The following is a 288,358-nucleotide window of genomic DNA, read 5'->3' on the forward strand; positions in this document are numbered from 1 at the left end:
AAATTTCAATAAATAATTTAAAATAGTGCGAGATGAAAATCGACAGTTTTGAACGTTTTAGGAGTAATGGTTAAAGAGCTGAAATTTGAAAAAAATGAAATTTGAAAAATGTGATTTGTCACTGTGTTGATGGTCGTAAGGAAAACGACAGGCGAATATCCAACCTGAATCTGTCTTTACCACGGTTTTTGTTGTTCTGTGTGTGGAGACATTCAGGCTTACTATTAGCATATCACTATCCATTCCAGGGCTGATAAATGTACTCTCGTCACTGATACCATACAATTCTCTCCAACTACTGTCAATCATGAGAGCGTTCAAGAAAAGCACCATGGTTTATTTTTTTGTACCTCTGTTTCTCCCCAATTTCGTGGTACCCAATTGGTAGTTAGTCTTGTCCCATCGCTACAACTCTCGTACGGACTCCGGAAAGGCCATCACGCACTGTCAAGAACAGTGCGTGATCAGAGGTCTCGGCTGTTAAATTGCGCTGTCGCTATATGCAATTGCATATTCCCTCTCCGATAGAATTAATTGAAAAAAGCAGCAAAGACGCTTAATTCTGAACCCAAAGAATTAGCTTCGGTGTGTTCGTTCCTGGTCGAAATAAATTGTTTGTGTTATTCCCAAAGAAAAACGTCATAGGTAGGATATATATATATTTTACTTGTAGAAATAGGTAAATGCATAATTTGTGTAATTGTTTTAATGCCTCGAATGTGCTTTGTATTTAGCACATATGATGACAATGGCTAAACATTTGGAATTCAGGTTGAAATAAATATTTTAGACTATCTCGGGAAAGCGCATCTAGATTTGTAGATGTCAGTGATTTGGTTTCAAAATGCTGGATGGTTAAATCGAACTGACATGTCATATTTTATCCTGGTTAAAACTGACTCAATCTAGTGTGAACAATGGTTGTAATTTAACGTTTGCCATAGCAGTTTACATCGACAATGACCATGCAGTCTGTCCAATTTGCAAGGTATTGTATGGAGGTGAGTACTACGCAGTCGAGGGTTTCAACCAAAGGTGCACAGTATATACTCGCACTTTAGCCTACATTTGAATGCATGCATTTTAAATGAAGCATTCCATATATATGTTGTAGATTTTTGACATTCAAGAGAAAATGACAGTTGCTAGATTTGGACACCGAGGGTAGGTTGGGTGTGTTCTATCTCGGTGATGAAGCCTCGTACAGACAGACTCCCACCAATTGTTTGCGATACCGCAGATGAAGCCTCGTACAGACAGACTCCCACCAATTGTTTGCGATACCGCGGAAGTCCATGAATTACAATGTGACGCAATAAGCGCAGTTGCTGGGACCAGGGTGGTTTGCGTTGCATGCGTTGAACGAATTCATGTTGTAGATTTTTGACATTCAAGAGAAAATAACAGTTGCTAGATTTGGACACCGATGGTAGGTTGGGTGAATCCTATCTCGGATGCGTGTGGACACCGAGGGTAGGTTGGGTGTGTTCTATCTCGGTGATGAAGCCTCGTACAGACAGACTCCCACCAATTGTTTGCGATCCGGCGGAAGTCCATTAATTTCAATGTGACGCAATAAGCGCAGTTGCAACAAGTTGCTGGGACCAGGCTGGTTTGCGTTGCATGCGTAGAACGAATCCAACTCGTGAGCTAGTTTTCTGTGCAGTCACATAAACGGAAGTTGATGAACCAATCAAAGAAGATGAATATGTGTAGCTTTCGACATATGTTCATGGGATGGCTACAATATACCTTTTTGACTATTGGCTAAATCAAAATATATTTTAGATTCTTCAAAGTAGCCACCCTTTGCCTTGATGACAGCTTTGCACACTCTTGGCATTCTCTCAACCAGCTTCACGAGGTAGTCACCTGGAAAGCATTTCAATTAAACGGTGCAGCTTGTTAAACGTCAATTTGTGGAATTGATTTCCTCCTTAATGTGTTTGAGCCAATCAGTTGTGTTGTGACAAGCCAGGGGTGGTATACGAAGATGGTCTTTTGCCAAATAGGGCTAAATCCATGTTATAGCAAGAACAGGTTCAATAAGCAAAGAGAAATGACAGTCCATTACTTTAAGACATGAAGGTCAGTCAATGTGAAATTTTCAAGAACTTTGAAAGTTTCTTCAAGTGCAATCGCAAAAACTATCAAGCGCTGTGATGAAACTGGCCCTCACGAGGACCGCCACAGGAATGGAAAGCCCAGATTTACCTCTGCTGCAGAGGATAAATTAATTTGAGTTAACTGCATCTCAGATTGCAGCCCAAATAAATGCTTCACAGAGTTCATGTAACAGACACATCTTATCATCAATTGTTCAGAGGAGGCTGTGTGAATCAGTCCTTCATGGTTGAATTGCTGCAAAGAAACCACTACTAAAGGACACCAATAATAAGAGACTTGCTTGGGCCAAGGACCACGAGCAATGGACGTTAGACCGGTGAAAATCTGTCCTTTGGTCCGATGAGTCCAAATTTGAGATTTTTGGTACAAACTGTGGTGTCTGTGAGATGCAGAGTAGGTGAATGGATGATATCCGTATGTGTGGTTCCCACCGTGAAGCATGGAGGATGAAGTGTGATGGTGTAGGTGTTCTTTGCTGGTGTCACTGTCAGTGATATATTTAGAATTCAAGGAACACTTAACCAGCATGCCTACCACAGCATTATGCAGTGATACACCATCTCTTCTGGTTTGCGCTTAGTGGGAATATAATTTGTTTTTTAACAGAACAATGCCTCAACACACCTCCAGGCTGTGTAAGGGCTATTTGACCTAGAGTTATGGAGTGCTGCATCAGATCACCTGGCCTCTACAACCACCTGACCTCAACCCAATTGAGATGGTTTGGGATGAGTTGGACCACAGTATGAAGGAAAAGCAGCCAACAGGTGCTCAGCTTATGTGGGAACTCCTTCAAGACTGTTGGAAAGCATTCCAGGTGAAGCTGGTTGAGAGAATGCTAAGTGTGTGCAAAGTTGTCAAGGCAAAGGGTGGCTACTTTGAATATCTAAAATATATTTACATTTCGTTAACACCTTATTGGTTACTACATGATTCCATGTGTTAGTTGTCTTCACTATTATTCACCAATGTAGAAAATAGTAAAAAATAAAAAAAAACTCAAGAGTAGGTGTGTCCAAACTTTTGACTGGTTCTGTATATATTTTTTATTTATTTAACCAGGCAAGTTAGTTAAGAACAAATTCTTATTTACAATGACGGCCTAGGAACAGTGGATTAACTTAACTGCCTGTTCAGGGGCAGAACGACAGATTTGTACCTTGTCAGCTCAGGGATTTGAATTTACAACCTTCTGGTTACTAGCCCAACGCTCTAACCACTAGGCTACCCTGCCGCCCCAAATATATATATATATATCCATTGAATATAACTTAGAAATGCCTGATGAGCATACTTCAACTGTCACACTCAATGAGAACCCAAAATATAACCTTGTTTTTGTCAAATGTTTGTACATTTTGTAAATGTAAACAAACGCTGTATAGCGTCATAACATGGTTAAAACCAAAATGTTGATATCATGGATGGTCAATCCTTGTGTAGCAGTGTGATGTTGTTCCCCTAGATTATGCACCAAATTGCAAACAAGGACCAATTCAAATAGGCCAGGTCAAGAGGGGATGTTAATCATTTAATAATAATTCAGTGTATTTTTTAAATTACAGCTGCATAGCTAATGTTTTTCTTTGGTGTACAAACACTTTTTCATATCAATATTGAACATGTGATTGTAAAAGTTTTGTATATTTTGGTTTGGCCCATCGCGGGTTATCTGTATTTCCATACCCCCTTATTGTTCTTTTTTTGCCTGTCCTTCGGCTAGCAAGGTGCCTGAGAGTTAGGACTGCGCCAAGGGTTAAAATAATGTGTATTGCCTCTTCGTGTGCAGGGTAAATAAAAATAAACTAGCAGACCTTCCGTTGTGGCAGCGTCCTAATTAACAGTACACAACGCAGAATGAACCACGCTACACTTGCATCCATAGCGTTATCTATTAATCTGATAGTGTTTACATTTCTCCATTCCCATCCCTCAGCTTTTTACCAAAACAGAAGCGGGGCGTCGTTTTGTTATTGTTTCGTCTGAATGTCAAAAATCTACAACATGAATTCGTTCAACGCATGCAACGCAAACCACCCTGGTCCCAGATGCATAGTATCAAGATATCAAAGTGTCATCAACAAAAAGGTAAACAATAGGTTTAACGAGTGCACAGAGAATCAGGAAGCAAGTTCAGGGAGTGAGTGTTTTAATAAGATAAAACGGAACATAATACAAAACAAAAAACACTAACAGCACACAGACATGAAACAAACAATAACCACTGGGGAAGGAACCAAAGGGAGGGACATATATATAAGGAAGGTAATCTGGGAGTTGATATAGTCCAGGTGAGTCTGATGACCGCAGTTGTGACCGCAGTTGTGTGTAACGATGGTGACAGGGGTGCGCCATAACGAGCAGCCTGGTGACCTTGAGGCCAGTGAGGGAGCACGTGACAGTCTCCCCTCCCCGACGCACGGCTTCAACCGCAGGACGCTGACCAAAATGACGATCCCGGAGATCAGGAGTGGACCGGTCACCTCTGCTGAGGCGCAGAAACCCTGTCAAGCCGGCTGAGACGCAGGAGCATGGCGACCTAGAGCGCCGCAGAGAGAGCATACATAATGGTACCCCCTACCCGGCACGTTCGGCTCCAGCCGCAGGACACCAACCAAAAGGAGGATGCCGAGGATCAGGAGCGGACACTCCTGCTGATGCGCAGGAACCGGTCGCTGGCTGGTTCGCAGGAACCTGACAGACTGATTGAGGCACGGGAGCCTGGCGATCCGGCGAAGGCATGAGAGCCTGTAGCGGCTCCCGGACCGGACCTCATTCCCACCGAAAAAATAAACACTCCCTGATGCTTCTCCTAGGTGAGGCGTTATTCTGTAACGAGTGAGCTGAGAGTCGGTCAGCAAGTTCAGGGAGTGAGTGTTTTAATAAAATAAGCTGAACATAATACAAAGCAAGAAACACTAACAGCACGCAATAAGGTCTGTATAAGGAACCAAAGGGAATGACATAAGGGAGGTGATGGAATCCAAATGAGTCTGATGCGTCACGATGGTGACAGGTGTGCGCCATAACGAGCAGCCTGGTGACCTAGAGGCTGGAGAGGGTGCACACGTGACAATAGGCCTATAGAAAATGAAGCATGTGGCATTCACTGTTCACATGTAAATAGTACTTTTCAGTCGTGCTCAAAGCATGCCATTCCATGAGCACAACATTTATTTTTCAAATCGAACCAATGAGCCCAACCAGTCCTCCATATGACAACCAAATCATAAACAACAGAGTAGGGCTGGCTAATAAGTGGGGTCATACTCAGGGAAAACAATTTGGCTAATCTATACTTCCATATTTCCAAGTCCTAGTCTTGAAGATCAACGGGTATAGCATTTATTGGAATGTCTGAGGTTCTGATAGACTTTGTTTTTTATAATCACATGATTATATGTAGTAGAATAATCACATGATTATATGTAGTAGAAAGCGATGGGTTAGAAGAAGCCTACATAACCAACCCATGAAGTAAAATGTAACATCCATATATGACCAGCTATGTAAACTTTAACATTGATTTATCCTACAATAGATGTTGTTCAATTGGTAACATACATTTTAGTATTCTTCCAATGCATCTTAAGGGGAAAGTAATCTAAAAGTAACTATTACAATTTTGGACCGTTAACTAGTAACTAACGATTTACATTTAGAAAGTAACCTACCCAACTCTGCTGGTGGATGACAAGTTATCTTTCATTCTACAATGAGACTGAGAAAGCCTCTTGCCATCACCTTAACGAATGGCTTATTAAAATAAATGATATGGCTAAACTGCTATGGCCTATGGTTTGCAGCTGCTGCCTCACTCATACTGCTCTCCTTCTCTGCCCCTTGATGTGGTTGTCTCTCAGTTTGCGCCACTTCCTCTACAATCATCCTCTGCAAACTGTGAAATAAATATTCAAATGATTAACTAGTATTAAACACACACAGAGAAAAAAGCAAACAAAAACATTAGAAACCATTACACCAACCTTTCTCCAGGCAGCAGAAGTGTCAAGAATTACTGTATACTCTGACACACAAAGCATCAAACCCATAGGTTTTGATTGATCTGTGGCACATTGGTTGCACACTTTGTAAATAATACCATAAGGGAAAGTAGCATGTCTGTTTTGAGGACCTGACGCTGATGTCTTCCAGATGCATAGGAGTTTTGTTTTTCCGGAAGGGATGTCTAGCCTGCATTTTCCGCACCTAACACACATTTGCTTCGCTTTTCAACTAGCTCAAATCTAGCTAGTTGGAGTCTGTGTGTGTACTACTGTTTGTATCACCACAAGGTAAAGCAACGCACAAGTTGAAAATGTGCGGTACACAGAACGCAGCATCCCCAACGTACCATTGCAGACTGCTCCAATGACAATGAATGACTGAGTTTGATGCATCTGGTGGACATGAGGCTTGAGGAATGGGGATGCAAATGCTGAAATTTGTACTATTTCTTTAAACTGGGGGTGCCAATGTAACCGATGCGAAATGGCTAGCTAGTTAGCGGTGGTGCGCGCTAATAGCGTTTCAATCAGCGACGTCACTCGCTCTGAGACCTTGAAGTAGTTGTTCCCCTTAATCTGCAAGTGTCGTGTCTTTTGTGGAGCGATTGGTAACAATGCTTCGTGGGTGGCTGTTGTTGATGTGTGCAGAGGGTCCCTGGTTCGAGCACAGGTAGGGGCGAGGAGAGGGGCGGAAGCAATACTGTGACACCTAAATAGCCTACCACTGCGTTACATTTCATGCAGTATAAAAAAGCATTTCAACCTTTTCCTATTAAACTGTGTAAGGTATTTGATTTGCTATATTTCGTCCACTAACATTACATTGTTTCATTCTTGCTCACAGGTGAAAGAAATCATGCCTTTCGGTAACACCCACAAAAAGTTGAAGATGAACTACTCCGCGGAGCAGGAGTACCCCGACCTGAGCCAGCATAACAACCTGCGGGACAAGGAAACTCCAAGTGGATTTACAGTGGATGATGTCATTCAAACTGGGGTTGATAACCCAGGTAAATAGCCTTATACTTCATTCACATTATGCCTTATTCACATGACATCTGAGCAGTCTGTTACGTTTCACCGGATGTCATTTCAACGGGGACCCTCCGCAACGGAGTGGTATCGCAGCGCTCCTTGTGATTGAAGGCTTTCTATTCTGGTTAGAGCCAGTTTGCGCTGTTCTGTGAAGGGAGTAGTACACAGAATTTTATGAGATCTTCAGTTTCTTGGCAATTTCTCTAATGGAATAGCCTTCATTTCTCAGAACAAGAATAGACTAACGAGTTTCAGAAGAAAGTTATTTGTTTCTGGCCATTTTGAGCCTGTAATCGAACCCACAAATGCTGATGCACCAGATTCTCAGCTTTATTGCTTCTTTAATCAGAGCAACAGTTTTCAGCTGTGCTAACATAATTGCAAAAGGGTTTTCTAATGATCAATTAGCCTTTTAAAATGATAAACTTGAATTAACTAACACAACTTGCCATTGGAACACAGGAGTGATGGTTGCTGATATTGGACCTCTGTACTCCTATGTAGATATTCCATAAGTAATCAGCCGTTTCCAGCTACAGTAGTCATTTACAATACTAACAATGTCTACACTGTATTTATGATCAACTTGATGTTATTTTAATGGACAAAAATGTGCTTTTCTTTAAAAAACAAGGACATTTCTAAGTGACCCTAAACTTTTGAACGGTAGTGTATATTCATGAAATATACACACACAGTGATATATTAGACACAGTGATGATTTAAAGATTAAATTAAATAGACTGCATGGGTGATTTATTTTTATATGAATGTTGCCTCCCATTTTAGTTTATTGTGATGGTAATGCTCTGTAAGCTAGTTTGACTTGCTAGAAATTTAGAGAAACAAGTTGAGGAAAAAGTTACTAAACAAATCATGTTTTATTGTAACCTGAACAAAATGTTTCTCCTATATTGAATGTAATTTTTTTTTGTAATCTCCCAAAATACATCACGATGTGTATTTACGGGGCATTAGAATAGTAAAATACACAAGGTGCAATTTCAAAATTTGGTTGTGCATCAACAGTTTCTCTCCTGTTATGTCAATCACTGACAGTCACTCAAAGACCTGGCAGTGTGGTGCCAGGACAACAACCTCTACCTCAATGTGAGCAAGACAAAGGAGCTGATCGTGGACTACAGGAAAATGACATACCCAAATCTAACTGCCTGTAGCTCAGGACCTGAAGCAAGGATATGCATATTGTTGACACCATTTGAAAGGAAACACTTTTGAGGTTTGTGGAAATGTGAAAGGAATGTAGGAGAATATAACACATTAGATCTGATAAAAGATAATACAAAGAAAAAAACAACTTAAAAAAAAAAAATGTGAACAATTATCTTAGAAATGCAAGAGAAAGGCCAAAATTATTTATTCTAGCCCATGCGTAATTTAGATTTGCGTAATTTAGACTTTGGCCACTATATGTGCAAAGTTTTGGTGATCCAATGAACCATTGCATATCTATTCAAAATGTTGTATCAAGACTGCCCAAATGTGCCTAATTGGTTTATTCATACATTTCAGGTTCATAATTGTGTACTCTCCTCAAACAATAGCATGTTATCCTTTCACTGTAATAGCTACTGTAAATTAGACAGTGCAGTTAGATGACAAGAATTTAAGATTTCTGCCCATGTCAGACATGTCTATGTTCTGGGATTTTCTTTTGTTTCTTACAACCTCAGTCGAATCACATTAGCCTACGTTAGCTCAACCATCCCACGGACGGGACACCGATCCTGAAGAAGTCCCATTCACATCGACAGGGCTGTAGTGGAGCGGGTAAAACGTTTCAAGTTCCTTGGTGTACACATCACCAAGACAGTCGCAAAGAGGGCACAACAACACCTTTCCCCCCTCAGGAGACTGAAAAGATTTGGCATGGGTCCCCAGATCCTCAAAAAGTTCTGCAGCTGCACCATCAAGAGCATCCTGACCAGTTGCATCAATGCCTGGTATGGGAACTGCTCGGCATCTAACCATAAGGTGCTACAGAGGGTGGTGCGTATGGCCCAGTACATCATTGGGGCCAAGCTTCCTGACATCCAGGGCCTACAGTTGAAGTCGGAGGTTTACATACACTTAGGTTGGAGTCATTAAAACTAATTTTTCAACCACTCCACAAATTTCTTGTTAACAAGAAGTTTTTCCAAGTCCGTTAGGACATCTACTTTGTGCATGACACAAGTAATTTTTCCAACAATTGTTTACAAACAGATTATTTCCCTTATAATTCACTGTATCACAATTCCAGTGGGTCAGAAGTTTACATACACTAAGTTGACTGTGCCTTTTAAATGTCAGAAAATGATGTCTTGGATTTAGAAGCTTCTGATAGGCTAATTGACACCATTTGAGTCAATTGGAGGTGTACCTGTGGATGTATTTCAAGGCCTACCTTCAAACTTAGTGCCTCTTTGCTTGGCATCATGGGAAAATCAAAAGAAATCAGCCAAGACCTCCGAAAAAAAATGTAGACCTCCACAAGTACGCAAGTATAAACACCATGGGACCATGCAGCCGTCATATTGCTCAGGAAGGAAACACGTTCTGTCTCCTAGAGATGAATGTACATTCGTGCGAAAAGTGCTAATCAATCCCAGAACAACAGCAAAGGACCTTGTGAAGATGGTGGAGGAAACGGGTACAAAAGTATCTAAATCCACAGTAAAACGAGTCCTATATCAACATAACCTGAAAGGCCACTCAGCAAGGAAGAAGCCACTGCTCCAAAACCGACATAAAAAGCCAAACTACGGTTTGCAACTGCACATGGGGACAAAGAGCGTACTTTTTGGAGAAATGTCCTCTGGTCTGATGAAACAAAAAATAGAACTGTTTGGCCATAATGACCATCGTTATGTTTGGAGGAAAAAGGGGAGGCTTGCAAGCCGTAGAACACCATCCCAACCGTGAAGCACGGGGGTGGCAGCATCATGTTGTGGGGGTGCTTTGCTGCAGAAGGGACTGGTGCACTTCACAAAATAGATGGCACCTTGAGGGAGGAAAATTATGTGGATATATTGAAGCAACATCTCAAGACATCAGTCAGGAATTTAAAGCTTGGTTGAAAATGGATCTTCCAAACGGACAATGACCCCAAGCATACTTCCAAAGTTGTGGCAAAATGGCTTAAGTACAACAAAGTCAAGGTATTGGAGTGGCCATCACAAAGCCCTGACCTCAATCCCATAGACAATTTGTGGGCAGAACTGAAAAAGCGTGTAAGAGCAAGGAGGCCTGACTCAGTTACACTCAGTTACACCAGCTCTGTCAGGAGGAATGGGCCAAAATCCCCCAACTTATTATGGGACGCTTGTGGAAGGCTACCCGAAATGTTTGACCCAAGTTAAACAATTTAAAGGCAATGCTAATACTAATTGAGTGTATGTAAACTTCTGATGCACTGGGAATGTGATGAAAGAAATAGAAGCTGAAATAAATCATTCTCTCTACTATTATTCTCACATTTCATGTTCTTAAAATAAAGTGGTGATCCTAACTGACCTAAGACAGTGAATTTTTACTAGGATTAAATGTCAGGAATTGTGAATAACTAAGTTTAAATGTATTTGGCTAAGGTGTATGTAAACTTCTGACTTCATCTGTATATGCTAGGCGGTGTCAGAGCAAGGCCCCAAAAGATGTCAAAGACTCCAGTCACCCAAGTCATAGACTGTTCTCTCTGCTACCGCATGGCAAGCGGCACTGGAGTGCCAAATCTAGGACCAAAAGGCTCCTTAACAGATTCTACCCCCAAGCCATAAGACTACTGAACAATGTACAACATGTACAAATTAACTAGACTAACCTGTACCCCCGCACATTGACTCGGTACCGGTACCCCCTGTATATAGCCTCCACATTGACTCGGTACCGGTACCTCCTGTATATAGCCTCCACATTGACTCTGTACCGGTACCTCCTGTAAATAGCCTCCACATTGACTCTGTACCGGTACCTCCTGTATATAGCCTCCACATTGACTCGGTACCGGTACCCCTGTATATAGCCTCCACATTGACTCGGTACCGGTACCCCTGTATATAGCCTCCACATTGACTCTGTACTGGTACCCCCTGTATATAGCCTCCACATTGACTCGGTACCGGTACCCCTGTATATAGCCTCGTTATTGTTATTTTATTTGACTATTTGAACTTTAGTTTATTTAGTACATATTTTGTTCACTATTTCTTGAACTGTATTGTTGGTTAAGGGCTTGTAAGTAAGCATTTCACGGTAAGGTTTACACCTGTTGTATTCGGAGCATGTGACAAATACTATTTTATTTGATTTGATTAGCATGTCGCCTAACAATTTTTTAATTGGTAAATTAATCTAGCCAGCAATCTAAACTTGTAGTAATCATGGCCGAATAGCGATCGGGCACACAGGGTAGGTTTCCAGTTAATCTACCACCGGGGGGCCCCCATTGATTTTGTTAGTCACTCCCACTCAGATATCAGCCTTATGACATAACACTGGCTCTCTTGCGCACCTGCGGTCATATCATTCCCACGCTGTGTGTTAATAGTGTTGCCTTTTGTTATTATGTTTAACCCACTATTGTAGCCTATAACTTCATATCCAGTTTGTATACCGACCTTTACCCGTGCAACAATGAATGGTAAGATGGTATGGTAATGGTAAGATGGTATGGTAATGGTAAGATGGTATGGTAATGGTAAGATGGTATGGTAATGGTAAGATGGTATGGTAATGGTAAGATGGTATGGTAATGGTAAGATGGTATGGTAATGGTAAGATGGTATGGTAATGGTAAGATGGTATGGTAATGGTAAGAGGTTGCAGATTGATAATAGGCGATAGAAAAAAATTGTGCAATGCCATGATAGGTTTTTATAAAGATAGAATATTGACGACTGTACAAAATATGTTGTTGTTTTTTTACAGAGGAAGTGGGTGCGCTTGGACCCGACCTGGTGGCAGCAATGGTTAATCTATCGCCTGCAATGCAGGGCAGTCCCAAAACAGTACATGGGAAGTTTAGGCATAAACTGAAAATGCCAAAAATACCAGGCTTTGTGCGACGTCCACGGAGCCCCAAACCCAGAGTGGAGAGCAATCCTCCTCAAACAGGTACATTTAACTACAGTATTAATTGGTCAGAATTTGTCTTCAGCATTCTATCTGATGTGTGTATAATTTACTGAGTTTTCAGGAAACTATTCATACTCCTTGACTTATTCCACATTTTGTTGTGTTACTGCCTGAATTCAAAATTGCCTAAATATGTATTTATTTCTCACACATTACCCCATAATTACAAAATGGAATCTTGTTTTTGAAGAAGAAAAAAATCACATTTATTGAAAACGAAATACAGAAATATCTCATTTTACATAAGTATTCAAACCCCTGAGTCAATAGTGTCACGCCCTGGTCAAAGTATTTTGTGTTTATCTTTATGTATTTGGTCAGGCCAGGGTGTGGCATGGGGTTTTTGTAATTGTGGTGTGTTTGTCTTGGGGTTTTGGTGGTGGTATTGGGATTGTAGCTTAGTGGGTTGTCTAGCAAGGTCTATGGCTGTCTGGAGTGGTTCTCAATCAGAGGCAGGTGCTTATCGTTGTCTCTGATTGGGAACCATATTTAGGCAGCCATATTCTTTGAGTTTGTCGTGGGTGATTGTCCTTAGTGTCCTATGTGTACTCTTTGTTAGTTTGCACCAGATAGGCTGTTTCGGTTTCGTTTATTGTTTTTGTAAGTTCGTGTTTCTTTGTTATATTAAACATGGATCGCAATCGACACGCTGCAGTTTGGTCCGACTCTCCTTCATCACCACTATATGAAAACCGTTACAAATAGTTTGTAGAAGCGCCATTGTGTCAGCGATTAGGTGAATGGATAAGCGGAGTCAGGCGCAGGACACAGGTATGAGTAATCATCTGAATTTACTCAAAATGTAAGCAATGTTCCAACAAGGAAAAATACAAATATCCAGAGCACAAAGAACGAACCCACATGACAATGACAATCACTCACAAAACAGAAAGGGAAGCCAGAGGGTTAAATAAGGAACATTGATTATGGAATGGAAACCAGGTGTGTATAATGAAGACAAAACAAATGGAAAATGAAACATGGATTAAGGAATGGAAACCAGGTGTGTATAATGAAGACAAAACAAATGGAAAATGAAACATGGATCGGTGGTGACTAGAAAGCCGGTGACGTCGACCGCCGAATGCCGCCCCGAACAAGGAGAGGGGCCAACTTCGGCAGAAGTCGTGACACATTGGCAGCAATTCAATCTTTGAGTCTTTCTGGGTAAAACTCTAAGCGCTTTCCACTCCTGGACTGTGCAACATTTCCCCATTTATCTTTTTCAAAATTCTTCAAGCTCTGTCAAATTGGTTGTTGATAATTACTAGACAACCATTTTCAGGTCTTGCCATAGATTTTCAAGTAGATTTAAGTCAAAACTGTAACTCGGCCACTCAGGAACATTCACTGTCTACTTGGGAAGCAACACCAATGTAGATTTGGCCTTGTGTTTTAGGTTATTGTCCTGATGGAATTCATCTCCTAGTCTGGTGGAAAGCAGACTGAACCAGGTTTTCCTCTAGGATTTTGCCTGTGCTTAGTTCCATTCTGAAAAGCTCCCCAGTCCTTAACAATTACAAGCATACCCATAACATAAATAGTTAATGTCTGAAAACATAATTCCACTTTGACATTATGCGGTATTGTGTGTAGGCCAGTGACTACCATCTCCATTTAATCCATTTAAAATTCAGGCACAACACAATGTGGAAAAAGACAAGAGTGTGAAGTATATAGACTAAGCTGTCTACTTTAAGGTTAACTCCAATGTACTATACTATGAAGTAGCCTGTATGAAGTACTAGCCTACTTGCTCAGTATATTGATTTGTCATATTTATCATCCCTAAAGAGGAACTCTAAATGAAAAAATTAAGTGTCATATTATATTTTCGTTCACCATGAGAAATTATTGGCACTATATATATATACATGCATGCATACACACATACATACATACATACATACACACACACACACACACACACACACACACACACACACACACACACACACACACACACACACACACACACACACACACACACACACACACACACATATCACCATTCATTGTCACGTACAGACTGCACTAAAATAACTATTCAATCATTGTACTTGGTGGTCTGTGAAAAAAAACTTTTTTCAGAGGTGATTATGGACTTTTGGAGAACCTGAAGGAAAATCGCTTGGTGGAGGCTTGCCAGCAGTTGCTCTTGCGAGAGGACAAGCTATTTGGCCAAGAAACCATGACGATAGAGGGGTTGGTTCAGGTTTGCAATGAGGACGATAAAGACACGCTCCAAAAAGATTATGAAACCCTGCTGCTCCACTTATGGATGGCAGTTCACACCACCTTTAGTCCCACACCCTCAGGAGAACACCTAGAGATACTTCGGAGTGCGGTGGAAACCATAACGCTGCTGGAAGAGAAGGACCAGCAATGGGAAGGGCGGCCCGAGGGCAGCAGCGAGGCCCCCGTGTGGCGGCCACACCAGTGCCGGCACACCCACGACAACCTGCTTGAAAAAATGGTAGATTCTCAAATGAGGAATGCGACAGTGGAGGAGGACAATATTAGCGTTAGCAGTGTGGACAACCTGTCAACGTCCATGAAAAGGGAGGTATGTAGGATGGGCAAGCGTCTGAAGGAGGACGTTCTCAGGGTGGCCAGGGACATAAGGGACTGCTACCCCCCAGACTTTGACGTGTGCAACTTGTATGTGAGACTTTACCATCAGAAGTTCTCAGCAAAGTTAACAGAACTGGCCCGCTCTGGGCTCGATGTGGATGACTGTAACTACCTCCTCTGCTGGGTGAACAATTACTATCCAAAGTAAGTGGGAAATGGGAGGGCAGTTGCCCTGGATTCTTGAAGGGCTTGATAACAATCAGTGGGAGTGATTGGGGCAATTGTGCAATCTTCTTAAAAAACAAACAAATCACATTTAAGTGATGTCAAACCGCATATGTAATTGATTTGAGTTAATTGGGCCATTACATTTAGAAAATTGCACAATTTCCCCTATCACTGCCATTGATTGTTAACTAGCAGTGGCTAAAGTTAGCTGAAGTTTGTAGTGGCTGTTTAAAGAACTGAACCATGGATTATAGTTTCTCCAGACCCATAGACTATTTACATTATGATGAATCATTTAACAAAGTTGTAAAATCCTGACCTTCCCCTTTTAAAAAAGGCTAGTTCCCCTTTTTAGAAAGTCTGCTAACATAAATGCTGCATATTTTGCGTAAAAGTTTTTCTACATTATCCTCCTGCCTTGTACAGTCTGAGTGTTTCTGAGATGTCTCGTATGGTTTCTATCAATGACTTGATGTCATTTACAACATGTTTATATCTGTTTCAGTGACATCTTAAAACACAAAGACCTTGAGGGGCACATCAACATGGAGTCTTTGGGAACTCTTTTATCTGAGAAGGATCTCACAACATTGGAGGAGCAGTATCTACTTCAAAAAGAGGTAAACAGGATGCCAGAAACAGCTAAATCTAATGAACAGGCTAAATTCATGTGTATACGTCTAGACCATCCTTTCAGAGTAGCGTCTGTTTGTGCTGTCTTGCCACTCCTATGGTGTGTTAACGACCATACACTCTTAGAAAAACAACAACATTATTTCCAATTCTAAAGCACTCTGAAAGTAGCCTGGTCCAAGATATGTTTGCGCTATCTTTCCAATCCCTACACTCTTAGAAAAGAAAAAAAAAATTCAAAAGGGTTTTTCAGCTCTCCCCATAGGATAACCCTTGAATAAACCTTTATGGCTGTAACGACAGATTTCCTCCTCTTCGTCTGAAGAGGTGTAGCAAGGATCGGACCAAAACGCAGCGTGGTAAGTGTCCATGTTTTAAATAGAAAAACTGAACACGACAGAATACAAAATAACAAAGTGAAATTAAACGAAACAGTCCCGTGTGGCACAAAGACTGACACAGGAAACAAACACCCACAAAACAACAATGAAAACCAGGCTACCTAAATATGGTTCTCAATCAGGGACAACGATAAACAGCTGCCTCTGATTGAGAACCATATCAGACCAAACACAGAAATAGAAAAACATAGAAACACAAAACATAGACTTCACGCCCTGATCATACTAAAGACAAAACAAATGAAATAAAGGTCAGAACGTGACAATGGCTCCAGGTAGAACCCTTTCCACAGAGGGTTCTACATGGAACTCAAAAGAGTTCTACCTGGAACCAAAAAGGGTTCTCCTATGAGAACAGCCAAAGAACCCTTTCGGAACCCTTTTTTCTAAGAGTGTGTACTTTCAGACTAGCCTGGTCCCAAATCTGTTTGTGCTGTCTTGCCAACTGCTATGGTGTGTTAATGACCATAGGGCTTGGCACGATAGCACAAACATATCTGGGACCAGGCTACTTTCAGAGTGCTTTAGAATTGTAAATAATGTATTATTTTAATATGTTGCATGGAATGTCTTTCAGAACCGTAGTGTCAAACTTCCAGAATTGTGATGACCTGTGCTATGACGTTTTCAGAGTAGAGTCAGGACCTGGTTCTCCAAGGCTCTCAGTCAGGAGGAGGAGGGTTGGCTCAGTGGAAAGAGTCCAGAACTCATTGATGGGTACTGCTTCTGTCCTCTGGCCATTGACATCATACAGGTTGAAACCTATTAGATTACTACTACTTCTTCTAGTACTTGTCTGTGTTCAGCCCTACTCTTTCTTTGACCTGAACATGTTCTTCTTCGTTTTCATACTACATATATGTAGCTTTTTCTCCTGCATGGGTTTATATAAGCTTCATATTAACATGTCAACATTGACATAATTATATTTAAACTGACATTACCCTCCAAAACCAAAGTTTGTCTGATATTTTCAGACCTCAAAACAATGAGCGCCATAAATCAGAAATATTTAATAAATGCACTGAATTTCATACATTTCTACTGTTGGGTTCTGAGAATATGAAAATATACTTATTCATGTCACTGATGGAGTGCTGAGGTTTAGAGGGGTTTTACATCAGAAGTTAATGGTTATCTGTAGGAGCCAGATGGCTTTGGAATGTGCTGGTTGCATGGGAGGAAGTCACAGGATTGCTATAGGGGAGACGGGTGGACATCTGTGGATTAGGCAAATGAGAGGTTGAGGTCAGGTCAGATGCCCTTAAGGAAGAAATGATGGTTTATTACCCTATTATTTTGTCTTCCTGTCAAACCATAATAGATGTAAGGATTGGAGAGAAGGAGTTGTGCCTAAATTGGATTATATATACTTGTGGTGACAGCAGCTTACCAGCAGCATACCACCCTGCATACCACTGCTGGCTTGCTTCTGAAGCTAAGCAGGGTTGGTCCTGGTCAGTCCCTGGATGTGAGGCCAGATGCTGCTGGAAGTGGTGTTGGAGGGCCGGTAGGAAGCACTCTTTCATCTGGTCTGAAAAATATCCCAATGCCCCAGGACAGTGATTGGGGATTGGGGGCCCTGTGTAGGGTGCCGTCTTTCGTATGGGACGTTAAACGAGTGTCCTGACTCTCTGAGGTCATAAAAGATCCCATGGCACTTATCGTAAGAGTAGTGGTGTTAACCACGGTGTCCTGGCTAAATTCCCAATCTGGCCCTCAAACCATCACGGTTGCTGTAAATGAGAACGTGTTCTCAGTCAATTTACCTGGTAAAATAACAGAGAAATAAAATAAAGATTTGGTGGAAACATGTTTTGTCTGAATGCAGCTGTATTGATCATCTGGCCAGAATAAACGTGGTTAAGCTTTTCATAGTGTCCGTAGAGTTTTTTTTACTCTGAGAATTAGAACCTAACACTACACTAAATTGAGTTGACATGGAATTAATCCCATCCCTGCTCTAAGCTATGTTGACTGTACAGGGTCAGGTTTTATGTGCTAATACTGTATGTTGTTCTGTTTACTAGGCTGTTGATGGGGCCATAAGAGAGGCCAGGACTATTCTGGGCAGTGAGGCTAAAGCCCAAAGAATCCTTTGTCAGCTGGATAGCTTCTTGATAAGGTAGTGTACCCATTCCTTATAGCCCTGGCCACTGGGTCGTGCTCCTTAGGCACCAAATGGACTGAAACAGAGAGAGACTATCTGGACTTGTCCAATAAATAACACTGATTTTCCTTTTCCATTGCAAAACATTTTGGTTGTGTGCCTTAATGAACACGTCCTCTTCTTAACTCATTCACCAAGTTTCTATTGAAAACCAAATTAGTTTTTGCATTAAGTTTGAATGGTTTGGCTTAGGCCTGTCCACACTGAGCGAAATAATATTTTACTGATGAACATGCACGTTGATTTCCAGCATCATGCTCAAAGCCATTCAATTAGCTTACTGTGTTCTGGTTTCAAAGCCACACAGACAAATTGCGTAATTCTACATGGCCTTTTTTCCTGGGAGTTGGTAAGTCAACCGTGGTGTTCTATCTACACTGTCTTGTTGCAGACTGTCTTTGACCTGGTTTAGTTTATAATGGATATGTATGCTACAAATGAGCAATATGCAATGCATTACGATTCAACATTTTACTGACATGATAAAGAAGAACCTGGAGATGCCTGTTGACATTTTGTACAATGTATATTTGCAGCTATAAGAGCTCTCTTGAAGAATTTGTGAAGAGAACAGGGGAGAACACTCAGGCAGTCGTGAAAGCTAACCTGGTTAGCATCGAACAATTCAGGTAGGCTAACGACCGTTGTCCATTTCGCCAAGTCATTTGTTTCATGAATTTGCTTGGTATTTGAAGGGTAGCTAGCTACACACGAGCTTCATGACACATGTATAATCCTTACATAAAGCATTCATAAGCACTAAGTAAGCATTTCGTGAATGCTTTTTGTTTCTACTAATCCCCAATCTCATGAAACAGTCTTGATCTATATGCATGCAGTCTCACAATCTGAAGTTGTATCATTTGTTCTACTTATCTAGCTACTTTTAGACACTCCACAAAAGGGAAAGGTCAGTTGTAACTGAATGCAATTCAATTGAAAATGTGTCTTCTGCATTTAACCAGTGGTGGGAAAAGTACCCAATTGTCATACTTGAGTAAAGGTAAAGATACCTTAATATAAAATGACTCAAGTAAAAGTAACCCAGTAAAATATTACTTTAGTAAAAGTCTAGAAGTATTTGGTTTTAAATATACTTAAGTATCAACAGTAAATTTAATTGCTAAAATATACTTAAGTATCAAAAGGAAAAGTATAAATAATTTTAAATTCCTTATATTAAGCAAACCTGATATATATATTTTTACAGATAGCCAGGGACACTCTCCAACACTCATACATTATTTACATCCGAAGCATTTGTGTTTAGTGAGTCCACCAGATCAGAGGCAGTAGAGATTACCAGGGATGTTCAAGTGATAAATGCGTGAATTGGACCATTGTCCTGTCCTGCTAAGCATTAAAAATATAACGAGTACTTTTGGATGCCAGGAGTAAATGTATGGAGTAAAAAGTACAGTATTCTCTTTGGGAATGTAGTGAAGTAAAAGTTGTTAAAAATATATATAGTAAAGTACTGTGAGCGGACATAGATTGCTCTAAAGTGGAAAGGTGGAATAAATGAGTCGGGAGCAGGTTTTCTCACATTGAACATTCTCACATTGAACAAAGTTCTCTATTGAGGTATTTTCTCTTCTCAAACACTCCCACACAATCAAGGAGGATCTCACAAGGATATCACAAATCTTCTTCTTTACAGGAATAACGAACACAAGGTGAGTAACATTTAACTATAACATAAATCACGGGTGTGTCTCTGCCTTAACTATCCGTTTGTGGAGAGCTCCTTTCGGTTGGTGTTGCAGGTCCCTGGTTGCCATTCCCAAGAGGTAGTTTGTCCTCTTCTTCTCCCTTTTCATCAGGTAAATCCTCCCCTTTGGAGAATCAACCACCCTGTTTTTCCTCCAGTCTCCCCCACTGCCGGTTCTTGTAGGTGGAAGAAAATAGGTGATTAGTACCGTCAGCTGTGCTTAACTGCCTCTGATCACCTTTACTCACATGCTGGGCTGGGCTACTATCCGTGGGGCCAGCTTGTCCCCTGGTGCTCCTTTTGGGTACAGATATCCCCAAAAAACTACTTAAGTAGTACTTTAAAGTATTTTTACTTAAGTACTTTACACCACTGCATTTAACCCAACCCCTGCGGGGGGCTGCCTTAATCGACATCCACGTCATCGGCACCCGGGGGAACAGTGGGTTAACTGCCAAGGGCAGAACAACTGATTTTGACCTTGTCAGCTCGGTGATTGAAAGTACCTTTTGAACTGCCATTGTCATTCTATCCCTCCAATCCTCCCAACCTCTTATTTGACTTCATAAATCCAACATTGATGTCATAACATTGGTTCCTCCTTTACAGAGACTTCATAGTGAGAAGAGAGGAGTCAATCCCAGAAGAGATCAGGACAAGCTGTATGTCCACATTGGCAGACCTGAGAGACTGTGGCTATGGATACTTCACCCGCCCCATACATGAGGAGCTCAGGGTAGGCTACATGTGACAGCAGAGACACCAAGCATAATAGTCTAGCAATACTCCAATGTACAACGTTACATCTGCACTGTTAATTTGGTGAACTTTGGCCATCTAGTTCAAAATCCCAGACAGCCTTTCTCAAATTAGATGATTTTGCCTTACCAACGAGTTAAACGGCCTCTGGATAGCACCATAGTTAAAATCTAAACAAATCTTAAAACAGTGTACTGTCCTTATGCATGCATTCATATGCCATTATAACAGCTATATAACACATAACATTTGTCATAAGCTGTCAAAGTAATGTTCAAGACTTATGAGTCAAGGCATGAGATGTTATGAAACCGATTATGATGGGTGTTATAAATGACTGTTCATCCTGTTGCCATGCTCTAATGTCAACTGTTAATAACAACTACTATTATACAGTCTTCTTGACAACTTAAGTCATATGTTATTACATGCTACATTAGATTTTACATACCAGATGTAATAACAGGATGTTGTGTAATTTACCACCCTCTGTGTATATAGAATGTCATATGCCCTGTTAGATTCTGAGTTAAACTTGGAACACTGTAATACTCAGAAGTATAGTATCTGAGGAGTGATAGAGACTGTTTTTTTACATCAGAAGTTAATGGTTATCCGTAGGAGCCAGATGACTTTGGAATGTGTTGGGTGGACGGGAGGAAGTCACAGGATTGCTAGAGGGGATACAGGTGGCGGTCTTTGGATTAGGCATCAAGGGGGTTGAGGTCAGATCCCCTTAAGGGAGAAACAATGGTTTATTACCCAATCACTTTGTCTTCCTGTCGAACCATAAAAGATGTAAGGATTGGAGAGAAGGAGTTGTGCCTAAATTGGAGTATATATACTAGTGGTGGTGGAAACATGTTTTGTCTGAATGCAGCTGTATTGGTCCTCTGGGCAGAATAAACTTGGTTAAGCTTTTCATGGTGTCTTGGTTCAGCTTTTCATGGTGTCTTGGTTAAGCTTTTCATGGTGTCTTGGTTCAGCTTTTCATAGTGTCTTGGTTCAGCTTTTCATAGTGTCTTGGTTCAGCTTTTCATAGTGTCTTGGTTCAGCTTTTCATAGTGTCTTGGTTAAGCTTTTCATAGTGTCGTGGTTCAGCTTTTCATAGTGTCCGTAGAGTTAGGTTCTAATTCTCAGAGAAAATAACAGCCCCTATAGAGTGTGCATAGATGCCTTAAGTAAAGTGACCTTAATTTGAAGTGTTATTGAACAGTTATGAATGTGCTTATACCACAGGATGAGTTGAGAGTATCACAAAACTTTACCATTCAAAAGGATCTCCAAGAAACATGGTCAAATGGGAGCACAGATGTACTTTTTTAATTATTTAAAAACAACAACATTGAAACGAAAAGGAAACAAATAGAATTTGACAACAAAATCAACACTGCTGGGGAACAACAGGATTTGTGAAGGCTGTGAAAAAAGGCAAGATGTACAGGCTACAGTAACAATGACAGCTATAGTATTTAAAAATGGCTAGTTAATCAGGTACTAAGAAGCTAGATAGTTGATGCTAGCAATCTGTTAGCATTAACTAGCTAGCTAGCTAACTTCACTAACTACAGGTGGAATAAAAAAAAGTACTGTCAGCAGACGACTCGTAGATGGTCTGCGCTTTTCTGCCACAATGGGCTCCACTGCAGTGCCTGAGATGTCAGGATGTCTACAGTAGGCACACAGGAGATTCAGTGAGGGCTGATTCTTCTCTGCACCCAAAACAAGTCTGGTGGTGCTTTCATCGAGGCCCCGTGTAACAGCAGAGGGGTGTCGACTCTGCCCCGGTGTTAAGGGGGGGGGACCTCGGAGCGGGCAGCTGGGTGGTGGTCGAGTCACTCCCTGAGAGCAGTGGACATCGCCATTCAAACCGGTCCAATATCCTGTCAATGGTCTCCCCTAAATTTCTATCAAACTGGGTCAAAGATCCTCTGGGTCATTTCCAGGCAGAAACCAAGTGGTGCTCATTTCTACGATTTTATAAAATAACAGAAAGAAAAAAAATGCTAATGAGTCTGTGCCTCTGCAGCATTTTCTGAGCACTGGTATCAACTGCTTCAAGGTCAGATATTGACCTCTCCATGACTTCCTGTATCCTCAGGTGCAGTACCATAGGCTGTGGACACAGGCCTGGTTTACTGGGGGTCAGATGGTACTGGATGAAGTTCTGGGGACACTGGACAGACACATGCAGCAATTCACAGACCTCAAATCCATTTGTATGGAGGTACGTTAACACTCACACACACATTGACCTTACACACATAGTAACATTACACACATGGACATTTGTGTGTGTAGGAGCTGCTGGGCCGGCTGCACATGGAGATGATGGTGGAGTATGTGAAGAGGATGATGAAGAGGAAGATGAGGCTGAAGGACAAGGAGCAGCAGGAGGCAGCAGCCAAATTACTGGCTGAAGACAGCAGCAAACTGAGCACCTACTTTACTGAAGCGGTAAGCACCGAAGACGCGCACACACACACACACCTCATATTGCAGTTAATATAGCTTGAGCGTGTGTGTACACTAACACATGAAAGTAATAGCATTGTTCTTGCTCTGACCCACAAACTACTCAAACACTTCAAAGCTTTGACTTTCTATGTACTGTATTGTTCTTCATCATCACTTTCACTTTCTTTAGTCTCTGGCCATTCTGCATTCCTTTCTAGGTCTTCCTCTTGTTCTGCAGTGTGTCTGCTCTATTTCTTCTCCTCCTTTCTAATTTGCATGTCCTCTGCCTGTTTCTCCTTCTCTTTATTTCTCTTCTCATTCTCTGTCCTCTTCCATTCTCTTCTCATGTCTTTCCATCTCTTTTTCTCTCACCACCCCTTACCACCCCTTACCTCCCCTTACCACCCCTTACCACCTTTCATAAAAACTTTGGAGTACTTTAAATGAAATGATGGGCAGAAAGATAAATTCAACTCCATCTTTCATTGAATCAGATGGCTTATTCATCACAAAACCATTCGATGTTGCAACTGTAATTATTTTAATGCCGATGATTCAATCATAAACGCATATCAGCAACCACAGCTAATGAAGTCACTGAAACCCTTAACAAAGAGTTGCAGTCTTTTTTTGGAAATGGGTGGCCAGTAATAAACTGGTCCTGAACGTCTCCACAACTAAGAGCATTGTATTTGGTACAAATCATTCCCTAAGTTATAGACCTCAGCTGAATCTGGTAATGAATGATGTGGCTGTTGAACAAGTTGAGGATACTAATTTACTTGGCGTTACCTTAGATTGTAAACTGTCATGGTCAAAACATATAGATTCAATGGTTGTAAAGATGGGGAGAGGTCTCAACTTTTCAGAGAAATAAACTTTTATTGTATGTTTGGAACATTTCAGGGCTCTTTCATTTCAGCTCATGAAACATGGGACCAACACTTTACATGTTGCGTTTATATTTTTGTTCAGTGTAGTATCAAATCAAATGCAACTTTATTTAAAGTGAATGTAAACATCTCAATGCAGTAAATTAGACATTTTAATGCCATAATACAGTAAATGAAAGACATTAAATATGAAAGTATGCATGATTTGACCTATCCACTGTCCACAGGGGTCCAAAATAAGCTGGCTGAGTGAGGTCCTCCCTAAAATGGCGGAGGTGGTCAGACTGCAGGACCCAGGAAGCATCCAGCTGGAGATCGTCACCCTGGCTAGGGACTTCCCAGACCTTAGGTGAGACAGACAGACAGATCCTCCACAGGCTGAAGACATAGATGGAGAGTTTACATTCACAGAACCCCAGTCACATGACCTGGTACCAGTGTTGTAGTCAAGTCACTAAATCTCAAGGTCAAGTCCCCTGTGCTCGAGTACCTATGGCTAAATCCGAGTCGAGTCCATGTCCCCTGTGCTCGTACCTATGTACCTCCATGGCTAAATGGCTAAATCCGAGAGTCCATGTCCCCTGTGCTCGAGTCCATGTCCCCTCCATGTCCCCTGTGCTCGAGTACCTATGGCTAAATCCAGTCGAGTCCATGTCCCCTGTGCCATGTCCCCTGTGCTCGTACCTATGGCTAAATCCGAGTCGAGTCCATGTCCCCTGTGCTTGAGTATCTATGGCTAAATCCGAGTCGAGTCCATGTCCCCTGTGCTCAAGTACCTATGGCTAAATCCGAGTCAGTCCATGTCCCCTGTGCTCTATGGCTAAATCCGAGTCGAGTCCATGTCCCCTGTGCTCATGTCTGAGTCCATGTCTGGGTCGGCTAAATCCGTTCCATGTCCCCTGTGCTTGAGTATCTATGGCTAAATCGACATGGTTCTGGCTGAAATGTCCCAGTGCTCATGTCTGAGTCACTGGGTCGGATATTTCTGATACATATTTGACATGGTTCTGGTCTTCTCCTCTATATTTCTGATACATATTTGACATTGCACTATGCACTTTGCATCATCTGCTGAAATAAACGTTTGAAAGCAAAACAAATGATTCAGGGTTTGTTTAGACATATTTGGTATTTGGTAGCTGAAGTATTTTGCTTGATCGTACTGCTGGCTTGCTGGCTCTGTGCTTGTCTATTGCTAGATTGGCGCCACTATTGATTTGGCTCGGGATATGGTAGATTAAATCTGCCCAGCTACAACTAGTGGTGGGTTTACAGAAAGATTTTCATGTGAGCGTTGAAGTAACACAAAGATTTTCCTCCTGTTGCCCAATGGTCATAATTTCTTGCAATATACAGTAGCCTATGAAACAAGGTAATTCATACACAGGCTCACACATATTTTATATAATGTTCCAATAGTTATGTCAAATCAATCATGATGTTTTCAGGGGATTTAACCTTTATTTAACTAGGCAAGTCAGGATGAATGGTCTCTCGACGAAATTGTCTCCTATCAGATTGACCAGGGCCCGGTTTCCTGAGAGCAATGGAATGTAGGCCGAACATGGATCTTGCAACAGGACAATGATCTAAAACACACAAGCAAAGATATAACAGAATGGCTCAAAAAGAAGAAGTGGAGGGTTATGGAATGGCCGAGTCAAAGCCAAGATCTCAATCCTGTTGAAATGCTGTTGGGGGACTTGAAGCGGGCCGTGAATGCAAGAAATCCCTTGAACATGACATAGTTGAAGCAGTACTGTAAAGAAGAGTGGGGAAAAATTCCTCCCAGTCAGTATAAGAGACTGATAGACTGTTACAAGAAACGACTGCATTAAGTTATTTCAGCCAAAGGGGGCAACTTTTTGATCAATAAATTATAACAAAGTATAATCTTAAAATTGAATTTGTTAAATTAGGTTACCTTCATCTGTCAACAGTGTTGAAGTGAAGATTACATATTCATCTGTCCAAACATTTACAAAAGACCACTTTCCAGGGGTTGTGCTTGCTTTTTCACATGGCTGCATGTTGATGAACTATAAATGGACTAAAATTGAGTGTTTTGAACTTTGTTGATGACTTTGTTTTTTTTTTTGCTCTTCCACCTTTCTCAGTTGGAGACATATTTCGGCTCTGCTTTCCCTCAAAGCCAACCTATCCACTGCTGATGTCCGCAGCATCAAAGAGAGCCTGGTAGAGAACCGGCCCACGGTCACCACCTGCAATACCATCCCACCATTCTTCTCCAAGGTCCCAGCGGGCAAAACTTGGAACATGTGCAGACCAGCGTGCATCTGTTATGGGGGAAGGGGGTATTCAAGCCAGGATTAGACATTGGGCTATCTACCCATTTTGTCGCTCCTCTCGAATGGCTACAATGATACTGTATGCACATTCACTTTGCAAGTCTACTCTTGTGTAGGTGAGTGTACAAGTGGAAGGGGATAGATGTCTATGTGTGGGTGGGGACATGTGCATCCCACAATTGTGATTAAATAATATCTGCTTGCCTAAATGTTGATTTTCTATTAGCGGTTCCTTTGTCAAAGGTCGCTATCTTTTTGGAGGAAGTTCTATTAAATCTAATGTGAAAGGAATTAAGGCATTAGATAAAATATATATACAGTGCCTTCGGAAAGTATTCAGACCCCTTGACTTTTTCTACATTTTGTTAAGTTACATTACATTTTTTCCTCATCACACACAATACCCTATAATGACAAAATGAAAACAGGTTCAGACATTTTTGGAAATGTATTAAAAATAAAAAACAGAAATAGCTTATTTATGTAAGTATTCAGACCCTTTGCTATGAGACTCAAAATTGAGCTCAGGTGCATCCTGTTTCCATTGATCATCCTTGAGATGTTTCTACAACTTGGAGTCCACCTGTGGTCAATCCAATTGATTGGACATGATTTGGAAAGGCACACACTTGTCTATATAAGGTGCCACAGTTGACAGTGAATGTCAGAGCAAAAACCAAGCCATGAGGTCCAAGCAATTGTTGGTAGAGCTCCGAGACAGGATTGTGTCGAGGCACAGATCTGGGGAAGGGTACCAAAAACATTCTGCAGCATTGAAGGTCCCCAACAACACAGTGGCCATGATTCTTAAATGGAAGAAGTTTGGAACCACCAAGACTCTTGCTAGAGCTGTCCGCCTGGCCAAACTGAGCAATCGGGGGAGAAGGGCCTTGGTCAGGGAGGTGACCAAGAACCCAATGGTCACTCTGTCAGAGCACTAGAGTTCCTCTGTGGAGATGGGAGAACCTTTCAGAAGGACAACCATCTCTGCAGCACTCCACCAATCAGGCCTTTATGGTAGAGTGGCCAGACAGAATTCAACCCTCAGTAAAAGATACATGACAGCCCGCTTGGAGTTTGCCAAAAGGCACTTAAAGGACTCTCAGACCAAGAGAAACAAGATTGAACTCAAGAACCAAAAAAGGCCCCCTAGGCTGTAATCACTGCCAAAGGTGCTTCAAAAAAGTACTTAGTTAAGTGTCTTAATACTTATGTAAATGTGATATTTCCGTTTAGTTTTTTTCATACATTTGCTAAAATGTATTCAAACCTGTTTTTCCTTTGTCATTATGTGGTATTGTGTGTAGATTGATGAGAGGGGAAAAAACTATTGAATCCATTTTAGAATAAGGCTGGAAGGTAACGACATGCAGAAAGACTTCCTGAATGTAGTACAACTGTTGTTGAAAGGGTTAGAACTGCGTTCTGCTGCAAGTGACACTTTATGCTCTTCAAGGGACAGGTCCCAACTTCGTTTGTGCCCTAGGGTCCATGTGTACGGGGGTGGTCTTCTAGTGACAGGGAAAATTTCCCTACCTGGGATGGGGACGTTTTTTTCCCGGGAGGGAAAATGGAAGACAATTGGAGATCTACTTAGAGGGAGATGGAGCAGTATGTGTAGCAGGGTATCTATCGTGGTACATCTACGTGGATAATGGACAGGCATTGATTATGGTGGAACTGGTAAGCATGGATAAGTATCTCAAAATGGTGGTAAGGTCAGTGTTATCTCAAAATATAACCTACAGTTGAAGTTTATGTACACCTTAACCAAATACATTTAAACTCAGTTTTTCACAATTCCTGACATTTAATCCTAGTAAAAAAATTCCCTGTCTTAGATCTGTTAGGATCACCACTTTATTTTCAGAATGTGAAATGTCAGAATAATAGTAGAGTGATTTATTTCAGCTTCTATTTCTTTCATCACATTCCCAGTGGGTCAGAAGTTTACATACACTGAATTAGTATTTAGTAGCATTGCCTTTAAATTGTTTAACTTCAGTCAAAGGTTTCAGGTAGCCTTCCACAAGCTTCCCACAATAAGTTGTGTGAATTTTGGCCCATTCTTCCTGACAGAGCTGGTGTAACTGTCAGGTTTGTAGGCCTCCTTGCTTGCACACACTTTCAGTTCTTCCCACATATTTTCTATAGGATTGAGGTCAGGGCTTTGTGATGGCCACTCCAATACTTTGACTTTGTTGTCCTTAAGCCATTTTGCCACAACTTTGGAAGTATGCTTGGGGTCATTGTCCATTTGGAAGACCCATTTGCAACCAAGCTTTAACTTCCTGACTGATGTCTTGAGATGTTGCTTCAATATATCCACATAAATTTCCTCCCTCATGATGCTATCTATTTTGTGAAGTGCACCAGTCCCTCCTGCAGCAAAGCACCGCCATAACATGATGCTGCCACCCCGTGCTTCACGGTTTGGATGGTGTTCTACGGCTTGCAAGCCTCCCCCTTTTTCCTCCAAACATAACGATGGTCATGATGGCCAAACAGTTGTTATATTTTTGTTTCATCAGACCAGAAGACATTTCTCCAAAAAGGATGATCTTCGTCCCCATGTGCAGTTGCAAACCGTAGTCTGGCTTTTTTATGGCGGTTTTGGAGCAGTGGCTTTTTCAATGCTGAGCGGCCTTTCAGGTTATATCGATATAGGACTCGTTTTACAGTGGATATAGATACTTTTGTACCGGTTTCCTCCAGCATCTTCACAAGGTCCTTTGCTGTTGTTCTGGGATTGATATGCACTTTTCGCACCAAAGTACATTAACCTCTAGGAGACAACGCAACTCCTTCATGAGCAGTATGATGGCTGCGTGGTCCCATGGTGTTTATACTTGAGTACTATTGTTTCTACAGATGAACGTGGTATCTTCAGGCGTTTGGAAATTGCTCCCAAGGATGAACCAGACTTGTGGAGGTCTACAATTCTTTTTCTGAGGTCTTTGTGGATTTCTTTCGATTTTCCCATGATGTCAGGCAAAGAGGCACTGAGTTTGAAGGTAAGCCTTGAAATACATCCACAGGTACACCTCAAATGATGTCAATTAGCCTATCAGAAGCTTCTAAAGCCATCACATATTTTTCTGGAATTTTCCAAGCTGTTTAAAGGCACAGTCAACTTAGTGTATGTAAACTTCTGACTCACTGGGATTGTGATACAGTGAAATAATCTCTGTAAGCAATTGTTGGAAAAATTACTTGTGTCATCCACAAAGTAGATGTCCTAACCGATTTATGATCCTACTGAAAAACGATCTAGATATTTAGGTGCAATCTGTTAATAGATCCTCAAGGAAGCTGGATTACCTTGAATATACTACTTGATGATGAATCGATGTGGCGCATCTAGGCCCTCATTGTAAACAAGAACCTGTTCTTAACGGACTTTTCTAGTTAAATAAAGATTCAATGAAAATTAATAAAATAAAGTATGTAAGGACGGTATCATGTTTATGAATGACATTGTAAACAAGGACACTAAAATGTTGTCACCCAAGCAATTGACAAAAGGTGTTTGGAGATGTATGCTCAATACAAAAATATAACCAACTCAATCACAACTCTGCCACAAAAATGGAAGAGGCAATTACCCAAAAGAGAAAGGAATGAATTAGTTTGTCTGCAGCCAATCCAAAACCATGCATAGCTTAAAATAACTTGTATAAAAAGGTTGAGAGCTTTGAGAACTATACCGCATAAAATCCAAGATAATTTCGAACAGATTTTTGATGTCCCAATATCATGGCATCGGGATTATGAACTGATATGCAAATCAACAAGACACATCATTCTGTTATTTTCAGTTTGAACTATTATATAAAATTCTTGCCAATAAAAAAGAATCCTAAATATATGGGGTGTTGAACAGTCAGCCCTGCATGTGCGGACTGCAACAAAGAAACAGAATCAATAGATCATCTTCTTTGGTACTCTCCTTCAGTGGCTTGGTTTTGGAATCATGTCCAGGAGTGGTTGGTGACTCAATGTCAGTGTTCAGATTAATTAAACTGTACTCTACGCTGCTGAATTAAACTTGACTGTTCTGTACTCTACTGTATTAACCTCTACTATACTGTAGCATGCCATACTGTAGTCTACTGTATTCTACTGAATAAAACTCTGCTGTCCTGTGTACCATATGTTACTTTACTGTGCCATACTGTACCGTGTAGGGGTGTAACGGTACACATATTCGTACAGAACGGTTCAGAGACCTCGTTGGACCCTATATATATATATTTTTTTAAATTAAACACTACGAAGGCCTATAGTGTCACGAATGAGTTATGTCATACCCACAGATGGCCACAGGATGGCGCAAGGGAGCTATAAACCCATACTGTTTTTTTGCCTTAAAACCCTAAACCGACATATAACCTATTTTAGCCCTAACCCCTAACAATAGGTATAACCTATTTTAGCCTCAACCCTAACCCTAATTCTTGGGTAGGGTAGCCTAGAACACCTTTATAAACTATTTTAGTAATAATATTATGTTAGTAAATACCATTATACTACTAAATAGCATTTAGAAAATCAAAAAATCAAAAGCTATGTAAGGATTTTGCTGTTTTTTTGTTATCATTTGTTATTTTATCATATTTATTATTGCAAGGCAGAACACTTGCTAAACAAGCCACATGTGGTTTGAATTGGGTGTGACCTAGGGTGCGTTCGTAAATTCACTCTGGAGTGCCAGAGAGCGCTCAGAGTTTGCTCTGGGCGTTCGTAAACTCAGAGCTTTGTCAGATTGTCCATTCTTAAATTCAGAGCGTTTTGCTCTTGGAGCGTTCAATCAATCAAATGTATTTATAAATCCCTTCTTACATCAGCTGATGGCACAAAGTTCTGTACAGAAACCCAGGCAAAAAACCCAAGCAGCAAGCAATGCCGGTGTAGAAGCACAGTGGCTAGGAAAAACTCCCTAGAAAGGCCAGAACCTAGGAAGAAACCTAGAGAGGAACCAGGCTATAAGGGGTGGCCAGTCCTCTTCTGGCTGTGCCGGGTGGAGATTATAACAGAACATGGCCAAGATGTTCAAATGTTCATAGATGACCAGCAGGGTCAAATAATAATAATCACAGTGGTTGTAGAGGGTGCAACAGGTCAGCACTTCAGGAGTAAATGTCAGTTGGCTTTTTATAGCCTCTCCTGCTGTCTCTAGAGAGTTGAAAACAGCAGGTTTGGGACAGGTAGCACATCCGGTGAACAAGTCAGGTTCAGAGCGCACACTGGATGCTCTGGCAGAGGTGTAGGGTTGACCAGAGCGTTCTGACCTCACAACGGCAGTCAAGCACCCAAGCTAACTGGCTAACATTGGCTAGTTTGCTAGCTACTTGTCACGTTCTGACCTTAGTTCCTTTTGTTTTTGTCTTTGTTTTAGTATGGTCAGGGCGTGAGTTGGGGTGGGCAGTCTGTTTTTCTATGTTGGTTTTTAAGTTCGGCCTATTATGGTTCTCAATCAGAGGCAGCTGTCAATTGTTGTCCCTGATTGAGAATCATACTTGGTTAGCCTGGGTTTCACTTTTGGTTTGTGGGTGTTTGTTGCCTTGTGAGTGTTTGGGCCACACGGTACTGTTTCGCTTTTCATTCGTTCACTTTATTGTTTAGTATTTCAGTGTTCAGTTTGTTTCATTAAATATTACATCATGAACACTTACCACGCTGCACCTTGGTCCTCCTCTCTATCTCCAGACGACATCCCTTACACTACTTGCAGACACAAATGAGAGAACACCTCACTCTGACCATTTTACTCCCCCTAGCAGAGCTGGTTAGCCTGTTTGTATGTTATCAAATCAAATTTTATTTGTCACATACACATGGTTATGTGTTATCCAGAGCATTGGTGACTAACTGTGCTGCTGGCAACAATTTAATTTCACTTTTTTTTGCTGACACCAGCCATATTCAACGGGTGTTGAGAGTAAAACATTATTGCGTTATTCTGCGCTCTGGCACACTCAGACTAGAGGGCTCTGAAATCGGAGTAGATAGCAAGAGGGAATTTACAAACGCATCCCTAATAACCTCTGTGAAAGTCCAGAAATTGGCTGTGATAGGTGTGATTGAGACTGATCTCAAGAATTAGTAAGAAAAATACACTTTATATCTCAGCTGCCTCACCAATGTTTTAATGTGAATTAATGAATGAATATTTCCAATATTAATGAATATTTCCAATAGATGGCAGCATAAGACCATGAAGTATCAGTTATAGGCTATAGCAGCGATATGATTGACATAAAATAGCATGCAACCACAGAGTATATGTCCGACGATTTTCTAAAATGGTCACTCATTACTTTACAGTTCTCTTTTTAGGCCTGTGTTGCTTTTGGGAGAGCAAAAAAATAGCGAGTAGGTATTGAACCCCCGGCAAAAGCATCACTAATCAGACGCACTAAACCTCAACCCTAGTAGACATGCATCCCCCTTTCTTTTTCTCCTCCGCCACACCGGAAAAACCTGCGAAGTCCTCTGCACACCACCCATCGTCCACCTTTATTGGCCCAATCCCTTCAGGTGAACAGGAACTGTTCCAATCATTCAATAGTACATAATAATTTAACCAACATAGGCCCAACAGCAAAGCCCGTAGTAGTAGAGTTTATGAAAATAAAACGAATCTGATTAAATGTTGACAAAATATACATCCACATATTATTATTTAACCATAGTTCTAAATACATGTTTTAACAGGGTATTACAGGAGGATTCTCCATCGTTTAAATCTCCAGGTTGGGAACATTTTGGCTTGCCAGTAGATTACAACAGCGATGGGCAGAGTTGTGTATAAAACGTTAACAGTTTTATATGTCGCCACGCTCAACGGAATAGGCTATGCAGCTTCCAACTCTTCAGTTATGTCGAGACATTCATGCCGACATCACCCCAATATACTAGAAAATCCAAACGCAGACACACAACATCATCTCCCCTCTGCATTCAAGCAGTACTTGGCAACTGATTCTGACCGGGCCAAAGCAATTACAAGAGTGATAGGTAGGCTATTTTGTTTATTTTTTGGCAGTCTTTGTTTTTTTGCCGCAGATATCCACCCACACTTCCCTCTAGCACTGTCACGCAGTGCTTTTAAAAAAGCTTAGAGCTTTTTATGTCTCTATTTTGGTTTGGTCAGGATGTGATTTGGGTGGGCATTCTATGTACCTTTTTCTATATTTTGTATTTCTTTGTTTTTGGCTGGGTATGGTTCTCAATCAGGGACAGCTGTCTATCGTTGTCTCTGATTGGAAACCATACTTAGGTAGCTTTTCTCCACATGTTTTTTTGTGGGTAGTTAATTTCTGTTTAGTGTTTTCACCTTACAGGACTGTTTCGGTTATTCTCTTGTTATAGTGTTCAGTTTTAATAAAACAAGCATGAACAATTACCACGTTGCGCTTTGGTCCGATGATTCCTCTTCTTCAGACGATGAATACCGTTACATGCACCCATTTCAGCAAACCGGTAGACATAGGGTACCAAAGCTATTGAAATTAGAATTAAATGCACACACAAATAGATAAATAAATGCACATATAAATAAATGCAAACATAAATGGATGAATGATTGCACACATTAACAGATAAATAATTAATCCTACTGTTTCCTTTTCTTCATTTATTTTTATGTATTTCTTCCACCAATATGATAATGAGGGGGTGTCAAACAAACGTATGTGGGTGGTATCTAACACACCATTGGTTGATCAATGCCAAGGCGTAGTTTTAAGGCCATGTTCCACATTAAATCAAATCAAATTTTATTTGTCACCTACACATGGTTAGCAGATGTTAATGCGAGTGTAGCAAAATGCTTGTGCTTCTAGTTCCGACAATGCAGTAATAACCAACAAGTAATCTAACTAACAATTCCAAAACTACTGTCTTATACACAGTGTAAGGGGATAAAGAATATGTACATAAGGATATATGAATGAGTGATGGTACAGAGCAGCATAGGCAAGATACAGTAGCTGATATCGAGTACAGTATATACATATGAGATGAGTATGAAAACAAAGTGGCATAGTTAAAGTGGCTGGTGATACATGTATTACATAAGGATGCAGTCGATGATATAGTGTACAGTATATACGTATGCATATGAGATGAATAATGTAGGGTATGTAAACATTATATAAGGTAGCATTGTTTAAAGTGGCTAGTGATATATTTACATCATTTCCCATCAATTCCCATTATTAAAGTGGCTGGAGTTGAGTCAGTGTCAGTGTCAGTGTGTTGGCAGCAGCCACTCAATGTTAGTGGTGGCTGTTTAACAGTCTGATGGCCTTGAATAGCTGCACTGTTTACAAACAGCTGCACTGTTTGTATTCAGTCATGTCACCAGACACCTTGCCCTGATTAAAAGCAGTGGTTCGCGCTTTCAGTTTCACACGAATGCTGCCATCAATCCACGGTTTCTGGTTAGGGAATGTTTTAATCGTTGCTATGGGAACGACATCTTCAACGCACGTTCTAATGAACTCGCACACCGTATCAGCGTATTCGTCAATGTTGTTGTCTGACGCAATACGAAACATCTCCCAGTCCACGTGATGGAAGCAGTCTTGGAGTGTGGAATCAGCTTGGTCGGACCAGCGTTGGACAGACCTCAGCGTGGGAGCTTCTTGTTTTAGTTTCTGTCTGTAGGCAGGGATCAACAAAATGGAGTCGTGGTCAGCTTTTCCGAAAGGAGGGCGGGGCAGGGCCTTATATGCGTCGCGGAAGTTAGAGTAACAATGATCCAAGGTCTTTCCACCCCTGGTTGCGCAATCGATATGCTGATAAAATTTAGGGAGTCTTGTTTTCAGATTAGCCTTGTTAAAAGCCCCAGCTACAATGAATGCAGCCTCCGGATAAATCGTTTCCAGTTTGCAGAGAGTTAAATAAAGTTCGTTCAGAGCCATCGATGTGTCTGCTTGGGGGATATATACGGCTGTGATTATGATCGAAGAGAATTCTCTTGGTAGATAATGCGGTCTACATTTGATTGTGAGGAATTCTAAATCAGGTGAACAGAAGGATTTGAGTTCCTGTATGTTTCTTTCATCACACCATGTCACGTTGGCCATAAGGCATACGCCCCCGCCCCTCTTCTTACCAGAAAGATGTTTGTTTCTGTCCGCGCGATGCGTGGAGAAACCCGCTGGCTGCACCGCTTCGGATTGCGTCTCTCCAGTTAGCCATGTTTCCGTGAAACAAAGAACGTTACAGTCTCTGATGTCCCTCTGGAATGCTACCCTTGCGCGGATTTCATCAACCTTGTTGTCAAGAGACTGGACATTGGCAAGAAGAATGCTAGGGAGTGGTGCACGATGTGCCCGTCTCCGGAGTCTGACCAGAAGACCGCCTCGTTTCCCTCTTTTTCGGAGTCGTCTTTTGGGTTGCTGCATGGAATCCACTCAGTTGTCCTGTTTTGTAAGGCAGAACACAGGATCCGCGTCGCGAAAAACATATTCTTGGTCGTACTGATGGTGAGTTGACGCTGATCTTATATTCAGTAGTTCTTCTCGACTGTATGTAATGAAACCTAAGATGACCTGGGGTACTAATGTAAGAAATAACATGTAAAAAAACAAAACACTGCATAGTTTCCTAGGAACGCGAAGCGAGGCGGCCATCTCTGTCGGCGCCGGAAGTTTACTGCCCCCCAAACAACACCGTGTAGAGCCCATATACTGTAGCTATGTATCATGATATGTCACTTATTGTGGGGAAATTGGAGATAAAATCTATTATATGCTGCTGTGCTACACAGTATACATTCCAAGATGGCGTAGCAGTCAGACGTCTTTGTCTCGTCCAATGTGTATATATCTTTTTGTTCGCGTTATTTTTTATATTTTTCATGAACCTCAACTTCAAAATATTCTCCTGCAACTCGCCTCACCCAATGTGGTGTGGATCAATTATTATTTTTATTTTTTTCCTAAAGTATTTCTATTTACCTCTGAACTGGAATACCAGCTATCAGTCAGCTAACCACTGCTAGCGGTCATCAGCTAACATTTAGCTCGGAAAGCTCTCGTAAGTTTGTACAATGTGTTTCAAACCAGAGCATAATGGACCTATTTTTTTCTCCATATCCCCGAATTCCTACCACAAACTCTGAACCTTCTCATCTGGATCATCACAAGTAGCTAACTGTAACCCGGGTTGACTACTCCTGGCTAACGTTTCCGTCCCGGAGCTTGCACCAACTAGCCTGGGGCTAACCCATGCTAGACCCATCTCCCAGCTCACTTCTGGGCTACAATATCCGGACCCCTTCTACTGCCAGTACGGGGCACGGAACCCCGCCAATCCTCTACGACTGGAATACAGACATAACCTGCCCGAGGATTCCGGCGCGACGCCCGCTGAAGGCCCATTCTACTAACCTGCTAGACCGGCTACCTAGAGCTACTTGGAACCCTACTAACTCCACGACTGGTCTATCGACGTCACCGCAAGAAGAGGCAAAAACAAACTTACCCCCATCGCGATGTCCACCAAAGGCTAACTTGCTAGCCCCGGTCTACTATCTGCAAGCTTGCCTGCCCCGGTCTGCTAACTGCTAGCCCCTGGTAACTGCTTGCTTGCTAACCCGGTCTGCTAACTGTTAGCGTGTTAGCATCGGCCTCTAACTGTCTGAATCGCCGTGGACCCACATGTTCACGCATGCCTCTCTCTAATATCAATATGCCTCGTCCATTACTGTCGTGGTTAGTGATTACTGTCTTATTTCACTGTAGAGCTTCTAGCCCTGCTCAATATGCCTTAACCAACCAGGTTATCCCACCTCCTACATATGCGATGACATCACCTGGTTTAAACGTCTCTAGAGACCATATCTCTCTCATCATTACTCAATGCCTAGGTTACCCAATGTACCCAATGTACTCACATCCTACCTTACCTTTGTCTGTACACTATGCCTTGAATCTATGCTATCGTGCCCAGAAACCTGCTCCTTTTACGCTCTGTTCCGAACATGCTAGACGGCCAGTTCGTATAGCCTTTAACCGTACCCTTATCGTACTTCTCCTCTGGTGATGTAGAGGTTAATCCAGTGCCTAGCTCCACTACCACTCCCCAGGTACTCTAATTTGTTGACTTCTGTAACCGTAAAAGCCTTGGTTTCATGCATGTTAACATTAAAAGCCTACTCCGTAAATTTGTTTTACTCACTGCTTTAGCACACTCTGCTAACCCGATGTCTTAGCCATGTCTGAATCCTGGCTTAGGAAAACCACCAAAAACCTTAATCTCCATTGCTAACTATAACATTTTCCGCCAAGATAGAACTACCAAAGGGGGCGGTGTTGCAATCTACTGCAAAGATAGCCTGCAGAGTTCTGTATTACTATACAAGTCTGTACCCAAACAATTCGAGCTTCTACTTCTAAAAATTCACCTTTCCAGAAACAAGCCTCTCACTGTTGCCCTCCCTCTGCCCTCAGCTGTGCCCTCGATACCATATGTGAATTGATTGCCCCCCCCCATCTATCTTCTGAGCTTGTGCTACCAGGTGACCTAAACTGGGACATGCTTAACAACCCGGCCATCCTACAATCCAAGCTTGATTGTCCTCAATCTCACACAAATTATCAATGAACCTACCGGGTACAACTCCAAATCCGTAAACACGGGCACCCTCATAGATGTCATCCTAACTAACTCGCCCTCCAAATACACCTCTGCTGTGTTCAATCAAGATCTCAGCGATCACTGCCTCATTGCCTGCATCCGTAATGGGTCGGCGACCAAACGACCACCCCTCATCACTGTCAAACGCTCCTTAAAACACTTCTGCGAGCAGGCCTTTCTAATTGACCTTGCCGGGGGATCCTGGAATTACATTTACATCATCCTGTCAGTAGATGATGCCTGGCTATTCTTTAAAAGTGCCTTCCTCACCATCTTAAATAAGCATGCCCCATTCAAAAAATTTAGATCTAGGAATAGATATAGTCCTTGGTACACTCCAGACCTGTCTGCCCTTGACCAGCACAAAAACATCCTGTGGCGTTCGGCATTAGCATCGAATAGCCCCCGAGATATGCAACTTTTCAGGGAAGTTAGGAACAAATATACACAGGCAGTTAGGAAAGCTAAGGCTAGCTTTTTCAAACAGAAATTTGCATTCTGAAGTACTAACTCAAATGTTCTGGGACACTGTAAAGTCCATGGAGAATAAGAGCACCTCCTCCCATCTGCCCACTGCTCTGAGGCTAGGAAACACTGTCACCACCGATAAATCCACTATAATTCAGAATTTCAAGAAGCAGTTCTCTACGGCCGGCCATGCTTTCCACCTGGCTACCCCTACTCCGGTCAACTGCCCGGCACCCTCCACAGCAACCCGCCAAAGCCCCCACCATTTCTCCTTTTCTCTATGGGGGTGCTACAGGGTTCAATCCTCGGGCCGACTCTCTTCTCTGTATACATTAATAATGTTGCTCTTGCTGCTGGTGATTCTCTGGTACACCTCTACGCAGACGACACCATTCTGTATACTTCTGGCCCCTCTTTGAACACTGTTAACTAACCTCCAGACGAGCTTCAATGCCATACAACTCTCCTTCCGTGGCCTCCAACTGCTCTTAAACGCAGCGAAAACTAAATGCATGCTATTCAACCGATCCCTGCCCGTACCGGCTAACCCGTCCAGCATCACTACTCTGGACTGCTCTGACTTAGAATACGTGGACAACTACATACCTAGGTGTCTGGTTAGACTGTAAACTCTCCTTCCAGACTCACATTAAGCATCTCCAATCCCCCCAAAGCCAATTCCTCATTTGGTCGTCTTTCCTTCCAGTTCTCTGCTGCCAATGACTGGAACAAACTGCAAAAATCTCTGAAGCTGGAGACTCATATCTCCCTCACTAGCTTTAAGCACCAGCTTTCAGAGCAGCTCACAGATCACAGCACCTGTACATAGCCCATCTGTAAACAGCCCATCTATCTACCTACCTCATCCCCATACAGTAGTTATTTATTTATCTTGCTCCTTTGCACACCAGTATCTCTACTTGCACATTCATCTTCTGCACATCTACCATTCCAGTTAAATTGCTATATTGTAATTACTTCGTCACCATGGCTTATTTATTGCCTTAACTCCCTTATCTTACGACTGGGTTGCTTTTGATAATAATGCACCAGACTACAGCCACAAAGTTTTGAACCTCATCGAAGAAGAACGTAGTTTTTAACCTGGAAAAGTCCAAGAGATGGGAGTTGGCAAGAAGGCATTGACTGGGATGGGCAAGAGGAATGTCCAGTTGGCCAGAAAATCATGGTAAGCTAATGTTTCTGAGTGTCAAACATGCTAGCTTGGCTACACCGGATAAAGTTGAGTTGGCCAGCTAGCTGCATTTTTACGGTCAGACTCTCAGTTTTACACTTACCTAGGTAGTTAGATAATGAACTAAACTGCAATTATCACAAACCATTATTATCTAGCTAGCTACGGTAGGTAAATATCTGTCAGATGTAAAGCAAGCAGGATCGTGGCATGTCAGAAGCAATGCATTTTGGCTAGCTCATGTTAAATAGATCACTTATCAAGCAATAGGCAAATAAGTAAAATAAGGAGGAGCATGTTGGCATGATGGAATAAGTCACCTATGTCAAGCTAGCCACAATACGGATTAGCCACAATAGTGGAATTTGCGGTTTGCCTTAGCAATTGTTAGTGAGATGAGACATGGTGCCCTAAAATATAAATCATATCTTAGCTAGCTATACATTTATTCATTTTTGTGTGTATTATTTCTTACATTATTATGCCAGAATGTTTTTTTGTGTTATTACATACAGCTGGAAATAACTTTTGAATATCAGAGTGATGGTAATTCTCCAGCATTATGACCAGGAATACCACTTTCTCGAATTGGATCCTTTGTTCGTACCCCCCAGGGCATTTTAACTTATCCAAGAAGCTGCTCCAAGATGCTGCCGGCGAAGAAAAGGTATTCGGAGTGGACTTCTGGACTGACTCAGGAGGCGGGCATACCATCCACTGCTTCCGAGTCTATTACTCCCGAATGTTCATTCTCTAGGCAGTAAAGTAGATGAGCTCAGAGCGAGGATCTCTTTTCAACGAGGCATCAGGGACTGTAAAATACTCTGTTTCACGGATTCATGACTCTCTCGGGATATACTGTCCCCGTCCATACAGCCAGCTGGGTTCTCAGTTCATCACGCAGACTGGAATAAAGAAGTATCTGGGAAGAAGAAAGGTGGGGGTGTATGCTTCATGATTAACCACTCATGGTAGGATTGCGATAACATACAGAAACTCAAGTCCTTTTGTTCACCCGACCTAGAATTCCTCACAATCAAATGCCGAACGTATTACCTCCCCAAGAAAATGATCTTTGGTTAGTCTCTGACATCTTTGGTTAGTCACTGATAGTCACTGACATTTACAGTGGGGCAAAAAAGTATTTAGTCAGCCACCAATTGTGCAAGTTCTCCCACTTAAAAAGATGAGGCCTGTAATTTATCATAGGTACACTTCAGCTATGCCAGACAAAATGAGAAAAAAAATCCAGAAAATGTCAGTCTCTCGATGTGCAAAACTGATAGAGACATACCCCAAGCGACTTACAGCTGTAATCGCAGCAAAAGGTGGCGCTACAAAGTATTAACTTAAGGGGGCTGAATAATCTTGCACGCCCAATTTTTCAGTTTTTGATTTGTTAAACAAGTTTGAAATATCCAATAAATGTCATTCCACTTCATGATTGTGTCCCACTTGTTGTTGATTCTTCACAAAAAATACAGTTTTATATCTTTATGTTTGAAGCCTGAAATGTGGCAAAAGGTCGCAAAGTTCAAGGGGGCCGAATACTTTCGCAAGGCACTGTATATAAAAGTATTGAGAAACTTGTTATTGACCTACTTATTTTCCACCATAATTTGCAAATTAATACATTAAAATTCCTACAATTCTTTTCTCATTTTGTCTGTCATAGTTGAAGTGTTCCTATGATGAAAATTACAGGCCTCTCATCTTTTTAAGTGGGAGAACTTGCACAATTGGTGGCTGACAAAATACTTTTATGCCCCACTGTATATACTGTATTCTATTCTACTATATCTTAGTCTATGCCACTCTGACATTGCTCGTCCATATATTTATATATTCTTGATTCCATTCCTTTATTTAGATTTGTGTGTATTGGGTATATGTTGTGAAATTGGGAGATATTACTGCACTGTGGGCGCTAGAAACACAATTTCGTTACACCTGCAATAATTTCTGCTAAACACGTGTATGTGACCAATAAACTAAGGACCCTGGGACTAAACACCTCCCTCTGCAACTGGACCCTGGACTTCCTGACGGGCCGCCCCCAGGTGGTAAGGGTAGGTAACAAACACATCTGCCACGCTGATCCTCAACACGGGGCCCCTCAGTGGTTTTTGCCGTAGCACTAAACAGCTGATTCAAATAACTCATCATCAAGCTTTGATTATTTGAATCAGCTGTGTCGTGCTAGGGCAAAAAAAAAACTGTGCACCCAGGTGGAGCCCCAGGACTGAGTTTGGGAAACCTTGATAATGATCAAGCCAAAATTACATTAGTGACTTTGTATCACAACAATACAATACATACCATTAGAATAATGGGAAACTCAGTACAGACCAATAGAAGAAATCTCCTTCCTCTGTGAAGTTGTTGGTCAATTCTGGGGATAAAAAGTATGTCTACTTATTTGATTTAATCAAAACTAGGAAATAGAAATGACAATAGCCCTATAAAGAGAACTAGTATTTCGCTAAATGTTCATAAAAGGCTTTCTCTTGATAGATGGATTTAGCAACAGCAGATGATGGATTGTGACAGATATGTATAGAAAATGACAATATGAAAAAGAAATGTCAAATTATAATTTCATTTACATTGCTTTGTTTAAAAGGTTCTCAGTGAACAGATCATTCCCGAGACACATTCATAGATTTCATATTTTAAACTCCGCTCCCCCCTAGTGGTTATAATTTGAAAAGGAGTAGGCTTATATTTTGAGTGTAATCATTTTGATTTCTTGTCAAATTATTCTACAAATAACCTTCAATTCTATTGTGAACATGCCATGTTGACCAATAACTAAATCCATTTGCATAATGTTATTTGGGCTGTTATAGTACGGTATTTTTTGTTGTTCTTTTGGAATTTATTGAAACTATGATAAAATGTCTATCGATTATAATGTTATAACATCCGAATGTCATCAAATTGTTTTCGGGGCTTTTATGTATACAAATACATACTCTTTTCTATTTTTACCCATGACCTGCCACAGGCATTAAACAAAGCCTGTGTGTCCATGTATGCTGATGATTCAACCATATATGTGTCAGCAACCACAGCTAATGAAGTCGCTGAAACCCTTAAGAATTGCTGTCTGTTTTGGAATGGGTGGCCAGTAATAAACTGGTCCTGAACATCTCTAAAACTAAGAGCATTGTATTTGGTACAAATCATTCCCTATGTTCTAGACCTCAGCTGAATCCCCAAGTCAGCTGAAAAGTTGTCAAGTTCTGACCTTGGTTCCTTTGTTTTTGTCTTTTGTTTTAGTATGAAGTATTTTAGCAGTCTGTTTTGTTTTTCTATGTTGGTTTTTGAGTTCGGCCTAGTATGGTTCTCAGAGGCAGCTGTCAATTGTTGTCCCTGATTGAGAATCATACTTAGGTAGCCTGGGTTTCACTGTTGAGTTGTGGGTGTTTGTCTTCCGTGTCAGTGTTTGTCGCCACACGGGACTGTTTCGTTCATTTCACGTTTATTGTTTTGTATTTCGTAGTGTTCAGTTTGTTTTAAAATAAACATTATTGACACTTACCACGCTGCGTTTTGGTCCTCCGATCCTTCTCGCTTCTCCTCCTCAGAAGAGGAGGACGAGATCCCTTACAAAAGTAGCTTACATACCTGGGACATTAGTTGACTTAGGTCTGAGGCCTTGACTCAGCACCCTAACTAAGATGTACCGTATTTGCTTAAAATAATAAAACATTTATTCTGTTACCAGAGATAAGAAGAAGACATTTTGAATGTATTATAAGGGGTGTGGAATTTTGTCTCCCCAATCAGAGCTAATCTCTTCTTGGCCTCTATCCAACACCACACCCTCTAGAGGTTCAGAGTGCACATGCTCATACACAGAACCAGGAAGTGAGTGTGGCAAAATGGCAGAAGCTATGGACTCGATCAGTTGTTCGATTTGTCTGGATACACAGAAGGATCCAGTGACTATTCCCTGTGGGCACAGCTACTGCATGGGCTGTATGGAGGGTTACTGGGATCAGGATAATCAGAAGGGTGTCTACAGCTGCCCACTGTGCAAGGAAAGATTTTTTCCTCGACCAGTTCTGAGGAAAAACACTCTGCTGGCTGAATTAGTGGAAAAACTGAAGGAAAGACTTGAAGTTGCTTCTCCAGTTCACTATTATGCTGGATCTGGAGATGTGGAGTGTGACTTCTGCACTGGGAGAAAACTCAAAGCCGCCATGTCCTGTCTGGGGTGTCTGGCCTCTTACTGTGAGACTCACCTCCAGCCTCACCATGAATCTCCTGCTTTCAAGAAGCACAAGCTGATCAAAGCCTCCACACAACTACAAGAGAAGATCTGCTCTCGTCATGACAAACTGTTAGAGGTTTACTGCCGCACCGATCAGCAGTTTATCTGTTATCAGTGTTTATTAGATGAACATAAAGGCCACAATACAGTCTCAGTTGCAGCAGAAAGGACTGAGAAACAAAGGCAGTTGGAGAACAAAAGGCAGAAATCCCAGCAGAGAATCCAGAAGAGAGAGAAGGAGATGCAGGAGGTGAGACAGTCTATGAAGTCACTCAAGTTCTCTGTTCAGGCAGCGATAGAGGACACTGAGAGGATATTTACTGAGCTGATGCGCTCCATTGAACGAAGTTGCTCTAAGGTGAAGGAGTTGATCAGAGCACAGGAGAAGATGCAAGTGATTCTGGCTGAAGAACTCCTGGAGCAATTGAAGCAGGAGGTCGCTGAGTTGAGGAGGAGAGACGCTGAGTTGGAGCAGCTCTCAAACACAGAGGATCATATCCATTTCCTCCAGAGTTTCAAGTCTCTCTCTGACCCTCCTGGATCTGAGATCATCACTGTCAACCAAAGCATCTCCTTTGAGGGTGTAAAGACATTACTCTCTGGGCTGAAAAAGCAACTAGAAGATGTATTTAAGAAGGAAATGACCAAGGTACCTGGACTGGATCACCTTACATTGGATCCCAACACAGTACATAACCGTCTGTGTCTATCTGAGGGGAACAGAAAGGTGACATGGAGTTCTAGGTTCCAGTCCTATCCTGACCATCCAGACAGATTTACCTCAAACCCACAGGTCCTATGTAGCAAGGGTCTGTCTGGAGCCTTCTACTGGGAGGTTGAGTGGAGAGGGTTTGGGGTTTATATAGCTGTCTCATATAAAGGCATCAGCAAGAAATGCAGAGAGGAGTGTTTGTTTGGACAAAATGATCAATCCTGGTGTTTAATCTGCTCTCACTCGGGCTGTTCTTTCTACCACAATGATAAAAAGACTGCCATACGTGTCCCCTACTCCTCCAGAGTAGGAGTGTACCTAGACCACAAGGCAGGGACTCTGTCCTTTTACAACGTCTCTGATACAATGATCCTCCTCCACAGAGTCCAGACCAAATTCACTCAGCCCCTCTATCCTGGGCTTGGATTTCAGCATGGGATCCATTTTGGTTTTGGACCATCTGTTAAGATACTTTCATTGACACAGAAAGGAACTTTGATATATGACTATATGTAGACATGATTACAGTAATTGCATACAGATGTAGGATCTTAATTTGAGCCCAGTTTGCTACTACATCAGGAAGAAAAAAAACTCCAGCAACAGGAAATTATAATTTTTATGTGGATTAAATAATGGAGATTTTTGTTCGGGTTGATCAATTTTTCGTAAGGGAAAATCAAGTCTGAAATTTCAAAGTGGAAATTTCAAACTTCAGAAGCCTTTTTAAACCGCAGTTTAATAATAGCCTATTATGGATAGGTCTGATTTCTTTAGTAGACTATATAAGTAAAATCTATGTAAGCTATGTTAGTAAAAGTATTTTTCATTTTAGTGAAAGAAGATGTTGTTGTTGTAGATGGTAGACAATAGCATACAGCATCTATAGTCCAAGGAGTAGAAAAATATGATATGATTTTTAGCTCGAATGTGGCCATTACGAACCAATTAATGTGCATAGGGGTGTGGCCTGACAAATGTATTCTTGTAAATCAGACAGATTTGACATGTACCTATATAGCTATCAGTTGGAAAGACTGACTTTCTTCATTGTTTTCAATCCATTAGCCAAATAAAACGTGTTTATTACTATTCACAGTTTGATTTTGTCAAGTTAATTGAAATCTCATTTGATTGTCCTATCTGTTCATCTTTTGAGTGTCGCTTTGCCTTCACACTCTTGAGTTTCCATTTTGGGTTGCAAGTCTATTTCTGACATGAGGTGAGGTGAAAGGTTAAACTAACTGAGGTCACACCAATTCCAACCCTGAAGGGAGGATCTGATTGGCATAGAGTAGATGAACCATACGTCTGGCAGGTTTTAAAAGTAGTCAAGTCAGCTTTTTTTTCCATAGAGCCAGCAGCAGCATGCAATCAAATGAATGACCCCAGTTTGCTTTTTACTGAAGTTGCTGAACCCAACCACTGTGGATTGTGGAACAGTTTCAAATTTCAATTAAGCTCACATGATGGCACGGTGTGAATGCTTGACTTGGTGGAGTGTTCGCCAGACGATTCCGCCAACATGTTGTTGAACAGGCAATATTTTTTTGTTAAAGTGCACAATGGCATAACTGAGCCCCACACTCAGTAAATTAATATTTTCAAAGTGAACCAGGTCCTGTCAACAAAGCTGTGGTGTGGACTGTGCCTGTGGGTATACTGTAACCTGAAAAGGAAGTAAGACGAATTGTAACTATGAAGCATAGAATATTATTCTTATATAAACTACACATGAGTGAGGCTATAATCTTAATTTTGGTGGTCAGTAAGGGTTAAATGCTTCGCTCACTGTTGAACTAGGTTGCCCCAGATTTCAGTGGTCAACAACAACCTCCACTCTCCACCCCCAACAATAATTCCACAGGTAATCCAGAAAGGTTGCCAGTGGCCCACTCTATTCAGACCAGCATTCCACATGCTTTAGCAATCTGTCCCCTGGCCTCACACCCTGCTAGAGCTGTATTTGTTTTTTTACTACAGTGGCTGAAAACACGTCCAGAGACTTCGGCCTGTATGCAGCCCTCTCTGCCCAGGCCGACTGACCATTATTACGTGCCACCACAAAGAGATGTATTGCAGTTTACATACAGTTTAAAAGAAGTAACTGAGCCACCGCGTAAGCACTCTCATATGTTATACTTTAACATGTGCATGCTCTCTCCTAGCTTCAAAGCAACCAAGAAAAAAACTTTATTTATGAAAGATAGTTTAAATAGGACTAAAAACAATTAAGATTTTTTTTTTTTTACTTTGATTATTTGATTGTATATTTCTTGTGGAAGTTGATAACACCTGGGGACATGGCAAAAACGCCTACATCCAGTGACAAAAAAGTGTTTAAAATGCATAAAATTCCTTTTCAGTGTGCATATTTTGATGTTTTTTAAGGTAAAGGACACCTGACATTATATGTAAAGCCTGTTGGAATCCATATTTTACACTTAATAAGAACTGATATTTTCTGGAGACAGAAAAGCCGCCGTATAATATAAATGAACCTGTCCTCAAAATGTAGGGATCTCATCCAATTGAACAAGTGTCCTCATTTTTCATTCATATTTTTTCCCCCATCAATTTTACTGTCGCGAGCTCGTGAGATTGCGTCTCAGCCAACAATGATTGACACCAAAATAAACGAGTAAAAAGTTGCCATTTTAAGTGACGTAGTACAAAATGGGCGTAAGTAGTGACGGAGCTGGTGTAGATTGACAGCTACGTTGACAGCTACATTACAGTGGCGTTGCAAGAACCGACTGAGAACGTTCTGGAGGTGAGTCGAAGCAAGTTTAAAGAGCAATGGTGACTAAGCTAGATTACCTTTAAAATATATATATAATAATATATATTGTGTTAATTAGTCAGCAAATTTTCAAGGGTAACAGAGCAGATCAACTTGTATTAAAAAAAAAATTGGCCAACTATAACTAGGTTAGTTAACGTTTCTGTGGCTTCCATATGTTATAGTCATTGGCTAATGTTAACTAGTTATAAGCTGACACCTGTCATTTTGTACTGATTTGAGTGTCCCTTTTTTGGTTTATTCCAGATACCCCATTTTTGGGCGTCTCGAGTTTTCTCTGCGGGCTCTAGTACCCTCCACCGTAAGGTCGGACTGCTCTTTCGGCACTGTTGCAGTGCCGCTTGGTCTCCACAACCCTAACGTTACTGCTCATCCACACAACACTTTATTGCGTCTCTGGGCGACCAGCGGTGTGTTTATGTCTTTGTTTTGCGAAAACGGTGAGTACCCGGACGACAGGAGCGACGGATGGGAAAGGTATTTTAAACTCAATTATACTTTAATTACTGTGTGGCATTTCGTGCTGCATTTATTTACCGCATGTTCTTACGGTGAATGCGCCTCCTAGGTGGACCAAGATGGCGTCTTCCTCCCCTCGCGTACTGTTCCTCTGAATGACGCACTCTGCAGCACATTGCTCAACCGAGGCCTGGTTTGCTTCTCAAACCCCATTATTGCCTATTACATGTGCCATGATTTAATAGTGATAATGTTAGCTATATTGGCAATTTTTATCTTTTCGTACAAATAGTGGATTTGACGTGTTAGGTTTATATTGAAACCCACTGTAGTGCACGTACGTTATATGATTCATATGCCATATGTTTGAGTAATAGATGTGTGCATTTTCCTATGGTTAGTGTTGGCAAGCTACAATGGCATAGCTAACCATATGATACTACTGTTTGTAGGCCAGTTATTCCTTTCCAAATGAACTTGTACATTGTGTTGTTTTTTTGGAAGAAGATTCGAAAAATAAGCTATATTCGTACTTTTCACGTAAAAGAAAAAAGTAATGGCTACTTAAGTACTATCCAAAATAATGGGATATAACATACGGCGGGCGATATGGCCTAAATATCTACTCTTTTTTTTCTTTTTTTTTTTCACTCTTCAGGGCGATTCACAATGTATTTATTTCTCTAAATAATCGTTCTACTATTAAACTTCATTACAAACAGTCAGCAATAATCTAATTAATTCAAGGGCTTGTGAAATTATACCACGGATAAATATAAGCCTTCCACAGGACTCATTAATGTAGTAATTTTATCCAAAGTGTAAACAGTGATGGCAAAAAAACAGATCTGGCATTCAAGTCTGTCTATTAAAATGCCTATTTTGTTCATTTAACCAGAACTAATGAATAACTTCTTGTATTGTGCATTTATATAAAATGAGCAACGGGTCTCAAAACACTCTCACCACAAGCCTACATGCTAGCGAGTAGCCAGCTAACCTTTTTATATTTCAAATTTAACCAAGTTGGATCTATTTGCTAGCTAACAAGGAAGAACTGTGGAATTGTTGTAAACGCACCCTCCTGTCTCCAACTGTTTGAACAGCCTCTTCATTTTGTTCAGATGTTGAAATCAAGTGGCCTAACTTTCTCCGAAATAATGTGCTGCCAGTTCCTTGTTTTAAAAAAAAATCTTCTATAAATCACTGGCTAGACAGCTAGCACAATGGTCTTGGGTTAAAATGCTGCTAGTAGTATGTGCTACCGCAATGCCAGGTGTGACAAACTGAGCATTTTCCAGAATCAATGTTCATTTTTGTAGCGTCTGCTCTGTGCGCTAATTGAAGATTTGAGACACAATAAGATTATTGTTAGAAGGAAGGTTAACTTCTCTTTTACAGTAAAAGGTGTCCATTTTGACAAATCTTTATATTTTTGTCTGTTTGACCAAACCTCATGCAAATAGTGAGGTAGAAGTGATATCTTTTTATTGTGAGTTTGTGTGTGGAAGAAGATGAGACGCAAGAGGTTTCACTCACTGAAGTTTGTCCTAAATAATCCCCTATGCGTTTCTATTGTCGCTTGTCTTTGGGACAATAACTCTAATTGTTAGGGCGGAGACATGAGCATCTCGTCATTATATACAGATCTCTGGTGTAAATGGGAAGGCGCAGAGGAGACGAGACCAAAAAGACATGGAAACAAGCGGACCTAAATGCTCATATATAAAAAAAATATTCTTGCAATAGTCATTTGGAATATCGCGCAAAAACATACAGTTGAGGGTACGCCTTTTGGCAGGTGTTCACCACAGATAAGTGACCATGGGGCAAGGGTGGGAAGCCAATAGGGAAACATGTCTTGTACCGGTCTCACAAGATAGCAGGGTACATTCATACTTTATATTAACATTCATTCTTTGGTGTGATGTCTTCCACTGATCAAGTCTTCCCCCCCTCTTCTCAGAGCTGTTGCGCAGCTGTTGGAACCTGTGTGGGGTGAACTTAACCTACAAGCGCAGAGCTTGCAGCCTCATTGGCAAGACCTTTTTCATGTCCGAGCCCGAACCCTCTTCCAGTCGTTTATGTCATCCCATCTTCGCCAGACAGAGGATACCAAAAATTTGCAGTCCAAGATCTTTCTATCATACTGATAAAGCCTGCAGCCAGCCATCATGTCCGTCAACGTCAACCGCAGCGTGTTGGATCAGTTCTACCGATACAAGATGCCCCGTATAATTGCCAAGGTGAGTACGGAGTCATAGTTGACTGGAGTCACTGTCTTCCCTAATGGTTTGGAGGTCAGGATCTGATTCTAGACCTGTGGTTAGGGGAAATGTCTACCTTGAACAGTTTAGTTGTTCCCATGAGGGTTTGGTCAGTGACCAGAGCACAACTAGTCCAGTGACCTAGGGATGTCCCAATAGTCAAAGCTTCATTCCCATGTTTCCTGCAATAAAATAAAGGAAATCAATATGAAAGAAACCTAACCAATCCATTTCAGTGCTCGAGGCAAGAGAATAAGGCCACACATAGCTTAACTGCAGGTTAACTTGTTTTTAAGACACAGAAGGAGATTTCCTCTGAAAGACAGCATTTCAGGCTGCATCACATTCGGCCATGATTGGAGTCCCATAGGGCGACGCTTAATTGGCCCAGCGTCGTCTGGGTTTGGCCAGTGTAGGCCGTCATTGTTAATAAGAATTTGTTCTTAACTGACTTGCTTAGTTAAATAAAAAGGTTACATTTACAAAATGTTATGTAAATGTCCCCTCACACGTGAGGAGCATCTTGATTGGTGGTGCACGTTCAAAGGGATTTTTCACTGTCAGAATGTGATCCAGTTGGAAGGGGTCGGCAGGTAGCCTAGTGGTTAGAGCATTGGATCTAGTAACCGAAAAGTTGCGAGATCAAATCCCTGAGTTGACAAGGTAAAAATCTGCCGTTCTGCCCCTGAACAAGGCAGTTAACCCACTGTTCCTACGCCATCATTGTAAATAAGAATTTGTTCTTAACTGACTTGCCTGGTTAAATAAAAGGTCAAATAAACACTGTCTTCAACAAATGTTGTTTCTCATGTCTCATCCTCCAGGTGGAAGGCAAGGGGAATGGTATAAAGACTGTTATAGTCAACATGACTGACGTTGCCAAGTCTCTGAATAGGCCTCCCACCTGTAAGTATACCCCCCCACCACCTCCGTTCCAAGGGACACCTTCAGTAGCCAAATGTTGTCCAACTTTGCAGGTAGAAATGCCATGTTTATTTATAACAGGCCATTTTCTATCTGAATGTTCCACAGCATTGTCCTGCTGAACACACCCCAGCCTTTTGGGCAATGGTCTGAACGACTAGATTGACATCTATTTCACAAGGTTGTGAATAGTTTTTAGTACTTGTAAATGCCTCTCTCTGTTCCCTACATTGTGCCCAGTCATCTAACGATAGGTTAAAAGGGGACATCGCACTCCACATTTAAAGTTTATTGGATGTTTTTTGGATATAGTCTTGACATCAAGATGAGTCCAGGTCCCACAATATGGTGTGTGGTAGATTGGGCTATAGGCCTATGCATCAACACAAAATGAATGGAAAAGATGAGCACAGCAAATCTGGAAGTTAAAAGCTGCTTATCTTTTCCATTCATTTTGGATTGTGGAATGTGGCCGATCTACACAACTGATGTTGTGGAATGTGGCCGATCTACACAACTGATGTTGTGGAATGTGGCCGATCTACACAACTGATGTTGTGGAATGTGGCCGATCTACACAACTGATGTTGTGGAATGTGGCCGATCTACACAACTGATGTTGTGGAATGTGGCCGATCTACACAACTGATGTTGTGGAATGTGGCCGATCTACACAACTGATGTTGTGGAATGTGGCCGATCTACACAACTGATGTTGTGGAATGTGGACTCATTTTGACATGGCAATATGTTGGAACCCCTTTCATCTGTAGGGAAGAGTGAGGCTATGAACGTCAGCACAAAATACAATAAGGCAAGCTCTCCAACCTATGAGGAAGGTAAAAGCTTTAATCTGATCATATTTGGATGAAGTAAACTGATATTTTATTTCTTGTTCTCCTTATCCAGATCCCACCAAGTTCTTTGGTTGTGAGTTGGGTGCCCAGACCCAGTTTGACGCCAAGAACGACCGCTTCATCGTCAATGGGTCGCACGAAGCGAACAAGCTGCAGGACATGCTGGACGGATTCATCCGCAAGTTTGTGCTGTGTCCCGAATGTGACAATCCCGAAACTGACCTGGTAAATAGTCTGGAAAGCTTTTCCTCGCATTTGTCAGATCCTGGAAAAGACCTCATTGACACTGACCCGCCTTCGAATGAAGGAAGGGGGGTGGCACGCACTTCACTATCACTCCATTTGAGCTTTTGGCTGTACTCTTTTCCTAGATCCAACCAGGACTGACCGGGCTCCCTTCCTTTTAGATACCAAATCCACTGTTTTGCAGGTGCAGTGTGACATGCTGGAGTTTCCTTTTTGGTATTTCCTTTTTTCTTCGTCATCCAAACAGCCCTTTCTGCTGGACTTGGTATCCTCTGTGTTGTGTTGTCCCAACAGGGAGGGAGGGGTGAACTCGATGGTCCCACCACACCCCTCTGTTGCGTTTTCGCTGACAGGACAGGTTTCTATTGTAATTAGGTCAGCACTGTCACTGGTCTGCGCAGCCATGGGGGATCTGTTCTGCAGCGGGGCATGTCTAGGCAGGGCCTGCATCACGAGTCGATGCACGGATGCTTTCACGAGAGAACTCCAGTGCTGTTACAGATGACCGGAAGGAATGTGCACAGTGACTCATTCCACAGCTTTCAGCGGTTAACTGTGGCTGGCTGACACTGTTTAGTTGGCAGGGGTTCTTATGTCAGAGCTGACTAGAAATCCAATGTATTGATACCGAATTGTCAGGTTCTAAACCTGCTGTTTGATAGATGCATATCTCCTATATGTTTAAGTTGTCCTCATAGAGGATTAGCACAGAATTAGATAGACAAGCTATACTGGTCAATGGATGACCCTAATTTGCTAGAAAATAAGTGTTTCCCCAAAGTGGCGGTGTGTTTTTCCATCCCCTACGCCCCTGCACTGCAGCGATCCAGGCACTTCCTGGAGGTGTCGCATGATCTCTCCGTGGGGCTCAGGATGCTGCAGTCAGTCTGGGGCCTGCTGACACCTTACGTATCTGTGGAGGCGGCAAGGTGCTTGTTCATCAGGGCCTGAAACATTCCCAATGTATAGAATAGGTCAGATGAACTTTGATTCATCTCGAAAACCGAGAACTAAAATCTTGCATCAGATGCTCGATTAGGTTCAGATGTTGAGAATAATGTTACTAGTGAAGTCTCATCCCCCTAAACCAATCATGAACTGACACAGGATCCGTGCACATCTTTCCTGGCCACACTGGGCTTATTCATACGCCTGTCACAGACTGGTCGCGTCCCTTTGGAATGGAGTGAATGCAGTCTATTCTAAGAACAGGAACGAACCGCTTGCATTATTCATTGGTTTTCTACAGTAGGCCTTACCCTCAAGCACTATAGTAGAGGACAATGTTTGCCGACCGAGGCATCATACTGTATTACACTGTCTAGAACAATGTTAGCTGTCTGCTCAATTATCTAGTCCCCCAAAAAAATCTTGGTATATTTTGGGGTGGTTTGCATAGACCTTTTTTTTTTTTTTTTTTTTTTTTTTTGTCCCAGGCCATGCTTGATCTAGGTCTGTGCAGCTGGCCCATAGAGCAATGGTACTTGAGCACCATTCTTTTTCAGGGATGATATTAAACAGAATATTTGGTCATAAAGGTGTTAACAGCAAGAACAAAATTAGCTTCTCAAACTGGCCATCCTGCGTACTTTATGCACACATCTGCATATTTTTTGCTACCCAACTTAACAAGATTGGCTTTTTTTCTTTTTCTCGTAGCTAATTGTTGCTTTGGCTACCGCTTAGGATATGAGACTTGAGTACTAATAAGACCATACTGAAGATTGAATTCTTTCTCTGTCCTTCAGCACATCAACGCCAAGAAACAAACCATCGGGAACTCCTGCAAGGCCTGTGGCTACAGGGGTATGCTGGACACGCGACACAAGCTCTGCACGTTCATCCTCAGGAACCCACCAGGTGAGCCAGACGTGTTCCAATGCTGTCTGACGGAAGCTATGACTCTTTGGAGAAATATTCATTCTTATTTAGCGCTTTCAGGAACACTGCTTTGTCAGACATGCATACTCTCCCAGCATTGCCATTCTGGAAATTCCATTCATTTCATTTGTTCTTTGAAAATCTGGAAATTTCAGAATTTACTGTACAGGGTTGTTCAAGCTGAGGCTTGTTCAATGTGAGCTTGGTTTAAAAACAATGCCAGATATGCTATGTCCATTTTTAAACCACATGTGAACACAGCTATTGTTTTGCTACTAGGCACAGGATTAGTTTGTCTGATGGGTCACAAGAAACTTAAGGCATTAGATGAGTCATGTTGGGTGGTATTTTGCTGCTGAAATCTTACGCAATGCACCTTTTTTTAAACATGAGTCATTGTCATGAGTCAAAGATGAGCAGCAGTAAGCATTGCAGTATCAGAGGGCAGTGTCTGCTGTGGCACCTGTTCTCACAGCACTTCTTGGCACTGTCTCAAGTCATCCAAGGCTGTATGTTTGTTGAATTTATTACACTGAAGAACCATTCTCCAGTCGGGTAAATGTCAGAAACACAAGGCATCGAGAAATTATAAGTTGTCTGTCTTGACTTACTACCGTTCTCTCTCTCTCTCTCTCTCTCTCTCTCTCTCTCTCTCTCTGCAAATAGAGGACACTGGGTCTGTCAAGAAGAAGGAGAAGAAGAGCAAGAAGAAGGACAAGGAGAACGGCTCCAGTGATGGAGAAGCCTCCAACCACAACGACATAGACGCCCCTGATGCTGTGGTGAGTACCAGCACTTCATCGCCTCAGTGGCCAGCCAGACCTCAAGCATCGGCAGAAACCTGAGGGGTGCTTGATCTACCTTGACCTGGAGAAGTTTCAGTATCATCCTTCACACTTCTGATAGAACTGGATAGGTGAAAGCAGAATCTAGGTAGAGCTGTTTTCTAGGGTCTAGGTAGAGCTTTTTCTTTCTTGTCTAGTTGTCTTCGATCCATGAAGGGTATTGAATGGACAGCTTTCTGGAATTAAATGCAACCCGTCTCCATTCTCTCCTTGTTCTTGTTTCTCTGTAGCGTACAGCCTCATGGGAACAGTTTCCACTGTGTAGCGCTGACCGTCTTATTTTCAAAAGCACTGTATAAATGAAATGTGATGGATTTGCTGTAGGACGGTGACGATGATGACCAGGACTGGGGGGAAGAGACGACAGAGGAGGCCCAGCAGCGCCGGATGGAGGAGATCAGCGCGCATGCTAAGAACCTGACCCTCAGCGAGGACCTGGAGAAACCCCTGGAGAAGAGGGTCAACCTCTTCTACAACTTTGTCAAGGTCAGACTCAGGAGGACCCTGTCCAGAAACAACCCCATTTCTGTTTTACCTGGGCCCTGTCAACTCAACACGCTCTGCCTTGCTTATTGCTCGCTTGCATGGGCCTTGCATGGAAGCAACCCCCCACTGCTGTAGTTCAGATTTACCTCTGCTCGTGTCGTACCAATTCTATTTACTGCGGTCACAGTAGTGAACTTAGGAGTGTTACGGAGGTGACGGGGTGCCTCGCTCATCCAAGTCTTGCGTTCCGCCTATAAACTCGAGACTATTCTCATCCCAGAGACTGTTTGCTACATCCAGGTATTATGGCTGTTTTGTCTGGGAAATAAACATGCAATAAGCAGAGTGCAAATGCACCATTGTTACTGCCTTTGGACAGGTCTCTGTTGATTTAAAAATAAATTTGACTCTTATCAGTTGTATAAGAATGATAAAAGAAATGAAGAGGTCCTTGTAACTGTTTGTGTGGCGTCTCTGGGTGGCTCTCACCTCTTGTCACTCCCTCCACAGCAAAAGAAGGAGGACGGTGCCGTCGACTCCTCGGATAAAGAGATCCTGGCGGAGGCGGAGCGTCTGGACGTGAAGGACACGGCCCCGCTGATCCTGACAGAGCTGCTGATGGACGAGAACATCCGTGACCAGATCAAGAAGTACAAACGACACTTCCTCAGAGTGAGTCCCACTTCGCTTTACTGTGTCCGTTCTGGCTCCTTCGTCTCTTTATCTCTGTGCCGTAACTCAAACTGGTCAGTTCTGTCACACTAATTGTTTGGCATAACCTCAACAAAAAATTGTGGCAATAGATTTTTGCTCAATCTCTTCTCTGGTGTCCAGTTTACCCACAACAACAAGAAGGCCCAGAAGTACCTCCTGGGGGGCTTTGAGTGTCTGGTGAAACTGCACCAGGCCCAGCTTCTGCCCCGCGTGCCCATCGTCCTCAAAGACCTGTACGACGCCGACCTGCTTGAGGAGGATGTCATCCTGGCCTGGGCTGAGAAGGTAACTAAGGATGACCATCAGGGTTAACTGAGATAATAGGATGAAACATTTTGTTATTCATCTAGGTCGGTGTCATTTGAGAGAATGTATTTTGTTAGACGCGCCTCATCCAAGATCTTTTACATATTAAACTGATATTTTTAAAGCCGGTAATCTACACTAGAACCTGAGACTTACAAGTCATCTCACATGCTACCTCTTAACACAACCCTGTGTGTCTCAGGTGTCCAAGAAGTACGTGTCCAAAGAGCTGGCCAAAGAGATCCACGCCAAGGCTGTGCCCTTCGTCAAGTGGCTTAAGGAGGCGGAAGAGGAGAGCGAGGGCAGCGGCGCGGATGAGGGGGAAGATGATAACGTGGAGGTAATGACTTATTGCTACAGCCGATTTACCTGAAGACGGTCATTCACAAAGACGTAGGTTTGGTGTTACTGCACTGAAATGCAAATGATCCCCGTCACAAATGATTCATGGATCTATTGGGTGTAGAGCTGACATGATGCCCAACTCTGCATGGCAGAGCACTTGTCTTTTCTACTCAATACATTTCTATCTAAACGTTCTGTTTATTGTGCATCCTGGTGAGAAATGAGTGGTGCCGGAGTGTCTCGATTTCACCCAATTAACATTTCCCTCAACCCCTCCCCCCCACTTCGCTTTCCCAGGTGGTCTACTCGTCCTCTGCCCGCGAGCTGAAAGTGGAGAGTGTGACACCAGAGAAGCCCGCTGAGGAAGAGGACGACCTTGACATCGACGCCATCTAGAAACAAAACAAGCCTCCACCAACCAGTTTTGGAACATCAATTTTGCATGCCCCTCCCCCACTACCTTCCAGCTTTACCAGATGAATCTATTTACTTTGCGCCTGTTTTATCAAGATCGCTAGATGGAGTGATGTTTCTATATGGGTGGAGAGTATTTTGTGGTTTATACTACAGCACTAAATGCACTGCATTTGTTTTCTGTGTATTTTGCCTCCAATCAATTAAAGAATGTTTGCTGCATATAGATTGTCGTTTCTGAAGTTAACCAGTTTTAAGTTTCCCCCCCCATGGTTCCAAGGGGAGAACCGGTATTGACGTACTGAATTTAGGACCAAAGCTGACCATGAATTTGACCGATGCCATTTCCTATTCAAAGCGTGTAGTTTATCACACCAATATGATTAGTATGGGCATAGTGGCATAAAATGGCTGCTACTGTAGTTTACAGTTCAGGTTATGATCTTGAGCTGTTAAGTCCTTAACCCGTCTTGGATATTCTTAGGCAATGTGAGACTGAAAATGGAACATAAATGACCAAATAAAGTTGTAAAATGTCCTACTGTTAACTGCCTGTGGAAATACTTGGCGTCCATTTGGTACTAGGCTCCAAGGGGAGGTTTCATGGAAACAGATTAATCCTAGACTAAATTGCACTTTTATTTTTTACTGAAATGGAATTTCCCAGACATGGTTTAAAATGTTCTTGGATTTGCCCTAGTCTGCATTTAAAGTGATTTCCAGGAGGATGATAATCTAGAAGTGACGTTTTAAATCAAACCTGGCCAAAGACTGGTTTAACTAGATTAATGGATGTTGACCTTGACAATTGACAAATTGATAACCTGGACTATTTCAATGATGACCGAAGAGATCCACCAAGACCAGACAGGAGCAACCCACAGATTTTTTTATTTTTATTAAATCAATTTCTGTGACTCTACAAAGAAAATGGAGCTGACAATTGTTTTTCTCGAGCCAAGGCTTTCATCTGATTCTTAGCGGATGGCCCTTCCCTACATGTACTGATCACCTTGAGGTTTTTGGCATCTGGAAACTTAGTGACACAGGAAATTTGTGTTTGTGAGCCGACTGCATAATAGTCTGCAATGCTGTATGTGTACTGAGAGTTATACTGAACAAAAAAAGTGCAACAATTTCAAGGATCTTAGAGTTACAGTCCATATAAGGACATCAGTCAATTGACTGGTAATACAGATATGGGTCTGTTGGTCACAGATACCTTAAGGTAGGGGTGAGACTGGTTTTCTGATCTTCTGGTGCGTCTACGGTTTGGCTCATGCAGCGCAACACCACCTTCACGTAGAGTAGATCAGGCTCTGTAATGTTGTCCCACACGACGAGGTTGCTGGGTATTGGCAGGAACTGGAACATGCTGTCGTACAAGTCAATCCTGAGCGTCCCAAACATCCTCAACTGGTGATATGTGGTGAGTATGCAGGCCATGGAAAAAAACGGACGTTTTCAGCTTCCAGGAATTGTGAACAGATCATTGTGACATGGGGCAGTGCATTTTCATACAGAAACGCGATGTCTGCAGACACAGCGACCGGAAAATATTCAGACCCCTTGACATTTTCCACATGTTATGTTAAATCCTTATTCTAAAATTGATGAAATTTAACAATTTCCTCTGCAATCTATACACAATAACCCATAATGACAAAATGAAAACCGGTTTTTGGAAATGTTTGTAAATTTAAAAACAAACACCTTATTTACATAAATATTCAGACCCTTTGCTATGATACTTGAAATTGAGCTCAGGTGCATCCTGTTTCCATTGATCATCCTTGAGATGTTCCTACAACTTGATTGGAGTCCACCTGTGGTAAATTCAATTGATTGGACATGATTTGGAAAGGCACACACCTGTCTATATAAGGTCCCACAGTTGACAGTGTATGTCAGAGAAGAAAAAACAAACAAGCCATGAGGTCGAAGGAATTGGCCGTAGAGCTTTGAGACAGAGTTGTGTCGAGGCACAGATCTGGGGAAGGAAAGCAAAACATTTCTGCAACATTGAAGGTCGCCAAGAACAGTGGCCTCATCATTCTTAAATGATAGAAGTTTAGAACCACCAAGACTTTCCACAGTTGTGGCCAAAAGTTTTGAGAATGACACAAATATTAATTTTCACAAAGTCTGCTGCCTCAGTGTCTTTAGATATTTTTTGTCAGGTGTTACTATGGAATACTGAAGTATAATTACAAGCATTTAATAAGTGTCAAAGGCTTTTATTGACAATTACATGAAGTTGATGCAAAGAGTCAATATTTGCAGTGTTGGCATGCTGTCAATTAACTTCTGGGCACATCCTGACTGATGGCAGCCCATTCTTGCATGATCAATGCTTGGAGTTTGTCAGAATTTGTGGGTTTTTGTTTGCCACCCGCCTCTTGAGGATTGACCACAAGTTCTCAATGGGATTAAGGTCTGGGGAGTTTCCTGGCCATGGACCCAAAATATCGATGTTTTGTTCCCTGAGCCACTTAGCTTTCACTTTTGCCTTATGGCAAGGTGCTCCATCATGCTGGAAAAGGAATTGTTCATCACCAAACTGTTCCTGGATGGTTGGGAGAAGTTGCTCTCGTAGGATGTGTTGGTACCATTCTTTATTCATGGCTGTGTTCTTAGGAAAAATTTTGAGTGAGCCCACTCCCTTGGCTGAGAAGCAACCCCACACATGAATGGTCTCAGGATGCTTCACTGTTGGCATGACACAGGACTGATGTTAGCGCTCACCTTGTCTTCTCCGGAAAAGCTTTTTTCCGGATGCCCCAAACAATCGGAAAGGGGATTCATCAGAGAAAAGGACTTTACCTCAAGCCTTCTTCACAACAATTGAACCGCTCTCCTTGAAGTTCTTGATGATCCGATAAATGGTTGATTTAGGTACAATCTGCAACATCCTTGCCTGTGAAGCCCTTTTTGTGCAAAGCAATGATGACGGCATGTGTTTCCTTGCAGGTAACAAAGGTTGACAGAGGAAGAACAATGATTCCAAGAACCACCCTCCTTTTGAAGCTTCCAGTCTGTTATTTGAACTCAATCAGCATGACAGAGTGATCTCCAGCCTTCTCTTCCTCAACACTCACACCTGTGTTAACGAGAGAATCACTGACATGATGTCAGCTGGTCCTTTTGTGGCAGGGCTGAAATGCAGTGGAAATGTTTTTCAGTTCATTTGCATGGCAAAGAGGGACTTTGCAATTAATTGCAATTCATCTGATCACTCTTCGTAACATTCTGGAAAAATGCAAATAGCCATCATACAAACTGAGGCAGCAGACTTTGTGAAAATTAATATTTGTGTCATTCTCAAAACTTTTGGCCACGACTGTAGAGCTGGGCGCCCAGGCAAAACTGAGCAATCGGGGGAGAAGGGCCTTGGTCAGGGCGGTGACCAAGAACCCCATGGTCACTCTGACAGAGCTCTACAGTTCCTCTGTGGAGATGGGAGAACCTTCCAGAAGGACAACCATCTCTGCAGAACTCCACCAATAAGGCCTGTATGGTATAGTGGCCAGACGGTAGCCACTATGAGTTTGCCAAAAGGCACCTAAAGACTCTGACCATGAGAAACAAGACCATGGTCTAATGAAATCAAGATTGAACTCTTTGGCCTGAATGCAAAGCGTCACGTCTGGAGGAAACCTGGCACGATCCCTACGTTGAAGCATGGTGGTGGCAGCATCATGCTGTGGGCATGTTTTTTTTTAGTGGCAGGGACTCTGAGACTTGTCTGGATCGAGGCAAAGATGTACGGAGCAGAGTACAGCGAGATCCAGAGCGCTCTGGACCTCAGACTGGGGAGAAGTTTCACCTTCCAACAGGACAACAACCCTGACGCTTCTATCACACCGACAGCGTCATTGCATTTTGAAACACCAGAATTACATTCATTTCCAATGGAACCCTGTGTTTTCCTTGCAGCATTGCGTTGCTGAGGCAGTTGCAGTGTGTTTGGTGTGGTGCATACGTTGGATTTATAGAACGTTGGATTTATAGAACGTTGGATTTATAGAACATTGATTTATAGAATGTTGGATTTATAGAACGTTGGATTTATAGAACGTTGAATTTATAGAACGTTGGATTTATAGAATGCTGGATTTATAGAACGCTTGATTTTATAGAACCTATACATCAAACTGTATGAGTAGACGACTTGACAGAAATGGGAGCAGAAGGTGAACATTGAACTTTTGTTGCATACATATCCAGATGATGCTGCGTATTATTTAGCGCAATGACGCTGTCAGTGTGATCAAAGCATACGCACACAGCCAAGACAATGCAGGAGTGGCTTCGGGACAGGTCTCTGAATGTCCTTTAGTGGCCCTGCCAGAGTCCGGACTTGAACCCGATCGAACATCTCTGGCGAGACCTGAAAATAGCTGTGCAGCAACGTTCCACATCCAACCTGACAGAACTTGAGAGGATCTGCAGAGAAGAAGGGGAGAAACTCCCCAAATACAAGTGTGCCAAGCTTGTAGCGTCATACCCAAGAAGAATCGAGGCTGCAATCGCTGCCAAAGTTGCTTCAACAAAGTACTGAGTAAAGGGTCTGAATAGTTATGTAAATGTATTATTTCAGTTTGTGTTTAATAAAAATGTTTTAAAATGTATAAAAACCTGTTTTTGCTTAGTCATTATGGAGTATTGTGTGTAGATTGATGAGGGGGAAAACATGATTTAATTTTAGAATATGGCTGTAATGTAACAAAATGTAGAAAAAGTCAAGGGGTCTGTATACTTTCCGACTGCACTGTACCTGGTCTGCTGTTGTGAGGCCAGTTGAAAGTACGGCCAAATTCTCTAAAACAATGTTGGAGGTGGCTTAAGGTAGAGAAATTAACTTTCAATTCTCTGGCAACAGCTCTGGTGAACATTTCTGCAGTCGGCATGCCAATTGTACGCTCCCTCAAATTGAGACATCTGCGGCATTGTGTTGTGTGATAAATCTGCACATTTTAGTGGCTTTTATTGTCCGCAGCACCAAGTGGACCTGTATAATGATCATGCTGTTTAATTCACCCACAACTGTGGGTGGATTATCTTGGCAAAGGAGAAATTCTCACTTACGGGGATTTAAACAAATTTGTGCCCCAAAAAATTGAGAGAAATAAGCTTTTTGTGCATATATTTTGGGGATCTTTTAATGCTTTACATGTTGCGTTTTATGTTTGTGTTCAGTGTACTTCAAGTTCCTTGATGCTGCTGCCCAAGCCAACTACAAGGTTGAGTTCTATAAATATGGGAGCTTCCCTGGAGTCATTGGCTGTATAGATGGATGTCATATTCCCATTGAGCCTCCCTGTACAGCAGATGCTAAGGAGTATAGGAATCTTAAAAAAGGGCTTTCAATAAATGTACAAAGTGAGTGCACTCCCAATTTTCAGTTCTCCAAGACTCTAACATTGTTGCAGGTTGGAAAGATGCATCTCAAGACTCAAGGATTTTTTTGCCTGCTCAGCTTCAAGGAGGACAACATAGTGGAATTATACCTGGTGTGACCGTGGGTATGCACAGACCAACTTCTTGTTCACCCCCCCCAGGACGTGCGCAACAATGGTACAACCAAGCTCATATCCGCACCAGAGGTGTAGTGGAGTGCGTGTTTGGTTTATGGAAGAGTCGTTTCCAGGGTCTCAGAAACACATTGCGCTTTCAACCAAGAAGATGCTGCATTGCAATAATTGTAACAGTAGTGCTTCACAATGACCTCAAACAGCATGGCTGCCCAGATCAATGACCTCAAACGGCATGGCTGCCCAGATCAATGACCTCAAACGGCATGGCTGCCCAGATCAATGACCTCAAACGGCATGGCTGCCCAGATCAATGACCTCAAACGGCATGGCTGCCCAGATCAATGACCTCAAACAACATGGCTGCCCAGATCAATGACCTCAAACAGCATGGCTGCCCAGATCAATGACCTCAAACAGCATGGCTGCCCAGATCAATGACCTCAAACAACATGGCTGCCCAGATCAATGACCTCAAACAGCATGGCTGCCCAGATCAATAACCTCAAACAGCATGGCTGCCCAGATCCTCACATTGAAGATTTGAAGATGAGTACCCAGATGTTCCCATGGTTGAGGCAGACAATGACAGAAATGGACTTGCCTGAAGAGATTATTTTGCTATGCAACACTTCTTACAAAGATACTGCAGCTCAAGTGATTGAAGCGAACAATAGTCATGGATTGATAACAACAAAGGGTAAAACTTTGCAATAAGGTTACTTTTGTAAAGTGTTTATAAAGGGGTTATAATTACATTAATAATGATTATTTAATCATTTGTAAATGCATTGTAAACCATTTATAAATGGTTATATCGCATTGGTCAAAATAGTGCAATAACTTGCCAGTGTTTGCCAAATAGTGAGCCAATATTTACCTCCAGTGATTAACCATTTATAAATGCACTTACAAATGCTTATAATATTAACCTTTATGGATAATCATGCAACCTTATTTTCAATAGTTGCACAGTTGAGCAATAGTTATTTTCTCACTTTTGGGTGTGATGCGTTAGTGCCCTGTCGCAGGAACAGTAGAGGTTGGTTTTCATGATGTGTCTTGACCCACCTTTCTAACCCTGATGCCCTGGCCAAATTTCCATGCAGGACATTATTCAATCATCATTCCTAACATTTTACCCCTTGCCAGATGATATTAACACATTTACCACTTCTCTGTGATAGTCCAAGTATGGTAAAATGCTCTGGTGTGAAATGGTAACTGTAAAGTATTTGGTTGTTGAAGCAGTGGAGGAGGTATCCTCTCACAATGTTGAATGTTTAGGTCTTCATACACACCATTCATTGACTGAACATGTTTAACAGTGTTGAACCTTCTCTCGTGTATGTAGTGATGAGTACCTAGTACTGCCTATAAGCAGGGGTGTAAAACAATTAAGTAAAAATACTTGAAAGTACTAAAGTCATTTTTGGGGGTATCTGTACTTTACTGTTTATTATTTTTGACTACTTTTACTTCACTACATTCCTAAAGACAATGATGTACTTTTTACTCCATACATTTTCCTTGACACCCAAAAGTACTCATTACATTTGGAATGCATGACAGGAAAATGGTCTAGTTCACACACTTTTCAAGAGAACATCCCTGGTCATCTCTACTTCCTCTGATCTAATGGACTCACTTAACACTTGCTTTGCTTGTAAATGATGTCCGAGTATTGGAGCGTGCCCTTGCTATCAGTAAATTAAAAAACAAGAAAATGGTGCCGTCTGTTTTGCTTAATATAAGGAATTTGATATTATGTATACTTTTGATACTTAAATATATTTGAGCAATTACATTTACTTTGATACTTAAGTATATTTAAAACCAAATACTTTTAGACTTTTACTCAAGTAGGATTTTACTGCATTACTTTCACTTTTACTTAAGCCAATTTCTATTCAGGTAGAATTCTTTACTTTTACTCAAGTATGACAATTGGGTACTTTTTCCACCACTGCCTATAAGTATGTCAAAGCTTTGAGTGAACTCCCAAATCATCTATAAAATGATTTACCTACATTTAGAACTGCTAAAGTTATATGTTATTTTAAAGTGGCAATCCACTAACCATTAACCTATTTAATCCCATCGGTCTCAATAGGGACCGTAAAAAAACGTTTTCAGTTATAAGGCTCTAAAAATGTTACTGAATGTTACTCAATGCATTTCCAGCAAATATTTAAATAATAAAGGGTCTCAATGAATGATGTGCAGTGTCACATGTTTAGTGTAAATTGTCACATGGCCAGAGCTGTTTACTTCCTGGTTGCACCATGAGAAGAGGATGGCTGCATCAAAGCTCCCAAACAAAAGGTTAGTAAAGTATGTTAACATAAAGTTAGGACAAAGATTTTTGGTACACATCATCTTTAAGGTGTCTAGTTTTGATACATTTGTAATTACTCAACTTTGTTCAGTGTGGTCATAGAATGTGTAAACATGTTGATGACAACAATAGTGACCAGCGGGATTAACACAGTACATCTTGGTATACACATAGTTATACACATGCATAGTTCTTGTTTTACCTAACTTTCTACTCTGTTCTTTCTTTTAGTTTCACTTTGAGTCAAGTTCTGGATATGTTGGATCTAGGTGACTGCCCAGACAAGGTGTGCAACATTGCAGTTATCCCTCAAAACTGAGAAAGATGCTGTCCTGAGTGATTGTGATAGCGATGGGTCAGATATGGACTACGGGCAGGCCATTTGCCAGCCAGGCTGTTGAATGCATATGCTGAACCTATGCAAACAGATCATGACAGGAACAACTTTATCAGTGATGATGACCTACCCCCCCCCATCCACAACCTCCCCCACTCCCCTCCATTGTTGATAATGAAGAGCCAAGGGCCTCTACCCGTCAGAGGGTCCAGTCAGAAGAGCCAAGGGCCTCTACAAGCCACGGGGTCAGCCAGAAGAGCCAAGGGCCTCTACAAGCCACGGGGGTCAGCCAGAAGAGCCAAGGGCCTCTACAAGCCACGGGGTCAGCCAGAAGAGCCAAGGGAAAAGCTGCAGGTGGTCAAAATAAAGATTGAGCGTTCAAACGATCGAAGAGGCCTGCCACCGATGTGATTCCAAAACACATAGTATACAGCCCAAATATGCAAATGTTTGGCACGAAACCACTGAGCCATGGAAGGAGATCTTTACTGGTTGCTACTGTTGAAGATCAGGCAATTTATGACAAAGCTTCTCACTGGCCAATCAACACGATGCACCGGTTCCACAGAAGTCGTCATTGTGACAAACGTGCTACCTATGCATGTGAGAAATGCAAAGCGCCACTGCTTTATTGAATGCTTCAAGATATACCATGGACAGTAGAAAAGGAGATGAGACCGAATGAAAAAGTGCTGAAAAAGACAATAAAAGAAACATAGAAAAGTCGATAAAAGGGTGAAGAGAAGCAGTACAACGGACTCTAGGAAGAAAAGACAAGTCAAAGGGTGAGGAGAAGCAGTACAACGGACTCTAGGAAGAAAAGACAAGTCAAAGGGTGAGGAGAAGCAGTACAACGGACTAGGAAGAAAAGACAAGTAGACAAAAAAGACAATCAAAATGACTGAAATGTTGTTGGAAAAGAAGGTCAATTGATTCAAGACATCCTGTATGACAGTAGGTCTGACTGATCGTAGTTCAAAACAGTGATGCACAAACTAATCTTGCACTTGGTTCTGAAGCCTAACTCTATGATACATATATATATATATATATAAAAGCACTCATTGTCCAGTGGTGCTTTTTAAATAAATATATATATATATATATAATTGCATTTTGTTCAGTGTAGGCCTCTACTTGTATGCATATTCTACAGGCTACCTCTATCCTACATGTTATCTTTATGTTCAGTGGGAATGACTCACACGACTGCTATACAGTTGTTAGTGAATGTTGCACTAAAATGTCACAATGACAATTGTTACAATGAATATTGCACTAAAGTACAAGTTCAAATGTTACAATAAAGTTACAATATTAATGTTTCAGTACATGTTGCACTAAAGTAACAATGTTGAAATACATTGATGGCTGTTGTCTTTTTGTCTTTGCTCTCAGTATTCATATCGTGTTGTATAAGGGCTTTTGATGTGTAAAATAGTCACACTAGAATGTGACGAGTCATTCTAGTGGCAATGCTGGGGACTGCTAGTGACAGAGTTTTAAATGTGTTAATAACTGGGCTGGGGACTGCTAGTGACAATTTTAAATGTGTTAATAACTGGGCTGGGGACTGCTAGTGACAGAGTTTAAAATGTGTTAATAACTGGGCTGGGGACTGCTAGTGACAGAGTTTTAAATGTGTTAATAACTGGGCTGGGGACTGCTAGTGACAGAGTTTTAAATGTGTTAATAACTGGGCTGGGGACTGCTAGTGACAGAGTTTTAAATTTTAAATGTGTTAATAACTGGGCTGGGGACTGCTAGTGACAGAGTTTTAAATGGACTGCTAGTGACAGAGTTTTAAATGTGTTAATAACTGGGCTGGGGACTGCTAGTGACAGAGTTTTAAATGTGTTAATAACTGGGCTGGGGACTGCTAGTGACAGAGTTTTAAATGTGTTAATAACTGGGCTGGGGACTGCTAGTGACAGAGTTTTAAATGTGTTAATAACTGGGCTGGGGACTGCTACTGTGACAGAGTTTTAAATGTGTTAATAACTGGGCTGGGGACTGCTAGTGACAGAGTTTTAAATGTGTTAATAACTGGGCTGGGGACTGCTAGTGACAGAGTTTTAAATGTGTTAATAACTGGGGACTGCTGGGGACTGCTAGTGACAGAGTTTTAAATGTGTTAATAACTGGGCTGGGGACTGCTAGTGACAGAGTTTTAAATGTGTTAATAACTGGGCTGGGGACTGCTAGTGACAGAGTTTTAAATGTGTTAATAACTTGGTTGGGGACTGCTAGTGACAGAGTTTTAAATGTGTTAATAACTGGGCTGGGGACTGCTAGTGACAGAGTTTAAAATGTGTTAATAACTGGGTTGGGATATATAAGAATGTTGATAACTGCACAGGAGAAACATGTTAATTCAGTATATGTAACATTATCCCACAGGTCACAATTGTGACTGACCTTAAAACACACTTTTTCACCTACCTTTCCATTAAATTTTCAAAAAATAATGATGGATTACCTCAAAGGGTTACTAATGACACTTGATTTGGACATTTTCAAGTCTGGGAAAAATTCAGGATTAAATGGGTTCAAAAATGAGTTACCAACATTTAGAACTGCTGAAAAGATACCTTTCAAGAAAGTGGAAACCTACTGACCATTTACTAATGAGCTAGGCCTACCAATATAACTTAGCAAAATATACTGTATTTTTTTTTAAAGTGGAAAACTTCTTGCCATTTATAAATGAGATGCAAACATTTATAAAAGCATATAATCTCCTCAAATATGCAATACATAGTAAGGGACATGCAATTTAATAGAAAGATACATTGGTAAAGCAATTTTAATTGCAGTGACTCAAATCTGTAGCCTATCATTGGTATAGTGGGTAGGCTGGTTTATTCACATAAAAAGTGCAGGGGGGGGGGGTATTTTTCTCCCGTTTTTAACATTACAAGTCAGAATAGAAATTGACAACAGATTAACTACTTAAAATACAACATAGGGTCTCATGGTCTCCTTCTGTGTCTTCATCTGTTGCTTTCTTGTTAAGAATTTTCCCACCCTGGAGTCAGAGACCTCCTATAAGGTCTCAGAGATCTCCAAAATGATCTCTGACTCCAGGATAGGAAAATGCCTTTGTCTTTGTCCTCCAGGCCGGGTTAGTGACACAGTCTTCGCTCCTGGCTGCTGCAGATCTAGCGGACTGACCTTCATCCTGTTTTATCCCCTCCAAGCTATGGTGATAATCTGCCCCTAGAAAATGTTTACATTGTTTGGTTTCAGTAATTGCTCCAATTACACACAATGCTTCTGTATTGGTGTCCCATCCCTGGTTTCTGAAGCATCCTCAGGTCAGCACCAAGTGCACATCATTAATCTAATTAGGCTACACAAAGATTAACTGGTTAGTCCTTACTTACTTTAGCATGGAACTCCCTAGTCTAGAACTAATTAATCTGAAGTTAAGCAACGTCTCAGAAATAAATGTTTTAAATCTGGATTAATTTAAGTATAATTAACCTAGTCCTGATTTAAATTAAAATATGTCTGGGAAACTGCCCCTAAATCTACAAAACAGCAGTGATTTCACAGAACTGCTCATCTGTGATCACATGATTCCATCAGGAAGTTTCAATGATATTTCCTGAAGATAAAATCAAAGCATTTTCTCCAGCTTTTATCAGATCAAAAACATGTTTAGCTTTTGGTACAGTACTTGGTTCCTACATCATGTGGGTTTGAGTACGTGTTTTGGTTTATGAGGAACAAAGGGATTGTGAGTAAATGACCACGCTAATTCCGCAGGCGGAGAATTGCAATTTTAGGACAAGGTTTGATGCCATGGACTATGGAATAAACAGGTTCCTACTATATCCACAAGAAGGAGCCATTGACTGCTATTGAAAGGAAGATTTCATGACCTGCTAAAAGCAAAGATTTGTATAACCAACCCAAGATAGACCAGAGCCTGTCGTTTCCATTGGGTGAAAATTAATCATAGTGGGCAATAATTTGCATATTTCACTTAGGGGACGCCTACTCTGTGAAGTGCGCTGTGCAATAACTCAATTCGCCCTTGCACTCTTAGACACATTTTTTTTAAAGAAACTATGGCAAAGGGTAAAGTCTACAAAAACGCAGTCCACTCTGTTTGTTACAGATTATAGCTTTGGAAATCGAAAACTGTATGGAGATCAAATGTTTAATCGATGAGAAAATTTACAGAATGTCTGCCAAAATCCATCTCGCTCCAATTTCTCCCACTGCCGGCCACTGAGCTTCCGCTCATCGCCATATTTGGTATTGAGTGGCAACTCCAACCGAATGCATGACATTTATCCGGGGAAATATTTGTCTCATTGTTCGAGCTGTACTAAAAGTGCACAGCCTACGAACCATGATCTATAAATATTGATCTCACCAGATGTATAAATATTTCACCGGATGTATAAATGTGAAGCATCCGGTCGGCGTTTCCACTCACTACCAAATATGGGAGTGGGAGAAGATGGAGGGAGATCGATTTTGGGCGACATTCTGCTAAGTTTCTCATCGATTAAACATTTGATCTTAATACAGTTTTCTGTTTCCAAAACTAGAATCTGTTACAAACAGACTGGACAAAGTTTTGTAGAAAAAAAATGTGTAGTGCATAGTTATTAAAACGTGTAGTGCAATTGAGTTATCGCACACGCGAACCTCAGAGTAGGCATGCTAGAATGCGCCAATAAGGCTCTTACTAGCTCGTGGCTCTGCCCACCTCCTTGTTTGTAGTTATTGAAAAAGTATTTTCTATCCCTGTAGCGAAACAGGATGGTTCGTTACAAGGCTAAAAAAGTGCATACCATTTGTCATGTTCCCACGTAAACCACCAGAGGGAGATATTACCTACAATTTCAACTTTAATCCAGCAACAACAACAAAAAGACTACAAATTAGACATTTTAAGATTTTTATCAAGCACAGATGTAAATAAAGGTCAGTAGTAGTAGTACTCGACTCAAGTAAGTCATTATACTCAACATAGTTAGACATTCTACTATCCTATGACAAAAAGAATGACAGCTCAAAATAATTTATTAATCAATGCCTGAGTGCAAATAGAGAACTGAATGTCAAAACTGATGTTACCGCCAGACTAGCCTCGTCGCGAACCAGGCACAATGACGTGATTTTGGAGGTATGGCAACATTACCGTCAGACTAAATGGAATTACTCTGTGGACGTGATTGGGAGTCCCATAGTGCGGCGTACAATTGGCCCAGCATCGTCCGGGTTTGGCCGGTGTAGGCCATCTTTGTAAATAAGAATTTGTTCTTAATTGGCTTGCCTCGTTAAATAAAAAATGTCTACTAATAATACTGTAGCTGTCATTTGATATTAAAGAAGTTGTTAAACACCTGAAGGTTATGCCCTCGACATATATAAGAGGTTTTGCATACTTCAAATCAGTAGTAATCAAATGTATTTAGTACCAGTATTGGTAGATATGTCTTACCCATGCAATGTACAGAGATTGTGGACATCAACAATACATACTTACCAAAAGGAATGCTTTTCATTGTCTAGAATACACTTTGTCAACAGAAATGGTTGTACTATACAGTAGGTTGGAATCCTTCAACACTGGTGGATAAACACCACTTTACACTTGTAGATTTATTGAAATCTAACTTAAATTAAATGGAACTTGGATCATACTAATTTTAGGCTTAAAAAAATAATCATATTCAGGTAGACAGGGCCTTGAATGTTATAATCTACTCACATGAGATGCAGTACCAGAGTCAGTGTGATTGATTGATTCACAATGATGCAACATGGTGAGTGATGAATGTGTTTTGCTGTCAAATGTTCCTTAAACTTTTCGATAGGCCTTTTGAGTGTGAGACAGAGAGACAATATAATATTGTGTGTGCAAGTGTCTGTGTGATCACCCTGGAAATGTACAAAGATACCTTTGTGCTAATGAGGTAGGGTCAGTGTGACATGTGAGTGAACTCCCAGGCTCCTCTCTGCTGGTCGTGTACCCTCCCTGTGACAGCCAGGGCGAAACTGCACGTTGTTGCCCTGGAGACCATCTCATGGTGAGAGAAGAAGACAGCTTTTTTTCTCACGTGAGAGAGAGAGGGTGAGAAGAGAGAAAGAGAGAGACTTGGATTTCAAGCCAATATCCAACTGTGTTTTAGAAATAAATCAGTCTTCCTTTAGAATTGTTTTTTTCCTATATCTTTTCCTGTCTTTCTTGTTTGCTCCGCCTCCACCACTTTGTTACGCAGACTGTTTTCTCTCTCTCTGTGTTTCTTAATTTTCTCTGTGTCTCTCTGTGAATAGACCCTTTGATGGTGTGTGCTGGCCACACAGGAAGTGCACTGCTAGAGGTGCGGCTCATGTGAGAAACACAAGACAGGATGCAGTGTGTGTGTAAGCATGTGAGACCGAATGACTGTTGTTACAATATAGATGGAACTTGTCTCAGATTAGACCCCCAATCTCCATCCTGCAAGCAATTAACTGAAAGTGTTTTTTAGTTGTTTCAACAACAAAAAAGTTTTTATTTTAGGAGAATAGATTTGGGAGTTCAGAATCAGAGAGATGGAGTGGCACTAAACATAAAAACAGTCAAATCAATCTGTGCTTTCAGTTGTTTCACATGCACGGGACAGTAGGGCCAACCTAAACGCCTCTAGGCACGGTAGGCAGGGGTATTTAATGTATTGTGCAGCAGGTAGATTTTTCTCTCCAGTAATCACCCTAGCAACAACAAACAGCTCTGCCCCAACCGAAGCTCCAATAAGCTTTAAAGCCCTGTCTTTCCTCACTTCCTCTCAACGCATTGGGTTTGGTTTGGCACTCTCCAGTTAGCAGGCGGCCATCTTGGATATAGCAATCAAGAAAACTACCCTTACTTTTGGGATGGGGAGGACTTTAACCGAACTTGGGTCTTTCGGGGTACCAGCACCGTCGGAAAACGGGGCAGCGCGCGTCGGAAGCTGAAAATCAATAGTAACCCAAGCCGCCAAAACTGGCTGCAAATTCTGAGACCGGTTTTACGTTAACACCCCTTCCCCTCCCCTTTTTCCTTGACTAGACATTCTGTGCATTTGTAGAGAGCCCGTGAACTATTGGAATACAGTTTATTCCGTTTTAGTTCCCTGAAAACGAATTGGAATATTTTGGAGCTCGGGGTTATGGTTTGTTGTTGGACAACCTTTTGTGGGTTGTTGTGTTTTTCGCAATCTGTCCCACCTCTGTACAGTAATGCGGTTCGACAATTTACCTAATTAATCTGTGGTCTAGACATCTTCCAGCGTGTGTTTGCTGGAATTTCGGCGTTGCGTTAAATCCATGTTCTTCAGTAGCATTTGTAGACCTGCTTTCCTCCTGTTGGGCTAAGGTGCAACAAAATAAAAAAGGAGACCCAGAACGCCGAACCACTTCGTGGAACAAGACATTAACATGTCAACCAGAACGCCACTACCTACTGTCAATGAGCGTGATACTGAAAATGTAAGTATTTGTTCAAGTAAGTTAGGCTTTAACGTTACTCCTTTCAGCTCTAAAATTGACATTGACCAACTTTGTAAGAATTATGTCTGTGCCGATTTAGGTGTCATAGTCTACATGTTATGGTACTTTCAAGACAACTGGGAATTGAGGGAAAAAAAGAGGTCAAAACATGACGTCAGTGAACTTCAGGTCGGAAAGTCAAATCAATTATTATTTGTCATATGCTTCGTAAACAACAGCGAAATGCTTGCTTACCGGCCCACCCAAACAATGCAGAAAGGGAAAAAAAGGGAAATGGTAGAAAAATAATAACACCAGAAATAATAAAAATAACACAATGAATTAATGATAACTTGTCTATCTATATACACGGGGTACCAGTACCGAGTCGATGTGCAGGGGTACGAGGTGATTGAGGTAGATCGAGTATATACACATAGGTAGGGATAAAATGACTATGCAACAGGATAGATAATAAATAGTAACAGCAGTGTATGTGATGAGTCAAGAGTTAGTGCAAAAGGGGTCATGCAGATATTCTGGGTAGCTATTAGTTAACTATTTATTTCACTTTTTAGCAGTCGTATAGCTTGGGGGTAGAAGCTGTTTAAGGTCCTGTTGGTTCTTGACTTGGTGCATCGGAATTGCTTGCCGAGTGATAGCAGAGAGAACAGTCAATGATTTGGGATTTTGGAGTCTTTCAAAAAATATCTAGAACCTTTCTCTTACATCTCCTGATGTAGAGGTCTTGGAAGGCAGGGAGCTCGACCCCAGTGATGTACTGGGCCATACGCATACCCTCTGCAGTGCCTTGTGGTCGGATGCCAAGCAGTTGCTATACCAAGATGATGCAGCCAGTCAAGATGCTCTCAATGGTGCAACTGTAGAATGTTTTGAAGATCTGAGGGCCCATGCCAAATCTTTTCAGCCTCCTGAGGAGGAAGAGGCATTGTCGTGCCCTCTTTACGACTGTGTTGGTGTGTTGTGGACCATGATAGTTCCTTAGTAATATGGACACCGAGGAACTTGAAGCTCTCGACCTGCTCCACAACAGCTCTGCCCTCTGTTACCTGTAGTCCATGATCAGCTCCTTGTCTTGCTGACATTGAGGGAGAGGTTGCTGTCCTAGCACCACACTGCCAGGTCTCTGACCGCATCCCCGTAGACGGTCTCATCGTTGGAGCTCTAGGAAGATGCCTGTTTCCATCTTGGAATTCCGGGTTGGTTGACTGTAAAAAAATGATTTTTCCCAGTAGAAGCTTTTTTTCTCTCTAAAGTTTCCAGGTGTCTTCAACACACTGAAGTCAGATTTCCGAGATTAAGTTCCCTGTTGTTTTGAACGGGACACCAGTCAGGCCAGAAAGCTCTAATATACAGTGCGCTCGGAAAGTATTCAGACCCCTTGAATTTTTCCAAATGTTGTTACGTTACAGCCTTATTCTAAAATTGATTAAATAAATAACAAAATCAGCAGCAATCTACTCACAATACCCAATAATGACATCACAATACCCCAGATTGACACAGCAAAAACAGGTTTTTATAAATTTGAGCAAATTCATAAAAAACAAACATACCATATTTACATAAGTATTCAAACCCTTTGCTATGAGGCTCGTAATTGAGCTCAGGTGCATCCTGTTTGCATTGATTATCCTTCAGGTGTCTCTACAACATGATGGGAGTAAATTAAATCGTGGTAAATTCAATTGATTGGACATGATTTGGAAAGACACACACCTGTTGTCATTTATACACATCACATTTATAATTTTTAAGCATGGGAAACTACAGGTGAGTTTACCTGCTGGTGCAAGGTGTAATCTTTACATTACAAAGATGCCTGCTTTGTTACTGGTTGGCATGGCATTCTGGGGTATATAGGTCAACCAGCACACACTATAATTAGGACAAGCTCTGTGCGCCCACCCCCTTGGAGTTGAGCGACAGGTGCCCAAAATGTGTTCACACGCCTCTGAGCATCAGTGAGCGCAATTTGGATCAATGAACTGTCACCAGCACAAAACCGGACAGGCAGCCTGCTCCGATGCCATTCAGATCGCCAATGCTAGGATGAAGGGCTCACACTCTGTAAAAAGGCACCGCATCACCATAGTAAGTATTCGTTTTCTTCTTGAAGTGACCCATTTTATTGGGGGTGGTATTTTGAAGTTTTCAATATGCGCCACAGTACTACGCGAGAGAGACTTTCTAGGCGAAGATAACGTAGTTATTCAGTTGAACTCGATTGCAAAAGTATCAATAGGGCTATTTAAGTGTCTCAGAGTTCGTACTAGTTTTGCCGTAAGGTTTTGGTGTTTGGAGAGACACGAATTATGTGTGCAAATGGGCTTTTTTTGTGAATTTGTGTGCGTCCTATTTATAAAGACCTCCATTGTGCCTTATCAGTAATTTGTGTCGAGAGGTCACAAGGCTTAGGAATGTTTTTCCCGTAGTGGCCACTGTATGCTGACCTTGACACGTTTATGGTAAATGGTCCTACTCTCTCACTTTTAGAGAGTAAGCAACCAACAGAGACAGACGATTTCAAAAACCTGTATTTTGCTACTCAGACTTGTCACTTTCAAGTCTAGGTTGATAAATTGGCCCTGTGGTGATTTTAAATGAGTCCCCTTGATCACACGGCACATAATTAGGCTATGTCTGACTCATGACGACATGAATTGAAGAACCTTTCACAATGGAGCCATTACTTGACACAATACGATTCCATCCCTGACCAAGTCTTTGACACTCTACGATTGCAACCTTGGTCTGTTATTTTGGGACACGTTGTTGATTCAGCGATAGACGGCACGCTGATGAAATACAGTAACAGCTGTAGGCAGCACGCTGATGAAATACAGTAACGGTAGTAGGCAGCACGCTGATGAAATACAGTAACGGTAGTAGGCAGCACGCTGATGAAATACAGTAACGGTAGTAGGCAGCACGCTGATGAAATACAGTAACGGTAGTAGGCAGCACGCTGATGAAATACAGTAACGGTATTAGGCAGCACGCTGATGAAATACAGTAACTGTCATTGTCTGTGCTTTACTGTTAGACTTGGAATTGTGAGATGGTTTGGCAGGATGATAAACACACAGATGGGCCTTCTGACGCTATCAAAGAGGATCAGCATATTTTTCAAGTTTGCTACTGTATCCATCTCTATACTGGGTTTACATCGCTGTAATGGTCCTAGAAATTAGGACGCTTCGATTCTTAGGGCCGTATTCCATAGAGGTCTATTGTTATGGTCTCATTGTACTGCACATTGTAGAATTATATTTCATAGTTGCCTTTTGGATTGTCTTTTGAAAGGTTAGAATAATCACGTTTTCTGTCAGTTTGAGCTTCAGGGCTTTTGGAACTAGCTTCTATAAAAGGTAGACCAGTTTGTTGGTGTCATTTGCATTTAAGCTAATCTGTGAAGGGGGGATGGGTAAAAACAAGCAAATAGTTAAACACGGTAGTTGTAGAAACAGAATTTGCTGTGCACTCCAGTAGCAAAAAATGCTCCTCCATGAACAGTGTTCTATTTTTTTTTTAACAGTCACTGTGTCTTATGAAACTCTTGGGTATAGACAAATAGAAAGTGCTCACTGTAACGCAGACACCACAAACTAAGGGGGTGTTTTCACAGCGTTGTGGTAACATCCCAGCAATGTGTCTAAAATGTTGGCACAATGTTACTGTAAAGGCCCTTTAGACAATTGCGATGGTTTCTAGACGTGTTTCCTTAAATGTAGGCCGAGACTGAAGTGAAGTTTTTTTTTTTTTTTTGCAATATCTTATTTTGTTCCAATGATCGTGCTAATCTCACTCACTGAAACCAACGACAACTTGGAAACCAATTGTAGGTCGCTATCTCCGAACTAAACAGATTGTATTAACATGTGGTTACATGGGGAATGTCAATGTTGTTACTAAAGTTACGTGTTTAGGTACATACGTATATAGAGTTACCCTGCAAGAATCCATTAACTGTTGACGGACGTTGAGGTTGAGAAAGGTGCTTGGTTTTGGTTGACCCATCTCAAGTGCTTGTCAGGATAGTACAGCTGTGCCCCATTTGGCTAACTGGACCTGCGTCACAGCCCTTCGGGCTGATGGATACTTTGCCGGGCTGGGACATCGATGTTGGATAGATACCACTCCACTACCAACCCTCCTCTCACCATACACCCACTATTGCTATTAAGGTCATTAACCTCTTCCCTTTTATTGTTTTGTAGGGCTGACCTCATTTAGGAAAATGGTCGATTGTTTGGTCGATAGGCTGTTGGTCGACTGAGATTTCTTTAGTTGAGCAGTAGCAAAAAAATGTAATATTATTCATGGTGTACAAGACACCTGTCTGATTCGCGCCTGTCTGAGTGGACTAATCCATTATGAAGGCTGTGGGGATGGTACAGTCCATCACTCTAAAGGATGTGCTGCTGAAATTGTATAAGGTTAAGGACAATGGTGCAACACTAATACAAATATTTGATATCAAAATGCTCTTTCTCCCGCTTTTGATAGTGGTCACGGTTCTGAAACATCCGTGCTCTGTTGAATTGGCGACTTTTCCTGGACCATGTTGCTATGTGCATAATAGCCAGGTTAACCAGCATATTGGTGTTGAGACCAATGTGGCGGAGGCAGCAGTGGAGTTAGGAGAAGAGAAAACAGCCCTTGCCTTAATTGTCTAAGAAAAGTGAGGAAATCCAAACTTAATTATGTCTATAACTGTTAAATGTGCCTGTCTTTTTATAAATCATCCATCTACAGTGCCTTCAGAAAGTATTCAGACCCCTTCACTTTTTATACATTTTGTTACGTTACAGCCTCATTCTAAAATGAATAAAAATCAAAAAATATTTTTAAAAATATCTACACACAATACCCTATTAAAAATGAAGCAAAAACAGGGTTTTTGAAAATTTTGCAAATGTATAAAAAAACAGAAATAACTTATTTAAATAATTATTCAGACACTTTGCTATGAGACACCAATGGAGCTCAGGTGCATCCTGTTTCCATTGATCATGTTTCTACAACTTGGAGTCCACCTGTGGTAATTTCAATTGAATGGCATGATTTGGAAAGGCACACACCTGTTTAAATATGGTCCGACAGTTGACAGTGCATGTCAGAGAAAAAACCAAGCCATGAGGTCGAAGGAATTTTCCGTAGAGCTCAGACAGAATGGTGTCGAGGCACAGATCTGGGGAAGGGTACCAAAAAATGTCTGCAGCATTCAAGGTCCTCAAGAACACAGTAGCCTCCATCATTCTTAAATAGAAGGTTTGGTACCAACAAGACAATCGTGGGAGAAGGGCCTTGGTCAGGGAGGTGAACAGAGCTCTACAGTTCCTCTGTGAAGATGGGAGAACCTTCCAGAAGGACAACCATCTCTGTAGAACTCCACCAATCAGGCCTTTATGGTAGAGTGGCCAGACGGTAGCCACTATGAGTTTGTCAAAAGGCACCTAAAGACTCTCAGACCATGAGAAACAAGATTCTCTGGTCTGATGAAACCAAGATTGAACTCTTTAGCCTGAATGCCAGGCGTCACCTTCTGGAGGAAACCTGGCACCATCCCCACGGTGAAGAATGGTAGTGGCAGCATCATGCTGTGGGGTTGTTTTTCGGTGGTAGGGGACTGGGAGACTAGTCAGGATCGAGGGAAAGATAGATCCTTGATGATAACCTGCTCCAGAGTGCTCAGGACCTCAGACTGGCGCAAAGGTTCACCTTCCAACAGGACAACGAGCCTAAACACACAGCCAAGTCTCTGAATGTCCTTGAGTGGCCCAGCCAGAGCCCGGACTTGAACCAGATCGAACATCTCTGGCGAGACCTGAAAATAGCTGTGCAGTGAGGCTCTTGAGAGGATCTGCAGAGAAGAATCAGTATAACCCCCCCCAAATACAGGTGTGCCAAGCTTTTAGCGTCATACCCAAGAAGACTCTAGGCTGTAATAACTGCCAAAGGTGCTTCAACAAAGTACTGAGTTAAGTGTCTGAATACTTATGTAAATGTGATATCATTATTTTTTAACATTTGCAAAAAATTCTAAAAAAACTGTTTATCCTTTGTCATTGTGTGTAGATTGATGAGGGGAAGAAAAAAACAATTTAAATACATTTTAGAATAAGGCTATAACATGAAAAATTGTGGTTAAGTCAAGGGGTTTGAACACTTTCCGAATGCACTGTATATCTACATAAGACAGATCCGGCTTCTGTTGCTTGAGTGTTTGTTTAATAGCCTACTGATACTGTGAGCAGCACGCCTCACGCAACTCATGTCGGATAAACATGTTTTTAATCTTTGCTATGCTGTAATACAAGCTTTACACTTAATTTTTTTCATTAGTATTATTTATTTAGTGTTGTTATTTATGCTGTTCCGAATTGTCAAATAATATTTGAAACACAAATAACCCTCCTTATTCTTGATCTTATTCTTATTCTTGATCTCCTTCTTATTGTTATTATTGCTATCATCATTCTAATAAGTAATGTCATTATCATTAGTTAACTTAGCAGCCTTGTGTAACTACCATCGAGCTGTAGGCCTAAGAGCGTATGCTGTTTAGTCATAATACGGTAACTTACTTTGGCCTATTTTTCAATATTTATATAGGCTACCGTATCATTCATTCGTTCATGTCATCACACAGCATACGAGTCATTCATCATTTGAAATGCAATCAAGCATTTTAGTTTTAAAATAACACAGCAAGCCTTAAATAATTAGCGTAAACAATAACTAAATCGTTCCATTTCTGCAATTGCATTTACAAATAAATGTTTTTAGTCTTTGCTGTGATAAAGGCTTTACAAAAATGTAAAACTTTTGTTTTTAAATTGACTCTGGTACGCTTTTAATTTATTTAGTGTTTACATTGTTCCAAACGGTCAGAAATTATATTGTAATATAACAGCACCTGTTTGACAAACACAATATCCACGCAGCGCTTGCTACTTACTGTTTTTTTTCTTGATCTCCCAGTATTTTCCACAACTAGTGAAATTTATTACACACATCTGACTTCCCTTTACCTCCTGAGCAACCAGAAAACATTCCCCCGTTTCAAGTTAAAACCTTTTAAGGCTGCTGTCCCTGTACAGGGATCAACATCAGTGGAAATTCAGAGTGACAACTAATAGTACTCGATACAACTCAAACTTTCATTAAAACACACATGCAGGGTACTCAATTAAAGCTACACTCGTTGTGAATCTAGCCAACATGTCAGATTTTTAAAATGCTTTTCGCCGAAAGCATGAGAAGCTATTATCTGATAGCATGCAACCCCCGAAATACCCAAACGGGACGTAAACAGAATAATTTGCGTAGCCGGCACTACACAAAACGCAGAAATAAAATATAAAACATTCATTACCTTTGACGAGCTTCTTTGTTGGCACTCCTATATGTCCCATAAACATCACAATTGGGTCTTTTTTTCGATTAAATCCGTCCATGTATACCCAAAATGTCCATTTATGAAGCCCGTCTGATCCATGGAAAAGCACCGTTCCAAAACGCAACGTCATTTTTTTTAAATAAAAAAAGTTGCCTATAAACTTTGACAAAACACTTCAAAGTACTTTTGTAATCCAACTTTAGGTATTAGTAAACGTTAATAATCGATCAAATTGATCACGGGGCGATCTGAATTCAATAGCAGCACGTTTGGAAATGATGCTCCATTTTGTCTCTCTCCAAACTTCCGCCTGTGTAGTCGATAACAGGAAGTGCCTATTTGTCATCTGACCAAGAATGAACTTCAATCTAAATGCCAGTACTGGCGACATCGTGTGGAAGCTGTTGGCATTGTAAACGGATCACTATATATTTTCCCTTGCCATAGACAATACAGAGACTGGCGGATGGATATTTTTTGGTGAACAGTTTTCCTTGGGATTTTGCCTGCTAAACACGTTCTGTTATAGTCACAGACATGATTTAACCAGTTTTATAAACTTCAGTGTTTTCTATCCACACATACTAATCATATACTATATTCCTGGCATGAGTAGCAGGACGTTGAAATTTTGCGCGACTTTTAACAAAAAGCTGTGAAAATTCGCAGCATCCCCAACAGGTTTTAATTTGTCACATCCTCTGCATCCAATTTGCTGTCACGTGTTAAGGCATTTGGAATATGTTCAATGTATTGATGTGATTATGATATGCTATAGGTCAGGCCCTATTGGTCATGTGCATGCGATGGATACATGTGTCATGTAAAGAGAGCAACGGTTGAGGGACTAGGAAATGTTCTTCCGAAACAAGTGAGGGATTTCTGTAACAACTTTTCAGTCAGAAATGGCTGTAATTATGTTGCAGCTTCAGCAACATGGACAGCGTAATAAACACTGATGTTCTGTGGTGGTCGCTGTAGCAGGGAGGAGAGAGAGACAGCGTAATAAACACTGATGTTTTGTGGTGGTTGCTGCAGCAGGAAGAAGAGAGAGACGGTGTGTGCTAGTCACAGTCACTCGCTGTAATTTATTAAAACATTTTTTTTACAAATCACAGCAAGTTTAAGTCCTGCCCGGCACAATCAAATCAATTGCGGTTAGACTCCCTCTAATCATTTGTGTGTATTAACTATTTCTTCAAACAGAGCGCTTAACGCATCGGACAAGTATATTGCATATAGTTGATTTGATTCAAATACGTAGGATATGTCTATATATGGAAAAATACACATTTAAACATTTCTACCAATTAATTTAGTTTAAAGAACAGAACTCTCGATCGACCAGGATTTGTTTTGTTTGTTGGGACAGCCCTAATTGCTTGTCATTAATACAACACGTGTGGTTTTCCATAGAACGTAGTACCCCCTTTTTTTTGGGCAAATCTCATTATTAAATTTATTTAAGTGTTATTTGTATTTTATTAAACTTATTTTTACACTAAGCCATTCCGAAGTTATTCAGAGTGCACTAGTTGATTCAACTGTGATTAGGGCTTTCTGAGAAAAATTAAACCTCACAGTGAGGCTCAATCTTACATTCATTGTGTTTGGAGCTTATCTTTGTATCCGGACCTTATCAGTTGATAGCAGTGCAAAACCGCACAGTAGTTAGTCAGTCTATAAATGAATTGATATCGAGCGTATGTGAAGATACAACTCATTAGAAAGACAATGTATACCTGGGTTGATTGCTGTGAAAATGGAATTGATTCTGAGACTGTTGTTGGGTGATGGTATGGGTATCCACATCTATACATTCCTTTTTTTAAATTTTATTTTTACGTTTTATTTAACTAGGCAAGTCAGTTAAGAACAAAATCTTATTTTTAATGATGGCCTAGGAACAGTGGGTTAACTGCCTGTTCAGGGGCAGAACAACAGATTTGTACCTTGTCAGCTTGGGGGTTTGAACTTGCAACCTTCCGGTTACTAGTCCAACGCTCTAACCACTAGGCTACCCTGCCGCCCTTACTTCAAGATACAGTATTTTAACCTGGTCTTAAAAATATATATATATATATATATATTTTATCACAGTTGAAGTCGGAAGTTTACAAACACCTTAGCCAAATGCATTTAAACTCAGTTTTTCACAATTCCAGACGTTTAATCCCAGTAAATATTCCCTGTTTTAGGTCAGTTAGGATCACCACTTTATTTTAAGAATGTGAAATGTCAGAATAATAGTAGCGAGAATGATTTATTTCAGCTTTTATTTCTTTCATCACATTCCCAGTGGGAAAGAAGTTTACGTACACTCAATTAGTATTTGGTAGCATTGCCTTAGAATTGCTTAACTTCGGTCAATTGTTTCAGTAGCCCTCCACAAGCTTCCCACAATATGTTGAGTGAATTTTGGCCCAATCCTCCTGACAGAGCTGGTGTAACTGAGTCAGGTTTGTAGGCCTCCTTGCTTGCTCATGCTTTTTCAGTTCTGCCCACAAATTCTCTATAGGATTGAGGTCAGGGCTTTGTGATGGCCACTCCAATACCTTGACTTTGTAGTAGTTAAGCCATTTTGCAACAACTTTGAAAGAATGCTTGGGGTCGTTGTCCATTTGGAAGACCCATTTGCGACCAAGCTTTAACTTCCTGACTGATGTCTTGAGATGTTGCTTCAATATATCCACATAATTTTCCTCCCTCATGATGCCATCTAGTTTGTGAAGTGCACCAGTCCCTCCTGCAGCAAAGCACCCCCACAACATGATGCTGCCACCCCCGCGCTTCACGGTTGGGATGGTGTTCTTCGGCTTGCAAGCCTCCCCCTTTTTCCTACAAACATAACGATGGTCATTATGGCCAAACAGTTCTATTTTTTTGTTTCATCAGACCAGAGGACATTTCTCCAAAAAGTATGATCTTTGTCCCCATTTTTAATTTATTTTTATTTGACCTTTATTTAACTAGGCAAGTCAGTTAGGAACAAATTCTTATTTTCAATGACGGCCTAGGAACAGTGGGTTAACTGCCTGTTCAGGGGCAGAACGACATATTTGTACCTTGTCAGCTCGGGGATTTGAACTTGCAACCTTCAGGTTACTAGTCCAACACTCTAACTACTAGGCTACCCTGCCACCCCATGTGCAGTTACAAACCGTAGTCTGGCTTTTTTATGGCGGTTTCGGAGCAGTGGCTTCTTCCTTGCAGAGCGGCCTTTCAGGTTATGTTGATATAGGACTCGTTTTACTGTGGATATAGATACTTTTGTACCTGTTTCCTCCAGCATCTTCACAAGATCCTTTGCTGTTGTTCTGGGATTGATTTTCACTTTTCGCAACAAAGTACGTTCATCTCTAGGAGACAGAACGTGTTTCCTTCCTGAGCTGAATGATTGCTGCGTGGTCCCATGGTGTTTATACTTGGATAATATTGTTTGTACAGATGAACGTGGTACCTTCAGGCATTTGGAAATTGCTCCAAAGGATGAACCAGACTTGTGGAGGTGAACCATTTTTTTTCTGAGGTTTTGGCTGATTTCTTTTGATTTTCTCATGATGCCAAGCAAAGAGGCACTGAGTTTGAAGGTAGGCCTTGAAATACATCCAGAGATACACCTCCAATTGACTCAAATGATGTCAATTAGCCTATCAGAAGCTTCTAAAGCCATGACATAATTTTCTGGAATTTTCCAGGCTGTTTAAAGGCACAGTCAACTTAGTGTATGTAAACCTCTGACCCACTGGAACTGTGATACAGTAAAATAATCTGTCTGTAAACAATTGTTGGAAAAATTACTTGTCATGCACAAAGTAGATGTCCTAACCAACTTGCCAAAACTATAGTTTGTTAACAAGACATTTTTGGAGAGGTTGAAAAACGAGTTTTAATGTCTCCAACCTAAGTGTATGTAAGCTTCCGACTTCAACTGTATGTTTTACTGAAATATATATGTATACAGTCAATTTTAACAACCAATGTCCCATTTTTAAAGACATTGGCTCTTAAGCTATTTTGAGTCTGTTCAAGGTCTGCATTCTAAAATAAGTGTCTGTTCCAGATGAGTTATTACACTGTTGGAAGGTTTCCCTGTGAGTGCAGCCGCACGCTCACTCAAGTGCTTTGCTCAGTCTTTTCACCTAATGCTAATGACGTTACAGCGTTGTTCAAACATTCAGCAATCTCTTCTATACCCTGTTATTACTAGGCAGTGCTGATATCATTATTTACGACCAGGACTTTATTCCCTTCAGAACAGCAACTCATGCTAATGGCTGGACAACATTTGTCAAACATTCACCAATCGTTTGTATCCTTTCCCATCTTTACCAATGGTGATATAATGCCACCAGGAATTTTTTTTCTCCCCAAAACATCAGCTCGATGAACACTTTATTCAAACAGTTAGGAAATGAGATGGCAAGTTGGGGGAGAAATTGGCAAGGTTGCTCACGAGGATTGAAACCCAGTCTCCGGTGATTGTTTTAATGTCTATTGACAAGTTGAGCTCTGATCAATGCCCTCCAGGCCAGGAACATTGGTTATCCCAGTAGTAGAGAGAGTCTTGTTCCTTCTTTCTTGGAAAGAGTTTAGGAAAGGCCGTAGCTCCATGAACATTTTATAAACCTGTAATTTGTTTCAACTGATTCCATTTAATCAGGATTAAACTCAAATCAATGATTACCTCATTATTTGTCTAGTCTTTGCTTTTCACGTGTTGTGAGACAAATTTTATATGTCCCAAGAATCGAGTTATTGTGCTAGTGTGCTTCTTCCACTACCATAAAACATACATTTAGACTGCTGAAACAAGCTCACAATTATTCTTCATGAAATGTACCTTTTCTAGCTTTGGCATTTGATTGTCAAGCTCTTAGGTGCCATGTTTCTGCGTGTCTACACAAGATCAATGTCCTGTTTAGTCGATATTCTCTGACATGCAACTTCAAATGACTTTTGACCTTCTTCTAATCTCCTCCCCACAGCACACCTCGCACACCGATGGGCGCAACGAGGTCACCACGCGGCCCGTCCGCTCAGGTGCCCGCTGCCGGAACTCCATTGCCTCGTGCGCCGACGAGCAACCGCACATCGGCAACTACCGGCTGCTCAAAACCATCGGAAAGGGCAACTTTGCCAAGGTCAAGCTGGCGCGTCACATCCTCACGGGCCGAGAGGTGAGACAGCAGCAGGAACATTTTCTCATTTGTTTGGCTAGGGTAGAATACACTAAAGTAGAATAGATAGCAATAATTGTTTGCTTAAAAAAAATATATATATTTTGAGTACAATGTTGGTTAGTAGATTTAGCTGATACCAGCCACCTCACCCTTGCTGTACTTGACAAGTCAAGGGGCAACACTCTGTACCAATCGTAACAGTAGTCACTGTAATTGCATTTTGTTTGTTGGCGAAACAAACAAAATGCAAGTTGGGGAAATTGTATTAAATGTACTAAACTTACTGAAGCAACAAGCTAGAGGCAAATTGTATTGAGACCCCCTCCAGCCCTCAGTTCTCCTAGAGGCGGCAGTGCTTTACACACTCTAAAATGGCACCGTGGCAATCTGAGAAACAAGTTTGTTATTATTGAGTGGCCAGCCGATGGGCATGCTAATTCCTATGTGAAGTGATTTTTTTTCTTCTCCCCCCTTTACTCTCTCTTGACAGGTTGCCATCAAAATCATCGACAAGACACAGCTGAATCCTACCAGCCTTCAAAAGGTAAAAGAAAAACCTGTCTTGTCTCCCTATTGGACACTGCACATCCTTTTCCATTCTCTGGTTGTAGAGGACTGGGATATCATTAGGCCTCCACTGCAGTGTACAGTTGAAGTCAGAAGTTTACCTACACCTTAGTCAAAAACATTTAAACTCAGTTTTTCACAGTTCCTGACATTTAATCCTATTAAAATTCCCTGTCTTAGGTCAGTTAGGATCACCACTTTATTTTAAGAATGTGAAATGTCAGAGTAATAGTGTAGAGAGTGATTTATTTCAGCTTTTATTTCTTTCATCACATTCCCAGTGGGAAAGAAGTTTACATACACTCAATTAGTATTTGGTAGCATTGCCTTAGAATTGTTTAACTTGGGTCAATTGTTTCAGTAGCCTTCCACAAGCTTCCCACAATATGTTGAGTGAATTTTGGCCCAATCCTCCTGACAGAGCTGGTGTAACTGAGTCAGGTTTGTAGGCCTCCTTGCTTGCTCACACTTTTTCAGTTCTGCCCACAAACTGTCTATAATTTTGAGGTCCGGGCTTTGTGATGGCCAGTCCAATACCTTGACTTTGTTGTCCTTAAACCATTTTGCCCCAACTTTGGAAGTATACTTGGGGTCGTTGTCCATTTGGAAGACGCATTTGCGACCAAGCTTTAACTTCCTGACTGATGTCTTGAGATGTTGCTTCAATATATCCACATAATTTTCCTCCCTCATGATGCCATCTAGTTTGTGAAGTGCACCAGTCCCTCCTGCAGCAAAGCACCCCCACAACATGATGCTGCCACCCCCGTGCTTCACGGTTGGGATGGTGTCCTTCGGCTTGCAAGCCTCCCCCTTTTTCCTCCAAACATAACGATGGTCATTATGGCCAAACAGTTCTATTTTTGTTTCATCAGACCAACATGTACGATCTTTGCCCCTATGTGCAGTTGCAAACCGCAGTCTGGCTTTTTTATGGTGGTTTTGGAGCAGTGGCTTCTTCCTTGCTGAGCGGCCTTTCAGGTTATGTTGATATAGGACTCGTTTTACTGTGGCTATAGATACTTTTGTACCTGTTTCCTCCAGCATCTTCACAAGGTCCTTTGCTGTTGTTCTGGGATTGATTTGCACTTTTTGCACCAAAGTACATTCATCTCTAGGAGACAGAACGGGTCTCCTTCCTGAGCTGTATGACAGCTACATGGTCCCATGGTGTTTATACTTGCATACTATCGTTTGTACAGATGAACGTGGTACCTTCAGGAGTTTGATAATTGCTCCCAAGGATGAACTAGACCTGTGGAGGTGTACCATTTTATTTTCCAAGGTCTTGGCTGATTTCTTTTGATTTTCCCATGATGTCAAGCAAAGAGGCACTGAGCTTGAAGGTAGGCCTTGAAATACATCCACAGGTACACCTCCAATTCACTCAAATGATGTCAATTAGCCTATCAGAAGCTTCTAAAGCCATGACATTATTTTCTGGAATTTTCCAAGCTGTTTAAAGGCACAGTCAACTTAGTGTATGTAAACTTCTGACCCACTGGAATTGTGATACAGTGAATCATAAGTGAAATAATCTTTCTGTAAACAATTGTTGGAAAAATTACTTGTGTCATGCACAAAATAGATGTCCTAACCGACTTGCCAAAACTGTAGTTTTGTTAAAAATAAATTTGTGGAGTGGTTTAAAAACTAGTTGTAATGACTCCAACCTAAGTGGATGTAAACTTCCGACTTCAACTGTATATAATATTTCTACTTTGTAAGCTGTATGCGGTGAAAAGTGTTAGTACATTAGTAACCCTTCATGCCCTATTTCCATGATATATTATAAAATCAGTCTGTCTTTTATTTTGATGGAGGTGGCCTGTGAGTGTATGGGACTACCCTTCATCAAGTAGCCCTTGAAACTAGTTTTGTACCGAAATGCACAATTATAGCTAACTAATACGATTCCCCCATGGGATTTTGACATGTTGTGATTCTGGGTGCTTCAGTACGTGTCTTGGAAGCACAACTAGCTTAATTTCAGTGTGTGTAACTCACGAACTTCACAGCAGACTCAGCATTAGTTTGAGCAGAGGCGCAGAGTCCAGACCCCCTTAAAGGTCTAAGTGGTTGTACTGCACTGCATGGTGGGAGGCAGGGGGTAAAGTGGTGGCTTGTAGAGGAAACCTCAGCAGACTTGGATTTCAGAGGCTGCTAATAATACCCTCGGAGGAGATCTCAGAATGGGAGGCTGGTGAAAGAACAGCGCTGGCCCTGCCAACAAGGAAAGAGATGCAGCAACTGGGGTCTGGGCTGTAAGTGGGGAAAAGAACGGGCTATTGACCCGTTGAAGTACAGAGGATCTGGAGCACACAGGACCCAAACTGTCATCTTCATGGGCTGTTTATGATGATGAAAAGCTGAAATGATCCGACGCTTAAACATGCCAGCTGGCCCAAATATAGTTAAAGGTAACAAATGAGGTGATGTCTTTCTGGACTTTATATTTGAAAAACCATTTTGAGTGCCGTAACCTTTTCCACCAATAATGTTTGTGGCAGAGTAACCTTAATCTAAAATTAGGACACGTGCCAACTAGTAATGTCATATTTATATTTCACCTAACCCCCCCCATATTTTCTGAGACCCACTTGAAACTGTAGTAGACGTTGCTACGGTGCAATTTACCAGGGTGGCAATTTACTAGACTGTGGCTACTGCCCTGTCGTGTCTGCCCCCCTTCCTTCAGCTATATAGATCAGACTGTCACATTGGGGTCGGTGGAGACTGATGACGTTCACCCCCCCCCCTCCACCCCACCAACTCCTATAATTAGCCAGCACTTGTTTTTCCAGGCCATCGATTCGGTTTGCTTTCCATTCGCTGGCCAATTGACAGCCCGTGGCTTGAACTGTGGGTATACAGGATGGTTGGTGGCAGAGTAGGGAGAGGAGAGGATGAACACAAGGACGATGAAGGAGAGGAGAGGAGAGCGGGCGAGTGTCATGCTGCGCTCTCTCTCTTTAGCTTCTCACTCTCCACCCGGGTGCTTAGCTCTTCACCAGGAGCCCACTGCTTTCTGGGTCGGCAGGCGAAGCCAACAGGCATCTGCTTGATGAAGTGGTCTAAAACAATTCCTGGTTCTGCGCCATTGCGTAACTGAGCCTCCAGTGGGCGTCCAACAGAGCCGGATAGCTTTTACAAGCTTGACGTGTCCTCACAGAGTTTTACCTCCACGCAGCACTTTATTGTCCTCACAGAGTTTTACCTCCACACAGCGCTTTATTGTCCTCACAGAGTTTTACCTCCACACAGCACTTTATTGTCCTCACAGCGTTTTTACCTCCACACAGCACTTTATTGTCCTCACAGCGTTTTTACCTCCACACAGCACTTTATTGTCCTCACAGCGTTTTTGTCCTCCACACAGCACTTTATTGTCCTCACAGAGTTTTACCTCCACACAGCACTTTATTGTCCTCACAGAGTTTTACCTCCACACAGCACTTTATTGTCCTCACAGCGTTTTTACCTCCACACAGCACTTTATTGTCCTCACAGCGTTTTTACCTCCACACAGCACTTTATTGTCCTCACAGCGTTTTTACCTCCACACAGCACTTTATTGTCCTCACAGCGTTTTTACCTCCACACAGCACTTTATTGTCCTCACAGCGTTTTTACCTCCACACAGCACTTTATTGTCCTCACAGCGTTTTTACCTCCACACAGCACTTTATTGTCCTCACAGCGTTTTTACCTCCACACAGCACTTTATTGTCCTCACAGCGTTTTTACCTCCACACAGCACTTTATTGTCCTCACAGCGTTTTTACCTCCACACAGCACTTTATTGTCCTCACAGCGTTTTTACCTCCACACAGCACTTTATTGTCCTCACAGTGCTTTATTGTTTGATAAGTCATCGTCTCTATGGTCTGACCCTTCGACCCATTACTGGTCACTGAGGAAGTTTTATCTGTAAGACCTCTGGGTCCATGTTGAAAGGTCTGCTTAGTCTGTTCAACTGGATTACTATGGCAACTTTGGGACGAAGTTAGTTGATGTTGACTTGAAGGATATGAATGGTAACACAGACAGGAAATGCTGTAGTGGTAAATAGTTTTGAATGTTAAACTCATCTGAATACCCCTAATGGGAACTGTATTAAAGCGCTCTATCTTCCCTGCTGTTAAATGCATCTGTCATTCACTCTCATGTCATCTTTAAACATGACCTGATTTAGGTGGAAAGTTTTTTACATTGGATGTGTGGATATTTTTAAAAAATAAAATAAAAAGCCACCCAATGATGGTATGGATTATACTCAGAAGTGGTGAGAAAAACAACACATGATGTCTGAACATCAGTTGAAGAGTATGACCACTGGACTGATTTAATTTTACATTTTATTTTCTATTATTTTTTTCTTCTTTTTTTTTACAGTCCATCGGGGCATCCTAGATTAAAATACACTGGTCCACCAACACATCTCAGGACCTCATTCTGACAATGGGCACCTTTTTTGTACAGCTAAAACATTTTTTCATCCCGCCAGCCTTCTTTACATCCCCTCTTGCGCTCATCGGTTTGTTTTCACAGACTCGTTCGCTGCAGCTATTTTTATTTTACTGTGGTGTGACGTGTGACCTCTTATGTAATTGGTGGGAGTGGGAGGAGAGCCCCACTGTCGATTCAGTCAATCTTCCTGCTTTTAGAAGCGATGTGGTTTTATGAAGACCTGAGGTCAGGGCACCGGGATGTGAATACAAGTAGCGGAGGATGAGCTTGAAGTATACTATTAAAACCCTTCAAACACATCAATGGCTCTGCTCGAGGCGACGTCACCCTTACCTGGGTGTCGGGAGCCATGGTAGTCAGCCATAGGATGTGTGGGGTTGGGAGGAGGAGGTGCGATGTAGAGCAGGAGAATAGTTTTCAGCTTTGGTAGATGACATCAGTTGATTTTTACCTCTAAATGTTAGTGCCATACATTTGTATTCTGATGGCTTTCGTTGTATCTTGTCGGCTCTGTATCAACATAGCGGGTTCACATTCAAATGTTTTCACACTTTTGTGTTTATGGATTCAAATGAGTGTCTACACAATAATCTCTATTATTCCACTAGTATGAGGCCATATTCAATCCAAGCTGGCCACAGTGAATTTCTGGGGAAAGACGAAACAATGGTCTGCCTGTACTGTGCTGCATGTTTGGATGAATATAATCAGGAAGAGAATGATTCATGTGTGAGGGGAAAAAAAGATACCCAATTATGGTGTTCATTCATCTTTCTCACAGTACGGGAAGAAGGATTTTTTTTGATCCAACTCGGGTAACTTCCAGTTACCGCTTTTGATTGAAGAACAACATCAAGTTTCCAACTCCTCCACATATTGTAATTTACCCTATTGTGGAAGCAGAAGGGTGAGCAGGTACTCTGTGTTTTTGTAGGTGTAACTCAGTTTTGGGACAGGGACTGGGACTACAGTTAGCGATGCCTCAGGAATGCGTGTGCCGGAGCAATCAGGGTTGTCTGGTGGCCCTTAGCTATGTTGGCCAGTCCCTTTTTTTTTTTGCTTCTGGCAAAGCAGTGACCTCATTCATTGGCGTCGACATCAGTAGCAGAAAGGGACTATTGCTGTTATGTCTGTGGCGCTCCATTTGTTTAGCTGTTGTGTCTGGGCTTGACCTGATTTTTCATAACGTCTGAGGGGGCTGTCTGGCTTTTGTATAGCACACTCTATTTTGTGGGTTGGGGAGGGGGGTGGTGTGTCTTTCAGATTCAAAATAAGGAATGCTTTCATAGGATGTTAGGATGAGGAGCCAACCAAATTAACTATACACCTGTGCTACCATTTTTATAAAGAAACAACTGTCTACAGTGATGTGTCGTATGACATCCCTCACACCCTTTATCTTTAAGAGATCACAGACGCCCATCATCCAAGGGCTCTGGGAAGATTGATTGTCTGACTCTTTGTATCCCCACCATTAGTACATTTTCTTCTGTGTTCCTTGCCGATGTCTCCTGCAGATAGAAGAACACAACGCCTGGTGACTCAATCGGGAGGGCACGTGCTAGAGGATTTGAGGTGGAGAGAGAACTGATTTTGGGGCACTCTACAACAACAAAAAAGACATAAAAAAATAATCCCCAGCCACAAAATTCACCAATTCTGTTTAATAGCTTTGAATGACTAGAAATAAGTCATTCAATAATTAATTCAATAAATAAGAAATAACTAGTCCTAAATGTGTCAGCTGTTGTGGAGTTCAGTCCTGGTTAGAGTCACGAGACACTGAGACTTCAACCCCTCTGGATGTAAACGTCACTGCAGGGCATTAGCCTGCCGCAGCTGATGTCTATTCCCCCAGACGGCGTTGTTGTGGAGGGTACAGGCGGACACACCCTCCATGGAGGAAGAGCAGGCCCCGTAAGGGATTCCTCTCGGCCTGGACTCTCCTCTCTCTGGTACTCTAGAGGCACACTGCCATCAAATGTTTCTGGAACATTTGATTTCTGCTTTTCTTTCTCCAGGAGAGTGAGATTTGTTTTCCCTGTGCTATATTATAAAAAAATAAAAAAATCTCCCCATTTCCACTCCATAGTGCAGCGTTAGAATACGAACCCTGGGCCTTCCTCTCGAACCCTGGGCCTTCCTCTCGAACCCTGGGCCTTCCTCTCGAACCCTGGGCCTTCCTCTCGAACCACCTCGTGGAACCTTTTGCACTGTTTACGCAATCCCGAAATACTGGACATGCCGTCCCGTCATCACTGCAGCTTTCCAGGCAATACTCCGTACTGTAATGGGAGTCCTTTTGTTTTAATTTTTGGTTGGCACGTCAGAGTGGCTGTCGCACTGCACATATTTTCTTTCCTCATAATTCTCTGTCAGACATTTGACCTCAGAGGTGCTCATGTCTAGGTCGTATTTGAGGGGCCAGGCAACGGTCAGAGGCTGGGGGGGGCGCGGGATGGCTGTGGCTACGTTAAATCTCTCCAGCAACATGTCCCTTCATGACCCCAGGCAGGCGCAGGCAATCCTCGCTCCCACACCCACACCACCGAGCCAGCCTGCTTCCTTCCTCCCGGGCCCTGTTTGTGAAGCGATGAGTCACCACCCGGTGCTAAGGGCGTTTATCATCCATAACCGAGGATTGCCTTGAACAAGCTAATTTCAGGGGGGGGTTTGTGTGACGATACCTGCCTCACTGAAATTAATTATCTGCTTGGGTTCATATGAGCAATCTGACTAAAACAATTACCCAAATATTTTTATTTTTCCTTCTATTACATTGTCCTTAGGGCCACCTCCCTGGCACGTGGAGATATTTGTGATGTGCTCGACTGTAGTCATATTTCCCTAGGATCTTGTTATTTCCCCCTGAAGGCCACTTCAAACCGGAAGGGTGACTTTAGTTTTTTTTGGCAAGGAAAATATTGAATATCGGCATCGGCCAAAAAATATAATATTGGTGCAGCACTAGTTTCAACAACTGAAACCCCAGCCAGCTATTGCCAGTGTCAATCCAATAAGAGAAAGCCAAATTGAACTGTCTGGTTTGTTTCAAGCCAAACCCTCAAGACGGTTAGCAGTGAAAGTGCAAGGCCAAACCGCTGTGCCGACATCTTGTCCACCTTTATGGTTTGACACAGTCACCATATTAGTCCATTAGAAGGGGCAGTTTTCAACTTCTCTCCTGTTCCAGGTTGTCGTCTTCGCAGTCTTGCTGCACTGGTTATTATGTCTCAGGAAACCCATAAATATGATCTCGTTATCTTTTTAGAGATGCAAAGCTTGGCTGCAAAAAAGACAACCTGAGACAAAACCCATTTTCAATTTGGGACCGGTCATTGCATTGGACAGCACAGCCGCCGATCCAGTCACAGCAGTTGTCTTTGGACATCTTAACCCATACAGGACAAGTCATGTTGACTACTGACCGAGTAGTCAACATGACTTGAGTACAGCTAGATCAGGTGTCATGCTACTTGTTATGATGGCCAGAGATGTGTGTGTACCTGTGAGTGTATGCGTGCATGCATATGTACAGGTCTGAATGTTTCTACACATTTATGAGTGTACAGATGTCGGATCTTAACTTGATCACTCATTTATCGTTGAATTTTCCTGCTGGATCAGGAAATTCAAAATGAGCAGTTCTCTTTCATCAAGGCAAAGGGTGGCTACTTTGAAGAATTGCAAATATAAAATATATTTTGATTTGATTAACACTTTTTTTGGGTACTACATGATTCCATGTGTTATTTCATAGTGTTGATGTCTTCACTATTATTCTACAATGTAGAAAATAGTAAAAATAAAGAAAAACCCTTGAATGAGTAGGTGTGTCCAAACTTTGGACTGTTAGTGTGTATATATTATATCTCTCTCTTTATTACTATCTAACCCTACCACCTGTCCCCTAATTGGAGTAAACTAGTAAACAACGCTTAGGCCTCTACCTCCAGCTTATACATACATACTATGTCTATTTTACAGTAGTTCTATTTAGTTTGTTTTTACTCCTGTCCTGCTACCCTCAACCTCTCCCATCTATTTCTGATGTCCATCCAGGTTGGACTTCTATTTGCCATGTCTTTCAAACTGTGCTCTTTCACAAAAGTTCTCAGCCCATATCCGTTTTACATGAGTTATCTTGTTATTAGTCCCAACATTTAGCTCCATTCAACCCTTCTCATATCTCTTAAATAGAAATCCAATACGGATGGTGTTTTCAACTGTGCTGTGATGTTTCACAAAAGTCCTGAACCTTTCTATTCTCATTTGTTTCTACAGATTGTAAATTGAAAATAAACATTTTTGCTAAAAGTATTATTAGATTATTGTTTGATTTTGACTGCCTTTTCAGATCACCTAGTAGTGCTATTTGCAGGGTTAGCTCCAGATAAAAGTTGCAATTCTTCAGCCATTCCTGGACCTGTGACCAAAAACAAGCTACATATGGACAGGACCAAAACAAATTCTGTCTCTTCGCAGCAAATTCTGCAGAGCTGGGACGGTCGACTTAATATCTATCAATCAAATGTATTTATAAAGCCCTTCTTACATCAGCTGATGTCAAAGTGCTGTATAAAAACCCCAAACAGCAAGCAAATGCAGGTGTAGAAGCATGGTGGCTAGGAAAAACTCCCTTGAAAGGCCAGAACATAGGAAGAAAACTAGAGAGGAACCAGGCTATGAGGGGTGGCCAGTCCTCTTTTGGCTGTGCTGGGTGGAGATTATAACAGAACATGGCCAAGATGTTCAAATGTCCATATATGACCAGCAGGGTCAAATAATAATAATCACAGTGGTTGTCGAGAGTGCAACAGGTCAGCACCTCAGGAGTAAATGTCAGTTGGCTTTTCATAGCCGATCATTCAGAGTATCTCTACCGCTCCTGCTGTCTCTAGAGAGTTGAAAACAGCAGGTCTGGGACAGGTAGCACGTCCGGTGAACAGGTCAGGGTTCCATAGCCACAGGCAGAACAGCAGCATAGCCAGGTGGTCTGGGGACAGCAATGAGTCATCAGGCCAGGTAGTCTTGAGGCATGGTCCTAGGGCTCAGGTCCTGAGAGAGGGAGCATTAGAGAGAGCATATTTAAATTCACACAGGACACCGGATAAGACAGGGGAAATACTCCAGATATAACAGACTGACCCTAGCCCCCCGACACACAAACTACTGCAGCATAAATACTGGAGGCTGAGACGGGAGGGGTCGGGAGACACTGTGGCCCCGTCCGACGATACACCCGGACAAGGCCAAACAGGCAGGATATAACCCCACCCACTTTGCCAAGCACAGCCCCCACACCACTAGAGGGATATCTTCAACTTACCATCCTGAGACAAGGCCGAGTATAACCCACAAAGATCTCTGCCACGGCACAACCAAAGGGTGGGCGCCAACCCGGACAGGAAGATCACATCAGTGACTCAACCCACTCAAGTGACGCACCCCTCCTAGGGACGGCATGGAAGAGCACCAGTAAGCCAGTGACTTGGCCCTGTAATAGGGTTAGAGGCAGAGCATCCCAGTGGAGAGAGAGGAACCTGCCAGGCAGAGACAGCAAGGGCGGATTGTTGATCCAGTGCCTTTCCATTCACAGTCCTGGGCCAGACTACACACAATCATAGGACCTACTGAAGAGATGAGTCTTCAGTAAAGTCTTAAAGGTTGAGACCGAGTCTATGTCTCTCACATGGGTAGGCAGACCATTCCATAAAAATGGAGCTCTATAGGAGAAAGCCCTGCCTCCAGCTGTTTGCTTAGAAATTCTACGGGACAATTAGGAGGCCTGCGTCTTGTGACCATAGCTTATGTGTAGGTATGTACGGCAGGACCAAATCGAAAAGATGGGTAGGAACGAGCCCATGTAATGCTTTGTAGGTTAGCAGTAAACCCTTGAAATCTGCCCTTGCCTTACCGGAAGCCAGTGTAGAGAGGCTAGCAATGGAGTAATATGATCAAATTAGTTGGTTCTAGTCAAGATTCTAGCAGCCATGATTCTAGCAGCCATGTTTAGCACTAACTGAAGTTTATGTAGTGCTTTATTCAGGTAGCCGGAAAGTAGAGCATTGCCGTAATCTAACCTAGAAGTGACAAAAGCATGGATTAATTTTTCTGCATTTTTTTTTGGACAAAGTTTCTGATTTTTGCAATGTTATGTAGACGGAAAAAATGGTAATCGAGAGGAATAATTTTACAATTTCAATATCATTAAAGAACATTTTAATATCAAGTACATGTGATTGGGAATGTGTACTAAAAAGATTTACACCAAGTTTGATGTTTCATTTTTTTACTCAGAATGAAATAAAGGAGGATCAGGTACAGTGCCTTACAAAAGTATTCACCCCATTGGCATTTTTCCTATTTTGTTGCATTACAACCTGTAGTTTTAAATGGATTTTTATTTGGATTTCATGTAATGGACATACACAAAATAGTCAAAATTGGTGAAGTGAAAAAATAACTTGTTTCAGAAAATTAAAAATGGAAAATTGGTGCGTGCATATGTATTCACCCCTTTGCTATGAAGCCTCTAAATAAGATCTGGGGCAACCAATTACCTTCAGAAGTTACATAATTAGTTCGATTTCACACAGGTGGACTTTATTTAAGTGTCACATGATCTCAGTGTATATGTATGTGTGTGTGTGTATATGTGTGTATATGTATGTATGTGTGTGTGTGTGTATATGTATATGTGTGTGTGTGTGTGTATATATATATATATATATATATACACACACACTCAGTATACATATATATGATCTCAGTATATATATATATATATATATAACAGGTGTGTGTGTATATATATATATATATATACACACACCTGTCTCAGTATATATATATATATCTCAGTATATATATATATATATATATACACACACACACACACCTGTTCTGAAAGGCCCCAAGGTCTGCAACACCACTTAGCAAGGGGAACCACCAAGCAAGCAGCACTATGAAGACCAAAGAGCTCTCCAAACAGGCCAGGGACAAAGTTATGGAGAATTACAGATCAGGGTTGGGCTATTAAAAAAATAAAATATCCAAAACTTTGAACATCCCACAGCGCACCATTAAATCTATTATTAAAAAATGGAAAGAATATGGCACCACAACAAACCTGCCAAGAGAGGGCTACCCACCAAAACTCAGACCAGGCAAGGAGAGCATTAGTTAGAGAGGCAACAAAGAGACCAAAGATAACCCTGAAGGAGCTGCAAAGCTCCACAGCGGAGATTGGAGTATCTGTCCATAAGACCACTTTAAGCTGTACACTCCACAGAGCTGGGCTTTACGGAAGAGTGGCCCCAAAAAAATAAGTAAACACGTTTGTTGTTCGCCAAAAGGCATGTGGGAGACTCCCTAAACATGTGGAAGAAGATACTCTGGTCAGGTGAGACTAAAATTGAGCTTTTTGGCCATCAAGGAAAACCTTATGTCTGGCGCAAACCCACCACCTCTCATCATCTGGAGAACACCAACCCCACAGTGAAGCATGTTTTTCATCGGCAGGGACTGGGAAACTGGTCAGAATTGAAGGGATGATGGATGGTGCTAAATACAGGGAAATTCTTGAGGGAAACCTGTTTCAGTCTTCCAGAGATTTGAGACTGGGACAGAGGTTCACCTTCCAGCAGGACAATGAGCATACTGAGCATACTGCTAAAGCAACACTCGAGTGGTATAAGTGGAAACATTTAAATGTCTTGGAATGGCCTAGTCAAAGTCCAGACCTCAATAGTTATACATGTGAATAGTTATACATGCTCAAGTAATGTTTTTTTGTCTTATTTCCTGTTTGTTTCACAATAAAAAAATATTTTTCATCTTTAAAGTGGTAGGCATGTTGTGTAAATCAAATGATACAAACCCCCCAAAAATCTATTTTAATACCAGGTTGTACGGCAACAAAATAGTAAAAATGCCAAGGGGGGTGAATACTTTCGCAAGCCACTGTAAGTGTTACAACAGTCAAACAACAATCAATATCGAAATTTCACGATCAATGTTACTATTATGCAAATCAGATACATTTCAGCATGGAATTAAACATCAAGGTAGGTTTTCAGGTAAGAATCATATAAGTAATAAATATTCAAACAGTGCAGATATCAATTGCCATAGTCAACTCAATCATCTTTTTCCTGCTAAAGTAGGATTTACCAGTCATGTCTAGATGGGATGCAGCTTTTGTTAAGTATATTTTTGGGGGTATTTTAGCTAACCATTTTCCTAACCTTGATCCACTCCCCCCTAACCCTGCTGCTTAAGTTCTCATAGCCTGCTATGAAAAGTACATTTTTGACAAAAGCTGTATCCCTTCTAGACAACCGGATTTACCTTCCTCTTCTGAACACACGCACACACACACACACGCACACACACACATGGTTGACACTAGCTAGCTAGCTTAGCCAGCTTATCTAGTGGCAACCTAATAGATTTTTTTTCATATTCTTTTATTTAACTAGGCAAGTCAGTTAAGAACAAATTATTATTTACATTGATGACCTACCCTGGCCAGACCCTCCCTTAACCCAGATGACACTGGGCCAATTGTGCCCCACTCTATGGGACAAACAAGCAGAAATCATATTGGGAGCTAAAAACTGGAGATTAAACTTTGTCTGATTCTGGGTTAGCCAAAGCTGGTTAAATATCCATCTAATTAGCTACCAAGCCATTTGCTTTGCATTCGCCCTCAAAATACATTTTCTGACTCTAGAAATATATAATAGTACAAAGGCAGAAGGTAATTAGTGCTACTTACCTCTTGTATCGAGCTAAGAACCCACAAACAAAAATATCCTCAGGAGTGAAGACATGCACTTCAGTTCATGAGCTGTGGTGGAGACAGGTTTTGAGGGACAACTTTGAGAGCCAATGAACTTAAATGTTGATGACAAGCTATTTTGAATATGTTTAATTGGGCAAGGTGTTATGAAACGTTCATACAGGCATTTAAAGGGAACCAATAGTATTGATTCATGTAATTTTTTTTTTTACAAAAATCACAATTTGAAGTTACGAGCTATTTATCCAAAAGTGAAAACAATAATAATATAAATCTATGTAACCGAAGTGATTTGGTAAAATGTAACGGAGTAAAACATAAGTTAATTCCTTCAGAAATTACCAACAGAGAGGATCTAGAAAAGTACTAGTTCCTCCTAAAAATTCAAAGGGCGGTAGTGGGCCGGATTCCAACCAATGACGATTTAGGGATGCGTGTGCCGGGATCAGTGGCTGTAACCATTGGACCACACATGCACTGAGGTAGCCATGCATTTATTCTGACAATTGCTTGCTTTGAACATGTAGTAAAACAATTGATCTACCCCCTGTCAATTTATTATAATCCACATAAGAATTCACACAGGACACGCTACATAGGCTACTTGAACTGATGTTCAATATAATATAGCCTACAAACACTGCTTCCAGCTGCACCCTGGTGGCGATTGTAAATATGAATTCAGATCCTCATCCTGCAGGATTATTTTCCTCCTGCGACAAAAGTGGTCAAAGTAAGATCTGACAACGGTGTCTGCAAGTGTGTGTACGTGTGTGTGGGAGTGGGTGAGGTCAGTCCGCAGGTGGTGACCGAAGGCATTATTGCTCCAGGGCCAGGGGAGGATGTGTTAATCTGCCTGTGGCTTGAGGGCCAGCTAGGAGTGAAATTAAGGCCTAGCAACTGTGCACAAACAACCTGCCTGCCTAACACAACACCAACTGATAAGAATAGCAACAGAATGTGGCATGGAGCAAAGTACAGAGAGATCCTTGATGGAAACCTTCTCCAGCGGTCTAAGCCACTGTCTCTGGAACACAGTGTCTTCAGAAAGTATTCACACCCCATTTGATTTTTTTTCCTTCACATTTTATTGTTACTGCCTGAATTACACCCAATACCTCATAATGTCAAACTGCAATTATGTTTTTAGATTTTTGGGGGTTTTTTTTGGAACAAATTGTATATAAAAAATGTAAAGCTGAAATGTCTTCAGTCAATAAGTATTCAACCTCTTTTGTTATGGCAAGCATAATTAAGTTCAGGAGTAAAAATGTCCTTAACAAGTCAGATAAGTTCCATGGACTAACTCTGTGTACAATAATGGTGTTTAAAATGATGTTTGAATGACTACCCAATCTCTGTAACCTACACATGCAATTATCTGTAAGGTCCCTCAGCCGAGCAGTGAATTTCAAGAACAGATTCAATGACAAAGACCAGGGAGGTTTTCTCATGCCTCGTAAAGAAGGGCACCTGTTGGTAGACATTTAATTTTTCTTTGAGCATGGTGAAGTTATTAATTACACTTTGGATGGTGTGTCAATACACCCCAGTCACTACAAAGACACAGGCGTCCTTCCTAACTCAGTTGACGGAGAGGAAGGAAACTGCTCTGAATTTTACCATGAGGCCAGTGGTGATTTTAAATGGCTGTGATACAAGAAAACAACTGAGGATGGATCAACAACATTGTAGTTACTCCACAATACTAACCACAATACTAACCTAAATGACAGAGTGAAAAAAGGAACCCTGTACAGAATAAAAATATTCCAAGACATGCATCATGTTCATCACGTCAACAGTGAAGAGGCGACTCTGGGATGCTGGCCTTCTAGGCAGAGTTCCTCTATCCAGTGGCTGTGTTCTTTTGCCTGTCTTCATATTTTATTTTTATTGGCCAGTCTGAGATATGGCTTTTTCTTTGCAACTCTGCCTAGAAGGCCAGCATCCCGGAGTCACCTCTTCATTGTTGACGTTGAGACAAATGTTTTGCGGGTACTATTTAATTAAGCTGCCAGTTGAGGACTTGTGAGGCGTCTGTTTCTCAAACTAGACACTCTAATGTATCTGTCCTCTTGCTCAGTTGTGCATCGGGGCCTCCCACTCCTCTTTCTATTCTAGTTAGAGCCAGTGTGCGCTGTTCTGTGAAGGGAGTATTACACAGCATTGTACGAGATCTTCAGTTTCTTGGCTATTTCTCACATGGGATAGACTTAATTTCTCAGAACAGGATTGACAAGATTCAGAAGAAAATTCTTTGTTTCGGGGCATTTTCAGCCTGTAATTGAATCCACAAATGCTGTTTATAAATATAAAAAAATGTAGTTATGTAACTAGGCACGTCAGTTAAGAACTGCCTTGTTCAGGGGCAGAACGACAGATTTTTACCTTAGCAGCTCGGGGATTCGGTCTAGCAACCTTTCAGTTATTGGCCCAACGCTCTAACCACTAGGCTACCTGCCGCCCACAAATGCTGATGCTCCAGATACTCAACTTGTCTAAAGAAGGGCAGTTTTATTGCTTCTTTAATTAGTACAACAGTTTTCAGCTGTGCTAACATAATTGCAAAAGTGTTTTCTAATGATCAATTAGCCTTTTTTAAATTATAAACTTGGATTAGCCAATGCAACGTGCCATTGGAACACAGGAGTGATGGTTGCTGATAATGAGACGTTTCCAGCTACAATAGTCATTTACAACATTAACAATGTCTACACTGTATTTCTGATCAATTTGATGTTATTTTAATGGCCATAAAATGTGCTTTCCTTTCAAAAGCAAGGAAAATTCTAAGTGACCCTAAGCTTTTGAACGGAAAGTATTCAGACTCCTTTTTTCCTTTTTCCACATTTTGTTACGTTTTAAAGCCTTATTCTAAAATGGATACTAAAAAAAATGTCCCTCTTCAATCTACACACAATTCCCTATAATGACAAAGCGAAAACAGGTTTTTAGAAATGTTTGCAAATGTTTTAATAGAAATACCTTATTTACATGAGTATTCAGACCCTTTGCTATGAGACTTGAAATTGAGAACAGGTGTATCCTGTTTCCATTGATCATTCTGGAAATGTTTCTACATTGGAGTCCACCTTTGGTCAATTCTATTGATTGGACGTGATTTGGAAAGGCACACACATGTCTATATAAGGTCCCACAGTTGACAGTGCATGTCAGAACAAAATCCAAGCCACAAGGTCGAAGGAATTTTCCGTAGAATTCCAAGACAGGATTGTGTCGAGAACATCATTCTAAAAATGGAAGAAGTTTGGAACCACCAAGACTCTTCCTAGAGCTTGCCGCCTGGCCAAACTGAGCAATCGGGGGAGAAGAGAAGGGCCTTGGTCAGGGAGGTGACCAAGAATCAGTCTGGATGAAACCTGGCACCATCTTTATGGTGAAGCATGGTGGTGGTGGCAGCATGCTGTGGTGATGTTTTTCAGCAGCAGGGACTGGGAGGCTAGTCAAGCTTGAGGGAAAGATGGATGGAGCAAAGTACAGAGAGATCCTTGATGGAAACCTTCTCCAGCGTGCTCACGACCTCAGACTGGGGTGAAGGTTCACCTTCCAACAGGACAAAGACCCTAAGCACACAGCCAAGACAACACATGAATGGCCTTTGGGACAAGTCTCTGAATGTCCTTGAGTGGCCCAGCCAGAGCCCGGACTTGAACCCGATCGAACAGCTCTGGAGAGACCTGAAAATAGCTGTGCATTGCCCCAAATACAGATGTGCCAAGTTTGTAGCGTTATACCGAAGAAGACTCAAGGCTGTAATCGCTGCCAAATGTTCCTCAACAAAGTACTGAGTAAAGGGTCTGAATACTTATTACAGTGCCAGTCAAAAGTTTGGACACCTACTCATTCAAGAGTTTTTCTTTATTTTTACTGTTTTCCACATTGTAGAATAATAGTGAAGACATCAAAAATATGAAATAACATATGGAATCATGTATTAACCAAAAAAGTGTAAAACAAATCTAAATACATTTTATGTTTGAGATTCTTCTCAGCCGTTGCACGTAATTGTTCTCTCCCAGGATTAACATGCTTCTTAGTAGAGTAGACACATTTCAGACACGTCTATTTAACCTCAACTGTTAATTAACTTCTTCTGCTGTGTGTGTGGGGAGTGGGTGGCTGGGTGATATGAAGGAATTTCTTGCCGAATGTGTCCTATCCAGGGACAGAGATGCTTGTCTGCTCAGCACAGCTCCCCGTTACCTGCAGGCTGATAGACCCTTATCATGTCTTCTCCAGGGAGAGAGAGTGAGTGTCACTTGGGAGGGAGAGAGAGACGGACGGGGAGAGGGAGAGAGACGGACGGGGAGAGAGAGGGAGGGAGGGAGGGAGAGGGAGAGAGATGGACGAGGGAGGGAGAGGGAGAGAGATGGACGAGGGAGGGAGAGAGATGGACGGGGGAGAGAGAGGGAGAGAGACTGACGGGGGGAGAGAGAGACGGACGGGAGAGAGCGAGGGAGAGGGAGGGAGAGGGAGAGAGTGACGGACGGGGGGAGAGAGCGAGATGGATGGACGGACGGACAGACAGCCAGCCAGGGGAGAGAGAGAGAGATGAACGGGGGAGGGATCGAGAGACCCACCCACGTACCCACGCAGAGTTGCAACAGTGGGCCTCATTTATCAACTGTTAACTGGCACCATAAATGGTCTTTGTATGAGGACACAATATAAAACATAATGACACTGACCGTGTGTGACTCCACGGCCTGCCATATGGGTTTGTGTCCACAGGACTAGAGTGAATTATTCCACAGGACTAGTGAATTATTCACTACTCACATCTCTCTCCCTCTCCCACTGCACAGCTCTGTGTTTAGTCATGGTGAAACAGACTGCTGCTGCCACAGCCTCGCAGGCACCACACACACACACACACACACACACACACAGACACACACAGACGTAGAGAGGGATGGATACCTCTCCATGCAAGAGAGACCTGTGTGGGCGGAATGTTCAGATGCTCTATAAAATGTTTATTACAGTAGTCTTCCTGTTTTCCCCCGGCTCTCCGCTACTATACAGATACAGTAAAATTACGTTACAGTTCAGTTACAGTTCAGTTACAGTACAGCTACGTTACAGAACAGCTACTTTACAGTACAGCTACTTTACAGTACAGCTACGTTACAGAACAGCTACTTTACAGTACAGCTACGTTACAGTACAGCTACGTTACAGTACAGCTACGTTACAGAACAGCTACTTTACAGTACAGCTACATTACAGAACAGCTACTTTACGCTACGTTAACGTTACAGTTCAGTTACAGTACAGCTACAGTACAGCTACAGTGAGCAGTACAGCTACGTGACAGTACAGCTACGTGACAGTACAGCTACGTTACAGTACAGCTACGTTACAGTACAGCTACATTAATGTTACAGTTCAGTTACAGTACAGCTACGTTACAGTACAGCTACTTGACAGTACAGCTACATTACAGTACAGCTACGTTACAGAACAGCTACGTTAACGTTACAGTTCAGTTACAGTACAGCTACGTTACAGTACAGCTACATGACAGTACAGCTACATTACAGAACAGCTACGTTAACGTTACAGTTCAGTTACAGTACAGCTACGTGACAGTACAGCTACGTTACAGTACAGCTACGTTAACGTTACAGTTCAGTTACAGTACAGCTACATGACAGTACAGCTACGTTACAGTACAGCTACGTTAACGTTACAGTTCAGTTACAGTACAGCTACGTTACAGTACAGCTACATGACAGTACAGCTACGCTACGTGAACGTTACAGCTACGTTACAGTACAGCTACGTGACAGTACAGCTACGTGACAGTACAGCTACGTTAACGTTACAGTTCAGTTACAGTACAGCTACATTACAGTACAGTTACGCTACTTTAACGTTACAGCTATGTTACAGTACAGCTACGTTACAGCTACGTTAACGTTACAGTTCAGTTACAGTACAGCTACGTTAGTTACAGTGCAGCTATGTTACAGTACAGCTACGTTACAGGTACAGATACAGCTACATTACAGGTACAGTACAGGTACAGCTACAGTACAGGTACAGTACATCTACAACTATGGTACAGCTACAGCTCCGGTATAACTAATGGTTAAATGCAGTGACTTGCTCTTTCAGTTTAGCGTGAATGCTGCCATCTATCCACAGTTTTTGGTTTGGGTAGGTTTTAATAGTCACAGTGGGAACAAGGTCCTCCATACAATTCCTGATGAACTCTGTCACCTTGTCCGTGTATACGTCAATGTTATTATCTGAGGCTACCTGGAACATATCCCAGTCCACGTGATCAAAACAATCTTCAAGCATGGATTCTGATTGGTCAGACTAGCGTTGAATAGACCTTAGCACGGGTTCTGTCTATTGGAAGGGAGGAGCAAAATCGATTTGTGATCTGATTTGCCGAAGGGAGGGTGAGGTAGGGCCTTGTAGGCATCCCGGAAGAGAGAATAGCAGTAGTCGAGTGGTTTCCTAGAGCGAGTACTACAGTCAATGTGTTGGTAGAACTTCGGTAGCGTTTTCCTCAAATTTGCTTTGTTAAAATCCCCAGCTATAATAAATGCGGCCTCAGGATATGTGGTTTCCAGTTTGCATAAAGTCCAGTGTTGTTCCTTGAGGGCCGTCGTTGTATTGGCTTGAGGGGGAATATACACGGCTGTGACTATAACCGAAGATAATTCTCTTGGGAGGTAATACTGTCGGCATTTGATTGTGAGATATTCTACTTTGGGTGAACAAAAGGACTTGAGTTTCTATATGTTATCACAATCACACCATGAGTAGTTAATCATGAAACATACACCACAGCCTTTCCTCTTCTTGGAGAGTTCTTTATTCCTGTCTGTGCAATGAACTGAGAACCCAGCTGGCTGTATGGACGGGGACAGTATGTGTGTAGGTGTGTTTCAGGGAAATGGAGAGCGTTCCTCGTCTGTGTGTCAGTCCGTGTGTGACAAAAAAGACTCCGTGTGGGAGTTTGAGAGAGGAACATACTCGCCCCATCCCTCCTTGACGCCATCCCTCTGTCTCCCTCCCTGACTCCATCCCTCTTTTTCACTCCCTCTTTCCCAGGAATCGTCATCCTCCTCTCTTTTCCAGGAGAGAGCTGCCACCAATCATCTAACCTCGTTCACACAGATAAGCCGCTGGTTAATACACTGAAAAGTACAGCCTCGGAGCAGTGCGTGTTTATGCTTGTGTGGGGGTGTGTTTGTGGTGGGGGGTTGTGTCTGTGTGTTGTATAAAAATGATGATGGTGTGTGCACTTCACGGCTGGACTCACAGGCAGGTAGGGAACAGTGAACACAGGACTTACGCTCTTTACTCACAAGATTTTAGTCCCTACTCCCATTCGAACTTCAGACCTTAGGCCCTACTCTCATTCAAACTTCAGACCTTAGGCCCTACTCCCATTCAAACTTCAGACCTTAGGCCCTACTCCCATTCGAACTTCAGACCTTAGGCCCTACTCCCATTCGAACTTCAGACCTTAGGCCCTACTCCCATTCGAACTTCAGACCTTAGGCCCTACTCCCATTTGAACTTCAGACCTTAGGCCCTACTCCCATTCGAACTTCAGACCTTAGGCCCTACTCCCATTCGAACTTCAGACCTTAGGCCCTACTCCCAATCGAACTTCAGACCTTAGTCCCTAATCCCAATCGAACTTCAGACCTTAGTCCCTACTCCCATTAGAACTTCAGACCTTAGTCCCTACTCCCAATCGAACTTCAGACCTTAGTCCCTACTCCCAATCGAACTTCAGACCTTAGTCCCTACTCCCATTCGAACTTCAGACCTTCGGCCCTACTCCCATTCGAACTTCAGACCTTAGGCCCTACTCCCATTCGAACTTCAGACCTTAGGCCCTACTCCCATTAGAACTTCAGACCTTAGTCCCTACTCCCATTCGAACTTCAGACCTTAGTCCCTACTCCCAATCGAACTTCAGACCTTAGGCCCTACTCCCATTCGAACTTCAGACCTTAGGCCCTACTCCCAATCGAACTTCAGACCTTAGTCCCTAATCCCAATCGAACTTCAGACCTTAGTCCCTACTCCCAATCTAACTTTTAAGACCGTGTGTGGGTGTATTTGTGTGTCACTTTTCTCAAAAATGTTTGCATGACTAACTGAAATTCCCCTCAACATCCAAAGGCGACCAGTTAAAACACTTGGCAGGGAAACATTCCCCGTGCACACACTGTCGTCTGAAAACCCAAAGGGTGTATGTCTTCGTGCACACACTGTCGTCTGAAAACCCAAAGGGTGTATGTCTTCGTCTGGAACCCAAAGTGTGTGTGTGTGCGTTCACGTCTGGCTGCTTTTGTGTGTGTGAGAGTGATTAAAACTTAATGATTACTGCTGACTGTGGGAAGGCGGCCCTCTCCTCGTCTCCTCTCCCTCATCCCAACAGTCTAAACTGGCTTCCTGTCCTTTTGTCCTCTCCTACATCTGCATTGGTCTGAAATGACATGATTAGGGCTGTGACGGTCTTGGAATGTGAGGTTACAGTAATTGACCAGGCCAATGTACAGTCTTTTGGTGCATATCGGACTCAAAAGAAACAAGTGGCTTTTTTCTGCAACTTTACTATTACCTTTACGCTTCTTTATTGTCAGTAGCATTTCATTATTATTCAAGTCATTACCTTTGGAAATATTAGTCAAGTATACAACATTTAAGAAATAATTCTGAAAAAATACACACTCCGATTTTGACTCCCTAATCCATTCACACCAAGTCCGATGGGTTTTTTCCTCCCCTTTCCTGAACAATTCGCATAACGTCACCAACGCCGCTGCGGTCATTCTCTGTGGCAATATGTTGTTCAAAGTGGCTAGAGAGAACGCAGTAATGAGGGAAAAAAATCATATACTTCTGAAAAAATGAATGCGCTACTGAAAGTAATAGGGTACAGTATACTTTAGGCTAAGCATCTTATTGGATAAATCATGAAAGGAGCTTGGCTACGTTTCATTCATTTAATAAGAGCGGAAACTCCGTCTCACTCAGACACGTAAGTAAATCACATTTGTCCTTTCCCCAAAAAATATTAAAAACCTTGCCTAACGCCTCAATGACACCGACAGCGTCATTGCGCAAATAGTACGCATCATCATCTGGATATGTGTGCAACAAATGTTCAACATTCACCTTCTGCTCCCATTTCTGTCAAGCCGTCTGCACTTACAGTTTGATGCATACCTTCTATAAATCCAACGTTCTATAAATCCAACGTTCTATAAATCCAACGTTCTATAAATCCAACGTTCTATAAGTCCAACGTTCTATAAGTCCAACGTTCTATAAATACAACGTATGCACCACACCGAACACACTGCAACTGCCTCAGCAACGCTATGCTGCAAGGAAAACACAGGGTTCCATTGGAAATAAATGTACTTCTGGTGTTTCAAAATGCTACATTATACGATAATACTGTAGGATAATGCTAGCTTATCGTATAAATTGATGAGGAAAGTTTTAAGGGGAATATATATAGAGACAGCTGTGATAGGCTAGAAGATGAATTTGACAACCATTAGAAAATAGGATAGGGTACGTGAGACGGTAGCGTCTCAGTGAAACTGCAGGGCGCCAAATTCAAAACAACAGAAATCCCATAATTACAATTCCTCAAACATACATGTGTTTTACACCATTTTAAATATACACTTGTTGTAAATCCAGCCACAGTGTCCGATTTCAAAAAAGCTTTACGACGAAAGCAAACCAAACGAGTATGTTAGGTGAGTGCCTATTCACAGAATAACACAGCCATTTTTCCAGCCAAAGAGAGGATTCACAAAAAGCAGAAATATAGTTAAAATGAATCACTAACCTTTGATGATCTTCATCATATGACACTCATAGGACTTCATGTTACATAATACATTTATATTTAGTTCGGTAAAGTTCATATTTCTATCCAAAAATTTGAGTTTACATTGGCGCGTTGTGGTCAGAAATGCATTGTCTCAAACAAACATCCGGTAAAAGTGCAGAGAGCCACATAAAATGACAGAAATACTCATCATAAACATTGATAAACTATACAAGTGTTTTCATGGAAATATAGATAAACTTCTCCTTAATGCAACCGCTGTGTCAGATTTCGAAAGCACACTTTGCGATTATGTTAGCTAGCCACAAACGCATACAGCCATTTTCCAGCCAAGGAGTGTCACAAAAGTCAGAAATAGCATTAAAATTAATCGCATACCTTTGATGATCTTCATCTGGTGGCACTCCCAGGTCTCCATGTAAGACAATAAATGTTTGTTTTGTTTGATAATGACCCTCTTTATGAGCAAAAGTCTCCATTTAGTTTGCGCGTTTTGTCCAGTAATCCAAATGCAGAAGGCGCGTGCACTAATTCCATGACAAAAAGTTTTTTTAAAGTACATTAAGAGTTAGTAGAAACATGCCAAACGATGTTTAAAATCAATCCTCCGGTTGTTTTTGTCATAAATAATCAATAATATTTCAACCGGACAAAAGCTTCATCAATAGGAAAGGAGAAACAAGAAAGGCGAGCTCACAATCAGGGTGCATGGCTGATGAATGGGAATTTCCACTGGCCACTGATTGAAAGTGCTGTATCTCCCTAATTTTTCAGAGTAAAAGCCTGAAACAATGCCTAAATACTGGTCACATGTAGAGGAAGGCACAGAGCTCGTGAACTGGGTCCTAAGTCTTTGTATGGTGGATAGGCTTTCAATGGAAAAACTGCCTTTCAAAAGAATAGTACTTCCTGGTTGGATTTTCCTCTGATTTTCGCCTGCCATCTCAGTTCTGTTATACTCACAGACATTATTTTAACAATTTTGGAAACTTTAGAGTTTTCTATCCAAATCTACTATATTCCTATATTCTGGGACTGAGTAGCAGACAGTTTAATTTTGGCATGCTTTTCATCCAAAATTCAGAATGCTGCCCCCTACCCTAGTGAAGTTAACTAGGCAAGTCAGTTCAGAACAAATTCTTATTTCCAATGACGGCCTACCAAGGAACAGTGGATTAACTGCCTTGTTCACAGGCAGAACCACAGATTTTTTTTACCTTGTCAGCTCAGGGTTTCGATCCAGCAACCTTTCGGTTACTGACCCAACGCGCTAACCACTAGGCTACCTGCCGCCCCAGGCAGCATCAAAGTCTGTGCAACCACTTATTGATAAGAGATATATTTACTCTGTCTCTTCCGGTTGCATACAGTACAAGTGATCTGCCAGGCTTAATATAGGCTATACGATGCGTTAATATATTAATTAACTTCTAACACATCTCTGTCTTCTTCACTGTTCCCTCTAACACACATTTCTGTCTTCACTGTTCCCTCTAACACACATCTCTGTCTTCTTCACTGTTCTCTCTAACACACATCTCTGTCTTCTTCACTGTTCCCGTCTTGCTCAATTCACTCTCCGCTGGCAACTCCACTGGCCTATCTCTTCCCCCTCTCTCTAGCTCTGGAACAAGTAGCCTATGTATATATATATATATATATATATATATATCGAATGAGCAGCAGTATAGTGTGAAACTTATTTTGAGCTATTTTTAAAACTATTAGGCCTTGGCCTATTGGAGGAGAGAAGCATCGATCGATCCTCTTGCTTGCTGAATGGCAAAAAAAAAATAGGCTACAGCGTTGGCAATGAACTGGCGAGGAAGTTTGAATGGAGCTTATTTTCACATACGAATAGATGCTAAAATGAAACCTGTTCCGAATAAATAATTGTCAGATTATGGCAGGACGGTGTGAACGGCGTCATAAACAAGACGTGCTTGTATGCATTTTCTTTTTCTTCAAATTTTTCAGACGGACTTTGTGAGAAAGGCATTTCACTACATTAAAGAGTTTGATTCTTGGTAAAGAGAGAGCCCCAACAGATAACTTGAGGAAACTTTCTAAATAACATATGTAGGCCTATAGAAAGAATCCGCAAACTCACACACGCACACCCCTGTAAAAGGACCTGTCAATCAAATCCACCAGGCAATGTCAGACACAAGCAAATATTTCTCCTTTCCTTAAAACGTATAAAAAAACCTAGGCCTACCTTAGGCTTTCTGAAAGTAGGCTATAGGATAAGGAATTGACAAGGAAAGTATGAAGAGGACAGCTATGCGATAGTATGAAATTGGCAATCATTAAAATGGAAACAAATACACACATGTCCGTTCCCTATTTATCAGCGTTCATTACTCAATAAATTGAGAAAATATTCCATATCAAATATACCATGCCATGTTGGATAGGATTGGTACGTTGTCCATTTGACACATTAGTGCATTATATGCCTCAGTCAGAACAACCTTGTCGACTGCTGTTGAATAATGAATGAATAGTCAGACACATCCAACCTGTTTTTAAAATACCTATTTTTATTTATTTATTTACTAGCAAGAAATAAACATTTGCATGTTCTGAAAGAAAGGTCACACATCAAATCATTTTTTTTTGGAAAGAGGAGACGAAGACAGAGTAAGTTAGCAAAACATCAAATTATAATCATTAGTAAACACTCCCGCTATTAGGTAAAGTTTATCTACATGAAAATAAAGTTAGCAGCAACAACAAAAATAAATAAATATATATATATATATATATATATATAGTCCCAGCCAAAAGTTTGGGGACACCTACTCATTCAAGGGTTTTTATTTATTTATTTTAACCTTTTTCTACATTGTAGAATAATAGTGAACTCATCAAAACTATGAAATAACACAAATGGAATCATGTATTAACCAAAAAAGTGTTAAACAGATTCTTCAAAGTAGCCACCCTCTTGGCCTATCTCTCAACCAGCTTCATGAGGAATGATTTTCCAACAGTCTTGAAGGAGTTCCCACATATCCTGAGCACTTGTTGCCTGCTTTTCCTTCACTCTGCGGTCCATCTCATCCCAAACCATCTCAATTGAGTTGAGGCCAGGTGATTGTGGAGGCCTGGTCATCTGATGCAGCACTCCATCACTATCCTTTTTGGTCAAATAGCTCTTACACAGCCTGGAGATGTGTTTTGGGTCATTGTCCTGTTGAAAAACAAATGATAGTCCCACTAAGCGCAAACCAGATGGGATGGCGTATCGCTGCAGAATGCTGTGGTAGCCATGCTGGTTAAGTGTGCCTTGAATTTGAAATAAATCCCCAACAGTGTCACCAGCAAAGCACCATCACACCACCACCTCCATGCTTCACGGTGGGAACCACACATGGGGAGATCATCCGTTTACCTACTCTGCTTCTCACAAAGACACAGCGGTTGGAACCAAAAATCTCAAATTTGGACTCATCACACTAAAGGACAGATTTCGAACGGTCTAATGTCCATTGCTCATGTTTCTTGGCCCAAGCATGTCTCTTCTTATTATTGGTGTCCTTTAGTAATGGTTTCTTTGCAAGCAATTCGACCATGAAGGCCTGATTCACGCAGTCTCCTTTGAAAAGTTGATGAAGTCTGTGAAGGCTGTTAAGTCGAATGAACTTAACCTCTGCAGCAGAGGTAACTGTGGGTCTTCTTGTCCTGTTGTGGTCCTCATGAGAGCCAGTTTTATCATAGATCTTGATAGTTTTTGCGACTGCACTTAAAGAAACTTTCAAAGTAATTGAAATTTTCCAGATTGACTGACCTTCAAGTCTTAAAGTAATGATGGACTGTCATTTCTCTTATTTGAGCTGTTCTTGCCATAATATGGACTTGGCCTTTTACCAAATAGGGTTGTCTTCTGTATACCACCCCTACCTTGTCACAACACAACTGATTGGCTGAAACGCATTAAATTATCTTTTAACAAGGCACACCTGTTAATTGAAATTAATTCCAGATGACTACCTCATGAAGCTGGTTGATCGAAAGCCAAGAATGTGCAAAGCTGTCAAAGCTGGCTACTTTGAAGAATCTCAAATATAAAATATATTTTGATTTTTAATGTAGGAAATCGTACAAAAAGTAAACACCCTTGAATGAGTAGGTGTGTCCAAACTTGTGGTACTTTGTGTATGTGTATATATACACTGCTCAAGAAAATAAAGGGAATACTAAAATAACACATCCTAGATCTGAATGAATGAAATATTCTTATTAAATACTTTTTTCTTTACATAGTTGAATGTGCTGACAACAAAATCACACAAATTATCAATGGAAATCAAATTTATCAACCCATGGAGGTCTTGATTTGGAGTCACACTCAAAATTAAAGTGGAAATACACACTACAGGCTGATCCAACTTTGATGTAATGTCCTTAAAACAAGTCAAAATGAGGCTCAGTAGTGTGTGTGTGGCCTCCACGTGCCTGTATGACCTCCCTTCAACGCCTGGGCATGCTCCTGATGAGGTGGCGGATGGTCTCCTGAGGGATCTCCTCCCAGACCTGGACTAAAGCATCCGCCAACTCCTGGACAGTCTGTGGTGCAACAGTGGATGTTGGTGGATGGAGTAAGACATGATGTCCCAGATGTGCTCAATTGGATTCAGGTCTGGGGAATGGGCGGGCCAGTCCATAGCATCAATGCCTTCCTCTTGCAGGAACTGCTGACACACTCCAGCCATATGAGGTCTAGCATTGTCTTGCATTAGGAGGAACCCAGGGCCAACCGCACCAGCATATGGTCTCACAAGGGGTCTGAGGATCTCATCTCGGTACCTAATGGCAGTCAGGCTACCTCTGGCGAGCACATGGAGGGCTGTGCGGCCCCCAAAGAAATGCCACCCCACACCATGACTGACCCACCGCCAAACCGGTCATGCTGGAGGATGTTACAGGCAGCAGAACGTTCTCCACGGCGTCTCCAGACTCTGTCACGTCTGTCACATGTGCTCAGTGTGAACCTGCTTTCGTCTGTGAAGAGCACAGGGCGCCAATGGCGAATTTGCCAATCTTGGGATTCTCTGGCAAATGCCAAACGTCCTGCACGGTGTTGGGCTGTAAGCACAACCCCCACCTGTGGACGTCGGGCCCTCATACCACCCTCATGGAGTCTGTTTCTGACCGTTTGAGCAGACACATGCACATTTGTGGCCTGCTGGAGGTCATTTTGCAGGGCTCTGGCAGTGCTCCTCCTCCTTGCACAAAGGCGGAAAAGCGGTCCTGCGGTCCTGCTGCTGGGTTGTTGGCCTCCTCCACGTCTCCTGATGTACTGGCCTGTCTCCTGGTAGCGCCTCCATGCTCTGGACACTACACTGACAGACACAGCAAACCTTCTTGCCACAGTTCGCATTGATGTGCCATCCTGGATGAGCTGCACTACCTGAGCCACTTGTGTGGGTTGTAGACTCCGTCTCATGCTACCACTAGAGTGAAAGCAGCGCCAGCATTCAAAAGTGACCAAAACATCAGCCAGGAAGCATAGGAACTGAGAAGTGGTCTGTGGTCACCACCTGCAGAACCACTCCTTTATTGGGGGTGTCTTGCTAATTGCCTATAATTTCCACCTGTTGTCTATTCCATTTGCACAACAGCATGTGAAATTTATTGTCAATAAGTGTTGCTTCCTAAGTGGACAGTTTGATTTCACAGAAGTGTGATTGACTTGGAGTTACATTGTGTTGTTTAAGTGTTCCCTTTATTTTTTGAGCAGTGTTTATATATATATATATATATATATATATATATATATATCACTCACACACACACTACACTTCAAAAGTTTGTGGTCACTTAGAAATGTCCTTGTTTTTGAAAGAAAAGCTAATTTTATGTCCATTTAAAAAAAATAACATCAAATTGATCAGAAATACAGTGTAGACATTGTTAATGTTGTAAATGACTATTGTAGCTGAGAACGGCAGATTTTTTAAAATGTAATATCTACATCGGCAGACAGAGGACCATTATCAGCAACCATCACTCCTGTGTTCCAATGGCACGTTGTGTTAGCTAATCCAAGTGTATCATTTTAAAAGGCTAATTGATCATTATAAAACCTGTTTGCAATTATTTAGCACAGCTGAAAACTATTGTGCTGATTAAAGAAACAATAAAACTGGCCTTATTTAGACTAGTTGAGTATCTGGAGCATCAGCATTTGTGGGTTCGATTACAGGCTCAAAATGGCTAGAAACAAAGAACTTTCTTCTGAAACTTGTCAGTCTATTCTTGTTCTGAGAAATGAAGGCTATTCCATGTGAGGAATTTCCAAGAAACTGAAGATCTCGTACAACGCTGTGTACTACTCCCTTTACAGAACAGCGCAAACTGGCCCTAACCAGAATAGAATGAGTGTTAGGCCCCAGTGCACAACTGAGCAAAAGGACAAGTACATTAGTGTCTAGTTTGAGAAAGATGCCTCACAAGTCCTTAACTGGAAGCTTCATTAAATAGTACCTGAAAAACACCAGTCTCAACGTCAACAGTGAAGAGGCGAATCCGAGATGCTGGTCTTCTAGGCAGAGTTGTAAAGAAAAAGCCATATCTCAGACTGGCCAATAAAAAGAAAAGATTAAGATGGGCAAAAGAACACAGACACTGAACAGAGGAACTCCAAGACCATTCCGGAGTCGCCTCTTCACTGTTGACGTTGAGCCAGGTGTTTTGCGGGTACTATTTAATGAAGCTGACAAACCTTTGACTTTTCTCAAGGTCCTGGAGTGGCCTAGCCAGTCTCCAGACCTGAACCCAATAGAACATCTTTGGAGGGAGCTGAAAGTCTGTATTGCCCAGGGACAGCCCCGAAACCTGAAGGATCTGGAGAAGGTCTGTATGGAGGAGTGGACCAAAATCCCTGCTGCAGTGTGTGCAAACCTGGTCAAGAACTACAGGAAACGTATGATCTCTGTAATTGCAAACAAAGGTTTCTGTACCACATACTAATTTCTGCTTTTCTGATGTATCAAATACTTATGTCATGCAATAAAATGCAAATTAATTACTTAAAAATCAAACAATGTGATTTTCTGGATTTTTGTTTTAGATTCCGTCTCTCACAATTGAAGTGTACCTATGATAAAAATTACAGACCTCTACATGCTTTGTAAGTAGGGAAAACCTGCAAAATCGGCAGTATATCAAATACTTGTTCTCCTCACTGTATATACAACATTTGAATGTAGACCTTTTTTAAATGGTTTTGAGTTATTTCATTTTCAATGGCGGTCTTCATCTAATACCTTCAGTTACATGGTTATTCAATTGCCGCCACTGCCCTTGACACGATGAGTGAAAGCAATATGGTTGATGCCTAGCAACTACTTTAGCTAGCTTACTCTTTGTTTCTTTAAGATAAAGGACATGAAATAGAGAGGGAGCCACTCAAATCAAATCAAATTTATTTATATAGCCCTTCGTACATCAGCTGATATCTCAAAGTGCTGTACAGAAACCCAGCCTAAAACCCCAAACAGCAAGCAATGCAGGTGTAGAAGCACAGTGGCTAGGAAAAACTCCCTAGAAAGGCCAAAACCTAGGAAGAAACCTAGAGAGGAACCAGGCTATGTGGGGTGGCCAGTCCTCTTCTGGCTGTGCCGGGTGGAGATTATAACAGAACATAGCCAAGATGTTCAAATGTTCATAAATGACCAGCATGGTCGTATAATAATAAAGCAGAACAGTTGAAACTGGAGCAGCAGCACGGCCAGGTGGACTGGGGACAGCAAGGAGTCATCATGTCAGGTAGTCCTGGGGCATGGTCCTAGGGCTCAGGTCCTCCGAGAGAGAAAAAAGGCTGTCCTCCGAGAGAGAAAGAGAGAGAGAGAATTAGAGAACGCACACCTAGCCACTGCTTTTGAGATCCCTTTCTTGTATATGTGGCAGGCACAGTCTGTCACCCACTCAGTCAGTCAGTCTGCCAGCATCGTGCACTATCCCACAGTCTTATAGGTAGGTGGTCAACCATCTCATCCAAAACAAGATATTACGTTGTCAAAAAAGGCTGTCACTCATTCAGTCAGTCAGTTCTTCTCTCAGTCCAGTAGGTCTTCAGAGTATCTCCACAACACAGTCTCTACACTTGTCGCACTCTATGGACAGGTTGTTTTCTTCTCTCTTTTTCCCTCTTTCTCGCTCCCTTTTTCCCCCTCTTTCTCTGCCTCTTTTATTCTCATTCTTTTTCTCGCTTACCATCTGTCCCTCTCCTCCCTTTTTCTCTCCCTTTCTCTCTCTCTCTCTCCTCCCCCTTTTTCTCTCCCTTTCTCTCTCACTCCTCTCCCTTTCTCTCTCTCCTCTCCCTTTCTCTCTCTCTCCTCTCCCTTTCTCTCTCTCCTCTCCCTTTCTCTCTTCCTTTCTCTCTCTCTCCTCTCCCTTTTTCTCTCCCTTTCTCTCTCTCTCTCTCTCCCTTTCTCTCTCTCCTCTCCCTTTCTCTCTCTCCTCTCCCTTTCTCTCTCTCCTCTCCCTTTCTCTCTCTCTCCTCTCCCTTTCTCTCTTCCTTTCTCTCTGCCTCACCCGTCCTCGCCCTTTCTCTCTCCCACTCTCTCTCTCTCTCTCCCTTTCATTACCTCTCTCTCACTAACACCAACAGATTTAGAGCCCAGTGTCCCTCAAGCCTTTGAGGGGGGTTGGATAAGACACCGTTGATAAGGAGATACTGTTACCTCTTCATGTTCAAAGCCTTTGGTCGGGGGAGCTGGCAGCTAAATTAAACCTTTTACGCCCCATCATTCCCTGGCCTACTGTACCTGGTCTGAGCACAGTGTACAGTACTCTATGTTTAGAATGACCCTCCCGTGTACAGGCAGGGACAAATGTATTCTCATTTGTGAAGTTCTGAGTTCCTACTGTACCAGGAAGTACGTTCTGGTGGAATACAGTTCTTATACACCACCATCTCTTACTCACTAGGGTGTGTTTCAATGCTCCAGGGCCACGTGCATATATTTTCAACTTAGATGTGGCCGTATGGAACAATAATGATCACTGGTAAGTCGAAGCTATAAAAGACGATGGGCACCATGAAAGGGGCGCCATGCTATGTGAACCCATTCTTTGTACTTGTGTGTGTGTGTCAGTGAAACTGTGTGTTTGTTTGCACAATGGTGTGCACACACACTTTTTAGTGGTTGTGTGTGTGTGGGTCGGTGATGCTGCGTGTGTGGGTCGGTGATGCTGCGTGTGTGGGTCAGTGATGCTGCGTATGTGGGTCGGTGATGCTGCGTGTGTGTGTTTGTGTGTACGTACCACAGGAGATAATGGCCCACACACACACACACAATACATATAACATACTTTTATAACACACCAGAACATAGACCTACAGTAGGCCTACACTCACATACTGATTGCTTTGACTACTTTATGCTCTGCCCCTATTGATGGTGCAAGTGAGGGAGTGGAGAGCGTAGAAAAGGATGCAACAGAAGGTTGAGGCGAAAGAGACGGTTGGATATAGAGAGAGATGGTTGGATATAGAAAGAGATGGTTGGATATAGAAAGAGATGGTTGGATATAGAGAGAGATGGTTGGATATAGAGAGAGATGGTTGGATATAGAGAGAGATGGTTGGATATAGAGAGAGGTGGTTGGATATAGAGAGAGGTGGTTGGATATAGAGCGAGGTGGTTGGATTTTTTTTTTTTTTCCACCTTTATTTAACCAGGTAGGCTAGTTGAGAACAAGTTCTCATTTGCAACTGCGACCTGGCCAAGATAAAGCATAGCAGTGTGAACAGACAACAGAGAGTTACACATGGAGTAAACAATTAACAAGTCAATAACACAGTAGGAAAAAAAAGGGAGTCTATATACATTGTGTGCAAAAGGCATGAGGAGGTAGGCGAATAATTACAATTTTGCAGATTAACACTGGAGTGATAAATGATCAGATGGTCATGTACAGGTAGAGATATTGGTGTGCAAAAGAGCAGAAAAGTAAATAAATAAAAATAGTATGGGGATGAGGTAGGTAAAAATGGGTGGGCTATTTACCGATAGACTATGTACAGCTGCAGCGATCGGTTAGCTGCTCAGATAGCAGATGTTTGAAGTTGGTGAGGGAGATAAAAGTCTCCAACTTCAGCGATTTTTGCAATTCGTTCCAGTCACAGGCAGCAGAGAACAGGAACGAAAGGCGGCCAAATGAGGTGTTGGCTTTAGGGATGATCAGTGAGATACACCTGCTGGAGCGCGTGCTACGGGTGGGTGTTGCCATCGTGACCAGTGAACTGAGATAAGGCTGAGCTTTACCTAGCATGGACTTGTAGATGACCTGGAGCCAGTGGGTCTGGCGACGAATATGTAGCGAGGGCCAGCCGACTAGAGCATACAGGTCTCAGTGGTGGGTGGTATAAGGTGCTTTAGTGACAAAACGGATGGCACTGTGATAAACTGCATCCAGTTTGCTGAGTAGAGTGTTGGAAGCAATTTTGTAGATGACATCGCCGAAGTCGAGGATCGGTAGGATAGTCAGTTTTACTAGGGTAAGTTTGGCGGCGTGAGTGAAGGAGGCTTTGTTGCGGAATAGAAAGCCGACTCTAGATTTGATTTTCGATTGGAGATGTTTGATATGAGTCTGGAAGGAGAGTTTATAGTCTAGCCAGACACCTAGGTACTTATAGATGTCCACATATTCAAGGTCGGAACCATCCAGGGTGGTGATGCTAGTCAGGCGTGCAGGTGCAGGCAGCGAACGGTTGAAAAGCATGCATTTGGTTTTACTAGCGTTTAAGAGCAGTTGGAGGCCACGGAAGGAGTGTTGTATGGCATTGAAGCTCGTTTGGAGGTTAGATAGCACAGTGTCCAAGGACGGGCCGGAAGTGTATGGAATGGTGTCGTCTGCGTAGAGGCGGATCAGGGAATCGCCCGCAGCAAGAGCAACATCATTGATATATACAGAGAAAAGAGTCGGCCCGAGAATTGAACCCTGTGGCACCCCCATAGAGACTGCCAGAGGCCCGGACAGCATGCCCTCCGATTTGACACACTGAACTCTGTCTGCAAAGTAGTTGGTGAACCAGTCAAGCCAGTCATCAGAAAAACCGAGGCTACTGAGTCTGCCGATAAGAATATGGTGATTGACAGAGTCGAAAGCCTTGGATATAGAGCGAGGTGGTTGGATATATAGAGAGAGGTGGTTGGATATATAGAGAGAGGTGGTTGGATATATAGAGAGAGGTGGTTGGATATATAGAGAGAGGTGGTTGGATATATAGAGAGAGGTGGTTGGATATATAGAGAGAGGTGGTTGGATATATAGAGCGAGGTGGTTGGATATATAGAGAGAGGTGGTTGGATATATAGAGAGAGGTGGTTGGATATATAGAGCGAGGTGGTTGGATATATAGAGCGAGGTGGTTGGATATATAGAGCGAGGTGGTTGGAAAGATAGAGCGAGGTGGTTGGATATATAGAGAGAGGTGGTTGGATATATAGAGCGAGGTGGTTGGATATATAGAGCGAGGTGGTTGGAAAGATAGAGCGAGGTGGTTGGATATATAGAGAGAGGTGGTTGGATATATAGAGCGAGGCGGTTGGATATATAGAGAGAGGTGGTTGGATATAGAGCGAGATGGTTGGATATAGAGAGTGTCACATGGAAGATGAGCAAAGTCACATGTAGAGGTAGACAAAGACTGCAGCGGTCAGAGAAACGGAGGGAGGAAGAGGAAGGAGTCATTGATCAGGTGAGTCAGTTAAGTGTGAATTTTGAAAGCAGCTAACAACACCAGGGTTGTGTGTTGACCGTGTTCAAAGCCCATACTTACTGTGGGTCCTCTCAAGTCATGTTAGGCCTTACAAGGTAATGTAATGTACAGTAAAGCAATTTGAAGTTAGAATTCAATTCAGTTCAAATAACATGGAATTTACTCCCATGTGAAATGCACAAATAGACTGAGTGGTTTCTCTCTGTACGTGTTCTTCAGTCCTTTCCCAGGTTCATTAGGCTAATGGATCGTTTAAAGCTGGTGTCTACTGACGTAGAAATGGACAGACTGAAGGAGAGGGAGAGAGGCAGATACAGGGCCTTCAGAAAGTATTCACACCACTTTTCTCTTTCCACATTTTGTTGTGTTACAATTGTGGGATTAAAATGGATTTCAAATGTGTAAGAAACATTTTAACATCTGTAAAAAAATGTTTTTAAAAAAAATGAATGAAAAATAAAACACTGTCTTGATTAGATAAATATTCAACCCCCTGAGTCAATACATGTTAGAATCACCTTTGGCAACAATTACAGATGTGGGTCTTTAAGAGTCTCTAAGAGCTTTGCACACCTGGACTGTACAATATTTTCACATTTATAATTGTTTTAATTCTTCAAGATCGGCCAAGTTGGTTGTTGATCAATACTTGACAGCCATTTTCAAGTCTTGCCATAGCTTTTCAAGTAGATTTCAATATTGTAACTTGGCCACTCAGGAACATTCAATGTCGTCTTGGTAAGCAACTGCAGTGTATATTTGGCCTGCTGAAAGGTGAATTTGTCTCCCAAAGTCTATTGGAATGCAGACTGAACCTAAGTCTTCCTCTAGGATTTTGCCTGTGCTTGGCTCTATTCAGTTTACGTTTTATCATATACTCCCTAGTCCTTGCCGAAGACAAGCATACCCATAACATGAGGCAGCCACCACCATGCTTGAAAATATGAAGTGGGACTCAGTGATGTGTTGTTGGATTTGTCCCCAAACATAATGCTTTGTATTCAGAACATAAAGTTCATTTCTTTGCCACATTCTTTGCAGTTTTACCTAAGTGCCTTATTGTAAACAGGATGCATGTTTTGGAATATTTTTATTCTGTACAGGCATCCTTCTATTGTGGAGTAACTATAATGTTGTTGATCCATCCATGTTTTTTTCCTATCACAGCCATTAAACTCTTGTTTTAAAGTCACCATTGGCCTCATGGTGAAATCCCTGAGCGGTTTCCTTCCTCTCCGTCAACTGAGTAAACACTAGAACCCCCATAGGCCAATGGCCATTGACATTTGATTTAGTCAATTAAAAAATTCTGCCAAAAATAAGCTGTGTTCTGCTCCTTCCCCTCCTTCCCTGTACTGATGAGTTTGCATTATGCCTATTTATCAGCAGTAAATCATTTTACCGTACGACTTGTGGGTTGATACTATTCTCTTTATCTTTTACTTTGTAAAAATAAGCTGGACTGTTTTATTTGCTATAACTCTATTACTAATCACATGTATTGTAAAGGAAACCCAAACATGCTACATGTTGCGGTAGACATTCAGAACAATGTAAAAGATATCCTTGACTCCAAGTTGATGAGCGGGAAACAAACGATGGCAGTCAGCCTGCACAGCCGGCCCATCAAAACTACACCTAAACTACACCTAAACTAACTTTACACATAAGAGTTAGCCTATAGACAAGATTATATTGACAATAATCTGATGAATGACGATATTCGACCTATCAGTTGTCATATTGTACATGAAGAGGATGTTGTATGGAGACCTTGCAGTCTAAAAAAAATGATGGAATAAGTGAGAGGAGAGATGACCTGTAGTGCTTTAGGGCAGGGCCTGGAAGGATGACATCAGTCCATACAGCATTCTAACTACACCCCCTCATTAGGTCCTAATCTAGAACCATCCATAGTCTGTTGTATTTCGCAGATGCAGGGAAAGGCGCATCACTATCAAATCCTCCTTCAGTCACACGCAGGTAAAACGTTTTGATTTCTAAATAGAATCAGAAAGAGCATATTCTGCCGTTTCTATGACATTTACCTTTGTCAAATAAATTCAAGAGGTGCAGCTCTATTTCCAAATGTCACTTTTTTTTGCATTCAAGCACATGACCAGTCGCGTGGCAGCATTGATCTTGTTACTTGGCAGAAACTACTAACATAATACAGTCAAAATTAAAATATGCTATTCTGTTGTCAATGGATGAATGATAGAAATCAGATAGAAACGGATAATGGTGCTTGTGACTTCAATGAACTGAATGATGAGGATAATGAGAAAGGTTAAGAGGATGATTGCATTTAGAACAATAGTGTAATGATGGATTGTGGCGGTCAACTTATTTTATTACGAAAGGCTAGAATCAAATCAGACCGAGTACAACACATGTGTAGTTCACAATGTCAAGCCCAACCAAACTAATGGATGCACTTGCAGCATTGCAAATGCTGCAGAATTTAGATGATGGAGGATCGGATATTGAGCTTGAAATCGACGTTGCTGATGAAGAGTCTTAATTGGATTTTGATGTTGACTTCGAGCCTCTGCCTCCAATTCCCGAGCCTCGCCACAGAAAAACCAGAACCGAGCCAATTGAGACAGTGATCCCAACTGCCACGGTGAGACAGGAGTCTGGGAGGGATGGCATGGTGAGACAGGAGTCTTGGAGGGATGGCATGGTGAGACAGGAGTCTGGGAGGGATGGCATGGTGAGACAGGAGTCTGGGAGGGATGGCATGGTGAGACAGGAGTCTGGGAGGGATGGCATGGTGAGACAGGAGTCTGGGAGGGATGGCATGGTGAGACAGGAGTCTTCGAGGGATGGCATGGTGAGACAGGAGTCTAGGAGGGATGGCATGGTGAGACAGGAGTCTGGGAGGGATGGCATGGTGAGACAGGAGTCTGGGAGGGATGGCATGGTGAGACAGGAGTCTGGGAGGGATGGCATGGTGAGACAGGAGTCTTGGAGGGATGGCATGGTGAGACAGGAGTCTAGGAGGGATGGCATGGTGAGACAGGAGTCTGGGAGGGATGGCATGGTGAGACAGGAGTCTAGGAGGGATGGCATGGTGAGACAGGAGTCTGGGAGGGATGCCATGGTGAGACAGGAGTCTGGGAGGGATGCCATGGTGAGACAGGAGTCTGGGAGGGATGCCATGGTGAGACAGGAGTCTGGGAGGGATGCCATGGTGAGACAGGAGTCTGGGAGGGATGCCATGGTGAGACAGGAGTCGGAGGGATGCCATGGTGAGACAGGAGTCTGGGAGGGATGGCATGGGGAGACAGGAGTCTGGGAGGGATGGCATGGTGAGACAGGAGTCTGGGAGGGATGCCATGGTGAGACAGGAGTCTAGGAGGGATGGCATGGTGAGACAGGAGTCTGGGAGGGATGGCATGGTGAGACAGGAGTCTGGGAGGGATGGCATGGGGAGACAGGAGTCTGGGAGGGATGGCATGGGGAGACAGGAGTCTGGGAGGGATGGGCATGGTGAGACAGGAGTCTGGGAGGGATGGCATGGGGAGACAGGAGTCTGGGAGGGATGCCACGGTGAGACAGGAGTCTGGGAGGGATGGCATGGGGAGACAGGAGTCTGGGAGGGATGGCATGGTGAGACAGGAGTCTGGGAGGGATGGCATGGGGAGACAGGAGTCTGGGAGGGATGCCACGGTGAGACAGGAGTCTGGGAGGGATGGCATGGGGAGACAGGAGTCTGGGAGGGATGGCATGGTGAGACAGGAGTCTGGGAGGGAGGGATGGCATGGTGAGACAGGAGTCTGGGAGGGATGGCATGGTGAGACAGGAGTCTAGGAGGGATGGCATGGTGAGACAGGAGTCGGAGGGATGCCATGGTGAGACAGGAGTCGGAGGGATGGCATGGTGAGACAGGAGTCTGGGAGGGATGGCGCGGTTTGGGTAGAAAAGAGTGACGAGTTTGACATGTAGAAGTTGCAGCACATCAGAGACTGTACTGTTGCTCATGCGCACAGAAAAGGAAACAGTACTTGAGACATGTCTATGGATGAACTCAAAGCATTTATTGCACTCTTGTACAGTGGGGAGAGCAAATATTTGATACACTGCTGATTTTGCAGGTTTTTCTACTTACAAAGCATGTAGAGGTCTGTATTTTTTATCATAGGTACACTTCAACTGTGAGAGACGGAATCTAAAACAAAAATCCAGAAAATCACATTGTATGATTTTTAAGTAATTAATTTGCATTTTATTGCATGACATAAGTATTTGATACATCAGAAAAGCAGAACTTAATATTTGGTACAGAAACCTTTGCAATTAAAGAGATCATACGTTTCCTGTAGTTCTTGACCAGGTTTGATGCTTCTTACGGAGCCACTCCTTAGTTGCCCTGGCTGTGTGTTTCGGGTCGTTGTCATGCTAGAAGACCCAGCCACGACCCGTCTTCAATGCTCTTACTGAAGGAAGGAGGTTGTTGGCCAAGATCTCGCGATACATGGCCCCATCCATCCTCCCCTCAATACGGTGCAGTCGTCCTGTCCCATTTGCAGAAAAGCATCCCCAAAGAATGATGTTTCCACCTTCATGATTCACGGTTGGTTTGGTGTTCTTGGGGTTGTACTCATCCTTCTTCTTCCTCCAAACACGGCGAGTGGAGTTTAGACCAAAAAGCTCTATTTTTGTCTCATCAGACCACATGACCTTCTCCCATTCCTCCTCTGGATCATCAAGATGGTCATTGGCAAACTTCAGACGGGCCTGGACATGTGCTGGCTTGAGCAGGGGGACCTTGTGTGCGCTGCAGGATTTTAATCCATGACGGCGTAGTGTGTTACTAATGGTTTTCTTTGAGACTGTGGTCATTGACCAGGTCCTTCCGTGTAGTTCTGGGCTGATCCCTCACCTTCCTCATGCTCATTGATGCCCCACAAGGTGAGATCTTGCATGGAGCCCCAGACCGAGGGTGATTGACCGTCATCTTGAACTTCTTCCATTTTCTAATAATTGCGCCAACAGTTGTTGCCTTCTCACCAAGCTGCTTGCCTATTGTCCTGTAGCCCATCCCAGCCTTGTGCAGGTCTACAATTTTGTCCCTGATGTCCTTACACAGCTCTCTGGTCTTGGCCATTGTGCAGAGGTTGGAGTCTGTTTGATTGAGTGTGTGGACAGGTGTCTTTTATACAGGTAACGCGTTCAAACAGGTGCGGTTAATGCAGGTAATGAGTGGAGAACAGGGGATCTTCTTAAAGAAAAACTAACAGGTCTGTGAGAGCCGGAATTCTTACTGGTTGATAGGTGATCAAATACTTATGTCATGCAATAAAATGCAAATTAATTACTTAAAATCATACAATGTGATTTTCTGAATTTTTGTTTTAGATTCCGTCTCTCACAGTTGAAGTGTACCTATGATAAACATTACAGATCTACATGCTTTGTAAGTAGGAAAACCTGCAAAATCGGCAGTGTATCAAATACTTGTTCTCCCCACTGTATGTCTGCAGGGTTACGGCGGAAAGAGCATGAATGTGGAGTCATTTTGGTCTGATAGGTATGGGGTGGACCTTTTCAGAGAGACCATGCCACGCAACGGCTTCAGAGAGACCATGCCACGCAACGGCTTCTAAGAGACCATGCCACGCAACGGCTTCAGAGAGACCATGCCACACAACGGCTTCAGAGAGACCATGCCACACAACGGCTTCAGAGAGACCATGCCACGCTTCAGAGAGACCATGCCACGCAACGGCTTCTAAGAGACCATGCCACGCAACGGCTTCTAAGAGACCATGCCACCCAATGGCTTCAGAGAGACCATGCCACACAACGGCTTCTAAGAGACCATGCCACGCAACGGCTTCAGAGAGACCATGCCACGCAACGGCTTCAGAGAGACCATGCCACGCAACGGCTTCAGAGAGACCATGCCACGCAACGGCTTCAGAGAGACCATGCCACGCAACGGCTTCAGAGAGACCATGCCACACAACGGCTTCAGAGAGACCATGCCACACAACGGCTTCAGAGAGACCATGCCACGCAACGGCTTCAGAGAGACCATGCCACGCAACGGCTTCTAAGAGACCATGCCACGCAACGGCTTCTAAGAGACCATGCCACCCAATGGCTTCAGAGAGACCATGCCACACAACGGCTTCTAAGAGACCATGCCACGCAACGGATTCTAAGAGACCATGCCACCCAATGGCTTCAGAGAGACCATGCCACCCAATGGCTTCAGAGAGACCATGCCACCCAATGGCTTCAGAGAGACCATGCCACACAATGGCTTCAGAGAGACCATGCCACGCAACGGCTTCTAAGAGACCATGCCACGCAACGGCTTCAGAGAGACCATGCCACGCAACAGCTTCTAAGAGACCATGCCACCCAATGGCTTCAGAGAGACCATGCCACACAACGGCTTCAGAGAGACCATGCCACGCAACGGCTTCTGAGAGACCATGCCACGCAACGGCTTCTAAGAGACCATGCCACACAACGGCTTCTGAGAGACCATGCCACGCAACGGCTTCTAAGAGACCATGCCACGCAACGGCTTCTAAGAGACCATGCCACACAACGGCTTCTGAGAGACCATGCCACGCAACGGCTTCTGAGAGACCATGCCACGCAACGGCTTCTGAGAGACCATGCCACGCAACGGCTTCTAAGAGACCATGCCACACAACGGCTTCTGAGAGACCATGCCACACAATGGCTTCTGAGAGACCATGCCACGCAACGGCTTCTGAGAGACCATGCCACGCAACGGCGGCTGAGAGACCATTCCACGCAACGGCTTCTGAGAGACCATGCCACGCAACGGCTTCTGAGAGACCATGCCACGCAACGGCTTCTGAGAGACCATGCCACGCAACGGCTTCTGAGAGACCATGCCACGCAACGGCTTCTAAGAGACCATGCCACACAACGGCTTCTGAGAGACCATGCCACACAACGGCTTCTGAGAGACCATGCCACGCAACGGCTTCTGAGAGACCATGCCACGCAACGGCGGCTGAGAGACCATTCCACGCAAAGGCTTCTGAGAGACCATGCCACGCAACGGCTTCTGAGAGACCATGCCACGCAACGGCTTCAGAGAGACCATGCCACACAACGGCTTCAGAGAGACCATGCCACGCAACGGCTTCAGAGAGACCATGCCACGCAACGGCTTCAGAGAGACCATGCCACGCAACGGCTTCTGAGAGACCATGCCACGCAACGGCTTCTGAGAGACCATGCCACACAACGGCTTCGGAGAGACCATGCCACACAACGGCTTCTGAGAGACCATGCCACGCAACGGCTTCAGAGAGACCATGCCACGCAACGGCTTCAGAGAGACCATGCCACGCAACGGCTTCAGAGAGACCATGCCACGCAACGGCTTCAGAGAGACCATGCCACGCAACGGCTTCTGAGAGACCATGCCACGCAACGGCTTCGGAGAGACCATGCCACACAACGGCTTCGAGAGACCATGCCACGCAACGGCTTCTGAGAGACCATGCCACGCAACGGCTTCTGAGAGACCATGCCACGCAACGGCTTCTGAGAGACCATGCCACACAACGGCTTCTGAGAGACCATGCCACGCAACGGCTTCTGAGAGACCATGCCACGCAACGGCTTCTGAGAGACCATGCCACACAACGGCTTCTGAGAGACCATGCCACGCAACGGCTTCAGAGAGACCATGCCACGCAACGGCTTCTGAGAGACCATGCCACACAACGGCTTCTGAGAGACCATGCCACGCAACGGCTTCTGAGAGACCATGCCACGCAACGGCTTCGGAGAGACCATGCCACACAACGGCTTCTGAGAGACCATGCCACGCAACGGCTTCAGAGAGATGCCATGCCAACGGCTTCAGAGAGACCATGCCACGCAACTTCTTCAGAGAGACCATGCCACGCAACGGCGAGAGACCATGCCACGCAACGGCTTCAGAGAGACCATGCCACGCAACGGCTTCTGAGAGACCATGCCACGCAACGGCTTCTGAGAGACCATGCCACACAACGGCTTCGGAGAGACCATGCCACACAACGGCTTCGGAGAGACCATGCCACGCAACGGCTTCTGAGAGACCATGCCACGCAACGGCTTCTGAGAGACCATGCCACGCAACGGCTTCTGAGAGACCATGCCACACAACGGCTTCTGAGAGACCATGCCACACAACGGCTTCTGAGAGACCATGCCACGCAACGGCTTCTGAGAGACCATGCCACGCAACGGCTTCTGAGAGACCATGCCACGCAACGGCTTTGGAGAGACTATGCCACACCTGCGGCAGGTGCACACAAAACAAGGCCCATGAAAACTGTGTGCAGTACAACAGATCTTTGTTTTTGGGGCTTGCTCACACAAAGCCCCGAAGCTGAGATTGATTCATGCGTAAAGACACAGGTATAAGGGCACAATACAGTGTCTGATATAAAAACAGTAATTTGTTGGTTGTATCTTGTCATTAACATTTTTCCACAAACATGTATGTGATTAATCCTTTACAATTGTTCATGCACTGGTACTTTTGTTTAGGAATATGGCAAATTTCACCTGTGACCTGGTTGCCTATATTATTAATATTATTATTATGTTTTTCCTTTCTACTTTGTCAGAAGAAGCTGTGACTGGACTTTATTCATTAATATAACTCTATGACTAATCGAATCTACAATTAAAGTTGATCAAATACAGTATACTGATGTTTTTATTGTAACGGAAACTAAAATACGCTATAGGCCTACGTTTATTCTAGGAATTTGTAGAATTATACAAAACATATCCTTGACTCTATCTAAACAATTGATATATTTCCACAAATATTTATTCATGCAATTTATCCTTTACAATAGTTTCTGCACTATTTATCAAGAGTTGGTGCTTATGTTTGCACACCTTGTGGGTTGATATGTATCTGATGCATCTGCTGAAGGGGATTCCCGGCAACGTTTTCTAGCGGGTACTTATAGGCTGAAAGGTCAGGCTGTGTTAGTGTTAAGAAGGACGCCTGTATCTTTGTAGTGTCTGGGTGTATTGATACACCATGCTATCTATCAATAGCTGCCCTTCTCTGTGAGGCATTGGAAAACCTCCCTGGTCTTTGTGGTTGAATCTGTGTTTGAAGTTCACTGCTCAACTGAGGGATGTTAAACACTATTATTGCACAAAGAGTGAGTCCGTGCAACTTATGTGACTTGTTAAGCAAATATTGTACTCCTGAATTTATTTAGGCTTGCCATAACAAAATGGTTGACTACTTATTCACTCAAGACATTTCAGCTTTTCAGTGTTTTATTAATTTGTACAAAAAAATCTAAAAACTTTTCTCCACTTTGACATTATGGGGTATTGTGATGTCATTATGGGTTATTGTGATGTCATTAGGGGGTATTGTGATGTCATTATGAGGTATTGTGTGTAGGTCAGTGACACGCAAAATCTCAATTTAATACATTTTAAGTTCAGGTTGTAACACAACATTTGGAAAACGTCAAGGAGTGTAAATACTTTCTGAAGGCCCTGTAGATGGATGGAGGGAGGAAGGAACAGGGAAGGACTACCCAGGGCACCCCCCATGGGCCAATCGCATAAAAGTGGCCAGAGACAGGAGTGAGCGACTGTCCTGCTCCTTCATGAAGGAGGGAAAGAGGGAGGGAGGAAATGAAAATAGGGAGAGGGAAAGAAAGGCAGAGGAAGTGTTTAGCAAACTTCCCAGAAAGTCATAGTCTGGGAGAGTTGGGAGGCTCTCTCTCGTTCATGTCGAAGTAACTTGTGTGTGTGATTGTTTTTGTGGCGGTACAATGGCTTAGAGAGACTTGAAGTAACCAATAACAATAGGAAAAGTAATATGTGTTTGTGTTGTGAGACTATGTGTGGAAACCTGCTTTAAAGTACGTACTTTAGTTTTACTGTCCAGTATTGGCCTGTATACGGTCCCTCTCACAACAACAGAATGTAACCAGCTTTGTATCTGTTCTTCAACTGACAGTTGTAGCTGCTTCGCGTGATGTATTATTGTCTCTACCTTCTTGTCCTTTGTGCTGTTGTCTGTGCCAAACAATGTTTGTACCATGTTGTGCTGCTACCATGTTGTACTGCTGCCATGTTGTGTTGCTACCGTGCTGTGTGTTCATGTGTTCCTGCCATGCTATGTTGTTGTCTTAAGTCTCTCTTTATGTAGTGATGTGGTGCCTCTCTTGTTGTGATTTGTTGTCCTATATTTTTATTTTGTTTTTATTTTTAACCCCAGCACCCGTCCCCGCAGGAGGCCTTTTGCCTTTTGGTAGGCTGTCACTGTAAATAAGAAATTGTTCTTAACGGACTTTCCTAGTTAAATGAATGTTAATACAAAAATAAAACAAAAATCAAAATGTCTGGATGAGAGAGAATGGTTTCCTGCTTCTAAACGTCCTTTCTTTTCTCTGTCTGTCTTCAGCTCTTCAGGGAAGTCCGAATAATGAAGATTCTAAACCATCCAAACATTGGTAAGTGAGTCACTGACATACTGACTTACATCTTGTTGGGGAAAAGTTAGGGCTGCACAATATGATTTTTGTACCATATATTGCGATTTTTACTTGATTTATAGATCAAAACACTTGGATAAACTGTTGGAATTTTATGGTTGGAATACAGTGGGTACTTGGAATGCAGTTTTGTTTGGCATGACAACGAATGAAAAAGTAAAGAAAGAGATTGTTGTGACAGAGTAAGAACCAAAGTGTTGGTCAGTGTTTCCCTTGGGACCCTAATTGGCTTTAAATAGATGGGTACTGGCAGGGGTGCAACTTTGGTTTTAGAAGTGGGAGGGGGCATAATTAAAAAAAAATGTATTGTTATTTTTTATCATGTGGGATGAACACACCGAACAGCCTGTCTGACATCTCTGAGGCGTCACACATGGTCCTAAAGCACACCGTTGCCTCGTTTTGTATCACATTCCAATGATAAAACCGGGGGGGACAAAAATGCAATTTCCGGTAACTGAATTGTTTGGTGAGCATGACAACGATATAAACCATATGTCACGGCTGTCTGTCACTAGAGCTCAACCCAATTGAACTCTTATGGGAGATTCTGGAGCGACGCCTGAGACGGCGGTTTCCAGCATCAGTGAAACACCAGATTGTGCCATTTCTCATGGAAGAATGGTGTTGCATACTTTCAGTTTAGTTCCAAACACTTGTAGAATCTATGCCAAGGTGCATTGAAGCTGTTCTGGCTGTACATTCAGACAAAGATCTTAGAATATTTTTCGCCATTTCATCTCTGATTTATGAACAAGCTGTTGCACAAACAATGCTGATTATAATCTACCACTGGTACAAGCCTGTATTAGAGCAAAGGTTTGCTAGCAACATTTTCCCTATCTCAGTGGATTTCGCTATGCCAGTTAGCTAAGTAGCGATTAGCATTAGGGGTTGAAACAAAACATTTTGGCACATTAGCAGCTTGCTAAGACCAACTTCCGTAAAACTTAAAATATTTCCTGAGTCTCGAATAGCCACCTGTCCCTTTTTAATACCCGGGTAACGACACACAATCAAATAAAATAACATTTTATGTGTCACATGTGCCGAATACAACAGGTATTGTTGTACCTTACAGTGAAATGCTTATTTAGGGCTAGCTGTGACAGAGTAAGAACCAAAGTGTTGGTCAGTGTTTCCCTTGGGACCCTAATTGGCTTTAAATAGATGGGTACTGGCAGGGGTGCAACTTTGGTTTTAGAAGTGTGTGGGGGGGGGATTTACACCTGTCGTATTCGGCGCATGTGACAAATAGAATTCGATTTGATCTGACATACATACCAGTCAGCACATAAACACCTGTTTCAATAAGCGCCAGGTCTAAATGAATTATTTATGAGGTTACCATGATTTACTATTAATTGTTTACAAGGTTTAATGTCTGATTTGTTACATTAAATAATTCAGTAATCACTCAGAGAACATTTATGGCAATCATTTGTTTTTTATCGCCAGTAAGAAACTGCTAGCCATTGGCTGCTATCAGCTGAGAACTGCTAGCTAACTGGCAAGCACAAAAACAGTCAACAACTTCGGGAGTACAGAACTAGGGTTGTGCCAATGTCGTCATATTCGTAATTGTTTCCGTTTTATCACAATTCATACTCATAAGCGGATTTACTCGCGATTGGAAAACCCGGAAGTGTGCTTTAAATACTGGTAGAGCCTCAAGAGCACATTACTGAGCTGTCACTCAGAGCTCATCATTATGTTCCTTCATTACTGAGCTGTCACTCAGAGCTCATCATTATGTTCCTTCATTACTGAGCTGTCACTCAGAGCTCATCATTATGTTCCTTCATTACTGAGCTGTCACTCAGAGCTCATCATTATGTTCCTTCATTACTGAGCTGTCACTCAGAGCTCATCATTATGTTCCTTCATTACTGAGCTGTCACTCAGTGCTCATCATTATGTTCCTTCATTACTGAGCTGTCACTCAGTGCTCATCATTATGTTCCTTCATTACTGAGCTGTCACTCAGAGCTCATCTCAGAGTGCATCATTATGTTCCTTCATTACTGAGCTGTCACTCAGTGCTCATCATTATGTTCCTTCATTACTGAGCTGTCACTCAGAGCTCATCGTTATATTCCTTCATTACTGAGCTGTCACTGAGCTCATCGTTATGTTCCTTCATTACTGAGCTGTCACTTAGAGCTCATCGTTATATTCCTTCATTACTGAGCTATCTCTCAGACCTCATCATTATGTTCCTTCATTACTGAGCTGTCACTCAGAGCTCATCATTATGTTCCTTCATTACTGAGCTGTCACTCAGAGCTCATCATTATGTTCCTTCATTACTGAGCTGTCACTCAGAGCTCATCATTATGTTCCTTCATTACTGAGCTGTCACTCAGAGCTCATCTCAGAGCTCATCATTATGTTCCTTCATTACTGAGCTGTCACTCAGTGCTCATCATTATGTTCCTTCATTACTGAGCTGTCACTCAGAGCTCATCATTATGTTCCTTCATTACTGAGCTATCTCTCAGCTCATCATTATGTTCCTTCATTACTGAGCTGTCACTCAGAGCTCATCATTATGTTCCTTCATTACTGAGCTGTCACTCAGAGCTCATCATTATGTTCCTTCATTACTGAGCTGTCACTCAGAGCTCATCATTATGTTCCTTCATTACTGAGCTGTCACTCAGAGCTCATCATTATGTTCCTTCATTACTGAGCTATCTCTCAGAGCTCATCGTTATGTTCCTTCATTACTGAGCTGTCACTCAGAGCTCATCATTATGTTCCTTCATTACTGAGCTGTCACTCAGAGCTCATCATTATGTTCCTTCATTACTGAGCTGTCACTCAGAGCTCATCTCAGAGCTCATCATTATGTTCCTTCATTACTGAGCTGTCACTCAGTGCTCATCATTATGTTCCTTCATTACTGAGCTGTCACTCAGAGCTCATCATTATGTTCCTTCATTACTGAGCTATCTCTCAGCTCATCATTATGTTCCTTCATTACTGAGCTGTCACTCAGAGCTCATCATTATGTTCCTTCATTACTGAGCTGTCACTCAGAGCTCATCATTATGTTCCTTCATTACTGAGCTGTCACTCAGAGCTCATCATTATGTTCCTTCATTACTGAGCTGTCACTCAGAGCTCATCATTATGTTCCTTCATTACTGAGCTATCTCTCAGAGCTCATCGTTATGTTCCTTCATTACTGAGCTATCACTCAGAGCTCATCATTATGTTCCTTCATTACTGAGCTGTCACTCAGAGCTCATCATTATGTTCCTTCATTACTGAGCTGTCACTCAGAGCTCATCATTATGTTCCTTCATTACTGAGCTGTCACTCAGAGCTCATCATTATGTTCCTTCATTACTGAGCTATCTCTCAGAGCTCATCGTTATGTTCCTTCATTACTGAGCTATCTCTCAGAGCTCATCATTATGTTCCTTCATTACTGAGCTATCTCTCAGAGCTCATCATTATGTTCCTTCATTACTGAGCTATCTCTCAGAGCTCATCGTTATGTTCCTTCATTACTGAGCTGTCACTCAGAGCTCATCATTATGTTCCTTCATTACTGAGCTGTCACTCAGAGCTCATCGTTATGTTCCTTCATTACTGAGCTGTCACTCAGAGCTCATCATTATGTTCCTTCATTACTGAGCTGTCACTCAGAGCTCATCATTATGTTCCTTCATTACTGAGCTGTCACTCAGAGCTCATCATTATGTTCCTTCATTACTGAGCTGTCACTCAGAGCTCATCATTATGTTCCTTCATTACTGAGCTGTCACTCAGAGCTCATCATTATGTTCCTTCATTACTGAGCTATCTCTCAGAGCTCATCGTTATGTTCCTTCATTACTGCTGTCACTCAGAGCTCATCATTATGTTCCTTCATTACTGAGCTATCTCTCAGAGCTCATCGTTATGTTCCTTCATTACTGAGCTGTCACTCAGAGCTCATCATTATGTTCCTTCATTACTGAGCTGTCACTCAGAGCTCATCATTATGTTCCTTCATTACTGAGCTATCTCTCAGAGCTCATCGTTATGTTCCTTCATTACTGAGCTATCTCTCAGAGCTCATCATTATGTTCCTTCATTACTGAGCTGTTCCTTCATTATGTTCCTTCATTACTGAGCTATCACTCAGAGCTCATCATTATGTTCCTTCATTACTGAGCTGTCACTCAGTGCTCATCATTATGTTCCTTCATTACTGAGCTGTCACTCAGAGCTCATCTCAGAGTGCATCATTATGTTCCTTCACTCATTCACACACATTGTTAAATGACCCTGGCAGATGAAAATGCACATGATTCACTTACTTAGTCCTATTCAATAATGAACAAAATAGTCTAATAAATAGCCTAATACATGGCTGGCTACGACTGCCTGCATTTACTCCAGACACATTTAGATGAAGGTAGACACATTCACTTGTCCCATCTATTGTTTCACTTTCGAGAGGAGCACAGCTTTTCTTTCATGACAGTAATGCCACAGTGTTTGTACAATAACTTTTGGAGGCATTATGCAAGTTAGCTATCAACTGTAGCCTAAGGAGCAGGACCTTCCTAACTTTACATACATGTGAGTAAATCTATCTTTTTAGCTTAGCAAGTAGGCTTGGGCTGAATACAGTATACAGTATATTTATTTGAAAAAACCACAGGATAGTTTTTCAATACCATTGAAACAATTTCTTTAAGTTTTTTAAATTTATTTGTAGCTACTTCTTAAGTAAATACCTGCAGTAAACTTGTGCAATACATTATGAGATAAAGAAGATTTCATTCTGCATTTTACCTGTCACATAATGTTTCATTATGCAATTTACCGATAGTCCCCAGTCACGTGGTGTTTGTTTACAAGCACGAGAGACCGGAGCCTTGTGAGTCACTCGCTGTTGTGCAGAAAGCGCCAGGTGATCTAGTTACAGTATGGAATTCACAACTAAATGTTTGCCAGCTAGATATCTTATAACTATTAATTTAACTGTCTAAAATGTGCTAATTTAGTAGGTAGTCAGCTAAGTGGTTAGCTTAATCCAAAATCAAACATTCACTTCGTAACAGCAGAGAATTCACTCCTGGATCAAGACCCTTGGTGTTTAATATTTGTTTTGTGCGAGCCGCAAACTGTGAGTAGCGTTTTTTAGTTACAAGTATAGTTTAGGTCGGAGTCTGTATAAAATGTTAAATGTGCTCGTTAGCATTTAGTTCGAATTCTCTATGTGAATTTTCTACCTGTACTTTTTACTATGTAACCCGAAGGTTAGCAATGCTATCAGTGGAATTTGAAGAGCGCCCTGTGTGTTTAATGCCGGTATTACCGAATATCCCGGTATGGCACAAGGTCAGAATGAATAATCGACAATCTGGATACCATCCCAGCATATTAGGAAGCTTACTTAAATGTGAATAACTTTAGCTAACTAGCTTAGCAAGTGAATATAAATGTGAATAACTCTAGCTAGCTAACTTAGTTGAGTTACTCTAGCTATTAATTTGCACTTAGTTAGCTTGTAGGACTAACTAGCCAGAGTTATTCATTTATATTTGCTTGGTAATCTAGTTAGTTCGGGTTATTCACATTTAAGTATGTGAATACAGGCAAATAACTCTAGCTAGCTAGCCCTGCAAGCTAACTTAGTTGAATTACTCCAGCTAGCTAGCAAACTAACTTAGTGAAATGTAAATAACTGTAGCTACAGTAGCTAACCAACTACTTAGTTTACTATAGGGCAAAACAATTAACATTTTAAACTTACTCTCTTAAAATTTTTTAAAATTTTTTTTTTATGTATCCCATAAGGTCAATATGCAATTATTTAGGCAGGAGTGCAGATATGAAAAACAACATACAGTACATGAACATATGACGGTTTCATGCCTCCCAATTTTCACAAGGTGCTTCCAGATTGTTTACATCTCCAGTTTTACACTTTCCTAGCATATTTTAACAAAGTGTAAATGGTACCTTCACTTTCAATTAGGAATTTCTTTCATCTCTTGAATGAATGGACTCATTCCCTGTAGAAATGGCAGCAGCCATCCAGTTCTCTTCCCCTTCTCCCTTGTCCCATGTTTGGGAATTCCTCTCCTGAGTAGTGACACCCCCATCCCCCAACTTTATTCTAATCCCTAGGTCGGAAATCCCCCTTTATCCAGTGTTCCCATTTCCTCTCTCTCTCTCACACACACACACACACACACACACACACACACACACACACACACACACACACACACACACACACAGCGACCTTCTTCCTCGGGGTACAAAAGGCTGTTTGTGTCACTCTTTGTGTGTGTGTGTGTGTCATTAAGCCCTGGCGATCATCTAGCAGGTCCCCTCTGTTCCCCCTCTCATGTGCCCCACCACCACAACACACACCACAACGCACACGACAGACACACTGTGTGTGTGTGTGTGTGTGTGTGTGTGTCTGTGAGAGAGAGTGTGTGTGTCTGTGAGAGAGAGTGTGTGTGTCTGTGAGAGAGAGTGTGTGTGTCTGTGAGAGAGGGTGTGTGTGAGTGTAAGAGAGAGGAAGCGAGAGAATGAGAACAGTCTGGGACAATAAGGGGGGAATTCCTACCCATGAAAAGTTGGGAATGAGTTGGGAAAGTTGGGAATGAGAATGTCACCACTCGACAAAAGATGGCGTTTTTACTTGAATTTCACAATGCATCCGCTATCATTTTTGATTTCACTTTTATTTTTTAAATGACTTTTTACCCCTTTTTCTCTCCAGTTTTGTGATATCCCATTGGTAGTTAGTCTTGTCCCATCTCTGCAACTCCCGTACGGACTCGGGAGAGGCGAAGGTCGAGAGCCATGCTTCCCCACGAAACACGACGCTGCCAAGCCGCAGGGTCGTGACACACTGCTCGCTTAACCCGGTAGCCGTTCGCACCAATGTGTCAGAGGAAACAACTGGCGACCGTGTCTGCGTGAGTCGAAAAGCTTCCCAAATCAAAAAGAGGTTGGCGCAGACAACCCTGAGGCTACGGCTAAGGACAGGACTACTACTCGCGAGGCTATCGCAGACAACCCTGAGGCTACGGCTAAGGACAGGACTACTACTCGCGAGGCTATCGCAGACAACCCTGAGGCTACGGCTAAGGACAGGACTACATCTCACAAGGCTATCGCAGACAACCCTGAGGCTACGGCTAAGGACAGGACTACCTCTCACGAGGCTATCGCAGACAACCCTGAGGCTACGGCTAAGGACAGGACTACCTCTCACGAGGCTATCGCAGACAACCCTGAGGCTACGGCTAAGGACAGGACTACTTCTCACGAGGCTATCGCAGACAACCCTGAGGCTACGGCTAAGGACAGGACTACCTCTCACGAGGCTATCGCAGACAACCCTGAGGCTACGGCTAAGGACAGGACTACCTCTCACGAGGCTATCGCAGACAACCCTGAGGCTACGGCTAAGGACAGGACTACCTCTCACAGGCTATCGCAGACAACCCTGAGGCTACGGCTAAGGACAGGACTACCTCTCACGAGGCTATCGCAGACAACCCTGAGGCTACGGCTAAGGACAGGACTACTTCTCACGAGGCTATCGCAGACAACCCTGAGGCTACGGCTAAGGACAGGACTACGTCTCACGAGGCTATCGCAGACAACCCTGAGGCTACGGCAAAGGACAGGACTACCTCTCACGAGGCTATCGCAGACAACCCTGAGGCTACGGCTAAGGACAGGACTACCTCTCACGAGGCTATCGCAGACAACCCTGAGGCTACGGCTAAGGACAGGACTACCTCTCACGAGGCTATCGTAGACAACCCTGAGGCTACGGCTAAGGACAAGAACAAATACAAGAAGTCCTTTTACGAACCTGCAGAGTCAAGAAACTAGCAAAAGGACAATAATAGGAATAAGGTGGAATCATATTACACAGCCTCAGATGCACACCGCATGTAGCAGGGGCTACAGTCCATTACAGCTTACAAAGGAAGACCCAGTGATCTGCCCAATGATGCCTCTCTACCAGACAAACCTTTATGCACGCTTCGACAATAACAACATCGAATGGGTGTGATGGTCGGGTGTGAATTCTGGGTGTGAGGACAGTCTGGGTGATCTCGCTCTCTGAGGCTGACGTAAGGTCTTTAATCACCCGCAAGACCGCAGGGCCCGACTGTATTCCAGGGCGCATTTTTAGAACATGCGCAGAACAGCTGGCAGGTATATTCACAGTCATTTTCAACCTCTCCTTGTCCCGGTCTGTAATCCCCCTGTTTTAAGATGACCACCATCATTCCTGTTCCCAACAACTCTATGGCTTCAGGCCACAATGACTACCGCCCTGTAGCACTCACTTCTGTAATTATAAAGTCCTTTGAAATGCTGGTTATGGCACACATCAACTCCATTATCCCAGAAACTCTAGACCCACACCAATTTGCATACCGCATACGACGCAATCTAAATTGCACTTCATGTGTCCCTTACCCACCTAGATAAGAGCAATACCTATGCGAGAATGCTGTTCGTTGACTACAGCTCAGCGTTCAACACCATTATCCCCTCCAAGCTCGTCACCAAACTTAGCACCCTGGGACTGAACACCTCCCTCTGCAACTGTATGATGGACTTCCTGACGGGCCTACCCCAGGTGGTGAGGTTAGGCAACATCACCTCTGCCATGCCCACCTACAACATGGGGGCCTGACAGGGATATGTGCTTATTCCCCTCCTGTACTTCCTGTTCACCCATGACTGCGTGGTCACGCATTACTCCAACACCATCATCAAGTTTGCTGACGACACAACGGTGATAGGCCTGATCACCGGCATCGAGGAGACAGCCTACAGGGAGGAGGTCAGTGACCTTGCAGTGTGGTGCCGGAACAACAACCACAACGTTAGCAAGACCAAGGAGCTGATCGTGGACTACAAGAAATGGGTGACAAACACGCTACCATCCACATTGATGGGGCTGCAGTGGAGTCGGTCTAGAGCTTAAATTTCCTCTGTGTCCACGTCGCTAAAGACTTAAAATGGTACACACATGCACACAGACGTGAAGAATAATATCTTTACACATTAGTTGGGTTATCAAGGTGTTTGAGGATGCAGTGTAGGACCAAGTTGACCGCGTCAACTCTGTAGGCGAACTGCAGTGGGTTGAGGTAGTCGTTCAAGCAGGACACCTTTTTTCGGGACTAGAACCATAATGGAGGATTTTAAACAGGCAGGAACCGTTTCTTAAAACTGCAGTGTTGGTTAAGGGCTTGTCAGTAAGCATTTCACTGTAAGGTGAATTTGGCCGCATGTGACAATACAATTTGATTTGAACAGTGCATTGCTCTAGTGATTGGTTGAATATTTTCACAGAAACATGAGAGAGTTGGTTAAGAGTGCTTAAGTGTGGCTGGAGAGACCTTGTCTGATGCAGCAGCCTTCCTGGTGTTCTGTTTCCTAAAGAGTCTGTTGACCTCCTGCTCTGTGATGACCATGGGTGGGGGCTTCCTGGGATGGCAGATGGATAGAGGTGCCTAGAGAGGAAGGGAGGGGTGTTGTCCTGGTGATGGATGGGCGTTTGTGAGTCAAAGCTGCAGTAAAACTGGTTTATTTTATTCAGCAGTGAGGGGGTCGTCTGACATCGGGGGAGCTTTTGGTTTGTAGTTCCTCATTTGTTTTTAGTAATTTCAGACGAGCAGTCGAGCAGGCAGCAGCAGTCGTTGCTGGAGAACTGTTGCTCCAGCCTGACTTTGTACTGCTGTTTGGCTTCCTTAATTCCGAAGTGTAGCTTTTGGGTGGTCTACATTTTACGGGACATGGTTGGCGATCGTCTGGTTAGGCCTGGGGGAAGAGACTGTTTTCCTTTTTTCTGTTGGTGCTTCTCACGCTCAACTTCCACTCTTCTGCTGACCCACTTTCTCACTCCCTCGCTCCCAAAACCCAGGTAGGTCAGTGCAGAAGGAGGGAGATAGGGAGGGTGATGAAGAGAAAGACTGATGGAGACCAACTGAAGGAGAGAGCAAGATGGAGGGAGAGATACAAGACTAAATGATACCGACAGGGAAAGAGCGAGGGAATAGAGGGAGTCAGACTGAAGAAGACTGAGGGGGAGAGAGACCGAGACTGTGGTCTCATTTCAGAACAGCATGTGGCTGCACCAACATGAAACCTCTAAAATCGGTTTTATTTTGTTTGCCTGATTCCATTTTTTCCTCCATTTTGTTGTTCAACGTTTCAGGTTTTCCCTCTCAAAATCACATTTTTAAAAAATGGGTTGGGAAACAAAACAATAAAATTTGATGTTTTAAGTCCACAACAATGTTTAAACCACATCAGGAGACCATTTTTGAGGTCTGGGAAAATGTAAGAAAATTCTATTTTTGGGTGCAGTTACCCTTTTAATGCAAGTGCTCACAGGAAGAGACCGTTGTTTGGTTACGGCGGAGTTTGCAAAACAAATGGCCACTGGATTGATTCAAATAATGATGAAATCGTTCTGTCACGATACTTTGAAGTTAACATTTTAATTGAGGTATTTAGAAAAAAACAGGTTATCGTTAGCATCATCGTTAACGGCTACACAAAGTATAGACATGCGCACAGACGGGAATTCCTGTGCCGTTTCAGAAAGTTGCATAAAAATACAAATCACTGATGCATTGTGTTCATGTCTCACTTCATGTCTCATGTCTCACTTCATGTTCATGTCTCACTTCATGTTTCATGTCTCACTTCATGTTCATGTCTCACTTCATGTTCATGTCTCACTTCATGTTCATGTCTCACTTCATGTTCATATCTCACTTCCTGTTCATGTCTCACTTCATGTTCATGTCTCACTTCATGTTCATATCTCACTTCCTGTTCATGTCTCACTTCCTGTTCAAGTCTCACTTCCTGTTCAAGACTCACTTCCTGTTCATGTCTCATGTCTCACTTCCTGTTCATGTCTCATGTCTCTCTTTATGTTCATGTCTCACTTCATGTTCATGTCTCACTTTATGTTCATGTCTCACTTTATGTTCACGTCTCACTTCCTGTTCATGTCTCACTTCCTGTTCATGTCTCACTTCCTGTTCATGTCTCACTTCCTGTTCATGTCTCACTTCCTGTTCATGTCTCACTTCCTGTTCATGTCTCACTTCCTGTTCATGTCTCATGTCTCACTTCCTGTTCATGTCTCATGTCTCACTTTATGTTCATGTCTCACTTCATGTTCATGTCTCACTTTATGTTCATGTCTCACTTCATGTTCATGTCTCACTTCCTGTTCATGTCTCACTTCCTGTTCATGTCTCACTTCCTGTTCATGTCTCATGTCTCACTTCCTGTTCATGTCTCATGTCTCACTTCCTGTTCATGTCTCACTTCCTGTTCATGTCTCATGTCTCACTTCCTGTTCATGTCTCATGTCTCACTTCCTGTTCATGTCTCACTTCCTGTTCATGTCTCATGTCTCACTTCCTGTTCATGTCTCATGTCTCACTTTATGTTCATGTCTCACTTCATGTTCATGTCTCACTTTATGTTCATGTCTCACTTTATGTTCATGTCTCACTTCATGTTCATGTCTCACTTTATGTTCATGTCTCACTTTATGTTCATGTCTCACTTTATGTTCATGTCTCACTTTATGTTCATGTCTCACTTTATGTTCATGTCTCACTTTATGTTCATGTCTCACTTCATGTTCATGTCTCACTTTATGTTCATGTCTCACTTCATGTTCATGTCTCACTCGGGCAAATTAATGCATTTTCTACTAAATTCAATAGATTTAGTTGATTTCCTACAAATGTTGATACATTTTTGGATATTGTTGAGTTCTGTTTTAATGTTTGGATTCCTTGATTTCGTCTGCGTTCTTCGCAATACGGATTTTATAGGGCCCGACAACATATGTTTGGAAAATCTGCAGCGTTTCTCCCCTAGACAATTTCTTCGGTGGGATACAAAGTAGCCCAAAGCAACATTTTAAGCCAGCAGATGCATACAACGTTCAGATGATGCCAAAATTTGCTAAGAGTAGCAAGGTGAATTTCAGGCCAAATTGAATTTTCAATAGTGTAATATAGCAAGGTTTCTATTCTTGGTGTGGAAACTCAAGGAGTGCAGTGTTGTGTTTTTTTGTCCCCAACACTCCTGTTTTGTCCAATCAAGGGCTTATTGATCAGTTAAGAAAGAGTCGGAAAGTTAACAGACACTGAACATAAATTCTGTGCAGATCCGCAGAAGTTTTTATTGTCTCAGGTACCCAATGTCAATATAGTCTAGCAGCTATCCTTACCCTGCAAAATGAGTGTGTTCTGGAACACGCCCGCAGATAGACAGTGAAACAGACAGTGATTCAGAAAGCGAGCTTTAGCCTGCTATTACGGGGCTTTTCCACCTTAGGCTTTGATTTCACAGTTACATTCCTTCAGCCTAGTGCTTTGTGTCTAGTCACACATGCACACACGCATACACACACACACGCATACACACACACGCATACATACACACACACGCATACACGCAAGCTGAGTTATCTACTCAGGTGGTGATTGTGGGCTCTAGGCTGCAGCAGCAGAGTTGCAGTGAGCTGCTATGGTAGACTGTCTGTCTCTGTCTGTCTGTCTGTCTGTCTGTCTGTCTGTCTGTCTGTCTGTCTGTCTGTCTGTCTCTGGCCCTCAGGCCTGTCTGTCTGTCTGTCTCTGGCCCTCAGGCCTGTCTGTCTGTCTCTGGCCCTCAAGCCTGTCTGTCTGTCTGTCTGTCTGTCTCTGGCCCTCAGGCCTGTCTGTCTGTCTCTGGCCCTCAGGCCTGTCTGTCTGTCTCTGGCCCTCAGGCCTGTCTGTCTGTCTCTGGCCCTCAGGCCTGTCTGTCTGTCTCTGGCCCTCAGGCCTGTCCGTCTGTCTCTGGCCCTCAGGCCTGTCTGTCTCTGGTCTGTCTGTCTGTCTGTGTCTGTCTCTGGCCCTCAGGCCTGTCTGTCTGTCTGTCTCTGGCCCTCAGGCCTGTCTGTCTGTCTCTGGCCCTCAGGCCTGTCTGTCTGTCTCTGGCCCTCAGGCCTGTCTGTCTGTCCGTCTGTCTCTGGCCCTCAGTCCTGTCCGTCTGTCTCTGGCCCTCAGGCCTGTCTGTCTGTCTCTGGTCTGTCTGTCTGTCTGTGTCTGTCTGTCTGTCTGTCTCTGGCCCTCAGGCCTGTCTGTCTGTCTCTGGCCCTCAGGCCTGTCTGTCTGTCTCTGGCCCTCAGGCCTGCCTGTCTGTCTCTGGCCCTCAGGCCTGCCTGTCTGTCTCTGGCCCTCAGGCCTGTCTGTCTGTCTCTGGCCCCCAGGCCTGTCTGTCTGTCTCTGGCCCTCAGGCCTGTCTGTCTGTCTCATGTGACTGCATCCTGGGAACAGAACAGCCAGCACTACTGCACCTATTCTGTCCTGAGGCAACCTGGCTAATATCAATTCAATTCATTGGCATGGAAAACATACTGTATATTTACATTGCCAAAGCAAGTGAAATAGATAATAAACAAAAGTGAAATAACTCTCTCTTACTCTTTCTCTCTCTCTCTCCCTCTCTCTCTCTCTCTCTCTCTCTGCCTCTGTCCCTTTCTCTTTCTCCCCCTCTCTCCCTCTCTCTCTCTCCCTCTCTCTCTCTCTCTCTCTCCCTCTCCCTCTCCCTCTCTCCCTCTCTCTCTCTCTCTCTCTCTCTCTCTCTCTGCCTCTCTCCCTTTCTCTTTCTCCCCCTCTCTCCCTCCCCCTCTCTCCCCTCCCCCTCTCTCTCTCCCTCCCCCTCTCTCTCTCTCTCTCTCTCTCTGCCTCTCTCCCTTTCTCTTTCTCCCCCTCTCCCTCCCTCTCCCTCTCTCTCTCTCTCTCTCTCCCGCTCCCTCCCTCTCTCTCTCTCCCCCTCCCTCTCTCTCTCTCGCTCTCTTTCCCTCTCTCCCTCTCTCCCTCTCCCTCTCTCCTCTCCCTCTCCCTCTCTCTCTCTACCTTCCACAGTGAAACTGTTTGAGGTGATAGAGACTGAGAAGACTCTCTACCTCGTGATGGAATATGCCAGTGGAGGTAAGTTACTTAGTAATATGAGGTACGGTAAATAGTGTAGTACAGAGTACACTATAATATTTATAATATGCTTTGAGCATAATGCATGAAAGCTCATGAATATTAAATACAAGTATTATCATCCTGGTTCTACTATTATAGTATGCCACCCTCCTCTTGAAGAGCTACAAGGTGCTATCCTGTGCTAACACACCTGCTTCAGGCCTGTTTAGTAGAATCAGAGGTCAGGGCTGCAGAAAAAGACAGCATAACCAGTAGCTCTCCAGGAGGACGTTTGGTCTGCCTCCTGCTATTTATATAGTACTGTATAATAAGGCATAATGTTGCCTTACCTAGGACAAATGAGGCTGCCTAACTAGCAATTTATGCTTTCAGACATATGACTTTACATTTAATTTGGAGGACTGAGAGAAAGTTGTGGCGTGTCTCCATTCAGTCAAAGTTTAACTTAAACTCTCTATGCCTCTCTCCTCCCTCTTTCTCTCTGTCCCTCTCCATCCCCCCTTTTTCTCTCTCTCTTTCTCCCTCTCTCTCCCCCCTCTCTCTCTGTTTCTCTTTTTCTCTCCCCCTTTCTTTCTCTCTCTCTCTCTCTCTCTCTCTCTCTCTCTCTCTCTCTCTCTCTCTCTCTCTCTCTCTCTCTCTCCCTACCCACCTCTATCTCTCCTCCCTCTCGCCCCCCTTCCCCCTTTCTCCTTCCAGGGGAGGTCTTTGACTACCTCGTAGCACATGGGAGGATGAAGGAGAAGGAGGCCAGGGCTAAATTTAGACAGGTACCGCAGTGAACTGGATTCAGCCCTACACACGCACACACACACTAAGACACACCATGTTCAAAGACACCCTGGCTGGGTGTCACAGACACACACACACACACACACACACACACACACAGACTTTCAAGCCAGCCGACTTGGCAGGACTGAGCCCTGCGAGGAACAACCAATTCGCTTGGCCAACACTACCCTAAGACCTATATAGCCTACATAAGTTCTGCCAGTGGACGAGAGCTGCATTATCAGCAACAGAGAAGGCAGCAAACGTAGAGCTCATTGGTCAGTGTTTCCAACTAACACTGTCAAACGTAGAGCTCATTGGTCAGTGTTTCCAACTAACACTGTCAAACGTAGAGCTCATTGGTCAGTGTTTCCAACTAACACTGTCAAACGTAGAGCTCATTGGTCAGTGTTTCCAACTAACACTGTCAAACGTAGAGCTCATTGGTCAGTGTTTCCAACTAACACTGTCAAACGTAGAGCTCATTGGTCAGTGTTTCCAACTAACACTGTCAAACGTAGAGCTCATTGGTCAGTGTTTCCAACTAACACTGTCAAACGTAGAGCTCATTGGTCAGTGTTTCCAACTAACACTGTCAAACGTAGAGCTCATTGGTCAGTGTTTCCAACTAACACTGTCAAACGTAGAGCTCATTGGTCAGTGTTTCCAACTAACACTGTCAAACGTAGAGCTCATTGGTCAGTGTTTCCAACTAACACTGTCAAACGTAGAGCTCATTGGTCAGTGTTTCCAACTAACACTGTCAAACGTAGAGCTCATTGGTCAGTGTTTCCAACTAACACTGTCAAACGTAGAGCTCATTGGTCAGTGTTTCCAACTAACACTGTCAAACGTCAAACTCATTGGTCAGTGTTTCCAGCTCATTGGTCAGTGTTTCCAACTAACACTGTCAAACGTAGAGCTCATTGGTCAGTGTTTCCAACTAACACTGTCAAACGTAGAGCTCATTGGTCAGTGTTTCCAACTAACACTGTCAAACGTAGAGCTCATTGGTCAGTGTTTCCAACTAACACTGTCAAACGTAGAGCTCATTGGTCAGTGTTTCCAACTAACACTGTCAAACGTAGAGCTCATTGGTCAGTGTTTCCAACTAACACTGTCAAACGTAGAGCTCATTGGTCAGTGTTTCCAACTAACACTGTCAAACGTAGAGCTCATTGGTCAGTGTTTCCAACTAACACTGTCAAACGTAGAGCTCATTGGTCAGTGTTTCCAACTAACTGTCAAACGTAGAGCTCATTGGTCGGTGTTTCCAACTAACACTGTCAAACGTAGAGCTCATTGGTCAGTGTTTCCAACTAACTATGATACTTGATAGAGGATATTTGCAAAAGGAAAGGGGAGGTTATAACTTCACATTGACCAGTAGGCCTGTTATTAATTGAGAACAAGGCAAAAATGACTGTCAACAAAACAAAGAATTAGGAGACTGCAGAAATATATTACCCCATTAGGAGACTGCAGAAATATATTACCCCATTAGGAGACTGCAGAAATATATTACCCCATTAGGAGACTGCAAAAATGTATTACCCCATTAGGAGACTGCAAAAATGTATTACCCCATTAGGAGACTGCAGAAATATATTACCCCATTAGGAGACTGCAGAAATATATTACCCCATTAGGAGACTGCAGAAATATATTACCCCATTAGGAGACTGCAGAAATGTATTACCCCATTAGGAGACTGCAGAAATATATTACCCCATTAGGAGACTGCAGAAATATATTACCCCATTAGGAGACTGCAGAAATATATTACCCCATTAGGAGACTGCAGAAATGTATTATCCCATTAGGAGACTGCAGAAATATATTACCCCATTAGGAGACTGCAGAAATATATTACCCCATTAGGAGACTGCAGAAATGTATTATCCCATTAGGAGACTGCAGAAATTTATTATCCCATTAGGAGACTGCAGAAATATATTACCCCATTAGGAGACTGCAGAAATATATTACCCCGTTAGGAGACTGCAGAAATATATTACCCCATTAGGAGACTGCAGAAATATATTACCCCGTTAGGAGACTGCAGAAATATATTACCCCATTAGGAGACTGCAGAAATATATTACCCCGTTAGGAGACTGCAAAAATGTATTATCCCATTAGGAGACTGCAGAAATATATTACCCCGTTAGGAGACTGCAGAAATATATTACCCCATTAGGAGACTGCAGAAATATATTACCCCATTAGGAGACTGCAGAAATATATTACCCCATTAGGAGACTGCAGAAATATATTACCCCATTAGGAGACTGCAAAAATGTATTACCCCATTAGGAGACTGCAAAAATGTATTACCCCAGTAGATAGCTACTTTATAACTACAAAAATAACAATCAATGTATGTTATTGACTGTAATCAGTGAATAGCTAATTCTGTTCCTATCAGTCCCTGCTTACCTAGATGGGAACTCCACCAGATCTGGCACGCACGCACGCACACACACACACACACACACACACTGTTCTAGCCCCAAGCACATCCCTGTTGTCCAATCAATGGAGTTCTGAGAGATGTAGGTGCTGCGGTTGGATGTTGTTAATTGCCCACACACACAGAGACACACAGACACACTTTCTGAACCCCAAGCTCCTCTGCCATGTGTCAAACTCTGAGATGTCAAGGACTGCCTTGTCTAGTTGTCCCTTTAAGAAGACCTTCTAAAACGTCATCGTACAACTGTCTAATAATATGTTCTAACTTGTAATTGTATGGTTTTGGTCCATTCCTTTCCAGATTGTGTCAGCTGTACAGTACTGCCATCAGAAACACATTGTACACAGAGACCTGAAGGTAATGAAGGCTTTATTACACACACACACACACACACACACACACACACACACACACACACACATGTAGGATCTTAATTGGAGCCAGTTTGCTACAGCAGGACACTGATCCAGCAGCAACAGGAAATTTGAGTTATTATGTGGATTATAATTAACAGACATGTTTTGTAAGGACTGATAACATTTTCTTAAGGGAAAATCAAGAAATGACAAACTTCAGAAGACTTCTTCACACTAGAACCACTAAATCAGTCGTCATTTGGACGGCTCATTAATTACATTTTGAACGTCATGCCCCTCTCACTCCAGACTTTTCCTAAATAAGTCTGTTTAACACACTGTTGTTGTTACAATCATAATATAACATACAGACCTGGTGTCATAGCGAGTTTTAGCAGGGCATGTCTTTTTTTTAAATGGCTTTCCAGGGGAAAAATTACATGCCCTTTACATGCCCTTTATAAAATAGGCCCTTCCTTCTCCTCACAGTTGAAGGTGCGGTTCCCAGTTTAGAATCACCCTGAAAACTGCCTCGAAACTGAACCTAAAACTGTAACTGAAACTAATGTCACAGATACAACAATGGATGAAATAAATGAATAAAGTATATTGGGGGAGAAAAGGGATCATGGATCTTTTGTAATCTCCAAATGGTAAGTACCCTATATCAGTCCACCGAATCCAAGCAGTCTTATCAGTCTACTTTGGCCTACTTGGAGAACACAGTGAGAGCGTACGTCATGTACAATATTATTACAACCCAGACGAACGGGATGCACATTCTGTGTTAGCGCTGCGACAAGATCTGAATTAAAACCACTCAGATTGCGGAGGAAGAAATGGATCATGTTTATTATTCTTCTGATTCCGAGCTCTCAACCTGAACCTGAATCTACACCCAAAAAGCCATAACCGGTGTGCACTGAGCCGGTAGGGACGACAACATTTGGGAAGAACAAGCTTGTGAGCAATGCTACACCGATTATCAGCACAAAATGTCATCACTGAGACAGCAGGCCCCACATCTCAAACAGAAAACAACATGCTCACCAGCTTTCATTGTTTATGTGACATGGACATGCTCCAACTGATGCCACTGTGTTAAGATGCACACCATGTAAGCACGAGCTGACAGTCCATTTATTATCTTTGAATGTTTTCATATCGGCATTTAATATCCATTTTGTGCTGATTTTCACTATTTATGTTTAGTCTACTGATGTTTTCATCAACTGACCGTGTGTCTGGCTGACCGTGCAACTTTTTCTCGCCAATTTCCTGGTATCCTATTGGTAGTTAGTCTTGTCTCATCGCTGCAACTCCTGTACGGACTTCAGGAGAGGCGAAGGTCTAGAGCCGTGCGTCCTCCGAAACATGACCCAACCAAGCCGCACTGCCTCTTGACACAATGCCCACTTAACCCAGAAGCCAGCCACACTAATGTGTCGGAGGAAACACCGTACACCTGGCGACCGTGTCAGCGTGCATGCGCCCGGCCCGCCACAGGAGTTGCTAGAGTGCGATGGGACAAGGACATCCCTGCCGGTCAAACCCTCCCCTAAACCTGACGACGCTGGGCCAATTGTGCGCCGCCCATGGGTCTCCTGGTCGGGCCGGCTGCGACAGAGTCTGGATTCGAACCAGGATCTCTAGTGGCACAGCTAGACCACTGCACCACTCGGTAGGCTTCCTGACTGTGCGTCTGGCTGACTGACTGACTGTGCGTTTGGCTCACTGACTGTGCGTCTGGCTGACTGACTGACTGTGCATCTTGCTGACTGACTGTGCGTCTGGCTGACTGACTGTGCGTCTGGCTGACTCACTGACTGTGCGTTTGGCTGACTGTTTTATTTCGTCATTGTAAACAGAAGCTGTTTGAAGTCGGAAGTTGACATACACTTAGGTTGTAGTCAATAAAACTTGTTTTACCACCACTCCACAAATTTCTTGTTAACAAACTATAGTTTTGGCAAGTTGGTCTACTTTGTGTATGACACAAGTCATTTTGCCTACAATTGTTTACAGAAAGATTATTTCACTTATGATTCACTGTATCACAATTCCAGTGGGTCTGAAGTTTACATTCACTAAGTTGACTGTGCCTTTAAACAGCTTGGAAAAGTCCCGAAAATGATGTCATGGCTTTAGAAGCTTCTGATAGGCTAATTGACATAATTTGAGTCAATTGAAGGTGTACCGGTGAATGTATTTCAAGGCCTACCTTCAATCTCAATGCTTCTTTGCTTGACATCATGGGAAAATCTAAATAAATAAATTGTAGACCTCCACAAATTTGATTCATCCTTGGGAGCAATTTCCAAACTCCTGAAGGTACCACGTTCATCTGTACAAACAATAGTCCGCAAGTATAAACACCATGGGACCACGCATCCATCATACCGCTCAGGAAGGAGATGCGGTCTGTCTCCTAGAGATTAACTTACTTTGTTGCGAAAAGTGCAAATCAATCCCAGAACAACAGCAAAGGACCTTGTGAAGATGCTGGAGGAAACAGGTACAAAAGTATCTATATCCACAGTAAAACGAGTCCTATATCGACATAACCTGAAAGGCCGCTCAGCAAGGAAGAAGCCATTGCTCCAAAACCGCCATAAAAAAGACAGACTACGGTTTACAACAGCACATGTGGACATAGATCGTACATTCTGGAGAAATGTCCTCTGGTCTGATGAAACAAAAATAGAACTGTTTGGCCATAATGACCATCGTTATGTTTTGAGGAAAAAGGGGTAGGCTTGCAAGCCGAAGAACACCATCCCAACCGTGAAGCACGGGGGTGGCAGCATCATGTTGTGGGGGTGCTTTGCTGCAGGTGGGACTGTTGCACTTCACAAAATAGATGGTATCATGAGTCAGGAAGTTAAAGCTTGGTCGCAAATGTGTCTTCCAAATGAACAGTAACCCCAAGCATACTACCAAAGTTGTGGCAAAATGGCTTAAAGACAACAAAGTCAAGGTATTGGAGTGGCCATCACAAAGCCCTGACCTCAATCCTACAGAACATTTGTGGGCAGAACTGAAGAAGCGTGTGTGAGCAAGGAGGCCTACAAACCTGACTCAGTTACACCAGCTCTGTCAGGAGGAATGGGCCAAAATTCACGCAACTTATTGTGGGAAGCTTGTGGAAGGCTACCCAAAACATTTGACCCAAGTTAAACAATTCTAAGGCAATGCTACTAAATACTAATTGAGTGTATGTAAACTTCTGACCCACTGGGAATGTGATGAAAGAAATAGAAGCTGAAATAAATCATTCTCTCTACTATTATTCTGACATTTCACATTCTTAAAATAAAGTGGTGATCCTAACTTTTACTAGGCTTAAATGTCAGGAATTGTGATAAACTAAGTTTAAATGTATTTGGCTAAGGTGTATGTAAACTTCCGACTTATATTTATATATATATATTTATTTTTTATTTTTAAGGTAGATTATTATTTTTTCAGTCAGAATGAGGAGGGGACCTTCGAGGCCCAGCGGTTCCAGTGTCAAATACATTGCAAGTTTTACATATCCTGCATTGCAGGCAGGAAAGTTGTCCTGCAACAGGGTGATCAAATTAAGATCCTACACCTGCACACGCACACGTACCCTGGCACACACACACGTACCATGACACACACACGCACTCTCTTCCACAGCCCTGGGAGAAACACTGTTCATAATCACCTCCTACTCCTCTAGCAGGGGTCTCATGGGATGTTGTGTTACCATCCCCCAGAGATGTGTGCTTTGTGACACAGTGTAGTAGTCTACAGGGCATTACATGCTCTGTTTCCACCATGAGACATTATGCACAAGAGAGAGAGAGGGTGAGTAATAGAGAAAGAGAGAAGGAGAGAAAGTGGGAGGGAGGAACAGAAAGATATGGATAGAGAAACAGGGAGATGGAGAGAGTGATGGAAATAGGAAGGAAGAAAGAAAGATGTCTGATGCTACGTGTGGGGCACGGAGTTGGCATCTTGCTCTCATTCTCATCCTCTGCACCTCATTCGCTTCTTTGTCTTCCTCCGCTCTTCCCCATCTCTCTCCTCTCTTCATATCTCTCTCTTTCCCCTGATAGCACTATTCATTCTAGTTCTATCTGCAGTATTCAAGACTGTAAAGTTATTTAATAAGGGAGTCTGACAACGTTACTGCCGGTGTAAATGTTCAATGTTTACTTCTCCATTAGCAATCTCGTACATAGTGCATCTTGTGTCACAATGAATGATGTCCCCACACACACCCCACTAATAGGTCACTAGTTCCAGTGTAACATCCAGCCATCTACATCCCCGTTCTTTAATTTGAAAAGGACAACAATGTTTCACGTCACTGAATACATTCCACACACAAACACACCCACTTCCACCCCTACTCACCCCCCAACCAGGCTGAGAACTTACTCCTGGACGCCGACATGAACATCAAGATTGCCGACTTTGGCTTCAGTAATGAGTTTGTCATGGGAAGTAAGCTGGACACGTTCTGCGGCTCTCCTCCCTACGCCGCCCCAGAGCTGTTCCAGGGGAAGAAGTACGACGGGCCAGAGGTGGATGTCTGGAGCCTGGGGGTCATCCTGTACACGCTGGTCTCAGGGTCGCTGCCCTTCGACGGTCAGAACCTCAAGGTGTGTGTGTACATGTGTGAGTGTATTAACTTTTAACCCTGACCTCCACTCTATATGCCATTTCTGTCTACCCTTCTGTCATAAATGTGCAATTGCTTTAAAAGGAAAGCAGTGTTGTAAGAATGGGGCTAACTCCATCTAGCCGCTACTTACCATGCTTACTGCATAGCGAAGAGGGCATGCTTACTGCTTGGGGAAGAGGGCAGGCTTACTGCATAGGGAAGAGGGCATGTTTACTGCTTGGGGAAGAGGGCATGCTTACTGCATTGGGAAGAGGGCATGCTTACTGCATGGGGAAGAGGGCATGCTTACTGCATGGGGAAGAGGGCATGCTTACTGCATGGGGAAGAGGGCATGCTTACTGCATGGGGAAGAGGGCATGCTTACTGCATGGGGAAGAGGGCATGCTTACTGCATGGGGAAGAGGGCATGCTTACTGCATAGGGAAGAGGGCATGCTTACTGCATTGGGAAAGAGGGCATGCTTACTGCATTGGGAAGAGGGCATGCTTACTGCATAGGGAAGAGGGCATGCTTACTGCATGGGGAAGAGGGCATGCTTACCATACTTGCTGCATAGGGAAGAGGGCATGCTTACTGCATGGGGAAGAGGGCATGCTTACTGCATAAGGAAGAGGGCATGCTTACTGCACAGGGAAGAGGGCATGCTTACCATGCTTACTGCACAGGGAAGAGGGCACGCTTACTGCACAGGGAAGAGGGCATGCTTACTGCACAGGGAAGAGGGCATGCTTACATGGGGAAGAGGGCATACTTGCTGCATGGGAAGAGGGCATGCTTACTGCATTGGGAAGAGGGCATGCTTACTGCATGGGGAAGAGGGCATGCTTACTGCATGGGGAAGAGGGCATGCTTACTGCATAGGGAAGAGGGCATGCTTACTGCATATAGGGAAGAGGGCATGCTTACTGCATGGGGAAGAGGGCATACTTACTGCATGGGGAAGAGGGCATGCTTACTGCATGGGGAAGAGGGCATGCTTACCATTCTTACTGCATATAGGGAAGAGGCATGCTTACTGCATGGGGAAGAGGGCAGGCTTACTGCATGGGGAAGAGGGCAGGCTTACTGCATGGGGAAGAGGGCATGCTTACTGCACAGGGAAGAGGGCATCCTTACTGCATAGGGAAGAGGGCATGCTTACCATGCTTACTGCACAGGGAAGAGGGCATGCTTACCATGCTTACTGCACAGGGAAGAGGGCATGCTTACTGCATGGGGAAGAGGGCATGCTTACTGCACAGGGAAGAGGGCATGCTTACCATTCTTACTGCATAAATAAGAGGGCATGCTTACCATGGGGAAGAGGGCTTACTGCATAAGGAAGAGGGCATGCTTACTGCATGGGGAAGAGGGCATGCTTACCATTCTTACTGCATAGGGAAGAGGGCATGCTTACTGCATGGGGAAGAGGGCATGCTTACTGCATAGGGAAGAGGGCATGCTTACTGCATGGGGAAGAGGGCATGCTTACCATTCTTACTGCATAGGGAAGAGGGCATGCTTACTGCATGGGGAAGAGGGCATGCTTACCATTCTTACTGCATAGGGAAGAGGGCATGCTTACTGCATGGGGAAGAGGGCATGCTTACTGCATAGGGAAGAGGGCATGCTTACTGCATGGGGAAGAGGGCATGCTTACTGCATACTGGGGAAGAGGGCATGCTTACTGCATGGGGAAGAGGGCATGCTTACTGCATGGGGAAGAGGGCATGCTTACTGCATAGGGAAGAGGGCATGCTTACTGCATAGGGAAGAGGGCATGCTTACCGTGCTTACTGCATAGGGAAGAGGGCATGCTTACTGCATAGGGAAGAGGGCATGCTTACCATGCTTACTGCATGGGAAGAGGCATGCTTACTGCATGGGGAAGAGGGCATGCTTACTGCATGGGGGGAAGAGGGCATGCTTACTGCATATAGGGAAGAGGGCATGCTTACTGCATTGGGAAGAGGGCATGCTTACTGCATTGGGAAGAGGGCATGCTTACTGCATGGGAAGAGGGCATGCTTACTGCATATAGGAAGAGGGCATGCTTACTGCATTGGGAAGAGGGCATGCTTACTGCATTGGGAAGAGGGCATGCTTACTGCATGGGGAAGAGGGCATGCTTACTGCATGGGGAAGAGGGCATGCTTACTGCATAGGGAAGAGGGCATGCTTACTGCATATAGGGAAGAGGGCATGCTTACTGCATGGGGAAGAGGGCATGCTTACCATTCTTACTGCATATAGGGAAGAGGGCATGCTTACTGCATGGTGAAGAGGGCAGGCTTACTGCATGGGGAAGAGGGCAGGCTTACTGCATGGGGAAGAGGGCATGCTTACCATTCTTACTGCATAGGGAAGAGGGCATCCTTACTGCACAGGGAAGAGGGCATGCTTACCATGCTTACTGCATAGGGAAGAGGGCATGCTTACTGCATAGGGAAGAGGGCATGCTTACTGCATAGGGAAGAGGGCATGCTTACTGCATAGGGAAGAGGGCATCCTTACTGCATAGGGAAGAGGGCATGCTTACCATGCTTACTGCACAGGGAAGAGGGCAGGCTTACTGCACAGGGAAGAGGGCAGGCTTACTGCACAGGGAAGAGGGCATGCTTACTGCACAGGGAAGAGGGCATGCTTACTGCATGGGGAAGAGGGCATGCTTACTGCACAGGGAAGAGGGCATGCTTACTGCATGGGGAAGAGGGCATGCTTACTGCACAGGGAAGAGGGCATGCTTACTGCATAGGGAAGAGGGCATGCTTACTGCATAGGGAAGAGGGCATGCTTACTGCACAGGGAAGAGGGCATGCTTACTGCATAGGGAAGAGGGCATGCTTACCATACTTGCTGCATGGGGAAGGGGGCATGCTTACTGCATGGGGAAGAGGGCATGCTTACTGCATGGGGAAGAGGGCATGCTTACTGCATAGGGAAGAGGGCATGCTTACCGTGCTTACTGCATAGGGAAGAGGGCATGCTTACTGCATAGGGAAGAGGGCATGCTTACCATGCTTACTGCTTAGGGGAAGGGGGCATGCTTACTGCATGGGGAAGAGGGCATGCTTACCATGCTTACTGCACAGGGAAGAGGGCATGCTTACTGCATGGGGAAGAGGGCATGCTTACTGCATGGGGAAGAGGGCATGCTTACTGCACAGGGAAGAGGGCATGCTTACTGCATAGGGAAGAGGGTGTGATTGCACACTTTGGGAGAAAGGTAGAGAATTGGGAAGCAGTGTCTGTCTTTGTCAGTGGCGGTTTGTGCCATTCAAGATTAGGGAGGACACATGTTTTTATGAGCTTGGCCTTATGGTGTTAAATGCCACGTTTTGATTGGATGCAGTCAGTTTATCCATTTCCTTTACTTCTGTTGCAGCATATTGCAGCACTCCCCTACTGTATATTGCAGCACTCCCCTACTGTATATTGCAGGGCTCCCCTACTGTATATTGCAGCACTCCCCTACTGTATATTGCAGGGCTTTGGGTATATTGCAGCACTCCCTACTGTAATTGCAGCACTCCCCTCTGTATATTGCAGCACTCCCGGTATATTGCAGCACTCCCCTACTGTATATTGCAGCACTCCCCTACTGTATATTGCAGCACTCCCCTACTGTATATTGCAGGGCTCCCCTACTGTATATTGCAGCACTCCCCTACTGATTGCAGCACTCCCCTACTGTATATTGCAGCATTCCCTACTGTATATTGCAGCACTCCCCTACTGCATATTGCAGCACTCCCCTACTGTATATTGCAGCACTCCCCTACTGTATATTGCAGCACTCCCCTACTGTATATTGCAGCACTCCCCTACTGTATATTGCAGCACTCCCCTACTGTATATTGCAGCACTCCCGTACTGTATATTGCAGCACTCCCCTACTGCATATTGCAGCACTCCCCTACTGTATATTGCAGCACTCCCCTACTGTATATTGCAGCACTCCCCTACTGTATATTGCAGCACTCCCCTACTGTATATTGCAGCACTCCCCTACTGTATATTGCAGCACTCCCCTACTGTATATTGCAGCACTCCCCTACTGTATATTGCAGCACTCCCCTACTGTATATTGCAGCACTCCCCTACTGTATATTGCAGCACTCCCTACTGTATATTGCAGCACTCCCCTACTGTATATTGCAGCACTCCCCTACTGTATATTGCAGCACTCCCCTACTGTATATTGCAGCACTCCCCTACTGTATATTACAGCACTCCCCTACTGTATATTGCAGCACTCCCCTACTGTATATTGCAGCACTCCCCTACTGTATATTGCAGCACTCCCCTACTGTATATTGCAGCACTCCCCTACTGTATATTGCAGCACTCCCCTACTGTATATTGCAGCACTCCCCTACTGTATATTGCAGGACTCCCAACTTGCTGCGTTGTTAGACATGACTGTAAAAACACCAGAAAATCAGCTCCAAGTGATTTTCATTTAAGAAATGTGTTCCCAAGCACGATAGAGAGGCGTGTGATTGTATAGAAATATAAGCAAGGTTTGGAACGATTATGTTTTAGTCAAACATGATGTCTGTTTGGGCTCCTTGCGGTCAATTTGCCGTCAACAAATGATTTGTAATGATGTTCCGGCTCCCCAACCACCCGCTCAAGAAAATTGTCCCGCTGCTGAATCTTAGTTGATGATCCCTGGGATATTGGATGACTGTAATTCATATTCCATTAACCCAGTTCAACGTAACTTCAGTAGGTTTAGTTTACTACATGATACTCAAATTTTCCCTATACCCATCATGAGGTTGCTTACAACATAGCCTATGAATGAAACAACGTAGGTGCACACAGGTCAAGAGAGACAAATTGTAGTAATCAAGGTGACCGACAGTGACACATTCAATACCTCATTGCACATTCTTTCCTGCATCTGAGGGCGTGAGAGTGTGTTTTGGGGTAGCTGATTCATTGGGGGGATACCTTATCCCCTTCTGCATGTCCACAACTGACCCGACCTTTATCCTCTCCTCTCTATCTCCCCCTATAGGAGCTGAGAGAGCGTGTTTTAAGGGGTAAATACCGTATCCCTTTCTACATGTCCACCGACTGTGAAAACCTCCTCAAGCGTTTCCTGGTGCTCAACCCAGCCAAGCGCGGTACACTTGAGGTGAGGGAGGAAGGCCAAAATGTAAATATGTCTTACGCTTATTACTTTTTATTTTTTACTACTCGCTGTCCACCCCTCTCACACAGACTCCTTCCTCCTTTACGTCCACCCCTCTCACACAGACTCCTTCCTCCTTTACGTCCACCCCTCTCACACACTCTTTCCTCCTTTACGTCCACCCCTCTCACACAGACTCCTTCCTCCTTTACGTCCACCCCTCTCACACAGACTCCTTCCTCCTTTACGTCCACCCCTCTCACACAGACTCCTTCCTCCTTTACGTCCACCCCTCTCACACAGACTCTTTCCTCCTTTACGTCCACCCCTCTCACACAGACTCCTTCCTCCTTTACATCCACCCTCTCACACAGACTCCTTCCTCCTTTACGTCCACCCCTCTCACACAGACTCCTTCCTGCTTTACTACGTCCACCCCTCTCACACAGACTCCTTCCTGCTTTACGTCCAACCCTCTCACACAGACTCCTTCCTCCTTTACGTCCACCCCTCTCACAGACTCCTTCCTCCTTTACGTCCACCCTCTCACACAGACTCCGTCCTGCTTTACGTCCATCCCTCTCACACAGACTCCTTCCTCCTTTACGTCCACCCCTCTCACACAGACTCCTTCCTCCTTTACGTCCACCCTCTCACACAGACTCCTTCCTCCTTTACGTCCACCCCTCTCACACAGACTCCTTCCTCCTTTACGTCCACCCCTCTCACACAGACTCCTTCCTGCTTTACGTCCACCCCTCTCACACAGACTCCTTCCTCCTTTACGTCCACCCCTCTCACACAGACTCCTTCCTCCTTTACGTCCACCCCTCTCACACAGACTCCTTCCTCATTTACGTCCACCCCTCTCACACAGACTCCTTCCTCCTTTACGTCCACCCCTCTCACACAGACTCCTTCCTGCTTTACGTCCACCCCTCTCACACAGACTCCTTCCTCCTTTACGTCCACCCCTCTCACACAGACTCCTTCCTGCTTTACGTCACTCCTGCCTGGATTCTACCTGTGTGGAGATGCATGGCATGCAGGGTTTGAAAACCGCACCTGAATGTGGTCACACACACGCATGCAAACATGCACACACTAATGCATGCGCGCGCACACACACACCTCCTCCAGCGGCTAAAGCAGATTTCCCTCTGCTAGATGCACATGTACTTATTCGCGCGCACACATACAAACACACGCACATACACACAGAACCCCCCACACACACACAGGCACATACACACAGAACCCCCCACACACACACAGGCACATACACACAGAACCCCCCACACACACACAGGCACATACACACAGAACCCCCCACACACACACAGGCACATACACACAGAACCCCCCACGCACACATACACACAGAACCCCCCACACACACAGGCACATACACACAGAACCCCCACACACACACAGGCACATACACACAGAACCCCCCACACACACACACACAGGCACATACACACAGAACCCCCACGCACACATACACACACACACACAGGCACTTATGCAGAAACACACAGCATTCTTTGTGTGTGCTTTTGTGTACATTGATCTAATCAAATCACATTATATTTGTCACATGCTTGGTAAACAACAGGTGTAGACTAACAATGAAATGCTTACTGACGGGCCCTTCTCAACAATACAGAGGAATAAATACACAATGAATAACGATAACTTGTCTATATACACGGGGTATCAGAAACCGAGTCCATGTGCAGGGGTACGAGGTCATTGAGGTAGATATGTACATATATGTAGGGACAAAGTTACTAGGCAACAGGATGGATAATAAACACCAGCAGCAGCGTACTGTATGTGATGAGTTAAAAGAATTAGTGCAAAAAGGGGTCAATGCAGATAGTCTGCGTAGCTATTTGGTTAACTATTTAACTAACTATTTAGCAGTCTTATGGCTTGGTAGAAGCTGTTCAGGTTCCTGTTGGTTCCATCGTTACTGCTTGCTGTGCTGTAGCAGAGAGAATAGTCTATGACTTGAGTGGCTGGAGTCTTTGACCATTTTTAGGGCCTTCCTCTGACACCACCTGGTATAGAGGTCCTGGAAGGCAGGGAGCTCGGCCCCAGTGATGTACTGGGCCGTACACACTGTCCCCTGTAGCGCCTTGCGGTCGGGTGCCGAGCAGTTGCCAGGCTGTGATGCTGCCAGTCAAGATACTCTCGATGGTGCAGCTGTAGAACGTTTTGAGGATCTGAGGCCCCATGCCAAATCTATTCAGCCTCCTGAGGGAGAAGAGACGTAGTCGTGCCTTCTTTACATCTGTTTTGGTGTGTGTGTGTGTAGACCATGTTAATTCCTTAGTGATGTGGTCACCGAGGAACTTGAAGCTCTCGACCCACTCCACTACAGCCCTGCGGATGGGGGCGTGCACTGCCCTCAGTTTCCTGTAATCCACGATCAGCTCCTTTGTCTTGCTCACATGGAGGGAGATCAGTGACTAGTCCGTTTTGTACCACATCACCCAGAACAGAGAGAAAAAGAGAAGTGTTTGTGTCCCAAATGGCGCCCTGTTCCTTTTCTAGTATCTGTGATACACAAAGACTAATGAGAAACACCACGGCTAAGCACAGCTAAAGCCAGTGTGTGTCTTTCTCCCCTAAGCACTTCACCCAACTGGCAAGGTGTTTGGATACCAAGGGCTACAGTGGCTAAGCATCATGGGAACACGAACACACATGCTCCTACACTTATCCAATCACCTAGAACCCTCCACATATCCAACCACCTCGTACCCTCCACTTATCCAACCACCTCGTACCCTTCACTTATCCAACCACATCGTACCCTCCACTTATCCAACCACCTAGAACCCTCCACATATCCAACCACCTAGAACCCTTCACATATCCAACCACCTAGAACCCTCCACATATCCAACCACCTAGAACCCTCCACATATCCAACCACCTCGTACCCTCCACTTATCAAACCACCTCATACCCTCCACTTATCCAACCACCTCGTACCCTCCACTTATCCAACCACCTCGTACCCTCCACTTATCCAACCACCTCGTACCCTCCACTTATCCAACCACCTCGTACCCTCCACTTATCCAACCACCTCGTGCCCTCCACTTATCCAACCACTTCGTACCCTCCACTTATCCAACCACCTCGTACCCTCCATTTATCCAACCACCTCGTACCCTCCACTTATCCAACCACCTCGTACCCTCCACTTATCCAACCACCTTGTACCCTCCACTTATCCATCCACCTCGTACCCTCCACTTATCCATCCACTTCGTACCCTCCACTTATCCAACCACCTCGTGCCCTCCACTTATCAAACCACCTCGTACCCTCCACTTATCCAACCACCTCGTACCCTCCACTTATCCAACCACCTCGTACCCTCCACTTATCCAACCACCTCGTACCCTCCACTTATCCAACCACCTCGTTCTCTCCACTTATCCAACCACCTCGTGCCCTCCACTTATCCAACCACCTCGTACCCTCCACTTATCCAACCACCTCGTACCCTCCACTTATCCAACCACCTCGTGCCCTCCATTTATCCAACCACCTCGTACCCTCCACTTATCCAACCGCCTCGTACCCTCCACTTATCCAACCGCCTCGTGCCCTCCACTTATCCAACCACCTCGTACCCTCCACCTATCCAACCACTTCTTACCCTCCACTTATCCAACCACCTCGTACCCTCCACTTATCCAACCACCTCGTACCCTCCACTTATCCAACCACCTCGTACCCTCCACTTATCCAACCACCTCGTACCCTTCACTTATCCAACCACCTCGTACCCTCCACTTATCCAACCACCTCGTACCCTCCACTTATCCAACCACCTCGTGCCCTCCACTTATCCAACCACCTCGTGCCCTCCACTTATCCAACCACCTCGTACACTCCACTTATCCAACCACCTCGTACCCTCCACTTATTCAACCACCTCGTACCCTCCACTTATCCAACCACCTCGTACCCTCCACTTATCCAACCACCTCGTACCCTCCACTTATCAGTCCATCTCTGCACCGCCACTGCCCTCCAGGTTTGGGCTCAATGCCATTTCAAGTCAGTCGACTTACAGTACATTCGGAAAGTATTCAGATCCCTCACATCTTGTTACTAGTTTTTTTCCCTGATCAATCTACACACTATTCCCCATAATGACAAAGCGAAAACAGGTTTTTAGAAATTCTTGCAGCTGTATTAAAAATAAAAGCTGAAGTTATTTACATAGGTATTCAGACTCTTTGATATGAGACTCGAAATTGAGTTCAGGTGCATCCTGTTAACATTGATCATCCTTGAGATGTTTCTACAACTTGATTGGAGTCCACCTGTGGTCAATTCAATTGATTGGACATGATTTGGAAAGGCACACACCTGTCTATATAAGGTCCCACAGTTGAAAGTTCATGTCAGAGAAAAAAACCAAGCCGTGAGGTCGAAGGAATTGTCCGTAGAGCTCAGAGACAGGATTGTGCACAGATCTTGGCAAGGGTACCAAAAAATGTCTGCAGCATTGAAGGTCCCCAAGAACACAGTGGCCTCCATCATTCTTAAATGGAAGAAGTTTGGAACCACCAAGACTCTTCCTAGTGCTGGCTGCCCGGCCAAACTGAGCAATCAGGGGAGAAGGGCCTTGGTCAGGGAGGTAACCAAGAACCCGATGGTCACTCTGACAGAGCTCCAGAGTTCCTCTGTGGTGATGGGAAAACCTTTAAGAAGAACAACCATATCTGCAGCACTCCACCAATCTGCTTTTATGGTTGAATGGCCTGACGGAAGCCACTCCTCAGTAAAAGGCACATGACTGCCAGCTTGGAGTTTGCAGAAAGGCACCACAAGATTCTTTGACCTGAATGCCAAGCGTCATGTCTGGAGGAAACCTGGCACCATCCCTATGTTGAAGCATGGTGGTGGCAGCATCATGCTGTGGGGATCTTTTTCATTGGCAGGGACTGGGAGACTAGTAAGGATCGAGGGAAATATGAACGGAGCAACGTACAGAGAGATCCTTGATGAAAATCTGCTCCACAGTGCTCAGGACCTCAGACTGGGGCGAAGGTTCACCTTCCAATGGGCCAAATACCCTAAGCACACAGCCAAGACAATGCATGAATGGCATTGGGACAAGTCTCTGAATGTCCTTGAGTGGCCTAACCAGAGCCCGGACTTGAACCCGATCAAAGATCTCTGGAGAGACCTGAAAATAGCTGTGCAGCGATGCTCCCCATCCAACCTGACAGATCTTGAGAGGAACTGCATAGAGGATTCGGAGAGTCTCCCCAAATACAGATGTGCCAAGCTTGTAGCGTCATACCCAAGAAGACTCTGGGCTGTAAATCGCTGCTAACGGTACTTCAACAAAGTCCTGAGTAATACTTATGTATATGTGAGATTTCAGTTGTATTTTTATTTTTGATACATTTGCAAAATGTTCTAAAAACCTGTTTTTGTTTCGTCATCATGGGGTATTATGATGTCATTATGTGGTATTGTGATGTCATTATGGGGTATTGTGATGTCATTATGGGGTATTGTGATGTCATTATGGGGTATTGTGGTGTCATTATGGGGTATTGTGTGTAGATTGATGAGGAAAAAAATATTTAATCCATTAACGTAACAAAATGTGGAAAAAGTCAAGTGGTCTTAATACTGTATAGCCTAGGTTGACATATATTATATTAATATATAGCCTACGTTGACATATATAATGTAAATATATCGCCTAGATTGACATAAAATATTATATAAATATATAGCCGACGTTGACATATTGCTTATATGGTTCCTATCCAATCCATTAATCCTATACAGATCTAAGTTCATAGGCGCAGGGACAAGAGGTTAAATTGGGCCTGTAGAGTGGAAATTATAACATGTGTTTGTCCTTCTCCCTCATAGCAAATCATGAAGGACCGGTGGATAAACGCCGGCTGTGAAGAGGATGAGATGAAGCCCTTCGTGGAACCAGAAACGGACATCACGGACCAGAAGAGAATAGGTACACTGACTCGAGCACTCCTCTGTGTACCAGCCACTCCCATTTCTCTCCCTTGGATAGGTGTAAATAAACAGTGTGGTGGTGGAGCTTCCACCTTATAGGTTTGCAAACATCAACAGGAAGGGTTAGGGAGCGAATCAGGGACCATCTTTACATGTGTACAGTGTACCCATACTTATGAATATAGATAATGACTTTATTGAACCCAAGAATGGGAAGCCTCCTCATGGAGAGTTGCTGAGTATACAGGCTTTTGTCCCAGCCCTGCTCTAACACAAAATTATTATACTAATCAAGGTCCTGAGGAGACGCTGATTAGTAGAATGTGGTGTGTTAAAGGTGGGCTGGAGCAAAAGCCTGCACGTCCGCTAGCTCTTCAGGAGGAAGGTTGGTTAATGCTGAAATAATAATCATAATAAAAAACAGAAAATCAGAACTGAGACATACTAGATGGAATAGGACTATCTAGTTACACTTTGACCCCTGTAGGTACATGAATCAAATCAAATGTTATTGGTCACATATACACATAGTTAGAGGATGTTATTGGTCACATATACACATAGTTAGAGGATGTCATTGGTCACATATACACATAGTTAGAGGATGTTATTGGTCACAAATACACATAGTTAGAGGATGTTATTGGTCACATATACACATAGTTAGAGGATGTTATTGGTCACATATACACATAGTTAGAGGATGTTATTGCGAGTGTAGCGAAGTGCTTGTAAATGAGGATTTAAGTCACTTAGAACTGATGTGGTTCTATAGGTAGTATTCTCAATGCGTAACTATCAGATGACGAACTGTATCAGCTGTATCAGCTGCTAGGAACTCTTATTTGTTTGTTGGTTGCAGGAGGGAGTAGATAGGTTGGCACATGTATTAGGGGGAGCCTGCCTGTGTTGCGGGCTAGCCTGGCATGCTGTGCCCAACGTGAGCGTGGCAGAGCTGGATTGTTTTCAGACACCCACGGCCTAGCACTCCACTCAGACATGCACATAGTCATTAAAAAGCACACTTGACCACGCATTAACACAACCACACTCCGTAACACACAGTCATTAAAATGTATGCGTGCATGCACACACACACACATACACGCACACAGATCCAGGAGTCGATACAGTCTGGCAGGCCTTGTTCTTTCCACTCGCACCCCGCTCTCCCTCACCCCATACATGTTGATGCCAGCATTGATCTGCTCTTACCATGCCATCACTCAGCACTGATGATAGAGAGAATGAGTTGTTGTTTCACCAGCCATCAGTGCTCTCTCTCTGTCTCTCTGTCTCTGTCTCTCTTTCTCTGATGTATGCAGTATGTTGTTGCTGTACATCCTATTTCCCCTTGTGGGATTAATAAAGTTAATTAAATTAAATTCAAACACATTACCCTCGCAGCCTAGTATTTTGGTTCCAAATAGGAAATGGGGGATATATGTTCACACAGTCTCAGCCAATGGCGTTTTTTTAAATATATATTTTTAATGATTGGTTAGAAACCAAATCAAATCAAATGTATTTATATAGCCCTTCGTACATCAGCTGATATCTCAAAGTGCTGTACAGAAACCCAGCCTAAAACCCCAAACAGCAAGCAATGCAGGTGTAGAAGCACGGTGGCTAGGAAAAACTCCCTAGAAAGGCCAAAACCTAGGAAGAAACCTAGAGAGGAACCAGGCTATGTGGGGTGGCAAGTCCTCTTCTGGCTGTGCCGGGTGGAGATTATAACAGAACATGGCCAAGATGTTCAAATGTTCATAAATGACCAGCATGGTCGTATAATAATAAGGCAGAACAGTTGAAACTGGAGCAGCAGCACGGCCAGGTGGACTGGGGACAGCAAGGAGTCATCATGTCAGGTAATCCTGGGGCATGGTCCTAGGGCTCAGGTCCTCCGAGAGAGAGAAGGAGAGAATTAGAGAACGCACACTTAGATTCACACAGGACACCGAATAGGACAGGAGAAGTACTCCAGATATAACAAACTGACCCTAGCCCCCCGACACATAAACTACTGCAGCATAAATACTGGAGGCTGAGACAGGAGGGGTCAGGAGACACTGTGGACCCATCCGAGGACACCCCCGGACAGGGCCAAACAGGAAGGATATAACCCCACCCATTTTGCCAAAGCACAGCCCCCACACCACTTATCTTCAACCACCAACTTACCATCCTGAGACAGGGCCCCACAAAGATCTCCATGGCACAACCCAGGGGGGCGCCAGACAGGATGACCACATCAGTGAATCAACCCACTCAGGTGACCACCCCTTCCAGGGACCATGAGAGAGCCCCAGTAAGCCAGTGACTCAGCCCCTGTAATAGGGTTAGAGGCAGAGAATCCCAGTGGAAAGAGGGGAACCGGCCAGGCAGAGACAGCAAGGGCGGTTCGTTGCTCCAGAGCCTTTTCGTTCACCTTCCCACTCCTGGGCCAGACTACACTCAATCATATGACCCACTGAAGAGATGAGTCTTCAGTAAAGACTTAAAGGTTGAGACCGAGTTTGTGTCTCTGACATGGGTAGGCAGACCGTTCCATAAAAATGGAGCTCTATAGGAGAAAGCCCTGCCTCCAGCTGTTTGCTTAGAAATTCTAGGGACAATTAGGAGGCCTGCGTCTTGTGACCGTAGCGTACGTGTAGGTATGTACGGCAGGACCAAATCAGAGAGATAGGTAGGAGCAAGCCCATGTAATGCTTTGTAGGTTAGCAGTAAAACCTTGAAATCAGCCCTTGCTTTGACAGGAAGCCAGTGTAGAGAGGCTAGCACTGGAGTAATATGATCAAATTTTTTGGTTCTAGTCAGGATTCTAGCAGCCGTATTTACCACCAACTGAAGTTTATTTAGTGCTTTATCCGGGTAGCCGGAAAGTAGAGCATTGCAGTAGTCTAACCTAGAAGTGACAAAAGCACGGATTAATTTTTCTGCATCATTTTTGGACAGAAAGTTTCTGATTTTTGCAATGTTACGTAGATGGAAAAAAGCTGTCCTTGAAATGGTCTTGATATGTTCTTCAAAAGAGAGATCAGGGTCCAGAGTAACGCCGACGGAGAAACCACAAGGGAGAGACAGGAAAGTTGAAAGAGGGTTTGTGTCAAAAGGGTATGGGCTGGATTTGAAGGCAGCATCCCTAACCGCTAGACAACCCCAGGCTGCAGCCTATTGGGTGTCTAATGCTAACAGCTGTCGTATCCCACTCCTGTTCTCCTGCAGACATCATGGTGGGGATGGGCTACACTCGGGAGGAGGTGACTGAGTCTCTAACCAGGATGAAGTACGATGAGATCACCGCCACCTACCTGCTACTGGGAAGGAAGTCCACAGAGGTAAGGGGAGACCTGGCCATGTCCGAAAGTGCTGGCTCTAGCATGTATTAGTTCTTGGTCTTGGTTTCTGTCTGACATTTTTGGCAAGTGCACAAGTGCAATTAAATGCAAACATACTGTACCTGAAGTGATTGTTTGTTTGGGTGATGCCGTCACTTTTTTGCGCTTTCAAAATGTCTCTCTTTCTTTTAAGATCTACTTTTTAAAATTAAAATAAATATATGTATATATTATTAACCCATCCTCTTCTGAGGACACAAATATATTTATCTGTTTTTACAGCTTTTTTTCTACATATACATACATTTTACACTTTACATCACATAACAATAATACATTACCGAACATGAGCTCTTAATCCCACCCCTCAACCACCCTCAGCCCATCCCACCTATCACCATAGACCTCAGCTCTTTAATCACGCCCCTCAGCCCATCCCACCTATCACCATAGTCCACCCTCGTTTGGTTTCCATGTGCAGTATATTTTTTAATTGTGTTGTGATGTTTTACATACATTTTGAACCTTTCTAATCGTATATTATCCACAGATTGTGAGCTAAGGATGAAAATCTTTCCTACGAGTATTATTATATTATAGATTGATTGACTATGGCTTTCCAAATGGCCAAACACTGCTATTTGTAAGTAGACAACGGACATCCTTGTTTTTCTCCTCTTAACAGTTCAATACTTTTTGAGTAGTAACCATTATTTACTATTTTACACCTGGGGTTGCTGTACATAACTTTAACCCATTGTATAAGAGATTCACCAAAATTAAAGTAGTCCAGGCATTTATGTATAAATTCTAGTCGTACTTTATCAAACGCCTTTTCAACATCTGCCATGAAGACCAGGCCAGGTATCTTTTATGTTTCATTGTCACATATTATCTCAAATATATTGTCCATGTAAAAAATCTGTCTGATCAGGATTAACAATATCTGGTAAAACCTTTTTTATTCCATGTGCTATGCATTTCACCAGGATTGCCTGGAGGCCTCTTACACATTTCACCAGGAGTTTCTGGAGGCCTCTTACACATTTCACCAGGATTACCTGGAAGCCTCTTACACATTTCACCAGGAGTTTCTGGAGGCCTCTTACACATTTCACCAGGATTGCCTGGAGGCCTCTTACACATTTCACCAGGATTGCCTGGAGGCCTCTTACACATTTCACCAGGAGTTTCTGGAGGCCTCTTACACATTTCACCAGGATTGCCTGGAGGCCTCTTACACATTTCACCAGGATTGCCTGGAGGCCTCTTACACATTTCACCAGGAGTTTCTGGAGGCCTCTTACACATTTCACCAGGAGTTTCTGGAGGCCTCTTACACATTTCACCAGGATTGCCTGGAGGCCTCTTACACATTTCACCAGGATTGCCTGGAGGCCTCTTACACATTTCACTAAGTGTAAGAGGTCTCCAGTTTTTTAAATGGACTGGATCATTATTGGGGCGGCAGGGTAGCCTAGTGGTTAGAGAGTTGGACTAGTAACCGGAAGGTTGCAAGTTCAAACCCCCGAGCTGACAAGGTACAAATCTGTCATTCTGCCCCTGAACAGGCAGTTAACCCACTGTTCCTAGGCCGTCATTGAAAATAAGAATTTGTTCTTAACTGACTTTCCTAGTTAAATAAAGGTAAAATAAAAATTATACTTACCACCTGGGTCCTGTTTCAGTAGTAATGAGTAGTAATGAGTACCTGAAAGTCTATAATTTGTATAGGAGTAGTTAAAACATACTAAAAATTTATATTTGAGTACAAAAGGTCAGATATACTGACCTATCTCTACTGGTATATCATCAAGCCATGGTGTTTTTAAACACTAAAAGGATTTAATTGCCTCAAGAAGTTCCTCCTCTGTAGGTTGACCTTCACACAGGTTTTTCAGTACATTTGTTAATTTTACATTATTATTATTATTAGGAAAGAAATCCTTACAGTTAACCTCATTCAGTGGAGATGGAGACTGAAAATAAAACATATGCTTAAAATATAATTTGGTGAATCATGGATGACTCCATTTGTAACTAGTTTCTGTAAATTATTTTTGGTAGCATTACTATGTTGAAGATTCAAGAAAAATGTAGTGCATTTTTCAAAATTTTCCATCCAACACAAAATGTGCGTTTCTCAATATGCACACTACCGCATTTCGAGCATGCAAACTGGAGCACACAATGGTCAGAGTATGGAACACGTACTCTGTGCACATTTCGAAGGATGCATCGATGCAAGCTTCAACTAAATTCCCAGGATTGTTGATGTAATATGACACAACTATGTAAAACATGATGAAAAATCTCTTAAACCAATAGCCAACGGTTTTCGAGCTGAAGCAAGAGAAAATAAACTCTGACTTCGGAGTGAACTGTTGCCCATTCACATCTCATATGTTGCCTGACTAGAATATTTTATCTTGATATAGTAATAAATACATACTATGTTAATTTAGCATATCTACCTGCCTATAATACCCACTGTAGTGTGCGTAGAGCGCAGGCTAACTGACAAAGAATTGGTAGCTAGCTAGCTAGCCATAAAGAATTCGTAGCTTACCATTGGCCTATCTACATTGCATTACAACATTAGTTTTAGGTCGTTTTGTACCTGTAAAAGTAGCTTGCTTCTCATATGTACATTCTTATGCATTCTCCACACTCTCTTCCACACAAGAACGTCATCGGAGAATGAAGTTGTATGCATATTGAGAAACACACACTGAGTGACTTTTTGTCACAAAATGGCACAGATCTGCGCATAAAATACAGTAGAACTAATTTTAATCTGCAGTGTGATTTAAGTGTAAGCTTTTCTCTCCCCCTCTTTCCTAGTTGGAGGTCAGTGATTCCAGTTCTAGCAGTAATCTGTCTCTAGCCAAGGCGCGGCCTGCCAGCGAGCACAACAACAACGGCCAGTCTCCGGCCCACCTCAAGGCCCAGCGGTCCATCTCCGGCACCCAGAAACAGAGACGCTACAGCGACCAGGGTGAGAGGGTGGGAGGAGATGGAGCGGGAAGGATAGGGAAAAAGGGGGGGATGTAGGAGAGAAAGGATGAAGGAGGGGAGATGCAGGGGAGGAGGAGGACACAGAGGAGAAGAAGGAGGGGAGGGATTGAGAGGAGAAGGAGGAGGGAAGGCATTGAGAGGAGGAGAAGGAGAAGGGGAGACATTGAGAGAAGAAGGAGGAAGGGGGACATTGAGAGGAGGAGGAGTAAGGGGGTCATGAAGGAGGGAAAGGGGGATAAGTGTTATAGGAAGAGCGATGTGAACATCCAATGCACCACTGTTCTCATTGTAACTCCACACTCATCCATGTGTGTCTCTCCCTCCCTCCATCCAGCCGGTCCGTCCATTCCCTCGGTGGGCTACCCCAAGAGGAGCCAGACCACCTCGGATGACAACAGCGACCACAAAGAGGATGGGGGTGCCCAGCCACGGAAGTCTGTTTCACCAGGCGGGCGTGGTGGCAGCGGTGCCCCTGCCAGTCCCCTATTGGGTAACGCCAACAACCCTAACAAGGCCGACATCCCCGACCGCAAGAAAGGCTCCACCACACCCAGCGTGAGTATACCGAGAGTACACAGAATATGTATACACACGCATCCGCACACCAACCACTCACACACTCACACACACACACACACACACACACACACACACACACACACACACACACACACACACACACACACACACACACACACACACACACACACACACACACACACACACACACACACACACACACACACACACACACTCAGTCACTCAGTCACTCACACACACACTCAGTCACACACACTCAGTCACTCACACACACACAGTCACACACACACACACACACACACACACACACACACACACACACACACACACACACAAACTCACTCAGTCACTCACACACACACACAGTCACTCACAGGGTTTTTGGGCTTGATGTCAATGTCTGTGTCTAAAATCTGTCTTGACTTCTACTTACTAAAACTATACACTGTGTACTAATCTTACTACATACAGTGCCTTCAGAAAGTATTCAGACCCCTTGACTTTTTCCACATTTTGCTAAGTTACAGCCTTATTGGATTAAATAAAATAAAAAAATATGCAATCTACATACAATACCCTATAATGACAAAGCAAAAACAGTTTTTTAGACATTTTTGCAAATTTATTAAAAATAAAAAATAAAACAGAAATACCTTATTTACATAAGTATTCAGACCCTTTGCTATGAGACTCGAAATTGAGCTCAAATTCAATTGAGCTGACAGCGCATGTCAGAACAATAATCAACCCATGAGGTCGAGGAAATTGTCCGTAGAGCTCAGAGACAGGATTGTGTCGAGTCACAGATCTGGGGAAGGGTACCAAAAAATGTCTGCAGCATTAAAGGTCCCCAAGAACACAGTGGCATCCATAATTCTAAAATGGAAGAAGTTTGGAACCACCAAGACTCTTCCTAGAACTGGCCGCCCTGCCAAACTGAGCAATCGGGGGAGAAGGGCCTTGGTCAGGGAGACAACCAAGAACCCGATAGTCACTCTGACAGAGCTCTAGAGTTCCTCTGAGGAACTGCAGCATTCCACCAATCAGGCCTTTATGGTAAAGTGGCCAGATGGAAGCCACTCCTTAGTAAAAGGCACATGACAGCCCGCTTGGAGTTTGCCAAAAGACACCTAAAGGACTCTGACCATGAGAAACAAGATGCTCTGGTCTGATTAAACCAAGATTGAACTCTTTGGCCTCAATGCCAAGCGTCACCTATGGAGGAAACCTGGCACCATCCCTACGGTAAAGCATGGTGGTGGCAGCATTATGCTGTGGGGATGTTTTTCAGTAGCAGGGACTGGGAGACTAGTAAGGATCGATGGAAAGATGAACGGAGCAAAGTACAGAGAGATCCTTGATGAAAACCTGCTCCAGAGCGCTCAGGACCTCAGACTGGGCGAAGGTTCACCTTCCAACAGCACAACGACCCTAAGCATACAGCTAAGACAACGCATGAATGGCTTTGGGACAAGTCTCTGAATGTCTTTGAGTGGCCCAGCCAGACCCCGGACTTGAACCCAATTGAACATGTCTGGAAAGACCTGAAAATAGCTGTGCATCAACACTCCCCATCCAAGCTGACAGAGCTTGAGAGGATCTGCAGAGAAGAATGGGAGAAATTCCCCAAATACAGGTGTGCCACGCTTGTAGCGTCATACCCAAGACTCGAGGTTGTAATCGCTGCCAAAGTTGCTTCAACAAAGTACTGAGTAAAGGGTCTGAATACTTACGCAAATGTGATATTTCAGTTTTTTTCTTTTAAATGTATATAATATTTGCTAAAATGTATAAAAACCTGTGTTTGCTTCGTCATTATGGGGTATTGTGTGTAGATTGATGAGGGGAAAAAACAATTTAGTCAATTTTCGAATAAGGCTGTAACGTAACAAAATGTGGGTCTTAATACTGTATTGTATAGAACGTACTGTTTAGTACAAATGTATGCAGTAAGCAACAAATATCCACGTAGTAGGCTCACCCACACTGAGAATACGTCATCTAATGCGCAATTGCGTTGCTACCCGCCATTTGTTGGCATCTAATTATCAGCTGATTCTTCAGCTGTTGTCAAACACACGTAGGTCTGAACATACCCTTCTCTTTGTCGATAGTGTACAGTGAATTCCACTAGATGAAAAGCTAAATGAGTATGACATCCTGGCATTTAAAGAATACAATATTTTCAAATACAATCATTTCGCATACTCAATCAGCATACTATTTTAAATATAAGTATGGATATCTGGGTATGGATATTTGGCCACACACTCACTCACAGGGTAGCTTTTTTGGGCTTGATGATTAATGTCAGAGGGGTCGAGATAGTGTTTACAGCATTTGTACTGGGCCTCACAAGAAACATAGTGTTTAGGGCAGTATCTTCTCTTGTCATTTCTTTCTTTGGTTTATTTATTGATTTTTCTTTCTGTCTGTCACTATACTTCTCACCTTCCATCCTCACCCTCTCTCTCTCGCAATTAAATTGAAGAAACCGTTGACACGCCAAAGCACAACGGTGACAACAAGCTCAAAAAAAAAAAGAAACAGCAATACGGTTGCAGTTATGAATTCCTCTCTCTCCTCTCTCTCTTTCACTCACTCCCTCCTTTCATCATCCTCTCTCTCTTTCACTCTCTCTCTTGCATCACCTGCTCTCTTTCACTCACTCCCTCCTTTTATCACACTCTCTCTCTTTCACTCACTGCCTCCTTTCATCATCCTCTCTCTCTTTCACTCTCTCTCTTGCATCACCTGCTCTATTTCACTCTCTCCCTCCTTTCACACTCTCTCTTTCACTCTCTCCCTCCTTTCATCACCCTCTCTCTCTTTCACTCTCTCTCTTGCATCACCCTCTCTCTTTCACTCTCTCCCTCCTTTCATCAACCTCTCTCTCTTTCACTCACTCCCTCCTTTCATCACCCTCTCTCCCTTCTTTCATCACCCTCTCTCTCTTTCACTCTCTCCCTCCTTTCATCACCCTCTCCCTCCTTTCATCACCCTCTCCCTCCTTTCATCACTGTCTCTCTCTTTCACTCTCTCCCTCCTTTCATCACCCTCTCCCTCCTTTCATCACCCTCTCTCTTTCACTCTCTCCCTCCTTTCATCACCCTCTCTCTCTTTCACTCTCTCCCTCCTTTCACCACCCTCTCTCTCTCCTTCCTTTCATCATCCTCTCCCTCCTTTCACTCTCTCCCTCCTTTCATCACCCTCTCTCGCTCTCTCTCTCCCTCCAGACTAACTCCACATCAGGGGGCATGAGAAGGAGGAACACGTATGTGTGTAGTGAGAGGAACGCCTCGGATCGCCACTCTGTCATCCAGAACGGAAAAGAAAACAGGTGAGGCTCTGTTTGTCCCGTTGTCCCTCCTAGCCTGCAGCAGCTACATACACCACCCTGACCACACTGTACAAGATTCAGGTCTTGAAGATGATGTTCTAGTTAAGGTTGTTGTTTTACTAAAGGAAGTTCTTCATCATCATCATTATACACACAGTGTTTTCTCTGTGAAATAGCCATGGTCAAAAAAAACATTGGTTTAGAATCACAGAGATGCTATATTGGGGCCTATTAATGTCCAGCTCAATAGAAACTACACTGTATATCTACCTTTAGTCATTGGCCTATTTGAAAGGACTCTATGATAATTGGAACAGAGTAGTTGTGTCAGATAAATAAAAAAAAGCACATGTGAACAGCACTCTGTGTTGTTCAAAAATACAAGAGATAAAATTAATAAATAAAATGGTATTTATCACATGCGCCGAATACAAGTGTAGACTTGACTGTGAAATGCCTACGAGCCCTTTCCCAACAATGCAGAGTTAAAAAGTAAGACAAATTAGCAGAAACATTTTAAAGGAAATACTAACACAATAAAATAACAATAACGAGGCTAAATACAAGGGGTACTGGTACCGAGTCAATGTGCAGGGGTACAAGGCAGCTGAGGTAGTTGAGGTAATATGTACATGTAGGCAGGTGTAAAAGTGACTAGGTAATCAGGGTAGATAATAAACAGAGTAGCAGCAGGGTATGTTGAAGAGTGTTAAAGTGTGTGTGTGTGTGGCGTCAATATGCGTGTGTGTTTTAAGTGTGTGTGAGCATATAGTATGTAGTGCGTGTGTGTTGCAGTGTCAGTGTAGTATGTGTGAGTGTGTGGGTGAGTGTGCATAGAGCCGGTGCAAGAGAGTCAGTACAAATAGTCAGCGTGGCCATTTAATTAACTGTTCAGCAGTCTTATGGCTTGGGGGTAGAAGCTGTTCAGGAGCCTTTTGGTCCCAGACTTGGCGCTCCTGTACCGCTTGCCTTGCAGTAACAGAGAGAACAGTCTGACTGTTCTGGAATCAATTTTTAGTGATGTGGACACTGAGGAACTTGAAGCTCTCGACCCGTTCCACTACAGCCCCGTTGATGTGAATGCGGCGCCCCCCCAGTTTCCTGTAGTCCATAATTAGCTTGCTTGTCATGCTGACATTGAGGGAGAGGTTGTTGTCCTGGTACTACACTGCCAGGTCACTGACCTCCTCCCTTTTGGCTGTAGCATCGTCGTCAGTGATCAGGTCTAGCACCGCTGTGTCATCTGCAAACTTAATGACGGTGTTGGAGTCTTGCTTGGCCACGTAGTTGTGGGTGAACAGGGAATACAGAAGGGGACTAAGCACGCACCCTTGAGGGGCCCACGTGTTGAGGGTCAGCATGGTGGATGCGTTGTTGCCTACCCTCACCAGCTGGGGGCGGTCTGTCAGAAAGTCCATGATCCAGCAGAGGGAGGTGTTCAGTCCCAGGGTCAGCTTAGTGATGAGCTTGGAGGGCACTATATTGTTGCACGCTGAGCTTGGTGGTCTGCTTGAAACATGTAGGTATTACAGGGTCAGAACAAGGTTAAAAATGCAAGTGAAGACGCATTACAGCGGAGTACGCATCCTGGTAATCCGTCTGGCCCTGCGGCCTTGTGAATGTTAAGCTGTTTAAAGGTCTTACTCACACCGGCTATGGAGAGCTTGATCACACAGTTGTCCAGAAAAGCTGGTGCGCTCAAGCATGGTTCAGTGTTGCTAGCCTCGAAGCGAGCATTTGAAGGCATTTAGCTCGTCTGGTAGGCTCGCGTCACTGGCAAGCTCGCGGCTAGGTTTCCCTTTGTAATCCGTGATAGTTTTCAAGCCCTGCCACATCCGACGAGTGTCAGAGCAGATGTAGTAGGATTCGATCTTAGTCCTGTATTGACGCTTTCCATGTTTTATTTCTTATAAGCGTCCGGATTAGTGTCCCGCTCCTTGAAAGTGGCAGCTCTAGCCTTTAGCTCAGTGTGGATGTTGCCTGTAATCCATGGCTTCTGGTTGAGATATGTACGTACGGTCACTGTGGGGGTGTCGTCGTTGTCGATGCACTTATTAATGAAGCCGGTGACTGATGTGGTAAACTCCTCAATGTTATCGGACGATTCCCAGAACATATTCCATTCTGTGCTAGCGAAACAGTCCTGTAGCTTAGCATCCGCTTCATCGGACCAATTCTGTATTGAGTGCCTCATTGGTACTTCCTGTTTGAGTTTTTGCTTATAGACAGGAATCAGGAGGGTAGAGTTATGGTCAGATTTTACAAATGGAGGGCGAGAGGGAGCTTTGTATGCGTCTCTGTGTGTGAAGTAAAGGTGATCTAGAGTTTTTTTTTCGCCTCTAGATGCACAGGTGACATACTGGTTGAGATTAGTGAAAATAAATTTACGTTTCCTGCATTAAAATCACTGGCCACTAGGAGCGCCACCTCTGGGTGAGCATTTTCTTCTTTGCTTATGGCCCTATAAAGCGCGTTGATTGCGGTCTTAGTGCCAGCATTTGTTTGTGGTGGTAAGTAGACAGCCATGAAAAATATAGATGAAAACTCTGTTTGTAAATATTTTGAACAAAAAGTTGGAACGCAACAATGTACAGAGTTACAGTTCATGTCAGGAAATCAGTCAATTGAATTAAATTCATTGGGCCCTAATCTATGGATTTCACATTGCTGAGAATACAGATATGCATCTGTTGATTACAGATACCTTTAAAAAAAATGATAGGGGCTTGGATCAGAAACCAGTCAGTATCTGGTGACCACCATTTGCCTCATGCAGCGCGACACATCTCTTTCGCGTATAGTTGATCAGGCTGTTGATTGTGGTCTGTGAAATGTTGTCCCACTCCTCTTCAATGGCTGTGCAAAGTTGCTGGATATTGGCGAGAATTGGAACTCGCTGTCGTACACGTCGATCCTGAGCATCCCAAACGTGCTCAATGGGTGACATGTCTGGTGAGTATGCAGGCCATTGAAGAACTGGGATTTCAGCTTCCAGGAATTGTGTACCGATCCTTGCAACATGGGGCCGTCCGTGCATTATCATGCTGAAACATGAGATGATGGAGGTGGATGAATTGCACAACAATGGGCCTTAGGATCTAGTCACGGTATCTCTGAGCATTGAAATTACCATCAATAAAATGCATTTGTGTTTGTTGTCCCTAGCTTATGCCTGCCCATACCATAACCCCTCCGCCACCATGGGGCACTCTGTTCACAACGTTGACATCAGCAAACCGCTCGCCCATACAACGCCATACACATGGTCTGTGGTTGTGAGGCTGATTGGACATACTGAAAACTATGTTGGATGCGGCTTACGGTAGAGAAATTAACATTCAATTTTCTGGCAACAGCTCTGGTGTATATTCCTGCACTCAGCATGCCAATTGCTCCATCAAAACTGGGGCGTTGTGTGACAAAACTGAACATTTTAGGGGCCTTTTGTTACCAGCACAAGGTGCAGCTGTGTAATAATCATCATGCTGTTTAATCAGCTTCTTGATATGCCACACCTGTCAGGTGGATGGATTATCATGACAAAGGAGAAATGCTCACAAACAGGGATGTAAACAAACTTGTTCACAGAATTTGAGAGAAATAAGCTTTTTGTGTGTATGGAACATTTTGGAGATATTTTATTTCAGCTCATGAAACATGGAACCAAGACTTTACATGTTGCGTTTATATTTTTGTTCAGTATAGTATGGTGTACAGCTTATTATGGGGTATTGCGCATCAGCTGTTGTTAACAAAGAGACATACTCCACTTCCCCTCTGAGTTTGCCCGACGTTGCCGTTCTGTCCTGCTGATGTATTAAAGAAAACAGCTGGATGTATATTATCCATGTCCTTGTTCAGCCGCGACTCTGAGAAAAATAGAATATTACAGTTCTTCAGATCACGTTGATAGGATAATCTCGAATGAAGCTTGTCCAGTTTACTCTCCAGTGATTGCACGTTTGCCAACAGAACGGAGAGTAGAGGCGGGTTACTTGTTGAAGTGTTCTGACAACAAATCTAAGAAATCTGTTGAGATTAAAATAGACTATGCCAAGAGAATCTTGAGGATGAAAAGTGCTTGGAAGGTTGTGTTTGAATTTATACACATGGTTACAAGAGGGTTTAAAACGATCTTTGACCTCGGTCGGTCTGCAGTGGTCAAAGCCTTTGATCTCTCTCTGTCGGAGATGTTCATTAGGCACCAAACATAAGAAAATGTAGTTGAACAGGGAGGTAGTTACACTTGTACACTAAGAAGCGCTCATTTTGTTTTACAAGGTGTCTTGTGTTACCATGGCAATTCAATTTGAGTGCTCAGATTTGTCACCAAGATTACTTTTTGAATGATTCATTCACGACATTCACACAGGAAATTAGTGCAATGCGACATTGCGATACACTGATCCAATTATAAATAAAACCGATATGTATCGAGGACTGAGGGGGGACACAGCAGATTGATAGACACTCATATGCAGTCCACAATCCACATCCTTTGACCATCCAGTGCAACCCAATACAGAGACAGTCACCACTGCCAAGAAGGCTCCCTTCAACTTCTGCTTGTCTAACTATCTATGCTACAGTACATTCATTAAAGGGAGCCTGGACAGAAAATGTGCTTCCTTTTCTGTCCTCTTTTTTTATCTTGTGAAGTTTGACTCTTTTTATGCCCTCAATGCTTTATTAAAACCCACTTGTTTTGCTCTGGCCCTTTGGCCTTTTTCACCGCACTTCACCTCCTGTCCTCCGGGGGGCAGCATGAGTGAAATGTCGGCGGCCTGTGCCACTAGCCCTTCTGCCTACGCCAAGGCCCTCACCGTCTCCTCAGCCTCAGTCCGCCTGCGCCACCAGAAGGCCGCGTCCCTGTCGGCTTCGGGCCACACCTGCCGCCAAACGCTGCCACCTACCGATGGCGACTTCTTCAGGCCTAAGTAAGGGGCTTCCCACCCTGCCTCCCAGAGGTTCAACCAGGGGTCCTCCTCTTCCCAGGGGCCACGTTATGTCTGTCTGCTCGTCTCTCTAACCTCGATTTTCCATCCCCCTCTATGTCCCCACTTTTTCTCTCTAGCGCCCTCTGACCAATCTGAATATTTCCCTCCCCAACACTCATCCCGTGTATCTGCCCTTTTCTCATTCCGTTAGCTCCACCCCCAAAGCATCTCCACCAATGGCTGTTACCTCTGGTAAAGGTTTTTGTCTTAACACAGAGAAGGATTGTGTCCTCTCTCTTCCCACTAACTTACCCCAGTGTCTTTGGTCCAAAGTAGTGCTAGCCAAATCTCACCTGACAAACAAAATCCCTAATGGAGCAAAGATCAGTAGCTGCATTAAGGTAATTGGCCCGAATGTCCTAAAAACTCTGTTTAGGTTCCCTTTAACTCTTTAGTCAACTAAACAATAAAAACATGTGTTTCATCATGATGTGGTTGATAAAGTCGTAGCTAACCAAAACCATCCGACTTGACATCTGCTGCTCTTTCAGGTAAGAGATGTGAAATGGTATTGTTTCAGGTAGTATCGGTACTCGTTCACAGAACAGGGTGATGGTGTCCCCTCTTTTGACTGTGAATAACCTGGAACCTTGTCTGCTTTAGCCAACTCTTTGGCTTGCGCAGAAAACAGGCCGTGACCCAGGCTAAAATATCTTAATTTCTCTTTCCTCCACCCACGTTTCCTCCCCAGCACGTCGACGACGTCTGGCCAGCGGAACCCCGGAGGCTCCTCCACCCACAGCATCAGCAGCGGCGCCACGCCCCCCGACAGGCTGCGTTTCCCCCGCGGCACAGCCAGCCGCAGCACCTTCCACGGCGGCCAGCTGCGGGAGCGTCGCACGGCCACCTACAACGGCCCGCCGGCCTCACCCACGCTGTCGCATGACGCCACGCCCCTCTCGCAGTCCCGCAGCCGAGGCACCACCAACCTCTTCACCAAGCTCACCTCCAAACTCACGCGCAGGTAAGCCAAAGCCACACACGGTATCCCCAAAACAATCGGAATAAACCACGGTATGCAGTTTTCAGCACTGGGGTTTGAGATCTGTACTTTTTGGTTTCTTCACTAGCCTGTATAATATGAATTTATCCATACCCTATTTCACTCCTCATTCTTTAATAAGGAGCAATAGTAATGGTGTTAACTCTGCCATGGTTCGTTCATCAAAGGCTTTTTTGACGTTTTTTGGGGGATACACAGAACATTTGGTTTGTGGTAAACACAGGCTTAGGAGATATTATGCGTTTTGTTCTATGAGATAATCTTCATCAGCTGACGTCATTTTTTGTGAATTGTTAAGCAATTATGTCATCATTTTTTTTAACCTTTATTTAACTAGGCAAGTCAGTTAAGTATAAATTCTTATTTACAATGACGGCCTACAATGTTTGATATCTCTCACTTCTCTTTGAAGTCCTGCACATTTGTTAATACATTTTCACCCCCCTCCTCGGTAAGAATAATCTTCTATCTCAGAATCAATATTAGCTCCAGGTTGTTCTATATTTTAGCCAGAATTATATTTGGATTATGTCTCAACTCTCTGTCATATGCAAAATGGCTTCATTACTTTTTGGGGCTTTTTATAAATTAAACTAATAAAGACCCTCAAGTTTAATCTGAAAAGTAATTTAACATTGAAGTATTCTTTAATGCATTCATTGAATGTTTTTTTTCCGCACACTTTATCCTTTCCGTAGCTGCTGTTCAGGTTTTTCTTGGACCAGATTTGAACACCTTAGCTCTATAATAATACTATTCTAGGGAAGCTGCTATTACCCATTATCCAAGCTGTCTGCAATCTGCCAGTAACAGATGCTAGCAGCCAAGCTCAGACAAGATGTCTCAGCTACTGATCTTTATTATGCTGCCCCCCCAAAAACTATTTTCTAATTTGATTCTTTAAAAATAATTTTTAGTACAACTTTTGACTTGGTATATTTCTTTCTTCTTCATTTTAATTTTTTATAGAAACAAGTCATTCAGGTTTACCAAAAGGTAGGATGACCCCACCAATTGGCTTGGTGTGCAATTAATCAGAAACACTTAACTAATTGGTAAACTGTGTGGACTTTTTAACCCTGTGTGGACAAAGAGCTTTATTAAAATGCCTGAAACTGACTGACCTCTTGGCTCCATGAGCCCTAATCACTGTACAATTGAGCATGTCTAAGACCTTTTATGTTTTCTTATCGGTCTTTGAGTTTAACCAGCCTACAGACTCTACTAATCACCCATGCATGGCTCTCTACTGAGCTGGTCTGTGCACAATCACTAATGGGAATGCTTGACAAATGTTTATTTATTGTTTAAGGTCTTGTGTTGGTTTTTACACGTGCATATGTCTGCACAACTACTGTACCATACAATGCCTTCATGACTGTACATCAAATGCATACAAGTTGATAAAAAGCTGGTGGTAGCCATTTTCTAATTTGGCAGTAGCTAGCATTGTGTTCAAGGCAGAACCCTCACTTTTGGTGACTTTTATTATTTTTATGAAGATGTTACCACACTTTATGAATCAATTAATTTAGGGATACTCAAAGGGGTCAGTTCTAAGCTCTATGGACATACATTTTTACCCCCCCCCCAAAAATTGTATTTTGTCATTTATAATCCTACTGAAAACAACATTTTTTAGTAGAAGTATTTTATGAGCTAGCCTGTACTTTTTTACCTTTCATCTCGGGACGCAAAGGGACCCACTGTATTTTTTTATTTCAGAAAGCTCTTCATTTTTCTTCTTGGACAAGGTGACAAACTTCTTGGTTGTGTAATTTAGGGTACCCTACTGGGCTCTAAATGTGGCTACCGTTCCAGATGATGATTGAGAGGTGTTTCGTTGCAGGACGAAGTTCAGGTACCAAATCCCCAAAACTGTAGAGAATTCCTCCCCATCGTCTCTCTTCACGCATTGGTGTCCCTGAAAGCTATCCAAACTATGGAACTTGTCCATCAATTTTTCCTTGATTTGCCCTTATCCACCTGGCTAAGCAACTTGTCCCTCAATTTCTCCTTGACTTGCTAGATGATAGCCCAGCCCCTATCCTAGCCCAGTCCCTATCCTAGAACTGGTACATGATAGCCCAGCCCCTATCCTAGCCCAGTCCCAATCCTAGAACTGGTAGATGATAGCCCAGCCCCTATTCTAGCCCAGTCCCTATCCAAGAACTGGTAGATGATAGCCCAGTCCCTATCCTAGAACTGGTAGATGATAGCCCAGGCCCTATCCTAGCCCAGTCCCTATCCTATAACTGGTAGATGATAGCCCAGTCCCTATACTAGAACTGGTAGATGATAGCCCAGCCCCTATTCTAGCCCAGTCCCTATCCTAGAACTGGTAGATGATAGCCCAGTCCCTATGGTACCAATAGAACTGGTAGATGATAGCCCAGCCCTATACTATCCTAGAACAGGTAGATGATAGCCCAGCCCGAATCCTAGAACTGGTAGATGATCCAATCCTAGAACTGGTAGATGATAGCCCAGCCCCAATCCTAGAATTGGTAGATGATAGCCCAGCCCCTATCCTAGAACAGGTAGATGATAGCCCAGACCCTATCCTATAACTTTTACCACAAGGACAAGTTATAAGATAAATAACTGCCTTAGTGGAGCACGTAATAACACCTTTTGAAAGGGATTGATTTCCCTGTTTGTGGGTGTTTGAAGGATCTACATTTATAAGTGCCATTGCATTGACCACAGCCATTACACTTTTAATTTCCATCCAGTAGGGGCGCAAATAGAACTGGTAGATGATAGCCCAGCCCCTATCCTATAACTGGTAGATGATAGCCCAGCCCCTATCCTAGAATTGGTAGATGATAGCCCAGCCCCTATCCTAGCCCAGCCCCTATCCTAGAACTGGTAAATGATAGCCCAGCCCCAATCCTAGAACTGGTAGATGATAGCCCAGCCCCAATCCTAGAATTGGTAGATGATAGCCCAGCCCCTATCCTAGAATTGGTAGATGATAGCCCAGCCCCTATCCTAGAACTGGTAGATGATAGCCCAGCCCCTATCCTAGAACTGGTAGATGATAGCCCCCCTATCCTAGAATTGGTAGATGATAGCCCAGCCCCTATCCTAGAACTGGTAGATGATCCAATCCTAGAACTGGTAGATGATAGCCCAGCCCCAATCCTAGAACTGGTAGATGATCCAATCCTAGAACTGGTAGATGATAGCACAGCCCCAATCCTAGAACTGGTAGATGATCCAATCCTAGAACTGGTAGATGATAGCCCCTGTCCCAGAACTGGTAGATGATAGAACGTGTGACTTGCTTTGCTTTTGTCCACTCACTCTTATATTATACTAAATCACATACAGATGGAACGGACAGATGCTGATATACTGGGCTATAGGGAAATAGCCAGTTCCAGACAGACACACAGAGTAGTAACTCTTAGAATCAGTTCCAAAGGGCCTTTTGATGCTCTGCAGTTCACTGCAGTCTAGCTCTATTAACAACCATTTCTAGTGTCCTGCCTCTCTTCAGGGGGCCTCCACCAGGTCTAGTGTCCTGCCTTTCTTCAGGGGGACTCCACCAGAACTAGTGTCCTGCCTCTCTTCAGGGGGACTCCACCAAGTCTAGTGTCCTGCCTCTCTTCAGGGGGACTCCACCAAGTCTAGTGTCCTGCCTCTCTTCAGGGGGACTCCACCAAGTCTAGTGTCCTGCCTCTCTTCAGGGGGACTCCACCAGGTCTAGTGTCCTGCCTCTCTTCAGGAGGACTCCACCAGGTCTAGTGTCCTGCCTCTCTTCAGGGGACTCCACCAGGTCTAGTGTCCTGCCTCTCTTCAGGGGGACTCCACCAGGTCTAGTGTCCTGCCTCTCTTCAGGGGGGGGACTCCACCAGGTCTAGTGATCCTGCCTCTCTTCTCCACCAGGTCAGGGGGACTTCTAGTGTCCTGCCTCTCTTCAGGGGGACTCCACCAGGTCTAGTGTCCTGCCTCTTCAGGGAGACTCCACCAGGTCTAGTGTCCTGCCTCTCTTCAGGGGGACTCCACCAGGTCTAGTGTCCTGCCTCTCTTCAGGAGGACTCCACCAGGTCTAGTGTCCTGCTTCTCTTCAGGGGACTCCACCAGGTCTAGTGTCCTGCCTCTCTTCAAGGGGACTCCACCAGGTCTAGTGTCCTGCCTCTCTTCAGGGGGACTCCACCAAGTCTAGTGTCCTGCCTCTCTTCAGGGGGACTCCACCAGGTCTAGTGTCCTGCCTCTCTTCAGGGGGACTCCACCAGGTCTAGTGTCCTGCCTCTCTTCAGGGGGACTCCACCAGGTCTAGTGTCCTGCCTCTCTTCAGGGGGACTCCACCAGGTCTAGTGTCCTGCCTCTCTTCAGGGGACTCCACCAGGTCTAGTGTTTGCCTCTCTTCAGGGGGACTCCACCAGGTCTAGTGTCCTGCCTCTTCAGGGGACTCCACCAGGTCTAGTGTCCTGCCTCTCTTCAGGGGACTCCACCAGGTCTAGTGTCCTGCCTCTCTTCAGGGGACTCCACCAGGTCTAGTGTCCTGCCTCTCTTCAGGGGACTCCACCAGGTCTAGTGTCCTGCCTCTCTTCAGGGGGACTCCACCAGGTCTAGTGTCCTGCTTCTCTTCAGGGGGACTCCACCAGGTCTAGTGTCCTGCCTCTCTTCAAGGGGACTCCACCAGGTCTAGTGTCCTGCCTCTCTTCAGGGGGACTCCACCAAGTCTAGTGTCCTGCCTCTCTTCAGGGGGACTCCACCAAGTCTAGTGTCCTGCCTCTCTTCAGGGGGACTCCAGTCCATCCAGCCCATATGGAGCACATGTGGGATGTGTGAAATGTACTCCTCAGCCTGAAATGTACCCACTTACCTGAGCAAATAGCTAGCTTTTCACATGGCGCCGACTGTTAAGACTCTTCAGGAGAGTGGTCACGTGTGCTAGCAAGGCAGAGGTCACGAGTTCGTGCTGTTGGGCCAAATCGTGAGGAAGTGGTACTCACTAAGCAAGCAGCGTGACATCATCTTTACACAGAGATAGGGCTCCTTCTGTTTAAGCATCAAACAAACCCTCCTCTCTCTCTTTCTCCTTGTCTTTTCTCACACAGCCAACTAGGCCCAGCACTCCCATCTGCATGACTCCAACTGAATCTTCTTAGATGTGTTTGTTTCTTCTGTGTACGAGAGTGTGTGTGTGTGTGTGTGTGTGTGTGTGTGTGTGTGTGTGTGTGTGTGTGTGTGTGAGTGTGTCTGTCTGTGTGAGAGGGTTTGGTGTGTGTGTGTGGGTCTACGTCGATCTGCACTTGATTGTGTGAATATTCCTTAAAGTCATATCTATGTATCTTTAATGTGTCTTGCATCTTTTCATCTGAATACACACATTGCTGCCTGCACGCCTCGACCAAAATCCTCTATAAATGGACCGAGAATGTACATGGTAATAGAGCTGAATGCCAACAGGAAGTTCAACACTGACCCACAGCATCTGACGGGGTGCTTTCGTTTCATTACACCTTACATAACTTCTCTGCTGTTAATCTTATAGTTCTACTGGTGGTGTGACATGTCCAGCTACCAGACCTGCCATTAGGAATGGTCCTGGTGTAGATAGAGGTTAACACTGCCAATACAGAATATTTTCCGGTCTGTTATCATCTCTCTCGCTCTCCTTTCTAAATATCTCAAATTAAAAAGCTTTTTTCCCCCACCTGCTGTATCAGCACTTTTGATCCGCTCCCCTTTTTTCCCCACCTGCTGTATCAGCACTTTTGAGCCGCTCCCTTTTTCCCCCACCTGCTGTATCAGTACTTTTGATCCGCTCCCTTTTCCCCACCTGCTGTATCAGCACTTTTGATACGCCCTCTTTTTAACTGGAACGTAAGATCTGATTTCCTTTCCCTTCTCTCTTTCTATCTGTTCTATCATGCCCCTCCCCCCCATATCCAAGAGGCCCGGCAGAGTTTGAGAGAAACGGGAGGTTGGAGAGCTCAAGGTGAGATGAGATGCCTAAAATCCTCTGTGTTTACTTCCATCTCACCCACAACCCCATGTATTTTTTATGAAATATTTTTATTTAATCTTTATTTAGCTGTACAGTCAACCCAGCCCTCTGCTTAGACACGCTGGGTCTCCACTAGGGATTTGGGGCCTATCTGGATCAGATAGATTACTCTTATCTCTTCAGCTACACACGGTGCTGAAGGTGTACACTGTTTTATCTGTGTAGACATACTGTCATACAGGCTTCCATAGGACCTCTATTACTCAAAGTAGACTTTCTCATCTGCAGTGTGGATAGGAGTCCAGCAGAGGACAACTCTGACTCTCCCTACATTTTTCACTCACTTTTTTTCTCGCTGACATCTTGTGATGAAACTCGCGGTAATGGCAACAGATTAGAATTTTAGTCCATGGCATTACCTTGTCCATTTAGAACTGTTCTGGTTGAAGATAATGCTCTTTCCCATGTGTTGTAATTGTTTTGAGTAGTTGAGAATGTAAATATCGTCTGCCTTACCTGCATGCAGATCTGAAGTCTGCATTGTTTTGTTCCTGTCGCTAGATGTAATGTGAAATTGCATTGTTTTGTGTGTTTGCTGCATGACTGCCTGTTGAAAGAACACAAGAGCGCCCCCTGCATGGTGGTGAGGTGTAAATGCATGAATGATGTTAAAATGACTTGAGAATCTGTCAGCACTGACTCCTTGTGTTGTGACTCTGATGTTGTACCATGTAAGATCTTCACAGGTAGACGTCTGAACAGGGTGACCCAGTACACACATTTGATCTTGTTACATATTCAGTCACACTGATGCATTCATGTAAAACTCACTTCTGCCGAGACACACTCCTCTAACTACACATACCCACACTCACCCTCCATCCCCCACCCACACTCACCCTCCATCCCCCACCCACACTCACCCTCCATCCCCCACCCACCCTCCATCTCCCATTACCACATCTCTAACTAACTCTCCTCTTTCCCCTGTCCTCTGTGCTCACCTCCTCTCTATCCCCTCCTCTCCCCTTCTCTCCTCTTCCCCCTGGCAGTCGCAACATGTCAGGTGATCAGAAGGAGGACCAGCAGCAGCTCCAGCAGCATCCTCAGCCCCCTCACGGCCAACACCCCAAGGACACCAAGCCGCGCTCCCTCCGCTTCACCTGGAGCATGAAGACTACATCGTCCATGGAGCCCCACGACATGATGCGCGAGATCCGCAAGGTGCTGGACGCCAACAACTGCGACTACGAGCAGCGCGAGCGTTTCCTGCTGCTGTGCGTGCACGGAGACGGCCACGCTGAGAGCCTGGTCCAGTGGGAGATGGAGGTGTGCAAGCTACCGCGCCTCTCGCTCAACGGTGTGCGCTTCAAGCGGATCTCGGGCACGTCCATCGCCTTCAAGAACATAGCGTCCAAAATTGCCAACGAACTCAAATTGTAGGTCCTCCTAGGGATATGGGGGGTGTTTACCACGCAGGTAAAATATTGCGGTTCAAAACTGACTAAAGCAACGTAAAGTGGGGAAAGAAAGCATTTTGAAATGGACTTGAGTCGAGTCGAATCTGAACGAGCTGTACAGTCGTTATAAAAAATTAAAAAACTTAAGTAGCAGATCTACGGATTTCCTCCGAGACACTTACAAAGTATGTATTGAAAACGATGTATAGCTTTAGGCAATAATTTCCTGTGTCTTTGGAGCATTATCCTTATTATTAATATTATTATTATTATTATTGATGATGTAACAGGTGGTCTTGAGCTGTCGGGAACGTTGGTCTGACATTGACATGTTCTTTGGGTCTTGTTTTATTGATGAATGCACTATTGCATTGTCTCCTTTGTGGCTCTGGAAAATACCTCTCAAATGGGAGTTTAAACTCATACAAGGGAGGGAGAGAAGTGGAGGAGGAACACAAAAACTGACCCCCTCCCACTGTTACAAGTACCCAGAATTCCTCTTGCAAGGTGAATATGGCTGCCAGATATGACTGGTTGGAATAGTTAGGCTTGCTAATAGGGCTGCCAGATATGACTGGTTGGATAGCCTAGCTAATTGCACAACAAGTGACTGTATTATTGTTAGCACTGTCAAACTGATTTTGACAGTCAATTGCGCTCTCTCCCATTTACTTAACCAACCTCTACACATACACACAGACTTTCATTCTATGATTTGAAGCCGTTGATCATCAGTGTTCATCTGTGTGGTTACAGTATAAATGCAATGTATGGACTCAGCTGGTCAAGCCCCTGCTGTATGGGGTCACCCAACCCAGAGAGCAGGGGCTGGAGGAGGCCGGCGCCGTGACAACGCACTTTGGCAGACCCCTGCTTCAAAACAGGGGAATGTTGCCAAGTATCATGGGACTTTGATTAATTTGCTACAAAAAAAAAGTATTCACAGAAATAGGGAAGATTTCCCTTCCTGGTGTATATGAATATTTAGTGGTTTTTCCTTTGATGTTGTTCCATTTTTTTTTTTTTTTTTTTACGGTTCTCTTCTCAGATGTTACTGAAATGCCCCCGCTATCTGGTCCCGCCCACCCGGGCCCACGGGCTGAGTCAGATGTGGTCGGCCATTCCTGGGACACAAAAGTTCAAAGTTCAACCATGGCTGTTTTCAGGCCTCCAGTATTCACTCCCATCCTCATATAAACGTTGGCACTATTTGAATTTTTTTTCTGGAATGTAAATAATGTACCTCAGTTTGGCAACAGCTGTATAATGATATACTTCCCCTTTTCTGTTATGAGACGGGAGCTGTGGAATTAACGTTAACTCATTCGTCCCTGGTTAACCAGTGTCTCCATTAAAACACCTTAAAAATGACCAGCCTCTGTCTGCCTGAGTTTATTTTCAACTTCAACTGTTTTGGATTCTACTCCCACGTGGGAAACCTAACGTGACTGCATGTTGACTCTACAAGTCACTTTCTGAATATAACCGTCTGGAGTATTCTCTCTTGCAAAATAGATGTTATGACAATAACACAAACCTTTTTATATATACAGTATATCCATATTTGTCTCTATTGCAGAAAGTACCTTCGTTGTTACATTACTCACTAGACATCACTGACACGGAAAAGGCATTAAATCTACATGGGACTCGAAATAGAATGCCTACTGCTCTCAGCTTTCAGTGATCTGGATAATCATGTCTCAAATCTACTGTACTGTAGATCTATACTGCACAAAAATATATAAATGCAATATCTAACAATTTAAACGATTTTACTGAGTTACAGTTCATATAAGGAAATCAGTCAATTGAAATACATCCCTTAGAACCTAATCTATGGATTTCACATGACTGGGCAGGTGCGCAGCCCTGGGTGGTCCTGGGAGGGCATAGGCCAACCCACTGGGGAGCCAAGCCCAGCCAATCAGAATGAGTTTTTCCCCACAAAAGGGCTTTATTACAGGCAGACAGAAATACTCCTCAGTTGTCCGAGGTGGCTGGTCTCAGACGATCTCGCAGGTGAGGAAGCCAGATGTGGAGGTCCTGGGCTGGGATGGTTACACGTGGTCCGTGGTTGTGAGGCTGGTTAGACATACTGCCTTATTCTCTAAACGATGTTGGAGGCGGCTTATGGTAGAGAAATTAACATTGAATTATCTGGCAACAGCTCTGGTGGACATTCCTGCAGTCAGCATGCCAATTACACACTTCCTCAAAACTTGAGACATCTGTGGTATTGTGTTGCGTGACAACTGCACATTTTTGTCCCCCGCACAAGGTGCACCTGTGTAATGATCATGCTGTTAAATCGGCTTCTTGATATGCCACATCTGTCAGGTAGATGGATTATCTTGGCAAAGGGGAAATGCTCACTAACTGGGATGTAAACACATTTGTGCTCAAAACATTTGATTGAAATAAGCTTTTTTGTGCATATGGAAAATTTGGGGCATCTGTTATTTCATCTCATGAAACACGGGACCATATTTTTTGTTCAGTATGTGTCACTCATTTATTTAGATCAGTGTTCAAGGGCATAACTCTGTATGGTAGGTCTCTGGCCCTGTCTGACTGATGGTAGGTCTCTGACTGTGTTTACACAGGAAGCCCAATTCTGATATTTTGCCCAATTAGTGGGAAAAAAACATAGTTGTCTGTGTTCTAGCATGACTCTAGTGGAGCGTGTCCATGTCCCCTTTTACAGCTCAATACTGTTTTCTGTGGCGGCAGGTAGCCGAGTGGTTAGTGTAACCGAAAGGTTGCTGGATCGAATCCCTGAGCTGACAAGGTAACAATCTGTCGTTCTGCCCCTGAACAAGGCAAGTTAACCCACTGTTCCCCGGTAGGCTGTCATTGTAATAAGAATTTGTTCTTAACTGACTTGCCTAGTTAAAGGTAAAAAAAATAAGGGTTCCTTCTATCGTTGAGTGAAATGTGCTCACACTACCACGCCTACCTGTTATGTTAATGAACCGGTGTCTTAATACTTTGGCTACAGCTAGCGGTCTGAGTGGGAAGGTAGTGTTGACTTCCCCTCAGGATCCTCAGGGATTCGATCCAGCAACCTTTCGGTTACACTAACCACTCGGCTACCTGCCGCAACAGAAAACAGTATTGAGCTGTAAAAGGGGACATGAACACGCTCCACTAGAGTCATGCTAGAACACAGACAACTGTTTTTCCCACTAATTGGGCAAAATATCAGAATGGGACCACTAGATGTCACTATGACAGGGGTCTCCAACTGGACCTGACGCTCCATTCAATCACATCCACAAGTGGCTCCTGGCATTATACCTGAAGTGGACATTGCCATTGGCTGCACTAAGAGAAATCCCATGCAGCCTTGTTTACAAGTTTGAAAACTGGAATGTGAGATATAGCCTAATCTGCTCCTCATAAGTGAGAGGTCTTCCTGATGAGCAAGCGCAGCTGCTCATCAATTTGACAGCAAGGTTATACCTTCGACACTGCCAAAACAGCTATACGGGTGTCCTCCATCACTGGTTAACGTTTGATCTGATTCAATCTAGGCCAAACGTTCCTTTTTTGCCCCTAAAACTACACAGTTGAGTAGTTCTAGGGCAAAAACCAAACGTGCACCCCTTGGGATCCTGATCTAGGCTTAGTGGTCCAGACTGTCCACCCCTAAAACTGCACAGCTGAGTAGTTCTAGGGCAAAAACCAAATGTCCAGACTGTCCAAAGGCAATTAGTTGGTGTGAAACAATGTATAGGCTATAAAAGCCAAGTAAAGATGAAGCCAAGATCTTGAACTCGTCTGAGGACAAATTTGATGAAATTACACAGACCCTGAGGTTCATGTGCATCTAATCTCAATGGATACCAGCGGAATCTTGAGCACAAGTGCTGGCGTCTGGGATTAATAACAAGCCTTAACGAACAATCGTCAGTTCAAACAAAGCATTGACCCTACCGCTGTTTGAAAACCTGACGGATGGGGCTGAAGAGGACCATACATGATAGCAAAATTATATTTAACGGTTGAGGCTAGACAGTTTTATATTTGGGGTTCTGATGGGGTATGACAGTTGAACTACACTCATGAGGCATTAGTACATGCTTGTCAAGAATCAATTGGTATATTCAAATTTAGAAATCATTGCCCTGTTTAGGAATGAGAAAAGGAATACTATGAAAAGAATCATACCATTGTGCTCTACTGCATAATTCTATTGAATCAAGACCTGGGTTAAAGTGTTTGTGAGAGCCTGCCTGGAGTGCCGTATGGGTAAGATTCAGTTTGACTATTCTATTGGTCAATTGAGACAGGCAAGCTCAATCAAGCTGAGAGCGCATTTGAAATTATTTCGTGATGCGAGCTGCCAAACATGTCTCTTGCTCAAAAAATCATCATGACAAACACGCAACAAGCACATTCCATGGGGCAAAGAATTTTATTTCAAGTTAAGATCCATCCAATATTTTGCAACAAGACAGCATTTGAGATCCAAAATCCTTCATCACACAGATGGAAGACTTGTCTAACTTTAGTGCCACTAAACGCATTGGGCGGAGTGTATTTCCTTGATGTAGTTAAGATTATTGTTTTTTGACAAGGGGGGGGGGTAATTGGTGAGAGGGAGAGATGAGAGAAGAGGTCATAAGGTTCTAGAGTGAACACGTTCACTTCTGGTCGGGCATCAGGTCGTCGAAGGACTGGCCGCCCTCTAGACGCTTCTCCATCTCGACGAGGGTCTTGACGCCGTCGACAACCATCTGCACCAGCTCCACCTCAGAGAAGCCCAGACGATCGGCGTTGGAGATGTCGAAGACGCCACCTACTGCTGCAGTGTCCACGCCGCCTGAGGAGGAAGAACCAAAATGTACATGTTCAGTACCAAAGACAATGATGGCGGTGGATAAGACGAGAAGTGCCAGGCCAAACCTGCTCCTGGAGAACCACTGGGCATGCAGGTTAGGGCATGAGGAGCAGCTACTTAGCCAAAACACAACTAGGGCTGGAACGTAGCTCCCCAGGAGCTTAGTGAGACTAGACAATACTCCGGGATGCGCTGGACGCTCGCTTAAAGCCAATAACTGCAAGAAGGCATCCCCCCTCTACAGTCCCTAAACGAGTTGAGGGGGGTGTTATATGTACGTACCTGTGCCACGCTTCTGCAGCCTCAACCTCTTGAGGATCTCGCCAAACTTCTCGTGCTTGCTGACGTTGGGCAGCTTGACGTGCACGCCGGCGCGCAGCCCTGTGCCCAGGTTGGAGGGACAGGTGAGCACGTAACCCAGGTGCTCGTTCCACATGAACTCATGACCCTTGTCCTTGAACAGGCTCTCGATCTGTAGGGGTCAGGGCGAAGACTGACTTATGTGGCACCATGGTGTTGAGAAAGCAACTGCAGTGTAGGGACTTTCTAGTTTGAATGTTTTAAAAAACGTAACATCCTTTTTGGGACAGTTTTACATTTTAAGTAGACTCCTAAATGGAATAAACCCCAAAGCGGTGGTGTGCTATAAACATTTCTTTGAATGTTAGGTGTCGTTCAATGTTATACAATTGTGTGCCTTTGACTGGATTTTGAAATCCTTGAGTCGCACGTCACACACACCTTTGTGAGGCCTGTGCAGAAACGGTGGAACACCTCCTTCATGTTGCCACCCTTCTGCATAGAGATGACCCGTAGATGGTCTTCCTCGTTCACCCACACCAGGAAGGTCTTGCCATCGTTGTGCCTGTCAAAAAAAATTGGTTCACCGTCAGTTGGAAGGAGACACCGTTAACCATTACGATCAGGTTCATTCTCACTGAAGGCACCCTCCAGTTGGTACACTGGTGTAGGGTAAGTTGTTCATAGACACTGATCGTGGGTATAAATATATATTTTCCCCACTAATGGTTATGGTTAGGATGGAGGAGTGAAGCTGATCATAGATCTGTACCTAGCGGAAACTTTACACCAGAGCTTCCTTTAATTCACCACAACAAAGAACAAACTTTGTATCACCATTTGGGAAAATTCCTCAGTCTTTTTCACATATGGAATGTGGATTGAAATGTTCCAAAAATGGGGCCTACTGTGACAATAACAGCATTGAAGCAGTCAGCTAACTACCCTCCATTTTATCTACCACCATGAAAGAAAGGAAGCCATTTTGGACAGGGGGGAAACTACATGGAGAAAACTCTAGGGCTGGAGCGGGAGGGGGACATACCAGATGCCCCTGCCATCGGGCCAGTCTCGGCCCATCCCGGACGCCAGCAGCAGGGGGGAAACAGGTTTGTCAAACAGGAAGTGGTCATCGATCAGCTGTTGCTGCTCGTCGTCTGTCATGTTCTTCAGGGCGTAATACTGGCCATTGAGGTCCCCATCCAGTGATGCTAGACCTGAAAAAACATGCTAATATTAGTAAAACTACTTTGACTACTTTTCATGTAGGCTTCCTTGTCAGCAACTAAAGCAACCTACAAATTTGTAAGAATTAGACAAATCAAGTGGTCATTTGTGCACATTTGTCAATGATTCCATCATATAAAACATACAGAATAAGTAAGTCTCAACCGATGCCAGTCAGCAGCAAGCCAATTCAAGTGGTATAATTTCAATAGGAGGATTAAACTGGAGTTCCACTTGGTGCTGCCAGGGGGCAGCTGTGGCACACAAACAAGGTCCTGCAGCGTGACTCAAGGAATTAGAGGAGAGGGGCTCGGTTACGTACTTTCGATGGCCATGTTCTCAATGGCGCGTCGCTCCCCACGGCTGCAGTGTGGGGGGAGGCAGAAGCCACGGACGCTCCTACCAGTTCTCACTCTAGAGCTCAGGACGTAGTTGGGGTCCAGGTCATCCCCACCCTAACAAAACAATGGCAAGAGCCGCATTAGCATGAAAGCTAACAGGTATGCATTTGATATTGACTGTATAAACCAGGATTGGGGTACAGGGTGTTTTGAAAATAATGGGTCATGTGGCCAGTTTGACCAGTATGGATTTCGTATTCCATTTCATATTGGTTTCCTGAACAGTGCTGACTACAGTCAATGACATGGACACATCGAGGCCTTCCCTTGGAGTTTGTAGGGGCCTATGTGGTGAGTCAAGGTGTGCAAGTGTGGAAACTGAGGCGAAGGTTGAATCCAAACTCACCCCCTTCCCCTCAGCTCTCCAGTTGCACATTCACATGTGCCTCTGCCAAAAGCTGAGGGAGGGAAAATGATCAATGGTGTAGGGGCTAATTAGACCGTCAGATAACCACCAACTGAGCCAACAAGGCTGCAGAGTGAAGTGCTACACCGACACAGTTGCAATATGTTTGGAGTTTGTAACAGATGAAAGACCTCCCAAATTAAATATTTAACTGTTCCTGAGGTTTGTTTATATATTGTAAAAATGACAGGAGGGATTTGCACATTTGAATTTCAGGCACGTTTACTATTGAAGAGTGGAACATGAATTGCATCATTCAAGTCACGTGTCCCGAAGTTAATGGGTTTATTGAGCCCCTCGCCACTCGAAGTCACCCTCTGAGTTTAGTCAGCAACACATGACAGAGGGCCCTCCGAGCAAGTTGGTAGGGGGTGTTTTGAGATTCACCGTGAGCGTGTGTGATGATTCGGCGTGGTGTGTATGTGTGTTCTTACCACAAGGTTGTCTGGGTTCAGGTCGGTCTTGTGTTTATCTGAGGGCTTGTATCCACCGTGGCGATCTTCGATGACGGGGTCCAGCAGCTCCTTGAACACCTCGTACGTCTCCTCATCTCCGGCCACACAGCCCACTGTCATGATGAAGGGGTGGCCTGAAATAGAATAGGGGGAAAAAGGGTGAAACTGGGCCTTTGGATACAAAATGACGATGCAAACAGTCGTGTCAACCCCAAGTGACGATTTCACTGACAAAAATGCAGTTGCATTGGTTTTGACAGTGTTTATATAAAATGGTCAGTTGTGCTTGCAGTCACATTGTTCTTAGTTCCAAAAATAACTTGCCACCCTCCTGTTAGAATAGCAATCTACAGTGAAGCCATTGGGCATTACTACACAGTGGTGATATTCATAATGTTGTACATGTCTAGGGTTATGAACACCAGTAAGGTTGCATAACGGTACTCATCTTCAGCTGTTTAATGCTTAGTTACGCTCTTATCCCCTAGTACAGCATCCAGTGTATCAAATATAAGGCCTACGTCAGGGTTCTTGGCCCACCAAGTTGTCAATAAGCAATTTATAAAAACACTTAATTAACTGCCTTTTTCGTCAGCATGCTAGTCTAGCTAATGCTAAACTTCCGGCAGCAACGCAACACTAGGCGTCTCATTTTTCATGGAATTCAATGGGCCGCTTTAGCATCAGCTAGCTTAGCATGCTGACAAGAAAGGCAGTTTAATTAAAATAGTTTATAAAATGCAGAAACTTTCAACTGTAAATGGCTTTAAGGGAACTTAATATAAAGTGTTAACAGGAAAACTGTTGAAGTTGTCCCACATAAAATACGTATTCCAATATAATCAAGGTCTGAAATTATGTTTGTCTAAATACTATCCATTTAGGCTTCTGGCAGTTAATTGGCAGTGTACTAATTAGTTATTTTCAAGCCCCCCTCCCCGTCCAGTCGCAAAAAATATGATCAGCCTGCGGCTGAATATAATTGGTCCCTGGTCTACATGATAATGCAGGGTTTAAAGAGACATGACTCTACAACCTTGGAATCGAGGGGAATAAAATGCTAGAGCTCAACCTTGTCTGTAAGGTCACTTGCTCAGCCATGGTTTGATGTAGACAACTAATGGCTTTGACCTTGCTCAGCGAAGGTTGTTGAAGCTGCTGTAATAAATTGTTAAAATAAAAATAGGCCTAATGCAGGTATACTTCCCTTAGGAGATTAAAAAGGCAATCTGCAGTGGTATATCCACTTTCTGTAACTATTGAATATAACTTAATGCCTCATGAGCTTAGTTCAACCGTCGTACCCGATCAGAAACCAAAATATAAGCATATATATATATATATATATCTTTTTTAAAGTTTACCAAAACAGGGACAGGAAAAACCCTATTGTTTCAACTGCTACTACTAGACAGGGCAAAATAATTACGCTTTCCTTTTACAGAACATTGCATTAGTGGCCACAGAACATGCCTTTGGCAACAAGATCACCTTTTCAACAGCAGAGGTTTCTTATAAGGTACATGATTGACATTGCAGCATCCAAGCCCCGGATGAGTGGGTGGACTATAAATACAGCCCTCCCATTTTCTACTGCACTTCACATCGAAACTGCACGACAGACATCTTGAGACAAAAGTCGATTTTAAAAAAACACTGCTATTTACCTGGGTTATCAACCCCAGTTTGAATGACATCATCCACTGTAAATCCACTTGGAGTTTCCTTGTCCCGCAAGTTGGAGTACATCTCTGGAGTGAGCACCTTGGCCATGTGGTTGTTATGCTGGCTCAGGTCGGGGTACTCCTGCTCCGCGGAGTAGTTCATCTTCAGCTTGTTGTGGGTGTTACCGAAAGGCATGATTTCTTTGACCTGTGAGCAAGGATGAACAATGTAATGTTAGTGGCCAAAATAGCCTACCCGGAAAATGAAATCGCTTAGTTTAACGCTGCAATATATAACTTTTTGGGTGACCCGAGTTAGACTTGCTTTTCTCGTTGAAAGCTAGTCTAAACCGTAGCTCTGACCTACGTGCGCTATTTATAGGCTTCCCGTTCTTAATGAAATATGCAAAAATGAAACCTTTTTACACCAGCTTCAAAAAGGTTTAATCAAAATATATTTTCACAGCGGTTTTGATAGGTGCAATGATCGCTAGTTTTGTCAAACTGATATTAGGTGGACTGAGTTTTAGCAACCAGGTAATTGCAGCGCGATTTCTGCATAGTGTACCTTTAGTAAAAACGTTGAATAGTTTGTTGCATGAATTTTAGTTCAGCTAGTAATTTGACATTTTGCAGTAGCTTGTTGGTAGTTGAACTAAATTAAAATCTTGGTAGTGTTTTCAGTAGTTCTGTTTTACATGTACTGGTTTCGTTAACTACTGGAACTACACTCTTCCTGGGAAACTAAATGGGTGAAGTAAGCAAGCATTTCCTTTTTCGGCATCACACCTGCTTAATTCTCATTTGTTTAATAGGCTAAAATGCACATTCTATTAACAGAATGTGAACTATTCTTGCAAATTGTAGTCTTGACACTTCAGATTTAAATAATGTATTACTTTTTTTTTAAAGTAACTTTAGTTTAACTTTTTTATTAAGGGTAGCTTTCCACTGCTTGAATACACGTTCCACTTCATTGCAATTAAATTGGGTTGAACTAATGTGGAAGAGATGTCCAGTGGGTTTCGTGTAGCGTAACTTCTTCCAGTGTGACGTAATTGGTCGTTTGGTAAACTACATTTTTAAAGTAGCTTCCTCACACTGACGGATTAATGCACTCGTAAAACACACGGTGCAAAGAGGTAACAAAAAAAGCCAACAATTTGCATCCCCTTTCCTCATCATCCGAGATGGTATCCACGCAAACTACCCTCCGTGCCCAGATATAGCAACTGTTCATTTCCCTAGAATGTCAAATCTACAACAAATATAATGGATGGATTAAAATGCATGCAGTCAACCATGTTTTAATCCAAATATGTAGGCTACAGTGGACCTTGGATGGAAGCCCTCGACCGAATGCGTAATGCGCAGTACCAGATAATAAGACCTTGCAGATAGAAGATGCTGCAAGGTCGTTCGATGTCGACGTAAACTGCTACCGGTAACGGAAAATACAACCCTTGTATACAAGACTGAGGCAATTTTATCCAAGATATTATTTTACAGTTCGATATAAAAGACCTTCACTTTTTTTTTTTATTCATGTGAAACCAAATCACTGACGTCTCCAAATGTCAAGGGTGAACGCGCTTTCCCGATATGTTGTCTTACAATACCCAAGTCTTTGTTCAAACAAAATTATTCTCTTTTTTTTTTTTGTTGCCTTCGTCATAATATTTAAACACATGTATTAAATACAAAGCACATTCGACGCACTATAACAACGGCACACATATGACATTCTTATACATAGCTGTATTTCTACACATCAACAAAAATATCTATCCTACCTTAGGACGTTTTTCTTTGGGAAAGACACAAAATCCCTTTCAACAAGGAACGATCACACCAACGCTTATACTGGTGTCCAGAACTAAGCCGCTTTGCTAGGTTTTATATGCCACAGGAGCTCTCTTCTGATTGGTTACTATTTAGAGTCCCATTCATTCTATTGGAGAAGGAATAACGCAATTGCATATAGCGACAGTGCTGCAATTTAACATCCGAAGACCTCTCAGGTCACGTGGTGCTTTCCTTGACAGCTCTCTTGATTGACAGCAGTTGGAGAGACTTGTATGGTAGCAGTGTCTACATAAAATGTATCTGCACTGGAAATGATATTGATATGCTCCTAGTAAGCCTGAATGTCTCCACACACAGAACAACAAGCACTGCCTTTCTCATGTAGCAATGCCATAAACACTACATGACCAAAAGTATGTGGACACCTGCTTGTCGAACACCTCATTACAAAATCATGGGCATTAATATGGAGTTGTTTCCCCCTTTTCTGCTATTAACAGTCTCCACTCTTTTGGGAAAGCTTTCCACTAGATGTTGGAACATTGCTGCAGGGACTTGCTACCATTCAGCCACAAGAGCATTAGTGAGGTCGGGCACTGATGTTGGGCGATTAGGCCTGGCTCGCAGTTGGGGTTCCAATTCATCACAAAGGTGTTAGATGGGGTTGAGGACAGGGCTCTGTGCAGGCCAGTCAAGTTCTTCCACACCAATCTCGAACAATGGACCTTTGTGCACGGGGCATTGTCATGCTGAAACAAACTGACTTGTTGGAAAGGTGACATCCTATGACAGTGCCACATTGAAAGTCACTGAGCTCTTTAGTAAGGCGATTCTATTTTCAATGTTTTCTATGGAGATTGCACGGCTGTGTGCTCGATTTTATACACCTGTCAGCAATGGGTGTGGCTGTAATAGCAGAATCCACTCATTTGAAGGTGTGTCCACACACTTGTGTAGTGTTAGGGCAAAAACCAAAACGTGCACCCAGGGCGGGCCCCAGGACAGAGTTTGGGAGACCCAGGTTATTGATAGATATTAATTATTTTATATTTTCATATTCCAGTTTGTGCTTTTGCGTGGCTCGTTTGAGATTACATTTTTAGCATGCTAGCAAATACCCATAGACTTCCAGTCATTGCGCTAATGCAAGTTAGCGATTGCTCTAGAGCTTGTTAGCAACTTCCTTCAAACTGCACGCAGAGACATAAAAATGGTATCCCGAATTTCATCTGAATCTGGGGAAGTAGACATAGGGCCTCATTGCCAAAATCCCAAAGTCTCCCTCGAACAACGTGTGTGGGTAGGCCTATGATAAAAATGATAAACTGAGGTAACACATTAGAGTTGATGCTGCACAGTTGCCTTCCCCTGAAGGGAGCATTTCTATGAGGCCTAAATATAACATCGTGTTGATGTCTGCGTGGAGATTTTCATTAAGATGAGTCTCTGAAGTTCTAGCCTACTGTTGTATTGTGCTCTCCATTTATCTGAGACAGCAACAATCCAGAAAGACTCAGCATCACTGAAGTAATTCAACAAGAATCCATAGAATCCAATCTTTATATTGATTATCCTGTGTTCAATTGTGTTTTTTGTTGTTGTCGTCGTGTTTGAATCTCCCAAATGAGTAGTGATTGTTTTGTGACATCATCGTTGGAGTGCCGTGCCGCCGTTTCTGCTGTCCTTTTGTCCAGCTAAATGGCCAAACAGATGAACTACGCATCTGACTGAATGTGATTCTACCTTAACATCAGTAGTTCCATAATGGTTAATGAAGTTGTTATCAATCATTCAACTGACTGCAGTACTACAATACTCATGTGACCACACCTGTTTACCTGTCAACTTAGAGGGAAATTTCACCACGGCTCTATTTTACTGTATATGCCCATTAATATGTTATTAACATATCATATGTGTCAGACACATTTAGAATTTTTTTCACTACACACAAATACGAGAGTTTCGGCATCTCCCGGGTAGAAACGGGCCATCTACATTTGCTGGCCGTAAGCCAAATATCCAGAATTCATAGCGATTTCAGGACGTAGTACCGCACTGGTGAAGGTGGATCCAGTTGATGGAGAAATATCAAAATGTCTGTGCTTGTAGCCAGCACTTTCAGCCGGAGGATGTTGAAATGGACTTGAAGTCTCAACTGATGGGGTTGCCAGGTCGTCGAACGTTGAAAAGTGAAAATGTTTCCTTTTGCTTCAAAGAACTAGCTAGCTAACTACATTTGTTTATCTACACCTAAATCTAGCTAGCTAGCTTTAATAATACACTGGCTAGACATTCCAAAGCTAATCAATGTAATTAGCCAGCCGCTATCTGGCGATGTGATTTGGAACTTTGCAAGATAACCTTTGCTTCGTTAGGTTACGTTAGTTAACCGTTAGCTAGCTAACTATCTAACGCAGAGACCATGTGTTCTATTTAGTCTGATACTGACTATGTGTTCTATTTAGTCTGATACTGACTATGTGTTCTATTTAGAGTCTGATACTGACTATGTGTTCTATTTAGAGTCTGATACTGACTATGTGTTCTATTTAGAGTCTGATACTGACTATGTGTTCTATTTAGAGTCTGATACTGACTATGTGTTCTATTTAGAGTCTGATACTGACTATGTGTTCTATTTAGAGTCTGATACTGACTATGTGTTCTATTTAGAGTCTGATACTGACTATGTGTTCTATTTAGAGTCTGATACTGACTATGTGTTCTATTTAGAGTCTGATACTGACTATGTGTTCTATTTAGAGTCTGATACTGACTATGTGTTCTATTTAGAGTCTGATACTGACTATGTGTTCTATTTAGAGTCTGATACTGACTATGTGTTCTATTTAGAGTCTGATACTGACTATGTGTTCTATTTAGAGTCTAATACTGACTATGTGTTCTATTTAGAGTCTAATACTGACTATGTGTTCTATTTAGAGTCTGATACTGACTATGTGTTCTATTTAGAGTCTGATACTGACTATGTGTTCTATTTAGTCTGATACTGACTATGTGTTTGTTCTATTTAGAGTCTGATACTGACTATGTGTTTGTTCTATTTAGAGTCTGATCCCATCAACATCAAGCTCAGCACCAGGAACTAGTGTATGTCACCATCTAAAATCTACTCAATCTTTCCATGACTCCATGAGGAGCAAATAAATATACTGGAGCTAGGCATATACATGGTCAGTGTTTTGTTGTCATAGTTGGTGTGTTTACAAGTAGGCTACAACTTCTGCTGTAGTTTTCTCTGTATTGTGGAGGCTTAGTTGATTGTTCATGCATGGCTTGAAGTATACATTGGAGAAAGCAGAGGTATTATGGACACTCTTACTGACAGATGTAGCTGCTTCGCGTGATGTATTGTTGTCTCTACCTTCTAGCCCTTGGTGCTGTTGCCGGTGCCCAATAGTGTTTGTACCATGTTTTGTGCTGCTACCATGTTGGGCTGCTGCCATGTTGTGTTGCTACCATGTTGTTGTCATGTTGTGTTGCTACCATGCTGTGTTTTCATGTGTTCCTGCCATGCTATGTTGTTGTCTTAGGTCTCACTTTATGTAGTGTTGTAGTGTCTCTCTTGTCATGATGTGTGTTTTGTCCTATATTTTAATTTTAATCCCAGCCCCCATCCCAACAGGAGGCCTTTTGCCTTTTGGTAGGCTGTCATTGTAAATTTGTTCTTAACTGACTTGCCTAGTTAAATAAAGGTTCAATTAAACATAAAAAAATGAGTAAGGCGGGGACAGTATAGGTGATTGACTGTTGTCTGTTGGGAGTGGGCATTGTGTGTGAAGGTTAGTATGCATGATGTATTGACATGAGGCGATGGGTGGATATAGTATCTTGTTTGAGTGTGTATTGATGAAGACAAAGTAGTAAAATGTTGGCTAATCACTGAATTCTGGTCCTTTCCGAATACAGCCTGAGTAGTCCTATGACTCCATTAGGTTGAATGTCTGCCTATAACCAGCCTGAGTAGGCCTGTAACTCCATTAGGTTGAATGTGATAGTCTGTCTATAACCAGCCTGAGTAGAACTATAACTCCATTAGGTTGAATGTGATAGTCTGACTATAACCAGCCTGAGTAGGCCTATAACTCCATTAGGTTGAATGTCTGCCTATAACCAGCCTGAGTAGGCCTATAACTCCATTAGGTTGAATGTGATTGTCTGTCTATAACCAGCATGAGTAGGCCTATAACTCCATTAGGTAGAATGTGATAGTCTGCCTATAACCTGCCTGAGTAGGCCTATAACTCCATTAGGTTGAATGTCTGCCTATAACCAGCATGAGTAGGCCTATAACTCCATTAGGTAGAATGTGATAGTCTGCCTATAACCTGCCTGAGTAGGCCTATAACTCCATTAGGTTGAATGTGATAGTCTGTCTATAACCAGCATGAGTAGGCCTATAACTCCATTAGGTAGAATGTGATAGTCTGCCTATAACCTGCCTGAGTAGGCCTGTAACTCCATTAGGTTGAATGTGATAGTCTGCCTATAACCATTCCTATTCTATTCAGTTTAGAGAAATGCGCCAAATTAGAAATGGGCTATAAATGCGATACATTTCTGTTGAATTTGGAAAAATCCACCTGCACTCGGCCCCGCCCCACCTACTCAGCCAGTCAGGAGCCGCTGCTGCGTTGCGGCCGTGGCATACTGCATACTTTTACTAAACAGTACATGCTCAATAGTACGTGACGATGAATACAAAGTATGCAGTTTAAGTATGTACTACACCAATATAGGTATTTGGACACCGCGACTGTGTCCTGCCGATTAATCCTTCTGCTGCTGCTGAGGACGATGACCTTGACACCAGCTTTAGTAACACAGAGCCTGTAGACCCATTGGATGAAAGCTTTCCGCCTGGAACAAGCTCAAGCTCAACATCATCTGACTCGGAAACAAGCCAGGACAGCCAAAGGTATTTATGAAATCACAAAACCCTCTTGAGAAAACAAAATCACCCAATATTCTGAACTGTCTACAAACCAAGAGCTCCTCAAACTGTTCACACCCAGTGTAGTCAGTTCTTTAGGCATGGACAAAAGAGGTTGTTAGTATACTCCTCTAGCCTCTTCACTCAATGTTGGAAGTGATTGTCTACTCAAGACAACAATACACTAGACTGTCTACAAGTCAAGCCCCCCTCAAACTTTTCACATCTTTGCTAACAGCCCATCTCAATGCCGCATTTTTTATTTTTTTATTTTACCTTTATTTAACTAGGCAAGTCAGTTAAGAACAAATTCTTATTTTCAATGACAGCCTAGGAACAGTGGGTTAACTGCCTGTTCAGGGGCAGAACGACAGACTTGCCAGCTCGGGAGTTTTGAACTTGCAACCTTCCGGTTGCTAGTCTAACCACCACTCTAACCACTAGGCTACCCAGCCGCCCCATCATTAACTCTGAGTGTAACAGAACATACCAGTCTACTGTACCCTATTTCTGTTTACAGATTAACATGGTTTCTTTTATAATTACACATCCTCATGAACAGTCTTCATGTTTTACACATCCTCATTATGAGTATTTTTGTCTTTCCATGAGACTAGCAGTAGAAACAAATCTTCTGCAAGAAGTCGAAGCAGTGGGTGGTGAAGAACGTGTACAAGTCCAGAACTCACCATTTCAGGAAGAGGCCTGTCCACCTGGCTGAGGAGCACAGAAAGGACCCCAAACCCAACATCGCTACAGCGCCAAAGCCTGCTAAACCAGCTGACATTACCCGACACAAGAAGAGGTTCACCAGCTGAAGAACATTCTGGAACCTGCCTGGAACGTTCAACCGACACAACATCCATATTCAGTTAAACTGATGTTGTAGTATAATATACTAGTATGCTCACAACTGCATTGTGGTCTAGATATTGCTAGCTGTTGTACATAAAGTATGTACAGTATATAATGGTGTTTAATAAAATGTTTTATATAATTATTTACAAGTGTACTGACAAGTGACTAAATGATTCCAGCTGCATCAGAAACCAATAAACTGGTGACTTCAACTTCTGGATCAATTCATTGTGATATTCATGAAATGTATTTGCATAAACTAGCTACAATCTTACTGCTAATACAAATTATGCAGGGAGTTGATGTATCATTTCAACTTTTATTTATTGGTAAGTAAACATGTTTCAATTAAACAGTATATTAGTCTGTCAATATAGCAACTAAGTAGACATGACTTGTATTCAAGGCAAAGTTTACTGGGTCTGGCTCTGACTTTACACAGCAGTATGCAGGAAGAGTTATGGCAATGTATGACATGTATTCAGTAGAATTAAAATATAGTACTAACGCCTCTATTGAACAAGGACAACCATATCTCGGTGCAAGCATGATCATGCAATCAGCGAAACAGAAAGGCCACAATAATTGCTACAAAACATGACTCCATTCATTTTTAGATCAGACAGCAGGCTCAATCAACCGATGATGTCATTGGTTGAACTCTCCCAGTGCCAGAATGAAAAAATACAGCGAAATTGCATAATTATCTCTGAAACACCCTCTCATCCCTCAGAATGATCTCCGAAACACCCTCTCATCCCTCAGAATTATCTCTGAAACACCCTCTCATCCCTCAGAATTATCTTTAAAACACCCTCTCCCTCAGAATTATCTCTGAAACACCCTTTCATAATTATGTAGGGAGACTGAAAAAACACCCCAAATAGTATCTAGCGGTGAAGTTTGCCTTTAACCAAAAGCTAATCTCTTGATTGGTGTTGTTGTTGTAGCCCGTACATATAACCCACTGAGCACAAACTGGTTGAATCAACGTTGGGTCTACGTCGTAATGAAAAAATCAATGTGATGATGTTGAATCAATGTGAAAAACTGATTGGTTGTGAAACTGATATTTTTTTATTTTTATACATGGTGCATGCTGATTTCAGATTGAATTCACATTGATTAACCAAATGTTAATCAAAACTAGACGTTGAAATTACGTCTGTGCCCAGTGGGTTACCACTACTGTTTGTGGCAGATGCTAAGATGCTCACTGAACGGGTTTTGTTTTTGCGTCAAAGATCCTGAGTGAAGGTGTTAACTAGATGTAGGTGACTGTATATGTGTATTTCTGGGTGACTGTATATGTGTATTTCTGGGTGACTGTATATGTGTATTTCTGGGTGACTGTATATGTGTATTTCTGGGTGACTGTATATGTGTATTTCTGGGTGACTGTATATGTCTGGGTATATGTGTATTTCTGGGTGACTGTATGTGTATTTCTGGGTGATTGTATGTATGTGTATTTCTGGGTGACTGTATATGTGTATTTCTGGGTGACTGTATATGTGTATTTCTGGGTGACTGTATATGTGTATTTCTGGGTGACTGTATATATGTGTATTTCTGGGTGACTGTATATGTGTATTTCTGGGTGACTGTATATGTGTATTTCTGGGTGACTGTATATGTGTATTTCTGGGTGACTGTATATGTATTTCTGGGTGACTGTATATGTGTATTTCTGGGTGACTGTATATGTGTATTTCTGGGTGACTGTATATGTGTATTTCTGGGTGACTGTATATGTGTATTTCTGGGTGACTTATATATTTCTGTGTATTTCTGGGTGACTGTATATGTGTATTTCTGGGTGACTGTATATGTGTATTTCTGGGTGACTGTATATGTGTATTTCTGGTGACTGTATTTTTCTGGGTGACTGTATATGTGTATTTCTGGGTGACTTATATGTGGTGACTGTATATATTTCTGGGTGACTGTATTTCTGGGTGACTGTATATGTGTATTTCTGTATTTCTGGGTGACTGACTGTATATGTATTTCTGGGTGACTATATTTTCTGGGTGACTGTATATGTGACTGTATTTCTGGGTGACTGTATGTGTATTTCTGTACTGTATATCTGGGTGACTGTATATGTGTATTTCTGGGTGACTGATATGTGTATTTCTGTGTATGTATTCTGGGTGATGTATATACATTTCTGGGTGACTGTATATGTGTATTTCTGGGTGACTGTATATGTGTATTTCTGGGTGATATATGTATTTCTGGGTGACTATGTGTATTTCTGGGTGACTGTATATGTGTATTTCTGGGTGACTGTATATGTGTATTTCTGGGTGACTGTATATGTGATTTCTGTGACTGTATATGTGTATTTCTGGGTGATATGTGTATTTCTGGGTGACTGTATATGTGTATTTCTGGGTGACTGTATATGTGTATTTCTGGGTGACTGTATATGTGTATTTCTGGGTGACTGTATATGTGTATTTCTGGGTGACTGTATATGTGTATTTCTGGGTGACTGTATATGTGTATTTCTGGGTGACTGTATATGTATTTCTGGGTGACTGGGTGACTATATGTATTTCTGGGTGACTGTATATGTGTATTTCTGGGTGACTGTATATGTGTATTTCTGGGTGACTGTATATGTGTATTTCTGGGTGACTGTATATGTGTATTTCTGGGTGACTGTATTTCTGGGTGATGTGTATTTCTGGGTGACTGTATATGTGTATTTCTGGGTGACTGTATATGTGTATTTCTGGGTGACTGTATATGTGTATTTCTGGGTGACTGTATATGTGTATTTCTGGGTGACTGTATATGTGTATTTCTGGGTGACTGTATATGTGTATTTCTGGGTGACTGTATATGTGTATTTCTGGGTGACTGTATATGTGTATTTCTGGGTGACTGTATATGTGTATTTCTGGGTGACTGGTGATTTCTGACTATATGTGTATTTCTGGGTGACTGTATATGTGTATTTCTGGGTGACTGTATATGTGTATTTCTGGGTGACTGTATATGTGTATTTCTGGGTGACTATATGTGTATTTCTGGGTGACTGTATATGTGTATTTCTGGGTGACTGTATATGTGTATTTCTGGGTGACTGTATATGTGTATTTCTGGGTGACTGTATATGTGTATTTCTGGGTGACTGTATATGTGTATTTCTGGGTGATTATATGTGTATTTCTGGGTGACTATATGTGTATTTCTGGGTGACTGTATATGTGTATTTCTGGGTGACTGTATATGTGTATTTCTGGGTGACTGTATATGTGTATTTCTGGGTGACTCTATGTGTATTTCTGGGTGACTATATGTGTGTTTCTGGGTGACTGTATCTGCCTGCCTCTGCAATAACAGTGGGATGGATATGGGCTCAGGACCAACGTGGCTCAACGTCTCGCAATGCTGCTAGACCAGGAAACAGCAGACAGAGGACATCAGATCACCCTGCTGCAGTGTGCCAGCAGAGGATGGCACAGAACTGGCCTCTAGTTCAAAGTATACATCGATCACCACAATCGAACCCTGGATGCTTTGGTACATACATAGAAGGCTAGGTTTGGGGGGTTAATGTGTCCGGTTAATGAGAAAATAGCATAGTTGGTTTGTTTTAACATTTCCATTTGGTTGTGAGATGACATTACAAAACAGTGTTTCCTGAAGATTATTAGAACGTGTACAGTCAAGCACGGTGTTGTGAAAACATTCAGACAGGTTCAAAAGGCAAACGTTTTCCTCGTGGCATTATGTCAGTGTTTCAGTGATGTTGTGAATTACCCTCACTTTTTCTTGTCTCTAGAAGGAACATTCTCAGAATGTCCCCAAACTGGACAAAACAAACGTTCTAAAAATGCTAATCTTAACCAACCAAGGAATATTCTGGAAACCTAAGCTTGGTTATTGCTGGAGCATTTTCGTAGTACTACCCTGTCACTGCACATAAATCCCCGTAATTTACTTGTCCAGCTTTCTCATCAGACATACGAGGAGAAAGACTCCCGAGTGGCGTGGCATTCTAAGGCACTGCATCATCACTACAGTTCCTGGTTCGAATCCAGGCTGTATCACATCTGGCTGTCCCATAGGGTGGCGCACAATTGGCCCAGCGTTGTCCAGGTTTGGCTGGGGTAGGCCGTTATTGTAAATAAGGATTTGTTCTTAACTGACTTGCCAGGTTAAATAAAAAAGGAATTCTCACTAAGCACCATTTTGTTGCAGTTCTGTCAGAGGTGACACGGGAAAACGTCAGCAGCGCAGGCATTTTGTGTTACTTCGCAGGCCCAGAGTCGCCCTTGGCTCCCTGTCTCTTACAGACAGACGTGTAGTTCTGAATATTCATGAGAAGGACGGACATTGGACAACGGCACAGCGGGAGAGAGCAGAGAGGCGAGAAGAAAGGTGGCGGAAGCTCAGCCAACACGCTATAATGTAAAGAGATACCAAACTCCCTTAAGTATCACTCCAGTTTGGTCTAGAACGGAGGAGGAGTGCTCTCTTCAAACAGCTGAAGAAGGGAAGGAAATTATGTTTCTTAGGAGATTAAAAGATGACAGTCGGTATTTGATTTTACACAATCCCAGAAGACTTTGTGATTGCAGTAGTTCCGTTGGTAGTTGAAATGGGAATTACAGGGTCGAAAGGGGGATGCGATGTTCCCAAATTCAGGTGTGTCATTGTGCTTACCTCAGTGTGGGGTGGTGTGAGGTATTGTTTTCCGTACTGATCTGGGTGACCCTGTACCACCCTGCAGTACCTCACTCCCATCTGATCATCGGTGAAACACATGTGTCTGACTAAGGTGCAAATTATTTTTTACAGATGCACTCTTATAACCCCATAATCACCTCTACCAAAAGGATCACTGCCCACATTCCCTGCCCCAAGTCATGTTTGTCGGCTAAACAATGTGCCAGAGCAACCTTAGTGGAATGGCTGCCACTCTAACGTTAAGAGAGGAATACTCTTTATCTCAGCCTGCAATACAGTGAAAGGTTACATTAAGATTGTCCCAGCAAAGAGGTATTACAAAACTGAAACGGGTTGCTTTTCAGATATAAACCCTCTTGTTGGCCCGTTTCAAGGGCTTCTTTTCAGTAATGACTACTATCCTTTCAAGGTAAGTTATCTCATCTCCTCCACTTAGTCTACATGGATACAGAAAGGAAGGGATTGGCCTGTACAGTACATAGCCTATCCCAGGATTCTCTGTGTAATCTAACACCAAGTGGTGTAGGACACCGAGCAGGAAGCTGTCATTGCCTGTCACCAATGTCACAGTACCTCAGGCTCACGCCACAAAAAACTCATAGCCGGTGACCATGTCGCACCACGCTACTTCCTCGTCACACCATCCCATGGGACCTTACATCTGGTGCAATGTCACACTTGCCATTGACCTGGGGCCTCATTTCTAACCGGTGTGTAAATGTAACACTAAATATCTGCGTATGCCAGTTCTGCAAAGACTGAGCCCACTCAACAATTGAGATTTATTAACTTTGGCGCACACCATAAATACACGTTTTCCGTTATAAGTCAGACTTGTCATGAAACTGTGCCCACGTTTTTTATTTTTTTTAAATTTGATTTCACCTTTATTTACCCAGGTAGGCTAGTTGAGAACAAGTTCTCATTTACAATTGCGACGAGCCAAGATAAAGCAAAGCAGTTCGACACATACAACGACACAGAGTTACACATGGAGTAAAACAAACACACAGTCAATAATCCAGTATAAACAAGTCTATATACGATGTGAGCAAATGAGGTGAGATAAGGGAGGTAAAGGCAAAAAAAGGCCATGGTGGCAAAGTAAATACAATATAGCAAGTAAAACACTGGAATGGTAGATTTGCAGTGGAAGAATGTGCAAAGTAGAAATAAAAATAATGGGGTGCAAAGGAGCTAAATAAATAAAATAAATACAATAGGGAAAGAGGTAGTTGTTTGGGCTAAATTATAGGTGGGCTATGTACAGGTGCAGTAATCTGTGAGCTGCTCTGACAGTTGGTGCTTAAAGCTAGTGAGGGAGATAAGTGTTTCCAGTTTCAGAGATTTTTGTAATTCGTTCCAGTCATTGGCAGCAGAGAACTGGAAGGAGAGGCGGCCAAAGAAAGAATTGGTTTTGGGGGTGACTAGAGAGATATACCTGCTGGAGCGCGTGCTACAGGTGGAAGATGCTATGGTGACCAGCGAGCTGAGATAACGGGGGACTTTACCTAGCAGGGTCTTGTAGATGACATGGAGCCAGTGGGTTTGGCGACGAGTATGAAGCGAGGGCCAGCCAACGAGAGCGTACAGGTCGCAATGGTGGGTAGTATATGGGGCTTTGGTGACAAAACGGATTGCACTGTGATAGACTGCATCCAATTTGTTGAGTAGGGTATTGGAGGCTATTTTGTAAATGACATCGCCGAAGTCGAGGATTGGTAGGATGGTCAGTTTTACAAGGGTATGTTTGGCAGCATGAGTGAAGGATGCTTTGTTGCGAAATAGGAAGCCAATTCTAGATTTAACTTTGGATTGGAGATGTTTGATGTGGGTCTGGAAGGAGAGTTTACAGTCTAACCAGACACCTAGGTATTTGTAGTTGTCCACGTATTCTAAGTCAGAACCGTCCAGAGTAGTGATGTTGGACAGGCGGGCAGGTGCAGGCAGCGATCGGTTGAAGAGCATGTATTTAGTTTTACTTGTATTTAAGAGCAATTGGAGGCCACGGAAGGAGAGTTGTATGGCATTGAAGCTTGCCTGGAGGGTTGTTAACACAGTGTCCAAAGAAGGGCCAGAAGTATACAGAATGGTGTCGTCTGCGTAGAGGTGGATCAGAGACTCACCAGCAGCAAGAGCGACATCATTGATGTATACAGAGAAAAGAGTCGGTCCAAGAATTGAACCCTGTGGCACCCCCATAGAGACTGCCAGAGGTCCGGACAGCAGACCCTCCGATTTGACACACTGAACTCTATCAGAGAAGTAGTTGGTGAACCAGGCGAGGCAATCATTGGAGAAACCAAGGCTGTCGAGTCTGCCGATGAGGATGTGGTGATTGACAGAGTCGAAAGCCTTGGCCAGATCAATGAATACGGCTGCACAGTAATGTTTCTTATCGATGGCGGTTAAGATATCGTTTAGGACCTTGAGCATGGCTGAGGTGCACCCATGACCAGCTCTGAAACCAGATTGCATAGCAGAGAAGGTATGGTGAGATTCGAAATGGTCGGTAATCTGTTTGTTGACTTGGCTTTCGAAGACCTTAGAAAGGCAGGGTAGGATATATATAGGTCTGTAGCAGTTTGGGTCAAGAGTGTCCCCCCCTTTGAAGAGGGGGATGACCGCAGCTGCTTTCCAATCTTTGGGAATCTCAGACGACACGAAAGAGAGGTTGAACAGGCTAGTAATAGGGGTGGCAACAATTTAGTCAGATAACATTATAACATTTCCCATCATTCACCTTTAATGGTCACAATTGTGCCCTTATTTGCTGTATACTTTGGAAGTATTAAAATTAGGCCAAGACAGTATCTAAGGAAATAGCCATGCAGGCTGAACTTGAGAGTTTGGCAGAAGGTTTTCTTTTGCAGTGTCATTTGCTGTATCTGACCATGTCTTAAAAACAAAAACAATTGTACAAGTGTACCAGATCGTTTGAATTCAATAATGTTTTGCATAAACTTTTTCCCAAACCTAAATATGCTGCAATGCCCGCAAATTCTGAAACATTATCTACTCTGATATTTGTTTTTACTACAGTAGGCTATACTTACAGTGGTATTCAATACATAATACCAACTGTCTGTTCACCTGTTAAATTCTACTGTATGTAACTCTCTCCCTTTCGAATGCACAAACTACAAATTATAATATCTAATAGGCACAATAAAGAGATGTGCATGTGTAACCGATGTGAAATGGCTAGCTAGTTAGCGGTGGTGCGCGCTAATAGCGTTTCAATCGGTGACGTCACTCGCTTTGAGACCTTGAAGTAGTGGTTCACCTTGCTCTGCAAGGGCCGCTGCTTTTGTGGAGTGATGGGTAACGATGCTTCGTGTCTGTCAGTTGTTGATGTTTGCAGAGGGTCCCTGGTTCGAGCCCAGGTTGGGGCGAGGAGAGGGACGGAAGCTATACTGTTACATTGGTGCCGTGACCCGGATCACTGGTTGCTGCGGAAAAGGAGGAGGTCCTAAGGGGGGTGAGTGTAACCGATGTGAAATGGCTAGCTAGTTAGCGGTAGTGCGCGCTAATAGCGTTTCAATCGGTGACGTCACTCGCTTTGAGACCTTGAAGTAGTGGTTCCCCTTGCTCTGCAAGGGCCGCGGCTTTTGTGGAGCGATGGGTAACGATGCTTTGTGAGTGTCAGTTGTTGATGTGTTCAGAGGGTCCCTGGTTCGGGCCGAGGAGAGGGACGGAAGCTATACTGTTACACATGGTAATTTGTTTTATGACTACTTCGGGAATATGAGCTCATGGCCAGAAAAGGTGAGGAATTTATTTTGCAATGGTTAGGATACTGTGCCTTCAGTAACGATTTACACCTCTTGACTTTTTTTAAACATTTTGTTGTTTTTACTGCCTGAATATAAAATTGATAACATTTTGATATTTTTTTCTTCACTGGTCTACCCACAATACCCCATAATGTCAAAGTGGAATAATGTTTTTTTAAATTTTACAAATGTATAAAAAATGAAAAGTTGAAATGTCTTGAGTCAATAAGTATTCAACCCCTTTGTTATGGCAAGATTAAATAAGTTCAGAAATAAAAATGTGTTTCACAAGACACATAATAAGTTAATAGTGTTTAACGTTAATAGTGTTTAACGTTAATAGTGTTTAACGCAATAATAGTGTTTAACGTGGTTTTTGAATGACTGCCTCATCTCTGTACCCCACACATACAATTATCTGTAATGTCCCTCAGTCGATCAGTGAATTTCAAACACAGATTCAACTACAAAGGCCAGGAAGTTTTCCATTTTTTTTTTTCCGGAATGCCAGGGACACTCCAGCACTCAGACATAATTTACATACAAAGTATGTTGTGTTTAGTGAGTCCTCCATATCAGAGTTAGTAGGGATGATCAGGGATGTTCCCTGTTTAGTGAGTCCTCCAGATCAGAGGCAGTAGGGATGACCAGGGATGTTCTCTGTTTAGTGAGTCCTCCAGATCAGAGGCAGTAGGGATGACCAGGGATGTTCTCTGTTTAGTGAGTCCTCCAGAAGTGAGTCCACCAGACCAGAGGCATAGTGTTTAAAGAGATATGAATCATTAAAAAGTCATGATAGGAATCATACAGTATTCTGAGGAGGACAGGTCAATGCAGGCGGGCAGTACTTGTCTGTTTCATTAGCTTGTCATGGTATACCTCTTGCTGACGACTTGTGCTGAAGGTCGTAAACCTTGTTGAACAAAAGGACGGATTGTCTTTTTCCCTACGTTTTTTTAACTGAGCAGGCCACCAGTTGATTAACAAGGTCTTATTGTCTCTAACCTCTCCTTTCAACGCGGTCAAGATTTTGCGAGGAAAAGCACAACAACCATTCAACAGCTGAATCACATTGGACCGGTCAAGAGGCCAAACCGCGTTTTGAGCCAATGGTAATCATCCATGCTAGAGTGGGCAGCCCCATGCGTTGGTTAACAGCTTGAAGGAGGCGGGCTCTGGGCCAGTCAGCAGACCAAAATTGCTTTATTATTGATGCCGATCTGCTCCTGGCAGGGCTGCCTGACTGGGTTTTTAATTAGACAGAGATTTGGCAAGTAGGACATGGGCAGGAGCAGAAGGCTGAAGAAAGACACCGGACAATGACTTGACATTTCTGGCAAGGGATATCCAGAGCTGGTAATCTACTGTAAATTCAGAGAAGTTTTGAACAAAATAATAGTAAGTCAGAGAAGCCTATTTCGATTGGGCCCCGGTTTAAAACTAGTCTGGGTAGGTACATTGTGTGACAGTTGGGTCACAAGAGAATTCATATAACTTCAGATAGTTCCCGTCGCATAACTGTTTGACAAACTCTAGGGCTGGTTTCCCAGACACAGATAAAGTCCTGGACTGAAGGCGCTCTTAATGGAGATTCTCTTTTTAGTCCAGGAGTTCAATCTGGATACAGGAAATCATCCCCTAGTTCTGAGCAACGATGTCCTTCCACGATGCTTACTGCCATAAAATGTTGGGACAAAACACCAAACAAAACACCATCAGCTACTGTATGGGTATTGTAGCATTGACGCATAAAGCCCCAACTCCAATACCAGCCTCAATTTGTCCCCTTCCATCATAGTAGCCCGCATGGCAGTCAATATTGGCATCTCTTGCATTTTTGTGAATTTAGAATTTAGGTCACTGGCACTGTTTTATAAGACTGCAATTATCTTGAATAATGAATCCCCCCCCCCTCCCTCTGCATGTGAGAGGGGCCAGTAGTGTTCCCTGTAGTGCATAGAAAGTGTTCCTATTCTTCTATTGACAGGATAAAGCTGGGACGGTTCTGTTTCATGGTGGGGGGAAGTTTGAGTGAAGTATGGTACACCATGCTCACTGTCAGTGTGTTTACTTATGTGTAGCCTGTCTGTGTCTATGTAGCCTGTCTGAGTCTATGTAGCCTGTCTGTGTCTATGTAGCCTGTCTGTGTCTATGTAGCCTGTCTGAGTCTATGTAGCCTGTCTGTGTCAATGTAGCCTGTCTGTGTCTATGTAGCCTGTCTGAGTCTATGTAGCCTGTCTGTGTATATGTAGCCTGTCTGTGTATATGTAGCCTGTCTGAGTCTATGTAGCCTGTCTGAGTCTATGTAGCCTATCTGAGTCTGTCCCGTCTAGGAACAGGTGTTAAACATTAGCATGAGCTATGCAGTGCATTCGGAAAGTATTCAGACCACTTGACTTTTTCCATATTTTGTTACGTTAGAGCCTTACTCTAAAATGGATTCAACGAAAAAAAACTCAGCAATCTACACACAATACCCCATAATGACAAAGTGAAAACAGTTTTTTAGAAAATGTATTAAAAATAATAAACAGAAATACCTTATTTACATAAGTATTTAGACCCTTTGCTATGAGACTCAACATTGAGGTCAGGTGCGTCCTATTTCCATTGATCATCCTTGACCTGTGGTCAATTCAATTGATTGGACATGATTTGGAAAGGCACACACCTGTCTATATAAGGTCCCACAGTTGACAGTGCATGTCAGAGCAAAAACCAATCCGTGAGGTTGAAGGAATTGTCTGTAGAGCTCCGAGACAGGATTGTGTCGAGGCACAGATCTGGCGAAAGGTACCAAAAAATGTCTGCAGCATTGAAGGTCCCCAAGAACACAAATGGCCTCCATCAATCTTAAATGGAAGAAGTTTGGAACCACCAAGGCTCTTCCTAGAGCTGGCCGCCCGGCCAAACTGAGCAATCGGGAGAGAAGGGCACTTGGTCAGGGAGACAACCAAGAACCCGATGCTCACTCTGACAGAGCTGTAGAGTTCCTCTCTGGTGATGGGAGAAACTTCCAGAAGGACAATTATCTCTGCAGCACTCCACCAATCAGGCCTTTATGGTAGTGTGGCTAAACAGAAGCCACTCCTCAGTAAAAGGCACATGACATCCCGCTTGGAGTTTGCCAAAAGGGACATAAAGACTCTCAGAACATGAGAAACAAGATTCTCTGGTCTGATGAAACCAAGATTGAACTCTTTGTCCTGAATGCAAAGTTTCACGTCTGGAGGAAATTTGGCACCATCCCTACGGTGAAGCATGGTGGTGGCAGTATCATGCTGTGGTGATGTTTTTCAGTGGCAGGGAATGGGAGACTAGTCAGGATCGAGGCAAAGATGAACGGAGCAAAGTACAGAGAGATCCTTGATGAAAACCTGCTTCATAGTGCCCAGGACCGTAGACTGGGGAGAAGGTTCACCGTCCATCAGGACAAAGACCCTAAGCACACAGCCAAGACAACGCAGGAGTGGCTTCGGGACAAGTCTCTGAATGTCCTTGAGCCAGACCTCGGATTTGAACCCGATTGAACATCTCTGGCGAGACCTGAAAATAGCTGTGCAGTAACGCTCCCCATCCAACCTGAAAGAGCTTGAGAAGATATGCAGAAAAGAATGGGAGAAACTCCCCAAATATAGGTGTGCCAAGCTTGTAGCGTCTTACCCAAGAAGACTCGATGCTATAATCGCTGCCAAAGGTGCTTCAACAAAGTACTGAGTAAAGGGTCTGAATTCTTACGGAAATGTGATATCACTGATTTTTTTATTTGCATTAAATGTGCAACAGTTTCTAAAAACTGCTTTTTGCTTTGTCATAATGGGGTATTGTGTGTAGATTGATGAGGAATAAAATAATTTAATACATTTTAAAATAAGGCTGTAACGTAACAATGTGGAAAAAGTCAAGTGGTCTGAATACTTTCAGAAGGCACTGTACATATTATGCTACAAGGGCTGATTGTTTATAAAACCAAATCAAATTGTATTGTATTGGTGTATTGGTGATTAGCAGATGTTATTGCTGGTGTAGCAAAATGCTTGTGCTTCTAGCTCCGACAGTGCATTAATATAACAAGCAATATCAAACAAATTACACAACGTATTCCAAATACACACAAATCTAAGTAGGAATGAATTAATGCTATATACAGATGAAGTCGGTAGTTTACATACACATAGATTGGAGTCATTAAAACTCGTTTTTCAACCACTCCACAAATTTCTTGTTAACAAATTATAGTTTTGGCATGTAATTTTTCCAAAAATTGTTTACAGACAGATTATTTCATTTACAATTCACTTTATCACAATTCCAGTGGGTCAGAAGTTTACATACACTAAGTTGACTGTGCCTTTAAACAGCTTGGTAAATTCCCCAAAATTATGTCATGGCTTTAGAAGCTTATTATTGACATAATTTGAGTCAAATGGAGGTGTACCTGTGGATGTATTTCAAGGCCTACCTTCAAACTCAGTGCCTCTTTGCTTTGACATCATTGCTTGACATCAAAATCCAAAGAAATCAGAAAATAATTGCAGACCTCCACATGCCTGGTTCATCCTTGGGAGCAATTTCCAAATGCCTTAAGTTACCACATTTATCTGTACAAACAGTAGCATGCAAGTATAAACACCATAGGACCACGCAGCCATCATACCGCTCAGGAAGGGGACGCATTCTGTCTCCTAGAGATGAACGTACTTTGGTGTGAAAAGTGCAAATCAATCCCAGGACAACAGCAAAGAACCTTGTGAAGATACTGGAGGAAACAGGTACAAAAGTATCTATATCCACTGTAAAACGAGTCCTATATCAACATAACCTGAAAGGCCGCTCAGCAAGGAAGAAGCCACTGCTCCAAAACTGCCATAAAAAAGCCAGACTACGGTTTGCAACTGCACATGGACGAAAATCATACTTTTTGGAGAAATGTCCTCTGGTCTGATGAAACAAAAATAGAACTGTTTGGCCATAATGACCATCATTATGTTTGGAGGAAAAAGGGGGAGGCTAGCAAGCCGAAGAACACCATCCCAACCGTGAATCATGAGGGTGGCAGCATCATGTTGTGGGGTTGCTTTGCTGCAGGAGGGACTAGTGCACTTCGCAAAATAAATGGCATCATGAGGTAGGAAAATTATGTGGATATATTGAAGCAACATCTCAAGACATCAGTCAGGAAGTTAAAGCTTGGTCGCAAATGGATCTTCCACATGGACAATGACCCCAAGCATACTTCCACAGTTGTGGCAAAATGGCTTAAGGACAACAAAGTCAAGGTATTGGAGTGGCCATCACAAAGCACTGACCTCAATACACTAGAACATTTGTGGGTAGAACTGAAAACGTGTGTGCGAGCAAAGGAGGCCTACAAACCTGACTCAGTTACAGCAGCTCTGTCAGGAGGAATGGGCCAAAATTCACCCAACTTATTGTGGGAAGCTTGTGGAAGGCTACCCAAAATGTTTGACCCAAGTTAAACAATTTAAAGGCAATGCTACCAAATACAAATTGAGTGTATGTAAACTTCTGACCCACTGGGAATGTGATGAAAGAAATAGAAGCTGAAATAAATAATTCTCTCTATTTTTCTGACATTTCACATTCTTATGTGAAATGTGTTTATCCTAACTGACCTAAGACAGTGATTTTTTTCTTCAGATTAAATGTCAGGAATTGTGAAAACTGAGTTTAAATGTAATTGTGCTAGGGTGTATGTACACTTCCGACTTCAACTGTACATATATGGACGAGCAATGTCAGAGCGGAACTAACTATGATACAGTTGAATAGTATAGAATACTGTATATAAACTCAGCAAGAAAAGAAATGTCCCTTTTGTAGGACCCCGTCTTCCGAAGATAATTCGTAGAAATCCAAATAACTTCACAGATCTTCATTGTAAAGGGTTTAAACACTGTTTCCCAAGCTTGTTAAATGAACCATAAACAGTTAATGAACATGCACCTGTGGAAGGGTCGTTACAACACTAACAGCTCATCTGCGTGAACGTGCCTTAGGCATGCTGCAAGGAGGCATGAGGACTGCAGATATGGCCGGGGCAATAAATTGCAATATCCGTACTGTGAGATGCCTAAGACAGCGCTACAGGGAGACAGAACGGACAGCTGATCGTCCTCGCAGTGGCAGACCACGTGTAACAATACCTGCACAGGATCGATACATCCGAACATCACATTTGCGGGACAGGTATAGGATGGCAACAACAACTGCCCGAGTTACACCAGGAATGCAGGCCTTGTAGGCCTGTTGTAAGGCAGGTCCTCACCAGACATCACCGGCAACAACGGGCACAAACCCACCGTAGCTGGACCAGACAGGACTGGCAAAACGTGCTCTTCACTGACGAGTCGCGGTTTTGTCTCACCAGGAGTGATGGTCGGATTCGCATTTATCGTCAAAGGAATGAGCGTTACACCAAGGCCTGTACTCTGAAGCTGGATCGATTTGGAGGTGGGGGGTCCATCATGGTCTGGGGCGGTGTGTCACAGCATCATCGGACTGAGCTTATTCTAACTTCCAGCGCCGACAGAGATGGCCGACTCGCTTCGCGTTCCTAGGAAACTATGCAGTTTTTAGTTTTTTTTACGTGTTATGTCTTACATTGGTACCCCAGGTCATCTTAGGTTTCATTACATACAGTCGAGAAGAACTACTGAACATAAGAGCAGCGTCAACTCACCATCAGTACGACCAAGAATATGACTTTCGCGAAGCGGATCCTGTGTTCTGCCTTTCACCCAGGACAACGGAATGGATCCCAGCCGGCGACCCAAAAAAACAACTTCGTAAAAGGGGGAAACGGAGCGGTCTTCTGGTCAGACTCCGGAGACGGGCACATCGTGCACCACTCCCTAGCATTCTTCTCGCCAATGACCAGTCTCTTGACAACAAGGTTGATGAAATCCGAGCAAGGGTAGCATTCCAGAGGAACATCAGAGACTGTAACGTTCTTTGCTTCATGGAAACATGGCTCACTGGAGAGACGCTATCGGAGTCGGTGCAGCCAACTGGTTTCTCCACGCATCGCGCCGACAGAAACAAACATCTTTCTGGTAAGAAGAGGGACCGGGGCGTATGCTTCATGGTTAACGTGACGTGGTGTGATCATAACAACATACAGGTACTCAAGTCCTTCTGTTCACCTGATTTAGAATTCCTCACAATCAAATGTCGACCGCATTATCTACCAAGGGAATTCTCTTCGATTATAATCACAGCCGTATATATTCCCCCCCAAGCAGACACATCGATAGCTCTGAACAAACTTTATTTGACTCTTTGCAAACTGGCATCCATTTATCCGGAGGCTGCATTCATTGTAGCTGGGGATTTTAACAAGGCTAATCTGAAAACAAGACTCCCTAAATTTTATCAGCATATCGATTGCGCAACCAGGGCTGGAAAAACCTTGGATCACTGCTATTCTAACTTCCGCGACACATATAAGGCCCTGCCCCGCCCTCCTTTCGGAAAAGCTGACCACGACTCCATTTTGTTGATCCCTGCCTACAGACAGAAACTAAAACAAGAAGCTCCCGCGCTGAGGTCTGTTCAACGCGGGTCCGACCAATCTGATTCCACACTCCAAGACTGCTTCCATCATGTGGACTGGGATATGTTTCGTATTGCGTCAGACAACAACATTGACGAATACTCTGATTCGGTGAGCGAGTTCATTAGAACGTGCGTTGAAGATGTCGTTCCCATAGCAACAATTAAAACATTCCCAAACCAGAAACCGTGGATTGATGGCAGCATTCGTATGAAACTGAAAGCCCGAACCACTGCTTTTAATCAGGGCAAGGTGACCGGAAACATGACCGAATACAAACAGTGTAACTATTCCCTCCGCAAGGCAATCAAACAACCTAAGCGTCAGTATAGAGACAAAGTAGAATCTCAATTCAACGGCTCAGACACAAGAGGTATGTGGCAGGGTCTACCGTCAATCACGGATTACAAAAAGAAAACCAGCCCCGTCACGGACCAGGATGTCTTGCTCCCAGGCAGACTAAATAACTTTTTGCCCGCTTTGAGGACAATACAGTGCCACTGACACGGCCCGCAACTAAAACATGCGGACTCTCCTTCACTGCAGCCGACGTGAGGAAAACATTTAAACGTGTCAACCCTCGCAAGGCTGCAGGCCCAGACGGCATCCCCAGCCGCGCCCTCAGAGCATGCGCAGACCAGCTGGCTGGTGTGTTTACGGACATATTCAATCAATCCCTATCCCAGTCTGCTGTTCCCACATGCTTCAAGAGGGCCACCATTGTTCCTGTTCCCAAGAAAGCTAAGGTAACTGAGCTAAACGACTACCGCCCCGTAGCACTCACTTCCGTCATCATGAAGTGCTTTGAGAGACTAGTCAAGGACCATATCACCTCCACCCTACCTGACACCCTAGACCCACTCCAATTTGCTTACCGCCCAAATAGGTCCACAGACGATGCAATCTCAACCACACTGCACACTGCCCTAACCCATCTGGACAAGAGGAATACCTATGTGAGAATGCTGTTCATCGACTACAGCTCGGCATTTAACACCATAGTGCCCTCCAAGCTCGTCATCAAGCTCGAGACCCTGGGTCTCGACCCCGCCCTGTGCAACTGGGTACTGGACTTCCTGACGGGCCACCCCCAGGTGGTGAGGGTAGGCAACAACATTTCCACCCTGCTGATCCTCAACACTGGGGCCCCACAAGGGTGCGTTCTGAGCCCTCTCCTGTACTCCCTGTTCACCCACGGCTGCGTGGCCACGCACGCCTCCAACTCAATCATCAAGTTTGCGGACGACACAACAGTGGTAGGCTTGATTACCAACAACGACTAGACGGCCTACAGGGAGGAGGTGAGGGCCCTCGGAGTGTGGTGTCAGGAAAATAACCTCACACTCAACGTCAACAAAACTAAGGAGATGATTGTGGACTTCAGGAAACAGCAGAGGGAACACCCCCCTATCCACATCGATGGAACAGTAGTGGAGAGGGTAGTAAGTTTTAAGTTCCTCGGCATACACATCACAGACAAACTGAATTGGTCCACCCACACAGACAGCATCGTGAAGAAGGCGCAGCAGCACCTCTTCAACCTCAGGAGGCTGAAGAAATTCGGCTTGTCACCAAAAGCACTCACAAACTTCTACAGATGCACAATCGAGAGCATCCTGTCGGGCTGTATCACCGTCTGGTACGGCAACTGCTCTGCCCACAACCGTAAGGCTCTCCAGAGGGTAGTGAGGTCTGCACAACGCATCACCGGGGGCAAACTACCTGCCCTCCAGGACACCTACACCAACCGATGTCACAGGAAGGCCATAAAGATCATCAAGGACAACAACCACCTGAGCCACTGCCTGTTCACCCGCTATCATCCAGAAGGCGAGGTCAGTACAGGTGCATCAAAGCTGGGACCGAAACTGAAAAACAGCTTCTATCTCAAGGCCATCAGACTGTTAAACAGCCACCACTAACATTGAGTGGCTGCTGCCAACACACTAACTCAACTCCAGCCACTTTAATAATGGGAATTGATGGGAAATGATGTAAAATATATCACTAGCCACTTTAAACAATGCTACCTAATGAAATGTTTACATACCCTACATTATTCATGTCGTATGTATATGTATATACTGTACTCTATATCATCTACTGCATCTTTATGTAATACATGTACCACTAGCCACTTTAACTATGCCACTTTGTTTACATACTCATCTCATATGTATATACTGCACTCAATACCATCTACTGTATCTTGCCTATGCCGCTCTGTACCATCACTCATTCATATATCTTTATGTACATATTCTTTATCCCCTTACACTTGTGTCTATAAGGTAGTAGTTTTGGAATTGTTAGCTAGATTACTTGTTGGTTATTACTGCATTGTCGGAACTAGAAGCACAAGCATTTCGCTACAGTCGCATTAACATCTGCTAACCATGTGTATGTGACAAATAAAATTTGATTTGATTTGTCATTGCAGGCAATTTCAACGCTGTGCGTTACAGGGAAGACATTCTCCTCCCTCATGTGGTACCCTTCATGCAGGCTCATCTTGACATGACCGTCCAGCATGACAATGCCACCAGCCATACCGCTCGTTCTGTGCGTTATTTCCCGCAAGACAGGAATGGCAGTGTTCTGCCATGGCCAGCGAAGAGCCCAAATCTCAATCCCATTGAGTACGTCTGGGAACTGTTGGATCGGAGGGTGAGGGCTAGGGCCATTCCCCCCAGAAATGTCTGGGAACTTGCAGGTGCCTTGGTGGAAGTGTGGGTAACATCTCACAGCAAGAACTGGCAAATCTGGTGCAGTCTATGAGGAGGAGATGCACTGTTGTACTTTATGCAGCTGGTGGCCACACCAGATACTGACTGTTACTTTTGATTTTGACCCCCCCTTTGTTCAGGGACACATTATTCCATTTCTGTTAGTCACATGTCTGTGGAACTTGTTCAGTTTATGTCTCAGTTGTTGAATTTTGTAATGTTCATACACATATTTACACATGTTAAGTTTGATCAAATCAAATCAAATGTATTTATATAGCCCTTCGTACATCAGCAGATATCTCAAAGTGCTGTAAAGAAACCCAGCCTAAAACCCCAAACAGCAAGCAATGCAGGTGTTGAAGCACGTTGGCTAGGAAAAACTCCCTAGAAAGGTCAAAACCTAGGAAGAAACCTAGAGAGGAACCAGGCTATGAGGGGTGGCCAGTCCACTTCTGGCTGGTGGAGATTATAACAGAACATGGCCAAGATGTTCAAATGTTCATAAATGACCAGCATGGTCAAATAATAGGTCTGGGACATGTAGCACGTCCGGTGAACAGGTCAGGATTCCACAGCCGCAGGCAGAACAGTTGAAACTGGAGCAGCAGCACGGCCCGGTGGACTGGGGACAGCAAGGAGTCGTCATGCCAGGTAGTCCTGAGGCATGGTCCTAGGGCTCAGGTCCTCCGAGAGAGAGAAAGAAAGAGCGAAAGAGCAAATTAGAGAGAGCATACTGAAATTCACACAGGACACTGGATAAGACAGGAGATGTACTCCAGATATAACAAACTGACCCTAGCCCCCCGACTCATAAACTACTGCAACATAAATACTGGAGGCTGAGACAGAAGGGGTCAGGAGACACTTTTCATGAAAATAAACGCAGTTGACAGTGAGAGTTTACAGGTGAGATGAGTAAATGCAAGATATGTAAAAATTATTAAGTAACTCAGATACCGTAGAATACTATAGAAAATAGTGTATATACAGTGCCTTGCGAAAGTATTCGGCCCCCTTGAACTTTGCGACCTTTTGCCACATTTCAGGCTTCAAACATAAAGATATAAAACTGTATTTTTTTGTGAAGAATCAACAACAAGTGGGACACAATCATGAAGTGGAACGACATTTATTGGATATTTCAAACTTTTTTAACAAATCAAAAACTGAAAAATTGGGCGTGCAAAATTATTCAGCCCCTTTCAGTGCAGCAAACTCTCTCCAGAAGTTCAGTGAGGATCTCTGAATGATCCAATGTTGACCTAAATGACTAATGATGATAAATACAATCCACCTGTGTGTAATCAAGTCTCCGTATAAATGCACCTGCACTGTGATAGTCTCAGAGGTCTGTTAAAAGCGCAGAGAGCATCATGAAGAACAAGGAACACACCAGGCAGGTCCGAGATACTGTTGTGAAGAAGTTTAAAGCCGGATTTGGATACAAAAATATTTCCCAAGCTTTAAACATCCCAAGGAGCACTGTGCAAGCGATAATATTAAAATGGAAGGAGTATCAGACCACTGCAAATCTACCAAGACCTGGCCGTCCCTCTAAACTTTCAGCTCATACAAGGAGAAGACTGATCAGAGATGCAGCCAAGAGGCCCATGATCACTCTGGATGAACTGCAGAGATCTACAGCTGAGGTGGGAGACTCTGTCCATAGGACAACAATCAGTCGTATATTGCACAAATCTGGCCTTTATGGAAGAGTGGCAAGAAGAAAGCCATTTCTTAAAGATATCCATAAAACGTGTCGTTTAAAGTTTGCCACAAGCCACCTGGGAGACACACCAAACATGTGGAAGAAGGTGCTCTGGTCAGATGAAACCAAAATTGAACTTTTTGGCAACAATGCAAAACGTTATGTTTGGCGTAAAAGCAACACAGCTCATCACCCTGAACACACCATCCCCACTGGCAAACATGGTGGTGGCAGCATCATGGTTTGGGCCTGCTTTTCTTCAGCAGGGACAGGGAAGATGGTTAAAATTGATGGGAAGATGGATGGAGCCAAATACAGGACCATTCTGGAAGAAAACCTGATGGAGTCTGCAAAAGACCTGAGACTGGGACGGAGATTTGTCTTCCAACAAGACAATGATCCAAAACATAAAGCAAAATCTACAATGGAATGGTTCAAAAATAAACATATCCAGGTGTTAGAATGGCCAAGTCAAAGTCCAGACCTGAATCCAATCGAGAATCTGTGGAAAGAACTGAAAACTGCTGTTCACAAATGCTCTCCATCCAACCTCACTGAGCTCGAGCTGTTTTGCAAGGAGGAATGGGAAAAAATTCAGTCTCTCGATGTGCAAAACTGATAGAGACATACCCCAAGCGAGTTACAGCTGTAATCGCAGCAAAAGGTGGCGCTACAAAGTATTAACTTAAGGGGGCTGAATAATTTTGCACGCCCAATTTTTCAGTTTTTGATTTGTTAAAAAAGTTTGAAATATCCAATAAATGTCGTTCCACTTCATGATTGTGTCCCACTTGTTGTTGATTCTTCACAAAAAAATACAGTTTTATATCTTTATGTTTGAAGCCTGAAATGTGGCAAAAGGTCGCAAAGTTCAAGGGGGCTGAATACTTTCGCAAGGCACTGTATATGAGATGAGTTTATTAAATGTGTCAATGTGTTTGTAACCTATCACCATCCAAATAAACTATGTCTGGCGATGGATTTGTGAGGGCTAGCAGAGAGCTTTCAATAGGTGTGCTTGTGTACTTGTGAGTGGCCTCGACTGTATGACCTTGAGTGATGGAAAGCAACGAGGAGAGAGGGAGGAGAAAGACGTTATGAGTCAGCGATGCAAAACAGTTTTTCCTGTTAATCAACACAGCGATTGGAAGAGGCCGAAGCTTCTCACCCTCCATTTCCCTTTTTCATTCACTTCTCATCCCCCACACAATCTGCTGCAGCGCGGCTTTATTAGCAGTTTTTTTTTAAAAGTGGCTCCAATTACAGTGATTGGTGTTAGTTGGACATGTGACCCAAGATAAACATGAGGTGAAGGAAGGCTGAACTGAAACCTTAATTGAAGTTGCCTCCGTGTAGGCTACAGTATATCTGATAGAAGCACTATGCATGGGATTACGTAACGCCTCTCTCTCCGTACGTTGTAATTAAAACAGTATTTTTGCCCCCAGGTCAGAGGGCCTTAAATAAGCTAAATGGTGTCCTCCTTTATCTGTTGGGCGTATTATGTACTACTCTAGCTTTGCATTAAAACATCCCCATTTTTACACAACGCTAAAATGGTGTGTTCAGCTCATCTAGTCGATAACAGGATCCTCAGAGGCAGAAATGAAAGTGCAGTCGGCGGATGAACAGATTTCCTATTGCATAATACTCCATCTCTCTCTCTCTCACACACAATAAACACATGCTATGGCCCACTGCAGGGCTCGGTGGGGGTGGGGCGTGTTCGTAGGGGACATTTGATTGGTGCGCTATAATAGGGATATGACCTAAGATTATTCCAGTCAGTAGTTCCATCCCGATCCCGCACTGTTAGGTAAAGGATTCACTGTAAGGTAAGGTATTAACTGTGAGGTAAGGGATTCACTGTTAGGTAAGGAATTAACTGTGAGGTAAGGGGTTCACTGTGAGGTAAGGAATTAACTGTGAGGTAAGGGATTCACTGTGACATAAAGGATTCACTGTGAGGTAAGGGATTCACTGTGAGGTAAGGGATTAACTGTGAGGTAAGGGATTAACTGTGAGGTAAGGGATTAACTGGAGGTAAGGGATTCACTGTGAGGTAAGGGATTCACTGTAAGGTAAGGGATTCACTGTGAGGTAAGGGATTCGCTGTGAGGTAAGGGATTCGCTGTGAGGTAAGGAATTTAACTGTGAGGTAAGGGATTCACTGTGACGTAAGGAATTCACTGTGAGGTAAGGGATTCACTGTAAGGTAAGGGATTCACTGTGAGGTAAGGGATTAACTGTGAGGTAAGGGATTAACTGTGAGGTAAGGGATTCACTGTGAGGTAAGGGATTCACTGTAAGGTAAGGGATTCACTGTGAGGTAAGGGATTCACTGTGAGGTAAGGAATTAACTGTGAGGTAAGGGATTCACTGTGAGGTAAGGGATTGACTGTGAGGTAAGAGACTCACTGTGAGGTAAGATATTCACTGTGAGGTAAGGGATTCACTGTGAGGTAAGGGATTCACTGTGAGGTAAGAGATTCACTGTGAGGTCATGGATTCACTGTGAGATAAGATATTCACTGTGAGGTAAGGGATTCACTGTGAGGTAATGGATTCACTGTGAGGTAAGGGAATCTCTGTGACGTAAGGGTTTCACTGTGCGGTAAGGGATTCACTGTGAGGTAAGGGAATCTCTGTGAGGTAAGGGAATCTCTGTGAGAAAAGGGATTCACTGTGAGAAAAGGGATTCACTGTGAGGTAAGGGATTCACTCTAATCCTTACACCATCCAGCATCCTGGCCCAAGCCATGCCACCCACCCATCAGCCTTAGTTTGTGTGTGTGTGTGTGTGTGTGTGTGTGTGTGTGTGTGTGTGTGTGTGTGTGTGTTTGTGCGTGTGTGTTTGTGTGTGTGTGTGGTATGTACGAGTGATACCATTGAACACATTCCATCCTATTGAGAGATTCTGCTTGGTCTCTACTCGGATTCAGCCTCCTCCTTCTCTGCCTCCATCCTTGGCTGGTGTCTCCCACCCATCACATGACCTCACACACAGATGGTGCTCTTATCACGGGCCAGCAGATGTGCTAGAGCACATCTAAGTCAACCTTTTTAGCTGCTTCACAGAACCCACTGGCCTCCCGGCCATCCACGAAAAGCTGGACGTTTTATTTTGCCAATTTCTGGACTCATTTCAGAGAGATAGCATAATTATGTCCTTTTCCTGCTTCAGCTACAATGTAACGCAATGGCGTTAACCTTGAGTTTGACACGAGAGCCTCTATCTCCACTGTGACTTGTCCCTCTACCGTTTAATAGCGAATGGACTATGTCATCAGACAACTCAATGGTGGAACTGTTTAACAGTGGAGAAGAGATTGCAGACAGACATTATAGACTGGGGGGGGGGGAGTATGAAAATGTATGCAATCACTACTGTACGTCGCGCTGGAAAAGTGTGTCTGCTAAATGACTAACATGGAAAACATGTACATGTAGACTAGATTCTCTGTGATGGAGAATGATGTGGCTCTCTGATAGGTGTCCTGCAGTGAGGGTGTCCTCTCTGATAGGTGTCCTACAGTGAGGGTGTCCTCTCTGATAGGTGTCCTACAGTGAGGGTGTCCTCTCTGATAGGTGTCCTCTCTGATAGGTGTCCTGCAGTGAGGGTGTCCTCTCTGATACTGTAGGTGTCCTGCTGTGAGGGTGTCCTCTCTGATAGGTCTCCTGTAGTGAGGGTGTCCACTCTGATAGGTGTCCTGCAGTGAGGGTGTCCACTCTGATACTGTAGGTGTCCTGCAGTGAGGGTGTCCTCTCTGATAGGTCTCCTGTAGTGAAGGTGTGATGGCTAATTGCACATTCCTCTCCAAAGCACATTCAGAAGCTATCTTCCAAAACTACTCCATGCCAAGTACAGTACAAGTTTTTATTAATATAGAAGGCATTATCAGAAGATATCCTCTTACTTTAAGCCCCCATAACACATGTTATAACTTCTAGCAATTGCACTTTATACAGTACGCAATTGGTTAGGGACACATTTGTGTTCCCATGATGGTGATCATTTGGCCAAAGTGTTCCTTCAGCTGCACACTGGGACACTTTTCAGGATGCTCATTATTCTAAAAAACCAGCAGGGTTCCATGATGTATTTACCAGCTGAATACAATGCTAGATTCACTGGTGGTGTAGAAAGTGGATAGTAGTTTAATCCATTGTCAGGTCATGAGCATATGAACCTTCAACTACATTTTTTGACCAATGGTGTACAATTGGCCTCAGTCTTATTCTCATTTGCTTCATGGGCAGTCTCATTCTCATTTGCTTCATGGACTGGCTCGACCTGCTACGTTTGTTTTGTTGATGTGCTATTGTGACGTGTTTCAGCAACCAAAGACTTTACATGGGATAATAAAGCATCATGTGACTTGATATGGGCAGAAAAGCTAGCTAAAACGCTGAAGTATTTTAACACAGGAAGTAGGGATGCTGAGGTTGCTGCAGCACCCCCTGATAAATCACAAAGAAACAATTATAAATATAACAAAGATAGCACCAGACCCAAAAAACATCTTCCTGCGGACATGCAGGAGCTTATTCTTTCTTCTTCATCTCTGCTCTGCCTCCATTCTCCTCCTCCTCCTCTCCTCCTCTCCACAGAGCAGCATTCACTTCCTCCTTCGGTCACCTTCAACGTCTGCTACTCAGTTCCTACAAGCCTTGCGGTACTCCGAGGGTGGAAAAAGCTCAGTGGAGGTAAATGGAGCTGTTGTCCATCACACATGTCAGCATGGCACTAATCTGTCTGTCTGTCTGTCTGTCTGTCTCTCTGTCTGTCTGTCTGTCTCTCTGTCTGTCTGACTTTATGTACAGGTCTGTCTGTCTGTCTGTCTGTCTGTCTGTCTGTCTGTCTGTCTGTCTGTCTGTCTGTCTGTCTGTCTGTCTGTCTGTCTGTCTGTCTGTCTGTCTGTCTGTCTGTCTGTCTGTCTGTCTGTCTGTCTGTCTGAATTCATGGATGTCTAATATGGCTGTCTGTCAGTTATGACAGTCTATTTTCAGAGCTTATGTACAGTGAGGGTATGATAAAATGTTAACTTTCTCACTCATCATTATTTACAATTCATTCAGGATTATCCGTAAATATGGTAGCGCCCACATTAATGCAGAAATGTTTAGAAACATATTCCATTCTTATTTACCATAACAGTGACTGCAAAAGGACATAATACATTAAACAATATCTCATTCCCTGAGCAAATGTATTGGTATAAAATAATATAATTTCCCAATTTTTTGGGAGCGTACAATATAGCTTAGTATTTAATTGTTGTTGTTATTGATATAGTCATTATTACTCATCTTTATCAAGGGTGTCAATCATTATGGACAACGATGTATGTCTGAGTATACCCCAGACAGACGCACTACACACTAGATGGACAGCTCAAGCTCCATCTGTCCATTCCTGCTATATCATCACCCCCTCCCCCCCCCTCCCCTCCCCTCCCCTCCCCTCCCCTCCCCTCCCCTCCCCCTCCCCTCCCCTCCCCTCTCTTTCTCCTTCGCTTTCTTTTTTCTTTCTTTATTCTCTTCTCTCTCTCTCTCTCTCTCTCTCTCTCTCTCTCTCTCTCTCTCTCTCTCTCTCTCTCTCTCTCTCTCTCTCTCTCTCTCTCTCTCTCTCTCTCTCCCCCATTCATCACTCCATCATTTGCATAATATAAACTCCTAGCCACTGTATTAAATGAAACATTGGCTCCATTGTTGCTATGAGAACAATAAAAACCAGCGATGACGTAATGCCTTCTCTCTTGGCGTCCCCTCTTTGCCCCTAACCCCCTCCCTTGCCTAACTGCATGCTTTGGGAAAATGCTGCCAAAAGGGTTTGCTCGTCACGTCCAGACACTCTTGGGTATTAAAATGTTATCTTCTCTGTGGTCGTGTCTGAAGGCGCACACACACATCACTCAGTTTCTTGGCATGACAGGTAGGCAGCAAGAGCTGTGAGCGTATGTCAGGAAACAAATAACCCTATTTGACGTCATTTGAAGTGTTTGTGTTCTCCCAGAGTTATAAACAGGATTTGGTGCCACAATCAGACTTTCCCTAGCCTTCAAATTCCTGAACCAGCATTGATATCTGTTGCCATGGTCCCTTGTGATATCTATTGCTATGGTCCATAGTGATATCTGTTGCCATGGTCCCTAGTGATATCTGTTGCCATGGTCCCTAGTGATATCTGTTGCCATGGTCCCTAGTGATATCTGTGCCATGGTCCATAGTGATATCTGTTGCCATGATCCCTAGTGATATCTGTTGCTATGACGCCTAGTGATATCTGTTGCCATGTCCATAGTGATATATGTTGCCATGGTCCCTAGTGATATCTGTTGCCATGGTCCCTAGCGATATCTATTGCCATGACCCCTAGTGATATCTGTTGCCATGGTCCCTAGTGATATATGTTGCAATAGTCCCTAGTGATATCTGTTGCTATGGTCCCGAGTGATATCTGTTGCCATGGTCCCTAGTGATATCTGTTTCCATGACCCCTTGTGATATATGTTGCCATGGTGCCTAATGATATCTGTTGTCATGGTCCCGAGTGATATATGTTGCCATGGTCCCTAATGATATATGTTGCCTTGGTCCTTGGTGATATCTGTTGTCATGGTCCCTAGTGATATATGTTGCCATGGTCCCTAGTGATATATGTTGCCATGGTCCCTAGTGATATCTGTTGCTATGGTCCTTAGTGATATCTATTGCCATGACCCCTAGTGATATCTGTTGCCATGGTCCTGAGTGATATCTGTTGCCATGGTCCCTAGTGATATCTGTTGCCATGGTCCCTAGTGATATATGTTGCCATGGTTGATAGTGATATTTGTTGCCATGACCCCTAGCGATATCTGTTGCCATGGTCCCTAGTGATATCTGTTGCTATGGTCCCTAGTTCTATTATTCTTCCTTTCCTAAAAACTTTTTAAAAAACCTTTCAGATTTTATTAACCATAACTATAAAAAATTCAAATCCCACAGAGATCGAATGGCTGTGTTGGGGGCATTTGGAATGCAAAACCAGGTGTGATGTGAGAGAGGTTGGAGCTGAAAGGTTGTCTACCAGGCGAGTACTCTGAAGAGCATGTGCCCACACAGTGTGTTAGGTGGGCTAGCCATGAGTGCTTTTGGGAAAGGGCAACATTGCTGAGTGTAGTCATTCATCGTTTCACTCTGCATTTCAACTTCCATTCCCTCCGAATGGTGCCATGATTAAAATGTAATCGCTTTCAGAGAAGAAGTAGGGGCCTTACTTGTGTCTGTCTCATAGCAAATGGGAGGATCTCCTAATTCAAATGGTGTAGAAGCATGAGATGCATATTCATAGTGAAGCCCTTGATACGGTCACGTGACTCAGTTGGTAGCGCATGGCACTTGCAAAGCTAGGGTTTTGGGCTCGATTCCCGCGGGGGACCAGTACGAATGAAAATGTATGTACTCGCTACTGTAAGTCGCCCTGGATAAGAGCGTCTGCTAAATGGCTAAAATGTAAGTAAAAACAAATGGATGGCATGTACAGTGTGTCAATACCCTTCATAAACTAGAGTTTCTATGAGAGAAAAAAAAAAAACAAACGCATGTGTGCAGTAGAACAGTATCACTCGTTGTGTCTCTAGGCCTTGATTTCTCTTTACCAAAAGTAGTAATCCATTTTGGTTATGCAGTTAACATTCATCTTGGATCGTAACCGATGCTATAGTCAGAGGACATGAAAATAGAGCTCTATGGCCACGCACAACCAGTGGTGAGTTTTGCGTCTAAATGAATCCATATCTACTGTAAAATATGGTGGTGGATCTTTGATGTTATGGGGCTATTTTGTATCCACTGGTCCTGAGGCCCTTTTTAAGGTCAATGGCATCATGAAATTCACCCAATACCAGGACATTTTCGCCCAAATCCTGGTTGCCTCTGCTAAGAGGCTGAAACTTGGCCTCAAGTGGATCTTCCAGTAAGACCATTTGTTTTCTTTAACTAGGCAAGTCAGAACAAATTCTTATTTACAATGACAGTCTACCCCAGCCAAACGTGCGCCACCCTATAGGACTCACAATCACGGCCAGATGTGATGCAGCCTGGATTCAAACCAGGTACTGCAGTGACGCCTCTTGCACTGGGATGCAGTGTCTTAGACCACTGCGCCGCTCGTACACCCCAAGTACAAATCAAAATCCACAAAGAAACGGTCAATTAAGCACAAAATTAACATTTTGCAATGGCCATCTCTAAAGGCAGTATCATCTGTCTAGTATGAGCAGGAGCAGAGGCTGCATCCTAGCTGATGTGAAATGTGCAGTTGATTGCTGATGTGGAGGTGTTTGAAAGATCCACCGTGGTGACTGGGGATTGTTGTGGCCTCAGGTCAACCCGACTCTCCTCCCACTTACCACAACATCCGTCACCGCCGACGGGCAGCACCGTCTCGTGGTCCCTCGGCATCTTGTGTACATCCTGGGGACTTGCTGTTGCATTTATGTACTGGCTTGTAATACTAAAGAATATGATTTCTATGAGATTATGGAATTCTATTGCAGCGTGAAGAAAGCATGCCAATGGATTTCATCTGTGCATGTCAAACAGGTGCTATTATTCACTTCTTTTTTCTTCTTCAAAATGTCACCAACACCTCTACTGTACATCTCCCAGCAACCCCTAGTTTCTCCTGCTGCATGCCAATCATCCACACTGAGCACCGGCTCCCTCCTTTGCCGAAGTGGGCATATTGTATTATGCTGAGTCACTGTGCTGTAAGCCCAAGCATTCAGAGAGGGTTGACAGCAAACTGGGCATAATGCTTAAAAGAGATGCAAGCGTCTTGCAACCTTGCTGGGGCTTCAACATACAATGGGACTCTGTAGCTGGATCCCTAGTCGTGTGGTTATGGAGTGCCAGAACAACTGCTATTGAATCAAGGACAACACTTTGCACCTCATTGATTGGAGCGTTGCTACATTTTGCACTGTTAAATTTCTTGCATCGGCTCTACTGTAGCACTCACTTCCAATAGCCTCTCTGTCCTCCATGGCCTCAAAGTTCTCATTTCTAACCTCAGAACATCAACAACATCAGACGTGCCAGATGAGCCCCCAAACAAATTCTGGCATCCCCGTTGGCCCCTCACTATGGGAACCGGGCGCGTCAGCACTTCTCTCAATGCCATTTTGTTCACTCTTCAAAGAGAAGACAGAACACAGTAAAAACCTTCCTCCCCCTCTGCCACAGTCCCCCCCCTCCCTCCCTGCCCCCTCCCTGCCCCTCCCCCTATCCTCTCCGCTCTGTCTATGTAACAAAGCAGCAGCGGCAAAGAAAACTCACAGAAGGATTTCAAAGCTCCATTGATGCCAATGAACAAATGCTGCAGCTAGGGAAAGGGAAAGGGAAACGGAGATACCTAGTCAGTTGTCCAACTGAATGTATTCAACTGAAATGTGCCTTGTGTCCTCTGAATCAGAGAGGTGCGGGGGGGGGGGCTGCCTTGATCGGCATCCACGTCTTCGGTGCACGGGGAACAGTGGGTTAACTGCCTTGCTCAGGGCAGCTAGCAGCTAGTTAACTGTTTTACGGGTAATCGCAGTGCATGCACTCTAAAATGTTGTAGTGCCTGAGTAATGGGCGATGTATAATTTATGACCCTCCTTGACTCGGCTCTCTTCATTACTATTGAATGACAGGAGTCCCGTGCCAGTGCAGGAGGCTGCATACACACACCAACACACACACACACACACACACACACACACACACACACACACACACACACACACACACACACACACACACACACACACACACACACACACACTGTGAGGCTGGAGAACACTTGCAAAGGAAGGGGGAGGAGAGATCGAATGGGAGACGACGGGAGGGGGGACTTGTCAAGGGCTGTCACAAGTTATTGATCACTTTTTCTTATGTAAGGCTGTTAGGATGGAGAAGGGTTGAGTGGGTTACTGTGAACAGATTCTCTCTCCATCTCTCTCTCTCACTTTCTCTCCCTCGCTTATACATCTCTTCCTCTCACTATTTCGGTCTCTTTCTTATTTCAAGCCACCGCTCGATGAAGGCTACTTCTCCCTCTCTCCCCTTCAATCTGTACATCTCTTAGTATTTGCAGATCGTCTGTCTCTATTTCAAAATACCCTGTCTTGTTACCCCGTCTCATTACCCCGTCTCGTTACCCCCTCTCATTACCCCGTCTCATTACCCTGTAGTTCCATCTCTCCCTCCATAGTTCCAGCTCTCTCCCTCTGTAGTTCCATCTCTCTCCTTCTGTAGTCTCATCTCTCTCCTTCTGTAATCTCATCTCTCTCCCTCCATAGTTCCATCTCTCTCCCTCCATAGTTCCATCCCTCTCCCTCCGTAGTTCCATCTCTCTCCCTCCATAGTTCCAGCTCTCTCCCTCTGTAGTTCCATCTCTCTCCTTCTGTAGTCTCATCTCTCTCCTTCTGTAGTCTCATCTCTCTCCCTCCATAGTTCCATCTCTCTCCCTCCATAGTTCCATCTCTCTCCCTCTGTAGTTCCATCTCTCTCCTTCTGTAGTCTCATCTCTCTCCCTCCATAGTTCCATCCCTCTCCCTCCGTAGTTCCATCTCTCTCCCTCTGTAGTTCCATCTCTCTCCTTCTGTAGTCTCATCTCTCTCCCTCCGTAGTTCCATCTCTCTCCCTCTGTAGTTCCACCTCTCTCCCTCCGTAGTTCCATCTCTCTCCCTCCGTAGTTCCATCTCTCTCCCTCCGTAGTTCCATCTCTCTCCCTCCGTAGTTCCATCTCTCTCCCTCCGTAGTTCCATCTCTCTCCCTCCATAGTTCCATCCCTCTCCCTCTGTAGTTCCATCTCTCTCCCTCTGTAGTTCCATCTCTCTCCCTCTGTAGTTCCATCTCTCTCCCTCCGTAGTTCCATCTCTCTCCCTCTGTAGTTCCATCTCTCTCCTTCTGTAGTCTCATCTCTCTCCCTCCGTAGTTCCATCTCTCTCCCTCCATAGTTCCATCTCTCTCCCTCCGTAGTTCCATCTCTCTCCCTCCGTAGTTCCATCTCTCTCCCTCTGTAGTTCCATCTCTCTCCCTCCATAGTTCCATCTCTCTCCCTCTGTAGTTCCATCTCTCCCTCCGTAGTTCCATCTCTCTCCCTCTTTTCCCCCTTTTTCTCTCTATCCCTTTACATTTCCCTCTCTTTCTCCCTCTCTCTTTCTCTCTCATTCTGTGGCCTTGCCTGTTACATAATTCTCGTTGTAGTGCTAGAGGACACAGATGTCTTCTACAGTATTGGATCAGATTAGGCAGTTTTGCCACAGACCCCGTGTGCCCCCAGGCCTAGCCGTACAGTATGAATGATTATTAGTGCACAGATAAGGCTGTGCTCTGGGAAAAATATGTCCACCTCCCAGCTCGGCTCCTTTTCCGCCCAGCCTTGCACTCTCTGACCCGTGCAACATCTTCACAAATCTAGTCGGGACTGTACTCGAGGCGGGTGGATAGAGGAGGCAGGAAGCGAATGGAGAATGGAGGCGAGAAGATAGGGGGAGGAGCTATTGGATAGATGGAGGAGAAGGAGGAGGGGTCAACCACTGCAGTTACTGCTGCAGTGCTGCAATCTCCCAGAGTGCACCTGGTCAGGCCTGTATGTGTGTGTGTGTTTGGGACTGTGCCCAGCTTTTTTCTCCCCTCTCCCTGATGCTCTCATCCTTCCTCTGTCCTCTCCTCTCTCCCTGACGCTCTCATCCTTCCTCTGTCCTCTCCTCTCTCCCTGACGCTCTCATCCTTCCTCTGTCCTCTCCTCTCTCCCTGATGCTCTCATCCTTCCTCTGTCCTCTCCTCTCTCCCTGACGCTCTCATCCTTCCTCTGTCCTCTCCTCTCTCCCTGATGCTCTCATCCTTCCTCTGTCCTCTCCTCTCTCCCTGACGCTCTCATCCTTCCTCTGTCCTCTCCTCTCTCCCTGATGCTCTCATCCTTCCTCTGTCCTCTCCTCTCTCCCTGATGCTCTCATCCTTCCTCTGTCCTCTCCTCTCTCCCTTATGCTCTCATCCTTCCCCTGTCCTCTCCTCTCTCCATGACGCTCTCATCCTTCCTCTGTCCTTTCCTCTATGTACGGAACGTACACACACACACACACAGACACACACACACACACACACAGACACACACACACAGACACAGTCTGGGTTGCACCGATTAAATGTCAGCACCATACACATTGAATGGACATTTCCCACCAAGGGCAGTCTAGCGGGCGAGTCTAGTGGGCAGTGTCAGCATGTGGGAGTGGATCAGCAGCCTGGGTACTAGCCAGTGGTAGTACTGGCGGAGAGGTGTGTGTCTGGTGGACATTGCCAACAATGTCTTTTCATATTTGAATTGCTGAACAGGTCAGCTATAACGGCTCTAACCTCTACTTACTGTAGTTTTGAGTTATTGATTACCAGATGCTCCTATCAAGCACAGTGTTTACAGGGAATGATCTCCTAGAGACAGCACAATGACCAATATAAGCACATACTAAACAAATACATAACATTTTAAACTAACCCAGCATCCAGAGTGGCAACTTCCACGTGGAATCTGATAACCTCGATGTGAAATCGATATGAAAACGTAAGCTCTTCACAGAACCCTTGAATCGGACAGTACCCCAAGACGGATGTCAGGCTTACCTTGAGCATCTGCATTAAACGGAACACAGAACACATGTTATGAGTAGATAATGTACCCGTCACCCAGACACGTTGCCTGGCCCATTTGTGCTTGTGCTCTCTGACAGACAGTGTTGCAGTTACTGTCCTCTTTACAACCCAGCCTGGACTCATAGACTAGACGTAACATAGTAAATGTCCATCTGGGACAATCAGATCAGTATGGTATGTTACTTCTGGTATGGTTACATAAGACAGATGGTTACGTGAGGCAAAAATGAAAGTAGGGTAGTTCGTCGTGGTGGATGGATAGACGTATAACGTGAATGTCTAGCAATCTAAAGGCTGCGAGTTTGAATCTCATCACGGACAACTTTAGCTTTTAAGCTAATTATCAATCTTTCAACTACTTTTGAGCTACTTTGCAAATACTTAGCATGTTAGCTAACCCTTCCTCTAACCCTAACCGTTTTAGCTAACCCTTCCTCTAACCCTAACCGTTTTAGCTAACCCTTCCTTTAACCCCAACCGTTTTAGCTAACCCTTCCTTTAACCCTAACCGTTTTAGCTAACCCTTCCTCTAACCCTAACCGTTTTAGCTAACCCTTCCTTTAACCCCAAGCGTTTTAGCTAACCCTTCCTTTAACCCCAACCGTTTTAGCTAACCCTTCCTCTAACCCTAACCGTTTTAGCTAACTCTTCCTTTAACCCCAACCGTTTTAGCTAACCCTTCCTTTAACCCCAACCGTTTTAGCTAACCCTTCCTTTAACCCCAACTGTTTTAGCTAACCCTTCCTTTAACAGCAACCGTTTTAGCTAACCCTTCCTCTAACCCTAACTGTTTTAGCTAACCCTTCCTTTAACCCCAACCGTTTTAGCTAACCCTTCCTTTAACCCCAACCGTTTTAGCTAACCCTTCCTCTAACCCCAACCATTTTAGCTAACCCTTCCTCTAACCCTAACCATTTTAGCTAACCCTTCCTCTAACCCTAACCGTTTTAGCTAACCCTTCCCTTAACCCCAACCTTAATTAACTCTTTAACCTAACTCCTAAACTTAACCCTAACCTTAACCCCTAACCCCTAAGCTAGAGATATCTTAACCACATCCGCCTATGTCGCCCTTCCGCATCTGCGGTGGGAAGTGGCATAGCTACAGAGCTGATTGTTTGACCAGGAGACATCACAAAAATCTTTCTTCTCATGAAAAGGTACATAGCATCCGAACGGTTTGGCCTACAAACTAATATGACCACTTTATAGAAAGGGGAGACTCTCATAAATGGGACTAGTCTAAAGGTAACCCATACAAATGAATGGAAGTATGGAGGTAGTTTTGTGCCTACAAAAATAAGGTGTTACATATGTGTAATATATATATATATATATATATATATATATATATATATATATATATATATACACAGTACCAGTCAAAAGTTTGGACACACCTACTCATTCAAGGGTTATTCTTTATTTATTTTTTTACAATTTTCTAATAATAGTGAAGACATCAAAACTATGAAATAACACATATAGTGTTATATAGTGTTAATCATGTAGTAACCAAAAATGTGTTAAACAAATCAAAATATATTTTAGATCTTAAATTCCTCAAAGTAGCCACCCTTTGCCTTGATGACAGCTTTGCACACACTTGGCATTGTCTCAACCAGTTTCACCTGGAATGCTTTTCCAGCAATTTTAAAGGAGTTCACACATATGCTGAGCACTTGTTGGCGGCTTTTCCTTCACTCTGCGGTCCAACTCATCCCAAACCATCTCATTTGGGTTGAGGGTGGTTGATTGTGGAGGCCAGATCATATGATGCAGCACTCCATTACTCTCCTTCTTGGTCAAATAGCCCTTACACAGCCAAAGAGGGGTGTTGGGTCATTGTCCTGTTGAAAAACAAATGATAGTCCCACTAAGCGCAAACCAGATGGTATTGCGTATCGCTGCAGAATGCTGTGGTAGCCATGCTGGTTAAGTGAATAAATCACTGACAGTGTCACCAGCAAAGCACCAACACACCATCACACCTCCTCCTCCATACTTCATGGTGGGAACCACACATGCGGAGATCATCCATTCACCTACTCTGCCTCTCACAAAGACACAGCGGTGGGAACCAAAAATCTCTACAGACAGCTCGGTGCATTCAACAAGTAGTGATGACGTCAATCTCTCCTCCGCTTTGAGCTAGGAGAGATTGACATGCATATTATTCATGTTAGCTCTCTGAATACATCCAAGGGCAAGCCGTGCTGCACAGTTCTGCGCCAATTACAATTTTCATAAGTCCCTCTTTGTGGCACCTGAACACACGACTGAACAGTAGTCCAAGTGCAACGCATTTTGACCAAGACAGTTTACAATCCGGGGTTTTACTCCAAGCAGTTTAGTCTCCTCAACTTGCTCAATTACCACATCATTTTTTACAAGATTTAGATGAGGTTTAGGGTTTAGTGAATGATTTGTTCCAAATACAAGGCTTTTAGTTTTGTTTTAAATATTTAGGACAAACATATTCCTTTCCACCCAATCTGAAACTAACTGCAGCTCTTTGTTGAGTGTTGCAGTCATTTCAGTCGCTGTGGTAACTGACGTGTTATAGTGTTGAGTCATTTGCATACAGTACATAGACTTTACTCAAAGCCAGTGGCATGTCGTTAGTAAAGATTGTAAAAAGTAAGAGACCTTGACATATGTTACTAAAATTAGAAATAAAATAGATAAATGATCCATGGTATGAACTTCTTAAAACAATTCCATATATCAGCATAGAGCCTCCCCCCTCCCTCAAACGGCTTAGACTTTTAAGAATTTAAAGGGGAATAGGGTGAAAGCTACGTCACAGGGTTATACAGTCTCACTGCAGCGCTAGATAGAATATATGTGAAGTCCAATCAGAAAGGGAAGGGAAAGGGGATACCTAGTCCGTTGCACAACTGAATGCCTTCAACAGAAATGTGTCTTGGGGCCTGTGAAGTAGCTCTCGCTCATGCTCTGGCTCTTCGTGAGTGAGAGAGGTGCTCACTGACAGACAGTCCAACAAGTCAGAAGGGTTTAGAAACATAGACACATTTTCTAAAAGTGCACTTATTCCCCTTTAATCCCTCTCTCTCTCTCTCGCTCTCTCTCTCTCTCTCTCTGTCTCTGTCTCTGTCTCTCTTTTGCGCTCTCTCTCTCTCTCTCTCTCGCTCTCTCCTGCACTTTCTCTTCTTCCCTCTGCATTTTTCTTCCTCAGCCCATCCCGCTCGCTCTCTTTGCCCCCGTTACGCTCCACTGTGTTCCTGCCTCCTCTCATCCTCCTCTCATCCACTGTGTTCCTGCCTCCTCTCATCCTCCTCTCATCCACTGTGTTCCTGCCTCCTCTCATCCACTGTGTTCCTGCCTCCTCTCATCCTCCTCTCATCCACTGTGTTCCTGCCTCCTCTCATCCTCCTCTCATCCACTGTGTTCCTGCCTCCTCTCATCCTCCTCTCATCCACTGTGTTCCTGCCTCCTCTCATCCTCCTCTCATCTACTGTGTTCCTGCCTCCTCTCATCCTCCTCTCATTCACTGTGTTCCTGCCTCCTCTCATCCTCCTCTCATCCACTGTGTTCCTGCCTCCTCTCATCCTCCTCTCATCCACTGTGTTCCTGCCTCCTCTCATCCTCCTCTCATTCACTGTGTTCCTGCCTCCTCTCATCCTCCTCTCATCCACTGTGTTCCTGCCTCCTCTCATCCTCCTCTCATCCACTGTGTTCCTGCCTCCTCTCATCCTCCTCTCATCCACTGTGTTCCTGCCTCCTCTCATCCTCCTCTCATTCACTGTGTTCCTGCCTCCTCTCATCCTCCTCTCATCCACTGTGTTCCTGCCTCCTCTCATCCTCCTCTCATTCACTGTGTTCCTGCCTCCTCTCATCCTCCTCTCATTCACTGTGTTCCCACCTCCTCTCATCCTCCTCTCATCCACTGTGTTCCTGCCTCCTCTCATCCTCCTCTCATCCACTGTGTTCCTGCCTCCTCTCATCCTCCTCTCATCCACTGTGTTCCTGCCTCCTCTCATCCTCCTCTCATTCACTGTGTTCCCGCCTCCTCTCATCCTCCTCTCATCCACTGTGTTCCTGCCTCCTCTCATCCTCCTCTAATCCACTGTGTTCCTGCCTCCTCTCATCCTCCTCTCATCCACTGTGTTCCTGCCTCCTCTCATCCTCCTCTCATCCTCCTCTCATCCACTGTGTTCCTGCCTCCTCTCATCCTCCTCTCATTCACTGTGTTCCTGCCTCCTCTCATCCTCCTCTCATCCACTGTGTTCCCACCTCCTCTCATCCTCCTCTCATCCTCCTCTCATCCACTGTGTTCCTGCCTCCTCTCATCCTCCTCTCATCCACTGTGTTCCTGCCTCCTCTCATCCTCCTCTCATCCACTGTGTTCCTGCCTCCTCTCATCCTCCTTTCCTGCATTTCCTCTTCCAACCTCCCTGTTTGCTCTCTCGTTTTCTCTCGCTTTCCTCCTGCTCTATTATGTTTGTCACCATGACACATGCATTCCCCTTCATTCCATCTCTTCTTTTACAATACTTGGCCCTAGTGAACCATTTTACCACAGTATAGCACAGTATTGTCTGTTCAATGCTACATTGAGCCCGATGATGCCTCCACATTCCCTATGACCAAAACTATAATAAACATAGCAGATTCAAGGCTACAAACACAAACACAATCCAATTCAACACAATGGCTAATGCTACATTCCTGTAGCGCAACACATTCATTTAGCACAGTGGCTAAAGCTACATTGCTATCTGAAGCCACATCCTTTCACCACAGGGGACTAAACTAACGCTACGTTGTTGCAGTGTAGATAGACCTCAAACCAGGTCTGCTTCACACAGCACAGCAACTCTAATTTATTCATGAAGAGCAGGGGCGAAATGGAGGGACGGGAGTGAGATGCACACTCGCATGCTATCTCAGCCTACAGTACCAACCCTCCAATCAGCTGCCTCTCAGCCTCTACCTCTCCCCTCTTCCGTCTTCCGGTAGGCTGCATATCCATGTTCACAGCCTGGGGTCCTCGTCATCATCACCTCATATACGGATACTGCATGTATCCTCATATTTGTATTTGCTCACAACACCACGTCATGCTGACAACTAGACACTGTATGGGTGATTATGTGTTGTATTCACTCACAACACCACGTCATACTGACAACTAGACACTGTATGGGTGATCATGTGTTGTATTCAAATCAAATCAAATCAAATTTATTTATATAGCCCTTCGTACATCAGCTGATATCTCAAAGTGCTGTACAGAAACCCAGCCTAAAACCCCAAACAGCAAGCAATGCAGGTGTAGAAGCACGGTGGCTAGGAAAAACTCCCTAGAAAGGAAAAACCTAGGAAGAAACCTAGAGAGGAACCAGGCTATGTGGGGTGGCCAGTCCTCTTCTGGCTGTGCCGGGTGGAGATTATAACAGAACATGGCCAAGATGTTCAAATGTTCATAAATGACCAGCATGGTCGAATAATAATGAGGCAGAACAGTTGAAACTGGAGCAGCAGCACAGTCAGGTGGAAGTTGAAACTGGAGCAGCTGCATGGCCAGGTGGACTGGGGACAGCAAGGAGTCATCATGTCAGGTAGTCCTGGGGCATGGTCCTAGGGCTCAGGTCAGTTGACACTGGAACAGCAGCATGGCCAGGTGGACTGGGGACAGCAAGGAGTCATCATGTCAGGTAGTCCTGGGGCATGGTCCTAGGGCTCAGGTCCTCCGAGAGAGAGAAAGAAAGAGAGAAGGAGAGAATTAGAGAACGCACACTTAGATTCACACAGGACACCGAATAGGACAGGAGAAGTACTCCAGATATAACAAACTGACCCCAGCCCCCCGACACATAAACTACTGCAGCATAAATACTGGAGGCTGAGACATTCACTCACAACACCACGTCATGCTGACAACTAGACACTGTATGGGTGATTATGTGTTGTATTCACTCACAACACCACGTCATGCTGACAACTAGACACTGTATGGGTGATCGGACTTAGAGTAAAGAAAGATGCTGCATTTTAAAACATGGACTTGTGGTCGGGGCAACGTGGACTTGTGGTCGGGGCAACGTGGACTTGTGGTCGGAGCAACGTGGACTTGTGGTCGGGGCAACGTGGACTTGTGGTCGGGGCAACGTGGACTTGTGGTCGGGGCAACGTGGACTTGTGGTCGGGGCAACGTGGACTTGTGGTCGGGGCAACGTGGACTTGTGGTCGGGGCAACGTGGACTTGTGGTCGGAGCAACGTGGACTTGTGGTCGGAGCAACGTGGACTTGTGGTCGGGGCAACGTGGACTTGTGGTCGGGCAACGTGGACTTGTGGTCAGAGCAACGTGGACTTGTGGTCGGGGCAACGTGGACTTGTGGTCTTGGCAACGTGGACTTGTCATCGGAGCAACGTGGACTTGTGGTCGGGCAACGTGGACTTGTGGTCGGGCAACGTGGACTTGTGGTCGGGGCAACATGGACTTGTGGTCGGGGCAACGTGGACTTGTGGTCGGGGCAACGTGGACTTGTGGTCGGAGCAACAACGTGGACTTGTGGTCGGAGCAACGTGGACTTGTGGTCGGAGCAACGTGGACTTGTGGTCGGGGCAACGTGGACTTGTGGTCGGGGCAACGTGGACTTGTGGTCGGAGCAATGTGGACTTGTGGTCGGGGCAACGTGGACTTGTGGTCGGAGCAACGTGGACTTGTGGTCGGAGCAACGTGGACTTGTGGTCGGGGCAACGTGGACTTGTGGTCGGGGCAACGTGGACTTGTGGTCGGGGCAACGTGGACTTGTGGTCGGGGCAACATGGACTTGTGGTCGGAGCAACGTGGACTTGTGGTCGGGGCAACGTGGACTTGTGGTCGGGGCAACGTGGACTTGTGGTCGGGGCAACGTGGACTTGTGGTCGGAGCAACGTGGACTTGTGGTCGGGGCAACGTGGACTTGTGGTCGGGGCAACGTGGACTTGTGGTCGGAGCAACTTGGACTTGTGGTCGGAGAACTTTGCTGAGGAGAAAGGCAAGGAATTAGGAAAAACCACTACCTTGGAGTGAATGACACTGTCTCTGATTGATTTTGCGTGCGTTAATAAATATTTCTACGTGTGCACAGCACAGGCGTACTTGTAGGAGAGTGTTTTGTTGTGAACGGTGCCATTTTCGCTGTTCTCTATTCGTAGGTGGTAGTTAAGCAACTTTTTTTGGTGTGTTTTTTCCTAGCGTGTATCCCGTTCTTAGAGTTTTGAGAGGCAGAGTTTGGCAGCCCAGAGGGTCCTGGCATTGCCAGGCTTCTCCCAGGCTTTGTTGCCAGGAGACCGGCTGCCGGTGGTCATGCCTGCATTCACGACGCTAGCCAGCCATCTTATTTGTCAATGGACGGGCCTGTTGATAAGGCAACGACGAACCACTACCATTACTGCTCAGTTGTCACTACCATTCAAGGTTTCATAATTATTGACCGGAGCCCCTGGAGGAACACATTGAGGTAAAGTTACCACCAATGCCTTGCTAAGGCCAATGCCTTGCTAATTTTGCCACGAAGTACACTACCTCATGTACCATGGAGACACATACCTTAGAAGAGGCTATACGACTCCCACAGAGATGGAGTGGGTTAAAGTTGCATTGAATACTGATCTAAAGTCACTTTTTTATTTCTCTCCTGAATGGTTTTGGTTTCTATTTGGGATGGGGAGGCTGATCCTAGGTGTGTGCATATAAGGGGCAACTTTACCCAAAGTTTCAACATCAAGGCTAATGACATTACTATTCCCATCAGAGCAAGCTAGCTAGCTAACATACTTAGGGCAGCTCTACTGCCTTTGAGACATCTCTCCCTCATCAGTGAGTCCAAATGAGATTAGACGTTAAGACGAACAAGCCAGCGACAGGATGCCAGGAGACGGATTAAATATAAACGTTCTACTTCCTCCCGGCTGTCGGGGCCTCGAAGGAGCGTGTCGGTCACCATCGTCTTTGCCCCGTGCTCCCGCTGTGTAAGTCACCATGACAGGTTTCACCTGCGACGATCTTATGCCGCCATCCTGGAAGGGAAAGATTAAGGAGGGGGTGACGGGATAACAGACAGTGTCCTTATTATTTCAGTTGTGAAGCTGAAGAGGAGCGTGTGTGTGTGTGTGTGTGTGTGTGTGTGTGTGTGTGTGTGTGTGTGTGTGTGTGTGTGTGTGTGTGTGTGTGTGTGTGTGTGTGTGTGTGTGTGTGTGTGTGTGTGTGCGTGTGTAGCTAAAGATGTGTAGTTGAGGAAGTCTCCTGAAGATGTCAGGAAATAAACAATTACAAACACCGATCAATAAGATAGATTTAATTTAAAAAAGACTGATTCAATTGTTTTACCAGTTTACATTCAAATGGGACCTACAGTATTTTTCTACAGCATGTGCCTATAGACTTTGCTGCACACAATGATACTACTACCACAATGCAATGGAGGCTCTCCCCTTGTCCAATCTCTTGTCTACCCATGTCATTGTGCCTCTAGGCTTGCTTTTAGTGGGATTGATATAGAGCCATTATGGAATAATGGAGGTGAACTGGGTAAATTGATATGATTGATTATTGAGCCACTAGTATAGCAGGAGACACATATCCCATCATGCCACTAGTCAGGATGGTACAAAATGGTAAACATTTCATTATCAATATTTTATTTCCTACATTTCAGAGAAGTTTTTGTTTGTTTATAATTCAGCATTGTTTATTGTTTACCATGTTTACCATTTTTCCCCCTTGCACTGCATTCCTCTGCATCAGAGCTCTGGACATCTCTGTGGGCCTGACGTTGCCCTTCGTATTATACCTGGTCTCCTGTTACACATAGCTAGTATATCACTGCATATTCATTCAAAGTGAAAGTCACCCAGTAAAGTACAACTTGAGTAAAAGTCTAAAAGTATATGGTTTTAAATATACACTGAACAAAAATATAAACGCAACATGTAAAGTGTTGGTCCCGTGTTTCATGAGCTGAAATAAAAGATCCCAGAAATGTTACTTACGCACAAAAAGATTATTTCTCTAAAATGTTGTACACAAATTTGTTTACATCCCTATTAGGGAGCATTTGTCCTTTGCCAAGATAATCCATCCACCTGACAGGTGTGACATATCGAGAAGCTGATTAAACAGCATGATCATTACACACGTGCAACTTGTGCAGGGGACATTAAAAGGCCACTGTAAAATGTGCAGCTATGTCACACAAACCACTGCCACAGAGGGAGCGTGCAATTGGCACGCTGACTGCAGGAATGTTCACCAGCGCTGTTGCCAGAGAATCTAACGTTAATTTCTCTATCATAAGCCGTCTCCAACGTAGTTTTAGAGAATCTGGCAGTATGTCCAACCGGCCTCACAACTGCAGACCACGTGTAACCACGCCGGGCCAGGACCTCCTCATCTGGTTTCTTCATCTGCCAGATTGTCTGAGGAGAGTGGGGGTGCTGAGGAGTATTTCGGTCTGTAATAAAGCCCTTTTGTGGGGAAAAACTCATTCTGATTGGCTGGGCCTGGCTCCCAAGTAGGTGGGCCTATGCCCTCCCATGCCCATCATGTGAAATCCATAGATTAGGGCTTACATCAATTATTTCAGTTGACTGATTTCCTTCTATGAACTGTAACTCAGTCAAATCTTTGATGTTGTTGCACATTGTGTTTATATTTTTGTTCAGTATACTTAAGTATCAAAAGTAAAAGTGTAAATCGTTTAAAATTCCTTATATTAACCAAACCAGACGGTACCAATTTATTGTTTTTTAAATGTATTTATGGATAGCCAGGGGCACACTCCAACACTGTGTTTAGTGAATCCACCTGATCAGAGGCAGTAGGGATGACCAGGGATGTTCTCTTGATAAGTGCTTGAATTTGACCATTTTCCTGTCCCCCTAACTATTCAAAATGCACTTTTGGGTGTCAGGGAGTAAAAAGTACATTATTTTCTGTAAGAATGTAGGGTAGTAAAGGTAAAAGTAGTCAAAAATGTTAATAGTAAAGTACAGATACCACAACAATTAAGCGGTACTTTAAAGTATTTTTACTTAAGTACTTTACACTGCTGAAAACAACGTTGATTAAACCATCCAAATACAGTACCAGTCAAAAGTTTGGACACATCTACTCATTCAAGGGTTTTTCTTTATTTTTACTATTTTCTACATTGTAGAATAATAGTGAAGACATCAAAACCATGAACTAACACATATGGAATCATGTAGTAACCAAAAAAGTGTTAAACAAATCGCTGCAGAAGGCTGTGGTAACCATGCTGGTTAAGTGTGCCTTGAATTCTAAATAAGTCACTGACATTGTCACCAGCAAAGCACCCTCACACCATCACACATCCTCCTCCATGCTTCACAGTGGGAACCACACATGCGGAGATCATCCATTCACCTACTCTGCGTCTCACAAAGACATAGCAGTAGGAACCAAATATCTGAAATTTGGACTCATCAGACCAAAGGAGTGTGGTGCCACATCGACGGGACAGTAGTGGAGAAGGTAGTAAGTTTTAAGTTCCTCGGCGTACACATCATGGACAAACTGAATTGGTCCACCCACACAGACAGCGTTGTGAAGAAGGCGCAGCAGCGCCTCTTCAACCTCAGGAGGCTGAAGAAATTTGGCTTGTCATCAAAAGCACTCACAAACTTTTACAGATGCACAATCGAGAGCATCCTGTCGGGCTGTATCACCGCTTGGTACGGCAACTGCTCCGCCCACAACTGTAAGGCTCTCCAGAGGGTAGTGAGGTCAGCACAACGCACCACCAGGGGCAAACTACCTGCCCTCCAGGACACCTACACCACCCGATGTCACAGGAAGGCCATAAAGATCATCAAGGACAACAACCACCCGAGCCACTGCCTGTTCACCCCGCTATCATCCAGAAGGCGAGGTCAGTACTGGTGCATCAAAGCTGGGACCGAGAGACTGAAAAACAGCTTCTATCTCAAGGTCATCCGACTGTTAAACATCCACCACTAACATTGAGTGGCTGCTGCCAACATACTGCCTCAACTCCAGCCACTTTTAATAATGGAAAAATTGATGTACAAAATGTCTCACTAGCCACAATGCCACTTAATATAATGATTACATACCCTACATTACTCATCTCATATGTATATACTGTACTCGATACCATATACTGCATCTTGCCTATGCCGTTCCGTACCATCGCTCATTCATATATCTTTATGTGCATATTCTTCATCCCTTCACACTTGTGTGTATAAGGTAGTTGTGAAATTGTTAGGTTAGATTACTCGTTGGTTATTACTGCATTGTCGGAACTAGAAGCACAAGCGTTTCGCTACACTCGCATTAACATCCGCTAACCATGTGTAAGTGACCATTTTTTGGGGATTTGATTTGATTTGAGGACAGACTTCCACCGGTCTAATATCCATTGCTCGTGTTTCTTGGCTCAAGCAATCCTTTTCTTATTATTGGTGTCCTTTAGTAGTGGTTTCTTTTCAGCAATTCGACCATAAAGGTGTGATTCACTCAGTCTCCTCTGAACAGTTGATGTTGAGATGTGTCATTTATTTGGGCTGCAATCTGAGGTGCAGTTAACTCTAAAGAATGTATCCTCTGCAGCAGAGGTAACTCTGGGTCTTCCATTCCTGTGGCGGTCCTCATGAGAGCCAGTTTCATCATAGCACTTGATGGTTTTTGCGACTGCACTTGAAGAAACTTTGAAGTTATTGAACTTTTCCACATTGACAGCCCTTCATGTCTTAAAGTAATGATGGACTGTCATTTCTCTATTCTTATTTCAGCTGTTCTTGCCATAATATGGACTTGGTCTTTTACCAAATAGTCTATCTTCTGTATACCACCCCTACCTTGTCACAACACAACTGATTGGCTCAAGCGCATTAAGAAGGAAAGAAACTCCACAAATGAACTTTTAACAAGGCATACCTGTTCATTGAGATGCATTCCAGGTGACTACATCATGAAGATGGTTGAGAGAATGCCAAGAGCCTGCAAAGCTGTCATCAAGGCAAAGGGTGGCTACTTTGAAGAATCTCAAATATAGAATATATTTTGATTTGTTTAACACTTGTTTTAGTTACAAGATTATTCCATGTGTTATTTCGTAGTTTTGATGTCCTCACTATTATTCTACAATGTAGAAAAGAAAAACCCTTGAATGAGTAGGTGTGTCCAAACTTTTGACTGGTACGGTATGTCAAGCCTCTACATAGACAACAGCCCCTAGCCTCTACACAGACAACAACCCCTCGCCTCTACACAGAAAAAATTCCATAAACTCTAAATAGACAACAACCCCTAGCCTCTATACAGACAACAACTCCTAGTCTCTATACAGACAACAACCCTTAGTCTCTACACAGACAACAACCCCTAGACTCTACACAGACAACAACACCTAGTCTCTACACAGACAACAACCCCTAGCCTCTATACAGACAACAACCCCTAGCATCTCTAAAGACAACAATCCCTAGTCTCTATATAGACAACCACCCCTAGTCTCTATACAGACAACAACCCCTAGTCTCTACACAGACAACAACTCCTAGCCTCTACACAGACAACAACTCCTAGCCTCTAACAGAAAACAATCCCTAGCCTCTATACAGACAACAACCCCTAGCCTCTACATAGACAACAATCCCTAGTCTCTGCACAGACAACAACCCCTAGCCTCTATACAGACAACAACCCCTAGCCACAATACAGACAGCAATCCCTAGTCTCTACTCAGACAACAACCGCTGGTCTCTACATAGACAACAACCCCTAGCCTCTACACAGACAACATTCCCTAGTCTCTACTCAGACAACAACCCCTAATCTCTACTCAGACAACAATCCCTAATCTCTACACAGACAACAATCCCTAGTCTCTACATAGGCAACAACCCCTAGCCTCTACATAGGCAACAACCCCTACCCTCTATACTATACAGACAACAACCCCTATACCTCTACATAGGCAACAACCCCTAGCCTCTACATAGACAACAACCCCTACCCTCTATATTATACAGACAACAACCCCTACCCTCTATACTATACAGACAACAACCCCTACCCTCTATATTATACAGACAACAACCCCTACCCTCTATACTATACAGACAACAACCCCTACCCTCTATACTATACAGACAACAACCCCTACCCTCTATATTATACAGACAACAACCCCTACCCTCTATATTATACAGACAACAACCCCTACCCTCTATATTATACAGACAACAACCCCTACCCTCTATATTATACAGACAACAACCCCTACCCTCTATATTATACAGACAACAACCCCTACCCTCTATATTATACAGACAACAACCCCTACCCTCTATACTATACAGACAACAACCCCTACCCTCTATATTATACAGACAACAACCCCTACCCTCTATATTATACAGACAACAACCCCTACCCTCTATACTATACAGACAACAACCCCTATACCTCTACATAGGCAACAACCCCTAGCCTCTACATAGACAACAACCCCTAATCTCTACTCAGACAACAATCCCTAATCTCTACACAGACAACAATCCCTAGTCTCTACATAGACAACAACCCCTAGCCTCTACATAGACAACAACCCCTACCCTCTATACTATACAGACAACAACCCCTAGCCCCTATACAGACAACAACCCCTAGCCACTACACAGACAACAATCCCTAGTCTCTACACAGACAACAATCCCTAGTCTCTACTCAGACAACAACCCCTAATCTCTACTCAGACAACAATCCCTAATCTCTACACAGACAACAATCCCTAGTCTCTACATAGGTAACAATCCCTAGTCTACACAGACAACAACCCCTAGCCTCTACACAGACAACAACCCCTCGTCTCTAACAGAGACAACAACCCCTCGTCTCTAACAGAGACAACAACCCCTCGTCTCTAACAGAGACAACAACCCCTCGTCTCTAACAGAGACAACAACCCCTTGCCTCTACACAGACAACAACCCCTCGTCTCTAACAGAGACAACAACCCCTCGTCTCTAACAGAGACAACAACCCCTAGCCTCTACACAGACTGCAACCCCTCGTCTCTAACAGAGACAACAACCCCTAGCCTCTACACAGACAACAACCCCTCGTCTCTAACAGAGACAACAACCCCTCGTCTCTAATAGAGACAACAACCCCTCGTCTCTAACAGAGACAGCAACCACTCATCTCTAACAGAGACAGCAACCCCTCGTCTCTAACAGAGACAACAACCCCTCGTCTCTAACAGAGACAACAACCCCTCGTCTCTAACAGAGACAACAACCCCTCGTCTCTAACAGAGACAACAACCCCTAGCCTCTACACAGACAGCAACCCCTCATCTCTAACAGAGACAACAACCCCTAGCCTCTACACAGACAACAACCCCTCGTCTCTAACAGAGACAACAACCCCTCGTCTCTAACAGAGACAACAACCCCTCGTCTCTAACAGAGACAGCAATCCCTCGTCTCTAACAGAGACAACAACCCCTCGTCTCTAACAGAGACAACAACCCCTCGTCTCTAACAGAGACAACAACCCCTCGTCTCTAACAGAGACAACAACCCCTCGTCTCTAACAGAGACAACAACCCCTAGCCTCTACACAGACAGCAACTCCTCGTCTCTAACAGAGACAACAACCCCAATCAGGGCTCAAGCTGGCATTCTGGGGTATATTACCTAGCAAGATAATCCTCTATCAATTCAATGTGCTGTTGTTGTTGGTGCTGGCAACCACTAAACATTAGCATTCCATGCACTACAACCCAATTTTGTTTGTTGTGATTGGATTTCTGCTCATTAGCATGGAGAGCGCAGCACGATTAAAAAGCCAGCTCTCACAATGGGGAGTGGAAGTTAAATGATGGCCTACTTAGCTCTGGGAGAAGAGGGGCAGCTTCAGTGTTGATTCTCTCAATTTTTCCATTACTGAGCTACCCTTTACTGCCCAAGACAGATCGGGGTAGCATTTGGTGTTAGCCGTACCTGACCTAAGGGAGATTTGATCCCTAGTATAAATTCAATAAATCTGTATTGTTCCTGAAGGGCAATTTGTTTTCAGCATGAAACACTTGATATTTTAGTAAGGCTTGTATTGTCATCTTGTTTCGGTCGTATTCTTTCAATCCGCTGAAATAGTTAGCAATAGCTGTATCAACATGTTCCATCTACCAACCGCTGGTCAAACGAGGAAGATGTGGGAGTATTTGACAGCACTAGTAGTTTTCTCCACTTATGTTGACTGCGACAAACAGATTCCTGGAGAAAGTAATGTTCATCATTTAAAACAGCAAGTCATCAGATTCTGCAAAAAATAAAAAATGCTAGCTAAGTTTCTCCCTAGTCGGACCATCTATAATGTATCCACTGTTGTCTTGTGTGGTTATTGCTTTAGTTTTTCTGTACCTTGTGTTTGTTTGGTGCAGTGATTTAGAATGGTGATTTCTGTTGGACTTCTGATGGAACTACAACCATTTTCCCAACTGTCCCGTTATGTGAAATAAATGCACTCTTAGAACACATTCCGCTATTCAGAAAGGTGTATTCAGTTACGTCGCGGTATAAATTCATAGCTCAGTCTTTGTCTTTTTTTAGCTTAAGGTGACCCCTAGCATAGATAAACAGGCGAAGGCTGATAAACAACAGAGTCGAACGGCAGCTATTTTGCCTTGCTTTTTCCATAGTCCTTCATGATTAATTTATGATGTTGTATTGGGAATAGTGACAGGTTTCTCCCTGTAATGGTCCAGTTGTCTGCCTCAAGGCTACACAAAGACACAGAAGCTGAAACCTCCCCTGGTTCTTCCCAGACAACATTTGGTTTCCTTGAGGGTGGTTTTGTCAAGGTCTGGGTGACACTCGTCCTTGGAATGCTAGACGTGACATGGCCGACGTTGTATAGACGGGATTTGCTGCCTCAAGATGAGCTAGTGAATCCCTACAGGCTGAGGTGTGTGTGTGTGTGTGTGTGTGTGTGCGTGCATGCGTGTGCGTGTCTGTGTGTGTGTGTGTGGGTGTCATGATCAACCCTCATTCCTGAATATCATCTATTCCTTACTCTAGCTATATATGAGAGCTACAGTGTATTAGGTTTCACTATGGTGGTTCGGTGTGCATTCCACCACCCAGGAGTTAGATAGTGATGGTGTGTATTCTACCACCCAGGGGTTAGATAGTGATGGTTGATGGTGTGTAATTCTACCACCCAGGAGTTAGATAGTGATGGTGTGTATTCTACCACCCAGGAGTTAGATAGTGATGGTGTGTATTCTATCACCCAGGAGTTAGATAGTGATGGTGTGTATTCTACCACCCAGGAGTTAGATAGTGATGGGTGATGGTGATGTGAACTGTGAGGCAGTACTGCCACTGCTCTGTTTGCTAGGCTGTTATGTAACCCTGGAACATAGAGACAGAAGGACAGAAGGAGGGTGAAGGAGGGGGAGTGGACTGAAGATGGAGGGGGTCAGCTCTTTGTTCATTAAGGTGACCCCCTCAGAGTGGTCACCATGGAGGCATGACAGCCCTTTACTTTGTTGTGCTGTTGCCCTGGCAACCTAGTCCTAGGATTTTGTCAGTTTCATCCTCCATGCACACACACACACACACACACACACACACACACACACACACACACACACACACACACACACACACACTGTGACTCAATTAACAAACCACCCCCACATTCATTAGTGAGTGTAGCGGGATGGAGGATCAAATCAAATCAAATGTCATTTGTCACATGCGCCTTACCGTGAAATTCTTACTTACAAGCCCTTAACCCACAATGCAGTTCAAGAAATAGAGTTGAGTTGCCATTTGATTAATTGTTCAGCAGTCATGGCTTGGGGGTAGAAACTGTTAAGGAGCTTTTTGGACCTAGACTTGGCGCTCCAGTACCGCTTGCCGTGCGGTAGCAGAGACAGTCTATGACTTAGGTGACTGGAGTCTCTGACATTTTTTGGGGCCTTCCTCTGACACCGCCTAGGGTAGAGGTCCTGTATGGCAGGAAGCTTGGCCCCAGTGATGTACTGGTCGTACGCACTACCCTCTGTAGCACCTTACGGTCGGATGCCGAGCAGTTGCCATACCAGGCGGTGATGCAACCGGTCAGGATGCTCTCAATGGTGCAGCTGTAATACTTTTTGAGGATCTGAGGACCCATATGCCAAATCCTTTCAGTCTCCTGAGGAGGAATAGGATTTGGCGTGCCCTCTTCACGACTGCCTTGGTGTGTTTGGACCATGTTTTGTGATGTGGAAACTCTCGCCCCTTTCCCCTACAGCCCCGTCGATGTTAATGGGGGTGTGTTTTCCTGTAGTCTATGATCAGCTCCTTTGTCTTGCTCACGTTGAGGGAGAGGTTGCTCTTGGACAACAGTGTGTTTTCCCTATTGTTTTCTCTACACGTGTCACGGTAAGGGTCAGCCTTCCTCACTCATCTCTGATCCATGGAAATGAGTGTAAAGTTGTGCTGTCTGAAGACCTGGCCTCAGTGTACACACACACACACACACACACACACACACACACACACACATTACTCGCTCACAACCTCGCTCACCTTTACTTATCTGCTTACTCAAATCCAGGCCCTAATGGGCTGCCCCTACAGTGCAGAAATAAGCCTGTCCATGCACACATGCTCACACACACACACACACACACACACACACACACACACACACACACACACACACACACACACACACACACACACACACACACACACACACTTCTGAGCGCTACTCGTAACACACATGCTCACACACACTTAAGCATGTACTGTATGTGCACTTTTCCAGATAAACCCGCAATTGCCAGCACATACACACACATGCAACAATAAACTACTACTGTACAGACTCACAGGCACTATACCTTATGTGCGTGTTTTTACAATGCCATGTATACACGAACACCTGTTGGCACAACTAAACTCTGGTATACACTGTTCACCCTGTAGACCATGTTGTGTGTGTGTGTTTGTTTTGAATGTGCGTGTCACATGACTCTCTGTACTGTACAGGCCAGTCTATAATCCCTAAGCCTCTTTAAGACTGTGTGTGTGTGTGTGTGTGTGTGTGTGTGTGTGTGTGGTGTTGAGGACTGTTGGCACTAATCCTGAGTGTTCAATGGGCACATTCTCTTAGTCTAAGGTCATATCGCAAGAAGCTTCTGAGGCCTGCTGGGACAAATATTGAACAAGTTCTAAGCTTCTGAGGCCTGCTGGGACAAATATTGGAGAAGTCCTAAGCTTCTGAGGCCTGCTGGGACAAATATTGTAGAAGTCCTAAGCTTCTGAGGCCTGCTGGGACAAATATTGGAGAAGTCCTAAGCTTCTGAGGCCTGCTGGGACAAATATTGGAGAAGTCCTAAGCTTCTGAGGCCTGCTGGGACAAATATTGGAGAAGTCCTAAGCTTCTGAGGCCTGCTGGGACAAATATTGGAAAAGTCCTAAGCTTCTGAGGCCTGCTGGGACAAATATTGGAAAAGTCCTAAGCTTCTGAGACCTGCTGGGACAAATATTGGAGAAGTCCTAAGTCATTTCTCAATAGAGCATAGAGTAACATAAGAATGAAAGTATATTGTTTCTTCATGAGCGCTAAACATCCTATCTATGAATATATTTTACAATGTCCAAAATGTCCAAAATGTTCAAAAAAATGTAAAACGTACTTCTTTGCCAGCGCCATATTAGGCACGTGAAGACGAGAGATGTTTTATTGTTTGGTGCTGTGCTCTTCAGCCCTCTGCTCCTGGCTTGTTTTTCCCGTTTCATATAGTGGTCTCTCTGTTTCTCTCTCTCTCTCCTCCCCAACATGTGAAGGTTTGAGCAGGTTAGCACTTCACTCGCTCTGCTTAAAAGGCTAATGCTAGCACGCTAATGCTAATGCTAATGCTAATGCTAGCACGCTAATGACCGTTGAGCTTGGACTAAAATGTTTGCGTTGCAACTGTTTTCAGTGAAATGAGCAGTCAGCATGTTGCTGATCAAAGAAACGTCCGCCGAAGTTGCCCCCTCTCCTTGTTCCCGGCGGTGTTCAGTGGTCGACGTCACCGATCTTCTGGCCATCACTGATCCATTTTTCATGTTCCGTTGGTTTTGTCTTGTCTTCCATCACTTCTGGTTCCAATCCCATCAATTACATGTTGTGTGTTTAACCCTCTGTTCCCCCTCATGTCCTTGTCGGTGATTGATCGTTGTATGTTATGGTGCGTTGTATGTTATGGTGTGTTGTATGTTATGGTGCGTTGTATGTTATGGTGCGTTGTATGTTATGGTGCGTTGTATGTTATGGAGCGTTGTATGTTATGGTGCGTTGTATGTTATGGTGTGTTGTATGTTATGGTGCGTTGTATGTTATGGTGCGTTGTATGTTATGGTGCGTTGTATGTTATGGTGCGTTGTATGTTATGGTGTGTTGTATGTTATGGTGCGTTGTATGTTATGGTGCGTTGTATGTTATGGTGCGTTGTATGTTATGGTGCGTTGTATGTTCTGGTGCGTTGTATGTTATGGTGTGTTGTATGTTATGGTGCGTTGTATGTTCTGGTGCGTTGTATGTTATGGTGCGTTGTATGTTATGGTGCGTTGTATGTTATGGTGCGTTGTATGTTCTGGTGCGTTGTATGTTATGGTGCGTTGTATGTTATGGTGCGTTGTGTGTTATGGTGCGTTGTATGTTATGGTGCGTTGTATGTTATGGTGCGTTGTATGTTCTGGTGCATTGTATGTTATGGTGCGTTGTGTGTTGTATGTTCTGGTGCGTTGTATGTTCTGGTGTTTTGTTTGTTGTATGTTCTGGTGTGTTGTTTGTTGTATGTTCTGGTGCGTTGTGTGTTGTATGTTCTGGTGTGTTGTGTGTTGTATGTTCTGGTATGTTGTATGTTCTGGTATGTTGTATGTTCTGGTATGTTGTATGTTCTGGTATGTTGTATGTTCTGGTGCGTTGTATGTTCTGGTGTGTTGTATGTTCTGGTATGTTGTATGTTCTGGTATGTTGTATGTTCTGGTATGTTGTATGTTCTGGTGCGTTGTATGTTCTGGTGCGTTGTATGTTCTGGTGCGTTGTATGTTCTGGTGCGTTGTATGTTCTGGTGCGTTGTATGTTCTGGTGCGTTGTATGTTCTGGTATGTTGTATGTTCTGGTATGTTGTATGTTCTGGTGCGTTGTATGTTCTGGTGCGTTGTATGTTCTGGTGCGTTGTATGTTCTGGTGCGTTGTATGTTCTTGTGCGTTGTATGTTCTGGTGCGTTGTATGTTCTGGTGCGTTGTATGTTCTGGTATGTTGTATGTTCTGGTATGTTGTATGTTCTGGTGCGTTGTATGTTCTGGTGCGTTGTATGTTCTGGTGCGTTGTATGTTCTGGTGCGTTGTATGTTCTGGTATGTTGTATGTTCTGGTATGTTGTATGTTCTGGTATGTTGTATGTTCTGGTATGTTGTATGTTCTGGTGCGTTGTATGTTCTGGTGTGTTGTATGTTCTGGTATGTTGTATGTTCTGGTATGTTGTATGTTCTGGTGTGTTGTATGTTCTGGTGCGTTGTATGTTCTGGTGCGTTGTATGTTCTGGTGCGTTGTATGTTCTGGTGCGTTGTATGTTCTGGTGCATGGTATGTTCTGGTGCGTTGTATGTTCTGGTGCGTTGTATGTTCTGGTGTGTTGTATGTTCTGGTATGTTGTATGTTCTGGTGCGTTGTATGTTCTGGTGTGTTGTGTGTTGTATGTTCTGGTGCGTTGTATGTTCTGGTGCGTTGTATGTTCTGGTGTGTTGTATGTTATGGTGTGTTGTATGTTATGGTGCTTGTATGTTATGGTGTGTTGTATGTTATGGTGCGTTGTATGTTATGGTGCGTTGTATGTTATGGTGCATTGTATGTTATGGTGCGTTGTATGTTATGGTGCGTTGTATGTTATGGTGTGTTGTATGTTATGGTGTGTTGTGTGTTGTATGTTCTGGTGCGTTGTATGTTCTGGTGCGTTGTATGTTCTGGTGCGTTGTGTGTTGTATGTTCTGGTATGTTGTATGTTCTGGTGCATTGTATGTTCTGGTGCGTTGTATGTTCTGGTGTGTTGTTGTTGTATGTTCTGGTATGTTGTATGTTCTGGTGCGTTGTATGTTCTGTATGTTATGGTGTGTTGTGTGTTGTATGTTCTGGTGCGTTGTATGTTCTGGTGCGTTGTATGTTCTGGTGCGTTGTATGTTCTGGTGCGTTGTATGTTCTGGTGTGTTGTGTGTTGTATGTTCTGGTGTGTTGTATGTTCTGGTGTGTTGTATGTTCTGGTGTGTTGTATGTTCTGGTGTGTTGTGTGTTGTATGTTCTGGTATGTTGTATGGTCTGGTGCGTTGTATGTTCTGGTATGTTGTATGTTCTGGTGCGTTGTATGTTCTGGTGCGTTGTATGTTCTGGTGCGTTGTATGTTCTGGTGCGTTGTATGTTCTGGTGTGTTGTATGTTCTGGTATGTTGTATGTTCTGGTGCGTTGTATGTTCTGGTATGTTGTATGTTCTGGTGTGTTGTATGTTCTGGTGCGTTGTATGTTCTGGTGTGTTGTATGTTCTGGTATGTTGTATGTTCTGGTATGTTGTATGTTCTGGTATGTTGTATGTTCTGGTGCGTTGTATGTTCTGGTGCGTTGTATGTTCTGGTGCGTTGTATGTTCTGGTGCGTTGTATGTTCTGGTTGTATGTTCTGGTATGTTGTATGTTCTGGTATGTTGTATGTTCTGGTATGTTGTATGTTCTGGTGCGTTGTATGTTCTGGTGCGTTGTATGTTCTGGTGCGTTGTATGTTCTGGTGCGTTGTATGTTCTGGTGCGTTGTATGTTCTGGTGCGTTGTATGTTCTGGTATGTTGTATGTTCTGGTATGTTGTATGTTCTGGTGCGTTGTATGTTCTGGTGCGTTGTATGTTCTGGTGCGTTGTATGTTCTGGTGCGTTGTATGTTCTTGTGTTGTATGTTCTGGTGCGTTGTATGTTCTGGTGCGTTGTATGTTCTGGTATGTTGTATGTTCTGGTATGTTGTATGTTCTGGTGCGTTGTATGTTCTGGTGCGTTGTATGTTCTGGTGCGTTGTATGTTCTGGTGCGTTGTATGTTCTGGTATGTTGTATGTTCTGGTATGTTGTATGTTCTGGTATGTTGTATGTTCTGGTATGTTGTATGTTCTGGTGCGTTGTATGTTCTGGTGTGTTGTATGTTCTGGTATGTTGTATGTTCTGGTATGTTGTATGTTCTGGTGTGTTGTATGTTCTGGTGCGTTGTATGTTCTGGTGCGTTGTATGTTCTGGTGCGTTGTATGTTCTGGTGCGTTGTATGTTCTGGTGCATGGTATGTTCTGGTGCGTTGTATGTTCTGGTGCGTTGTATGTTCTGGTGTGTTGTATGTTCTGGTATGTTGTATGTTCTGGTGCGTTGTATGTTCTGGTGTGTTGTGTGTTGTATGTTCTGGTGCGTTGTATGTTCTGGTGCGTTGTATGTTCTGGTGTGTTGTATGTTATGGTGTGTTGTATGTTATGGTGCGTTGTATGTTATGGTGTGTTGTATGTTATGGTGCGTTGTATGTTATGGTGCGTTGTATGTTATGGTGCATTGTATGTTATGGTGCGTTGTATGTTCTGGTGCGTTGTATGTTCTGGTGCGTTGTATGTTCTGGTGCGTTGTGTGTTGTATGTTCTGGTATGTTGTATGTTCTGGTGCATTGTATGTTCTGGTGCGTTGTATGTTCTGGTGTGTTGTGTGTTGTATGTTCTGGTATGTTGTATGTTCTGGTGCGTTGTATGTTCTGGTGTGTTGTATGTTATGGTGCGTTGTATGTTATGGTGTGTTGTGTGTTGTATGTTCTGGTGCGTTGTATGTTCTGGTGCGTTGTATGTTCTGGTGCGTTGTATGTTCTGGTGCGTTGTATGTTCTGGTGTGTTGTGTGTTGTATGTTCTGGTGTGTTGTATGTTCTGGTGTGTTGTATGTTCTGGTGTGTTGTATGTTCTGGTGTGTTGTGTGTTGTATGTTCTGGTATGTTGTATGGTCTGGTGCGTTGTATGTTCTGGTATGTTGTATGTTCTGGTGCGTTGTATGTTCTGGTGCGTTGTATGTTCTGGTGCGTTGTATGTTCTGGTGCGTTGTATGTTCTGGTGTGTTGTATGTTCTGGTATGTTGTATGTTCTGGTGCGTTGTATGTTCTGGTATGTTGTATGTTCTGGTATGTTGTATGTTCTGGTATGTTGTATGTTCTGGTGTGTTGTATGTTCTGGTGCGTTGTATGTTCGGGTGAGTTGTATGTTCTGGTGTGTTGTATGTTCTGGTGCGTTGTATGTTCTGGTGTGTTGTGTGTTGTATGTTCTGGTATGTTGTATGTTCTGGTGCGTTGTATGTTCTGGTGTGTTGTATGTTCTGGTGCGTTGTATGTTCTGGTGTGTTGTGTGTTGTATGTTCTGGTGTGTTGTATGTTCTGGTGTGTTGTATGTTCTGGTGTGTTGTATGTTCTGGTGTGTTGTGTGTTGTATGTTCTGGTATGTTGTATGTTCTGGTGCGTTGTATGTTCTGGTATGTTGTATGTTCTGGTGCGTTGTATGTTCTGGTGCGTTGTATGTTCTGGTGCGTTGTATGTTCTGGTGTGTTGTATGTTCTGGTGCGTTGTATGTTCTGGTTTGCGACAGGTTTTGTACCCACTTTCTTTATTTTGTACATGTTGGTTTTCGGAGTTTGTGAGCATTTATTAAATTACTCCGTTTATACCAAGTTCATTCTCCTGCGCCTACAGAAACACCCAATCTAGTTTCATGTTACCCTGGCTATTTGTTATGCTATGTGTGTTCTATAAATCTGTATTAGCTAGTATGTAGGATTTTATCCAGTGAGTCTATTCCTGTTGCTCTTTCTCTTTCTCTTTCTCTTTCTCTCTCTCTCTCTCTCTCTCTCTCTCTCTCTCTCTCTCTCTCTCTCTGTTTAGGTCCTCAACAGCTTAAATATACTTCTCTAAACCATCTGCCGACACCAACAAGAAACCTGTAAACTCAGAACTTAATCACATTTCAAGGTCACTGTTTTGAAAGCTTCAGACCGAGTCAGTCGCTCCTCTGAGCATGCTTGACCACAGTTTAAATAGGTGCGTGGTCAAACACAAAAAGGGATATCAATGTTCCTTTAGTTTGGAGGTGGTCCACATATGATGCCCTTCAAACACTCATTCTGGCAGCTCGCTTGCTGCCGTATGTGGACTGTACTCAAGAGATACTTATACAAAGTGTATATACAGGCCCATACCTGTAGGTACAGCATGACTACTAGCTATATAAAGGTTTGTTTGTGGGTGTAGAAGGCCTCTCCTCAGTTCAGCCAGGGGTCAACCACGCTCCTTCCTCTTCCTCTGGGTACTCACCAGGGTGAATCCTATCCACTTCCTGGAAACGTCTTAGCAACACCACTCATTAGGTGCTATTTAACTACAATGCTCTTACGAGGAATTCCTGAAATAGCAGGTGTCCTCTATGACAGAATGATTGGTGGTTTGTGGTGGGGAGTTAGTGGGGGGTGAAGTTACAGTAGGATCAACTGCTGTAGTAATTGTCGCAGTGGTTATGTGCAGAAGGAGAGATTAAGTGTGCGCGTTCTCTGTGACTGTTCATATGCCAGACTGGTCGTTGCCACATTGGCCCAAATCCTTATGTAATCAGCTTTTCCTCTTCTCCTTTCCTTTCGTCTGTCTGTATGAGTTAATTTCACTCTCTCTCTCTCTCTATTTTGTTTCTGGTGTCCTTTGACAGCTCTTTGGTCTTGGCCATAGTGGAGTTTGGAGTGTGACTGTTTGAGGTTGTGGACAGGTGTCTTTTATACTGATAACAAGTTCAAACAGGTGCCATTAATACAGGTAAAGAGTGGAGGACAGAGGAGCCTCTTAAAGAAGAAGTTACAGGTCTGTGAGAGCCAGAAATCTTGCTTGTTTGTAGGTGACCAAATACTTATTTTCCACCATCATTTGCAAATAAATTCATAAAAAATCCTACAATGTGATTTTCTGGATTTTTTTTCCTTCTAATTTTGTCTGTCGTAGTTGAAGTGTACCTATGATGAAAATTACAGGCCTCTCATCTTTTTAAGTGGGAGAACTTGCACAATTGGTGGCTGACTAAATACTTTTTTGCCCCACTGTATGTATGTGTAGCAGTAAGGCTTTACTTGAGTGTTTCGTCACACTGTTAAATCCTGAGAATCCTTTACAAGGTTACCATAGAAATGGCTGAAAGCTTGACGTTGCACCGAGTGTGGGCTCAGAACGTAGGCTTTCGAGTTGTGTGATTAGATGTCTGGAACTTGACTTTTGTTACTCATAGGTGTCGTCTGTGGTGGGAGGGGAAGTGAAACCACAAGCTGATTGAAGCACATCAGATGAGAGAGTGTGTGTGTGTGTGTGTGTGTCTCTGTGTTTTTTTCTGTGTGTGTGCATGCCGCCCAACGATCCGTTCAACTCTCTACTTTGCTTATTTCAAAATAGCCACTTCCTGAACGTCTTCACAACCAACAGCAACAGTCACTTTCTTGGACTTTCTTTCAGTTTCAGCAGCAATGTAATGCAGTTAATGGCGTGGCGCTGCGACACAGGAGGAGGCCATGCCATGCATTGCTTGTCCACGCTCTTTGAAACCCATCTTGTATCTTCACAACATGAATACAAAGACAGAGAAGACAAGACAAAATCACATTTTCCGTCATTGCTCTTCTGGATCCAGCTGCACCGTGTTTTTCGGACCACTGGCAGTGAGGTCAAGCACACGCACACACACACACACACACACACACACACACACACACACACACACACACACACACACACACACACACACACACACAGTCACAGATCTCTCTCTCTCTCTCTCTCCCCCTGAGCTCTTTTGTCATCACCTTTAGGGCTATCTTGTTTTCACACTGACACTGTGTGTGTGTGTGTGTGTGTGTGTGTGTGTGTGTGTGTGTGTGTGTGTGTGTGTGTGTGTGTGTGTGTGTGTGTGTGTGTGTAAAATAATTCCCAAATAAGGCTTTTGTATTACATTGTAATTTAATGGCGTTATGTATCTTAGTGCATCTTGCTTACTCACTCACTCACTCACTCACTCACTCACTCACTCACTCACTCACTCACTCACTCACTCACTCACTCACCACCTTCTCTCTCTCTCTCTCTGTCCCTCCCTCTCTCTCTCTCTCTCTCTCTCTCTCTCTCTCCCCCCCTCTCTCTCTGTGTCTGTCCCTCCCTCCCTCCCTCTCTCTCTCTCTCTCTCTGTCCCTCCCTCTCTCTCTCTCTCTCTCTCTCTCTCCCTCTCTCTCTGTCCCTCCCTCTCTCTGTCTGAGTGTCTGTGTAGGAGGTCCAGATGTTTCTGTGCTCTGCAGTTGACAGCTCTTCTGCCTGGGTAACTAACCGGCTTTGTCTTAGTCTGCAACAGCAGATCTCTGACCAGTCAGTAACAGCATGCCTCCCAATCAGTCTGTAACAGCATGCCTCCCAGTCAGTCTGTAACAGCATGCCTCCCAATCAGTCTGTAACAGCATGCCTCCCAGTCAGTCTGTAACAGCATGCCTCACAGTCAGTCTGTAACAGCATGCCTCCGGTCAGTCTGTAACAGCATGCCTCCCAGTCAGTCTGTAACAGCATGCCTCACAGTCAGTCTGTAACAGCATGCCTCACAGTCAGTCTGTAACAGCATGCCTCACAGTCAGTCTGTAACAGCATGCCTCACAGTCAGTCTGTAACAGCATGCCTCCCAATCAGTCTGTAACAGCATGCCTCCCAATCAGTCTGTAACAGCATGCCTCTGGTCAGTCTGTAACAGCATGCCTCCCAGTCAGTCTGTAACAGCATGCATCTGATCAGTCTCAGTCCTCACCACAACACATTTTAATAGGAGCCAAGGTAAGGCTAACTGATTCCTAATCAGTGGTTTAAAAGTGGTTTGTATCTGATTCAAGCATACAGGAAACAGAGACACAGACACACATACACACAGTGGTGAATTGAACGAAACAGCAGAAGTCTATGACTCGGATGAGAGGATTGCATAATTGTGGGAGTTGCCATTTAGAGTGAACGTCATGTTTGTTCTGTCCTGATATAAAACTGCTTTAAACCAGTTTTGTATTTTATATTAGTACCTCTTCCATACTTTATATCCACATAAGATCCAGAGTATAGACCCACATTTCCCCTCAGATTATACCTGCTGTTACATTCTCCAGTTCCTGTGTTGTTGTGTTGTGTTGTGTTGTGTCTATTCCAGGAAATGGCTTCCTGGATTCCTTAAGCAGCTGATTAGTCTGCCCCATCGCTGATTGGAGCTCTGACCCCTCCCTCTCATCAGGGGATACAGCTGTTTCTTCAATTACCAACTCCTTCTACAGCTTGATAAAAGCCATTGTTCCTTTCTCAGAGAGGAGAGCTTTTTTTTCTTTTAAATGTCCTGTGTTGGTTGTTGTTGTTGTTGTTGTTGTTGTTGTTGTTGTTGTTGTTGTTGTTGTTGTTGTTGTTGTTGTTGTGGTCAGTGAATCATTATTTTTTATTTTTTTATTATATTATTTTTTAGCCACTCCTTCAGAGGGGGAACGCACCTTGGGAGGCCTGCCGGCATACATAACCCGTAGTATTTAATCTGTCTATGCACACTAGGTAAGACCTGGGCGGACCACCCCCTGTATCTTGGTTAGCGCACCAGGTGGTTCTAAAGGTTAGGTTAGAAGTGGGAAGGCAGGTAAGGTAGGAGAGGGGATTCCTTAACTTTTACTTTCTTTGCTTTGGTTGCGTCCAGCCCCTTTTCCCACATTACCGTGTGTTAGGAATACATTCCCTGTAAATACATTCCCTGTAAACGGTATTTTTCTCTGCCTCTGTCGTCCTTCACCGCACCTATGATCACATACTTTTTTCACTCCACAGGGAGTTGAGATGTAGTGGGATGTCGCGTTCCCTCCTCCAAGAGGCGTTTGTAACCTAATGGGGGCTCATCCGGGATGATTAAATCCACAGGACACGGCTGCTCTGAGCTCTCTGTGATTGGTGATTGAGGTGTGGTGGTAAGATTGTGAGTTTGGGTGACTTGTTTAGTTTATGTGTGTTCAGTAGGCTGCTGTGTACAAAATGGCTGCCTCAGCCGTATCCAGTTTTATTGAAGCGCCCTCTGTTGGTGGGGTTGCGTTAAGTAATTCATCCACGTCTTTCACTTGAATCAAATTAATAGATTTTACTCCTTGGACTCTTTGGCCTGTTCCAGACCCAATGCTTTAGGGCCCTGAATTCCTTTCTGAACCAATGGGCAGTGTGGTGTTCATTGGGGAACAGAAAATGTTTAAGTGTTTTACAATGATAAACAACATTTCTGATTGGACACATCCAGGGACTCTGTCTATGTTTCAGTATAAGCTTACTGTCTCCCTCCCTGTTTTTAAATTTTAATTTTAAAAGAACAGTAGGGAAAGTACAGCGGGAGATTGGAGATATAGACAGGAATACTAGCTCTCTCTCCAGTATTTGTGAGTTAGTGACACTTAATCCCGGTAACACGTGTCCCGGTAGAAAATAAATCGTTGATCAGATTAAAGTCCAAAAGCAATTGAGGGAAGGCTGTGTTGCCTTGTTTGTACTGTTGTGTATTAAAGTCCTATTACAATCCTATCTGAGCTCTTGGGATGGATCTATACTTCCTCCAGCCAGTGACACACACACACACACACACACACACACACACACACACACACACACACACACACTGAGCTCCTAACCCTATGCATACACAAATTGAAACAAATGCAAACATGCGTGCACACACACAGCCAGAAATACTGTTGATGTATGGGGACGTGTGTAGTGTAAATTATTAAACGCTGTCCTGTCCAAGTGGACCTATGGATTAGATAAGTAGTATTTACACATTCACTTTTTACACCCACACACACACACATTACATGTAAACATTGACTGACAACCACACAGACACCGAATATGGAAATACACACGGACATTCTCTATCACACACACACACACTGACACGGAATAGTTATTCCCTTCATAGCAATGTGTAATCACCAGTGACATAGCTACCTGCCTATCTGCAGTGCTCTCTAGGTCTAGGATGACCTTCCTGGCACAGCATAATGTGACAACATCGCCCAACCCGAGAGGTCACCAATGACGTCTACGTATGATGTACTGTCCATGGTCTTGTTACTTTTTGTTTTTTTCAACGATCTAACAAAAATAGTTACCGTAGAAAGGAATTTGATTGTTATGTCATCACAGGGAAGTGTGTTGTTGCCTCTCTCCCCATCGAACACATTCCACACACAAAGACCGTCTGTCTCTTTCAGTGCCCAAGGAACCCCGCTGACTGCCTGCATCAGTGCAGGACATGTCTTAGGGGGAATGTGAGTGTGTGTGTGTATGGCCAGAGCCTTGTGATAAGGACATTCTCACAGTCACAAGATCTCTATGAAGCTCTCACACATATCGGCTCCAAAGCACTTATTTGGAAAGTAGATTGCAAGGCTAATGTTAGGTCTGCTGCTTTTCAAAAGGTACCTTTTTGATTTGTGTTTTTCCGTAAAGTATATTTTTGAATCATCTCTTTAAGCAAGACAAACCAGTCCTGTGTCTTTGAATGTTTTTTAATGCTCAGGGATAGTATGGGCAGCTAAACTCCCCCTGAAGCCCACATGGGACCCTATAGTGTAAGGACCCCATGTGGGCCTGTCTCAATGGGGTGGATCAATGTGTGCTGGTGCCCTGCCAGTCGTCATCTGATTGATATGGATCAGTCTCGTAATGGCCGACAAGTCCCTGATTATCCTGCTGAGCTGAGAGAGAGAACTATTGTTATCACAGTCAGAAGGAAACTGACTCTTTAAAGATTCTCAACAGGCATTTCTGTGAGGCACCTATCATATCCTATACACATATAGTGGTAGTAGTGTGTAACATGACGTTATTCCTACTGTACATGGCAGTGTATTGGAGGTAGACACGCTTAAACAAACAAAAAAAGGTTATGAATTTGGACTTTCTTTATTGCAGGATAATTTCGACTTTCTTTATTGCAGGATAATTTCGACTTTATTGCACGATAATTTCGACTTTATTGCAAGATCATTTGACTTTATTGAAAGATCATTTTGACGTTCTTTATTGCAGGATAATTGTGACATTATTGCAGGGGAAACTATCCATCCTAGTCCTCCTGTCATGTTACATTGATGGTTCAATTTAGGATCATTTTGACTTTATTTGAAGATAATTTTGACTTTATTTGAGGACAACTTTGACTTTTTTTGCGGGATTGTCACGTTCTGACCTTAGTTCTTTTGTTATGTCTTTGTTTTAGTATGGTCAGGGCGTGAGTTGGGGTGGGTAGTCTATGTTCCTTTTTCTATGTTGTGGTTATGTGTTTGGCCTGGTATGGTTCTCAATCAGAGGCAGGTGTCATTCGTTGTCTCTGATTGAGAATCATACATAGCCTTTTCCCACCTGTGTTCTGTGGGTGATTATATTTCCTGTTTCGTTTTTTTTTTCATTCACCTTATGGGACTGTTCGTTTGTCGTTTATTGTTTTGTTCAGTTATTTTATTAAAACTATGAACACTTACCACGCTGTGCTTTGGTCCGATATTTCCTACTCCTCCTTAGACGAGGAGGACGACGATCTTTTCAAGGATAAATTTGACTTCATTGCAAGATAATTCTGACTTTATTGTAGGATCATTGTGACTATTCCAGGATCATAGTGACTATTGTAGGATCATTGTGACTTTATTGCAGGGTCATTGTAACTATTGCAGGATCATTGTGACTTTATTGCAGGATCATTGTGACTATTGCAGGATCATTGTGATTTTATTGCAGGGTCATTGTGACTATTGCAGGATCATTTTGATTTCATTGCAAGATCATTTTGACTTTATTGCAGGATCATTTTTACTTCTTTGCATGATCATTTTGATTTCATTGCAAGATCATTTTGACTCTAAATTGCAGGATCATTGTGACTATTGCAGGATCATTGTGACTTTATTGCAGGATCAATGTGATTATTGCAGGATCATTTTGATTTCATTGCAAGATCATTTTTAGTTCGTTGCAGGATCATTTTGACTTTCTTAATTGCAAGATAATTTTGACAATTTATTTCAAGATCATTTTGACTTTATTGCAGGATCTTTTTGACTTTCTTTATTGTACTGTAGGATAATTTTGACTTCATTGCAGGATCAATTTGACTTTCTTCATTGCAGGATAATTTTGTCTTTATTGTAGAATAATTTTGACTTCATTGCAGGATCATTGTGACTTTATTGCAAGATAATATTTTTTATTTCTTTATTGAAGGATAATTTCTACTTTTATTTTTTGCAGGATCATTTTTATCTTTATTCAGGGATAATTTTGACTTTCTTTATTGCATCTTAGTTTTGGTAGAACGAACCATGGGGTTAAACGTTGGTAGCGCAATAAAAAATGTGTTATAGACCAGCCCACCTATGAGTAGCTCACCAATCAACTCTGAAAGTTTTTGAAGTTTTCATTTTCCATCGCAAATTGTCATAAACATAAATCTCCCGGCTACTATCCAATCAAAGCCACATTAACATTATCCCATTATCCCCTGGTTAGCCGCTATTGGTTATCCCCTGGTTAGCCGCTATTGGTTATCCCCTGGTTAGCCGCTATTGGTTATCCCCTGGTTAGCCGCTATTGGTTATCCCCTGGTTAGCCGCTATTGGTTATCCCCTGGTTAGCCGCTATTGGAACACATGATCTGCAAATTAATTTCTAACAATATTGCCCTTGTCTCTCTGTTTGGTGCGCGTATTTGTCTATCACTCTGTATGTAGCCAGTTAGCGATACTAATGGTAACCATCTTGTGGGGACACAGAAAGACTTTTCCCACAAAACCCTCTCAGTTAAATGTTAACTACAAAGTAGGCTTAAAAAATAAATGTGAAAACAGGAAAAATAAAACAGAGAAACAGAACAATTCTGGAAAATACTAAATATAATTTTTTATGGGGACCCCGTCTGAGTTGTTTATTCACCATTATATTACCAGGTATATTGAAAACACATCTCTTGTTCACCAATGACCCAGGGAAGATTTGCAGGGTACAGAAGCAGAGAAGAATTTGCCAATTTGAAAGCCCCCCCCTCCCCCCTAAACAATTGTAGCTCTTGACATGTTTAGTTTTCTTTAAGTATATTTCATGCTCTAAAAGGTTGGAAAACCCTGTCATCTAGTCTTTCCTGCTTCACAGGTACAGTCTCGGATGGCGTGAGCAAGCAGAAAAACAGGAGACAGACATATAAAGAGGCTTGGAAATTTGTCCAATTCACAGCCAGACATGTTCATCTCACTCACCTAACCCATGGCATGGCAGTTAGCACTCTCAACACGAACACACTGTTCAAGCATGCACACATGTTGTCTGGCTACGCAGCCTCGTCACTCAGGCCAAACGCCACGCCCACTGACGTTTCTTCTGCACGATGAGCCTGGGTTTAATCTCCTACCAACAATTTCCTGAATACAAACACATTCAAACCGTTTTGATTGGTCTCAGAAACTGGAGGGTCGGGCCAGAGTCTAAACACACGTGGGTAAAGCGGTGTTTCAGAAACAGTCATTGGCTTTGAAATTCTGATTGGTTTGAGATGATCCAATCGCTACACGCACATTCATACACATACACACACACACACACACACACACAAACATCAGAGAGGTTTGTATCTAATCTTCAGATGCTGCTGGGAAACTCTCAGACTGATTCAGTCGCATTATCAAATATCAGCATGTCCAGTTATTTCTTATGCCAATCATATTCTGACAGGACAAAAATACGGTTCATTAAAACTGAGTTGATAGATTAGAACCCAGATTAGTAAACCTCTTCTTCTATTGAGGAACAAAGCAACTAACCTATAAATTAGTATTGTACGTCTGTTAGTTATATGCTAAGAAGGACAGCTGTATGTTTGGCACCTATCCTGATTGATGTGATGACTAAGCTCTTACGCTCAGAGGATAATCTCTAACGGAATGAATTCTGAAGCGGCAGCGCTAGAGTAAGGAAAGATCAGAGTAAGGAAAGATCAGAGTAAGGAAAGATCACGGTAAGGAAAGATCAGATTAAGGAAAGATCAGGGTAAGGAAAGATCAGAGTAAGGAAAGGCAAGGGTAAGGAAAGATCAGAGTAAGGAAAGGTCAGGGTAAGGGAAAGACCATAGTAAGGAAAGGTCAGGGTAACGAAAGACCAGAGTAAGGAAAGACCAGAGTAAGGAAAGACCAGAGTAAGGAAAGGCCAGGGTAAGGAAAGATCAGAGTAAGGAAAGACCAGAGTAAGGAAAGATCAGGGTAAGGAAAGACCAGAGTAAGGAAAGACCAGAGTAAGGAAAGGCCAGGGTAAGGAAAGACCAGGTAAGGAAAGACCAGGGTAAGGAAAGACCAGAGTAAGGAAAGACCAGAGTAGGGAAAGACCAGGGTAAGGAGAGATCAGGGTAAGGAAAGACCAGAGTAAGGAAAGACCAGAGTAAGGAAAGACCAGAGTAAGGAAAGACCAGAGTAAGGAAAGGCCAGGGTAAGGAAAGGCCAGGGTAAGGAAAGACCAGGGTACAGAAAGACCAGGGTAAGGGAAAGACCAGAGTAAGGAAAGATCAGGGTAAGGAAAGACCAGAGTAAGGAAAGACCAGAGTAAGGAAAGACCAGAGTAAGGAAAGACCAGAGTAAGGAAAGATCAGGGTAAGGAAAGACCAGGGTAAGGAAAGACCAGGGTAAGGAAAGACCAGAGTAAGGAAAGACCAGAGTAAGGAAAGACCAGGGTAAGGAGAGATCAGGGTAAGGAAAGACCAGAGTAAGGAAAGACCAGAGTAAGGAAAGACCAGAGTAAGGAAAGACCAGAGTAAGGAAAGGCCAGGGTAAGGAAAGATCAGAGTAAGGAAAGGCAAGGGTAAGGAAAGATCAGAGTAAGGAAAGGTCAGGGTAAGGAAAGATCAGAGTAAGGAAAGGTCAGGGTAAGGGAAAGACCATAGTAAGGAAAGGTCAGGGTAAGGAAAGACCAGAGTAAGGAAAGACCAGGTAAGGAAAGACCAGGGTAAGGAAAGACCAGAGTAAGGAAAGGCCAGGGCATGGAAAGGCCAGGGTAAGGAAAGACCAGGTAAGGAAAGGCCAGGGTAAGGAAAGATCAGGGTAAGGAAAGACCAGAGTAAGGAAAGATCAGGGTAAGGAAAGACCAGAGTAAGGAAAGACCAGAGTAAGGAAAGACCAGGGTAAGGAAAGACCAGAGTAAGGAAAGGCCAGAGTAGGAAAGGCCAGGGCATGGAAAGGCCCAGGTAAGGAAAGGCCAGGGTAAGGAAAGATCAGAGTAAGGAAAGACCAGGGTAAGGAAAGATCAGGGTAAGGAAAGACAGGGTAAGGAAAGACCAGGTAAGGAAAGGCCAGGGTAAGGAAAGGCCAGGTATGGAAAGATCAGGGTAAGGAAAGACCAGGGTAAGGAAAGACCAGGGTAAGGAAAGACCAGGGTAAGGAAAGACCAGAGTAAGGGAAAGACCAGGGTAAGGAAAGATCAGGGTAAGGAAAGACCAGAGTAAGGAAAGACCAGGTAAGGAAAGACCAGGGTAAGGAAAGACCAGGTAAGGAAAGGCCAGGGTAAGGAAAGGCCCAGGTAAGGAAAGGCCAGGGTAAGGAAAGGCCCAGGTAAGGAAAGACCAGGGTAAGGAAAGACCAGGGTAAGGAAAGACCAGGGTACAGAAAGACCAGGGTAAGGAAAGACCAGAGTAAGGAAAGATCAGGGTAAGGAAAGACCAGAGTAAGGAAAGGCCAGGGTAAGGAAAGGCCAGGGTAAGGAAAGACCAGGGTACAGAAAGACCAGGGTAAGGGAAAGACCAGAGTAAGGAAAGATCAGGGTAAGGAAAGATCAGGGTAAGGAAAGACCAGAGTAAGGAAAGACCAGAGTAAGGAAAGACCAGGGTAAGGAAAGGCCCGGGTAAGGAAAGGCCAGGGTAAGGAAAGGCCCAGGTAAGGAAAGGCCAGGGTACGGAAAGGCCCAGGTAAGGAAAGGCCAGGGTAAGGGAAAGACCACGGTAAGGAAAGACCAGAGTAAGGAAAGATCAGGGTAAGGAAAGACCAGGGTAAGGAAAGGCCAGAGTAAGGAAAGACCAGAGTAAGGAAAGATCAGGGTAAGGAAAGACCAGGGTAAGGAAAGATCAGGGTAAGGAAAGACCAGGGTAAGGAAAGGCCAGGGCATGGAAAGGCTCAGGTAAGGAAAGACCAGAGTAAGGAAAGACCAGGGTAAGGAAAGATCAGAGTAAGGAAAGGCCAGGGTAAGGAAAGACCAGGGTAAGGAAAGGCCAGGGCATGGATAGACTAGGTAAGGAAAGACTAGGGTAAGGAAAGACCAGGGTAAGGAAAGGCCAGGGCATGGAAAGGCCAGGGTAAGGAAAGGCCAGGGTAAGGAAAGGCCAGGGTAAGGAAAGGCCAGGGTAAGGAAAGGCCAGGGCATGGAAAGACCAGGTAAGGAAAGGCCAGGGCAAGGAAAGGCCAGGGTAAGGAAAGACAGGGTAAGGAAAGGCCAGGGTAAGGAAAGGCCAGGGCATGGAAAGACTAGGTAAGGAAAGGCCAGGGTAAGGAAAGGCCAGGGTAAGGAAAGGCCAGGGTAAGGAAAGGCCAGGGTAAGGAAAGGCCAGGGCATGGAAAGACTAGGTAAGGAAAGGCCAGGGCATGGAAAGACTAGGTAAGGAAAGGCCAGGAAAGACAAGGAAAGGCCAGGGTAAGGAAAGGCCAGGGTAAGGAAAGGCCAGGGCATGGAAAGACTAGGTAAGGAAAGGCCAGGGCAAGGAAAGACTAGGTAAGGAAAGGCCAGGGTAAGGAAAGACTAGGTAAGGAAAGGCCAGGGTAAGGAAAGACTAGGTAAGGAAAGGCCAGGGTAAGGAAAGACTAGGTAAGGAAAGGCCAGGGTAAGGAAAGACCAGGGTAAGGAAAGGCCAGGGCATGGAAAGACTAGGTAAGGAAAGGTCATCCGGCTATACCACATCCAGACATATCTAATTTAGAGTGAATGTTGTTATGAGATTTTTATCTCACTGGGTGTATCTTAGTCTAAAATGGCTTCCTCTGCTCATCTTCTCTCATTCCCCTCGTTACAGTGGTGGCAGTGCCAAGGTATGAGAGATTTGTGGTGACTTGGACATGGCCGTACCACAGTACCCCTTGTCAATAGGAGGGCATCCCAAACAGGGATAAAGAGGAGATAACAGTTGAACACAATCAGCTCAGTGTAACATGAAGTTGACCCTAGATGCTGATCTTAGGTCAGTTTTTCATGTCCCGAAACTAATGGTTACAGTTAGGATTGAAGGAAGGGAAGCTGATCATAGATCTGTACCTGTGGAAAATTTCACCCCACAGCCAATCAGCTCACATAGAACCAGAGCCTGCACTCTCTACCGCTAAGACTAGCTCGTGTTCTATGTCAATCTGAACGACCAGTTGAATGCAGACATATCCTGAATCAATTGGCTTGCAGTTCACATTTCAGGTACACATAACATTATCTCAACACATCCCCAGTAGTACACAACACAATGTGTACTCAATCAATGCATGATGGATATGGGATTGGTAAAATACTGGGGCAATCGATGCCGGTGCTGGAAATGCATGGCCACCGGTATCATCTATTTTCATCTAGGATCAATGAGTGGATGGGGGGGTGTTGCTATGGTGCTGGAAGAGAATGAAATGGGGGGTTAACTGAGTTTACGGGACCTGATTGTATATGACCCTAATGAATACGACCCTAGCACTGCAGAGTGTAATTGCTAAGGTAGTTCTCCAGGCCAGTGTTTCCCAATGCATTCCCAGTTACCCTGGTTTGACTCCTGGTTAGATAATTAGGTTAGGGCTGTAGGACTGGCATTGATATGCCACCTTTTGTGATGTTCAGAGCAAGAACCTTGTTTTTAGTTCAGTGGCTTAACATTGTCTTCTTTTGGTGCACCAAGACCCGGGTTGGATTCCTTGGTTAGTCACATCAAGACGTTGGTACGTACATCCATCTACCATCTGTAGTAACAGGGTGGAACAGATTTAGGTGTGGCTCTATATTACAGAAGCTATCCAGAGGATGACACCGGCTGTCCAGTACTATTAGTGTTATGTAATATCCTGCTGAGTGGTGGTATTTCAGCCAGGGTGCTGCTGAGCCTATAGCAGAATACGCAGGGGGGAATGGAAAGGCAGACGGCTCACCTTTACTCTGCTACCGAACCATCATTGTAATATGACAGGAGGACTAGGATGGATGGTTTCTTTGGTACATTGTGCCAAAGCTGCTACACACAAAGCACATTGATTTAACTAAGCAAGTCAGTTAAGAACAAATTCTTATTTACAATGACGGCCTACTCCGGGCCAAACACGGACAACGCTGGGCCAATTGCGCGCCGCCCTATGGGACTCCCAATCACGGCCGGGTGTGATACAACCTGGAATCGAACCAGGGACTGTAGTGATCGCTGCGCCCTTCAGGAGCCCTATATGAAGAATAGCCCGAGAAGATGAAATGCAGTACCAAAATAATACAGTACCAAAATTCAACTAATATTTCTTCTGAATACCTGTAGTTTTTATGAATATCAATTATCGTTGCACAGGATTCTAGTGGTAGTATTTGGAACCTGTTATAGATAATGTGCTGTGCTGCCTATTTCAGATGTTACGGTTATTTTGCTCACAGCTTGTTCATTTTCTGAATGAGGAAAATGGACCCCTATTTGTTTCTATTCAATTAAATTAAACATTTATCTATTATTTATTAAACATTTTATATCCTTCATGATTTATGAATGACAACCGTATATTTAAATGGAAATTCATTTTCATAGGGCCAGACACACATGCAGAGAGGGATGAGCTTCGTCCGAGCTAGGCTGTCATCCTGTTGACAAATAGCACCCTGACTCTGACCCCGTGACATCAGAGTCACGATAAAACCTCTGATTGACCAATGAGAAAACACCCTGCTACACACACACACACACACACACACACACACACACACACACACACACACACACACACACACACACACACACACACACACACACACATCTCTGTGATGACAACAAGCTGATGAATAGGTGGCACTTGAAGCAATTAATACTACAATAAATGGTCACTTCCCTCTTCCATTCTTCAGTTTATTGACGGCAGGGCAGTAGCTGTATTTAAGTCTGACATGTTGCTATATATGTGGATGACGTTCAACGTCTCTGAATCTAGTCAAGGCCTACTTCCTTATCCAGGGGGAGTGTCAGAAATAGCACCGTGTATCCAGAGAAAAAGCACTGCATAAATGCCAGGCGTTATCTTTCATTTGGGTATTGTGTGGACAAACATAGTGCAGTGATATAAGTCTTATGTTGACAATGAGATATCAACCTCCTGTCTGTGAGATGTTGCTGACCTGTCTGACCCTGGACTTACATTTATAAATATTTAATAATGTAGCTATAAAGCGCTAGTCCTTTGAAGAACCACAAGACAATCCCTGATATGAATTTTTTTTTTTTGAAAAACGCTGGGCTCTGAGATATAATTTTCCTGTATTTGCTTCATGCTATCTCCATACATTCACTTTAAGTCTCATTGTTGGCTCTTGGTGGACATTCTGACCTTTCAAAAGTCTTAGCTGTGGCCATCCATATTCATCTCAGCAACTTGGTATGCTACGTGATGAACAACTCTTAGGCCATGTTCGTACTCCGCATTTTGCAATTTGGATCATTTGTACCACCCAACAATGGCTGATAAAAACATTTGTCACAGACCATTATTTTCCTACAATTAACATTTAGCCAATTACATTTCAAATGTTTCTATTCCCTGCCCCCAGTTCTCACTTGTTCTTAATATTGATAATTTTCTGATTTATTCACAGACAGAGAAATATGTTGTGCATTAAGATTAAGAACAAAACGTCCCACATCTTCTGTTCTCTTCTCATCCAGAAAGACACGGCACGCTTATCTCTTGAGAAAGATATCTCTCTTCATATATGGACTGTTTGTGTGTGTGTGTCATATGTGTGCAGTGTATTTGTGTGAGTGTGTGTGTGTGTGTGTGTGCAGTATATTTGTGTGTGTGTCATGTGTGTGTGTGTGTGTTTGTGTGTGTGAGCCAAGCTCTAACGGTGTAGTGTGCTGTCATGCTAGCTTACATATGTAGCCCACAGGCCTAGTGTAGCAATGCTTGCTGTTGAGAGGAGGGACTGTGGCTGATGCGTATCACATTGAAATTGATTGGATAGTGGCTAAACAACAGCTACGAACCAAAGCAACAGGATTTTCTACAGTAGCCCAGTAGTGGTAAACGTACCCTGTTTGTCATACTTGAGTAAAAGTAAAGATACTGTAATAAAAAAGTGAAATTCACTGTTACTTGAGTAACAGTCTAAAAGTATTTGGTTTTAAATATACTTAAGTATCAAAAGGTAAAGTATCAATCATTTCAAATTCCTTATATTAAGCAAACCAGACGGCACAATTGTCTTGTTTTTTAAATTTATGGATTGCCAGGGGCACACTCCAACACTCAGACATCATTTACAAACAAATCATGTGTTTAGTGAGTCCTTATTTTGTACATTTTATTTCACCTTTATTTAACCTGGTAGGCTAGTCGAGAACAAGTTCTCATCTGCAACTGCGACCTGGCCAAGATAAAGCAAAGCAGTTCGACATATAAAACAACACAGAGTTACACATGGAATAAACAAACATGCAATTGAAAATACAGTAGAAAAATCTATATACAGCATGTGCAAATGGAGTAGGATAAGAGAGGTAAGGCATGAGGTAGATTGATGGGCTAATTACAGATGGGCTATGTACAGGTGCAGTGATCTGTGAGCCTCTTTGACAGCTGGTGCTTAAAGCTAGTGAGGGAGGTAAGAGTCTCCAGCTTCAGAGATTTTTGCAGTTCGTTCCAGTCATTGGCAGCAGAGAACTGGAAGGATAGGCGGCCAAAGGAGGAATTGACTTTGGGGGTGACCAGTGAGATATACCTGCTGGAGCAAGTGCTATGGGTGGGTGCTGCTATGGTGACCAGTGAGCTGCGATAAGGCGGGGCTTTATCTAGCAGAGACTTGTAGATGACCTGGAGCCAGTGGGTTTGGCGAGTATAAAGCGATGGCCAGCCAACGAGAGCGTAACAGAGGCAGTACGGATGACCAGGGATGTTCGTGTCAGAGGTCAGAGGCAGTAGGGATGACCTGGGATGTTCTCTTGATGTGATTTGGACCATTTTTCTGTCCTGCTAAGCATTCAAAATGTACTTTTGTGTGTCAGGGAAAATGTATATCGTGAAAGTACATTATTTTCTTTAATAATGTAGTGAATTAAAAGTAGTAAAAAGAAAAGTAAAGTAGCACGCACACACACACGCACGCACGCACACACACACACACACACACACACACACACACACACACACACACACACACACACACACACACACACACACACACACACACACACACACACACACACACACCACACCTTTTGTCTCTGTTCAGTGAGTTCTTCTCTGGGCTCCCAGTAACCTATGAGCAATGACTGTGCGGATACAACTCCCCGTGTATGCTTTAGTCGATTTTGTTAGAAGTGTCATACATTATATAATATTTGATTATTCCTTTCCTGGATAACGCTTTGATCAACACATGATGTCACAGTATGTCCTCTAGCGTGAGGGTAGGGTGTCCGTGCAGCTGCCTGTGCAGATGTGTCGAGGGTTTTGGGGTGTAAATGTGGAGGATGGAGCCAAACTGGGAGGACGATGCTGAGCGGAAGAGGAGGATGAATCAATGCGTGTATGTGTGTGTGGGTGCACACTGTTTGTGTTTTGAGAAAGTGTGTGTTTGTGTATGCTGGTGAAGATATAGAGACACGTTTTCATATTCAGAGAACGTCGGAAAATCTGCATTTAAAGATTTGTACAAAAAATGTATTGAAAGTTAGATATTATTTAGGTTTAATAGATAGTTAAGACAGTAATGTTGTCACCATTTCTCAGTAGGATGTGGTAAGATAAAAGCTATGTTGAGTAATCGATGGAGATACCTAAGTAACAGGGGACTGGATCATATTCCTGTCTATGAATAATGCAGGAATATACAGCAGGTGTCAGGTTTTTACAGTAGAATAGATGCTTTTCTATTTTATCACTGGTGTGTCTTATGCTGTAAGACGAAGGATGAATAAGGTTTCATGGAGCAATGACAACATCTAAATCTGAATTTAAACACATCTAAATCAGGATGAAATCAATTAATGGTTCCCCCCCCCGTAGCGTGATAGCAGGTCGGGTCGACGAGGAATCCAGATTCACTGGGGGAATCGGACAAAACGACTTCCGACTCGCGGTGAGAGTGCTCCGAAACTAATCAACGGAACTTAATTGGCCCACGACGTCCAATACAAATAAGCCTGGTTCCGGACGTATTTCCACTGTTCCAGGATCTGTTCTCTTACTGTCACGTCCATATATATTCCAGACAGATTATAGACACTGATTTTAGGTCAGTACTTTATGGGTAGTGGAGTATCTCTATAATACCAAATGGCGCTAGCTCCAGAAGTCCCTCCTTTAAGTCCATCCAGTTTACAGGGTGGCTGTGATAAAAAATACTAAATGGTGAAAGCTGAACACACAGGGTCAGTTTAGATCAGCAAAGCACCCACCAATGCTGAAATGAATAGGTCCAGTTAGGCCCGGATTCAAAACCGCAGTATGTCGACATAGCGCTACACTTGACAGTATATCGCTTTCAGCTATCTGCTTATGACTGTTTATAACACCTTATGTCACGATGCTAATGTCACCACGGTCATTACCAAAGTAAATGGTCAGTGAGGCAATCTCTACATCCAGTGTTGCGTGGCTCATTGCTGACCTCCAGGGGTTAATAGAAGGGCTGGTATTAGCGTGGAGAGGCTCTAACCATACTGATTAATGTGCACCAACCCAGCATGGAGTCCTCCCCCTCACTCCATAACGCCCTACACAGACTCACACATACACAGGTTACAAACAGATGCATACTCTCATACACACACATTCACACACTCTCTTTCTCACACACACACACACACGCACGCACGCACTCACACGCATGCACGCACGCACGCACGCACACACACACACACACACACACACACACACACACACACACACACACACACACACACACACACACACACACACACACACACACACACACACACACACTAGGCTTGGCCACTGTGCCAACCTGTCCAGTTCCGCTGCTCGTCTCCATGGGGACGGTGCCTTCCACAATAGCTCTGGCTCGTTAAGGATTCTTCCAAAAACCTTTTGAGAGCACTGGAGTGACGGGTAACATGGCCAAGATGGTGTGTGTGAGAGAGAGAGAGAGAGAGAGAGAGAGAGAGAGAGAGACTGAGGGACAGGGAGGTTATTATTTTGATCTGGACAAGTTAATCACTGGGCTTTTCTTATTGACAGAGAATCTCCAAAGTTTCTGTTAGATTACATCACCGTTATTGTGAATTTGCATGGAGAGTAGTTTTGTTCATCTAATCTATGCTGATCTCACAAAGCTGTTTGATCCCTGGGAAAGCCATTTCTCCCCCAAAACAGAGGACAGGTCTGTCTGTCAAAAACAGGGGGTTTTATTTATGTGAATATTTCTTGTGAAGTGTGTGAACTGGGGAGAGGGGAGGGGGATGGGTTCGGCCGGGGCTGGGGTCCTGGTGGCCTACTTCTCCCCAAGGGGGAATCATGGGTGCTCATTTACACACACTCACCACCCCCAAGCCCCACCATCTCCCCCTTGTCAACACAACACAAAGGACCAAACCAGCCATGAAGCCCTTCTGTCGAGGGACCCCCGCCCCCTCTCTCTTTTGTATGGGACCTGAATAACACCACCTTCTGTCGAGGGACCCCCGCCCCCTCTCTCTTTTGTATGGGACCTGAATAACACCACTGTCTGTCTATGAATATCTGTACAATAACTACAGTCAGCACTCAGCCTTTACTCCTTTCCCTCCATCCACAACACCTCCCATACCCGAAATGTGTGTTTGTGCAATGTGTGTGTTTTGAGGTGTCTGGAGTGTTCACAAAAAGGGGGGGGGGGCTAAGGGCGTTGTCTGTGGAAGCTGCTTATGATGAGGATGAGAGGCAGGGAAGGGGAGGGAGGAATGACACCCTGCAAACTGAAACAAAAAGCACATTTTTTATGTTTGAGACTGTATTTGATGACATGAGATGGTAAGAGGGGATCTCTAGCCTATCTGGACTGTATGCCAGCCTCCACTTCTGTACCCTTGGTGGATTTGGTGTCAGAAGTGGGATCTGTTGACATGGTCAGACAGGGTGGGGTTATTTTCCCCCTCAGCAGCAAAGCTAGTCTAGCATGACAGCTAAGCTGTCTGGTTCTGAAGGAGGAGGAGGAGGTGGGGGCGGCTAGACAGTACTGTGGACTCACTGCTCCCCCTGTGGCAGCACCTTGCTAGTACAGCTTCATTACAGCACATCACCTCAGATGATGTCATAATTCACATGCCCCCCCCCTCCTCCCCCTTTTCTTGTCCTTTCTCTCTCTCCCATGTGTTAACTTTCTGTTGTTGTTGTGTTGGGGTTACTATCCCATTAGGAGACTATTCTATTTTGGCCGAGGGCTGTTTGTGTGTGGAAGCTCAAGAAGCATCCATTTTGAACACATATTTTATATTCAATCTCTGATGTGACAAAGCCAGCAAAATGGACCCAGAGATGATGCTCCATTGGAGGCAAATCAAAATGGAACCAGATATAAAATATGAAGGCTGATATTTTGCTTTTAAAGTGCCGCTAGTATAACACTATCATGAGAATAGCAGTGTCATCATGGCAATAGTCTATGACCATGTTTACATGCACACTAATATTCCGATATTTTTCAGGATGCTGTTTTCTAATTGACACATATAAACATCAGATTCCGTTTACAATAACCCAAATAAGCTTGTATAAAACCCAGATAAGATGCCGAGAATATCCTGATCTTTGATGGGATACTGTACCGTGAAAACATCTTATCCTGCTTACTGTTGTTTTTCGAGGTCAGTTTCTCATAAGTATCATGGGTAAATTTAGGAATATTCTGTTTATTCATGGATACATGGATTCAGGGATACTCGTAAGCGGGATATCAAAGGTGCATGTAAACAGTTTATCCCGAATAAGACCTTAACCCGGGATATGAGCTATTATCCAGAATACTGTATGCATGTGAACGTGGTCAATGATGGTATGCAAAGTTTTATTTACAAAGAGGGTCTGAGGTATAATAGCACCTCAAATGTACATAAAGTATACCGCTAAAGTGTCATGGATACGTACTGTAAACTCCTACAGGGGGGCGTCTTCTCACATACGATATGAACTTAGATTGAGCTTGATTGACAGCCGAGGTTATATAAGACATTGTCACTGTCCTTGAGCCTCTTGTGGTGGCCCGTTCCGGTGCATTGTGGGATTACTAATTTCCCAGATCAGCGGAGGTCTAAGGCTGGAAGGGGTGAGAGTGTGGCCCCGGTCTACCTGCCCGAGAAGAGTGGGAGCGAGGGAGTTAATCGCCACGGAGACGGAACCCACGGCGCAACCAAAGGACAATTGGGGCAGAACTAATCCCCGTTGTCACGGTAACCAACCAGCTGCCGCCAGTCTCCTGCATCCAAAGCCGGCCTCCATTGATAGCTTTTTGAGATCAACGTTACTTTTCTTTTTTTCTACTGTAAAAATACACATCTACCGAGTACAGATCTAGGACCAGACAGTGACAGAGTAAGATGCTCTTCTGGCGCTGATCCGAGACCTGTCTTTGCACGACCTTAGGGGAACCTTGTCTCACTGCAAGTGAAACACACCTCAAGGTGACCTATGATTGGGTAAAGGTTTTTGTGTAAGCCTGCATTAACCTACATTGGGGTGCTAGACCATTCTGGAACTCCCAACAGAGAGGTGACAAAAGGGAGGAGTGTGTGTGTGTGTGTGTGTGTGTGTGTGTGTGTGTGTGTGTGTGTGTGTGTGTGTGTGTGTGTGTGTGTGTGTGTGTGTGTGTGTGTGTGTGTGTGAAGAGAATGTGGTTAGTCCTTCTCCCTGTGGTGTGTCTGGTGTCCTCTTGCTATCCAAACACACGTCTCCTTCCCCTACAGCAAGACGCATCCTCTCCTGCTGTGTCCATCTGTATCCCCTTAAAGTATACACTTGAATTAAACTCTCGACACACACACACACACACACACACACACACACACAAACTCAGTGTGTTTCAGGGGATCAGTTTGAGAAAGCGCAGAATCAGTAACCTTGGTGACATGATGAGTAGTCATTTGTGGGGAAAGTGCTATGATTCGTAAGTCTGAATGGAATGTTTTCAATCTCAAAGATGCATTTAAATCTAGAATCCTTAGTTTATAGCCTGAACAAAGGGTTGAAACTATAATTTTGAAATCATGGATGATCAGTCCTTGCATCCACAGCTCTGTCTATTTTTTTATTTTTATTATTTATTTAACTAAGCAAGGCAGTCAAGACAAATTCTTATTTACAATGACAGCCTACCAAAAGGCAAAATACCTCCTGCGGGGACAGTGAGCTGGGATTAAAAAATAAAAAATAACATAAATATAGGACAAAACACACATCATGACAAGAGAGACACCACAACACTACATAAAGAGAGACCTAAGACAACAACATAGCAAGGCAGCAACACATGACAACACAGCATGGTAGCAACACAACATGACAACAACATGGTAGCAACACAACATGGTAGCAGCACAAAACATGGTACAAAATTATTGGACACAAACAACAGCACAAAGGGCAAGAAGGTAGATACAACAATACATCAAGCAGAGCAGCCACAACTGTCAGTTAGAGTTTCCATGATTGAGTCTTTGAATGAAGAGATTGAGATAAAACTGTCCGGTTTGAGTGTTTGTTGCAGCTCGTTCCAGTCGCTAGCTGCAGCGAACTGAAAAGAGGAGCGACCCAGGGATGTGTGTGCTTTGGTGGACCTTTAACAGAATGTGACTGGCAGAACGGGTGTTGTATGTGGAGGATGAGGGCTGCAGTAGATATCTCAGATAGGGGGGAGTGAGGCCTAAAAGGGTTTTATAAATAAGCATCAACCAGTGGGTCTTGCAACAGGTATACAGAGATGACCCATTTACAGAGGAGTATAGAGTGCAGCGATGTGTCCTATAAGGGACATTGGTGGCAAATCCGATGGCCGAACGGTAAAGAACATCTAGCCGCTGGAGAGCACCCTTACCTGCCGATCGATAAATTACGTATCTAGCAGTCTAGCAGTCTAGCATGGGTAGGATGGTCATCTTAATCAGGGTTAGTTTGACAGCTGGGGTGAAAGAGGAGCGATTACAATAGAGGAAACCAAGATTAGTTAAATCTAGATTTAACTTAACCTGCAGCTTTGATATGTGCTGAGAGAAGGACAGTGTACTGTCTAGCCATCCTCCCAAGTATTTGTATGAGGTGACTACCTCAAGCTCTAAACCCTCAGACGTGGTAATCACACCTGTGGGGAGAGGGGCATTCTTCTTACCAAACCACATGACCTTTGTTTTGGAGGTGTTCAGAACAAGGTTAAGGGTAGAGAAAGCTTGTTGGACACTAAGAACGCTTTGTTGTAGAGCATTTAACACAAAATCCGAGTATAAGACTGTATCATCTGCATATAAATGGATAAGAGAGCTTCCTACTGCCTGAGCTATGTTGTTGATGTAAATTGAGAAGAAAACCAGGCCAAAGACCCTTCAGAGACCCTTCAGAGACACCAATATTCCTTAGCCAGCCCACGAGAATGGAATGGTCTACGGTATCAATAAAGTCAATAAAAATAGCAGCACAACATTGCTTAGAATCAAGGGAAATGGTGACATCATTGATGACCTTTAAGGTTGCAGTGACACATCCATAATCTGAGCGGAAGCCAGACTGCATACCAGAGAGAATACTGTAGACATCAAGAAAGCCAGTCAGTTGATTATTGACAAGTTTTTCCAACACTTTTGATAAACAGAACAAAATAGAAATAGGCTTATAACAGTTAGGATCAGCTTGATCTCCCCTTTAAATAAAGGATGAACTGTGGCTGCCTTCCAAGCAATGGGAACATCCCCATAAAGGAGACACAGGTTAAAAAGGTTGGAGATAGGCTTAGCGATGATAGAGGCAGCAACTTAAAAGAAGAAAGGGTCTAAACCATGGTGGTCTTTTGACCCAGATGGTTTTTTGGGGTCATGTTTCAGGAGCTCCTCTAGCACCTCAGAGTCAGTGACCGCCTGCAGGGAGAAATTTTGTAGTGGGGCAATGGAAAAAGAGGGAGAAGCATCGGGGAGCGTCGCATTTAAAGGGGTGGGAGATGAGGAAATGGATGCATGGCTGAGTTAAATGGGAATCCTGACTTAATGAAGTGGTGTTTAAAGAGCTCAGCCATGTGCTTCTTGTCAGTAACAACATAAGTCTATGCATTGGAGTGGTAACATTTCTCAAGGCCCTTCCCTCAGTTTTGACCAAAACAGAGATGGTGGCTTTGTTATTGTTTCAAATAAGGATTCTAGATTTAATCACCACACTCTTGTAACCTCCTCATGTCCAGCCAGTTACTACCTCTTTCTCTGATGCATCAGCTGTGCAAGCATATATAGCATCCTCATAGGGCGGATCCTCATAAGGCGGATCCTCATAGGGCGGATCCTCATAGGGCGGATCCTCATAGGGCGGATACTCATAGGGCGGATCCTCATAGGACGGATCCTCATAGGACGGATCCTCATAGGACGGATCCTCATAGGGCGGCTCCTCATCGTTGACTAGGGGATACTGAGCATGATGTGTCTTTGGCCTATAGATGTGTATATGATAGTGTTAAGCAAAAGTATGCATATTTTAAGTTTGTGTATACCGGTAATTCCCAACATATTTATGAACATGTCATATTTTTTGGAGTGAGTGGGTTTGTTGAATATGGTATGTTCATAAGGTATGTTGATATGGTATGTTCTCACTACATTTGTGTGCAATATAGTGTCTATACAGTATTTCTGACTGGTGACTCTGTGCCCATCCACAGGTCTCTACCCACTCAGACACAACCTACACTGCTGCTAAAATGATTCTTGATTAGATGTATTACTTCATTACACTGCTGTCCATTGATTATTGATTGCCATTACCATTAGTATTTATCAGAGTTGTGGACTCGAGTCACATGACTTGGTCTTGAGTCACATGACTTGGACTTATAAAATAACTTGAGACTTGACTTGGAGCCTCAAGACGCGGGGCTCAACTTTGACTTGAGACTGATGACTTGAAATTGTCTGGCCAGGCTTTCTGAAGTTTGTCACTCATTTTGTGGCACAGAGTGGGGTGAGCTAGTGAACAGATTGCTGATTTGCTGTACAGATATAGCAGCGGGTGCAATGCAAACGTCAAAATGTATGGAAAGAGGATTACCATAATAAATAAATATGCAGCTCCAAAAATAGTTTGGTGATCAGGAATATTCCCAGCAAACCAAAATTGCTCCTGTGATGGTTCCCAGAACATTCCTTGGGTCGCGGCAAATGTTCTCATGACACAAAAACTGTCCAGTTGTGTTGATGATTATAGAACGTTTGTATAAAACGTTCTCCTGATGTTGCAAGAATGTTCCTAGAACACATTTAATCTGTTGTTTAAAGGTTCCCAGAATGGTTCATTAGGTTGTGGGGAGAGTCTGGTTAGAACAATGTGGGGACAACACAAAATACATGTTCCCAAAACAATAATGTCCAGTTGTCCAGTTGTACAGATGATTCTACAATGCTGCTTTTAGGGTGCAACAAACACTCACATAGAAGTCTCTATAGAAGCTCATCAGCAATTTCAAGCAACCAACACAGGCCTACAGGTCTTTTGGTATGTCAACATTGCTTGAAATTGATCTTCTACTTATGAAACATGCATTTGGACTTGTTTTATTGTATTATTGATCTACTTATCCTGCTACTGGTCACTTTTACTCCTGTTTAGATGTATATACTACCATTAGTATATTACCATAAGTATTTATATACAGTATTCCTGCTACCAGTCACTTTTATATGTATAAACCCACCTCAACCACTCCAGTACCCCTGAACATTGAATAAGGTACTGGCACTCTGACCTGTATATACTTGCATTGTCGTGTTTAAAACAGATAGTAGTTCTTGTGGGTTTTGTTATTTTATAGGTTTTTTTCTATATCATTATAACTGCATTGTTGCGAAAGAGCTCCCAAGGTACTGTTCTGCAACCTATTGTTTCCTGGAGCACGTGGCAAATAAACTGTTAAACTTTAAAACATAACGAAAAGGTTTTTCTGCGCAACATTCTCACTGTCACACATACACCCCCTTCACCCTTTCAACCATCAGTAATGCTGGCCACAGAGGTTTTTCCTCAACAA

The 288,358-nt window shown here is 43.5% G+C and overlaps 5 protein-coding genes and 1 long non-coding RNA gene across 22 annotated transcripts; 5 read left to right on the top strand and 1 right to left on the bottom strand.

The window, feature by feature from the left end:
* The first annotated feature begins 346 nt into the window (after positions 1-346).
* On the top strand, positions 347-12,275 carry LOC121846592. The gene is made up of 3 exons (XR_006083515.1): positions 347-645; positions 6,979-7,144; positions 12,096-12,275. It is a non-coding gene; the product is annotated as an uncharacterized LOC121846592 (long non-coding RNA).
* Positions 12,276-14,413: 2,138 nt separating this feature from the next.
* LOC112249891 (tumor necrosis factor alpha-induced protein 2) lies at positions 14,414-26,827 on the top strand. Its single transcript, XM_042321433.1, has 10 exons — positions 14,414-15,080; positions 15,610-15,724; positions 16,770-16,892; positions 18,169-18,263; positions 18,845-18,937; positions 20,629-20,755; positions 22,880-23,005; positions 23,080-23,235; positions 24,356-24,477; positions 26,246-26,827. Exons 1-10 carry the CDS (start codon positions 14,494-14,496, stop codon positions 26,460-26,462), a joined length of 1,761 nt encoding a protein of 586 aa, XP_042177367.1. The 5' UTR covers positions 14,414-14,493; the 3' UTR covers positions 26,463-26,827.
* A 16,773-nt stretch (positions 26,828-43,600) lies between these two features.
* LOC112249892 (tripartite motif-containing protein 16) lies at positions 43,601-45,835 on the top strand. Its single transcript, XM_024419605.2, has one exon. It carries the CDS (start codon positions 43,640-43,642, stop codon positions 45,257-45,259), a length of 1,620 nt encoding a protein of 539 aa, XP_024275373.1. The 5' UTR covers positions 43,601-43,639; the 3' UTR covers positions 45,260-45,835.
* A 1,593-nt stretch (positions 45,836-47,428) lies between these two features.
* On the top strand, positions 47,429-57,512 carry LOC112249893 (eukaryotic translation initiation factor 5-like). 3 transcript variants are annotated; one of them, XM_042321434.1, is made up of 12 exons: positions 47,429-47,516; positions 47,793-48,023; positions 49,972-50,251; positions 51,097-51,178; positions 52,106-52,278; positions 54,048-54,159; positions 54,847-54,962; positions 55,350-55,511; positions 56,022-56,183; positions 56,346-56,510; positions 56,734-56,871; positions 57,174-57,512. In XM_042321434.1, exons 3-12 carry the CDS (start codon positions 50,180-50,182, stop codon positions 57,270-57,272), a joined length of 1,281 nt encoding a protein of 426 aa, XP_042177368.1. In that variant the 5' UTR covers positions 47,429-47,516; positions 47,793-48,023; positions 49,972-50,179; the 3' UTR covers positions 57,273-57,512. The 3 variants fall into 3 exon arrangements, with proteins under 3 accessions (XP_042177368.1, XP_042177369.1, XP_042177370.1); XM_042321435.1 differs by having other exon boundaries at positions 47,793-47,986; XM_042321436.1 differs by having other exon boundaries at positions 47,476-47,545.
* Positions 57,513-72,287: 14,775 nt separating this feature from the next.
* Positions 72,288-190,023, top strand: LOC112249826 (MAP/microtubule affinity-regulating kinase 3-like). 15 transcript variants are annotated; one of them, XM_042321441.1, is made up of 19 exons: positions 72,288-72,975; positions 85,390-85,581; positions 86,075-86,128; positions 131,477-131,525; positions 145,511-145,576; positions 146,276-146,346; positions 149,127-149,183; positions 153,580-153,816; positions 158,845-158,985; positions 164,890-164,989; positions 168,217-168,329; positions 171,174-171,327; positions 171,682-171,902; positions 175,124-175,227; positions 179,991-180,164; positions 180,916-181,188; positions 182,197-182,223; positions 187,139-187,183; positions 188,245-190,023. In XM_042321441.1, the coding sequence occupies exons 1-19, from the start codon at positions 72,925-72,927 to the stop codon at positions 188,633-188,635; spliced, it is 2,520 nt and encodes an 839-aa protein (XP_042177375.1). In that variant the 5' UTR covers positions 72,288-72,924; the 3' UTR covers positions 188,636-190,023. The 15 variants fall into 15 exon arrangements, 14 of the variants coding, with proteins under 14 accessions (XP_042177375.1, XP_042177371.1, XP_042177372.1 ...); XR_006083343.1 differs by lacking the exons at positions 72,288-72,975; positions 182,197-182,223 and adding exons at positions 74,965-75,090; positions 183,011-183,088 and having other exon boundaries at positions 188,245-188,285; XM_042321437.1 differs by lacking the exon at positions 72,288-72,975 and adding an exon at positions 74,965-75,090.
* Positions 190,024-193,049: 3,026 nt separating this feature from the next.
* LOC112249895 (creatine kinase B-type) lies at positions 193,050-199,898 on the bottom strand. Its single transcript, XM_042321451.1, has 8 exons — positions 199,745-199,898; positions 197,955-198,159; positions 196,267-196,421; positions 195,348-195,480; positions 194,844-195,015; positions 194,240-194,363; positions 193,781-193,970; positions 193,050-193,480 (listed from the first exon to the last, which is right to left on the bottom strand). The coding sequence occupies exons 2-8, from the start codon at positions 198,145-198,147 to the stop codon at positions 193,302-193,304; spliced, it is 1,146 nt and encodes a 381-aa protein (XP_042177385.1). The 5' UTR covers positions 198,148-198,159; positions 199,745-199,898; the 3' UTR covers positions 193,050-193,301.
* Positions 199,899-288,358: the final 88,460 nt, after the last annotated feature.

Source organism: Oncorhynchus tshawytscha, linkage group LG05 (assembly GCF_018296145.1).
Source record: "Oncorhynchus tshawytscha isolate Ot180627B linkage group LG05, Otsh_v2.0, whole genome shotgun sequence".
Lineage (NCBI taxonomy): Eukaryota > Metazoa > Chordata > Actinopteri > Salmoniformes > Salmonidae > Oncorhynchus > Oncorhynchus tshawytscha.

Bases quoted from the DNA above. Each gene is read 5' to 3' on its own strand.
- LOC112249891 (XM_042321433.1), top strand. From the start codon at position 14,494: ATGACGATAGAGGGGTTGGTTCAGGTTTGCAATGAGGACGATAAAGAC. The intron at 20,756-22,879 runs GTAGGCTACATG...CTGTATCCTCAG, and splicing joins CCATACATGAGGAGCTCAGG to GTGCAGTACCATAGGCTGTG. The intron at 23,006-23,079 runs GTACGTTAACAC...TTGTGTGTGTAG, and splicing joins TCAAATCCATTTGTATGGAG to GAGCTGCTGGGCCGGCTGCA.
- LOC112249892 (XM_024419605.2), top strand. From the start codon at position 43,640: ATGGCAGAAGCTATGGACTCGATCAGTTGTTCGATTTGTCTGGATACA.
- LOC112249893 (XM_042321434.1), top strand. From the start codon at position 50,180: ATGTCCGTCAACGTCAACCGCAGCGTGTTGGATCAGTTCTACCGATAC. The intron at 54,963-55,349 runs GTGAGTACCAGC...GATTTGCTGTAG, and splicing joins TAGACGCCCCTGATGCTGTG to GACGGTGACGATGATGACCA. The intron at 56,511-56,733 runs GTAACTAAGGAT...TGTGTGTCTCAG, and splicing joins TCCTGGCCTGGGCTGAGAAG to GTGTCCAAGAAGTACGTGTC.
- LOC112249826 (XM_042321437.1), top strand. From the start codon at position 74,980: ATGAACTGTCACCAGCACAAAACCGGACAGGCAGCCTGCTCCGATGCC. The intron at 149,184-153,579 runs GTAATGAAGGCT...CCCCCCAACCAG, and splicing joins TTGTACACAGAGACCTGAAG to GCTGAGAACTTACTCCTGGA. The intron at 164,990-168,216 runs GTACACTGACTC...GTTCTCCTGCAG, and splicing joins CACGGACCAGAAGAGAATAG to ACATCATGGTGGGGATGGGC.
- LOC112249895 (XM_042321451.1), bottom strand. From the start codon at position 198,147: ATGCCTTTCGGTAACACCCACAACAAGCTGAAGATGAACTACTCCGCG. The intron at 195,016-195,347 runs GTACGTAACCGA...ATGTTTTTTCAG, and splicing joins TGAGAACATGGCCATCGAAA to GTCTAGCATCACTGGATGGG. The intron at 193,481-193,780 runs GTACGTACATAT...CTTCCTCCTCAG, and splicing joins GCTGCAGAAGCGTGGCACAG to GCGGCGTGGACACTGCAGCA.